We start from the raw sequence: 288,358 nt of genomic DNA, 5'->3' as shown, positions 1-288,358 counted from the left end.
CTGAAAGCAGTAAGCAGCGCAAATGCAGATAACAGCATACAATACAATGGAATGCCTAATTGCAAAGTACCTTCAGTACAATCACTATTCCACTAAAAATTTAAAACAAAACCTCAGATAGGATGTTTAAGAATCACACCCACCAATTTTGTAGAGAAGCTGGGTATCAATTATATTATAAATTCTGCTGAAATAATCTCTGCTGTTTGTTGCTCTGGCTTACGGTTCCTGTGCATGGAGGCCAAAGGGTTTCTCTGGGAGGTTTGTAATCAGAGCAAAGGTCTTGCCCGCAACTAATCTGGACAGCAATCCATGGGATTGCTCCATGGAAAGGCAACCAAGATATTAGGATCATTAGCAGAAAGGCAGAAAGCAATAGGAAAACTAACAGTTTGAGAAGTACCACATTTTAGTTAGCTCAGAATAACGAGACAGATCCCATTAAGGCAAATTTAATTTGTTCATAAGAATGGCATTGCTTCGCTCTCATGATTTAAGTTGTCGAACTATGAGCTGCTTTTCATTTTTCATGTGTGCAGCAGACGTTGACCTTGACCCAGGTGTCTTCAGTCACAAGAGCCGTAGAAAGTTTAGTGTCATGTTAACTCTAAGTACAGCATTGACTTTCATGTTGTTTGGGATCTAATTTATATGACTCTCTAGTTGTAGTCTTAACATACTGCATAGACCAACAATGATATATTAACTCATGTTTTTGTCTAAGCATTATATGTGAACGTAGTCAATTGCTTATTAAACAAGCTATGGTTTACAGTGTATCTTTCCAATATACAATGTTGATTATTGTTGATATTTTAACCATTGCAACTGCTCTCCATGCTACCCCATCCAGCACAGCTTCTTTCAATTGTTGGATGTTCAACTTTGTATCAGATTTGATGTTATCAAGCCAGCGTCTTCTTGCCCTTTCTTCTTGTTCCACTAACCATTCCTAGTATCAATGCCTTTTCTAATGAATTTCCAATCATTATAAATTACTAAAAAGCAGCTAGCAATATTTGTTTATGAAGATTTGTTGCTAAGGAAAGAGAAGGAGATAATACCACTAATGCAGTGTTTTTCAACCTTTTTTGTGCAAAGGCACACTTTTTTCATGAAAAAAATCACGAGGCACACCACCATTAGAAAATGTTTAAAAAATTTAACTCTGTGCCTATATTGACTATATATAAAGTAATTTTCCCACGGCACACCTTACACTATGTCACGGCACACTAGTGTGCCGCGGCACAGTGGTTGAAAAACACTGCACTAATGGATGTAAGTATGTCATAATTGCAGCTCATTCATGAAATTGACATGCATTATTTTTACAAAATTCTGTTTCGCATAAGGAACATGAAGCCAGCTTTTTGAAACGATGCAAGTTTGAAAATATTTTTGTGGTTTACCAGTGAAAAACTGTATAATCCTTTGAGCAGAGATTTATTGTTTTACATTCTGTAAAGAGTCCTGCATGTAGAGATAATTAAATTAATTTTATTTCAAAATTTCAGAAATTTCCAGGGAGACCTTGAAGAGTCAGAATATACTACTTCCAGTGCAAGCCTCAGCTGTAATGGTACTAAATCACACTACACTTTACAAAATTCACCATAGAAACATATGATGAATCATGTGATCTACAGAATACAGTGATTATAGATTTGGAGGAGCTGAATTGAAGCTAATTGCTAACAACACTGAAGACTGTCAGAGCTATGCCCTCTTGATTGTATTGATAAGGGAGTTGAGTAAATAATTTGGAAATCATTGATGTAAATGATTTGCTTCTTTGCTTGAGAAATATTTGTGAAAACAGGCCACTCATTCCAAAAAACATTTCATTTTAAGACTATGTATGCTGGATGGACAATATGAAGATAAAAAAGAGATGTTCTCCTTTTGCTGGACACCTGGTAACCTTACTAGATCCTAATGACAAATGAGTGCATGACCATTATCACATCCACCACATAAATCTATGGTTTCCCACTGAATTTTCCTTGGTTTTATTTTGGTTTTACATATCCACATATATGAACACACACCTGTACACAGAGCATACAAATGTGAATTGCAAGAAAGATCTACAGCACAATAATGGTATAGCTGTTAATAATATATCATCAAAGCAGTCTGCTTTTCTTCCATGAAACAGCACAATGAAAGAACACTTAAAAATCATTGTAGAAAAGTCTCTATAACAAAATTGAGCAAACCCATCCTCCATGTTTTTTTTTTGGTCCTTGGAATCCTCATTGACCATGATTAATGAAACCTGACATAATTTCCTACCTGGAAGGAGTATTCTACTACCGATAGCAAAAAGAATTCTGAGCCATTCTAAGTAACAAAGTGCATGTTAGAAATATTCCTCATACCTGTATCAGCTTAAACTTTTAAAAATAGCCTAAAGAGATGAATTTGAGCTCAGATTTTGGAAACAAGTATAATTTTATATACGCGGCAATGTTTTTCTGTGTCTGGTTCACATAAAGAATAGGATTACCCCAGAGATGTTAGCTAGTTAAGAAAACATAATCTTTTAATCTATACAGTGCATCTGTTCAGGTGAAGGAGCATGTTATGCAAATAGTTTTTTAATGCTCTCCCCTCCCTCCCCTTGTGTAAACTGTGTGTTGATTTATATGTATCAATTATACTTACATGAACTGCCACTTGTTATCAAGACTATGCAGGATAATTAACTCTTATGCTTGTGAAATACATCCGCTCTGTTATTGAGTATAGATTAATGTTTTACAGTTGAATAAAAGGGTTTCTGACCTCTTCCTTGCAGGAAGGTGAGAGTGTAGCAGTTGCTAATGGAACCACCAGATCATAATGTGGGGTTTATTAAGACTGCTCTAGCATCTGCTGTGCATTTGAGTCACACCAAGAATACTGCGTTTCTTCCATGCTAGATTTTTTTCCCTCCATACTGATGAATTGTGAAGAAAACCTTGGCAATTTGTAATTCATGTTATAGAAGGCGGATACTTTATACTGAACCAAGGCTATCTAACCTATGGAAAAAATTTCTTTTTAGGCCTGGAAGCCAAATTCAGAGCTGCCTAGAGGAGTTCAGTGGCATCATTTTAGAATTTGATGGGAGGGGAGCTAAGAAACCCAGTGTGGTGATTTAAAGCTGCGGTCTCTAACCTTTCAGAATCTGCAGACCAGCAGTGGTGCCAATGGGGAAGGGAGTGAAGATTGTTTTGCATATCCATCACTTGCACAAATGCAGCTTTGCACACTTGCCTGCTCACTTGTCGCTTGTGCGACCTGGTTCCAAATAGGCCATGAACCAGCATCAGGCTACAGACCAAGGGCTGGGGACCCCTGATTTAAAGCACCCCATTGCTCTTCAATGTGCACCCCAATGGAGAAACCCTAATTTTTTAGGAATCTAGAATCTTTAAGGGATAAAATGGTTCTTTAAAAAACTACTGCAAGGTGCAAATACCAATTTCAGTCTTTACTACTTCATCCACTTCCAAAAATTGAGAAAAATAGGCCAGAGAGTTTGAATCTATCTACTCTAGAGAGGCTTTAGGACTTACTTTAATCCAATTTTGCCCAGATGAATTAATAGTTCATTTCCAGTTATTTGTCAACTTTTCCAGCCTTCCTTGAATAATCTGAGAAATGCGACACACAAAGCAGGTACTCTTTCAATCTTTAGGAAGACTTTGACAGACAAAACTAGGTCTTAAGAGACAGGGAAATGAAAAAAAGGAGGAAAGGTAATCCTACATATTTCAGAAAAGATGACTGAGGGGGGTTATAATAACACTCTCCAAATATATTTTAAAAAGGTCATATAGAATGTCAGGACAAGTGCTCTCTTATTCCAGAATATAAGAAATTGAATACAGGGAGACATCGACTTATAACAGTTCATTTAGTGAGCTCAAAGTTACAATGGTACCGAAAAAAAGACATGATTAGATTTAGATTTAGATTTAAAGTTTATTTATATGCCACCCTTTTCCCTGGGGGGAAACACAACATTCATACTATTCGGGCGGGTTGTAGTCTTAACCCCAGGCCTGACGGGATAGCCAAGTTCTGAGGGCTGTGCGGAAGGTCTGGAGGGTGGTGAGGGTACGAATTTCCATGGGGAGATCGTTCCACAGGGTCGGAGCTGCCACCGAGAAGGCTCTCCTCCGCGTAGTTGCCAGTCGACATTGACCGGCAGATGGGACTCGGAGGAGGCCTAACCGGTGAGATCTAATAGGTCGTGTGGAGGTAATTGGCAGTAGGCGGTCTCTCAAGTATCCAGATCCACTACCATGGAGGGCTTTATGGGTGGCAAGTAGCACCTTGAAGCGCACCCAGAGATCGACAGGTAGCCAGTGCAGCTCGCGGAGGATAGGTGTTATGTGGGTGAAACGAGGTGCACCCACAATCGCTCGCGCGGCCGCATTCTGGACTAGCTGAAGTCGCCGAATACTCTTCAAGGGCAGCCCCATGTAGAGCACATTGCAGTATTCCAGCCTAGAGGTCACAAGGGCACGAGTGACTGTTGTGAGAGCCTCCCGGTTCAGGTAGGGGCGCAACTGGTGGACCAGGCGAACCTGGGCAAATGCCCCCCTGGTCACAGCTAACAAGTGATGTTCGAAAGTCAGCTGTGGGTCCAGGAGGACTCCCAAGTTGCGGACCCTGTCTGAGGACACCTGGCCACATGACCATTTTTCACACTTAAGACTATTGCAGCATCCCCATAGTCATGTGAACAAAATTCAGGTGCTTGGCAACTGGTTCATATTTATGACAATTTTATTGCCTCAGGGTCATGTGATCACCATTTACAATGTTCTGACAAGCAAAATCAATGGGGATGCCAGATTCACTTAATAGCCATGTTTCTAACTTACCGGTAATAACTTCCATGATTCACAAATGTAACCAGAAGAGTTGTAAAATGGGGCACTTAACAAATGTCTCAGTTAGCAACAGAAATTTTGGGCTCAATTATGGTCCTAAGTTGAGGACTACCTATAATGGATTTAAATTATAGGAAGTGTCCTCTGTGTCATTTCTAAAATATATCACTGTGCCTATTGTTTTTTGTCTGGGCTATTTTATATTTAAGATTAGTCCTGTTTTTCACTGCACTCCTTGACTTTTATTACTAGACCTAGATAATTTGCATTTTTAGCTGTCAGCATGGTGTAGGATATCGGTGTTTCTCCCTCCAATTTTAAAATAATCATGTTTAGCTTTTTCCAGTCCAATCTCCTTAATCTATATTCAGCATATAGGATGGAGAGAATGTAAGCCTTGCTTCACTCCTTTGCCAAACTGGAGCCATCTGCAGCTATCTATTCTAATAAAAGCAAATAGGGAAGCTAAAGATAAGCCAGAGTATCTACGCATATTTATGATGAACACATAAACATTTTCAGTGAAGGAAATGGAATTCAAAGATCATAAATGAGAGAATTTTCGGTTCCACCACAAATCCGCAGTAGACTAAAGCGCGCTCGACGAAAGCGCGTACGTGACGTCATCACAGCGCGACGAAAATGGCACGCTGTGAGCGGTAAACTTAAAATTAACGCGTAAATCTAAACCTAACCCCCCCAAACCTAACCCTAACCCTAACCCTAACCCTTAACCTAACCCTAAACCTAACCCTTAACCTAACGCTAAACCTAACGCTAACCCTTAATCTAACCCTAACCCTAACTTAACGTAACCCTAAACCTAACCCTAACCCTTAACCTAACCCTAACCCTAACCCTAACCCTTAGCTTTATGTGAATCGGCTTGCTTTAATTTAATTTTAATTTTAATTTAATTTATTTTTAATTTTATTTGTCGCGCTGCTGATGACGTCACGTACGCGCTTTGATCGGGCGCGCTTTAGTGGACCGCGGTTTTGACGGGTCACGGAATTTTCTTCATTATTGGGTTAAGCTTAGTTCAGGAAAGTCCATCCCATGAACTGGGGGAAAGAAAAAAGAAAACAATAGTATATTGACAGTTTCCACATAAGGAATGAATTAAAGTTTTGGGCCAGACAGAAGCACTTTTTTTAAAATAAAAAAAAAAGGTTTTTCTGTGTTATCACATCTACTCTTAAGCATACTGTTTGAGTTGCATAATAGAAGAAAAAGATGCCAAGTTGAAAATTACAACATGGGAATGTTGTAATACATAAAACTGAGCGAGTTTTTATATCAGTATGATACGATGTGACTTAAATTGTTAACTACATGTCTTCATTTTGAGAACTGTAGTCAACAGTGAGAGGGATCTTGGAATCCTAGTGGACAACCATTTAAATATGAGCCAGCAGTGTGCAGCAGCTGCCAAAAAAGCCAACACAGTTCTAGGCTGCATAAACAGAGGGACACAATCAAGATCATGTGAAGTGTTAATACTACTTTATAATGCCTTGGTAAGGCCACACTTGGAATACTGCATCCAGTTTTGGTCGCCACGATGTACAAAAGATGTGGAAACTCTAGAAAGAGTGCAGAGAAGAACAACAAAGATGATTAGGGAACTGGAGGCTAAAATATGAGGAACGGTTGCAGGAACTGAGTATGTCTAGTTTAATGAAAAGAAGGACTAGGAGAGACATGATAGCAGTGTTCCAATATCTCAGGGGCTGTCACAAAGAAATGGGAGTCAAACTATTCTCCAAGGCACCTGAGGGTAGAACACAAAGCAATGGGTGGAAACTAATTAAAGAGAGAAGCAATTTAGAACTGAGGAGAAATTTCCTGACAGTTAGAACAATTAATCAGTGGAACAGCTTGCCTCCAGAAGTTGTGAATGGCCCAACACTGGAAGTCTTTAAGAAGATATTGGATAGCCATTTGTCTAAAATGGTATAGGGTTTCTTGCCTAGGCAGGGGGTTGGACTAGAAGACCTTCAAGGTCCCTTCCAACTCTGTTATTATAATGTATTGTATTGTATTGTATTGTATTGTATTGTATTGTATTGTAGTGTAGTGTAGTGTAGTGTAGTGTAGTGTAGTGTAGTGTAGTGTAGTGTAGTGTAGTGTAGTGTAGTGTATAACTTCCAGAATATTCAATTGCAGCTCATATAAGGCATTGTGTAAGAGAGTTCACATGCTTCCTTCTCCACACACATACAGGTGCATATACACACAGAATAGTCTTGGACCTTAATTCTTGTATATAATAATTCTTGAATGGGCTACACTGAGTAACAATGCAGACTATCAGAGCTATGCCCTCTTGATCTTATTGATAAGGGAGCTGAGTAAATAATTTGGAAATCATTGATTTGCTTCTATGCCTGGGAAATATTTGTCATTACATCAGAGTTTTCACAAATTTGTCCATCTTCTGTACCATTGCCTTTAAACTTATTAAACTTTTAAGCCATAAATATTTCAAATGTATGTAATTTTGATTTATAGTCTGGTTCAAATCAGTGGGATTATTTTGGCGAAATCCAAGTTCTTGGTCTTGATTGGCTTGTGGACTGAACTTATTTTTTATTAGATAATTTTATCAATTGGCACACTCCCAGTTTTTTTTATTGCACACATACTTAAAAGGATCAGTTGTTGTTGGAAGGGAGGAAATAATTAACTTTTTAAAATTTTTGAAGCAAATATTTTTTATTCCTTTTCTTGATCTTCCAGCCATCCAGAACTTTAACTTTCACCTGATATTTAAATCAATGCATTAAGAAACATGCTTTTTTCTTGTACATTTGATATCACAGCTGTTATTGCTGTATCGAAGTCCCTTGGTACTGAGAACTGGTGAAGCAATTTTATTTATTATTACAGCATGTCAGGAATTCTGCATTTACAGCTCTAATTTTTCCAACTACCTAACAATACTGATCATGTCACTTTTAAAAACTTCCTGTTTACATGAGGTACATATGTCTTGATTCTGTTTTACTGTTACCTCTTCACCATTATTCTGAAAAGGTCACATGTTAATTATAGAAACATTTTACTCATAATTTGTGCTCATATTGTGTTACACACTGGCATAAAACTAAAAAGGACTAAAGAAAATTAAGTCATCTACTCAACAGTTTAATGAGAGTTTTTTCCCCGTATTTACTTTGTGGCTAAGTAGTCTCTTTTAACCCTCGTAAAAAGTAGTATATGTTTGGTTTACTATTACATGTTTTGTCAAAATAAATAGCCATCTTAAGTTACAAATTAATTGATATTTTGTAATACTGATATTAATACTAGTATTTTTTACTTGAACTAATTATTTCAATAGTTAAGCATACACATTATGCTAAATCATAACATTTTTAATGGTGACACATTGAGCAACCATTAATATTTGGTTCAAATATATCACTTAATTGTAACACATGCTAAATGAAAAGTATTGATTCATACCCAACTGCTAGGGTATACACTTTCAGTCAAGTGAAAAAACTTGGGCAATCCTAATTATTTATTCTAAAAAACTCTCTCTGAATTTAACATGATATAATCTTTGAAATACAGGGACACAGTGGCTCAGTAGCTAAGACTCTGAGCTTGTCGATCAGAAAGGTTGGCAGTTCGGCGGTTCAAATCCCTAGCGCTGAGTAATGGAATGAGCTCCCATTACTTGTCCCAGCTTCTGCCAACCTAGCAATTGGAAAGCATGTAAAAATACAGTAGAAAAATAGGAACCACTTTTGGTGGGAAGGTAACAATGTTCCATGTGCCTTCGGTGTTTAGTCATATTGGTCACATGACCACGGAGACATCTTCGGACAGCGCTGGCTCTTTGGCTTTGAAATGGAGATGAGCACTGCCCCCTAGAGTCGGGGATGACTAGCACATGTGCGCAAGGGGAACTTTTACCTTTACTTTAACCTTTGTAATATATATAGTTACAGCTATAGTCTGAGAATCATTTGCATATTTTCTATTGAGATAATTGACTGGTTTTTAATCAAATCATGCTGGGTTTTATGATGTGGAGTTGGCTATGCAATGCCAGTGCTATAAGTTGATTTAGATTAGTGTGCAAGCGATCGTGGGTGCACCCAGGTACACCCACATTAGACCTATCTTCCGCGAGCTGCACTGGTTACCCATTAGTCTCTGGACTCGCTTCAAGGTGCTAGTTGTTACTTATAAAGCCCTACATGGCAATGGACCTGGGTACCTGAGAGACCGCCTCCTGCCAATTACCTCCCATAGACCAATCAGATCGCACAGACTAGGCCTCCTCCAGATCCCATCTGCCAGCCAATGTTGGCTGGCGACCCCCCGGGGGAGAGCCTTCTCTGTTGCAGCTCCAGCCCTCTGGAACGAGCTCCCCATGGAGATCCGGACCCTTACTACTCTCCCGGCCTTCCGCAAAGCCACTAAGATCTGGCTGCTCCGGCAGGCTGGGGGGCTGTTGAAATAGCCAGCCCCACGGGAACTATGAATGTTGTGTATTTTAAATTGTTGTTTGTCTATTTGTCTATTTATCCCTTTCCTTTGTTTATTGTAAGCCGCCCGGAGTCCTTCGGGAGTGGGTGGCATACAAGACCAATAAAATACAAATACAAATACAAATAGATTATATTTTAAGTAAAGTCATGATTTTTTTAAAAAAATATCATAATAGGCAGAAAGTTGAACAGAGGGTAGAAATAGAATGGAAAAAAGCATATTTTGGTTAATCTGGAAAAACTTTCTAATAATAAAAAGTGCTGAAGTATAGAAAAGTGATATATTATGCTGATATGGTAGGTGGATAACCTTTTATAAGATTCCTGTACTGAGCAGAGATAATTCCAGTTTTGAATAGTTGTTGTTCTTTGCTTCTGTTGAAGGCTATAAGAAGAGGAACAATAAAGCATATTGATAATGTTTCAACATTTTAAAATAGGACAATAGGAATATTATTTTGTATAGGACTAATCCAATAGTGTGCTTTCCATTCCTGTTGAATTAAAATGCTCTCTAATCCTTTCTTAAGTGAACATGAAACAATTATAGCATTACATTTGCTATTCACATTGTTAATTCCTATCCTGCTTATTGCTTCTGTTCCCAGGCATTGCCATTCATCTGATGTTCCTCCCAGGTCAGAGGTGGGTTTGCTGCCGGTTCGGTCCAGTTTAGCTGAATTGGTAGTAGAATTCAGGCCTGGGTCGCAAAACCGAGAGCAACCCAGGCCTGCCACGCCCCCAAACTGGTTCCCTTGCTGCCGTTGGCCACCACCATTTTGGATTTTAGTGACTGTGTGTGCACAGTTCACTGTAAATAGGTCTGCTCATGTACTCAGAACAATTTACATTGAAGAGTGCACGCACGCAAAGCTCACACATGCATGGGTTGCACGCGGGTTGTGAACTGGCAGTAACCTATTCCTGTCCCAAGTAATAGGCAACAAAGTCTAACAGATGTTATTCACTATTGGACAATTTTGGACTATGGGGAAAAATACTTCTTTTACATGGATACATTTAAGTATGACTTAGTACTGCCTCGGTCTGGAGTTGATAGTAAGGTGAAAGCCATTCATGGAAGCATTGAACAAAAAGATATTACGAGGTAATGTTTGTGTCATAATTAATCACAAGGGTGGAAAGGCCATTGGTGGCTAACAGTTTGTTGTTGAAGAGAAATTGAACTAAGCACTTGTGGTTTTGATTGATTTAGCACTCAGGACTATAGGACTCCACAGCTGAGTCTTTGCTCTAGATTACAATTTTTTTCAATTAAAAAGGAAACTTATCAGGGCACAATAATGCCATACTTACCATGGTACCTCAGTACTCAGCTGCTTCAAAATACAACTTTGGTACATTTGGATGTGAAATTGTCCCTTTACCTATTGTTTGTTTGGTACTTGATTATGATAGGAAAAGAGGGCTGCCTTGGAGAACATACAGGAAGTCATCTATGCCAGGAAGATCACTGCAAAAGAAAGAGGGGAATAGCTGCAGACGGTGGAAAGGAAGTCATCCATGCTGGGAAGGCCAGTAACATAGGAAAATGCAGATTGAACATTATTCCCAGCTGAAACAAAGAGTCACATGGTAAGTCACATGGTTTGTTTGGCACTTGTAATTTTTAGTACTTGTTGTGCCTCCTGCAACTAATTAACTAGATATCACTATTTGGAATGTCATATTCCAAAATTGTCTAATAGTCCATGATCTCTCTATGGTATCTAGCAGAAAGGATCTCTTCCATATATTGCTTTTAATAAAGTCTTTACTCCAACTGATTGCCCTTAAAACGTTTTGCAACTTTTCTCAACTTCTAGAATAGAAAACCCAGATGACTGAGTAGGAATTTGAGGATATCCCAACATTTTAGAAAGCAATAGGTTCTACAACATTGGCGAAGTCTTGATGGACATCCAAATAATGTCCTGATTGCTAGCCATTAGTACCATCTATCCTGTGAAATGTGAACTTTTCTACATTTTTAGAGCCCATCCCTGGAAAGGAATTGATATATTTAAATTAAATGTGGGAAAATGGTTTCCAGTTCAAACTGCCTTATATAGTTGGAAAGAATAAAATCTCACTGCACAAACAATCTTGAAAAAAATTAAAATCTTTTTTTATTTTTTACGGTATAAGCATTCATATTTCATGGATAGTACATTGACTGGGTCAAGCCTTTTTTAAGCAACTTAAACAATAGCAATACAAATAAATATATATACTTCAAATCTTCCAACTTCATCAATATTGGTCTCTTTCCATAATCCTTTATTTTTCCAATAGTTCATTTAAACATAAATAAAATTTCTTTTTGCTCTACATTTATTATCCCCTACTAAGTAATATCATTTAATAGTTTTAGAAATTACTTATTATTCCACCATAACTTCAATGTCCCGACTGTGTAGGGTTGCTAATAACACCAATTATTAACAATAATAATTATCACCTATAAAATAATAAAATAATAAATAATCATCTACCAGATAATAATAATAATAAATAATCACCTACCAGACAAAAATAATAAATAATCACCTACCAGACATTTGGAAACCAGCCCTAGTCAACAAACGAGTCCCACCCACCACCCAGGCTGTTACAACACAAAACAACAACCAACATACAGCCAACACCAATCAGCACTAATCAGCTGGTTTCCAGATGTCTGGTAGGCGGGAGGTATCATCATGTTTATTCATGTTGTGGGCATGTTTCTCTATTTCGATAGCTTCCATAATTATTCTCTTGTTGAAGTGTTCAGTTTTGGAGATTTATTTGGTTCCTTCAAAATTAATTTCATGTCCTGTAGCTTTCAGGTGCTGGAAAAGGGAGGAAGTTTTTTCTTTTTTTCTTACTGCGTTTTTGTGTTCTGCGATGCGTGCATTTATTCTCCTGTTCGTTTGTCCTATATATGTTGCAGGGCAGATTTTGCATGGTAGTTCATAGACTCCTTGGTTCTCTAGCTGGATTTTGTCTTTGGGGTTTCTTAAGATGTTGGCTATTTTTTTGGTCAGTGTTGAAGGCAATCTTGTTATTGTGTTTGTGGAGAATTTTGCTGATTTTATCTGTGGTGCCTTTGATGTAAGGGAGGAGGGCGATGCCGTTGTCTTGTGTCTCAGTTCTTGGGGGGGAGTCTCCTGAACACTTCAACAAGAGAATAATTATGGAAGCTATCGAAATAGAGAAACACCCCACAACATGAATAAATGTGACGATACCTCCCACCTACCAGACATCTGGAAACCAGCCCTAGTCAACAAACGAGCCCTACCCACCACCCAGGCCATTACAACACAAAACAACTACAGACACACAGCCAGCACCAATCAGCACCAATCTACCAATCATGATACAACCACACAACCAATCATTCCACTTATTGAAACAAAGCCAGCACTCCATACACCTCCACCAAGATTTATAGAAAGATGGCAGCTCCGACCACACTTTAAAATGAAAACACCAGCCTGAGGATGGCGAGTGAGAACTCGCCGAAACGTTGTCAAGACAATCTCAATCTCACACGGGAAAAGACCCGAATACAACAAGACCAGCATATATATGTATATGTGTGTGTATGTATGTATGTGTATGTATATGTATGTGTATGTGTATATGTGTGTGTATGTATGTATGTGTATGTATGTGTATGTGTATGTATATATATATATCTATTTCAAGCTATTTAGCTCTCATCAGCTAGTGAGAACTCGCCGAAACGTTGTCAAGACAATCTCAATCTCACACGGGAAAAGACCCGAATACAACAAGACCAGCATATATATGTATATGTGTGTGTATGTATGTATGTGCATGTATGTGTATGTGTATGTGTATGTGTATAAATATAGATCTATTTCAAGCTATTTAGCTCTCATCAGCTAGCCATACCATTACTGGGATTTGAAAATTAAAAATAAATAAATAAATAAATAAAAATCTAATATATGTGTGTGTGTGTGTGTGTGTGTGTGTGTGTGTGTGTTTTATTTGAGCTGATAAATGGTCTCTTGTGATGAGCCGATAGACAGAGAAAGGAAGCATCATGCTTCCTCCCATATTTGGGCATACCAGGGGTTGTGACACTAAATACATACATACATACATACATACATACATACATACATACATACATACATACATACATACATACATACGTATATATGTGTGTGTATATATGTGTGTGTATATATGTATATGTATATGTACATGTACATGTATATATATGTGTGTGTCTCTGTGTGTGTATGTATGTGTGTATGTGTGTATATATATATATATGTGTGTGTGTGTGTGTGTGTGTGTGTATGTAGAGTTACAACCCCCGGTATACCCAAATATGGGAGGAAGTTCACTACTTCCATTTTCTGTCCATCGGCTCGTCACAAGAGACCATACAGACAGAAACCCAATATTTTTACTGTTGCCTTTGTTACATTTTGTGTTGTATTTGTGCTGATAAATAAATAAAGGGAGACTAGTATAGATCTACTTCAATGAGAGCTAAATAGCTTGAAATAGATCTATACTAGTCTCCCTTTATTTATTTATCAGCACAAATACAACACACACACACACACATACACACACACACACACATATATTTAGTGTCACAACCCCTGGTATGCCCCAATTATGGGAGGAAGCTAACTGCTTCCATTCTCTGTCCATCGGCTCGTCACAAGAGACCATCCAGACAGAAGCCCAATATTTTTACTGCTGCCTTTGTTAATTTGTGTTGTATTTGTGCTGATTTATTTATTTATCAGCACAAATACAACACACACACACACACATATATGTATATATATTTAAAGTCACAACCCCTGGTATCCCCCAATTATTTATTTATCAGCATAAATCAGCATAATACATACAAATATATATATTCCCCAAATATACACAAATATATATATATTCCCCTTCTATTAATACATTTTCTCATTATCCATCATCTCTTAATTTCTTTGAAATTCCATCATTTATCAACTTTTTAGTCAGCCTTTTAACTTCCTTTCTTAAAATCTTGTATCTTTTTTGATTTTTTTATATCTCCTAAACTTTAATCCTGAAAAAATTATTGGCATAAGGCATACTTGCCCATATACTAGTCAATAAAGAAGCTGCATTGATATGATCTCTTCAGGAATAGCAATTGTGGGATTAAGCCAGAATTACTTATTTATTTCTTACAAACACTTAGATCCTGTTCAGTAAAAAAGAAAATACAGATAGTCTTCTTTATACAATAATTCATTTAGGGGTAATTTGAAGTTACAATGACACTGAAAAAGCTGACTTCTGACCAGATCTCATAATTATGACAGTGGTCCCCCATGGTCAAAGGATCAAAATCCGGGCACTTGGTAATAGGCATGTATTTAGGATGGTTGCAGTGGCGTGGGGTCATATGATCAACTTTTGAGACCTTTCCACCTAGCTTCCAAAAGCAAAGTCAACAGGAGAAACTGGATTTGCGTAATGACCGCATGATTCATCTAACACCCACAGTAGTTTACTTAACAACTGTAACAAGAAAGGTTGCAAAATTGGATGCAATTGACTTAATAACTGCTTTACATAATAATGGAAATTAATGGAAATTCTGATCCCATTTATGGTCATAAATCAAAGACTACTTGTATATCATAAAGTCTTAGCTTTATGATATTTATTTATGATAAATTGTACAAAACTATAATACTTCAATATAATATAGGTAGTCTTTGTTAGTGGCTGCCTCATATAGTGACTGTTCAGTTGTAGAATCACTCATGACAAATTAACCTTGTAACCAATCTTCACATTTATGCCTTATGTAAGCAAGGTGCCATAAGATTATAAGCACAGTTTCATTTAACAGCTGCTTTGCTTAATAACTGAGTTTTCTGTCCCAATTGTGGTCACTAAATGAGGATCACCCATAAAATCAATCAAACAGCAACATGAACTTGCATATATCCTAGAGGCATACATTCTCCAGATCTCAGTCCCCGAGGCATTACCCGAATGCCTTCTTAAATAGCCAAATTTTCAAGAATTTTCTAAATACTTACCATAAGGAATGTGATCATATTTCTCCTGGGAGTTGACTCCATAGGAAATTTTTTTTGGTTATAATGTTTAATTGTTAAGTACACAGAATATATTTTGCACTGCGACAGCTAGCTGTAGTTTATTTGGCTCAACAAAGTATGAAATTAACTGGCCTGATCAAAAGCAGCAAAACTTAACTTAAGCGAAGAACTGTTAATTAGTTCTCCTCCTTCAAGATAGAACATTATAGTTTAATGAGAATTAATAATTTCACAATGCACAGGAGCATATTGCCTCTAGCCAAGTATGCTGCAAGCACCATATTATAAATAGCTATTTAAAATTAATGTCCTGACACTATTACATTTTGTTAAATTACCCATAATGATTTTGTGCCTTACCTGTGGGTAAAATGTAGTTTAGGTTCACACTGGATAGTAAGGAACCCTTTCTAGGGACTAATTGAAATTCCCATTGAAATCACTGGGACTTTACTGATAGAAAATGTAGAAATGGGTTTGAGATTTCTAACTATAAATTACACTAAGTCTGGATCTAAGCCTATTTAATTCCACTAAATACATATTTTCTGCTGTTACAGTATCATTAATGAATGGATATGCCAATTTTCTTTCATGACAATTTCCCATGTGTTTATTCCTAAATTCATTCTGTCATATTTCAGCATTAGTCTCAGATTAAATAAAATCAGATTCCTAATTGTAAAGACATATTCTAAACTATACAGCATTATCATGGCATATATAAAAAACTATATATATATATTGTGTTTGTGCTGATATATATATATATATAGTTTTTTCTTCTTTTCTGACTGCGTTCTTGTGTTCTGCGATGCGTGCATTTATTCTCCTATTGGTTTGTCCAATGTATGTGGCTGGACAGATTTTGCATGGTATATTCCATATTCCACTAATATGTATTTAGTGGAATTAAATAGGCTTAGATCCTCTTCCAGCACCTTAAAGCTACAGGACATGAAATTGATTTTGAAAGAACCAAATTAATCTCCAAAACTGAACACTTCAACAAGAGAATAATTATGGAAGCCATAGAAATAGAGAAACACCCCCACAACATGAATAAATGTGATGATACATCCCGCCTACGAGACATCTGGAAAGTAGTCCTAGTCAAAACCGAGTCCCAGCCACGAAAACCGACACTGGACCAAGAACAACACAGGACGCAACCACCAATCACCCTCACCAGACTCAAACCCAAACCCATTCCATAGACCAAATGCAACCACTATCGAGAAGCCAAACCACGGTGGCATCACCAACTGCTGCACCCTGCTCCAACCCCCACACAAAGCAAACTGACACATGCCATGAATACATAGCCAGACCGCAAACTCGGAGCCAAACCAAAGCCCGGGATGTTACACCTCAGCCATCTGCTCGGGATATCACAAAACTCAGGAGGTTACAACACAAAGGCTCAGGATGTTACAATGCAGCCAACCCACCAGGAGGTTGCACCACAGGACTCAGGATATCATTACAATAGAGCTCAGGAGATCATCGCACAACCCATTACCCAGGTTGTTACAACAAAAAAGAACAATAGGCACACAGCCAGTACCTCAGCCACACAGGATGTTACGAAACAGCTGACTAATCTGCAAACATCAACAGCATCAACTAATCAAGATGTCACAACACAACCAACCAATCTGCTTGCAGCAACAGAGCCAGCACTCCAAACACCCCACCAGTATATATAGAGGGACGGCAGCTCCGATCACACTTTGCTCGCACAGGCACAAGGCTGAAGACACCAGCCTGAGGATGATGAATGGGATCTCGTCGAAACATCGCCAAGATACTCTCCATCTTACATGGGAAAAGACCGTAATACACCAAAACCTGCATACCTGTACCTGTGAAAATCTACAAACACACACACACACACACACACACTCGTAGATTTTCATGGGTGTAGGTATGCTGGTATTGTTGTATTCAGGTCTTTTCCCGTGTAACATTGAGGTTGACTTTTTTCTTGAAGTATATCTTTCTAAAGACCTTTTATCTTTAACTCAGAGAATAAACTGGTATGATTTTTGAACTGAGAATGAGATATGCAAAATTTACCATTCTGGGAAAAGAAGTTTCCAAGGAACACTAAAAAGGTTTTGCTCTAATTCTAGAGTATATTGTCGTGACTTTATTGATGACAGTCTAGTAGGTTTTTTTTTAAAGTAAACTTTCCAGAATCAAGAAGTAGTTTTTTGAGATTTGAATATTTTGGTGGCGGTAGACATTGTTTGGTAAACAATAATAATAAAACTTGGAGACTGCTACGAAGTGAGAGAAAGAGTTAATATACTACAATATGAAGATGTATTCAGAAGGGTAGATCAGATTGCTTCACTGAAAACTACATGCAGAATAATTTTTTTGATCTCTGTAGCATGCTCTATAAGCGTTTTCCTCATAGGAAACAATGATCTGATGATTAAAGCTAGTGCAGAAGTTTGCATTTCAACTATTCAGTGAACTCTCCAGCTATTTACAAAGATATCTATATTATCTGACAGATAGTAATGGAGCTGTTTTGTCTGAATTTTTAAATTTTATTTATTATATATTTATCACATCTTTATTACTTTATAAGTAACTCAATGATGAATAAAACTCTACATAATTTGGGACAGGTTATTTAAGGAAACACCCTTTTAATACGTATGGCTACCCTGTTTTTTTAGTTGGAAAGAATGTCCTACTGATTGAACCACTTTTTGAGGGTATTGACTCAGTTGGGGTATGAAAATAATTATGTTCTGGGGTTATACAAATCATATACCAGGGTTCAAAACAAATTGGCAATAGTTTTTAAGAAATTGAAAAGAGATGTATATGTGCACAAACATGTCCTTAATTTCAACAGCTACCCAAATTGCTGTCTGTATTTTACATTTTTAATTGATTTGTTTTTGACATTTTTGCTGTATTTCATTTTTAATTAATATTGTATGCTGCATTTATTTTTTAAATCCCATCTTTATTATTTTTATAAATAACTGAAGGTGATTAACATATCCAATATTATTTTATCCTCCTATTTTCTCCCAGCAACAACCCTGCAAGGTGAATTGGGCTGAAAGACAGTAATTGGCCTAAGTCACCTAGCCAGTTGTCATGTATCTAAGATGGGACTAGAATTCACAGTTCTACTCAACATCTGCCTACTCCAAGTCCACAGAAAGGGCTTGATAGATGAACAAAAATGCTGAATCCAGTCTAAATGTTTGTGCAGCTAACAATAATAAACTCAAAATCCTTAGTGCTTTGGAAAGCATTAAATTAGGATTGGCTGTACTAGCCCGTGAGGTATAGTATAGTGTTGGAGTATATTGTTATTCAGATTATTCAGTAAGGACTTGGATTATAGATTAGACTCTCTTCAATTTTCTATTTTTCTTTCCTCAAGCATGCTAACAAAAAGCCTATTTAGGTAATAAACCAGGACTGTTTTTTCTCTTCAATTTGAACCTGTTCGTCAATTTTGGTTTATGTTGGATAAGGATTTAATTAGCACTTTCTGGAATCAGCAGTTATGCACTAAATCATCTTCTCACATCTATCTACTTAATCTTATAAAATGATTAGCATCTTATTACAGCCCTTTATTAAATATTGATGCCAGCATTTGCAAATCCTTTTAGTCAATTAACAGAGGAATAAAAAGCAGTCAGTTCTCTGTAAGAGCTTTTGTAACTATGCTCATTTTGTTCATTAGTTGGTATGCCTAAAATGTGCATGAGTTTGTGTTTCTATGTATAAATTAACTTTATGGTGTACATGTTTTAGTTTTCTTCTTACATTACTCCATATGTGTTTACTTACAGATTACTTTGTGCTAATGATTGTTTTATTATTTTTAATGCATTTGTACTTTTTAAAAACATTTGAGAATGTTTGAAACATTTCATAAATTTTGTTTTCAACTCCAATTCTAATATGTTTAAAAAGAATAAGCCTGATAAGAGATCTGTATCTGTATTAGATTAGAAAAAAATATTGAAAGTTGTTTTAGAACCAATTTCTTTGTGAGTAATATTAGATACTAGCAACTGTTAGAATGGTTTTCACCAAGGTGCTCTGTTCCGGCGGGAACAGAGGTTTAATCTCATTGGTTGAAGGGTCTGACAGCTCCCTATAAAAGAGCTGCTGTCAGACTCAACCTTCACTGGATTGTACATACTTGTTCTGTTACAATAAAGAGCTGTTGTTGCCTTTAGCCTGACTGTGCCTTTCCATTACTCAATCTAAAACTGGCAACAAGGGTGGGATTGGAAGGCAACTAGGCGAACCAAAAAGAGCGTAACAATCCAGCAAGTAAATCCAGCCCGGAGCTCAGCCATTTTTGAGCGGCAAAATCAAAATGCCCCCAGAATACAAAATGGTGATGCACACCCTACCGACTCCATATGACCCAGTCACCGAACCCTGGGAATCATATATGTTGAGGTTCAACTGCTTCTTCGAAGCCAATGACCTCATGGGCCTTTCTGAAGGCCGCAAGAAGAACATGTTCTGGTTACTGTGGATGGGAAGTGTTCGAAACAGCTAAAGACCTATCTGAGCCAACGCCGCTGCAATCAGTCGCTTGGTCTGTGATCCAACAGATGCTAAGGACACACTATGCTCCCAAGCTGCCTAAGCACGTCTGCCAGCATGAATTTAATATTCGTAATCAGAAGAAAGGCAAATCGATCAACGAGTACATTGTGGCGCTAAGGAAGGCCGCAGCATACTGCGAGTTCTGAGACCTAGACGTACTAGACTGCATCATATGCGGTGTGCGGGACATTAATTTACAGAGGAGGTTACTTGCCAAATCTAACCTCACTCTACAAATTGCCTTGGATGAAGCCAGGGCCTCCAAATCAGCCGTTAAGTCTGCAGAAACCCTGCAGTGCCAAAGCACTCCACAAGACGCGCAAAAGAACGCACACATACATTGCGAGGCTGCAGAGGCCAAGAGCTCAGAAGATGAAGATGACAGCTGCTGCATGCGCAGTAGCCATGCCAAGCTAGCATGCAAATTCGAACTGTGTTTCCCACCTTGTGCAAGCTGCAGAAAGACCATGCCAGATCGTCTGGCCATTTCCATGATGCTATCTGCCAGCGCTGCGAGTGAAAGGGGAACATCGCTAAGGTTTGCAGAAGTAGGCACCCCACAATGACCTGGTAGCCCAGAAGCCGACCTAACCGCCAGTAGAGGCCCAACCAAGGGGCATGGCAGCAGCCACCATGGTGCTCAGAGGTGACACCAGAGTCATCTACCACACATCAATCAGCCAGGTTCGCACTAGGTGGCCAAAAAAGCTGAAGGTCACAGTCCTCATTGAGGGCTCTCCACGCAAAATGGAGATAAACACGGGGTCATCACTGACCATCATGCCATGGTCTACACTCAAGTGAGCTATCCCTAGCACTGAAGAAGCAGCATCTACACGTCCCTGACATTCGCATTCATGATTACCAGGGAAACCGAGTCCCCATCGTGGGCCAGGGCACCTTCCAGGTGCAATTCAAAAACTACAGTGGCCAACTCCCAGTGACAGTGGTCAGCGGCAACCTGCAGAGCCTCCTGGACCTTGACTGGTTCGAAACCCTGGGCCTAGAAGTGATCGGTATCAACGCCTTGAAAGACGAGAGCGCCGAAGCAATTTTTAAGGAGTTCGAGGACGTTTTTGGCACCAGTCTGGATGAGTATGTGGGGACTCCAATCTCTTTTAATTTGGACCCCAACATAGCCCCCATAAGGCTAAAACCCAGGAGAGTACCTTTCGCTCTCCGCCCCAGGGAATCCTAGAGCCGGCTGATCACACATGCTGGGAGACCTCTATAGTGACACCTGTCAAATCTGACGGATCTGTCCGCATCTGCACGTACTACAAATGCACAATCAATAAAGTGTTACAACAAAGCTCCCACCCTGTACCCATTGTACAGCATTTATTACATTCTTTAATCCCTGGCAAACTATTTACTAAATTGGACATGGCGCAGGCATACCAACAATTGCCTATAGATGGCGCTATGGCAGAGGCCCAAACCATTGTGATGAACAGGAGTACATTCAAATGTAACCAAGCTTCTCATGGGTTGCTGGCTAAGATTCCACTTAGACCGGCTACACCCAAACTATTCTGTCGCATCACCCCCAGATTCCACAAGCAAAATTCGGAATTTTAGCGTAGGGGATTCAGTTTATGCCCACAACTATGATGCTGGGGGAACTCTGTGGAGGCATCACCGGGCCTCGCTCTTATCTCGTAGAGCTAGAGGATGGTCGTAATTGGAGAAGGCACGTTGACCAACTCCGTGGCCGCCTTTCCAACTCCACTCTTAGGCAGCCAAAGGTAACTCCTGCTCAAGTTAGCCTACCCAAAAGGAGCATGAAGTCACGCCTTCCACAGCCAACTCAAACTCGAAGTCACCAGGATTCTTAGCTTCTTGTGTTGCAGGCCCACAGCGAGCTCCGAGCAAACCGGCTCTAGAAGCTCCAGCCACGGCCTATGAAAGGTTCTAGGAGCTTCCACCAAGTGAAGCTGCAGAGCAAACAGGCCCATCCGACCTGTCTGAAGAACACCCTCCGACTGAACTGCGCAGGTCCGGCAGAGCTATCAAAAAGCCCGCCTACCTGCGTGACTACATTACCAGTAGAATGGTTCCATCTAAAAGGGGAAGGGTGTTAGATATTAGCAACTGTTATAATGGTCCACTAAGGTCCTCTGTTCCGGTAGGAAAATTGAGGAAGAATGTTGGGTAGAAAGGGGAAAAAGAAAAATATATCAATTCTTCTTTCCATTTTTTAAGTGACCATATTTTCTTAGAAAAAAATAAATACTTGAAAAATGGACAAATCTGGAAGAAGTTCATAAGAATATTTTTTGTTGCTTATAACTTTGCTTCACAAAGGAAAACCCAAAAGCAAGCCCAAGAAAATAAGTAATTAAATAAATTTTTTAAAAAGGACAGCTTCCTGAAATAGACATATGGTCACTGTATACATATTATGTATATTTTTTTTTTGCAATCTCAACAGGACAAATATTATTGTACTTAAAGGGGGATCTTTTAAAGCATTCTGTGTAAACTCTTCAGGCTTTCCCATGGGGATAATTTTAGAGAACTGATAAAAATATGAATTACAGATTGTCCAAAAAGGAGACTATTCACTGGTGTTATGGATAGGAATCTTCCAAATATTTAGCTTCTTGGGAAGAATAGAACAATGATATATAATATGGGAGGTTGGAGAAGGCAATTGCTGTGTTTGTAAGTACTGCAAAGAAGGATGAAAGTTACTACTTTAGATATCTTTCTTTTTCTTTCTTTCTTTTTGCTATTCTTCAGCTTTCCATTTATAATTTTTTGTTCTATATTTTTGTACTTTTAAAATCTTTAAATCTTTCTGATCAGGGCTTAATTTTATACAGTTTTAAGCCTGGCCTTTGACTTGAAATTTACAATTGCCTCCTCAACTCCAAAAAAAGTTTTTGATCCAATCCTTGGAGTGAGATGGGATAGACAATGCGTATAACCACAATCCAGCAAGACAAAGCTTTTTTCCCCCCTTCAAAAAGAAATCTGAATCATTAGCAAAACACAAGGGCTCACATAATGGGCTGCAAAGATCTGAATGGCCAGTAGATGGAAATAAGAGTTCAATTTTCTGTATCCTTTTGGTGCCATTTTTTGAATATGTGTATTTTTGCAGCCCCATTAAGGAACATACAAATTTCTAATGGAATGAGGTTCTCCCCTTCACAGGTAGGTTTCTTTATCCACACCATTCTTCTAAAATGGATGAAGTAAGAAACATCATTGGCAGCTAAATCAGAAGCATGTTTACTCAGTAATTAATTCATAGGCTTTTCTACATATGAACAAAATGGATACTACATACATTGTCCTTATGGGTGTGTATATGTGTTTGTGTGTGAGCATGTGCAAGTATCACCAATCACCTCATCAACACTCCAATCAACAAATAAAAAGCCACACACAACCAAGGACCATATATACCACACATGAAAAAGCCAAAAGCATGCAGTCTGTTAGAGAGAAATTCCTGAGGATGGGCTCCAGCACAAGTTCGAAAGCTTTGAAAATTAAACTCCTGGTCCAAGTGACTGACCCGGATTGCATCCTGCAACACTATCTTGTGACACATATGGTTTGCTTTCATTTATGGGAAAGTATTACACATATATAGGCCTATAATGTAATGAAGTTTACTCATTATGATAATAAATTGTGATAGTCATCAAGAAGGTCATCATGTGATTTTATAACCTTTTTTTTGTGGTAGTCATTAAGCAAATGCCACAAGCATAAAGTAAATATCATTGTCATTTAAGCAAATTTAAGCAGCGTTGGTAACAGTGTCAAGTGACAACAACACCAGAAAGAAGAAACTGGAGAAATACCAGGACCTGAAGGAAGAACTGGAGAAGATGTAGAAAGTAAAGGTGTGGAAAGTAAAGGCCAAACCAGTCCCACTAGTGATAGGAACACTGGGGTTCTGCCTCCTAAGCTGGGAGAATGGCTCCAACAGATCCCAGGATCAACATCAGAGCTCTCTGTGCAGAAGAGTGCAGTATAGGAACAGCAAAGATCCTGTGAAGGGCCCTCAAACTCCCAGTCTTCTGGTGTAAGACCTGAGATTGAGAAAACCACAGAAAACACATAAGGTTGAGAAGGGAGTGTGTGTGTGTGTGTGTGTGTGTGTGTGTATGCATTTATGTGTATCTGTTTTAAATGCTTTCAAATGTTGGTGTTGAGAGTCCGTTGGCCTGTAAAATCAGTCAACCTTAAAGGAAATCAATCTTGACTATTCTTTGGAAAGACAGATACTGAAGCTGAAGCTCAAATATCTTGGCCATCGAATGAGACGAGAGGACTCATTGGGAAAGACTTTTATGTTGGAAAAAAGGAGAAGGAGATAGCAGAGAATGAGATGGTCAAACAGTGTCATTGACACAATGAGTGCAAATTTGGGCAAACTCCAGGTGACAGTGGAGGGCAGGGTGGACTGGCATACTATGGTCAATGGGTTCACAAGGAGTCAAATATGACTTAATGACTGAACAACAACAGATTTAAAATAACTGAGCAAGCATATAGGTGATAAGTGTATGTAATCAGTATTTCAAATGATTATTTTAATAAGCTGCATGATCAGAAGTAACTCATTTCCAATTTCAGTTCAGTTTGTTAAAATATAACAAAATCCTACCCTGAATCATGATGGCAGGAAAGGAAAAATGAACAACAATAAATGTCCAAACTGGTGCTTTAAAAATGTGTTAATTATATCTCCCATAAATGGTTAAGAGTTGTGTACATCATACATAATGTATCTGGAAGCTTATTCTGGGAAAGGTTGAATAGGACAATATGACTTTTACAGAAAAAAATGCTTTTATCTCCTGTTTTGCATGGCTATATTATTTTCTCTGTTGTTGAGAAGCTCTGCCAATGCATTGTTAAAAATCCCATTTACTTATCAGATATAAGAAGAACATATGTCTTTAATCTCTGCTTCTGTCGTAAAATATACAGGGTTGCTAACTGTCTTCCAACATCCTTAGGAAACTGAAAGTAAGGGGAAAAAAGGGTATAAACATTTTGGTATTTTCCTTCTTCTTCAAGAACCTGTAAGAGGAACAATGAACTTGACTCTGGTGCTTTTCCTATGGGTATAATATGACCTGCAAGTGTTAATAGCTTGAGGTCTTGCCTAAGGCTATCAGCACTTGGAACTAGCAATTAATCCTGAGCCCCCATCATTACCCCTAAATGGGATCTTTGAATTGGAAATGATTTTAGAACATTGAGCTTCACTAATCATTAGGAACTGGTCTCTGCTGCTAGAATTTGGTGCATTTATTTTGCTGAATGAAATTGGTTGGAAATATCTTAAATAGTAAATAAAAGAGATTAAAGGATTGGAAGTTAATAAAAAGAGAGATTAAAGGATTTGAGAAGTAGAGGCCATTGCTGTACGAGGGTTTCACTGGTAATTTCAACCATTTAGCAGGATGTCAATGTCTTCATGACCATCCTATGGCAGCAAGGGAATCCTTGCTTATGGAACAACTTATGGTACTTCCTTAAGACTAGTTTACTAGTATGTCTGAGTATAAGTATCTGGGATCTATACACTTCACTGCTGTCTGGAACCCCTGATTATTACATTTCCTAATCACAAATCTGTGTGTGTTTTGGAAAAGTTTTTTTTAATGTTTTGTTCTCTATATACATTATAGGTATACATTCACATAGTTATTATTCCTTTTTACATTTGTTGTTCTTCTACATTTGTCATTCCATTTACAGAGTTATAATATACCATTTGGGTTGCTTCGTTTACCATCCCTTGCCTGTTTTGACACCACCTTCATTTCCCTTTCTTTTCGCCCTCCCTCCCTTCTCTACTTCCTTCCTTCCTCTCTCCTTTCCCTTCCTTCTTCCCTTTCCTCTCTCCTACTCCTCTCTTCTTCTTCCTCTTTCTGCCCCTCTCTCCTTCTCCCTTCCTTCTTCCTCTCCTCACCTCTATCTTCCTTCCCTCCTCTTCCTCTTATCTCCTTTTTTCCTCTCTTCCTTTCTTTTTCTATTGTTGTAGGTATCTCTTCCAGCTCTTAATTTTTATTTTCTTGGGGTGGTATTTCCGCAGACCCAAAAATAGTTGAATATTATTTCTTGTTCCCTTTCCTTCTCAAATCTATCCTGATTGTATTTTCCCCCCTTTGTATCTTACTTTTGAATATATACCTATATATTATTATTTTCTTCCTTATTTCCCCCCCTCTTCTCCCCCTTTTCTACTTAATGGCATATCATCTGGGTTCCATATCTTTCCATTACTTTTTTTTCTATATGTCTTTCTCTAATCATTCATAAAATCTTCCCCATGTCTTGAAGTACACCAATTCTTCTTTATCCTTTATTTTCAAGGTCAATCTGTTCATCTCTGCACAGTCTAGATTTTTTTTTATTATCTCCTCTTCAGTTGGTACCTTATTTAAAATCTGTGTGTTTTTATTGTGAGCCAAAATTAGTTACTGTATTTTTTATCTTTAATATATTTTATATGTATGCTGATAGAGTAATTCTAATATTACCCAAGTATATGTATTTAAATAAAGAGAATCACTTTTATATTAGGTAAGAAAGTAATAAGACAAATGATATAAAAATACTTCACTTTCTGGACTGATACATCTATAGTGCTCAAATTCTTACTGTACATTACACTTTCCTTATGCTAATAAAAGATGAATGGAGTTTATATTAACGTTTTCCCCCAAATTTACATTTATAGGATGTTGCTTTAACATCTAACACACTTAAACTACGACAAATTAAATCCCATTGCTAGATTGGAAGTAAAGCAATGGTACATTATATTGCTGCAAAACAAAACAACTATCCCCCAAGCCCTACACAATCATTTTATTGAAATAATAAAGAATCAAGACTGACTAAGGGGTGCAATGTAAACTAGCCTCCTTGTGGTGCACATCCCCAAGAGGCTTATCCCTGGTAACGTGATTTTGTAATGGCTAAATAGTCTACACATTCTAACTGCTGGAGTCACAAGAATCTCCCAGCAAGAAGTGGTGGCGTGAATATTAAAAATAAAACAACAGTTAATGTTATATTCTGTTATGCCATATGAACGAAAGAAAGAAAAGGAAGGAAGAAAGAAAGAAAGAAAGAAAGAGGAAAGAAAGAAAGAGGAAAGAAAGAAAGAAAGAAAGAAAGAAAGAAAGAAAGAAAGAAAGAAAGAGGAAAGACTGATTAAGAGGCTTTTAACCTTTTATTCATTATCGGAAATAGGATATGTAGCTATTGTTAGTTTACCAGAATTATTACCAGAATAATTGTTTGTTACTGGTAATGTCATACAGATTAAGAATTAACATAGAGGTTAAGAATTTGACAAGGATTGTCAAAAAACATAATTATCTTATTTATGTATTACAAATAAACCCTTATTACTGATGTATTTGAAACTCTTCCAGTTTTCATCATTGCACAATTACTGCCTAACAGTAGGTCACAGAGCTTCCACTGATGGGAAGGTCTCAATATTGTCCAAAAAAAACCCCCACCACCCTGTAAGACATACTTGGGGGAATGCACTCTTGGAGATGTACATTTACCTACAATGAAATTGCTATTTCATGATTAGTGAAGACTACAGAGAACTAGTTTTTCCAGCTTCCAGAAACCAGCTGGGAAATTAATTGGCTGATCCTGATATCTGTCACAACATCATCTATTTCACATTTCTTCACCCTACTGGGTAGAATATTAATTGATCAATCTCATCACTGTTTGTATAATTGGGATTGCTCTATTGGCACAAAACTAAGTGATTAAGACAATTTCACTATTTTTTTCCTAATACAGTACAAGCCTTGGCAATATTTTTTCTCCCCTGCCATGTCTCCTCAATTGTGCCATTTTCTTGTCCCCAGACCAAGAGTGAGACAGGTTTCAGGCTTTAATTTCTCCTTAGCTGTTACTAGCATTGAAGAATTATTACTCCGATAATCGCCTGTGCCACCTCTTTATTCCAATACCACTGAATAGCTGCTGAAAAGTGGGGGGGGGGATTTGTTAGGCTTTGTCATCCATTGCCTTAGATGGCAATCGAATAGTTGACAATAACTAGGAGAAGTCCAGCTATAAGTGACCACAAGAGGAGCTAAGTTGTAAATTATGCACTGTGACATTATAACATAAATTCTGCCCCTACATACCTGTGACACAAGGTAGAGTCACAAAGATGAACTTGCATAAAGTATGGAGATACAGTCTCGACAACCAGTATCTTCCTCCTCTAGTTTTAAATATTTGTTAATTGTTTTTTCTACAGTTTTTGATTAAAATGAATTTATAAATCAAACAAAATGGACAAGGACATTTGGTAAAGCTGAAAACAAAGAAAAATGTTACAAAGAAACTTATACCGTATTTTTCGGACTATAAGATGCATTTTTGTGGGGCTAGGAGAGACCATAGTACAGGGATGTCAAACTCAATTTCATTGAGGACTGCATCAGGCTTGTGTTTGAATTCGGAGGGCTGGGGTGGGTGTGGCCACCTCAATGTCACTTGTCTTTGGGCCGCTTGTGGAGGCCCGAGCACACTGCCAGAGAAAATGGGCTCCTGAACTGTTTTCAGCTGCGACAATATCCTGCAGGGTGCTTAGATCTGGCCCATGGGGCCTGCCTGAAAACAGTGAAGGACCAACCCACGGTGCCTCTGCCAGTGAAAATGGAGTTTGGGAGAACCCATGTGCGGCCCTCCTGAGCTCTATTTTCACTGGCAGAGGCACTGTGGGTTGGTCCTTCACTGTTTTCAGGCAGGCCCCATGGGCCAGATCTAAGCACCCTGTGGGCCAGATTCAGCCCCCGGGCCTTGAGTTTGACATCCTTGCCATAGTAGCATAATTTTCTGCTGATTCAAACACTAATGGATAGCACTGATTGATGGATAACTAAGAAAAAGCCATTGGTATGGCTGAGAGAAGATCTTCTAGCAAAACAGGGATACCTCTGGGTATAACAACAACAACAACAACAACAACAACAGCAGCAGCAACAACTCCACCATTGCCGGTCCCAAGCCCGGAGGAGAAAGGAGAAGGGTTGGGGTCAGGTTGGCAATCTGGCCCCATAAAAAAAAAAACTGCCAACCCATACAATATGGTGAAAGAAACAAAAAAAATTTTTATACCGCATCGGTTGTCGCGCAGGTTAACAAGGGCCGCGGCAGATGTTGAGGTCCCTGGACATCCGTTGACAAGTGGGCTACAAGTGGACCAACCAACATAAAATAGCAGGAAAATATAAAATATTCTTGATAAAATCAAGAATGGAGAGTTGGCAGAACAAAGCACTGCATGGCCAATTTCTGGAAAAAATAAAAGATAAAGTGGACAGTGAACAAACTTGGCTATGGTTAACAACAGGTGCATTAAAGAAAGAAACAGAGTCACTAATCCTAGCTGCGCAAGAACAAGCTATCCGCACAAATGCCATTAAGGCCAAAATCGAAAAATCCTCTGATGATGCCAAATGCAGACTTTGCAAAGAAGCTGATGAAACTGTTGATCACATACTCAGCTGCTGTAAAAAAATTGCGCAGACTGATTATAAATTGCGGCACAATTCAGTAGCACAAATGATCCATTGGAATTTGTGCAAAAATTATAATATTAAAACAGCAACAAACTGGTGGGAACATCAGCCTGAAAAAGTCACCGAAAATCAGATGGTCAAGATCTTGTGGGATTTCCGTATACAAACCGACAAAATACTGGCGCATAATACACCAGACATCACACTGGTTGAGAAAAATAAGGTCACAATCATAGACATCGCAATACCAGGTGATAGCAGGGTCGCTGAGAAGGAACATGAAAAAACCGCAAGATACCAGGACTTAAAAATCGAAATTCAACGACTATGGCACAAACCAGCAGTGATAATTCCAGTGGTAATTGGCACACTGGGTGCTATTCCAAAAGCACTGGAATTACATTGAAAACAGTTAAAAATTGACAAAATCACCATCAGTCAAATGCAAAAAGCCGCACTGCTTGGATCTGCACGCATATTACGAAAATACGTTATGACGTCCTAGGCCCCTGGGTGGGGCCCGACTAGTAACCAATGCCAAATCCGGCGAAACAACTGGCCGCTGTGATACAATTGTACAACAACAACAACAACAACAACAACAATAATAATAATAATAACAACAACAACAATAACAAGAAGAAGAAGAAGAAGAAGAAGAAGAAGAAGAAGAAGAAGAAGAAGAAGAAGAAGTAGTAGTAGAAGTAGTAGTAGTAGTAGTAGTAGTAGTAGTAGTCAAGATGGTGGTCACAAAAGTGTGGTCAAAATACAATATTTTATATGCCCTTAAACCTGCCTATCCTGTTCTCAACTGAAACCAAACAAATCACACTCATCCTCTTGCATAAAGGCTGCTTAATTATGTTTCTTATGTTTCTTATGATGGTCACAGAAACACAGGTATAATGTAATGTATGCAGTCTGATGCAGTGAGGAGTGTTCAGAGCATTACATTGGAGAAGCCTTTACACAGCAAGATGACCCAGCACAGGAGAAACAATACCACAGGAGCAGAATCATTCATTTATTTGTCTTGTATGCCACCCACTCCCGAAGGACTCCGGGCGGCTCACAATAGACAAGGGAAAGGGGATAAATAGACAAAGATGACACTTTAAAAACGCAACATTCACAATTTCTGTGGGGCTGGATGTTTCACAAGCCCCCCGGACTGCTGGAACAGCCAGGACTTGGTGGCTTTGCGGAAGGCCGGGAGGGTAGTAAGGGTCCGGATCTCCACGGGGAGGTCATTCCAGAGGGCTGGAGCTGCAACAGAAAAGGCTCTCCCCCGGGGAGTCGCCAGCCGACATTGGCTGGCAGATGGAATCCGGAGGAGACCTAACCTGTGAGATCTAATCGGTCTAAGGGAGGTAATCGGCAGGAGGCGGTCTCTCAGCAGTATATCTTCATTTAAAAGAAAAAGGACACTCTTTGAGGACAATAATGTTCACATTTGGGCAAAGAAGATAAATGATTTGAGAGATGAGTGAAATAATCAATTTATGCCAAAGTGGAAAATCCGCAATAAAGATGGCAGCCTCAAAAACAACCTGTCCCCCATTTTTTACACTGTTCGGTTATCAGTTCAAGACCACTTCACAGTTTTACCAGTGAGACCACATTTAATGACCCCTAAGAATTTTAGGAGCTTCTACATTCCAACGACTTTCTGCCTACTCAGATTCCCTTAACCAACTTGTTCAGACTGAAAAAGCTACTTGAATAAGAAGCAAAACATTTCAAGTCAACAATAAGTCCAGGTGCCATTAATCAACTTCCACACAATTCTTTCTGGATGACTGAGAATGTTCATCGGCAATCTTTTGTTTAAGCTTCCTAGACATTTTCCACATGACATTACTTCTATATGCGGCTCTGAGGATGAGGATCTTCTGGAAGTGGGATGTCTTCAACATTTAATTATTGTCCCATTGACAGGAAAAGCACTGTATGTCCTTTGTACTCTATAGCATTAGTCTGCAAAATCTTGAATGTTTAATATTAATGATTCTGAATGGGAAAGATTCCCAGTAAATAGAAGACTAGAAGACCTCTAAGGTCCCTTCCAACACTGCTATTGTATTGTATTGTATTGTATTGCATTACTTTATTTTATTCATTTATTGAAAACATTTATATAATCAGCCATCTTATTCTGAACTCCAGCTAATTCCCAACCAACAATTAAACAACAACAGAAAAAAACATCATAACATAAATCTATTAAAAGCATAAACATTAAAAACCTGGTACTGAAGTTAAACTCCCACTATCTTCATTAAATCCTCTCATCTTCCTCATCCTCCCCCAGCACTTAGGGGGAACATCCAGAACAATAATATTTTCCTGCTGTTGTTCCTGCAAGAGGTGAGTTCCTTCTAAGCATGATAGGTATGTTACTGCTAATAGCCTGTAATCATGTACATTCTTATAGATCCTGATTCAAAAACTGGGGTCATAACTGTTGTTCTCCAATCCTCTAAATAGCTGTAAATATTGTTTTGAAGAAGAGTGACACTTTCACAATGGTCTTCCTTAATAATTCAAATAATTTTTTTATTTTTTTATTCTTTTACATACCAGTTTAAGTATGCATTCAGATAATTGTTATTCTTTACATTTATCATTCTTATACATTTATTATTTCATTTAATGTTATAATATACATTTTGGGTTGCTTTATTTACCATCCCTTCCTTCTTTTGTAACACCTCCTTGTTTTCCCTTTCTTTTCTCCTCCTCCCTTCTCTATTTCCTTCCTTCCTCCTCTCCTTCCCCTTCCTTCTTCCCCTACTTTTTCCTATTCTTGCTCTTCCCCTTCCTACCCTCTCTCCTCCTCTTTCTCTCCCTTCCATCCTCCTCTCCTTATCTCTTTCTTTTTTCCCCCGTCTTCCTTTCATTCTCCCCTTCTCTCTCCCTTTCTTTTTCTACTATTGTTGGTATATATTTCAAAACTCAGTTTATGTTTCCTTAGGATGGTATTTCCGCCAACCCAAATATAGTTTAGTATCATTTCTTACTCTCTTACCTTCGCTAATCTACCCTAGTTATATTTCCCCCTTTATATCTTGTTCTGGTCTTCCTTAATAATTCAAATGTTTGAATCAAGTCTCCAAAGTTTCATAGGGTCAAAATTTATCAACCAATCACATTAATGCAAAAGTTTCAGTCTGTTTTTTTTTCAATATCCTTTTTTGGATAGCTATTCAATTTCCCATTAGTTTAGGGGTTTGTAAATAATATTTGAGAGCTAGTTTGGAGTAGCAAATAAAATATGCTTTCATCATATAAATCCACCATATAAATGGTGTAAAAAATAGCATTTGGAGTCAGTCAGATGCATAAGATTACATTTCTGATAGAAACTGAAAGTAACTGAGATTGTTATAAAAGCTCTGGAAATAATAAGTAACTAAAACAAGACAGCTGTTATTCAAGTTTTTTTAGTCTCTTAGGAACAGAGCTCATATTACAAGCAGTGAGTGCATAGCCTCTTATTGGCTGATGGCCACTGTTTATTACATAGTTATATAGGCTTCAATTTTGAGTAAGCCTGAAGAAGAGAAGGAAACAATTTTTTTTCCTGGATAACATTTTAGAAAAACTGAGTCACCTTTTCTCATTTGGAAAACTTCATCTATAAGGCACGCTGCTCTGCTACTAAAGAAACCAGTTTGAAGGGTGACCTCTTCTAAGTAAGAGGCAGTTTGGAGAATATTATTTTTATTTATCCAGTTTTAAAGTCTCCCATCTCCCTTACAGAAGGATTCTGGGAGATGTACAATGAAATATTAAAAATTAAAAAATTAAAATTTTAATAAAAATTAAAGGAGACTAGCAATGTTAAACATTAATTAAAAAGTCGGGGGCGGGTTTTTAGGGGATGAACTAGCCACCCCCATTTAAAGCAGCAGTTTCTTAAACTTGAACAAAGAAATAGTGCACATCCTTATTATTTTGTTTCTTTGAATATTTTATTAATATTTGAACTTTATTCCTCCATTCTAACACTTTCTGTTACTTCTTGAAAACAATTCTCTTGTGATATTACATTGATATTTTTGCATATTTATATAAATAATTGTTATGTAAATGCAAAGGCTTCACATTTATTTACTAGTCACACTGATATGTTGTAGACGCTACAAAAGAAAATCTTTTAAAAGGCCAGGCAATTTGCTATTTTGAGATGTGAGAGAAAACTATAAATAGGGTAGTCTTTTTGGCGACAAAAACAAAACTGTTTGGGAAGCTGGGAAACCCAGTAGCAAAGAAATGTTCATAGCAAGTGGGACCACGTTATGTACACAGGAGAAATTAAATTTTATTTTTTTTCCTGGAGGGAATGAAGATGATATTGAGAGGATTATTTTATGCAAACTATTTTAAACTTATTCTAGAGACTCAGAATAAATTTATTTTAGTGTCTCTTGGTTGAAAACTGAGGGGAACTGCACCAAACATTTTTAGCATTTGTGATTAGAAGTAGTTCTGGAAAATTATAAATGAGAGATTGTAACCTTCAGACTTTCATATTTGAGTATTACATAAGAAACTTTCATACAACATGTCAAATCATATACAATGATTTGCAAATTGTAGTGAATTTATATAGCACAATAAGTCAACCAAAACCAAATAATTCATTTTCTGGCTTAATATAATACCCAATATGAAAGCCTATATTTCCTATGTGTTATCCCTACATTTATAAAACTTTTAATAAAAGTTTTCTAAAAGTTTTCTAACATTCCAGGAAAGCTCACAAGAAATTGAAACTGTATCAAATCCACAATAACAATATTAATTAAAAATGCTATAACAATATTAAGCAAAAGCTACAATTGTGACAACATTGATTCACTGCATGTTCCATGTTAAGACAAAAAACAATGTAAATATTGTTATGAGGTTGAGCTGAGCTGAAAGAAACTTCCCCTTGCCCCCTTGTGGTCAAATGACATTAAAAAAAAACTGCAAATATCTGTGAAGTCTACATGGAAATATTTGTGAAATTTAGCAATGAATAACTGGCATCATGCTGTGAAGCTAGATACACATATAAACCAAATTACTGAAATAAAGTCAATAGGAGCAACAGGTTTGGGCCATCATAACACAATAACACTATATTTGTTAAAATTCTGAAATCTGCAAAGGAAAAAAAAACATTTACTAGAACTAGTATGTCTTTTCTAATTTTTATGAGAAAGAAAACCACAGTCAAAATTTCAAAGTCCTGTCACTTGTTAAACTGTGGAATCAAATGTCCTATCAAAGTTGTATTATACAGGTAAAAAGCTTTCTAACCATATACTGCATAGTATGTACAATGCGGTTTACTCAGAATTGTTTTCAAAGTCTGCTCTGTCAACTTCCTTAAAAACCTAAAGGGACTGTGGCACAGTTTGGCAACCACCACGTTTTTCTTGTCAAGATTGAGCAATATTGCTGTCACTACTGAATAAAGGAATTCAGTAGTGAAATGCATGGAAAATATAAACATTATGGGTATGCAATACAAGCCTGGCACTTATTTTTGAAAGAAATTCATACATTAAACAGACTTTCTTGTCTAAGATGAATGTGGTGGAAATCCTAGCAGCTCCTAATTCTCTGTCCCCTGGTGGTGTTTTCTTATGTTAGGAAAAGGACCTCATACATCCAGGAATAACCTTTGTGAGAGGAGAGGGAGTGGTGAGGATTCATATATATTTAGCTTCCTCCCATAATTGGGGCTTACCAGGGGTTGTAAAAAAAAAATCTAATATATATATATATATGTGTGTATGTATGTATGTATGTATGTATGTATGTATGTATGTATGTATGTATGTATGTATGTCATGACCAGAGATGGAAGCGCCAACTCTTTTTAAATCTGCTCTGGAAGCATCTGAAGATCCCCTGCATCCAACTAGATGGTTGATGGCCTACATGACCTATGTATTAACCATGCATCTCCTCATAATTACTAGATTGTACACTATCTTAGGTTAAGCAACAAGTGAACTTTTCAAGGTGAAAGCTCTAGAAGAAGTCATATGGACCAGAATATGGGTTATGGTCCAGTTTACATCTTTTGGTTTTTGAATTAATGCTTTAGAACAGTCTTAAATTATAACCCTTAAAAGCAGAGTGTTTTCCTAAGGACAGCCTTTACATCTCTAATTTCATTCTTAGTTACATTATGACTTAAGGCTGGACTCTTGGAGATGTAAGACCTAAATTTGTCATTTCTACAAAGTAGACTAGACTGAGAAATCAATGCCATGTAAGTCCAAATCACTTTTATTATAACAGCAATAATAACAGAACCTTGCAAATGTGAATGTACTCTCCTTCTCTCCCTCCCTCCCTCTTTGGGTGAACTAAGGAGGGGTTTATCTGAGACATTTTCTCAAGTTACTTTCTTGGCCTCTGTTCAGGCTGAAGTTATTTGACTGTGGCTTTGAAGTGGTTCTTCTTCCTACCTTTTAAAGCCATCCTCCCCCCTCTACTAAATTGTAATTTTAACTATTGGTTTAAAACTGAATTTAGCTTTATAGTGTGTTGGATTTGACTCACCTTAAATTGATAGTCTTTTAAATACCCTTTGGAGATAACATTCTAATTGAATGGATGTTTTCTTTCTTTTTTACTCTTGACAAGCTTAGATTTACCAATTACTAGAGCCAATCTTAAGGAAAAAAAATAAGGGTCACGGTTCATGGATGTAACCTGATTTCAAATTACTTTAAAACAGATGGAATCAAATGTTCAAAAGAAATTATTTTTCAAAATAACGATTTCCGCCTACTGCCTTCACATTGGCAAAGTGCAATATTGCTACGTTGTAAAAAACTTTGTCTTTGCAGATCTGAGAATTTCAGTCAATAAAATCTGTATTCTGTAAGAACGTATGGTTCTTATCAAATTTTATGGTCCTTCTGATGTTGCCTAATATTGTAGATTGCTTCCCAATCCAGTTATGTGTGTGCTTACAGTGACCATCATACAGTGGACAATTGGACAATTAAGAAAACGATTGCCTTTTTTCCAGCTGTCCACTTAAGGTAAATCTATTTTATATTTTTAGCTTTGGAGTATTTTATATTGCATCTTGCAGATATTTATTTATGATCTGGCTGTTGACAAAATTGAGTGATTTGATCTAACACTGAGAAAATTAATTTAAAATAATTATATAGAATCCGCATATAAAGACTCTGCATGAATATGAATTGAAACTGTTTTTGTGTGTGTGTGTGTGTGTGTGTGCGCGCGCGCATGTGCGCACATGCACACTCTCATAGCAGTGACCCTGAGTGTTATGCGGGTTAAAAATTAAAAATTCTAAATCCTCATTCAAAATAATTGTAATAATTAATAATCTTAGCCTAAACAGTAAAAGTATTTATTTTTCTAATAATATTTATAAGTTTCTCTAGTAGAGCCTGTGCAAAGAAACACAAAACAAAAATAAGGTCTGTAAAGATACAATAAAATCATTTTGCCTAGATCTTCATTTGTTTGCATCAAAACAAGAAATATGTTCAAATTTACTAGTTAGTGAAGTTTCATGGGATTTATTTTATCAAGATAAATAAGGGAATTAGAACATAATCTAGAACCCAATTCTTAAAATTGTTTAAATTATTCATAAGACAAATCAACTCTAAATTATTCAATTTATGTAATAATCAGGAAAAATTCAAAATTCATATTAATTTTAATGAATTGAGAAACAAAAAATTCTGGTCTAGCCGTAATATATGTCGTCTGCATATTTTGATTGACTATATCCATCAAATTAGTACAGTGGGAGAAATAGGGTATCTTAGAGATGAAAACTCTTGCTTCCCACTCAGAAGGTTGAGTTCAGTCCTAGGCAGTGACAGATGTTTCTCTATCAGAAAAGAGAAAATATCTTGTGGGAACTCCACATAGGCATCAAGGAGGGCATCCAGCCAGTAAACACGTGATTCAATTCAGTAACCCTGACTCCAACCTGAATCAAGGAATTATAGGATCGTTAAAAAAAAAAAACACACACACCATCAAATTAGTTCAGATTTAACAACCATACAGATTTTCTCCAGAATGAATTATTTGCATTTGGTGGGTTTTTATGTATCCTCCCAATAAATGTACAGGTAGTCCTTGAGTTGCAACCACTTGTTTAAAGCAATTTTAGTGCTGAATAAGAGCAATTCACGACTGAAAGTTCCGGCCATCACAGCATCTCCATAGTCATATATATGAACATGATCCAATTGCTCAGAGCCTGGCCATTTATTTCAACATTGCAATGAACTGAGATCTTGTGATTATGATTTCCAACATTCCTTCCTGACTTCCCTTAAGCAAAGCCAATGGGGAAGTTGGCAGGAAGTTGCTCCCAATTCTTTTTGGCCTGCCTGTTCTTCGGGATACCCATTTTTGCCATTCTCCAGTGCCCTGGAGTGCCTCCCTGCAGTTACCCTTTGCTTTCCCATGGCACCCATTAGCTTGATTACCTGAGATTCACTTCTTCCCACTTAATGAGCTGTACAGTTCTGAGGTTATAATAACAACTTGGATTGCCAGGATTGCCACTGCTAAGCGATGCAGTCATGTAATATCATACTCTACAACCGCATTGCTTAGTGACAAAAATTCTGGCCCCAATTGCACCATAACCCGATAACTGCCTATAATGGAGCATAGAATTACTTAGAGCATAGAACTACTTCAGTGTAGAATTACTTGCAGTTTAGGATTACTCAAGAGTTCTGGCCATCAGAGCATCTCCATAGTTACATGAATCTAATGTGAGTACTTACCGGTAAGTGCCTGGATTGCAATTACAACATTGCATTGTGCTGTAGTCACATGATCACAATTTTTGATGTACTTTGCTAGCTTTCCACCAGCAAAGCGAATGGAAAAACAGGTAGGAAGTCAGAACTTGCTCTGCCACTTTTTCGCCTGCCTATGCTTTGTACTGTCTGCCTATAGTATTCTCCACAGCATTTGGACACTGCAACCCCATCCATGGTACCCACACATCTGCCCCATGATCCAGAGTGCCTACCTATGGCACTCCTGATTCTTTATATCACCTGTCCATGCACTCACTAGCTTGCTTGCTTGGGACTCCTACCTCTTCCTACTTAATGACCAGCAAATTCCTAGAGTTATGATGGAAATTGGAACTGCTGAGATTGTAGTTGCTAAGTGATTGGTCATAAGACCTCACACTTTTCAACTGCGTTGCTTAGTGATGGAAATTTTGCTCTTAATTGCTAGTAACAACCTGAGGACTACTTATGATGAAGCAAAGATCATAGAATTATTCCTATAGGTCAAGGGTGTCAAACTCACAGCCTCATGGCGGCATCACATGTCATATCAGGATTTTTTCCTCCTTCACTAAAATAGGCATAGGCATGGCCAGCAAATGATGCAACCAGTCGTGGGCCTGGACTTTGACAGCCCTGCTCTAGGTGATTTTGGGGGGGGGGGAGGGAGAAGCAATTCATCTTAAAAACTTCAAAAAAAATCCTCCTTATTAAATCTTTTAGAGAATCCAAATAGGTTGTGGCTGTTACATATTATTGATGTTAATTTTGAGCAAAGCATTGATTCAAATGGGTGTTGTTAGAAGTTTTTTATGTTAGTGTAAATCCTGCCTTATCCCGGTATTCAACAGCATAAATAATAAGTTGTAATCTCTATGGCCAAATGTCTTTTAAAGCCCTAGCATCCTCTTGGAAATAGCAAGAAAACAGATCTATGAAATAGAGTAGGCCTTTTGCCCTGTTTAGGAATGAATAAATGGGGAGGGAAAGACAGAGAAAGAGAAAGAAACACACATCACGTGAAAACCCAGATCTCTGAAAAAAGCTGTAATTCTTGGAAAGGCATAAGGAAAGAGAACAGGATGAGTAGCAGCAAGATAGATGAACTAAGCTATAGTTGCCATGAGTGCAACTATGGAAGGCCTGATACACCAGGTTAGGGGCAAATTGTCATGCAGAAAATCTATTCATTTGGTTGCTAAGAGTCAACAATGACTTGACGGCATACAATCAATCAAAAAAAGAAACACATACACACCTAGTAATGAAGATGTATTTAAAGGTGGGGGAAGGAAAAGCAAAGAAAGAGGGAAAGGAAATAAAGGGAATACAGAATAAAGCTGTGAAAGAACCTGAAATCTGTAAACTGTTCTGTACCCCAAATATATTGATATAACATTCAAAATGCATGTACGAGCTAGAGATAAATAAATGGCAACATAAGCATGTATAAGAGCAAAATCTGATAGTTTTAAAAATAATCTTTCAATGGGAGTTTAAAGGGATATAAGTTATTTTAACTTTTATTCTTATGAAATGACTTCTGAGTGTCTTTAAAAAATTTTTTTTTAACAAAGACAGCTGGAAATATGATAAAATTTGGAGGATTCTTCTCTCAAAAATATCATTTATTGTGTTGATCATCTTTCTGTATATATCTATCTTCCTGGCTGTGGTATGGAAAAAACTGAGATTTTTATCTCCTCCCCATTCAATTATTTGATTACTTTTTGTACAAATTTCATTTCTCAAGGAAAATCTAAGGAACTGGACAATGAGTGGGGGTGAGGCATAGTGGTTGTACAAAATTGAGAAGCCTTTTCAAGAAGCTACTCAATATTTATCTGATAATCTTTATTCAAACCTTCCCATCTCAGAGCTTTCATAAAGAAAACCAGCTGGCCTTTCTGAGTTCCTTTTGGAATTCTAAACACCCATACACTTTTCCAGTGAGTATGAGACTGTTTGATCATGAAGAATGTTCAGAATCCTTAGTCAATCTATTTTAGATGTATCCACTGCCTTCCCATGATCTTTCAATTGAGATACTCTGTTTGTAGCTACATTCAAACTGATACTCAGTGTTAACAATGCGTTTAATCGCTTTTATTTGTTCTCTTGGTTAGAATAGCCATCATGTTCTCTAATATCTGACTAAACTCAGTTTAGAACAGGAGTGTTGAACTGGTTGCCTGCGGGCCGGATGCATCACACACAGGCCACACCCACCCCTGCTCGGCAAAGACAAAATACATTGTGATCACAGCGAGTTTGACACCCATGGTTTAAAAGGAGAAAATGATGATGAGGTGGTCATTCAGACAAATACAATAAGCTATCTCCAATAAACAAAGCACAAAATAATTATCTGTTTCTGGTTACAATAATAGCAACTTGAGTAGTAAATAAATGCTTATTAGAAAGAAAATATTGTAGGATCTGATCAGGGGTGGGTTTCTCGCCCCGTTCCAACCGGATCGGTTGGAACGAGGCCGGCGGCGTCCTCACGCACGCACGCGGCGTCCTCGCGCACGCACGCGGCGCGCGCATGCGTATTAGCGTCTTCGCGATGCTCCAGCTGCTCCTGGAGGATCGCGCAGGCATTCTGCGCATGCGTGGAAAGCGCGAAATTCAAAAAAACCAGGTAAGGAGCGGGCGCGGGTGTGCGGGTGCGCGCGGGCGCGGGGGGGGGCTTCGCCGTTCCCGGAAGTTACTTACTTCCGGGTTCGGCGACCAACCGGATCGCAGGGACCGGTGCGAACCGGTTGAAACCCAGCCCTGGATCTGATGGAGAATACCGATACCTAATCTAAAAAACTACGATCTTCTCTGGAAGAAAGACTGATGGGTTGTACAACATTGTATTCTCCAAGTCAGCTCATTCATGTTAAATTATTTTCATTTTTTAAACCTATATACAATACCATTTTTCTTCATGTTCCATTATGATGTCTGTGCCAGGCATAACATTACATTCCTCATTTTGTTATATGAGTGCTAAATACGTGTGGTTGATGGGACCCATAGTTATGCTAGGATCCTACCCATACACTGGGGTTGTGATCTAATGTGGATATTTTTAGAAGAAAAATTGATATCTGTATAATTAGATCCTATGGATATGTTCAAGATTTAAAAAAATCTGGACTAGAAAATCTCATGCTTTTTTAAGTCGTCTTTAAGGCGTTATGAATTTGAAGTCCAAAATGGAGGTGGACCATTTCATGCTTGTTTATGACAAGATATTTTTTAAGATGTAAGCCTAGGTTCCTTAATAGTCTTTTAATAATACTGTCCTGTAATAATGAAGGGACAAGAGAGACATGTCTAAGCTAACCTGTGTCAGTTTTGATTCCCAGAAATATTGTATGATTACAGGTACTTATCTCCAATTCAAACATACACACTCATTGCATTAAGTGTGAAATAAAATTTGAATATATTGTATTTAAAAAAGGGATTGATTTGTTTGTTTTTTCTTCCATGTCCCCAACACTAAGCTAAGGCTTTAACCAATACCTGCTAGGCTCATAAAAATGAGGGCTCTAATAACAATTTTATAAACATTCAATTTAATGAACAAAAGTGATTCATGGATGAATATTATCTGTTGTATATCCTTAACATTTCCGAACATCTTAAAAATTAAAGGCATATTATTGAATTGAACTGAATTTATTGCATTTATATGCTGCCCTTTTCCTCGAAGGGGACTCAGGGCGGCTCACAATCCAAGTCAAGGGAAGGGGGTACAGATAAGGGATAAAAAAGACGAACAGAACAATACACAATTTAAAAGCACACAACAACCATACCATTCGAGAGGGAGGGCAAATGGCCTGTCGGAACAGCCAAGTTTTAAGGGCTTTGCGGAAGGCATGGAGGGTGGTGAGCATAGTCAGGGTTCTATTATAAATGTTATATTGTTTTTCTCAACAGTGGCCGACATACAGTATAAAAGATGTGCTATCTATTGTTAGCTGAGCCCCAAGGTTTTACAGCAAAATAAACATAAGGTAAAAGGTAAAGGTTTCTCTCGCACATATGTGCTAGTCGTTCCTGACTCTAGGGGTGGTGCTCATCTCCATTTCAAAGCCAGAGCCTGCGCTGTCCGAAGACTTTTCTGTGGTCATGTGGCCAGCATGACTAAACGCCGAAGGCGCATGGAACGTTGTTACCTTCCCACCAAAGGTGATTCTATTTTTCTACTTGCATTTTTACATGCTTTCAAACTGCTAGGTTGGCAGAAACTAGGACACGTAGTGGGAGCTTACTCCGTTACGTGGCACTAAGGATTCAAACCGCTTCTGCCGAACTTCTGACCGACAAGCTCAGTGTCTTAGCCACTGAGCCACCCTGTCTCTGTAAAATAAACATACATTTCCAAATAACTTTATTTTTATAAAAATAAAAGTTATGAACTTGATTAAGAAGAGTGATATGTTTCAATTATATGTGAGTGGAAAAACAACAACAGAAAAATAATTTCCAGTAGAGAAATTCTAGAGAGAAAGCGAATTAAGAAAATATGCCCTTATGTACTGGCAAAATTCACAGCATGCAGAAGTTGTTTTTCATTTAATGTTGGAAACATTAATTTTAATATGGTTTGAATCAATGGTTTATGCGTATGCCACTTTAACTGCAGTTCATGGCGGTTTGTATTAGCCATTTTTTTATTTATTTACAATATTACTAATATAGGTAGTTAACAACAGTAATTGGGACCAGAATTTCTGTTGCTAAACAATGCATTCTAAAGTGCAATATCACACGACCACTGTCAAGCACTGGAAAAATTAGGAAATTCAGGCAGTTTAAATGAGCATAAAGATTCACTGTAAGTTTAAGCGCTCCACAAGAATCTGAGCTACTAATGGTCAAGGGAAATTAGCAGGAATTAAGAAAGGCATTCAAGGTGGGCTGGACTTAGATCTCTTGTAGGTACATACTGTCTCAAGACTTGACCCTCCCTTGGGCTCAACCTGATTATTTCCTACATTACCCACCCCTCCATTTTGGCTGCTTTTCCCTTCCAGGATTGTGACTTCAAAGGCTGAATACTTATAGGACGTAGACAAGGGCGGAAGGGAGAAGATTTTAAAGGAATCCCCCTCCCACTCCTCTACATAAGCTAGTGAGCCAGGTGGTGGTTGCCCTAACACACAAATATCTTTAGAGGATACTCCCCTCCCTCTTCTGGGAATTGAAGGCCAAATGTAGAAGATTTATCATAGGCAAGTCTCCCTCCTTCGCCCAAAGGAATGTAGAGCGACTGGTTATCCTCCTTGACAGGTTTCTCAAGTGAAATTGGGTAGGGGACTGGTAGCTTGGTCAGTTGTGGCTTGTCAGGAAAGTGCTGATGGAACTGACAAACTAAATCGAGGACATGATGGGCATTGCATCAACTCCCCTGCCGCAATATTCAATGTATAAGCACAGATATCTCTACCCACTTTTTTGTGTGGGGCGGGGGGAAGTGCATCTTATACTCCAAAAAATACATTTGGAGGTAATCGAGCTGCATTCGGTGCTTGGATGTGCCCCTTCCACCATGAGCTCATGGAGGAAAGGCATTTCTCTGGCCTTGGCACTTGTCCAGATGGTAAGTAGTAGAGATATTGCTAGTCTGTCAGTTGCCTTTCCTGGGAAGTTTGGTAGGGAAATTCTTGACCATGTAGCCAAACTCTCAGCAGTAGAAACACTGCTCCTTTGTTTCTAGGGCTTTTCTGGCTGCTCTAATTTGCATTGATTCTTCAGTGTCCAAATCCAAAAAGCAGGGAGGCTAGGGGTTGTGACAGGGGAAGTCAGCTTTGGAAGCAGTTGACTCCGGCTGCCAAAAAATGCTTTTAAGTTCTGCGAATCAAGACTCAGTTGCTATAGTGGCTAGTAGAGGTCTTGTAGACCTTGGGGAATACCTTGTTGTATCTGTTGCATGATTATGGTCTTGTTGAGCTCCTTCTTGAATTGTGCTCTTAAGGCTGGCTCATTCCAATCCAGATCTGCTGCAATGATCTTGAAATCTTTTTTTTAAAACAAATTTTATTTTTTATTATGTATTTCAACTTCTTTTATAAACAAAGTATTGTCCTGGTTTTTCCCCTTTACATCTTCTGTTATACAGTTAATTTTACATCATATTTTCATTTCACATTTTAGTCATCTTATTTTCTTTCCATATTTTCCAGCTTAATTTTAATTTATTCTTACTATATAAACAATATTATTTTTGCCTCTCAAGTTTAGCATATCATTTCCATCTTTTATTTTATTTTACTATTAATAACATATATCCTCAAGTTTAATTTTATATAGTAAACATTTCACTTAATTAATTTCCACAATTTATAGTATTAATCTATTTCCCTCACATCCTATTATCTATATACCATTGGCTATATTTACCAAATTTCATCTATTTGACTAGTAAATCTTTTCCCTTTTTCTCTCCTTTCAACCATTTTCTCTTAGTCTCTCAGGAACTTCACTTCTCTTATATTTTCTTCTCTCCATCCCTTCACCTAGTGTTTGCTTTTTCTTGTTTTAAAATTTCTATATTATTTCTTTCTAATTTTCTTCTTTTTAATTCTGTTGGTTAGTAACTTCCCTGTTAATCCCACCTTTATTATCTAATTTTCCCTTTTTTGGAGCTTGAAATCTTCAATATATACTATCAATGAATTGTTGTCTTGGCAGAATTGAAAAATGTGTTGTTCGAATGGAGTCTCCAAAATACTCTCTAAATCTAGGGGAAAGTTTGGTTAGCTATCAAGGATGGAATTGTTGGTTGTGGAAATGTCCATTTGGCAACAAAGTCGATTACAAGAGTGGCGATGAAGGAGACGCTTTATCTTTTTGTTGAATATTTCCCAGGTTGGGTGCTGATGAACCCAACCACACGAGGAACCCACACTAGGAATGTTCTCAGCTTATCAGGCTCACCAGTGAATCTTTGTGGAAGACAGCTTGGAGACTTGGGGATGAGTGCGGCAGGAACAGGCAATTGGGCTTGGATGGGTGGAGCAGGTGGTTGTGGTTTCAGAGGAATGCCTTGTTGAGTCCAAATCTGTATTTGCTGCAACATTTGTTGAAAGTTGGCTGCAAGATTCCTGATTTCACTGGTGTTCTTGGCATCTGCTGATAGACTGGAGGTTTGCTTGTCTGTTATTGCTGCAGCATTGGGATCTGAGATCATCGCCAGGGTATTCTGGAGCTTGTGAAAATTTTTGGTGAAGGTAAGTAATGTCAAGTACCAAGGAAATCAGGAGATTCAGGCAGTTTAAATGAGTATAAAGATTTATTGCAAGCTTAAGCTGGCTACAAGAATGTGAGCTACTAATAGTCAAGGAAACTAGCAGTTGTTAAGAATGATTCAACTTGGGGTGGGCTAAGATCTCTTGTGGGTGCGGAGGGACTCATGACTGATGACGTATTTGACCTCTCCCTTGGGCTCAGCCTGGTCATCTCCTATAGTCACATGGCTTAACAATGGAAATCCTGACATTCCTGCTTGTCATTGTTAAGCAAGTTGCTAAGTGAGGACCTCCTTTCAGCTTCCTATTGGCTTCCAAAAACCAAAGTCAATGGGAAGGCAGTTTATATGCAGGCTGGTGGGCAGGTACATAGTTGCTGTCGAGTGAGGGAGAGTGCTGGGTGATTGGTGAACTGTGGTGTGAGAGCAGGGTTGCCTCACACTGAATAAGGGAAAGTATGTGAATGGGTGGCAGTTGTCCGCAGATGCAGCAAGTTAAAGATAGTTGTTGCTGAGTGGAAGAGGGTATGAGGGTAAAAGTAGACATTTATTAGGTTTGATTCCTATTATCGAATTGCAATTAAAATTGTAATTTCTATTGCGGTTGACGTGGTTGTCATCTACAATGTCACATGGCCACAATTCCTGTAGTTCCCGTTGCCAATGTTAAATGAGCACCTTTAAAAGCTCCTGCCAGTTTCTAAAACCAAAATTAGTAGGGAAAACAAAATAAAGTTGTAAGTCTCAGGTACCTTGCAAACAGGCCAGCAGGCTGGTGGCTACTGCTGGGTGGGAGAGGGAGTGAGGGAGAGTACAGTGGCCAGGAAGATGCTACACAGCTATGGTGGAGTTTGAAGTGGTTGTTGCTGCGTGGGAGAGGGTGTGCACATGGGAAATCATAAGCATAATGGGGCTTGGGATGGCTGCTGTTTGGGGGAGGGTGAATGAAGGTGCACAGATGGCTGTGGAGAATACCATGAGTGGTTGTAGTGACAAGCTCCTAGAGGTTACATAGACTTACTCAACCAATTCGAAACCTCCCCTGCCAGCTTGACTTCGCTTGTGCCAAGACAATAGGGAAGGTCACAAATAGAGATCATATGACTGTAAGATATTGCAGCTAGTTGCTGGTGGCCAAGGGGCCATCTGACCAAGGAGTGCTGGGACAGCCAGAACTTCCAAGACCGGTCATAATAATGTTCAGTAGTCATAATTCAAATGGTCACATTGAGTGGTTGTTAACTGAGGACTTCCAGGATTTTAGATAACAAATAGTGTATAAGTTCTTAAAGTTTACTAGAATTTTTGACTTTCAGTATTGCTCAAATCCAACCTTTTCTCATCTCACAGATGGCTTTAATAAATCATAGAGTCAAGGATCCAGGAACACTATCCACATTGCAGAAAGCGGTGTCCAATAATAGGAGCAATATACCAGTTTATTTCAAAAGTTGGAGGTTAGCTTACCTGGATTCTGAGTGACTTTGCCCACCCAATGTGGCAAAACATTTTTACAGCAGACTTTCATATGGTTTTGGTGAAGATCTTCACCAAGTCACCTTATAAAAGGTTGCTGGATAGCACTGACTGATGCAACTGGGACAGCAAAGTATTTATTTTTGCTTCTTAAATTGTCACTGAAGCTTGTCACTGTAGCTGAAGCTTGAACTCTTACCAATGTTGGGCCAGGCTTGAGACTAATCCTTCTCCAGCAATATTCCAGGTATCTGCCACATTATTTCTCTGAGATCCTCATCTGTTTGGTAGCATATTTCAGACTAGCATTATTAAAAATCATAAGCTTTCTTGAACTTCATCGGATGCACGAAATGGTTATCTACTCGAGCTTTTCCAGGCTCGAGTATGTGCAGAAGTAATAGGGAATCCAGCAAGTTATCTCATGCGACTTGCCAGTAGATTGACCCTTCACTACAGGGTCGGTTTAGTTTACTTCCCCGGAGGAGGCCTCATTTCCAAACAGCGCCCCATCCCTTTCCTTTTGTCCTAGCTCTCACCCCTTCCTTTCCTCCCAGCCAGAACAGCCAAACTACAGGCTCTTCAGGCCTCTTTCCGAGTCTTGTGGCTGTTCAGCTTCATGACGCACTGTATGGCCATCGCCCATTGGCCGGGCCCCGTCCTGGTTCTCCCTCGTGGGACTCACGGAGGGAGGAGCGGAACCGGCGTGCGAGCAGAGCATGCGTAGCTGTAAGGCTGTCTCCTTTCTGGCCACGTCTGCCGGGTTGTCTGGTGTAGCCGCGGCGCAGCAGTAGCAGCTGTTCTGGGTTCAACTCAGCCTTACGAGCCGGGAATGCGGGAGAATTCTCAGGGCGCTCTGGGCTGCCGCGCGCCCCCCTGGACGGGGTTGCGTTGGCCGCAGCTGCTGGCGCTGGTTTTGCTGGCACCGCTTGCCTTCGCTTGGGAGAGCGGCGACTTGGAGCTCTTCGACCTCGTGGAGGAAGTCCCGCAAAACTTCTACGCTTTCCTCGGCGTTGAGCAGGTGAAGAGAGAAGCGCGTCCGGGCTGTTCGTGGCTTTAGGCTGGGCCTTGGAAGTTCCTGCAAATCCCGGGGCGCCTAGAGGCACCGCAGAGACCAAAGCGGGTTCTGGGGCTTCTCCGCGGGGACTTCTCCGCGGGACATGGCCTGCAGTGTCTGGTATTAAACCACAGACTTGGGATTCCTTGTAACAGAGAATGGGATCTCTTTAAAGTGGCTTTTTAACAGGCTCAACCATAAGTCTTTCTTCCGGAACTTTTCGTAGCTCGTGCCCTGCCCTGTAGCTGAACACTATTGAAAGGTGCTGGCTTGAAGAAGGCCAGTTTTTTTGTAGATAGACATCCTGTCCGTCCGTTTCCCCCCCCCCCTCTACATTTCGATTCACTGTATCCTGGTTCTTCTGATATTCTTTATAATTTGGTTTGATTGTTTTCTTGCTATTCAAACTTTCAGCGGTATTGCTGGTGTTGCTAAATGCAGCCTTATCACTGTTTCTTCAATACTGTGACGAAGTACAGTAATGACCTTGAGTTTCGACCACAGTTGAGCCCAACATTTTTGTTGTTAAATAAGACATTTGTTAAGTCAGTGTTGTCCCACTTTATGACCTTGTTACAATTGTTAAATGAATCACTGCAGTTAATAAGTTAGTAACCTGGTTGTTAAGTGAATCAGGCTTCCCTGTTGACTTTGCTTTTCAAAAAGTTGCAAAAAGTGATCACATGACCTTGGGACACAGCAACAGTTGTAAATACGAACCAGTTGTCAAGCACCCGAATTTTGATCACATGATCATGGGGATGCTGCAAGGATCATAATTGAAAAACAGTAATAAGTCACTTTTCTCAGTGCCATTGTAACTTTGAATGATCACTAAATGAACTGTTGTAAATTGAGGACTGCCTATACCAAAACTAGTATAGTATAGTTTTGCCATTTCTATATACATATTAAAGTGTGTCTATCTGCACTTATCCATTTCATATATTATCAAACAATTTTATTTATACATCCGTCGGGGTTTCTGCAGTTTACAGAATATAATGAAGTACAATAACATAGTCATGTAAAACATAAACAAGGTTGATATCCTTGTTCTTGAATGACTGCTCACTATTAGCAAAGGGGGAGGGGAATAATATTAATTATATTAATAATTATACTTGTATTAATAATATTGCTCTGTGGAGCAAGCTTGTAAGTGGCTTAAGTTTATAACCTGCCCATCCACTGAAAACAACTTCGAAGGCTGGTCTCCAGAACTTATCAAATGAGACTTGGACTTAATATCTTTCATGTTATCCTATTTTGTATTGATGCAAAGTTTCTTGTTTAAAGTTGTGTTAACAACTTTCTTGTGTTTTGAAGTCCACTTGATATCAGATTTATTTTTTTGTTTTGTTTTTATACCTGGCTTTCATACATAGTGCAATTGTTGCTGATTGTTTGGATATGGTTTCATTTATTTTATTTTTGATTTGATATTCTGCTGCTATTTTGTTTATTTTGACTACAGGCTACCATACACTGAAAACTGGATATAAATAAACACATAGCATATGTGAAAGTTTTGAACCTGACTAGTTGGTGGTGAAACTAAAAGTTAAAGGATTAAGGATTAAGGAAATAGTGTTGAAGTTTGGGTTTACTGCTCTGAAATAGATTTGTTATGTTGATATTTCTTAGACAAGGAAATAGTAAAAGTTTCTTCCAATCACTACATCAGTTTGTTAAAAATGCTATTAATTAAATTAAATTAAATTAAATTAAAAATGCTTTTATTTAAATTAGGAGGGTTTTTTAAAATGAATTTTATTAATATAAAACTTTGCATTCTTGATAGATAACCATTAAACTTAATCCAAAATTGAATTCAAATACAATTGACATTTATTCTCTTTCCCCTTTCTATCCAGGAACTTTTTTAATGGTTTAATAATTGGTTTTACTACTTTAAAAATGTTATATTTCATCATTACAAAGAAAATAATGGAAAATGTTTATGAGGGGGAGTTCTCCTGGGGCTAGCCAGCCCCACATTTGTGTGGGCCTCTTTATCCTTCATGTGAGGTGTTATATATGCCCTTCTTGGGCACCCAACATGGCTTATGCGGCTGCAATCTGCACCAACTGAAGCTTCCAGATATTTTTCAAGAGTAGCCTCATGTAGAGTACGTTGCAGTGGTCCAATCAGGAGATAACCAGGGAATGAGTGATCAAATAGAAGGCCTTCCTATCCAGGAAAGGGTATAACTGGTGCACAACGCTGAAATGGGCAGAGGCCCTCCTAGTCACAGTTGCCAACTGCTTTTCAGGAAAAGCAGGAATCATGAGTCTAAAATGACTTCCACGTTATGGTCTGTCTAGGATAGTGCAATCCCACCAAAGATGATAAACTCCTGTATACAGCAGGACCAACTCACAGCCACTAAGCCTTACCAAGGTTCAGTTGAAGTCTTCATTTATTTCACTTTGCACTTTGTTGAATTCCTCAGTTTCTACCTTTGAAAATATCCTTAAAATTAAAAGGTCAGTAAACGTGTCACTTTTCTTACTATTCTACAATTGAATGACCATAAATCGTTGCAAGTGGGGACGTGGAGTCCAATATGAATTTTTATGGACATTGCTGTACAACTTTCTTCAGGTTTAGAAATAGATGTGCTTTCTTCATGCAGTGAGATTTATTTTATTTATTTATTTAATAGATTTATGTGATCCCCAATTCACTCATGATATGGTGAAGAAAAGTACTCAGTATTAGATTCAGGTGGATGGATTTAAATATCTTTGGGAATCAACATGACGTGAAGTTACAGCAACTTTTCAGTAACCCTTTCTAATTTTTGTTCCGTATAGTTCAATTTTTTAAATTTAATTCAATCTGTATAGTCTCTCATCTGATTCTAAGTGGCTTATAAGAGAAAACTGTTTAAATATATAAATAGCATTCAAAACAAAATGATTAATTAAAAAAAACATAAAAGAGCAGGAGAGTTCCAAACACAACCCACAAGCAATATTTTAATGTTAATAATGTAATATTTTTGTAATACACATCCTGTATCAAAGTACCACTATCTTAGGCTCATGTCATGTAGAATTTTAAAAACATGTAACGATGCTGACCTGTGATCTAGCACATAATACTTATTTATTTATTGAAAGGAAAACCAGTAAACATTTCCTATAGCCCCTCCTCCCCAATTGTTTATACTGCCCCTCTGATTGTTTTCATTTGGATAGCAGGAAGTCATACATTCAGAAGGACTGTACTGCAGCTAGTGACTATTTTTTTATTTTCAGTGGTATAAGTGAGCCTTTGAGCATTCCTGAAAATATGGTATTTGCAACAGATGCTTCTCTCTCTCTCTCTCTCTCTCTCTCTCTCTCTCTCTCTCCCTCTCTCCCTCCCTCCCTCCCTCCCTCTCTCCCCCCTCCCACCTTGCAGCAATTCTAGGCAGCTTGTATTTAATAAAAGCAACCACACGAAACATTAAAACAATAAATAGTAACACTAAAATTAATTGTCATTGTCGTTGTTACTTGCAAAGTCGTGTGCAACCCATTGCGACCCCGAGGACAACGTTCCTCCAGACCTTCCTGCTCACGCCTACTGCTTCGGTGACTCCATCCAGCCACCTCATTCTCTGTCGTCCCCTTCTTCTTTTGCCCTAAATCTTTCTCAGCATTAGGCTTTTCTCCAGTGAGTCCCTCCTTCTCATTAGGTGGCCAAAGTATTTGAGTTTCATCTTCAGGATCTGGCCTTCTAAAGAGCAGTCAGGGTTGATCTCCTCTAGGACTGGCTGGTTTGATTGCCTTGCAGTCCAAGGGACTCACAGGAGTCTTCTCCAGCACCATTGTTCAAAAGCCTCAATTCTTTGGTGCTCAGCCTTTCTTATGGTCCAACTTTTACAGGCATACATTGCAACTGGGAAAACCATAGCCGTGACTATATGCCCTTTATTGGCAGGATGATGATGTCTTTGCTTTTTAGTATGCTGTCTAGATTTGCCATAGCTTTCCTCCCCAGGAGCAAGCCTCTTTTAATTTCTTGGCTGCTGAAATTATAAATCAGCAAAGATGGAAAGGAAAGGAGCAAGATGCCTATGGGGAGGAGATGGGATCTTCTCCTAGTTCATTAACCACCTCCAGAATGACATGCTCCCATTGTGGCTCCGGGCCACGTTTTCAGACTCTTTTCAAAGGCCAAAAATGTGGATACAGATTTTACCTTGGGAAACACAATTGTCTAGAGGGCGGGAGCCATGGCGGAAAAAAGTTCTCCTGAACCCTACCAACTAGAATTCCTTGACAGGTTCCCTAGCATGCCCCTCTGCAGTGAGATAGTTCCTCAGGTAATCTGAACACATGCCAAGAAGGGATTTAAAGGTAATGAAAACTGTCAATTGGGCCTGGAGGCAAAATGGCAATCTGTGCTGCTCACACCATAGTGACGTACTGTGGATCATTCTAGCGGCCCCAAGAACTGTCCACGTAGCTGTATTCTGTGCCAGCTGTAGATTTCCAATACTCTTCAAGAGTAGCCACATATAAAACACATTCTAGTAGTCCAGGGGTCAGATGGCCAGGACTTGGGTGACTGAGCACAGGGATTCCTGATCCAGGAAAGAGAACAAATGGTGCATGATTATGAAGTTGTGTAAAGATTTTCCCAGCCATGACTGCTACCTGCTTTTTGAGCAAGAGTCACAAGCCCAGGAAAATCCCCAAGTTATGTACCAGGCCTGTTTGGAGCAATGCAACTCCAGCCAGAACTAAATATATTAAATTCCTAGATTTCAAAGCCCCATGTGCCCCAAACCATTCATTCTTACCAAGGTTCAGCCAAAACTTGTTGTCCCCCATTCAGAGCCCCACAAATACTGCGAGAGGGCAGGGACAGCATCTCTTGGGTCATCAGGGATTTGAAGTTGAGATAATCAGCATACTGATGCTAATTTATTCCATGGTAACAGATGATCTCATCCAGTGACTTAATCCAGATATTAGAAAAGGAGCGGGGAGAATACTGAACCTTGCAATCTGTCTCTTGCAATAAAAGAGCGGCCCATGAACTGGATCTCTCACTCTATCAACACCAGTTGAGACTGGCTTTGAGAAAGGAATGCAGATGGTGCCACCCGGCCATAAATCTCATAGCTGGCTCAAAAGATACTATGCTTAATGGTATCAAAGGCTGCTGAGAGATCAAGGAAAGCAGGGATGGATACACTCCACCCATGCTCTCACCAGATTTACTATGCAGGATGATTGGGTAGAGGCTTATTTTTTTAAAAAAATGTAATAAAGAAACCTGAGGAGGCATGGAACCTGTGGAACAAAAAGAGGTGCTCCTGGATGAGTCAATGCTCTTAAGATATCCTGAATGGAACACAGGGATTGGGAAATTTAGTTCCCATATTCATTACCACAAGTTTGTTAGAATGACCAGTGATCAAGGATGTTGGAATTGTAATTAAAAAAGGATGTTTTTGATCCTGTCTTAAGCAATTCTTGACAGATAAAAGAATATCTAAATTGGACTAATCCTGAAGGAAAATGTCTTTATAAAGGACATTTTAACTTGTAAAAAAAATCACTTCTGACCAGTAAATGTAAAAAAATAATCTTGAATTTTGTATAAATAATCATTTCTCACTGAGCTAAATAGCTCGTTTCGTTGATTCTAGAACAGGATAGGCATTTGGAATGACAAGAGTTGCAGATTAAATTGGGAAATCAGAAAATATTCTGGAAGACGATAGCACTTAAACCACTTTCATATTGCTGCTTCTTCTGTGTCCAAATAAGTTACCAGAAATTGAACTTGACTCGAAGAGTTTATTTCTATGCAATAAAGAGATCTAGAACTGCTTGGTTTTTCACACTCTTATTTTTCTTGCTGAGACAGCAGGAATTGAACAGTTTTTGAGTATACTGAATGGCCTTTAATAGAACCAGACCGAAGTACCAATTATTGTAATTGTAAATTTCTCAAGCCTCTTGCTAAGTTACTTTGCATGAAATTTTAATTCTCAATGTCTGGACCAGTGTATTAAAAACTCAATAGGGTCCCCCCCCCCCCTTTTGCTTTCCAAATTCATGAAAATGGATCAATCTCTTAAATTCTTCAATACTTATTATACCCATTGATGCTTTTTTGTTTAAGAAGCTTAATAGTACTTTGGTACATTGTGGTAAATGTTTTTTTTTATTATATATTTAGAAGTCAGCAATTTGCAATACGGATTAATATTTTATGCTATGGTTTAGCATAAACCATCATCCTGGACTTATTATAATGACTGAAACTTGAAGTGCTAAATGACTCACAATGAAATGCTGGTCTACCTCCCCCCCCCCCCTGTTCAGAAGTTATAAGGTCAGAAGATGCACACAATTTTTAAAAAGGCCTATACTTGCAAACATTTTTCTTCTATTCTGCATAGTCTTGAACATTAGATGTCTTTCAGATGGAGTTTTTTCTTTATAGGAATTGGCACAACATTGAAACCTAGGGCTTCTTGATCCATGCTTGTTGATTTAGCAGAATTGATTTTTAAAATGCCAGATACATTTGTGTTGCTTTTTCTACCATCTATTGTTAGTCCAGACAGACTTTTCAGTGAAAATTTGACAACGAGCCCTTTCCAAAGCAAGTTGGTCACTGCTTCAATCCAATATTAGAGCTGTAATGTATCTGCTGTTATGTACTGAGAATGATCAATATCAAGGTATGATTGTGATTTTTATGTCTATCATTGATTCTAGAAACAAAGTCACCTATTATGTTGCTTTTATTTATTTAAAGCAGCTTGTATTGTGTGCAGTTACTAAAAACAAGATAGCTTCATGCATTTAACCAGTGCTTACCACGATTGGTAGGATTATCACATTCTGTGTCTGTGAATTCCTCCAATTAAATGTGTGAAAGAACCAGTGCTTTGGGGTTTTGACGAAAGGCAATGGTATTGGTACACGTATGAGTAGTTGCCTAGCAACTGCCTGCATGAGTCCTCTAATTCCACCCTCGTATTATTAGAGCTTGTTTCATGTTCACAAGACATGGGAAACATACACTGGTCCAACTTGAAAAAGATGCTTGCTTGAGTTGACAGTCTTCTTGGATCATTTTTTTTTAAAAATTAGGAGTCACTGTATTTCATTATTAGCACAAAAAAGTTGGTTTTCCTTTTTTTGGGGGGGAGCAATGAATCATGGATTATAACTTGTTCCATTTCCTTGCTATTTTTTTAAGATCTAATGGAAGTGATTGTAGATAAAGCTGGGTTTCAGTAAATGCAGTTTTCAAATACTACACAGTGAACATTTTCTAACAGAATTGGCAGTGGGGAGACAGCTTTTAAAAATTTGCTTTATGGATCCTGATGCCATAAATTAGGAAGATGTGCACAAGGGTGGATTTTTTCCCCATATTATTGTGCTGTTTTTTAGGCAGGACTATCAGAAGCAAAGAACAAGTTTTACTTTATTTGCAATATGTATCATGAGCTATATTATTACATTAAACGGTATGGTTTAACTAATCTGAAGCACATTTAAGAAGCAAAAGCTGTTGATTGCTGATCCAGGTGAGGCCTTTTTAAGAGAGAAAGTGGTGGTGCTGTTCACCCCTTCTCAATGCACCTCAGCCTTTGAAATACTACTGGAAAGTCATTTTTCTACAGGAAAATGAATGCTGGGTGGTTTAAACCCTATTACTATTTATCTTTTATGCTACAAATTTTATCCTGGGAAAAGACTGATGGGAGAGAAGTCATTATTTTAGAAATGGAAATATAATGGAAATATGCAGCCTGAAGACGCTGTTTTAATAAAATCTAACAAAAGACATAGGAATAATTGTGCTTGATCATGCCCAGGATTTTGATAGTGTCCTATTTTCCTGTGCACTGCTTGGAGAGTCCAAGCAATGGGTTAAATTAGTCTTGTTGCCCTAGAACTAAGGAATCATTTTCCTTGGCCATGCCTCCTGGTGTTGCTTAGCACCAGATTTTTTCCTCAGTCTGGTCCATTTAGGGACTGTTTGTATGAGTTCCAGCTACTAATTTTTTTCTTTTCCTTGATGTATAGTTCTCTCCCAGTAGTTAGAATTGATTTTTAGAATCGTGCTACCAAGCCATGGAGCAGCCTGGACCATCTGCCTCCCTTGATGGTAGACCCCTAGCCAGAGAACTTCCTCAGGTAATGGCAAAAGGGCGAAGAAGGGCAGGGTGCAAGTCAAGATAGTCATCCCTACCAAGCTCCATCCACAGCAACGGTCAGGGATGCCGAACGGTGACAGCGGGCTCTCAAAAAATAGTTCGAGAAGGCCCAGCATCAGGTGGCACTGGAGGCCCCACAATCCACTACTCAAGTTGAGCTGGTCCTCCTGCCACCCCCAAGGGGAGATCTCCTGTCTGTTATTGATGCGGAGGAAGAGTCCCAAGATTTATCTCCAGATAGGTCACTGGCAGACTCAGGCTCTCCTATCCCTTCTTCTGTATCTGATCCGGGACCCACTCATGTGGGGCCCATTCCTGGGGGGTTTACTGACTCTTTCCTCGCCCAACAGGATCCCTCCTCTTCCAGGGACAGGGGCGGGCCTGACACCAGAGAAGCTCAGGAACCTGAATTATCTGCCCACATGCAAGCGATTGTCGCCTGCGCCATCTCCCAGGGCATACCTGAGGGGCTCCAAAAGAAAGACCAATTGTCAGTTAATCCTACTTCATGTTAGCCCAGGCAAGAGGCTACCACTACTGCCAGATGGGCCTGACATCCTTCTCTGGAATCCTCGGCGCTCAGCGAGGCTTCCATTTTGGAGGACCCAGTTCAGGAGGAGCAAGAGCTTTCGGAGGATGAGGGCCTTCCCCTGGATGTCCCTGCCTTCTCTGGTCTCTTTAAGCCCAGTTTATTTAAGTCCATCTTGCATAAGGCTAAGAACATCACTCAAATGGGTACCAAGACCAAGACTGGTTGGGGATCTTCGGATTCCACCCTGGCTAATCCTAATGACAGCATGTTTAATGTACAGGTTCCTCAGCAGGACCTGGTTCCAGTTCCCAGTCTCTTCATGGATGTCGTTTAGTGGCAAAGGGTCCAACCGGTTCCCTGGCCGCTCCCAGTGGCGGGGACAAAAAGTTGTATTCAGTGGATCCCGTGCTGGAGAACATTTTGGTCCTGCCTTCTGTAGACCCTCCTATAGCGGCCCTCACTTCTAACTCAGTCCTACCCACCAATCAGAAGGCCTCAAGGCGGATTCAAGAAAGTGGAGAAGGCCTGCCATAAGACCCATCTGGCAGCAGCCTGGGCTATTAAGGCGTCTTCCTCCACGTCTTTTTTCAACAGGACTTCTATCTTTTGGCTACGAGAACTTCAGGCTAAACTTGTCTTTGCCAGGATATAGCTAAAATTATTGCAGCGGCACAGTAATTTAATTTATTGAATTTATAGGCCGCCCAATCCCGGAGGACTCCGGGCGGCTTACACAGAATAAGAAAAGAAAAAAACAAACAAAATAAAAATAAAAATAAAGATTAAAATTCTCCAACACACATACATTCAAATTGGGGCTGGACCCTACATAATAAGGACAACAGCCCCAAGTTCTTGGCTGATGCCTCCCTTACCGCAGTTAAATTTGCCTCCAGTGCGTTAGCCTCCAATGTGATGTCCCGCCGCCTTGTGTGGCTTTGCCATTGGCAGGTGGACCAGAATAACAAGTGGAAGTTGGCTTCTGCTCCGTTCAAGGAGACTATTAAATTGTTTGGGGAGGTTTTAGACTCCTTTTTGATTGAATCTAAGGATAAGCAAAAGATCCTGCCTATCTTGAACAAAAAACAGGACCACAACTCCACTCCCTAATTCAGGAGGCAGTCCTTTCATTCCAATGAATCTACAGGCTCCTCCTCCTCCTTGAACAGACCAATTAATCAGTCAGCAGACAGGTCCCAGGACAGGCAGTCCTTTTGGGACAGGGGTAGGCAGCAGTTCAACTTCCGCAGATCCAACCTTGGCGGGGCTTCCAGCAGACCTTTCCGCAAATCCAAATGACCATCACCGATCCCCTCTCATCGGGGGACAGATTCAACTGTTCGCCCTCCAATGGGAACAGACCACAGAGGATGCCTGGGTCCTCTAGACCATCAGGGAGGGACTCTCACTAGAATTCCTCTCTTGGCTCCCTCAGAACTTTCTTGCCCTCTCAAGAGGGAGCTCATGACCCAGGAGATCCACCATCTCCTAGAGATCAATACTCTAGAGCAGATACTACCCGACCAGGAAGGGATTCTACTCCATCCTCTTCCTGGTGCCCAAGAGCTCAGGGTGTGTGTGTGTGGAGGGCAATCTTGGACTTGAAGAACCTCAATTGTCACATCACATACAGGAGGTTCAAGATGCAATCCATGCAGACCATCCTTGCAGGGATTCGCCAGGGGGAGCTCCTGACATCCATTGACTTAAAGGAGGCATATCTACTCATCCCAATTCGGCCACAACACCGAAGTTTCCTGCGGTTCTTCTATGCCGAATGACACTATCAGTACAGGTCCCTACCATTTGGCCTGTCATCAGCACCCAGGACCTTCACAAAAATTCTGTCAGTAGTTGGAGCACACCTCCAGGCGCAGACCCGTAAGACTGCAAAGTTCCCTGGACGACATTCTCATCCAATCGTCATCCAGAAAACAGCCTTACTGGACCTCCACATCACCATGAGGTCCCTTTGGAACCACAGTTTCTCTTTGAACCTGGAAAAGAGTCATTTCACCCCAACTACCAAGCTACCTGGGTGATAGATACCTCAAACTGCAGGGTGTTCATTTCCGAAGACAGGATAGACAGCTTAGTCTCCCTAGCCCGCAAGGTTCAGAGCTTGAGGAAAGTCCCTGTGCTGTTCCTTTCGCAACTGTTAGGGAAGATGACCTCGTACATCTCAGTTGTTCCCTGGTCATGGCTTAATTCCAAAGAGTTGCAGTGGCTCCTCCTGCCCCACCAGAGAGCGAACAGAAGCAACTCTACCAGGAAGGTGCGTCTTCCTCCGACTGTGAAGAGGTCCCTCAGATGGTGGCAATCAACAGCTCTACTGAATGGACATCTGTTTAAGGAAACTGCACGAGTAATCACAACAGACGCCAGCCTTGCCAGCTGGGGTGCACACATGAGACATTACGTAACTAGGGCAAGTGGTCTCCAGCTCAGGTGGCTTGCAATATCAACTTCTTGGAACTGTGGGCAGCGAGACACACCCTGCCCTGTTTTCAACAGGACATTCTACATCAGCACATCCTCCTGATGACGGACAATGTGGCCACCAAGGCACATATAAATCGCCAGGATGGCACCAGGTCCAGAAAACTCATGGCAGAGGCGGAGGCCCTGGACAGGTGGGCGGAACGTCACGTTGCATCCATCCGCTGCAACCACATCTCAGGGGTGGACAACACTCAGGCGGACTGGTTGAGCAAGACCACCATAGACAATGTAGAGTGGCGATTGAATTTGGTCCTGTTCTGCCAGTTGTCCTGCAGATCGGCTCCCCCGTGGTCAACCTTTTTGCCACCCGAGAAAACACGCAGCTCCATCGCTTCTTCTCCTGTTTCCACTCGCCGTGGGCGGAGGGGACAGATGCTCTCCGATGCAGGTGGCCTCAGGAACTGCTATACGCCTTCCCTCCACTCCTGCTTCTACCACAGGTGATCCTCAAAATCATAGCAGAGAAGGCGGAGATACTCCTGGTCGCATCTCACTGGCCTCGGAGGTCCTGGTATGCTGATCTCATCACTTGTCAGTGTCCAGCCTATGGTGAATCCCTCAGGGCCAGGTTTCCCTCAGCCAGGGTGCCATAGTCCACCTGGACCCCCAGTGGCTCCAGTTGGCTGTCTGGCACTTGAGGGGGACTTCCTGAGGAGAGAGGGCTTATAGGAGGAGGTATATGTACCATCCAGGCATCCAGGCTTCCTTCAACAACCAGGATTTACGATTCCTCCTGGTCCACTTTCACCAAGTGGTGTGACAACTTCTAGCTTGATCCGGTCACAGCACCTGTTTCTCATGTATTGGGCTTTCTATAAGAGGGTCTAAACAAGGGGCTTGCACCAACACCCTTTGTCGTCAGGTAGCGGCATTATCCACTGTTTGGTCTGGTACTCTGGCCCAGCTCCTCAGCAAGATACCAAGAATTCGCTGCTTCCTCAAGGGCACCTCCAACTTACGCCCTCCGGTGGTCCACCATTATCCTACCTGGCAGTTATTGGTGGTCTTGCAGGCCCTCACTTCAGCACCTTTCGAACCTCTACAAGACACCTCACCTTAAAGACAGCCTTTCTTGTTGCACTAACATCTGTGAGGCACATATCAGCACTGGCGGCTCATTTGGTCCGAGAGGACCTTTGTATCATACATCCGGACAGAGTCGTACTGCGCCTGGACCCTGCCTTCATCCCAAAGATCAATACCTGCTTCCATAGGGCTCAAGAAGTAATTTTACCAAACGTCTGCCCGCGCCCCAACCACCCAAGGAAATGTGTATGGCACACGCTGGATGTCAGATGGGCCCTGCGGACATACATTACGTGAACTGCAGACTTCCGCAGATAAGAGGTCCTCTGATCGTTCCAGCCAGGTTCCCTGAGTAAGAAGGTGACATCTTCTACTGTTGGCAGGTGGCTGAGAGCATGCATTGAAGCTGCATATGAACATCACTCCAGTGCAGTATCTCGACACATCACCACTCACTCTACAAGGGGCTCCACCACCACCACTGCAGCTTGGGCAACTCAGGCCACCATAGACAACATCTGCAGAGCGGCTACATGGTCTTCCCCATCGCCCTTTGTCAGAAACTATAAATTGGACATATATGCATCGTCCGAAGTTTCGTTCAGCAGGCGGGTTCTCCAGGGGGCTGTTTCCACAACCGAATCCCAGGACAGACCTTCTTCCTGCCCTAGTAACATGTAACTTGGGTATGTCCCATTGCTTGGACTCTGCAAGCAGTGCACAGGAAAATGACCATTGGCTTACCTGAAGGGTCCTTTTCTGTGCACTGCGGGAGAGTCCAACCCACCTTGGTTCTTTGGGTCCATGTCACCTTGGTCTTTCATCACACTTCCAGCCTTCACTGGTTCTAGGACTTGTCAAAAATCTGGCGCTAAGCAATATCAGGAGGTATGGCCAAGGAAAAAGATTCCTCAGTCCTAGGATAACAAGACTAATTTAACCCATTGCTTGGACTTTCCCGCAGTGCACAGAAAAGGACCCTTCAGGTAAGCCAATGGTCATTTTCCATGGTGACCAATCATTTGCCTTTGGAAACAACATAAACAGAATACAAATCTACTCACAGATACTGGCAGTAAATATTAGCTTAGTTTAGTTTATTGATTAGCCCATAGGCCAAATCAAAATATAGAGTTCCAAACACAAATTACTAATAAAATTCTATAAAAGCAATTTAAAATGAAATTGGAGTTAAAATACAATAATCTGATATATAGATAAATAAAATAAAATAATATTTCAGTATCGGCATAAACATTAAGTAAATGAATACATCTCTATCTCACATATAAGGAAATGCTTCCTTTGATCTAAGCTGAAAGTCATGTAGTATCATTGCATTAGTTGCAGATTCTGATATTGTGAAAGAACAAGGAAAAAAGTTGCTATTCACTTTCTCCACAAAATGCAAAATTTTCAAGAATTTCTTGATCTTAACTGCATGCTGTTACTTTAAAAAAGAAAACGTAACTTTATGGGAGTTTTTCCTTGCTGAATTCTTCTTGGCAATGATTAGCTGTACTCTTTAGCATACAATGAAGACTCTTTTCAAATAGCCCCTGCTTTCTGTTTGATTAGCCTCATGAGAGTGGGCCTTTATATGCCAGTTGCTCCAACGTGGTAGAATTTCCTTCCTAAGGTGATATATACCTAGTCTTCCCAATTTAGCTGATTGCTTAGAGTGGAGAAGAATGGAAAAGATGTTCTTTCCATTTAAAGGTGCTGTTAATTGAATTTCTAATTGATCTGTATGGTAAAAAAAGAGGAAAATAGTAATGTGCATTCACTCTTACAGACGGCTAAGATGGTCTTGTCTTGTTGAGATCTCTTGTTTGCATATAACATTTGTGAGCGCATTCCTTTAAAAATGGATAAATTTAAAAACCTGGAGGGGGGGGGGAGAAACCCCAGCATGTATGTGAAGCTAGAATTATTTGCTACGTCATTAAGGTCTAATGTAATGAGCTTTAATTAACTCCTTTATATCATTATTGGATATTAAATATCAGTCTTATTTCATTTGTGAGCAAGATAAAATATTGGAATACATATTGTGTTTTAATATGGATGCAAGGAAAAGAATGACCTCTATCAGTTGCATTATGGTTTAAAAAAAAAAACTAAAATTAGTGTGGGATTAGTGATTTTATTTTCAATATGTAGCTTAAAGACAGCTAAGTAGAACTTTTTGAATTATTGAGTCATTCAACTTTACTCCCAAAGCATTGTTACATATTGGTATCTCTAGTTGTGTTTTTATACTGTATATAAAGAAATTAATTTTTAAAGAATCAGTTTTGACTTCTTACCACTTGATGGCAGTGAAGGAGCTAAAGTTGGTAGGAAAAGTTCAGGCCAGATTCTTTTATGGATTACAAAATGTAGAGGTAACAAAGGAAGTTTCTGACACTTTTATATTATTCCTAATTGTAGATGATCCTGCAAGTGAAATTAATGAAAAAGAACACCTCTAGATGGAGCTTCAGCACTTTCTAAAGGGAAAGCTGCTTTTCAGCCTTAAATTGAATTTTACAAGTTCATTCAAAGTTATTTTTTCCTTCTTTGTGTGTAGAAAATAAGCCTGCAATATCCAATGAAAATGTCTTTAAAACTGTTGCTTATTTTCCAATATAAATAGTCTCGAGAGAACAAATCTGAAAAATTTAGATAGGAAGGAAAATGCATGTACAATTAATAGTATGGAGACTATTAAATGTTCAAATGAACTACTTCTAAAGGCTTCCATAATTTAGATTGAAGTTAGAAAATTAAAAGAAAGATGTACTTCAATGGCATTTTGGAAAAAAGATGAACATATTTTAAAAATGTATTTTTTATTAATTGTTTTAATTTTGGTTTCATCAAAATGGATTGACATTTTACAATTTTGAATTAAGTTCAATTTCTTATTCCTGTACCATTTTGTTTCCTTTGCCTGTTGTTGTTTTTGTTATCCTTTTTTCTTCCTTGAGGACTAGCATTGAAAGTGCTGTTTACTCAGTAAGCATTGTTTCAATACTCTTATCTTCTGTTGAAGATGATCTGCACAAAACCCTGCTACAGAAAAATATTTATGGGAAAACATCTCTTCAAATAATGAAGTCCAAACACAAATAGGCACAAACTGTTACCGAAACTAAAAATAAATTACATTATCAGATTTTTAAAGGATAGGTTTTGTGGATCTTTTGGTGACAAAAAGCAATGAAAAGAAAGTCAATTTTATGTGTGCTGTGCTAACACTGGGGGTTCTATAGAAATTCATTGTGGCTGCTGCAAAAATCTTGAAAAAAATTAAACCATTTAATTATCCTGATAAAAAAGCAAAACGGTAAATAACCATCATATTTAATAATACGAGATTGGTCTTAATGGAGAAAATGATTGATGTTGCCTTAGGGTACAACCAGCAATCCAAGGCAAAAGGCTCTAATAATAAATTATTTGGAAGTACTGGGTAGGTTAACAACTGATCTCACTGATGTGAAAGGCATCAGAGAGGTATGAATTTTTTTAGAAGAACATTTCATGTGTATCTGTCATTAACAGTTGATTATACAACACCATAGATGTGATCTCTGGTCTTTGTTAATAGCTTTCAAGGAAGCCTTCTGCCATTTGTAATCATATTAGCATGTATGTTACAATATTGTGCATCTTTTGTTACGCCATCAACTTCCTTATAGCTTTTTCAGCAGCAGGAATTTTGTTGCAGAGCCATTCAATAAATTTAGAAATAAATTTCTGGATGGTTCTTGAAGCAAACAAAATTTCAGCAGCAAACAGTTTTTTCTTATTTTAGTACATCCCTTTTCTTTCCCAGAGAATTTGCATTGGCAATTTTAAACTACTGAAAGTATCCATATGCCTTCAGCCTTTGGGTGAATATTAAAAGTCATCTTGACAGACTGATTTGGAAAATAGTGAAGTTTAGACTCTGGTGAATTTACAGGGAAAGGATCTTAGAAGACAACTTGATGATGGGAATTTATTTCTGTCACCTTATAAAGTACATTTATTTAAGCAATAAATGTATAAATGATTATCAGGTCCCATTTCTAGTAGTTACTTCTTGAGTGGCCTGTAAAAAGACTGAAGAGGAGTCTGGTTTTCTAGTGTTAGATCCATACTTAGAATTACCTAAATAATGGAATCATGGTCAAAAATTCTTTGCTGTCATGAAACTGGTTTAATATTCTGCCAGATTTCACAGCCTGTCAGCCAATTGATCTTTTTCTACAACCTAGATTTAACTGGAGATTGTTTGCTCTTATGTTTTCCATTACAGAAGGAACTGAATTAATGCCCAGATGACAGGGCTGCTGGAAACAAAGAAACAAACAAACAAAACCCCTCATCTGTGTCATATCAACATATCTGAATAAACTCCCATTTCCAGATTATAGTATATGAAAAATAAAATAAAATAATTTAATTTAAACTAGCATAAGGGTCCATTTGAAATAAGAATTTCATACATTTGTACTGCAGATTATTCATTCCTAGTTAATTTTCTTCTCAGTACTTTCCACATGCCTCTTAGATAGGCATTTTTTATCAGTGCTTTTTCTGAAAATAGCTGAGACAACCTTGGACTTTAGCTATTAAGCTGTTTTCTTCAAATGTGTCACATGGAAAAAGATCACAATTACTTGTTCAGGGGATAGATTTATGGCTATGAAATATTCCTCATTAAGTTGTAGTAAAGGAAAAAGCGGATATGCTAATTTGTAAAAATATGTTTGTGCAACATATTGAAAAATTGGTTCCAAAGATACAGAATTATAATATATATACCGCTTTTCTATAAAAAAAAATCAAAAGAGGTTGTGTGCAAATTAGAAATTGTGTTTTTAAAGAGTGCGTTACATTTCAACAGCATGGAAATGATGGAGCAGCATCAGATGAACCAATAATAGTTTTACCATTTATTTGCTGAAAAAAATTTCTTGCCACAAAAATGAAAGCAAATCACAACACCACTTTGTCAGAGCAGGGCTATGTCTAAAAAAATGTAGTAAAACATTGCCATGCTATTTGGCTGTAATGATGCTAATTTAGACATAAACTTGACTTGTTAATTTCTATAGAGTTGAGTCAACTGACTGTACATTTGCACAAATAGCTCAAAGATTTTGGTAACTTCTTAACAATTCTAATGTCTTAATTCTGTGCATTGGGGATTTTTTCAGGAAAAGAAATAGTGCTGTTTTATGAATCCTGATGAGGAGACATTTAGGTATCTAATGAAGTGGAATAAACTGTCACCTGCATGGGGTGCAGTGTCAGCTTATCTCCTCCAGAATGCAGATGAAATCCTTTGTAAGCATGACCTTTATGTTCATATTTATATTCCCTCCCACTAATTTTTTAAGCAAAATAAAACCCATGAAAGGAACATCTGCAAATTTAGTGTTTTTATGCTCTTCATGCTTGAGTTAGTACATTCCACCAGTTCTTAAACCAACAGAAAGCAATATTCGCATAATATTTGCTACCTCTACTGGTGATGCCTACTCTGTTTTAGACATGATATCTTAAACTAGAACTGTTCTTTTTTATGTTGTCTTGTATAGGACACTATATACAACAGATCCTCTGGTATCCATTTGATACATCCATTGGTTTTTCTTTTCATCAAACTTCAGACTTCACCAATTACTATACTTGAGGCTGAGGGTAAAAAAAGCAAGTTTTAACAGATGTTTAGACAAGCATGTTTAAATCTCCCAAATTTGCTCAGGTTTCATGCAGGTGTTTTGTGAGGGAACACTCAAAAAGAGTCCAATTATTAGTAAATTCAAATGATCCATTTTCGAATAGCACTTAAATTGTATTCAACAGCTACCTGAACAACAGCTGATAGGCAGAGGGAGAGTGGAAGCATCAGAAACAACCATTCTTCTGTTTTCTAGTTTCCCATGTAATATCTTCTACCACTAATGTTTGGGTCAAAGATATAGTTGATAGAGGGGGATCCAGTTTGAAAAAACCAATATCTTTAGAGTAATCTAGGCTGTGCTGCTTGATCTTCTGGATCCTTTTTTAAAAGTAGAAAGTGTGTTTCATATAATTATTAGACACAGAGATTGTACGAAGCAATGAATTTTGTATAAAAAAGCTATAAATGATATATGAAAAGTTCCAATTTTGTTATTAATTTAGATAAATCCTAGATGACTTTGCAATCATGGTTTTGTGTTGGGAGGAATGGTAATGAGTAATTTTTAATTGGAATCAATTGAATGTGTGATACTTAACAGAAAGTCTGTTTATTCCATTATTCTCCCATGTTCTGCAGTTTGTTTTAATGCATGACACCAAAATGAAGAACAATCAATTTTTGTGCTTGATGTAAATCCCCTCTTTTGAGGATGGGTGAAGAAAATAATTAAAAGAAATTAGGAAGGGAGGATAGGGGAGAGAGAAAGAGAGAGAGAGGGAGGGAGAGAGAGATTAAAATTTGTAATTACTTATATAAACACAGGTAATCTTCAATTTAAAATGGAATTGGTCCTCAAAATTACATCACTAAGTGATGTGGTTGTTAAGTGAGTGTGAGAGTTGCCAGTTGGGACTGGATTGCAAAGACCATTGTATTCACCATTCAATACCATTGTAATTTCAAATGGGGTTGGTGGTGTTCCTTGACACTGGCTGAGCTTGGTTGTTCTCTTTTGGTGTAAGTAGAGTGTAGAAAAGTAAGCCAAGAAGATAAGGCATGAGATAAGAAAAGGAATTGCAAATGTCTGTGGATATTCTCAGCCATCCAGGTCATAGTTGTCTCAAAGGTGTTTTTTCAAAAGGCAGTTGGACTTTTTCATGAGGAAGAAAATGTTGCTTCCTCAGTTAGGATGAAAAGCGAAACATTTTCTTTCTCAAGGAAAAAAAACAACCAATCTAGTTGTTGCTTTGAAAAAGCATCCTTGAAACAAAAGGAAATATAGTTTAAATATTAACAATTTCTCTTCATTTATTTCTAACCATATTGTTCTTGATTCCATTATTTCTAAACATTCCCTTATGTTCTCCCCTTTGCCTTTAAACTTCTGCCCTTTCTCTCTTTGAGGACCATATTAGCTCCCTGTAACCACAGCTCTTTCAGTATGCCACCCAGAGTTGCTTCAACAGAGATGGGTGGCATATAAATTTAATAAATAAAGTACCTCTGCCTCTCAACTAATTCTTTCATATATTTCTTTTGCATTTTGCTCCTCTTTTTCTTATAAGACCAAACTACCTGAATTTTGTTTCAAAAGATCACACTTATATTTTCATATCAATTCAACAACCATTGTTTTGCCATATCTCTTTCTATTTTGCTATGTTTCTTAATTACTTCATTCCAATAGTGCTCAACTTTTTATATTTCTTCTGACATCTTTATAGCAAAATGGGCAAAAGAATACTGTTATAAATTTCATACTCTTGCAAATTTTCTATTTTTCCAGTAAATAGTTAGATTTTTTAGGAAGGCACATGAAGTAATCTTGAAATCATTTGTTCCATTTTTTTCCCATCAAACATGTTTTGGTCTTTGATACCATTAATTTTCAGATCTATAATCCTCTATAATCACCATCGTCCCTATACTAATTTCTGAAATATTCCTTCCATTTTTCCATCTCTTTAGTTGCCCCTCTTTATTTTTATGTCCATCTGGTGGGAACTCTAGTCTTCTTCACTTCTAAAACTATTTTTCTTTCAGTGAAGATTGCTCTGTATTTTCTCTGCTTCCTTTGTTCTTAGCTATTCATTAGGGTCTTTCACCATATTCTTTGAAATATAGATTTTTTTTGTCTCTATATACATACAACATTTTATTGCTATTTTTGTAGCAATAATTTGTATGTGTATCCTTCTTATTGATGGCCTGTTTTATCATTCCATCAAACATATTTTTAATAATTCCCATTAGCATAATTCTATACTCTCCTGTGGCATATTATAACATAATTATATTAGCTATGTTCTAAACTGCTTCAACAACATATTTCCTGGAGTCTAGATTTGTGATAAAAAATTAACTTCTAATACTTTTTCATAAAGAACTCATACTTTCTCTTATTACAACAGTTCAACTCTACTCTAGTTTCTTTTGTATCTTTACTTCTACATCTATTTTTTTCCAAGATCCAGTATTGACACTACACTAAAAAAGGTCTGTTCCTCATTTAAAAATCCTCATTTTCTCTTTTATTAGATAGAACCTCTGTTTTACATAAAGAACTTAAAGATATATGCTTTTCTATTTGAAATCATTTAGATATATTTTAAATTTCATTTCATTTTTAATTCCTATTTTTCATTTCTCATTTTTTGACTAAGATACAATGTTATGAGTTCGTGTATATGAGATATGTCTTCTGCCCAACATCGCTTTGATCAATCAGGTTTTTACACAATGCTATTTAGGAAAACACAGAAGGTTAAATTTAAAAGACGCTTAGATCTACGGTACTCCTGTTCCATAGTAGTAGTAAAAACTATTTTGGCCAACTTTAGCATGTTTGAGGCAGTATGTCATAAATGCTAGCAAAACTCAGTTTATTGTGCATATGATCACAGTATTTTGTGCAAACTAGGAGCTCTAATTTAAAAGCAGTTTGCAAGTCAAGATGCTGTGCCTATAATCTACTAGTTGAAAATACAAGTAATATACCGAACATGTGCTGAGGATACAAATTCTATTTTCATTGATTAAGTTAAACTAATATTCTTAACGTTTCTATTCACAGTTCTTCCATTAGACAGAAATAAGGTACAGAATGAGAGACAGACTATGAGTTAAGTGCTGGATTTGATACTACATCCAGTATACTTATTAAATGTAGAAAGGAATCAAGTTTGTAATAGACTGAGAAGTGGTCTGATTTGGAGTTATAACAGTAGGCATTAATTTCTTAATAATAGAAAAATAGTAAACAAATGAAGGACCTAGTGCTAGCTCAGCATGAACATTAATTGAATTCCTAATATGAATGTATTTATTTATTAAACAAATTAATATGGCCACCTAACCCGTATGCAGGTGATTCCTGACAGATTACAACTTTAAAAATTCACAGCATAACAACCACAGGCAGCTGCTCTTTCTATGGCAGCAGCAACACAATTGGATCAACTACTTGATCAGCTCCATCCGCATTCTAATTAACCGAAAAATATCAAAATAATACCTCTGCCATGGTTTGCTTTTATTTTCAGTTTGCCTAATTCTAGTGATTTTTAAACTCATATATGACTAAGAGAATGCCATATGCATAAATTAATAGCAGATTAATTGTGAAATTAGAAGTGCTTTAAGCAAAATAGAAATTTAGAAAAAATAGTTCTGTTCAGTAACGATAAAGCATGACATTGCAGTTATTTATTTTCTGTCTTAATTTTGCAGAAAATAAGCACAGAATTATTTTTAATCAAGGCCCATATTTTGTAATTATTACTCTATAGTAGTTAGTTGACTAGAAGGAATTGTCTACTTCGTCAAGATTTAGAATAAGAATAGTTTTCTTGGAGCAAGAAAAGCTGCAGTTCTGACAAGTTTGTTTTGGTGAAAATACCCTTATAAAAAGTATTTTGATTTATTTTCATTTGTCAAATGCTGTTAATCCAAATTAGGTTTACTTTAGCCTTTTGGATATGCAGAAAATATTAAATGGTTGAAATGATAAAAACCTGTACAGTGCTGACTATGGTATGGAAATTATGTATGTTTATCAGTAATATGATACATGAGAAAAGCAATTAAATATTACAACATTGGAATTTTACATAGTTTGGTCTACACAAGCACTAGTGTTAATCAAAACATGACTGAGTACTAAACATGCATCTTCCCTAGTTTACCCTCACTCCTACCTTCCTGCCTCCTTCCTCTTAGGATTTAATCACAATTAAGTGAAAGATGCTGAATGCAATTTGTCATAGTGTAATTGACTACAAAGTCATGGTCAATATTGCCTTGGCTAACTCAACTTCTCAAACCAAATCCAAACATAATGAAATTGTGTTAGTGAGACATCTTGCCAAAGCAGTATGTGGAGAAGTAAATTCTTAGCCTTTAAATTACTTAATTTACATATATTACAAATTGGCTTTCTATAAATAAGGTCAATTTTCACTTCATACTGACATGATTGAATATTAAAGTGAACTAACTTTGTTTCTTTTCCTCCTTTTTTGGCAATATGTAGCTTTCCTTTCAAGTGTTATTACTGTTTGAATATTTGAATAAGAGAAGCCAAAGTTTTCTACAAATAGGCATAAATTCGAATTATATTATAGGTAGTTGTCATAAAGATAGTTGTAAATGTCTTTTAGCCCCATCATTTTTACTAGTTTCTAGAAGCATATAAACCTCTTAAAACCTACTCTATATTGGGAGAATATTCATTGATTTGCATGGAATTTAATTTTTAGTGAGAACAAATTTATGTTCAGGGGCCTTCATAAATGTCCTTAGGAATGTAGATTTTCAGTAAATTGTATTACTTCACTATTGTAGTAACATATTCTGTTTGAATTTTGGATAGGTTTTTCTTTATCCAACAGGTTTTGGTACTCATTCTCTCCATTAATTAATAAAAAATGTTTCAGACATTGCACACTTCCTATATGAAAAACACTTTAGAGTAGGAGCTGCATAAATGAAATTTTCAGGTGTATAAATCATATATCTTTTTCAAAAATTTGTTTTCTTGGCTTATATATGAGTATTGGATGTAGCTTCTCAATGCAAGTATGCTATATACACCCCAACCTATTTCCTTCTGGCCTCAAATATTTTATACTATGCTATAAATCCATAAAGTAAACATTGCTTTGTATTTGAAGGTTTGACAGACTAATTACAGTGCTGCTTTAATTGCCTTAATTTTGGTTTACAGTTTTAGAGGCTCTTTCTGCTTTGACTGTTTATAGTAAGTTTGTGCATATATACTGTATTTTAGAAAATGTTCTGCATGCATACATTGAGAATACATTGAGATATTGACTGAAATAAAACACATTTCTAAATTAAATCCTTAATTCTTGATTTTTAATTTTAATTTTTAATTTTAATCCTGTTCTAAGATATCTTTGGGTCTTGTCTCAAAGGTGCTCTTTCAAAAGGCAATTGGATTGTGTTTTTTCCTTGATGAAGAAGGCATTTCACCACACATCCAAGAAGCTTCATCAGTTTATGGTTCATGATTCACTGATGAAGTTTCTTGGATGAGAAGCAAAACATATTTTTCCTCAAGGGAAAAACAGTTTAGTTGCCTATTGAAAAAACACCTTTGAGACAATCATGACCTGGATAACTGAGAAAATCCATAGACATCTTGTGTGCTTGCGATCCCAAAATACCACTTATTTATCAAGGACTCACCAACTGAGAAATATTGAACTAAATTGATGTGGTGGTTCTGCATGCTACTCAGAATATTAAATCTTTGAATATCTTTGACACAATGACTATTAAATAATATTTTCCCTCAATAGTACATCAAATGGTATTTTACTCAGTTGTGAAAGGCAACAGGCACAGTGTCTCTTAAGAAAAGTTCTAGGAGTTAGATTCAGATACATCATTCTGTGCATTTAAAAAAAAGAAGTATTGAGATTTCCCCCAACATATAGTCAAAAGGCCTTTCAAGATTAAAGAATAAAATAAACTTGAACTTCAATTTGAGGAATTGCTTTTGTTAGTATTTTCTGTTTGTTTGAAAGTTCTACAAGAAATTAAAGAGATATAAATTTAGTAAAAAAACTACAGCTTTAGCAGTAGTGCAATTGTGGAAATAAGAAAAATCCTAAATAAAAGATCATATTTTTGAAGATAGACAGACATATTAATTTTAATTTATTCATTTAATCTCTTAATTATCATTGAAGATTTATTTGCTCATTTTAAGGAAACAAGTGTTTGAAAGTATACTGGCAAATACTGTCTTCTTGTAATGAGCACATAGTACTGAAACAAGTTAAAAGAGGAGAACAAAATTAGATTGACCGATTTTTCAGTCTTGTGGGCCTAACTGGCTGCATATCCTGGCTGTAAAGAATGATTGCTCAAATTACATTGCCTCAGGTCCCTGAGCTTGGTTGGCTGCCTTCTCCGATCTTAACAAGGTTCTGGAAATTCATTTCTGACAAAGTTTGCTTTGTGTTTTGTAGGATGCTCCATCGGCAGATATTAGGAAAGCTTATCGCAAGCTTTCATTGATATTACATCCAGACAAGAATAAAGACGAAAATGCTGAAACCCAGTTTAGACAAGTAAGTGATAAGTACTATTAAATTTTAAGTAATTATTAAAAATATGAAAAAATGTACCTCATTATGACTATGGCATTATGTTTAGAAATTTGGAAGCATTTAAGCTTTACTTTTTTCCTAAATATTTAAAGCAGGATTCAGATGAAACAAAACAAAAAGATGAAAGGAACATTATATAAAATAGAACCTTCTTAGATGTCTTAAATTTGGGAGTTAGACATTAAGGGATCTTTTTTTTGGTTAGGACAAAGTCACAAGCTATACTTTAGGAAATGGAAAGCAAATATTTGTACAAGATTTGGTTTACTTGTACCTTAAAATTAAGTTCTAGTTATGCTGAAATATTTTTCCTCACCACTTCACATGGAATCTGGTGGTAGATTTTATATTGTTGAACCAATAAAATGTTTTAAAATGTTTAGAATTTTTATTTTAGGCTAAATAACAATTAAACTAATATTACCTTAATTATGGAGAAAAAATATTTAAACCCTCCAAAGATGAAATATTGGTAGAAATGTTTTGAGAGTTTTAAATATTTTCAAGAAATGATTTGTATTGTTCTTTGTTTGCTTTTTAAGAAAGATAGTCCAGCATTTTTGCAATTTTACAGCAAAACTCGCTGGTTTTTCAGTGCAGAGTTTTTGAACATAAAAGTACCTTTTATTCTAGTTGGTGGCCATATATGAGGTTTTAAAGGATGAAGAGAGAAGGCATAGGTGAGTTTATTTTGAATATATTTCAAAGCAGTATTTTCAAGTCATGTAGCCACTAACATGAGCCAGGATTTCAGCTCTTCTTGCAAGGACTATGGTTTGTTTATGATTGTTACATACATTTCTAACTGTTGCTGAATTCTCAGTAAGTATGAATGGGTTTTCTTTTAGGGAACAGAGTTTCTATAATTGCTCACAAAACGTATTTGGATTTTTCAATTACTAACACATTCTTGTTTAACTGTTACTTTTCTGATTGTTAATTTGATCCTCAGAACAATTCCCCCTGCCATCTTCAGGGTTTCCTCACTCCCACACCTATTTTATCAAAATGCATAGATTTAAGAACAATGAGCAAATTTAGCTTTCAATTGTTTTATGTTATTCAATAATTTCTTTAATGGGCAAAACACAGTAAATATTTTTACTCTCCATGAGAAAAGAACATAATCAGGCAATCACTTATGCTTGGTTTGCTTTTCTCAATTCTTGTGGAATAAGAATCAAGACTTGCACAGTTTCTTAAGATGCTCAATTTAACTATTGGTGACCTAGATATTTTGGGGAAAGGAAGAAAAGGCTTACTACCAGCATAGGAGATCTATTTAAAATATCTCTAGGTTTTCAATATTCTGAGCAGGGGTGCTGAATGTTCTCTAGGGGTTCTTGGCTTTGTAGAGGCCTTGGCATGACTCCAGGTCTCATAGTAGAGATTATCTACTTTCAGATAATCCTCTGTGTTGAAAGAGCCAAGGAACAGTGTTCAGAGGAGTTTTGGTGATTTTGTGTATGGTTTTTACCCTGCCTCCTACTGCACTCTTTCAGCTTGGAGTCATAGATCAAGAAAGTTTAGGAAGTTAAACAATGGGGGGTCAATGTCTTGTGTCAAATGGTTGCAAAGGTATGAGCTACTTTAAATGCAACTTCTTGCCACATACACATATGTGTGCATCATTTTTGCTATTTTTGTATTGCTTATTTTATATGCATATTATTCTTTAAGCTGACTAATACTAAAGATTTAGATTCTAAAATTTTCAGCCATATTTCTTTAATACAGCTGGAATGTCAAGGAATTGCCTTTTGTAGTTGCTGGCCATGGATGTTAAGTTATTTAGAAGTTTCATGTAAATATCTACACATTGTGCTCTTTTTAATGCAATTACTAAAATTATGTTAGAAATGTGTGGCATTACAGGAGTCCAATCTCTGCCCATCTTTAAGAATGAGTTACAATTAAACAAAAATTAAATTTTATGACACTTTAAATGCCTCCAAATCTCTTATGATGATCTCTTCCATGAAGCTAGGAATATGCAGTAGCAGCAGGTGTTTCCTCTTAAAAGCAACAAACAAAACATCCATTCTTCTATGAGAAATCTTTCCCCAGGTATTTGCCTGCAGGAATTTTTGACTGTTGGTTCACTGATTCAGTTGAAAAACTGCTGGTGTTGATTACAATATGCAGGATATTTATCTTCCTTAAATAACAGCTAATCAAGAGACAACCAAGGCTTTTAAAATGTTTTTCTCACTTAAAAAAATATATTTTCCCAGTTAAACAATTCATTCATTTAATTAATTTCCTTCAGATTTGTTCGATTTAATAATATTAAAGTTTGAACATATTATTTGGATCAAAATCTTCAGCTATTTCAATTTTCAGCCTTTTTTTTGCCATGAACCAAATATTTTGCTCAGAGCGCAGCTGTTTCATTTATTTTATATGCTGTAACCATTTTAAATATCAATATTGTAAAGAAAGCCAGCATATTTGAAATATGTACCAGAATTTTTAAGAAATCTTGAGTTTTTGGTTCTAACTCTATTTGTTCAGAACCCAGTTCCCAATTCACAAGAAATTTGGACCATGGGTTCCAGAGCATGTGAAAGAGAAACTGGTACAAAGGGTGAACTTTTGAATTCCCCTTTGAATTGTTTACATGTCAAACGATCTGCATTCTGAAGTTGGAGGAAGATAAACAGTAGTTTGGAAATTGTTGCACAATGCCCAAAGGTTTAATATTCTACTGAACATAATAGATGAAAGAACAGCAGGAAAAATAATATTTTAAATTTCCATGTTCTCTATTACATGTGGATTGATAGTAGGAGTTACTTTCAAGATAGTTACTTTAGTTGCCAAATTAAAATGTAAATTTGGTGTAACTTGCTGCCCAGCTTTAATATGTAGATGATATTAAGTTTTTTTTTACAACAAATTATTTCACTTTCTTTAGACAAATTTTAAAAAGTATGATCCTAACATATTTATTTAAAAACTTTAATTATTAGAACAACATTTTTGATAACCTTTTCACAGTGTTCTTTTCAACTCATCAATAGCTTTTTAAAATTCTTGTGACCAAAATAATTGGTGGAGCACCAAAATAATTGTTCCTACACCAGTCTTGTATATCCTAGCACCTTTTTTTGTAATGTCTAGGTTTTTGCAACTACCATATGGAAAATATAGGTGTTCTGAAACTCATTTACATTCTCTCCCCCCCTCTCTTTCCCCCCCTCTCCCTCTCTCTCGCCCCCTCTCTCCTCCTCCTTCCTCCCTCCAAAACAAATGGAAGAAAAAACAATACAAAAAGAACAATGCAAAAGGAAATATCCTTCCCCACTCCATAAATATGATATATATCAACATCCTGTTTTGTATACATCCTTGTGGAAATGAAATGATGTTGAAGATTCAGTTATATTTGGTGATAGGTTTTCTAATCTTGTCACAGTTTTAATTAAAAAGTAGGGACTAGAGCTCTGGGTTTTTCATATGTGATAGCCAGTTACACTAAAGTAGCCTTGAGTTACCTAAATAAGAGGAACCAAATTTTTTGTTTAGTAACTGCATCTTTTGCAAAATAAATCTCTAGTTTGAATAAATATTTTAGGGGGAATTTAGGAGAATCTTATTCTGACCTATATTAGTTATGAATATAGGGAATTATTTTCTCTTTATGTAATTCATAATTTGAAATGAGGAAATTAGGAGAATGGGCAAATGGAGAGAACAGAAAAAACTGCTTGACAATCTGCTTATGTGCTTCATTCTTTTGCATGCCTTTGAAGTTTCATTCTATGTGATAGATTGATTTCTGCAAACAAGGGCTGTAATGAATTGTCTGTATACTTCCTAATTATCTAATTTCCTAAATGTGAAAAACAAGATTAAAATTATCAAAGCATTCTGACTAACTAAGGATCATTGTTTATATGTACTCCTAAAAATTAAGCAGACAGCTTAATTTTTAAATATAGTCTTTAATTGCCACAGAACTCAATTATTTATCTTTTGACAGTATATATTCTAAAAAGTGGGATATAATAGAAGCTATCTTCCCTTAAAATGGCCTGTCATGTGAGCCATAATGTTCATTGATAGTAAAATCAATAGAGCATTGATTCTGGAACTAAATCCTTGGAGACTTTTGTTCAAAATAGCGGACAGAGCTTGGTAAATACTTAGTGTTTAGTCTATTTTAGCATGTGAAATTTTCTTGCATCAAATCTGGAAATATATTAAACGTGTTTTAAGAGATATAACTACTATGATTATTGTTTTTATTTGTAATTTTAATTTGTTGAAATCTGTTTTTGAAGAACTTGGTTTGAAGAATGCCATACAAAATTTAAAAATACATGAGTTGTGAATTGTGCAATTTTTGAAAAATAACTGTACTGATTTCTTGCTTATTAGTGACTTATATTTGTTAAATGTGTTGGAATAAACTTCTATTTTAGTTTAATTTCTGTAATTTTAATCTGAAATTTCTAATTCATATTTAAATTGTACTATTTTTTGTTAACTGTATTTCAATTTTAGACTTGATATAATGTAAAAAAAATTAATTGTTTTTAAAAACCCATTTAACATATTAAGATAGTTTGAATCTCAAAAAGTGTTGAGATTCTTTTTATTTTGGGGGGAGAAAATGGTGAAAATTTATACAGGTTTACTTGAAATCAAATCCACTGAATGCTATGGAAATTGCTGGTGTGTTTAGTATTGCAATTTAAGTCTTTTAGTAATGGTATTGGCTAAAGACTTCAAGTGAATTTATAAAGCTGTATTTTATTTTGTTTTTTTAATCTTATAGATAGCAACTAGCATAAGGTTTTATCATATGTGTTCTGCTAACATTTAACTATAGAAATAATATGCATTTTGCTTGATGAACAGTATGAGCTGGGTATTCAATTAAAATTTGATTTGATTTTTTTAAATAAAAATATATTTTAAAAGTTTGACTTTCTCTGTTAAGATATCTCCAAGGTATCAATTTAATAACTGTCAAAGTAACTACTGCAGTTGTTGCATTTAAATTGATTTACATGTCAAGACTGGCAGTTTAGCAGCTGCACTATTATTCCTGGATCGGTCAATTTACTTGAGAAAAACCTACTACTGAGTCCTACTGACCTGCATGACAATATAGGCCCTATTGCTATTCCTGTAATTAGGCCTGCGACTAACTCAGAATATTTTTAATTAAAATATTTTGGTCAATGTGTTGCACCAAATTAGTCCTTTAGTGCAGATTTAATACTTGAAATAGTGTGATTAGAATATTCAATGAGCTGTGCTCTATTTAGGATTAATTTGAGCATACAATATATCTCCATTTGAACTGTTTTCAATAATAGACTTGTCTGTTTTTTTTCAGAGAAAATTATTTTTATGCATTTAAGAAATTAATATTGTCTGGCGGGTGTTTAAATCATCCATTTAAAACACAAGCAAGAGTAAATACAAAAAGAAATTATCCAAATTATTTTTAATGTGAAGTAATGCAAAATCAGCCTTTAAAATGAAAACTCTTACTAGGCTAAAGTTATTCTTTTTTATATTTTTAAAATGACAGTTTGTTATTTTTTTTTAAATGTTCACAATTAAATTACTAGTCATTCCTAAATTAGTTTCCACATCAAAGTTTTTAAAAACTAAATATGTTTTGGAGAATTAAGGCTACTTCTACATATGGCTATAAATAAAGAATTATAGCCAATAAATGATTTTGATGGTCTTTGCCTTTCCACTTACAATCATCCTTTTGTAATTCTTTTATTCTCAGAACATGACCCTTGATTGGCAGGTAGGCTGAACACATGTGGCTTATTGTTGAGAAAAAAACACTTCTCCAGTGAATCAATTGGGGGAGCTGTAAGAACAGTAGAGTCACCATTTTTAAAGTAATCGGTGGTAAACATTTCCATAGCAGTCTGGTTTGAAATTTTATCCTAGGAACCCAGATTAAATGTCGACAAATTGTAGGAGTTTGCTGTTAAAAACAAAACATCTGATGAGTGAAACAAAATAGCCATATCTGTCTCATTAAAAAAGAAGGAAATAGGTTAATTTTAAATGCATTATGAGAGCTTGTTTGTTTGTTTTTACTGCCCTAGGTATGATGATATTCTGATCAATGGGCTACCAGATTGGCGACAGCCTGTATTTTATTATAGGCGAGTAAGGAAAATGAGCAATGAAGAGTTGGCATTACTTCTGTTCATTATCCTCACAGTAGGACATTATGCCGTGGTTTGGTCTATCTACCTGGAAAAACAACTGGTAAGAAGCTTACTCTAAAATCATCAAGAATTGTTCAGCGTTTCTGAATTAAGCATTAATGTTTCATTATTAACACTGTTCATAATCTGTTGGGAGGCAAAGAAAGAAACAGGTAGCTCCAACCTGCAAATGGGGGATGGAATAGTGAGGATTGGAAGAGACAGCAGAGAAGGCTATAAATGCAATACTCCATTAGTGTACTGGAGGACATTGATGATAAGACAATGCTAAAAATTAGATTCTGCTCTCTGTCCAGTCAGCTTCAGGCTGTCTCTGTCACCATCTTGTTTATTGCTTCAAGTGGCAAAATGTCTTGGCACAGCTTGGGAATCTTGATCATGCCCTGCCTTTTATACATGCAGATATTCCACCTCTTGTCTGAATTAGCCTTTCAGATTACGTACATGCTGACAATAATAGTCCTAAAAAGAAAAGAAAAGAAAAAGTATTTTCTCCCTCCTTCCCCTAGAAGTTTTTTTAAATGGTTAAGATCATTTTGAAGTACATAAATATTTTAGCTTTCGTTCTAATATGAAGATCTCAGAGGAAGCAGAGTTGAAAAACCAATTCAAGCTAAATTCCTTTCCTTGATATTAAGTGTTTCCTTCTTTTCCTTTTCTCCCTTCCCATTTAAAAAAAATATACTCACTCTTAATGGAGGGTCTCCTCTGCACCCACAAATTGAAGTGTCTTTCAAAGATGATAAATACTCCATGGTTCAAATAAAAATGACAGAAATAAATGTTTTAAATACTGGTTTCTTCCTGATTACCAGAAAAAAGAACATTCTTATTTATGCTTGAATTTGGTTTTGCATTTTCAGCACTCTTTAGGAGTTAAGCCATCTGTATTTTTACAATATTTTCAGAACCACATTGTTACAATTTTGAATGAGAAAAAAAGTTTAAAAAGGGACAGTTTGATTAATGTGAATGTAATATACTTGACTGTTGGAGATCATATGTGTTTAACCATGTCCTACCCAAACTTGGGTAAATTACACAAAATTGGATAAAAGTTATTTTTCTTTGGATGATCACACATGAACATATTATCCTATTGCAATAAGGACATTTAAATTTACTTTAAAAGTTTTATTCTACTTTGGGTAAAAAAACTTTCTGAAAAGCAGTTTTGTGTAATGAAGAAAAAAGTTTGGGAAGCAGTGTTTTAAAGAATGACTATCACAGAAACACATTGCTAATGATTTCTTTAAAATAATTAGCAGTCCTCTCCTGTTTTATTTTTACTTTTATTTGCAGAGTTTTCCTAACAATTGTGGAACCCTTCTTTCTTTCTTTTCTTTTCTTTTCTTCTTTTCTTGCTTAGGATGAGCTGCTTAGTAGGAAAAAGAAGGAGAAGAAGAAAAGGTCTGGAGGAAAGAATAGTGATGAAGTGAAACTTGGTGTAGAGAAGAGTGAAAGGTGGGAACTTAGAAAATTCTTCTGGAAGAATGCTCCTTCCATGGAAGAGGAGCAAACATAGTTTTTGACATACCAGGCACTGAAAATAGGATTTGGAAATGTTTTTGTTTTTCTTGAAATGACTCTTAGAAGAGTTATATTTTATTTTTTAAAAAGTGCTGAAGATAGAGATAATGATAGAAATGGATTTAGAAAGTATAAAGAAATGAATATACAGTGGAAGAATTTTCAGGGAGCACCGAAGTCTATATAGAACTTTAATAAGAAACCATTAATTTAGGTTTTCTTTTCATTTCAGGAGAAGAATTAAGGGAAGACTGATATTCAGTGGTATTACATAATACCTGATCTTTGCTATGGTCTTTGCTATGAGTCTCTCATTACTTTTGTCTGAGTTTTGTCTGACACAGTTTGCTTTTAAAAGTAAAAGATTAGTAAAATGTTTTACTTCCTTCTTTACTTTTGGAGCCAGCAAACCATGGGGGTGGGGGGTGGGGAATAGAGACATTCAGAATGCTCCAGAAGATACCATCTTTTCTTTTGTTGAATTATAGAAAGAAATAAAAGGCTTAAATAATTCACACAGCAGGAACATGAACTGAATCAATGCAGGGTAAAAGAGCAGAAACCATTCTTCCCATCCTCCATTCTTATGACATCACTAAGTAATGCTTCAGTGAATGGCAAATGACATTAATTTTTACGTATTGGCTTGCTTGTACAGTATTCATAACTGGTTGTCAGCGCTTGAAACTGGTTTGGTGATGCTTAATATCCCTCCCTCCCTCTCTTTCTGCAGCCATCAGAAAAAGCTGAAGACTTTATTTGGAAAGATACAAACAAGCCTAATGTGCAAAACCAATCTTAAGACATATCTGTCTTTGTAGTTACACATTGAATGAAACTACTTACATATTCCCATGATAGACTATTGCTTACTTTGAACCTTTATTATTCCTAGTTGGCTGCAAAATCATCACTAGTATTTTTTTTAAACTGTGTTTTCTGTAGACTGGTGGAAAAACCACAGTGGAGGGACCTGCTTCCATGTAAAGTGGGAATATGGTTCTACACAACGGTAAAAGCATTGCCTCAATTATTTCAGGTAATAATCAAAACACCCTACTGATGCTGTTTTTGTGTATTTCTGTTTTTCTAAGTTGTCCCTATTTTTATACTCATTGCTTGTTGTAATGTCATTCTATTTTGATTGAAGAAATGTTTTGATGTTGCTAAACATGGAACTTCAATCATTCCTATATCTATAAACATGGGAGGCATTGAGAGTTTTCCTACATAAGTGGAAAGACAAAACTATCAAAATTAAATCTAGGTAAAATAAATTCAATTATTAATTTTTTCCTTTTGTATCTCTTATTTATTTAAATTATTTCAAGGATCTTTAAATGTTTAAAGCTGTACTATTTGGAAAACAGCCTCAAAAGTCCTTCCAAAAGCAGTACATGCTATTTGGAGAAGGGTGCAGATGGCCACCAGAAGAAGGCCTGGTATAGCCGGCAGCTATTTCATATAGGTCCAGGTCAGACATGCCTCAGCAGCAGCAGGAAAAAGATGGAAAAGATCAGTTGAGTGTGCCCGATCTATGGAGCCCAGGACAATGTGCTGGCCTTTGTGCTGTGGTGAGATGGCACTCCTTGGCAGCAATGTTGAGGTAAAAATAGAGGCCTTGGGTGCTGGGCCAGCTGGCTGAGACTGCTGAAAACCCTAGTCCTCAGTCCCAGCTGAGGAATATTGCTGTGCAGGGTAGCCAACAGGGTAGAGATCTGTGTGTGTATGGGGTGAAGGGAAATAGACAACTGGGGAAAGTTGATAACTTTGGTTGTCATTGTATGCTGATTGCCAAGCATCAAAATTTTAGCCACTTACTGGGAGCCATAACTTTGGGGACATAAGTACCATTTGTTCAGCATCTCCATAATGTTGAACAGTTGCTGAATGAATGGACATTAAACAAAGATTACCTATTTAAAAAATCACAAGATCATTCTCATTTATCACTTACATTTCCTTTAATTTTAAATTTCATCTAGCTTCTTTTATATATCCAGTAAAATTCCACAGTACTCCGTAATCATAGTCTTGTTGAGAATTGTGGAATTGAAGTCCAAAAACTGGAGAAGGCCTAGGTCTGTGATGGCGAACCTATGGCACGTGTGGTGGCATGCAGAGCCCTCTCTGTGGGCATGCGCGCCGTTGCCAGCTGCTCTTTTGGTTTTCGATGTGTGCATGCACGCCAGCCAGCTGATCTTCGTGCATGCCGGGGGACCAGAAACCTGAAGACCAGCTGGCCAGTTCAAATACGCACAGTGACCACCTATGGGTTTCCAGCGCTCCGGCACGTATGAAGACCAGCTGCCAGTAAACCAAAAGACCAGGTGGCCAGCGCTTGTATGCATTCAGGCAAGCTGGTCTTTGATTTTCCGGGGCTCCGGCACACACCCCAGTTTGGGCACTTGGTGCTGAAAAGGTTTGCCATCACTGGCCTAGGTTGTGGACCTTCTCTGCTAAGTTGACTTCTAAACTATTGTTATTTGATAAAGCAAACTGTTGCTGGATATCTTAAAAACAATGTAAGACTGCCTTACTGAACATGATGTCCTCCAGATATGCTGGGATGGGGACTCTCAGTCATGATGGATGGTAATTATGGAATTGGAATGGCAAAAGATTAGAAAAGCATAGTGTTGGGGAAGGCTGGATTATAGAATTTTTGCCCTCTAGGAACAGGGACACTACAGCTATTCCAGACTTGTTATGAAGTGGCCTTCCTATTAAAATTAGAGGATTTGTCTTTCTTTGAAAAGAATGTAAGCTCTGGCAGAAGACAAGGGATGAACTCAATCAAAAATGGGTAAGAATTGCTATTAAGGCCTACCTTCAAGCAATTCATGTGCCGAAGTGTCAATAACTGTCCACATTAATTGCCTCTGCAGATAATCGACTAGTGGCCTGCTTTAAGGTATGCCATCTTCACTTAGGGAAGGAGAAGACTGAGGTCCAACTGAAGGGTTGTGCTGAGGAATTGTGGATTTCCTGGAAGACAGAATTGCTCACCTTTGTTTCCAGTTAGATGCTAGTGTTGTGCTGGTCCCGTGGAGACCCATGGGTCAGGTGCTTGCTTTGTTATCTGGGAACAGTTTGATCCTGTTATTCCTGAGGAAGTGGGCAGGATCCATGTCCCTCCTGGCTTGTGAAAGCTTCCTGGGAGATGATATGCTAGTGGACTTTTGCAGTGATTAATGCTTCCTTACAGGAGGAGGTAGTGCTCCAGCACTTGAAGGAGGCTATGGCCGCTCTGTTTTCAAGAAGCCATTGTTGGGTTCCACCTTGTTGGATAATTTCAGACCTGTCTCCAATCTTCCCTTTTGGCGGAATGTTGTTGAGAAGGTGGTGGTTGCGCGAAAACTCCAGAAGTTTTTGGATGAAACAAATTATCTAGACTCTTATCAATCAGGATTCAGACCTGGATATGGGATAGAAATGTCTTTGGTTGCATTTTTTGATTATCTCTGATAATTGATGCCATTGATCATGGTATCCTTCTGGAGTGACCTCAGGGGTTGAGAGTGGGAGGCTTTTCTGGTTCACTTCTTTCTTCTGTGGCTGCTCTCATTCTGTGTTAATAGGAGATGAGAGATACAGCCTTTGCCCACTATTTTGCGGGGTCCCACAGGGATCAGCTCTCTCTCCACTCCTATTCAACATCTACGATGGGCGAGATCATCTGTCACCATGGTCTGAAATATCATCCGACTGCTGATGATACTCACCTGTACATCTCAGCCCATGGTGAGTTAAGGGATGCCATGATCTCCCTCTCACATTGCCAGGAGGCTGTAGGGAGCTGGATGGGGAGTAATGGGTTGATACTGAACCATGGTCAGACTGAGTGGCTCTGGGCTTGGGGTTCTTTTGTTCATGGAGAATTGCCAGCTTCAGTCTTGGATGAGATGGCACTGCCACAAATAGACCTTGTGTGTAATCTGGTGTTTTTTTCTGGACTTAGAATTTCTGCTCAAAGAGCAGGTGTTAGTCGTGGCCAGGAGGGCCTTTGTGCAACTGTGGGTTGTGAGCCAATTACACTCTTTCCTGGACCAAAAATTCCTACTCATGGTCACTCATGCCTTAATCATCTCCCATCTTGACTATTGCAACACCCTCTATAGAGGGCTGCCCTTGAAAGGTATCTGGAAGTTTCATTTGGTGAAAATTGCAGTGAGCCGTATGATTTTTGTATAGATATTGCTGTGCACATGTATTACCTCTCCTGCAGGAGCTGGATTGGTTGCTGATTTGGTTTGGGTGCAATTCAAGGTGCTGGTTGTCACCTTAAAGTCCTTCATGGCTTGCGACTAGGTTATCTGAGGGACTGTCTCTTGCTATTCACATGCCCCCAACCCATTAGAGCGGGGAGATAAGGAATGTCCTGTCCCCTAAGGAGATACATCTGGTGGGACCCAGATGAAGGGACTTCTCTGTGGTGGCTGCCTCCCTCTGGAATGTCATCTGCCCGGAAATTAGACTGGGCCACACTCGAACAGTTTTTTGAAAGCCCTGAAAACATGGTTCTGCCCCGGGGCCTAGAGAATCCGGAGCAGGATGGCGCTTTTATGAGTGTGGGAGGGTTATTATGTTATTGTTACTATTTTTTATTATGTTTATTTCTTTATATTGCGTTTTTATTTCCTGTAAACCACCTTGAGTCACCGTGAGCAAGTGGGCGGCAATATACATTTTCCAAATATTATATAAATATATTATATTTGCAAATCAGAATATATTTTCAGAGATTCACTCTTACTCTTGGACAAGACACAACATCACACAGTTATTTATTCTGTTTGAATCAATGCCTCATTAAAACATGGGGTTGTGGTAGTGATGATGTTTCAGAAAGAGAATAGAAAATTTTATTTCTTTAAACTTTTAAAGAGTTACATATATGTATTAGATAACAATGGAGACAATTCTTCACTCTTAAAATCAAGAATTTGCACTTTTTCCTTGTCCTCCAATTAAATTTGTTTTTTTCCTAGTGCAGTTTCTATTTCCATCATCTTCCCCTTATTAGCACTATTGTATCCCATCTTATTTTTTGAAGATATAGACGAAAACAAGTTTCAAGCCAAAGCTGGATTTGAGAATATATACTCTCTGATTGCAAGCAGAAGGCAGGGCTACCTTTTCATCCCAGCCTGTATCTTTTTAATGTTTATTGATATTAGCCATTAAATAGACTGACTAAATATCTATTTACACAAATCATGTTGCAAAACTGCTATTCACCTCTGTTAGTCATTTATCCATCTGAATATTTTCTATTACTCCTGTCCCTTCTGTTCTTTTCCCTTAACTCTAATACATGAAGGCACTTAAAATAATTAAGGTGGTTCTTTACTTCAGAAAACTGTTTTGTATGCATGTCCACAGGTTAGCTGTTGTTGTCATTTTCTTTTTCTTTGCTATGCCAGCTGTTCTCTAGGGTTAGAAGAAAAATGATGCACAGTTTCAAAGCACAATATTTTTGAGAGCTTTATTTTTAATTATTTTTTGGATGATGGGAGGAAGTAGATTAAGATGGATTTTTGAAGTGAGGAGAGCTGATGTGAATATTACCAAATGTCCCTAGCCAAAGCTTGGTTTTGTACATACTTCCAGATGCCATTTCTAAACAGTATTCTGATGTCAGGACATATTTTTTCTAACCTGTTTAGCACAGAGATATTTTTGTCCTACAGATGTAATACTGTCGGTTTTTTAAAGCATGTTTTTATTGAACAAGCCACAGTGATGAATTTACATATCATGCTAAGCAAAAAAATGGACCATATGGCTAAAGGTCCTTTGTGAATGAACCTACATTTGTAACCAATTGGTAGTGTTGGGCATTCATCGTTCATCCCAGCAGCTGTGTTAGGTTTTTCTTTAGTTTTTGAAGATTAAATCTAGGATGTTGTCTCTGACAGAACAATTTATTAAATCATGGCATGGATGTTCCGGCAGTCCCTGTTCTGCAATGTATTATTCAACTTGCATGTGTCATATTCTCTTTGAATTATTTGGATAGGTTGTTGTATCCTGGAATCGTGCAAAGTCTTCCTACTGTGATTACTTAATAAAACAGCCTAGGTGCCTCAAACAGGACAGTCAACCCTAGTACATATAACTAGTACATATAACTAGTACATATAACTACTGAAGCATTTTATTAGCCAATCTAAATAGGAAAACGTATTCCCTCATCCTGGATCTGATGCTAAAAAGCTGTTGATTCATATATTTTATTATATATTTTTATTAGCTTTCACATACATTTAACTAGAGGGACGTGGTGACTCAGTGGCTAAAATGCTGAGCTTGTTGATCAGAAAGGTTGGCAATTCAGCAATTCGAATCACTAATGCTGTGTAACAGACTGAGCTCCCGTTACTTGTCCCAGCTTCTGCTAACCTAGCAGTTTGAAAGCATGTAAAAGTGTAAGTAGAAAAACAGGAATCACCTTTGGTGGGAAGGTAACAATGTTCCATGCTCTTTCGGCATTTAGTCATGCTGGCCACATGACCACAGAGACATCTTTGGACAGCGCTAGTTCTTCAGTTTTGAAACGGAGATGAGCACCGCTCCCTAGAGTTGGGAATGACTAGCATATATGTGCAAGGGGAACCTTTATCTTTATCTTTTACATTTAACTAACATGGATATTGTATACTATGGAAGCATCATGTTTCCACTCAGTTTCCCAAAATGTACCTTTTTCTCTGCATTTATACCTCACCTACCACCAGTTTTCACATTCAGGAATTGCTAAGGAATCCTGGATACAATCTGCAAGATTTTTGTTCTGAAGAAAGAGTAGTTGTATCTTGCTTTAAATTGTCTTCTTAATGAAATATTAGGTGCCACTAAAATCTTGTTCTGGCAGAATGATATGGAAATGGAAAAGCTGCTCTATATCAAATCTTGTTTTGACCACGGTGAATGAGAATTCTCCTGACCTGTGTAAAGATACGTCAGGGAAGCTCAGCACTTATCCAGTGTTGAATGAAATAAGTCTGTCTTTAAAGAATCCAAAATCTTGCAGTAAAAAAAGGAATTGATTTTTGCTTTATTTCTTAGGGAAGGAAGCAAATTATAACAAAATGAAAGCAGTTTATTTTGAAAGCTATATATAGTTACAAGATTGATTTATACTTCCTGAAATTTTTAAATGAAAACTTGAAGCATTTCAGCAAATCTTATAATGCATTTAAATGGACTACATTTTATATTATGTTAATATATATTAATATTACTGCTCACCATTCTGAAATCTTCAAGGCTCCATAACATTTATGTGAGGAGATTCTACTAAAAACAGAACTACAGATCCTGCAGAAAATTTTATGATCCTGAAGTAGGACTATTAGCAAAGAAGATTGTTTAAAGAGCAAATCTAAAGTAAAATACAACTACTAAAGTAAAATCCATATTATCTTATCCCAAAGAGTGAAAAGAAGCTCTTTTATTCATGCAGTAAAATGCATGTTGATAAAATACCTTACTTGCATGAATCAGTGTTTTTAAGATGGATATTTTTTGTATTGTAGTGCTACATTGTTTTCTTTGTAGGGAGAAAGTTTTCTGTTTATCTGTCAGTCTATCTATGTGCTTTGATTATCTTAAACATTTTTCTCTAGTGAAAATATTTTACTGTATTGTTTGTATGAATTAAATAATTAGGAAAGATAGTTTTTTCTTTTATATTTTTTCACTGATTAAAAAAATGTTAGCGCATCTTTATTTGACATTCAAATAAACTCTAAGGTGGTCAAGATTTTAATGATTTATTAGTTTTGATGCTGTTCAGTTCTATAGCTTGTTCATTAATATGGGAGATACATGTGGCCAGTCAGCAGTGGTTTTATTTTATTATTTTTATTTGATCAGTTAAATTGCAAGTAGATTCTCAGCCTTTATATGGAAGCTCAATCTCTTTTTATGAAGATTTTCATCCAGATTTGTCATTTTTTTCCATACATACACACACAATACACACACACACACACCTTCAGACCTGCATGGTAGATTATAAACCATAACCAATGAAGAAATATTTTGCAGTAAATTGATATGAAATAGTGATAAGGAGGAGGAGGAAGAGGAGAAGGAGTTAGGCAGCAGTATCTAGCCAACTTTGACCTATTCTAAAAAAAGGTAAGCCCAGCGAGGCCTATTTAGTATGTGAGTAGGGGCAATAAAGTAATTTTAATGTTGTGTCAGATGGGAAAGAAAACAGTGGCAAATCACTTCTGTACTTCCAACAAGAAATGTACACAGACATGTCCATTGTCATTAAGAATCAAGTTCAATTAAGAGATTTTGGGTTTATTTATTGTTGTGAAATATATTGAATAACTATGTCTAAGTAACACATCATACTTACTGCTGCATATGTTTGTTGTTAGATAGATAGATAGATAGATAGATAGATAGATAGATAGATAGATAGATAGATAGATAGATAGATAGATAGATAGATAATGATGATAGATAGATAGATAGATAGATAGATAGATAGATAGATAGATGATAGATAGATAGATAGATAGATAGATAGATAGATAGATAGATAGATAGATAAACAAACAGGCAGACAGACAGACAGACAGACAGATAGACACTGAGGCTGACTGACTGACTTGGAATTTATAAATTAGATTCTCCAGGGAAAGTAGTGTTATTTGAAATTTGGTTAGTTGGCAGTTCAGCATAGAAATAATTGAATGTGGCTGATCAGCTTCATCCCATGAAAAAAAAACTATTCCTAGTAGCATTATTAATCTTTAATCATGGTGTAGTTAATGGAAAGTATTTTGAATTTTTGTAAAATAAACATAAATATGCTGTAGATTAAGGATATAAAAGAAATTGGCAGTGAATTTATGTTTGAGCAAAGTGACTTCATTATAATAGAAATGGCTACCCAGAGTTCAATTTTGCAAAATAAATAAATAAATAGAAATGTCAAGAAGGATGCATCTGAATTTTCAGATTAGAAAAACTGATTGTGAATAACAGATTAAAGGTAAAAGGATAGCATCTATTTGGTATTATTTTAAAAAATAAGTAACTATTTCACATTTAATGTTGGGTTTGCAAATCAGGTTTTGAATGAAAAAAATGTTTTAAGTGAGAAAATACTAAGTGAAATTCACTTAATTAGAAGTTGAAAATAATGAAAACTTCTGAATATAAACTGAATACTATATTTTATGGCTCTTTACCTATCAAAGTGATTTGCTTACTATTTGTTTTAATAGAATGATAACACTTAAGAATTTTCTATTTTTGGTTATTGCTTTGATGGCTATGTGCCAAGTAAGTGTTGATTCTTAGCATTGTAATCTTGTTGATTATCCTTTTTATTTATTTATTTACATTATTTATTTATATAAATTATTATTTTTATTATTTATATATAATTTAAGGTGGTGAGCATACCTAATATTCCTTCCTCCTCCTATTGTCCCACAACAGCTCTGAGTGATGGATTGAACTAAAAGAGAATATCAGTCACCCTGCTGACATTCATGTCTAAGGTGTGACTAGAACTTACAGTCTCCCGGTTTCTAGCCTGGTGCCTTTAACTCCTAGACCAGACTAGTTCTCAATATAGAAGTAGGAAACTTTTTCTTACCTTCTGCTTTCCCCAGCATTACATTAAGTCCTCGCATGTATTCAAAGTGTGATCCTGGTTAATTGTGCCTCTAGGTTGATTTATTTAATGATCTATTTGTTTGCTTTCTTGGTTTCAATGTATTGCCAGGAGTCTTTTCCAATATTAAAGTTCAAAAGTATCATTTTTCTATCCTGCTTCTTTTAATTTCAATTAATCCCAAACAATTCATAACTTTTACCAATTCTGATTATTGAAAACTTTATTTGTTTTTCTCCTCTATTCTCTCATTTTCATCTGCGCCTCACTTCCAGTTGCTCCATGATTGACACACTACTGAGATTGACAGATACCCCTTGGAGCCTGATGTTTAGAGGTCACATAAGCAGTAATAGATTCTGTTCCAGAATTTAGCATCAAATATTGGCTTTCAGTGTCGGAAGGGTTAGAGTTAAATGCCAATTAACTCTTTCTAACCTGAACTCACAAGCAAAGCATCCATGCCTTATTGGTTTTGTGCTTTTGATATAATCTCTAAACCTGATTGAGGAAACTTATTTCTGATAATGTTTTGGTAATTTAATAACATGAATTAAGGCTCCAGATTGTATCCAAATATTCTTATATGAAATTGGGCAATTCAGAAAAGTAGTGCTACATAACATACAGTGCTAATACCTCTAAATAGCTTGAATTTGTCTTATTTGGGAAGTATAAACAGCAAACATTAAGGTTGTTATCTGAAATGTTTAATATACAATGTAATTCTTCTTGGATTGTACTTAATGTATATATTGTGGTTCTGTTTCTGTGTAGCTTGAAATATATGATTTGTGGAGAGATGATTTGTATCAAGTATCTCCATATGATTCAAAACATTATGTTGTAACCATGATAGGAAATCCCGTTTTATAACCTGTTGCAGGAAAGCCTCAATCTGCAAGGATAGAATTACCTCTTTCTTACTGCTTATTGACTTTAAATGGACATATTAGCCTTTGTAATTTATGTGTAAGCTTGTATTTGCTGTTGGATTTACCCTTCCAAGTGCCCTAGGCAGCTGAAATGAAAAGCTGGGTATATGCATTGGTGTGTGTGTTGGGGTGAGTGGGTGAAGAACCTGCAAGCTGGCTCCTCAACTTTTTACTTTTTTCCCTCTATTCTTTGGATCTTAAAGAAACCTTAATATAATTTTCTACTAACAGCAGAGAAATCTAAAACTGGCCATTAGAGTGCTAAGTGGCTGAGACATTAGGGCTGTTGTGATACATTAGCAGTAAAACAAGCACTATGAAAACTTTCATCATTCTAAATAGAAAGGTTTCTTCTACATTTCTTCTAGTCAGATAGTCATCTTAAATGCATCAGATATATCAGTTTGATAAATAGTTTTTGCTGAATTTACTTACAGTTGCAAGTGGCTTGACTGATCTTTTAATTTCCAGCCGACCAAGGAACTTGGCTAGGATGATTTGTTTAAATGATAATTGATAGAACGTCTTGCATACTGTAAAAACTAGTGGGCAATGTTGCATTTCAAATCTACAGTTCAACCATTTCATCCATTGCCTTTTCAATAATTAGGACCACAGTAGCTTGTTGCTAAAATACATCTTTAGAATTTGTTTTCATTATGCTGCACTGTTATTAAGAAATCTCACTCTTTAATTATTTTTTTTAAGAAAATAATTGCCAGGCTTGAAATAAAGTGTAAAACTTTAACATTATGCTTTTCAGAGTTGATCTCTCTGAAATGCTAATATCATTGCTTTTTCTTAAAGGAGGCCAGGCAATTCTACATAGAATATAAAGAAACAAAAGTGAAAGAGAAAGAAGAGGCTTTGGCAAGAGCTGAACTGGAAACTCTTCAGAGTGAGTATTTTTGAGTGCAGTTTTTATTGCATTTATCCTTTCTAAAATGGTATGTGTGGGAGGGAAGGGGGTGGGTGGGTTTTCCACCTAACTCAGCATGTCCCATTTTCTACACAGATGGAGTCTAACTGAAATCTAATTCTATAGATGGAGTCAGATTCCATCTGTGCAGAAAATGGGTTTACTAAGGATCAGATTAACTGCAATATGAAATTCCCAAAATTACTTCTGAATTCCTGTTGTCTTATTGCATCCAAATCAATTAATCAGGTAAGAAGTAAAGTTGGATCAAACAGCACAAATATATTAACAATTCCAAAAAATACAACTTTATATAAAGTCTTGAAGAAATAGTAGTCACTTAGTTTTGTTCTTTCCTGGGGAAAAAAATCTGATAAACTTTATAATAGTTCCAAATTGATGTGACTGCTAAGCATTATAAAATGTGCTCAAGATGATATGAACCTACCGAAAATGCTGCTATGCATAACTTCCTCACACAAGATGTGGTCCTTTGAGAATTTGAAGCAGAACCTTTGAGACTTTTTTGTTTCACCTTTATTTAATTGCAATAGGCAAATTGCTTGCTGTGTATAAAAAGCTTCGAATATTATTTCTCCTTTTTGTAATCTTATTTATTTTGTAATTGTTCTGCATCATAAAATGCTTAGCAATATTATTTTTCATATATTATTACCTCTTAGTGGTATTATACATTTTCCAGTTTGCCCCATTTCCGTCATATTAAGGAGTAAGCAAGATGATGACATCAGGTATTCTTCCTTAGCGTTCACTGGACTCCATACTCAACTGACTTTTTTTTTAAAGGTCATAATTTTTTATATGAAAGCCAAAGAAGGGGATAGCAGATGAGATGGTTAGATAATGACATCAATGCAATAAATATGAATTTGGCCAAACTCTGGGAGGCATATTGGGGGGTAGTGGTGTCATCATGCTATGGTCCATGGGTTCATGAAGGTTTGGACACAATTTAGCAACTGAACAATAACAACAACAATTGTTTATAAAATACAAATCTGGAAATTTGCAGAGCAAAACGCTAGACTATAATGTTGTAGATTTTTCAGCCATGCCTTTGAGTATTAGAATGTGGGGTTTTTTTGGGGGGGGTATTGTATAGTAGAGAGTATTATCTGAGGCTAATTTATCCTCTGGCAAATGGATTTTTTTCTGATTAGCCATCTTAGTAAATAAGCAGTTTCCCACAGCAGCTATTTTGTAAGTATACCTGCCATATGTTACATTTATATTTACCGACAATAGCACACATACAAAATATAGTTTGTCATGAAAGCAACTGCCTGGGAAGACTTGTCTGGAGTGGAAAGATGAAAGTGGAAGCAGTATGCTCCGTTCCATATTTGAGTAGACCAGCTTGTCCTGATAAAGAACACTTATACCCTGCTATATGCTCTGAAAATGCCAAATGCGCTCATAGTCCCCAAAAATTGTCTATTCCGCCAGTGAATTTATCTGTCTCCAGTCATATACATGCCATGTTAGCAAACCCCAGTATGAATTTATTTCATTATGGCTCTCTGTTATAGTTATACAACTTCTATCTATAATCCCAGCTGGGTTTTTTATTTTATTTTATTTATTTATTTATTTTGTTTTATAGAATGGAAAAATAGAGGATCAGGCTATTCATTAATTTCGAGTGTTTTTATACTGCTACATTTCTAGATGGGATTACAAATCAGAACAACAAAATAATGAAAACCATAAACAAAATGTGATTGGTAGCTGACTACTAGTCCTGTAGTAAACACAGAATAATCATCCCCAAAGAAAAACCTTATTTCCATTGCTTTTTGGAAGCTGATTAAACTGGCTACTGGAAGAATCTTTGTATGGGCGTATACAGTATTCCAAAAAGTCATGGCAGCAATGGGACTGCAGTGAAATCTTAGGGAGTATTAATTGGGTTAATAATAGCTTTGCCAGTAATTAGTAAATACATAAATTACTACTAAAGCTGTTGTCTGATTTAATTACATTTTGATCCCACCTTTCTGCAAGCAGCTCACAATGACTTGGCAGGGGTTACCTCTGTTTCTTTATTTTATTTTGTAAGGTTGATTAGAATGACAGTGAACTGACCATCCCAAAGTATATCTATGTAAGACATGCTGCTTCATGTAATAGTTCTTTCTGAATTAGAATTATCCAACAGTAAGATGGAAGACAGATTTTGATTTCACTATATGAACAACTGCACGTATCACAGTATTTCATAAAAATAAACTTCAGCTTCTCTTGTGTGGGAAAAAGTTAGGGGCTCTTAAGAGAACATTGGTGTGTAAAATGTGAAACTCATCTATTGAGAATCAAGCTTTCTGTTATCCATAAAACTTTCTGGTGATCATGTTTTGATGTGTCGTAGAGCAGTGGTAAGCAATCTGCTGATCTCCAGTTGTTTTGGACTTCTACCTTCCTTGACCTTAGTTGACATTGATAATGCTCAGGGGTCAGTGACGTGCGGTGAGGATTATGGTTGGTGAGGCAAGAGCGCGGCAGTGGCGAGAAGCAATGTCCCCGCCGCTGTGTCCGACAGGCATCTCTCATTTATGCCCACCATAAATGCGAGATGCCTGTCGAACACAGCGGCGCGGCGGGGACGGAGAAGGCGGGGGTGAGGTAGCGGAGCGCGGTAGCGGCAAGAAGCAACGTCCCCACCGCTGTGTCCGACAGGGATCTCTCGTTTATGCCCACCATAAATGTGAGACCCCTGTCGGACACAGCGGCGCGGCGGGGACGGAGAAGGCGGGGGCGAGGCAGCGGAGCGCGGCAGCGGCAAGAAGCAATGTCCCCATCACTGTGTCCGACAGGCATATCTTGTTTATGTCCACCATAAATGCGAGATGCCTGTCGGACACAGTGGCGCGGCGGGGATGGAGGAGGTGGGGGGGCGAGGCGGCGGAGCCCAGCAGTGGCAAGAAGCAACTTCCCCATAGTGAGGGAGGAGGAGTATCCAGAATGGGTTGACCTTGTCCTCTCATGATTGGATGAGTCAGATAAGCTCTTTGGGCAACGCCCCCTGGCCACCAGGTATTCCCCATTATTTGACTCATCCACTCACTGAAAAGGTGCACCATTCTGGACCTCCAGTAATTTACAAAGGATTAAGGAAAATAAGCTTGCACCTGGCGAATCCTGCCTCCCTACATCATGCTCAGCCTCCTCCTGCAAGGACTGGACTGTCATAAGCCCCCTGGGGCGGCACACTGCCCTGGCCACTGAGTGAGACTGGAGTCACTCAGTGAGGACCTTTGCCGGGCAAGCAGGAGGAGAGGGCACCAGCCTCCTGGAGGCAAGCCCTTGCCGCAGAGGTTCACAGGTGCAGGAGTACTCCCCCACTCCCTTTAGGGATTGAGCCACGAACTGCGGCTTGTTAAAACGCCCCGGAGAGCCTGTGCTGGCAGCGATCACCAGAAAACAAGAGGAGAACCGGAGAGACTCAGAAAGAGCTGCAGGAGGCAGGAGGAGGCGAGAGAGAGCTTCCAGCGGCAGCCGCATGGCAGCTTGCAAAGGCACAAGCCATTACCATGCAAAGAGGAGCTTTTTGAATTTGGAGCCGGGGGCCATCTTGAAACCACATAGTCCAAGATGGCAGCCCCCAGCAGCTCAGAGGAGGCCGGCAGGAGCCGAGCTCTCAGCCCTGCCGCAACAACATAAGAGGCTCCAAGGAGCCCTTAAAAAGGTTAGAGACCATCGCAGCGGCATTAGTCAAGGGCGGGGGAGGCAGGCAAAGGCCGAAAGGAGGTATATCTCCATCAAGGGGGTTAAAGAGGCAGGCGGTGGATCAATTCCCCCCCCTCCAAGCCTACCTCCAAGATGAATCACAGAGGCAGCTGCCACAAGGCCTGCAGCAGGAAGAACCCCCCTCCCCCACCCCAACCTGAGGAAAGATTGCCACTCGGGCAGGGTGGAAGAAAGGAACCCCTCCCCCCAGGGGAGGATTCCCTTCGGCTTTGCCATCCGGTGTTCCAGCAACCTTGCTATCACGATTTATGCAAGCCCTATTCTGTCCTTTTCTGATTGCCTGAGTAGCCTCTTCCCTTTAAGGAAAAACTTCTCCTTTAAGGAACAGAAAGAGTGGGGGGCAGAAGACTCTCAGCTATCTGCAGTTATCAGCAGTTATCAGCAGGAGGCCACAGTTAACAGCAGGAGGCGGCAGCTCTTAGTAGCACAAGCTGTGTTTTTTGTTTTTTTGTTGCTAAGTCTTGAGGGTAGGGCTATGGTATTTGCCCCACAGAGCCATTTGGGAAGAAGGGGTAGGAGAGGCCCCACATGGCCCAAGATGGCAGCCCCCTGCAGCTGGGAGGACAAGCAGGAATCAAGTCCTCGCTGCTAAAGGCTGCAGCTCCACTGGAGGGACAGAAGAGCCTCCAATCAGGTTAGAGATTACTCCTGAAGGCCCATCCAAGGGTGGGGGCGACTAGGCAAAGAGCAAAATACAATGCAATGCAATACTATACAATACAATAGCAGGGTTGGAAGGGACTTTGGAGGTCTTCTAGCCCAACCCCCTGCCTAGGCAGGAAATCCTATACCATTTCAGACAAATGGCTATCCAACATCTTAAAGACTCCCAGTGTTGGGGCATTCACAACTTCTGGAGGCAAGTTGTTCCACTGATTAATTGTTCTAACTGTCAGGAAATTTCTCCTCAGTTCTAAGTTGCTTCTCTCCTTGATTAGTTTTCACCCATTGCTTCTTGTTCTGCACTCAGGTGCCTTGGAGGATAGTGGTACTGCCTCTTCTTTGTGGCAACCCCTGAGATATTGGAACACTGCTATCACGTCTCTCCTAGTCCTTCGTTTCATTAAACTAGACATATTCAGTTCCTGCAACCGTTCTTCATAGGCTTTAGCCTCCAGTCCCCTAATCCCCTTTGTGGCTCTTCTCTGCACTCTTTCTAGAGTCTCCACATCCTTTCTACATCATGGTGACCAAAACTGAATGCAGAATTCCAAGGGTGGCCTTACCAAGGCCTTATAAAGTGGTATTAACATTTCACGTGATCTTGATTCTATTCCTCTGTTTATGCAGCCGAAAACTGTGTTGGCCTTTTTGGCAGCTGCTGCACACTGCTGGCTCATATTTAAATGGTTGTCCACTAGGACTCCCAAGATCCCTTTCACAGTTACTACTGTGGAGCAAGGTATACTGTACCTGTGCATTTCGTTTCTGTTGCCTAAATGTAGAACCTTACTTCATTGAAATTCATTTTATTAGATAGTGCCCAATGTTCAGGTGTATCAAGATCCTTCGGTATCTTTAGTCTGCATTCTGGAGTGTTGGCTATTCCTGCCAGCTTGGGGTCATCTGCAAATTTGATGAGTCCCCCCCACCGATCAGCATTTAACAAACAGAAAGCTAACAGTCATTCTGGCTCCTTCTTATGACCACTTGAGGTTAACAGCATCCAACCACATTTGTCCCAGTACTTAAAGAAACAGTACTACTATCATGTCATATATATTGCTAACCCAACTGTTAGCTTACATACCTAACACCCTCATCCAAATCACTGATGAAGATGTTGAAGAGTACTGGGCCCAACACAGAGCCTTGGGATACTCTACTGCATGCTTCCCTCCATGAAGAGGCAGTTCCATCGAGGACTACACGTTGAGTGCAGTTGGTCAACCAGTTACAAAGCCATCTGATATGATGCTGTCTAACCCACATTCCTCTACTTTATCTAGTAGTAGGTTATGCTCTACCTTATCAGGACTTGCTGAAGTCCAAGTAAACTATATCGACGGCATTCCTCTGGTCCACTAGTTTTGTCACTTTATCTAAGAATGCAATAAGGTTAGTCTGGCATGATCTGTTTTTTGACAAACCCATGTTGGCTTTGGCTTTTGATCTGTTTTCCCCCTTTCTGAAGATGGGAACCACATCAGCAATCCTATGGTAGTTCTCCGGTACACCAGGATCTCTGAAAGATATAGTTCAGTTGTTTGGAGATCTCGTCTGCCAGTTCCTTCAGATCCCTGGGATGTAATCCATCCGGTCTTGGGAATTGGATCTTGTCTAGGGTAGACAGGTGCTCACTTACCATTTTCTTCCTTATCTCAACTTGGGTTCCTAATCTTATTTTTGTGGTGCTGTTTTTGACAGGTTGGACTGTTTTATCCCTTTGTGTAAAGACAGATGCCAAACATGAGTTAAATAGTTCTGCTTTACCCCTGCTGCTTGTCACCTTCTGGCCACTTTCTCCCAGCAATGGACCAATTGTTTCCTTAATTTTTTCTTGTTTTTAACATGTTGGAAGATGCCCCTTTTTTGTATTTTTTTTCTTTTACCTTTGGCAGGCCTTTCTTTATTGTGAGCCTTAGCTTCCCTCACTTCACCTTTACACGCACCATAGTGGCTGACCATTGAACTCCGTCTGTATTTGCATTCAGAATATTTCTGAGCTAATCCTAGTCATAGAATCATAGCACCCTTATAGCCAGGGAAAAAGGGTCAGACAGGCCGGTCCCCATGCCAGAACCCACCACAATCTCAGAATGTGATGTCCGACTTGGAGAAATCGCAGAAGCACCTCAGATAGCCTATGATCTTAGACAGCATTCACTGAGGGCAGAACATATATCAGGGGTGGAAGAACATCAGAGCTGACTGCCTCAGCCAGATCGAGGTGGACAATTTGGAGCGGAAGCTGCAGCCAGCAATCTTCGAGGAGCTGGAGAGTGCTTCAGATGCCCGGAGGTCAACTTATTCGCCACGTCCCTCAACGCTCAGCTCCCGTGGTTCTTCTCCAGGTACCAGATTGGGGGGGGGGCAGAAGGGGTGGACGCTCTGCAAAGCCCCTGGCCCAGGGGTCTTCTGTATGCCTTTCCACCCTTACCCCTGATCCCCAAGGTCATACGGAAAATCCTTCGGGAGGGGGAGGAAGTGGTTCTGTTGGCCCCTCACTGGCCCAGGAGGCCATGGTTTGCAGATCTCCAGTCGCTTTCAGTGGAGAGGCCTGGAGAATCCCCCAGGAGAGGATATTTCTCAACCAGGGGTCGCTGGAGCACCCAGACCCTCAATGGCTCCAGCTGACTGCTTGGCACTTGAGCGGAGCATCCTGGGGAAAGGCCTCTTCTCCCCCAGGGTGATACAGACTATCCAGACTGCCCGCACACCCTCCATGGAGCATATCTATGGTTCCATGTGGCGGTCCTTTGCCTCATGGTGTAACTCCCTGGGGTACAATCCTATTCAGGCCACAGCGCCACAGGTTCTGGACTTCCTCCAGGCAGGCCTGGACAGAAGATTTAGCTCCTAACATGATTAGGAGACAGGTTTCAGCCATCCCGTCAATTCTCCTGCGTGGCAGGAACCAGAGTTTGACTCACCATCCTGTGGTCAGGCAATTCCTCAAGGGGCTTCCAATCCCAAACTGCCCATGGTATTCAGGTATCCTTCCTGGGACTTACCCAGGGTAGGGGACACTCTAATAGGCTCTCCATTTGACCCTTTACGAACAGTTTCCCTTAAGTTCCTGACTCTTAAGGTGGCTTTCCTGGTGGCCATCACCTCCGTCAGGCGGATATCCGAGCTGCAAGCTCTGTCCACCAGGGAGGATCTCTGCGTCTTCCACCAAGACAGGGTGGGGTTACAACTGGATCCGTCCTTCATCCCCAAGGTGGGCCCCTGCTTCCATTGAACCCAGGAACTGATTTCCCCAACTTCTGTCCAGACCCTTCTCACCCATTGGAGAAGAAGTGGCACACTCTGGATGTAAGAAGTACTCTGAGGATTTACCTCAGGAGAACCAGGCCAAAAAGGAAATCCAAAGCTCTGTTTGTCTCCTTCCAACCAGGGTCCTGGGTAACAAGGTAACTTCCACCACAATAGGCAGGTGGTTGTGAACCTGCATTGCCACTGCATACCAATCGCAGGGCAATGATATCACAGCTCACTCCATGTAGAGCACAGCCACATCCACGGCCTGGGCCACGCAGCCATCCCTGGCCGAAATCTGCAGGGCAGCCACGTGGGCTTCCCCCTCTCCCTTGGTTAAGAACTATAAACTGGACTCTTTTGCCTTGGCAGAAGCCTCTTTGGCCGTAGGGTGTTGCAGGCAGTTCACAGGACGGGGCCCACGCCTCAACTGGCATGAGTGAGGGACATGGGGCCTCAGGGGTCTCTCTCCCTAGTGTTATGTTCATTGTTTATGAAGTTATATAAATATTGATGTTGGAAACATTAAAAGCTAAGAACTGAATTAAGAGTCTGGAGTGAATGGTGCAACGAGTCGGATAGAGTTCTTCGCCAATAATGGGGAATACCTGGTGGCCAGGAGGCGTTGTCCAAAGAGCTTATCTGACTCATCCAATCATAAGAGGACAAGGTCAACCCATTCTAGATACTCGTCCCCCCACTATGAGAAGAGGCGTATCAGGTAAGTAGTAACGCCCTGTCCCTGCTGCTGTGTCCAACAGGCATCTTGTGTTTATGGCGGACATAAGCACGCGATGCCTGTCGAACACAGTGGCGGGGATAGAGGAGGCAGGGAGGCGAGGCGGCAGCTGGCAAAGAAAGGGGAGAGGAGGAGGAGGAAAGGGAGAGGAGAGCAGGATGGGGCTCCTAGTGGGGGGGGGGAGAGGAGAAATGGAAGGGGGACACAGCAGGCAAAAGAAAGAAAGCGCCAGCCCACCAGCAGATGCGGATAAAAGACCCGCTTCTGCTGGCGGGCTGCCCCTCTCTTCTCAAACAAGGCTGCCCTCCCAGCCTCTGCCCCTTCCCTCTCTTCTCAAACAAACTCTCTCTCAAATTGAGAGAGAGTTTGTTTGAGTGAAGTGAAGAAAGAAACTGCTTTGGTCGCGCTGATCGATGATCTCTGACGAGCCAGGGATAGGGGTCACTCCTCTATCCTAGTGCTCCTTGACCTCTCAGCGGCCAAGGATACCATCGACCATGGTATCCTTCTGCGACGGTTGTGGGAGGTGGGAGTGGGCGGCACCGTTCTTTGGTGATTCTTCTCCTACCTCTCGGACAGGTCGCAGTCGGTGTTGGTCAGAGGACAGAGGTCGACCCCTAGGCCCCTCACTTATGGGGTGCCGCAGGGTTCGGTCCTGTCCCCCCTCCTATTTAACATCTACATGAAGCCACTGGGTGAGATCATACGGCGGCACGGGATTAAATACCATCAATACATGGACGATACACAATTGTATCTGTCCGCCCCGTGCTAACTCAGTGAAGCGGTAGAAGTGATGTGCCAGTGCCTGGAGGCTGTCAGGGTCTGGATGGGAACGAACAAGTTGCACTCAATCCCGACAAGATTGAGTGGCTATTGATGCTCCCTCCCAAAGATGGTCCAGCTATTCCATCTCTCAGCCTGGGGGGTGAAATTATTCGCCCCTCAGAGAAGGCCCGCAATTTGGGAGTCCTCCTGGATCCACAGCTGACCTTAGAACATCATTTGTCGGCTGTGACCAGGGGGGCTTTTGCCCAGGTTCGCCTGGTGCACCAATTGCGACCCTATTTGGACCAGGAGGCCCTTCGGATAGTCACTCACGCCCTCGTCACCTCAAGACTGGATTACTGTAACATGCTCTACATGGGGCTGCCCTTGAAGAGTGTTCGAAGACTTGAGTTAGTCCAGAATGCAGCCGCGCGAGCGATTGTGGGTGCACCTAGGTATACCCACGTTACACCTATCCTCCGCGAGCTGCACTGGCTTCCCATTGGGCTCCGAACATGCTTCAAAGTGCTAATCGTTACTTTTAAAGCCCTTCATGGCATCGGACCTGGTTACCTGAGAGACTGCCTCCTGCCAATTACCTCCCAAAGACCGATTAGATTGCACAGACTAGGCCTTCTCCGGATTCCATCTGCCAGCCAATGTCGGCTGGCGACATCCCGGGGGAGGTCCTTCTCTGTTGCAGCTCCGGCCCTCTGGAACGAGCTCCCCGTTGAGATCCGGACCCTCACTACCCTTCCGGCCTTCCGCAACGCGACTAAGACCTGGCTGTTCCGGCAGACCTGGGGCTGTTGAGTTGTCCAGCCGCACTTCAGGTTTGTGTAATTTTAAACTGTTGTTTATTTTTTATATATCCCCCCTCCCTTTTATTGTAAGCCGCCCTGAGTCTCTTTTGAGAGTGGACGGCATACAAAATTTAATAAATAAATAAATAAACAAACAAACACGCACATGCACACGCACAAATTACTCACAATAAAAAATTACTTACAAATTAAATTACAATAATTTAGAATTCCTCCCCCCCTCCCTCCATCTGACCCACATACCTTTTCCAGCTGTGTCACAGAGGATTTCAACTCTCCTCTTGTCCGCCATGATGAAAATGTAAAAAATGTAAAAAGAAAAAGGCAAGAGGTGCTGCTGCCAGAGCAGGAGGCAAGAGAACCATGTGCCTCCTTTGCATAAGGAATTTTTCGCCTTTTAACCCTTGCTTAACTCTGCTCAAGTGATCACAAAGCTAGAGTAAAGAAGGCATGTAGTTCTCTCGCCTCCCCCTGCAATTAAGCATTAACCAGAGTCATCCACTGTGACTCTGGCAGCAACTACCTCTGCCTTTTTCCTTTTAATTTTGTTTTTCTTTTCATCATGACAGTGGTGAGGCCCTGCCTCCCCTGACTGCACGTCCCTGTGGGATCCTACCGATTTAACAACCGGTGCACTAAGTGTGCGTTTCGCCTCAATCAGGAGTCAGGAGCCTCAGTAACCTTCCTATTCCAAACAGTGACTAAGAGTTCAGCTGAGAAATTAATTGCCACCAAACTGTGATTTGACCATGACAGGGGGACCAAATGCCACCAATTCCATGTCATACAAGCACTGCTCTGATAAGAACATCAAATCGGGTATGTGATCACTATTCCTTGTTGGGCCCTGGATAATCTGGGACAGGCCCATGGAAGTCCTAGTTTCCATGAAATCCCAGGCTGCATCTGACCCTACCCCAAGAGATGGCAGATTGAAGTTCCCCAGAATTAGAAGCCTCGGGAACTCCACTGTCAACTATGCAGTGAGGTCCAGGAGCCCGGGTAGGAAAGCTGTCCCACAGCAGGGAAGGTAGTACAGCAACAGCAATCTCACCAGATCCCTTGAGCCCAACCTAAATAAAAGGGTCACAGCTGAGCAGTTGTGGAGCCATGCCCCAGAGGCTGCCAGAGAATCCCTGAGAACAACAGCCATACCCCCACCCCAGCTGTAAACTCTAGGCTGGTGCGATGATCAATAATCCACTGGGCATGTTTCTAAGATGAGAACACCTTCCTCTGGGCCCAGCCAGGTCTCAGTTATACAAGCCAGATCAGTTTACTCTTGAAAAATCAAATCAGCAATAGGCTAGCCTGGGGATCGGCAACCCGAAGCTCCAGAGTCACATGTGGCTCTTTGGGCCCTCTGCTGCAGCTCTCTGGCCCATCACTGGCCCACCCCACCCCTCTCCCTCATCTCCCTTGCCTGGCCTGAGAAGGTAAGGGCGACAACAAGGGATGGAGAAGTGGCTGGGACTGATTCTCCGATGCCTCACTCCTCTTGGAGATTCTTCTGGTCTTTGTTGGTGTCGCACATTTGTGGAGATGCACAATCTGCCCCCAGACACTGGTCCAACATGGACATGACTTATGCCGTCCTCGCTAACATGAGGGCTGGCGGGATGGGAATGAGATCCGTGAGGATGGGACATTGGAAAGTGTGACAGGCCTGCGATGCCCAGCCACGGCTTTAAGAAGCTCAGGGCAGTGGGGAAAAGGGGCTAGCCCTGCCAAATCTCACATGCCCGCCAGGCTCAGGCTCAGGCTCAGAGAAAGCTGGAGTGTCCTCCTCAGTCAGGCATTTTCCCCCCTCTCTCTATGGCTGTCTCTGTGTTTATCTCTCTCTCTTCCTCCCTCCTTCTCCTCTTGCCGGCCCCTGGCCAGCTGTGGAGGGGCCAGGGGGTTGTGCAAGCATAGGAAAACTCTCCTCAATGCTTTGGCCAAGCCCAGCTGCTCGCTTGAGGAAGGTCTCCCACCTGTGTGCACCCTCTTGCACCCTCCACAGCACTGCCGAGTCCACTTGCAAACTCTGCTCATGCGCGACTCTAACCTTTTCGTTCCTGCAGTCCTCCCAGCCAGTGCCATCGTGGTGGCAGGAAAAGTATGCATACTGCCTGCTCCGCTCTCGCCAGCTGGAGGCGGGGCTCCGGCCTGCTGCCTCTCAGCTGGAGAGCTATATTTGTTTGTTTGCTGACCACCTCCGAGATAGGAGCTGCACTCAGGCTGCCCGGGTCCCCACCACAGGGGGAGAGAGGGAGAAGGAAGGGGTGTGTCTCCCGGACAGGATCCAGGTTGGAGTTACCTTATTTTGCATGGGTCTCCAACACTTGGCTTTGCCTGCCAGCCTCCATTCCCCCTCCACAGCCCAAGTGGTTGGATTCACACAACACGTAAAGCTGGGTAGGAGAGCACAGATAGATGGAGGGAGGGAGGGATAGATGAGGGGATAGATAGGTAGATGGATGCAGGGATGGATAGATAGATAGATGGATGGAGGATAGATGGAGGCATGCAGGGATGGATACAGAGATGGAGGGAGGGATAGAAAGAGATAGAAGATAGATAGATACATAGATAGATAGATGGAGGGATGGATGGATCAAGAGATGGAATGAGGGAGGGGTGGATGGATGGATGGATGGATGATGGATGGATGGATAGAGGGATAGATAGATGGAGGGATTGGAGGATGTAGGGATGGATGGATGGATGGATAGATAGATAGATGATAGATAGATGGGTGGATGGATGGATGGATGGATGGATAGATAAAGATAGATGATGATGGATGGATAGAGGGATAGAGGGAGGGAAGGGGATGGATATAGAGGGAGGGATAGATAGTTGGAGGGAGAGGGGGATAGATGAGAGAGAGAGAGAGAGAGAGATACTAATTTCCCATAGAAAAGAAAACTGGGAGCCACAAAACCTGGGTTGGCATGACTGGGGGGGGGATATAATGTGACTGGGTGGGAGTGACATCAAGTTGGCTACACCCACCCATGTTTTGTGGGTCCTGGTGTTTTCTTTTTTTGGGAAACCAGTCCAAATGGCTCTTTTGAGTGTTTAAGGTTGCAGATTCCTGGGCTAGCCTTATTGCAGGCTGATCTGACAATTAAAAGCAACAGCCTAAGACCAAGACCACCACAAATCTGCTGAACAGGTAAATGAGGTGGGGTTGTATGGGGCAGAACATGAAACCAGTACTAAACACGGAGGTTGCATTCCCCATGAGTGCCCACCTTGCATCCCATATTTCCCGTTATGCAACACACTGAAATAGATTTCCCTCCTCTGCCTTCCCTGCAAACCATTCCATCCCCCATCTCTCACACTCTTTCTTGATATAAAAGGGAAACCTACTCCAATTGACAAACAGGGCCAAGATGAGCCCAATAGGCACTATAGCCTTGCTCTCAGTGCTCTCAAGCTCACACCATCCCTTCCTCACTTCCGCAGAGGGGTCACATCCAGGACCCCCTTATCCCCTAACACAATGGTTCCCAAACTTGGCAACTTTAAGACTTGTGGACTTCAACTCCTAGAATTCTCCAGCCAGCTCTGCTGGCTGGAGAATTCTGGGAGTTGAAGTCCACAAATCTTAAAGTTGCCAAGTTTGGGAACCACTGCCTTAACACACTCACAGTACATTGACTCAATGCACAAACAGTAACCTGCCCAGTTGCTCTCACCCACCAAGCAGGGAGCCACTCTCCCCCCCCCCAGCTCTCACCAGGAGAGAGGGACCAATACACTCACCTCTCACCCAACTTATACCTATCTTGGGACAACCTTTGCCCAAAATAATTCCAACCATCTTTGCTTTTAAAAAGGCCGTGAAGACCTGACTCTTCTGCCAGCCATTGGAACCAGGATATTGATGGAGATCAGAGATAGATGTGATTTGTTGAGGACCTCACACTGTGATTTTTTAAAAAATGGGTTTATATAGTTTTTATTTCTGTTCATTATCTAGATTTACATGGTTAGATGGGCAACTATATAAACTAGTTAAATTATTATTCCATTAAATAATTATTAAAATCATTATTGTTTAAATGTTATTTAAGCATAATACAGTATCCAATTAAGATTGGGTTGCTGAAGAGTAATGAAAAAAGAGGAGTGATCAAAACTTATGAAATCTTAGTTGAACATTCTCAGCAGGTTCTTGAGAAGTTATAAGGAAGATATTTTTACCAACCAAAATTCTAGTCTTAATTCATTTTCATGATAGGCCTTTATTCATTAGTTGAACAGAAATATATTTCAATTAGAAATCTAAGTGTTCATCTTTCTAGAAACTTGAAAGAGCTTATGGTTTTAATTTTTTAAAATATGTTTTCAATTATTTTGTATTATACTGTATACTGTTTTATTACACATTAAGAACTGGGTTTGCAAGGAAGAAATGTTTTAAGAACATAAAGTGGAAAACATTTGCCATTTTTAGTACTTTTCTTGCATTGTATTTTGCAAAACAATCTGAATTATAATAATAATATAATAATAATTTGAAAAGTGCTTTAGTCCTTGTTCCATATTTCAGATTGTGCATGATTTAAATCATGTAGGCTGAAATATTTAGCTTCTGATTTTTTGTCCATATGGACAACTTATATTTGAACAATTAGATGCAACATGAATATTGAGTTTGTAATATGTGACCATTCAGAATAATTTTTATTCTCACTGTAATCTCTTTAATTAATACACATGACGCTTATGGGGGTTATCACTCATTTACTAATGTACTAGTTTCTGGATTAAAACTCCTAAAACAGAAGTGTGCTATGAAAATTCCAGTGGTACCAAAATTCATTTCTGAAGGAACACAATACTTTGATTAATGAAGTAAAAAATCTCAGCTGATTTGCTGTCTTACATTCAGAGTGTAAACTTGCTGATCTAAATAGCTCTTTTTTCTTAGGCATATTTGAGGGTAGTAGGTATTGTAAGCATTCTTTCCTCAAAATTTGTTATTTAAATTCCTTCTTATTTTTCACAGAGGAAAAAAAACCTAAAGTCAAAAAACCAAAATCTGAATTTCCTGTGTATACTGTGGCTGAAACAAATGCATATATACCATCATATGATCATGGGACATCTATTGAAGATATTGAGGATCAGATGGATGATTGGTTGGAAGACAGGAACAAATCCCTTAAAAAAAAGGCAAGTATATATTTATTCTAAAAGGATAAAGAAGAATGAAGACCTGGTAAGGAATTATACATTGATGTATTTATATTCTAACATTTGTAGGTTGTGTTTGAGTAAGCAGTCAAAATAATGGCTATCAAATATGACAAGGCAAAAGGGTCTCTCATATAGCATGACAGGGCTGAATTAATTAAGATATATTTAATATTTATATGTCTGATACCATTATTTTTTGTAGAACAAATACATTATTAGAACAGCTGTGCTAATTCTGTACTTTTAGTAATCTTCCTTGTTGTCTTATGCAAATGGGAAGTAACATTATACAGATGAGAAGTTTGAATTACCTGAAAAGAGTTAGTGTTCAGACTTTTAAAACCTGGATCAGTAGTGGGTTCCTACCACTTCAGCCCGGTTCGGCCAAACCGTAGTGGTTTGGTGGCCTGGGTCTCTGGAACGGGCATCAACCAGGCCAGCCACGCCGTAGGTTCTGCCATCTTGTTTGCCTCTTCTGCGCATGTGCAGAACAATTTTTATTGCATTGTGCATGTGACTGCAACGCACCCATGAGCGAACCAGCAGTAGTGCCTGCCAGAATCCACCCCTGCCCTGGATTTATAGTACATAAATTCTAATTTCCTTGTGTTTATTTTTCTAATTATCTTGATATATCAGAAAAAAACTGAGTGAAGGTATACTTTAAGACAGTGCAAAAGTTAAAGCTGTTTCTATTGTATTTTGCTACTATATGCATTTATTGTAATTTGCTACCATATACATACTGTTTTATATCAGGCATGTTAATCCTCTTGAAGCAGTGTTACGATTTAAATCTTGAATTGTTTGGGGGTCCACGGTCATAGTCCGTGACCGCAAAAGGTATTTAAAAGAGGCCTATAGTGAAGAAGAGGTTGAAAATCACTGCTCTAGAGTATCTGTGACAGATAGTCAGAGATTCAGACTTTGTTTAAAGACCTATTACATCACATGCATGACAACCTGTTTCACTGGCTGATCAGCCTATAGAGCCAGGAAGTAATCTGGGATCTTGCCTGAAATTCCTTCTTCATAGCGGGGCAAAGGCGAATGAGCTCATTTCTTTTACGGGATAGTCCTTCAGATATTTGAAGATTGCATATCATATCTTCCCTTAGTCTTTTTTCCTGAAGACTAAGTGTGTGTGCATGCACATACACACAAACAGACACCCTTCCATCCATGAACTGTTTCTTATAGGACTTGGTTTCCAAACCAATCACTATCTTGAGAGTCCTCATCTGAAGTTGCCTCAATTTATCCTTAACCTTTTTTGAACTGTCCTGCCCATATTTGGGCACAGCACTCTGAATAATATTGACTATATTAATTATATCTGTAAAAAAGAGACTCTACTCCTGTTCATGCATCTGAAGATAGGGCTACCATTTTAGCAGCTGCATCACACTGCTGGCTCATGTTTAATGTGAAGGTGACAATGATACCCAAATCGTTTCCCCGTGTATTACTGCCAAGCTAGGTTATCCGATGCTGTACTTGTGCCTTTCATTTTTCCTATCTAAATGCAGAACTCTACATTTCTCCCTACTAAATGCCATGCTATTTATTTCAGCCACTGGCCATGCCTGTCCAGATCTTTTTAAAACTTCGGTCGTTCATTTAAAACTCTGTTTCTCAAACTTGACAACGTTAAATAGACAGACTTTAACTCCTACTGGGAGTTGGCTGGCTGCGGATGTCTGGAAGTTAGAAATCCACATATCTTAAAGTTGCCACATTTAAGAAATATTGATTTAAAATGTTAGCTATGGCCCTCAGTTTTGTATCACCTGCAGATCTGAGAAGTGCCTTGTCAACTCCCCCATCCAAGTCATTCTCAAACATCACTGAAAGTAGATCCATTAATTCCTCTGTTATTGCTTTTAGTGCCTTAACGTAGTATGTTTGGTCTGGGGATTTGAATTTAAATCCACGGTATCTTGTCCTGTGTTTTGGAATGACTCTAAAAAGTTTTGCCCAGACTTCTACATGACAGCCTTTCATACACACAAAGACAGTTCTCATATCTCCCTATGCTATTCTCCAATCTTCTTAAATCTTTCCCTCTGAATACACTCCTGTATATTAATTTCTTTTTAAAATGTGGTGCCCAGAACTGAACACAATATTCTAAGTACTGTGATCAATGCAGAATAGAAAGGAACAGTGATTTTGCTGGTTCATTTAACCAGCTTCCTATTCTGACAGAGTTTTTTAATACTTAAATGTAGCTTAACCCAACTTAAAAATAAGTAAGCTGTAAGAAATTTAGTTTCAATCAATAATGTTAGCAATTAAATATTATAGAAAATTGAGGAAAAAATCCAACATGTTCTAGATGTGTACCTTTTCGTATATAATAAATGCATATTTTATTGGACTTAGTATTTATATGAAGATTTCTGAATTTCACCAATGGCCTGGATGTAATTGGTGAGTTAAACAATTGCTCAAAATTTAACAAAATTTAACAAAAGATACAGGAAATGTAATCACTAGAATCACAAGCTAATTCTAATTAATGAAATCTGGTTTCTTTAATTTTTACATTTATCACTAGAAGCAGTTCAGCTTTTCCCCCATCCCTCCTTTTTTTAAAACCTCCAACAACCCTACAGTGTGGTTTAGTCATCTGAACAAATAGATTGGATTCTTCCAGGTTGAGCATTCTAACATTTACATTCCATGGTATCTTTATTTTTTTCTTGGCTAAATACACTATTTAGCCAAACTCAAGTTTCTCTTGAGTTTTCCACCAACTTGTTTTTGTTTTGCTATGGGTGATTGCATAAAAACATAATAACTGAGAATAACCTATCTGGCAGTTACCAGTTTGATGCAGACTATGTTACAGTTAATCTAGATACAGGTGATCAGACTGAAATGGGAAGGAGGATTTAGCCTTAGAAACTATGCTAACAATTGTGCTATAATTATCATTGAGACTGGTAATATTTTATAAATATGAAAGAAATAATAAATAAAAGAAAAGCATTTATGTTTGTTTGGTTAATCATTGATGCGGGAATAAATATTAATAGTATTTCAGTGGATTAATATTGAATTATATGTATGTATATAGATAAGCAGGACAAACAGTTCTGAAGAGGAAGGTAAACAATTTATTGAATGTTTATGAAATGATGAAATGCATCATAGAAGGAGGGAGATGAAGGAAGGAAGCAAACATTTGCAAAATATTAAAAATCAAGAGAGCAGAATTGATGGAGTTTGCATTATACAAGATAGATAAAAATTTGTTCATGCATAACTTTTAAAAGAGGTTTCTTGAAAACTTACTAACCATTAATGCAAACCAACATGTAAAATAAATAATGGAATGTTACAACAGAAAAGAGTATTATCAATATTATAAGTGAAATCGGAAGCTTTTTGCTTTTACAAAACCATCTTGTGGTTCAATGAATTTCAGCTGTCAGGATCCAGGATAAGGGCTGTTTTTCCATGACTCCTGATCTTTGGAACATTTTACTCCTTAAGGTGAGATTGGCTCCCACTCTTCTGACCTTCTGTAAGAGTCTGAAGGCCTGGCATTGCCAGATGGCTTGGAGCCGCAATGGGGAAACATCACACTGGAGGTAGTTGATGAATTAAGAGGCAATCCCACCAACTCTCCTGCCATCCTTTCCCCTAACTCCCTATTTTTAAAACCTTAATTTTATTTTTGTTTTCCATTTTTATTTTTTTTATAAATATTTATCTTTTATGATTTTATTGCTTTCAATACTGTCAGTCGCCCAGAGTCACTTTGAAATTAGATAGATAGCAAATAAATTTAATAATAAAAATAAAATAAACACTTTCAAATTATGGATGGGTAATTGAGCATGATGCTAATCAGCATTTTAAGGGAATGAAGAGATGTCTAGTTTTCCTCTTGGCTTGTTTTTGGTGGGAATGCAATTATTGCCATTTTGTAGTTGCAATATATTTTAATGTGTCTTGTGAAGAAAAAGAAGTGTATGTAATGTGTGGTACATAAACAATGTGAATTAAATACACCAGGTAAATAATCTAGTATTGTGTGCATCATGTGCTCTAACTACTTAGCCATACAAAAGCAAAAGGATGTTTAATCAGAAGATAGTAATTAACATTACAGATAAACAAATGCTTTCATTAACCAAAACATTTGTATTTTGAAAACACACCATTTGCCTTAGTCTCCTCACAACTAATGATTTTGCCGGTGAAATTCTACATGTCTTAGTGCTTTATAAAGAAATTTTATGCAGAGAATTTCTCTTCTTTACTGAATTGATTTCTATACAATTGTCCTAATCAGAAAAGAAATAAGTTAATGTTTTCTTCTAAGTTGCCACCAATTGCATTGGCCTTTCAATTAAAAATTGCATTTTAATTTCTTTTTTCCATAAAAGAGATTTAGGTCTTTATGAATTGTAGTTAATTGTGATGCTGTTCTCTTCTTGACAATTTTTTCATCATAAGATGATGATCCTGTTGCACAGACCATCTGAATATTTCTCTCTTTTGCATTTGTATTGCCGTATACTATAGTTCATATGCTGAACACATTTTTTGGAAGCTGCTTTATTTGAAAATGAAAATTTTAACCTTTCAGGGCATATGAATGCAAATGATCTTTTCATTGAAGATGACTATTCCATGAATTGCTTATAATTATTTACTCCACGTAAATTTGAACCTTAAAAGACTTTACCCTCTGTGGTTAAAAGATTGGTTAAAATCTTTTTTACAAGCAGACAAGCTTGTAAACTAGTTTTAATTTTGTATTTAGCTGAAATCCAGGTGAACTTTTCATACTTTTCTCCACCGCTTGCTGCAAACTTAAGAGAGTCAGCCTCAAGTAAAAAAAAATCTCTCTGGGATTTTTTTACCTATTCTTCATTAAACAGTGGAGTTCCCATTTGTTTTTGTTGTTTTCCAAACTAACTATTATTAAAGAATTGTTCTTTTGTCAACAGTGCCAAATGAGAATTTGACTAGCAAATGTTTATATTATAATTGCAAAAGAAGGGAAGTTATATGAGCTTGAAATGCAGATAGTGGAAACAAAAAAAAATAAGTTTTTAAATTGAAAATAGCTGTTTTTGTATATCTTGGGGTGGTAATCTTCCTGACATTTGCTCACTCATACATTTTGTATTGTTCAGAATCATAAATCATATTCTCTTTGAAGGCACTATGATTCTTTCTCTACAGTAATACCTTGTATAAATTATATGGGAAGAAATAATATTATTGGCTTTCTATGCTGCCCATCTCATTCATACAGTAACTCTGGACAACTTATACTATAATAAAAGTTAGAAAGTGAAAAAAGCAATTAAAATAGAATAAAAAATTGAAAATTAAATTTAAAAACCAAGATGATGGGTAGCCTGGCGTAAGGTAGATCCTCAAATACCCTGATTCAATGCCATACAGGGTTTTTAAGGTAGTGACCAATGTCTTAAATTGGACCTGGAAGCAAATCTGTGCAACTCACATAACAGTATCACATGGGCCACCCGTGGGGCCTTCAGAACTGTCCGTACCAGTGCATTCTGTTCCAGTTGTAGCTAGTACAGAATAGAAATAATAATATGGCTAATAATATTGATGTTGGTGGGGCTGCCATATCTAGGCTGCACAAATTCAGTTGATCATTACAGAACATGAAAGAAACACTGAAAGCCCAACTTGGATATTGACATCTAAGGCTAATTAAATATATTTTAGCATTTACAATTAATTACAGAAGACTTCATTTCCATTGTGATTGGAAATTGTTTTGGGATTGCAAAAAAGAGATTTTGGTTCTGTTTTTTTTATTTTAAGGATGGTATTATTTCATTTTTATACTTTATATTAAATGAAAAAAAATCAAGAGTTGCTTCTTTTGTCTTGATATTGCCAATCTGTCCTTAATTTTAGAAGAAAGTAAAATGCTCTATAAGAGTGCCAACTATATAAAAGGTGTCATAAAATTAATCTGATGTAAATAGAATTATAGAATAGAATTATGAGTATACTAAATTTAAGTAATGTTATCAATGGATTGAGCATCAATATTTTAAATAGTTTTAATTGGTAAAAAATTGATTTTATTCTATGCAGATATTTTTATTCTTACTATAAATTAATCTAGTCAATATTGTCAAGTTTACAGAAACAGGAAAGATCAGAAATAATCATCTTAATTATGGTCCATCTAGAGACTTGGTGATGATACTCAGGAGAAAGGAATGTCAGAATTGATATGTTATTAATTGGAATAGCTAATAATAGCCTCAAAGTAAAATGTGATGGTAATGTCTGTTTTAATAGATGAAAATAAAGCAGAATATTCTTCACAGAATATGTTCATATCAATCATGTTTGTTGTACCAAGCTACATCAAAGATGACTGAATGGGGAATTTTTATTCAGCAGTGTTCTCTTTCTGTCATTTGATGGTTGAGGTGTTCAGGGGATCTGTTGAGGGGGTAGTGGTGGCTGGGAGTGGTTTGAGTGACAGAGAAAGCAATAATTCTTCCTCTGACTAGAGCTGGATGAATTTTGTTATGTTGTAGTAATCTCGCTTCTTTTTTCTTGTCATGATTCATAGGCTCCATATCTTTTTCCTTCAATTTCTAAGAAAAGACAGTTTGACTTGTTCTGCATACAAGGCTTGTTAGATTAACTGTTCTGTTCTAGTCCTAACATTTTTACAAAAATGATTATTAAATTGTATAATATAATGCAAAAGTTATCATGTTGTAGATGACTATGTGACAGTTGAGCGTTGTTGTTAAAGTTGTTGATTTAGAAGTTAACAAAATAAAGTTGTGGATTAATATGATCAAATACATTAAAGATCTGTGTCACCTTTTTAAATATGCTTTTAGAGAGTGAGATGTTATATAGGGCAAGACAAATCATTCTGGAGAACCACATTCTTAGATAAACTAAACTAGTAAATAATAAACAAACAAACAAACTAAATAAATAAATAAACTTAATTAATTAAATTTCTTTAGTTTAAGGTAATCCCACTTTTCCGTCTTTGTGACCTACCTTATTTCAAAAGGTAGGTCTGACATTTTAAGGAGCCATTATAGTTAATATATGGGTGCAGCTGAATTTAGAGTTAAGATGTATATGGAATGGTTTCATCCGTGGATATTCCCAGTATTACCCAAAAAATCCTAAAAGAAAAAGGAAAATATGAGTAAATTAGAATAAATTAAAACAACAGTGGATGGGGGGAAATTAACCCAATGATGGTGAATGATGGCATGCCACCCCTGACCAACACCAACAGAACTATTCTCAAAATCATGCCTATTATCATGTGCTTATTGGGACTGGAGACCATGTAGGAATGGGATGAGCTGTTGCATGGCTCCAGGAGTCTCTGAAAATTGCACTAGTAACAGGGTTTGCTTCCAGAAGGTTTGGGGACTGCAGAGAATGTGGAAGAACATTTTTCAAAGCTGTTTTAAAAATGAAGGACTTATATGATCTGGAGCAGTCTCAAGTAGGCCACAGAAAGAGTACCAAGGCAGTGTTCTGACCTAGGCAAACTCCTTGTCCCGAGGGGAAAAAAAACTCTTATTAATTTACTGTAAATTCTGCTCATTTACATTCAGCAAAGTCTTTCAAGGGAGGATTTACAGTCCCAGATCTTATCTGGCTTAGAGAACTGCCAGGCCAATATCTGCAAAACTTGGCAAGGAGTCTCGGAGAGTCACGAATCAAAGGAGCAAACTAGTTGTCTCCTGCAAACTTCATTCCCCTTTCACTCCTCTTTTATTTCCTCTGGGAGGCACGCACTGGGAACAGGCTCCAGCTGTTCATCTACCTCACTGATGTCTGACTCTGAAGGCAGCTGATAACTGGCATGCGGCTCTGACCCCCCTCTCTGCCTCCGACACAGAGCCCTCATCAGAGCCTTTCCCAGACTCCATGACTGAACCATGTTCCTCCCCAACTGCCATACTGTCCAAATCTGCTGCTAGCTCCACTGGTGGGCCACAACAGGCAGATTCTTTAAAGCACTGGACTCTGCAGGCAACAGTGCTGGCCCCCAAGGCTCATGCTTCTTGGACAATAGTGTAAAGTGGCCTTTTAGACTGGCAGTGACGGCACTAGGGCTGAAATCAAGACCTGGGCCTCCACTTTAGACCCAATTTTGACAATGTCTGAGTCCTGCTATTTAGGATAGCCGAGGATGGGGGAAGATAAAGAACTGGGTTATTTGTTCAGGGATACATGTGTGTCTGTGTGTATGTGTGTGAGAGAGAGGGGCAGAGACAACAGAAGAATCACATTTTTAATTTTTTGACAAAAATGTTTGCCATCACTATAAGCCAAATACACAGGGGGTGGGGGAATGACGTAATTCAATTGTTTTTAAAACAAGTTCAGACGTATTAGACAGTGGTGGGATTCAAATTTTTTTACTACCGGTTCTGTGGGTGTGGCTTGGTGGGTGTGGTGTGGCTTGGTGGAGGTGGAGGTGGCTTAGTAGGTGTGGCAGGGGAAGGATACTCATTTTCTCCCGATCAGCTGGGATTCATGAGGCAGATAATAGATGGGGGCGGAGCCAGTCAGAGGTGGTATTTACCGGTTCTCGGAGCTACTCAAAAGTTCCGCTACCAGTTCTCTAGAACTGGTCAGAACCTGCTGAATACCACCTCTGGTATCAGGTACTCAAATGTTAACAAGGATTGTAATGAACCCATTTCTAATGATCTGCCATTTTCATAGGATCTGTGTCATAAATGAATTTGCTTAACAAGAAGCAATTTGAACGAATATCAAAACTATCAGGTGGCTCAGGCACCTTTTCCTGGGTGAAAAAGCCAGAACTCTTTGCATGTTGAGTGAATTGAACATCACATTAAACTGTGATTCAGCTTTTATTAGTTTAAATATAGCACTTATAGCAGGATATAGGAATATATCAATTGTACTGCGTTAATTATGGATTAGGATTAAGTGTTAATGGAAACCCAGTGGAGATATTCAGGCAGACAAGCATCCTTCATTGTCAAAAGGTTCTATTTGCTTAAAAGCTTCTGCACATGGAGCTCCCATTTGCCTCTCCTGTGGATGCTTGTGGAGAATTTGTGTATATGTATCTCATCTTGTCCAATCAAATAACACATGGAATATTCTTATATTGCCTCTAACTCAAAAATGGAGAAAATTGGACTTGTGACTATATTTCCACCTTTAACTCTTGCTGTAATTCAAAGCATTTGTTTAAAGAAGATATAAACGTATCTTGAATAGATAAAACTATTATTTTGGCATTTTGCACAGAACTTCCATTGTCTTTTCTTGTATACTCAATCAAAAGTTTAATATATCGCAGCTTTAACTTTTTTTTTTTTGCATGATAGCAAAAAAGAAAGCAAAAAAGCCTTATTTATTAATTCCTTTTTACTTAGTTGTTTTACTTAGTTGATTAGTCTTTAATTGGTTAGCCAGCAGAGGTTAAGGTGCTGATCTAGAAACTAAGAGACTTTGAGCTCTAGTTCTGCCTTAGGCATGAAAGCAGACTGGGTGACTTTGGGCCAGTTGCTCTCTCAGCCCAACCAACTTCACAGGACTGTTGCTGTGGGGAAAATGGAAGGAGGAAGGAATATTAGGTGTGTTCACTGCCTCACTCAGTCAAAGACCTAGGAGTACTTATCTCAAACGATCTAAGCCCCAGAACTCACCGTAACAGCATTGCCCAAAAGGCATTAAGAGTTGTTAACCTAATTTTGCAAAGCTTCTTCTCCAGTGACATTATACTGCAAACTAGAGCATATAAAACTTTTGCCAGACCAATTCCCAAATACAGCTCATCTGCCTTGAATCCACAGTATATATTGGACATTAATACAATCAAGTGAGTGCAGAGGTATTTCACGAGAAGAGTATTCCACTCCTCTGCTCATAGTAGAATACCTTATACCACCAGGCTTGAAATTTTGGGCTTGGACAACCTAGAACTACGCCGATTAAGGTCTGACCTAAGCGTAGTACACAAAATTGTCTGCTATAATGGCCTACTTGTCAATGTCGTCTTCAGCTTCAACCGCAATAATACACAGGCAAACAATAAATATAAACTCAAGGTAAATTGCTCCACACTCAATTGCAGAAAATATGACTTCAGCAAGAGAGTGGTTAATGTCTGGAATGCATTACCCAACTCTGTTCTTACATCCTCAAACCCCCATAACTTTACCCTTAAACTGTCTAGAGTGGACCTCGCTCCATTCCTAAGAGGTCTGTAAGGGGCATGCATAAGTGCATCAGCATGCCTACCATCCCTGTCTTATTGTCCCCATTTATTTGTACCCGTTTCCTGTGTTCATAACCATGTTTATACTTATACCTGTTATCTTGTACATGCTTGACAAACTAATTAATTAATTAATTAAATAAAGAAAGAAATAATAAAAGTATAAATGTCTAATAAATGTCTAAAACTAATAAAATCAGGATATGGTCACACACCAGTGGTGGGTTGCTCCCGATTCGGGTGAACCGGTAGTGGTGGCGGCGGGAGGCTTCGCTCACCCACCCAAATGCTTCACATGAGTGAACCAATAGTAAACAAAATTGAAACCCACCACTGTCACACACACTGTTCTGTTACTGTATAAGCATCGAATGTAAATTAGTTCATCTTTTAATAGTACTATGTCCCTAGCTTCTTGCAAAAACTCCAGATTAATTTTTTCTTTAAAAGCATCCTCTTCCTCCTCATCAACAATATCAAACAATTACATCTTAAATAACAAATTAAACAACATCTGCCTTCCCATGTCCTTGGAAAGATTCAGTAGACACAAATACCAAATCCTGTCTAAACATTTGGCTAACTGTGACCCACCATAATAATAATCAACAACCTGTATGTCTCCTGACTGTGGTGGTATTTGTTTTGTTGATACCATTTAGAAGATATCTAAATTAAATAAATGCTGATCCCGAAATTTATTAATATGTTCTCTTGAGAAATTATCTGACTGGGTGATGTATTGGATTTTTAGAGAAATTCAATGAAATAAATAAAAAATACTATTTAAGAGATTTTATTTTTCTGACTACATTGGTGCTGAATGTCATTTTGGAAGAGATATTCAGAGAGAATGCTTGGGGATTAGTTTACATTGCAAATTCTAATATATAATTGACCTTTCCCACATTTCCTAGATTCTTTTGTTATTCACCAGCTTTTAAACTTTTAAACTTCTTGGATATTTCACTCTCAGTAGAAGTGAAAAAAATGATTTTGATAATGATATAAAGAGCAATTAAAAGAGGAAAAAGTTTTATATTAGTTATTGAATATAAATTTTTGTTCAGATTAACTTCAGATTTACAGTTGCAAACATGCAAAAGACATGGATTCAATGCATCATCTTTTTGTCTTTTACTCTGAAGGTATGTCAACAGCAGTGTGAAGATACTTGATCTATATCTATACTTGTTTCGTTTCGTTTCATTTCGTTTAATTTATTTGTATGCCGCCCTTTTCCCTGAAGGGACTCAGGGCGGCTCACAACTCAAAAGGGAGGGGAAATACAAACAGAGTAACAAAACATAAAACCATACATAGTTAAAAGCACAACAATCATACCATTCGAAGTGGGGCAACGAGTCTTTAGCCCCAGGCCTGTCGGAACAGCCAGGTTTTAAGGGCTATGCAGAAGGCCTGGAGGGTGGTGAGGGTACGAATCTCCACGGGGAGTTCGTTCCAAAGGGTCGGAGCAGCCACAGAGAAGGCTCTCCTCCGGGTAGTCGCCAGTCGACTGGCCGGCTGATGGAATTCGGAGGAGGCCTAGTCTGTGGGATCTAATTGGTCTAGTGGAGGTAATTGGCAGTAGGTGGTCTCTCAAATACCCAGATTGAATCAGCTAGAGAAGTTCTAATTCAGTCATTATTTTAAACATCTTTTATCAGTGCTGGGATTCTTTTGTATGATCCTTATCATGAATAATTTCAACATTTCAGAACAAAGTTCTAAATTAGTGGTGGACCAGCTTTGAGGATTAATCTGCATTTTTTCAATGTGTCTTATTTTGAAATGAAAGTAGATTTGGTTTACCCTAGGTCATCAATTCTAGAAAATATATTAAAAAAAGAAATACATTATTTTTAGTTCGGCTAGATCTCTCAAAAGCGTTCAGGATCAGTAAACATCTTCTGCTTGTTCCTACAGGTGGATTTTAGATTTCCTGGCCAGTAAAATTTATATTTTTAACACTTTTTGAATGGTCTCCTCTCTGACTGAGCTTTGCTACTGAATGTTTGGATCGCTGAAATTGGGCTACTGTTTTGCTAAGTGTCAGGGCAGTGATTCGTTGTCCAGGCAATTGGTTCTTTTAGATCCAGAGACAATGAACACTTCAGTAAATAAAAGGATTTTAAGCTTTACTGTTAGTCAAGCAAATGGACTAAAAAGCATAACCTAAAAAGCATATATACCAAGCAAGATAATATTCAAATTTCTTACAAGCTACCAGGAACTCTTTAATAATGACAGGAAAGATGCCTCAAGGATGATTAATTTCCACAGAACCCAGCACCAGAATCCACACAGAATCTCTCAACAAACAAAAATCCCAAGGTTTCTATCAAAACCTGCCCTTCATAATTTAATGACCTTACTTCTATAATCATGAGCCGAGGTGGCACAGTGGTTAAATACAGCACTGCAGGCTACTTCAGCTGACTGCAGTTCAGCAATTCGGCTGTTCAAATCTCACCGGCTCAGGATTGACTCAGCCTTCCATCCTTCCAAGGTGGGTAAAATGAGGACCCGGATTGTTGGGGGCAATATGCTGACTCTGTAAACCGCTTAGAGAGGGCTGAAAGCCCTATGAAGCGGTATATAAGTCTAACTGCTATTGCTATTGCTATGAGACTGCGACACCTGATGGCACATGATTCAAAACTCTTGAGACTTTCACCGATAAAAGCTGCGCAGCTATGTGAAGTTGCCACTCCTCCCCTTTATTGAATAAGGAAGGGTGAAAAACAGGCAAGTTAGCTCAGAAAGACATCCAAACCTCTAGAAAGTTCTTAATATGAAGAAAAAAACAGGTCTATAGGTTCGGAGGTCTAACCTTTTGTGCAGGGTTATCAAACCCGTGGCCGACAGGCCAGATGTGTCACGCACTGGCCACGCCTATCTGGTTTAGCGAACGGGGGAAAGTCCCGATACATCACATGTTGCTATGACACCATGGGTTTGACACCCCTGCTCTTGTGCAAATGAGCACAGATGATGTTACCTAGTTGGGTAATGAAATATCAGCAAAAATCCAACCAAACTTAACCAGCACTAAAGACTCCAATTGCTTTTCAAATGCCGCCAGCAGACATTTGTACATTAAACCAAATGGAGGCTTCAGGGGACATTCAAATCATTTCAAAGGGAAAGCAAAGATTGTTTACTAACTGCATCTCCCAATCATTTAATTTTTGTTAGTGGGACCCTTCAGAGCTCATTATTAACCTTTCCCCAAAAATATGACTAGACCCCAAACTACCATCTGTTCAGTGATTTATGATGATAAAGTTAGCATATTTTTCAGTTGTAAATAAGCTTTCCATTTCGCCAGAGTAGAGGCCTGTGCTGACCTTGACCTTCTTTTTCTTGTTAGGAATCATTTATCCACCCCTATTTTGGGTGACTATTTTAACTGTGACTGGGTTGATTCCTTTGATCTGTTGTGGTGCACAGAAAACTGCCAGCAATTGCTTTTACCACATTTCTACACTTTAAATAGCTCTGACTAGAATCCTGTAGACCACTTCTTTTGATTAGAGTCAATTTGTACATCCATCCTCTGTGACTTCCACTGCTAGTTTTAAAAGATTCTCTTATTCTGCAATTTATAAAGAAATTGCTTATTGAACTAAAATATAGCCTGACTTAAAGCATCTTCTTTTCAATTTCATACAACCTTCTCCTTTTGGGTCAACCAACGAAGGAGAATATTCTTTGCCTTGTCAACCATAGTGTGTGGTTAAACCTGTGTCCTTCTTGACTATAGGAGTCTTCAATATATTTGCTAATATCTGATCTCTGGACCATTACAATTAACTGCCCACTCTTAGGTGAGCAAATGTGTTTATAGGTTAGTTGAATATTTTTGCAGTAGAGATAAATAGTCAAAGATTAATATAATTACAGTTGTATCTGCCTTGAAGATAATACTTGAACAGTTCATTTTCTGTTTAGATAAAGACAACATCATACAACCCAACTGCAAAAAAAAATTAGTACTACATTAATCCCCCATAACTTTCCAGAATCAACATTTACAAAGCTGGGAAGAAGAAAATTGATGCATATATTCAGTGCTTAAACTGCTTCCTCAGCCAAAAACTGTTTTAAATTTTTTCAGATAAACTATATCAGCCCAGGGAGGCTCTATCAAACATTGCCGTATGTATGTATGTATGTATGTATGTATGTATGTATGTATGTACGTACGTACGTACGTGTATGTGTATGTGTATGTGTATGTATACACACACACACACACACACACACACACACACACACACACACACACACACACACACACACACACACACACACACACACACACACACACACACACATATATATATATATATATATATATATATATATATATATATATATATATATATATAGGTTCGAATCCCAGTAAGGGTATGGCTAGCTGATGAGAGCTAAATAGCTTGAAATAGATCTATACTAGTCTCCCTTTATTTATTTATCAGCACAAATACAACAACATATATATATATATATATATACACACACATACATACATACATACATACATACATATATCACTTTTGTTCATCATATGCCATGTTGATGTTCAAATAAAATTTTTAAAAAAACTTCTTTTGTTGAGTTTAAAAGTTAAAATACATGAAGTCACCATCATTCTTTCTTTCTGAAATCCTTGCATTCATTGCCTTCAGTGAGAACCTTCCTCTCTTTCCTTGAAAATACTTTTAGTTTTCCTCATCGTCATTGGGATTCTCCCCCTTTTTTTATTTTTCCTGATTTGTCTTGTTTCTGCTATAAGCAAGGACACCTGCAATTTAACTTTCCTTTCTTTAAAATTTGTTCTCTCCTCCCTTTTTTTTTCTCTTCCAGAAATTTGCTTTAGAGCCAGTATTGGACTCTACGTGCAAGGGAGGGGAGAGAGATTGCTAATAAAAACTGGAATGCAAAGCATTCTTGGGAGCTGCATAACAGTTAGGTAAAGGTAAAGGTTCCCCTTGCACTTATGTGCTAGTCGTTCCCTACTCTAGGAGGCAGTGCTCAGCTCCGTTTCAAAGCCTAAGAGCCAGTGCTGTCCGAAGATGTCTCCGTGATTATGTGGCTGGCATAACTAAACACCGAAGGCGCATGGAATGCTGTTACCTTCCCACCAAAGATGGTTCCTATTTTTCTACTTGCATTTTTACATGCTTTCAAACTGCTAGGTAGGGCAGACGCTGGGACAAGCAATGGGAGCTCATTCTGTTACGCGGCACTAGGGATTCGAACTGCCACCCTTTCTGATCAATACATCATCTTAGCCACTGAGCCACCGTGTCCCTGCATAACAGTTAAGCAGTACCAATAAACAAATTTTGCCAAGGCCTCCTCAAAAGGAAGAATCATCTTTTCCTAAGCGTAACAGCTTTAGGAAAATACATTTACAAAAATATGTTTTAATGATAAGAGCCTTAAAAGTCCAACCCATTTCCTGCAGTCATTTTTACATGCGAGTAGAAAGCAAGCTGCTCCCCATCTCGCAAAATTAACATCTTAACATAATTTCTTTAAGACTCCTGTTAGTTCCAGGGAACTAATCCTGTGCCCCCAAACCCCAATGAAAGCTATGGGTTCTGAAATCCTGTAGAATTTCCATGCATTACCATTCCCATTAGTCAAATAAATGGCTAATTTAATATACAACCTGTAATCTCCTAGTCACCTTACTTTTAATGGTTTTCCCAAGTGAACTTTGGCCACCTTTCCCACAATTTTTGCAAAACTACATTGTTTTATTTGTCAGTTTCGGGAGGGGGAACATTGGGTATAAATAACAAGTCTTGTCCACATTTAGAAGCAGTTTGCTTTCATTGTTTTTTAGTAAATAAGTGCCAGAAACGAAAGTAGCATTGTCTCCAATCTTCTTTTAACCACTTTAGGCTGGGGATTTTCTCTTAATTTCTTTTTAGTTTTTAAATCCACATTGATTTTTAGTATTGTGGGCAACTTTTTTGAAAATAGCTTGTAAGTGCCTCATTCCTAAAGCTGAGAGAAAGTGATTAGCCCAAAATCACCCAATTGTATGTAGTGAAAAAGGCAAAATCAGAACTTGTAATTTCCCAGTTTCTAGCTTGGGTGGCACTATAGCAAAATGTCTGTCAAAAAAAAAATGGTAGCCCTTTCCTTCCTTGATTTAAAAAAAAAAGGAAGGAGGGAAAAATACATACATTTGACAACAAATTTGCCACACTCTTTGCAATGGTAAGAAGTTCCAAATGCAGACATTGAATTGTGTTTTAAAGCTCACAAAGCAAGAGCATACCAAATTTCATCTCTTTTATTCCTTTGTTTAAAATGCCCCTAAATGCATTCCTAAAGACAACAAAAATACACCAATTTTATAGTTTTTTTATAGTTTTACACACTATAAAATTTCCAGGCACTATGTCATCTCCACCAGGAAATTGGAGGCACCTCCCCAGTCCTTTAAACTGGATTCATCATCATCAGAATCCCACATATGACCATCCCAGGTTTCTATATTCCACTCCCAGAATGAGATGAGAGGTTGACTTTGCAAAGTTGGGTATGCACCTTTTCTTTGCCTGTTTATGATGCTTTAATTTTGCAAATCAAACAGTCGTAGTTACAATTAGTTCCTCTGTTGATTCCCTCCCAATCTTGGGCATGTTCCAGTCCCTGTCTCAAGAGACAGATTGCTAATCTTTGTAAGCGAAAATTTCTTCATCTTGCTGATATACCTTCCTCTGACTAGCTTTTAATTGTTCCCAGATGTTCTGGAGCACAACAAAAAAGGCGCATCCTAGTTCACCCACTGATTTTTGCTACTCCCAGTAACTACATACATTTAAGTATTGTATTGGAACTTTCCAAATTGTGCCAACTCATGCTGTCATGACACTGGTGAGATCACATGGTTTAATATTTGAGCTTCTGACCCCAGACACTTGTGCTGGGTCAACCAGAAATATAATTCTGTTCACTATCACCTTGCCGATTTTCTTCCCCAGAAGGGCATTGTCACTGGATCCAATCTTTGTGGCTAATCACAGGTCTGCGACTAAAAAGCTGTTTGATTATTTTCATATAATTTCCATGTATTTTGGTGTGCTGAAAACAAATAAAATATTGAAAAAACTCCTAGACATCATGATTTGCCACAACATGCAAAATTGTCTTCAAATTTATCATTTTTTTTATTTTTGGAATTTTTTTTATATTATGGGGTTTTAACCAAATTTAAAGTTCAAATTACTATTAATTAATTCACATAAGTGCATTTAAGATATAAAATGCCAAAAAAACCTTTTGTCCGAATTATGTAAAAAAAAAATAGCACTGTAAATCTGATGGTCAGCAATATATACATAAGCTAAGCAAGTTTTAAGTCTGTGCTTCTAATGGTAGACGGTGTTAATCTTTCCTGAAGAATCCAGTGGGAGGGAGACACAGGGCAGATAGCAGTATCTCTGGTCAGTGCAGGGGGCGTGGCCAGCACTGTGACGTTTCGTGTACAGACACAGAGCTGCTCTCTCCTGCATGCCACACTTGTGCATGAATCATAATCAGGTTCTTGGTTCTAGGCTGTTCACACTTTTTCATCGCAATTCATGTTAGCTCATAATTCTTCAACCATTATGTTATGGCTCCACAAAAGTGTATTAATTCGCCAGACAGTTTCTGTTTCATCTGTGGTGAATATACAGTGTTGAAGCAACAGCAAAATATTACAGACTTTGTGAAAAAAATATACTTTGCATACTTTGGACTAAAAATTGGAGATCAAGATAAAGTTTGGGTGCCTCATAAAGTGTGCAAGTGATGTCTTGAGGACCTCCGAAACTGGTTCATGGGTAAGAAAAAAAATCTGTTATGGGATTCCTATGGTATGGCGAGAGCAAAAGAACCATAGTGATGACTGTTACTTTTGTTCATGTGATGTGAAAAGGTTTAATTCCGAATGGAAGCATTCCATTTCATACCCCAAACGTCACTCAGCAATTCGTCCCATCCCCCATGGCACAGATAGACTAGTACCCAAGCCCCCTGCTACCTTGGAAGAGATACCTAGCTCCGATGAAGGTGAAGTCATACCTGAACCAGATGACGAATCAAGTTCTGACTTTGAAGATGATACAAGACCAAAATTGTTTTCTCAGGAGGAGATGAATGATTTGGTAAGAGACATAAATCTTCCCAAAGATGCCACTGAGTTACTTGGATCAAGGCTGAAAAGCAGAAATTTATTGTTGCCAGGAGTGTCATCTTCATGGTTCAGACATCGTGAAAAGGAGTTCATTCCTTACTTCGCCCAGGAAGACAAGTTGGTTTATTGCATCGATGTTGAAGGTCTGATGGGTCAATTTAAAATCCAATATGATTCAGAGCAATGGCGTCTTTTTATAGATTCTTCAAAAAGAAGTCTTAAAGCAGTTTTACTCCACAATGGTTTTTACGCTTCCATACCTGTAGGTCATTCCGTATACTTGAAGGAAACCTACGAGAACTTGGAATTGGTTTTTCGTAAACTTAAATATGAAGACCATGGTTGGCAAGTATGTGGGGACTTGAAGGTCTTGTGCATGCTGCTCAGGCAACAAGCTGGGTATACCAAATACCCTTGTTTTCTGTGTTCATGAGACAGTCGAGACCGACAAAATCACTGGACCAAGAAGAGTTGGCAGCCGAGGGTGCTAACAGTCGGTGAAAAAAATGTCCTCCGAGAAACTTTGGTACCTTCCCATAAAGTTCTTCTACCACCTCTCCACATAAAATTGGGATTGATGAAGCAATTCAAGAGATGGAGAATGCTTCAAATACTTGATCACCAAGTTTCCATGCCTGTCGGAGACAAAATTGAAGGAAGGTGTGTTCGTCGGACCAGACATTAGAAGGCTTATAGTTGATCAAGAGTGTGTCAATACCATGACGGATCCTCAAAAGAAGGGTGGACTGCATTTAAAGAAGTACAGAATCTTTTAGGCAATAACAAAGATCCTCACTACAAAAAGATCGTCGGAAGAATGCTGAAAGCATTTCAAGCTTTAGGTTGCCTGATGAGTTTGAAAGTGCATTTCCTCCAGTCCCACCTTGACTACTTTCCTGAAAATTTGGGAGCTGTGAGTGAGGAACAAGGTGAACGATTCCACCAAGACATTAAAGAGATGGAAAGGAGATACCAGGAAAAATGGAGCATTACGATAGCAGACTACTGTTGGATGCTTCAGAGAGACATTCCAGATGCTACTCACAAGCGTAAATGCACCAAGAGGAGCCTCACAAGGAAGAAGAATTGAGTTTAGTGTGTGTAGGTGAGCTCATTTCAGTTCAAAAAAGGATTTTCATGAAAATATTGTAATAAAACTTTAATTTTATAAGTCTATTTCCATTTATTTTGAGGTATTGCCTTATTTAACATAGTTACCTAAATTGTCAGGAAATTTCCTATGACAAAATGGAGGTCATTTTCAGATTCAGCGTACCAAAAAACATAAAGATTACGTGGAATCACCAAAACAGCTCTTGAAAAAAATGTTTTTGCGGACCTGTGTTATGTTTTGCCAAGTGTCAGGGCAGTGATTAGGTACCCAGACAACTAATTCTTTGGGATCCAAAGGCAATGAACAAAAACTCTAGCAAATAAAGAATTTTAAGCTTTCTTATTAGGTCAAGCAGATAGATTGAAAAGCATAACATAAAAAGTATTCATACCAAGCAAAATAACACCCAAATCTCTTATAAGCTGCCGGGAACTCCTTAATAACAATAGCATTCCTAACTCTTCCATCCACACATACATACCTTTTTCAAAGATTTTGACTAGTTTAATCTAGACAAGATGGGGATTTCTCTGGTCAACTGAAAAATCAATCAGACTGAACCTGCATGAGATCAAGCTGATCTTGGGATTGGTAGCTTGGCTGTCCTCTTGGATTCAGCACTGATATCCAGAACTCACCTTAGTCCTATGTTTAATGAAGAAATGGATATACATTTAATATTTTTCAAAAGAAACTAAACCTTGGGGCTTTTTTAGACTTGTGGGCAGTTAGTGGCTGATGACACCAAGATAATTTAGAATATTTTTAATCTTTACTTTTATCTTGTGAGACAGTATAAATAATTGCTCATTTTAATTTGATCTTTATGCTTTTATTAACTGAATGCCATACTCAGTAATTAAAAAACCTTTTATTTTTAAGGTGATATTGTAAAAGGATCACAATTTTCATTAGTTCTTAAAAACCTAGGAGATTAAAATGTAAGTCAAGGTTATGAATTGCAAACACTTTATTATCTCACATGTATTATGATGGTTTTATAATTCGGGGTTAGTTGGCCTTAATCTTTTAGGTCATCTTGGAGCTGGGAGAGATGGTTGAGACAGACCAGGTGCAGGGTCACCAGACAATTGACAGAAACATCCTTAAAGATTTTGTGAATGTTGCAAAGTACTTATCCCAAATACTATGTACTATATTTCTCTAAGTGTCCTGCTTTAACATCTCACAGTACTTTCGGAACATTTAATAATGCTAACTTTGCTATGGAATGAGTAGCATTAATATATCTATCTCAGACAGCAACCCTATGCTACTTCTATTTCAGACTTTAGTATCTTAGAAAAAATAATGGAAGCCATCTTCTTTTCATTGATTTTCGATCCCCGCTTTTCCTCCCTTCTTCTTCAGGTAGATAGATTATGGATTCATGAGTGAGGCCAAAGTATCATGAGAAATTCAGCTGGAATTGCACAAAGAAAACTGCAGCTGTCCATTCTCTGCTGTCAAGTATGGGTATCCATGACTTGCTCAGAGCTCAGTTTTATTATAATGGCGTTTGCTTGTTTAATTGCCATTACAGTGCTGAAGGACACAGATAAATGCACTAGTGAGTGTTTTTGGCAACTTTAATATATGTGTATTTCAACTCCCAGAGTTCTCTCAGTCAACATGTTGGTTGGGGAATTCTGGGAACTTGAATTCATATAGCTTAAAAGTTGGCAAGTTTGAAAACACGATGATAGACTATTGGGAAGTTCTTAAAGAATTATCCTTAATCAAAAATCAAAGCTTGCTTTTCCTGATAAGTAAACAAATAATTCATAGCAGGAATTTTATAACAATCTTAGGCTTTTACTCTAAACAATCCATACCATTCTAATTGTAGAGACTGCTAATTTCAAGTATGCTGAATGATATGAAACTAAAATAAATAATTTTAAGTCAAGAGCAATAGAATTTTCTGAATGAAAATGAATGGCAGAACATTAAAAATTCTTGTTGACTGGGTCAGCAAAATCCAGGTGCACGTTCATGTAAATAAACACTGTGTGCTAATTACTTTTAATTATTACAAATTAGAACCACCTGAGGAGAAAATATTATATATAATAACATTTGCTTAAAACAACAATAAACGTAATAAGCTAATAGAAGTTGATATGCATTATTGAAATGTAATACGGTAACCTCCTTCTGTTCTTTCACAAAATCATACGAATATTTATGAAGTGCACAAATCCCTTTTAATTTTTGTGTTAAAATAGGGCCTCTTGTTTCTGGCTTTTCTTTTTGACTGCACAGCATTCAATGTGGGGACTTAATCCCAAAGCACAGCTTTTCTGATGTAAAATCTGGATGCTTGTGTAGATACAACAGCTGTCCCCTCCCTATGTGGCATTTTCTATTACTTTACTATAGAAATGAATTCTGGCCAGGTTTTGGGTAATATTGGACAAACGTAGTTTGAAGTGATAAAGGCTTATGCATATGCATTCATTTAACTCTCATAGTATTGGCTTCGGAGCAGGAAAATAAATTCACACTGCGGCCACCCTCCTAGATGATTGTAGCAGTTGAATTGTAGGAGGTTCTGCTGCATCTAAAAGCCCAATTAACTGTTGCCTAAGAGCTGTAAATTCAGTAAACCTTTTTTTAAAAAGAAGAACAAAGCTGTGGCTCTTCACCAACAAACAAGGATTGTGTAGGGCTGATTTCTAACAAAATTGTTTGCGTTTTTGTATTTTAGATATTTAAACTTCTCTGAGAAGGGAGAAAGTCTGGTAGAGAAGCTTCTGGACTCTTGCTTAAGAATGGATGCTATAGATTACTATTTGAAATGTTTCCCATAGTATCAGTTATGGACATTTCTAAGAACAATCTGACTTCTGGAGAGAAAAGCTCAATTATGCTTTTACCAGCATTCTAATTATAATGGGTGATTTTCTGCTGTTGGCATCTAAATTTTATCTTGACATTTAAAGAGTGGTTTCTCAGATCTGTGTGAAGTTCTCCAGGCTAGATGTCTACTGTTCATGTAAAGCATCAGATATCTTGCAAAGTTGGCTGTAGTGTAACGCCTTTGACTTAACTCTAGATATAACCATTATGGAAATGTTGAAAATGTGGTGGAAGATGCTATTTCCTGGAAACATGGAATGTTCTCTATCATTCTTAAAGTGTCTTATTAGATTCAGAATGATTTGGCACATTGCAGTTATATTAATAGAAGATAAAATTGAAAGAAAGGATATTAAGTTAATTATTCACAGTTTATGTTGCTATTCATAAATTTATTTTACTCTTTCAAAGTTTTAAAGGAAAATTACAAATTTTATCTATTTCATGGACACTTCTCTCCAGACTGCCTATTATTCTAACTAAAAATAATTAAATAGGAATCTAGTACGCATAGAAAGACGTAATTGGAAAATAAAGATTTTTTATAAAATCAAATAAAGGTGACTAAGTGGCTAAAATGCTCAGCTTGTCAATCAGAAAGATTGGCAGTTCAGTGGTTTGGATCCCTAGCGCTGCATAACGGAGTGAGCTTCCGTTACTTGTCCCAGCTTCTGCCAACCTAGCACTTTGAAAGCATGTAAAACTGCAAGTAGTAAAATAGGGAGTGCTTTGGTGGGAAGGTAACAGCGCTCCGTGCGCCTTCGGTGTTTAATCATATCGGCCACATGACCACGGAGACGTCTTCAGACAGTGCTGGCTCTTCGGCTTTGAAACGGAGATGAGCACCGCCCCCTAGGGTCAGGAGCAACTAGCACATATGTGCAAGGGGAACCTTTACCTTATAAAACCAAATATTAAATTAAAAAATTGCTTTATTGAAAATGCAGCCACTTGCTTCTTAAAAAGCAGAGATACAATGTAGCACTAGAAAAAAGAAGCCAGGTTGCCTTCTGGCTACACTAATCATTTCCTTTCTGCACAAGACCCTCATAGCAATGGCTTTGTGAATATAAAACCAGTAACTGACCTGTGGCTCAGAGGTGTAAAAATTGTAGCCACAATAAATCTTTTTCGCTTTCATTTATTTTATTGTTACTTGGCTACAATGATATTTATAAAATATTGACTAGAAATTATTAGCATTCTAATGTTTGGCTAAGTTAAACCTTTGGAGATAAAAAAAAATAAGTTTATATCAGTAATTAGCTATGATTTCTAAAAGATCAACATTGATAAACATAAAATTATTTAAATGTCTCACTCAAAGCTAAATAAACAACTGCACAATGCATCAGACTATTTGATAACGAAGTTTCTGTCTTAACGCTTTACACTTCAAGCCCAATACATCTATAAGACCTCTAGTGTAGTTAACCTTTAAGATAACACTTTTAGACTGAAAAAGAGGCAGATCTTAATAATAGACAACCTTTTGTGATTGATAAATATATGCACTGAGAATCTAAAAGTGAGGATTTTAAAATAAATTATGAGCATTTACATGTATGAAGGGGTATGGATGTATGCATATATAAATATATTTGATGCATATTTATGCATCAAAGCATGTACAGGTAGTCCTTGATTTGCAAGTTCATTTAGTGACAGTTTGAAATTACAGTGGTACTGAAAAAATGATTTATGACTGCTTTTCAGATTTACAACCGTTGTAGCATCTTCATTGTCACGTGATCAAAATTTCAATGCTTGCAACTAGTTCATATTTATGATTGTTTCAGTGTGATCACCTTTTGTGACCTTCTGACAAACAAAGTCAATGGGGAAGGCAGAGTCACTTATCAACTGTGTTACTAACCTAACAACCATAAACATTCACTTAACAACTATGGCAAGAAAGATAGTAAAATGGGGCAAAATTTACTGAACAAATGTCTCGCTAAGCAACATTAGGCTCAATTGTAGTAAGTCAAAGACCTCCTATGTGCAAATGCTTATATTTAATCTATTTATACAATAAAGACAATTTGGGGAATAATTCTTTCCTGTTGTACCACTCTACCCAATTTCAAATGGTTCAAAACTTGTTGGATTTTCAAAGAACTTGAATATCTGTTGACCGTACTATACAATGCCATTTTAGGTGTGGTAGCAAATCAGTTGCTGATATCCCAGAGTGGACATCATAGGCTGTCTCAATTCCATGCAGGAGAATCTCCCACTGATTATTTATAACATCTTCTAAATATTTTATCTCTAAATATCATTGAATTGATTTGGGGCAACGGGATCTTCAGAACTGCATTCGATGTATAATACGCAGTATGCTGCAAAGGGTTTCTAGCTGTGTGCATTTGATACTCTGCTATTTGGATGGTCAATTTTACCTCACATAACTCTTAAGTAATATTTTGAGGAAACTGGTGAGTAGAACCTTCTCACGGAAGGCAATGATTACTGTCTAATGGAAATTAGCTCCTCCTTTTTATAGGCCAAACCAATGCCACTTTGTACGTGTATGGGTGTTGTTCTGCTGAAAATGGGACATTCTGTGTTAGGTTATGGCAATGCATGTTCTCATCTGTTTTGTGCTCCTGCGTTCTATTTTGATCACTGATAATGGTACAATAATCCAGGTAGATTTGATTTTGGCATTGGGTGGACAAAGACATGCATGGACACAAGCGAAGGGTGACTGAAAAAAAAATCCTTCCAATTATTGGCTATTATTTACTGTCTTTTAAGCAGCAGGCTGTATATTTATGCCAATTTCTCTGCTTCAGGGAGCATTCCTGATCGCCCTGAACAAAGTGAATAAGAGTAGTTTGCTTTGCAAATGAATGCAAATGGGAGTGCCTTTGGGGAGCCCCTTTAAACAAGGGGCAAGGCCCTCTGACGATGAGTGAAGCTGCCATTTGGACATGGTGAAAAGAGCACGCTGGAGCCATTGATTGGGGGAGACAGTAAAAAGTCAGAGAGGGCCCCGTTTCTGCTTGCAGTGCAGCAGGCGGACGTCAGTGCAGTTCGAGCACAGTGGGAGAATGACAGGCAGGATTAGTGTCAGGCAGAAGCTTTGCTGTAGCTGTGGAGATGGTCCCAGGGGTCATTCACCTCTGACTGTTGTTTAGCACTGATGGCTCTGTAATGCAAACTGCTTGATGCCTGCCTGTTCATTATCAGAAATAGTGATTAGGGGGAGGTATTTGTCATAAAAGGCTCCTTTTAGAAATAAAAGAGAAATGGGAAGCTGTTGCTCACTGCCTGTATCAGTGCAGAGGAAGCCTGATCCAGATGGTGTTTTGATAGGAAAGGACAGTGGAAATTGCTCTTTGGGTGCATGTGAAGGCTTTTTCATGCAGCTCCTTTTGCTTGGAGAAAGGATTCAAAAAGGAAGAAGTTGTTCACAATGGGTGTGTCATGCAAGTGCCTGGAAGTTGATGGGTGCGTTTTCTACCCTCCCTAATGAGTGCACCGTGCTTCTTAGGAGCTATGCAGGCGTGGCTGTTTTTATTCACAATCTCTTAAAATCCCTTTTTTTGACAGAGCAATTTATAACTTAGCAAATTTATCTATTTTATTAAATAAGAGCCTGGTTCATCATTTCTAAATACGCATCCCCAAGGAATATATTCTCTATGCTTTTTTTATAGTGCCTGTAAGTTAAAACATGTGTCCATGAAAAATACTTTTATCATGGGGCTTTTTTATTTTATTTTTCTCCCTGTATGTGAACATGGATGCATTGACACCCATAGAAAGATAGAATTATTTTGTTAAGTAGATAGGCTTGGTCTTCAAGATACGTGTACAACATCTATTACATAAATCAGATAGGTTGGATCTTCTACATGTAGGCACCATTAAAAAGCTGTAAAAACATTCTTATTGCTTAACAGATTTTATTGGACTGCTTTGCTTAAGATTCGTGTTTGGTGTTTTCAATTACTATAAAAGCCCTTCGAGTTTCTTGGTGTACTAAATGTTTTACAAATATTTTACAGGCCCCTGAATGGATGGAAGAGGACCTTAGCCAACTGACAAGAAGTATGGTTAAGTTCCCAGGAGGGACGCCTGGTCGATGGGAAAAGATTGCTCACGAATTGGGTCGATCAGTGGCAGATGTGAGTTCACTCAAATTTGCATTGTATGAACAAACCAGCACAAGCCAAGCAGGATAGAAGGCAGGTCTTGGCAGAGTTGGACATTGTCTTTGGTTGGGGTACTACCTTTTTAAGACCTGGAAATGAACCATTAGGTAACTGGGCAAGAAACAGATGTCAGCTGGCCTCCCCACTCCACAATTAACAGCTGTAACTGATCAGCTATATGGAGATCCTAGTGCTTAGAGACTTAAGCTACTGTAACTTGATAACCAAAAAACAATGCTGGTTTTAGTCTTTGTGATAAACTCTCATTGCTGGAAGAGAACATTTGTTGGGCTTAAATAAAGATTATATTTCTGCATAGACCTTAAAAGAAATGAAAAAGCATCAGAGAGGGGAAAAAAGAAACCTCATTAGCTAATAGTATTTAGACAGGTGGCAGACATTAATTAGAACTTGAGGTGCTTGCCACGGATCGAGGTCTGTATATATGGTGATGTAAAAATGACTAATTTGTCAGATTATGAAGATAAAAGAGTGCTAATTTTAATACGGACTTTAAAAAAAGTTTGTGTTCCTAAGAAAAGAAATAGGATTCTATTCAGATTCTTTGAATCCAAACTGACAAGGGAAGTGAATGAGGGTGCTTGTCAGTGGCTGTTTGGCACTTGCTGGCACATGGCATCTCTGATTATTAATCAACAATTGAAATACTGCACTAGGAAAATGCAAGGAAAGAAGCTCTGTTTACTTCAGTGTAACTTGGTTCCACCTGAGCAGTTTCTGTTTCTCATCTCCAAGTGCTAGGCAGAACCACAGACGTATGACTGACAAGCGTGAGAAATCAGGAAATATAGGAAATTCAAATGAATATAAAAATTTATTGCAAGCTTAAGCTCGCTACAAGAATCTGAGCTACTAACAGTCAAAGCAAATTGGTGGTAGATAAGAGTCAGTGGAATTCAAGGTGAACTGGACTTAGATCTTTTGTGGGTACAGAGGAACTCGAGACTGATGATGCATTTGAACCCTTCCTCAGGCTCAGCCTGGTCATCTCCTGCAGACAGATTGTTTTCCAACACATCTTTCCTGACAGGCTAGTTTTCTATTCTTATTTTATTTTTATTATTTATTTCTATTATGTTATTTATTTTATATGGAATCTAGACTGACATCTGAAAAAATAAAATAAAAAATTTGTAGAAGAGAAGCACTAATAACTAAATCAGATCTCTGCTTTGTGCCCGTGGCAGAGTTAGCTAAATACCACAATCCCCAGCCACATGTTCTCCCTTCCCCAGGATGCATTTACTTAATCTTACTTATGCCTTTAGCCCAAACTAATGTGGCATTCTATACAATGTGTCTCTCAAGCACTCTTTTTTCCAGTAGTTTTGCAGCTGCTGTCCCTGTTCTCAGCCAACAGTCCTGTAGCCCATTTTTCATCAGATATCAAGGAGTTCCAACATCTAGTACGGACCTTGTTAACTAGGGTGACATCTGAGCTGGTATGGCTTTCTGAAATTTACGCCTCACCATATTTTTTTATGGGAGAGATAATCTATATCTGACTCCTCTGATGAGATTTTTCTGGCATTGAATACCTTTTGGAAGTCAATCCATGCTACATTCTCATCTTCCTCGGGAAGATGCAAGACCCACAACCACATCAAAGTAATGCCTCACTGGGGAATTATTATTATTATTTTTATTAAGATTTAATCTTCAGTTTGATTCACAGTCTGGGACTGGTAAAAACTTAACACTTTAAGTGCTAGCCAAGGATCTAAGAGCTGTTAAGGCAACGTCTGAGTATATTGGCAGATTTGGATAAAGCTGCCTTTTGCAATTGACTGATGGCAAATTTGTCAATGCCAATGGTGTTCAAATGGTGCTCCAGTTGGTTTGAATTGCACCCAAGGTACCTATTACAATTGGTACTACTTTTTCTTTTTCATTCTATTTCTATTAATAGGTCTTTGTATTTTGTTATCTTCTCAGTTTTTTCTCTTCTGTTCTACTGTCTCCAGGTATTGCCATATCCACTATTCAGACTCTTTTGCCTTTCTTATCGACAATTGTTAAGTCTGAAGTGTTATGTTGCATGCGCTTGTCTGTTTGAATTCTGAAGTACCAGAGCAATTTAACTTCTTCATTTTGCAATTTAACTTCTTCATTTTGCAATTTAACTTCTTCATTTTCTATTACCTTCTCTATTTTATGATCCCGCTAGTTCTTGCTTGCAGGCAAATGATATCTCTTGCAGATCTTCCAATCAACCATTGTTGCTACTTTGTCAATTTCCTGGCATACTATCTTCAGTGGATCATCTTCATTATCCTTCAAGACTTGCCCAGATGTTGATTGCCTCCATTGGTATTTCCTTCATTGAGTGAAGATCATTTTCACTCTCTTGATGTATTCACCTCTTCTCTTTTTCTAGAAGGATACTTGTGGTAATCATCTTTATCCAGACTCTTAATGTTATTTTCATAAGGTATCTTGGTTCTTTCAGTTTTCACTATTTTTCCTTGTTTGATAATGAGTGTGGCACATTTGTCCAATACAAATTCCATTACACTATCTAGACTATATACAGTATTGAACAGCAGTTCTATTTCAGATGGTTTTTCCCTATAGCTTCAGATGGTTCATGTAAAGGAGGTGGAATAGTCTGTCAGGTGTTTTTGATGTTTGATAGCCTTGGCCAGAGTTATTCAGTATTGTTGACAGAGGAAAAAGGGCAATGACAAATAGTAGTGGTGACAGTGCATCTTCTTGAAATATTCCACTCTTGATATTAACTTCTCCCAGTCTCTAACCAATGACCTGCAACTGTGTCTTCCATTGTGCCATCAATCTTTGCACAAAGCTTCTGATGTTTCTACTGACTGCTGTTATTTCTGGGCACTTGATTATTCGGTCACGTGGCAGAGAGTTGAATGCCTTTTTGAAGTCAATCCATGCTACATTCACATTAGTCTTCCTTCTCTTGTAGTTTTCCAAAATCATTTTGTGAATTAAGAGTTGACCTTTTGCTCCTCTGCAATTGGGGTGGTTACATTTCTGCTCAGATGGAAAGAGATTGTTTTCAACTGGTTGCTGTTGGACTGTATCAGCTACCACATCAGTTAACAATTTGACAGTTGTTGGTAAGCAGGAAATTGGGCTGTAGATGCCCCTTTTACTGGATCTTTCATTATCAGGTATTCTGCCAGATGGTAACCACTTTTCAATTTCACTTTCTTGTAATATGTTGTTAAACTGCTTGGCAACAAGTAGGTATAAACCAGTTAGATGTTTCACCCAAAAACTATGCAGTTCATCTTCACCTGGTGCTGGACCAAGTCTTGATCTTCATTGCTCTTTTCTCTATCATTTCTGTTATTATTACTAGTTCTTTCATTTCAGCTTTTTTTTTTCTTATCTACCTCTTTTAACTAAGCTGCATCCTTGTTGTATTTCTTTGGATTATCCCATATCTGTGCCCAGAACTACACTATTTCTTCCTTGTCAGCTACTAATTGATTCATTTCCACCAATCCATCTCCATGGATTGGTAGAAACATTTCTGATTGGATTGAAATTGGAGGTTCTGCCAATAATTTACAATTCGAGCTTTGTATCTGCTTATCTTCTTGGCTACAGCCATTATTTCCTGCTTTATTATTTCCAGGGCTTCCTTGAGCTTTCTTGTTTCTAGGTGGTATTTCTTGATTATCTATTCTTTGGTCTTCTTGTTCTTCTTGTACTTTCATCTATTGTAGCTTGCTTGCACCTGATCTCAACTTGCTGATTTTATTTTCCAGTCTAATGTTCCATTTTTGTGGTGCAGGTTTTTTCTTCTTCTTTGTTGATTTTATATCCCAGGTATTTAGTTATAACTGCAGCTGTGCTGTACATTAGTTGGCTTGTTTTTTTTGCAGTGAGTTGGTGCTTATACTTGTTATTGCAGTGTTTGCATCTTTTAGTGCTTGTGTAGTTGTTTCTTTGGAACAAGCTTTAATGCAGGCAACCTTATTCTGATTTTTTCCCCTTTTTTGCTGTTCTAGGTGTTCAGTTATTCTTTGTTTCAGTTGTTTACTTCTTTAGTTAGAGGGCTTTGAGTCAAAGGAGAGGTTGCCTGGTTTCCAAATGAAAAGATATCTCATGTTAGCTTTGTATATTGACTGTGCATAGGCTTCATTTTCCAGTTAGGAACTTGATGGTCAATTATTTCCTTTCGATACACTGCTTTCATTCTTGTTGTTTTCAAGAGGTTTCCCTTGTTCATCTCCTTCAGCAGAGGCTCTTTTTGCTTTCTTTATGTAGTCATTTAAGCCGTGTTTTCCCTCTTTCACAGTTTGTTTCACCTGTAAGAGTCCTCTGCAACCCTGTGATCTTGGCAAATGTAATCGATCAGTATCATTTTTTGAGTGCAGCATATAGGTGCATTGTCACTAGTTTTCTTGTCTCAATCCAAATTATCAACTTCTAGCTGAGTCCAATCAATTTTGCAGCTGAGTATCATATTACAGGCACTGCCCAGATGTTAATTGATTTTATGATATTTCCTCCATTCAGTTTTGATGTCAAGATTTTTTTGACTTATTTTATGTACCATATTTTTTACACTATAAGATGCTGCAGACCATAAGATGCACCTAGCTTTTTTGGGGGGGGGAGATCTGTCTTTGCCTCCCAGCATCCATTGGTATTTATCTGGCTAGCAGCAAACAGCCTGTCCTTTCAGCAAACAGCCAACAGCCTCGTCAGCTTCAGCTTGTTATCAAAGCCTAATTTAGCACAAACAGCTGATTGGCAGTTGGATCAGCCTCCTGGAATACTGTCAATCAGCTATTCCAGGCTGCGGGGAATGCCGATGCCTATCCCTGCCTCCGCACATCTTGTTTTCAGCCTCCACATACCCTATTTTCAGTCTCCGTATATCCCATTTTAGGCCTCTGCACATCTGGTTTTTTTGCCTCCCCATGTCCTGTTTTCGGCCTTCGTGCCTCCCATTTTTGGCCCATTCCATGCAGCAGGGCAATTTCTGGCGGCAAACGGTGGCAATCTTTGCTGCCTGAAATGGACCAAAAACAGGAATGCCCAAAGGTAAAAAATGGGGCACATGGAGGCCGAAAACAGGGCACATGGAGGCTAAAAATTTGGCACACAGAGGCCAAAAAAAAAAAAAATTGCCAAATGGTGAGGGCCAGCAGGTGGGCAGTGCTTCGGCAACATTTGCTCAATAAGACGCACTGACATTTCCACCCACTTTGGGGTGGGCGAAAGTGTCTTAGAGACCAAAAAATAGGGTATTTTGTTGAAGTAGCTTCCTTCACTTGTTTGTTTAACAGATCAGAAGTTTCTACAACTCCTAAGTGCTTGCACCCTCCTTCTGATGTTACTGCTTTTATTAACTCTTCATTATTAAGTTTAAATCCATCATCATTTTAACAATTTTTCCTGCCTTAATAGCAATTGTTGCACATTTGTCAATGCCAGATTGCATTTCAGTGTTAAACTCTGTGCTTTTCAGCAGTGAGCCCAATTCATCTTTTATTTTTCCAAACAGTTTTAAATCTTCCATGTAGAGCCAATAGGAAATTTTCAACCCTTTTTAGCCAAGTCATAGCCAGTTTGTCTTGCTCAAAATGCTTGTTTGTGGCACCATCAAAAGTACAAATAACAGAGATGACAATGAGACACATTGGTAGATTCCTCATTTGATTTCAACCAAGTTCTTCTCCACACACCATCAACTTAGTTTGCCATAGCTTCAGGGAGGTCTTCAGGAATTTCTGGATATTGCTGCTAATTCCAAAAATGTCTAAGCATTTCTCAATCCAGCTGTATGGAACAGAATCAAATGCTTTCTTATAATAAATCCAGGCCATGAACAAATCTGCTAGTCTTTTCTTTGAATTCTTCAAAACCAGTTTATCAATCATCAGTTGGTCTTTGGCTCCTCTTGTATTTTTGCAGCACCCTTTCTGTTCTGTTCTACATGCAGCAAATCCTTATTTTCAAATATTTATAAATTTGGTTTGCAATAATGCCTGTACATAATTTGTATGTTGTTGGCAGGCAAGTTATTGGCCTGTAATTTTCAGGTTTATTTCTCTTTTTCTGCGTCCTTCTGAATCAAAAAAGTTCTTCCGGTTGTTAAGACACTTTTCACTTTCAGAATCTGAATAATCTGGTTTGCTAACCTTGCATTCAAATTTGTTAGTGATTTCAACCAGAATCCATGCAGCTCATCCAAACTAGGGCCATTCCAGTTTTTGATCTTTGCTTGTTTTTGCACCATTTCTGTCATTATGTGAACATTATCCATTCTTGTCACTTTTTCAGTGCTCTCATTATTATTCAAGATTTAATCTTCAATTTGATTCACAGTCTGGGACTGGTAAAAACTTTACAGTTCAAGTCCTAACCAAGAACTGTTGAACTAATGTCTGAGTATATAGGCAGTTCTGCATAAGGTGGTTCTTTGCAAATTCAGAAAATTGAGGTCTGATAAGTTCAAAATTTCCTGCATCTACCCTTTGGGTATTGCTCCAAGGGCTCCAATTACTATTGGTACAACCATTCATTTTTTCCCCCTCCACAATTGCTCAATTTCAGTTTACAGATTGCGATATTCCATTATTTTTTGTAGTTGTTTCTCTTTAGTTTGTGCATTACCTGTTGTTGTTGTTGCTGCTGCTGCTGCTGTTGTTATTCATTGCACAGTCAGTGAGATGTTCAGACTAGTTTGGCATTTTTGCCTACCTTTCGAGCCCTTATTAAGGACCTAGAATAGGCAGATAGGGATGTGAGATGGTATTATCGTTGCAGGATGGAAGCTGTAAAGCAGGTCGGAAAGCTTTGTGAGTTAACAGCTGCCTTTTGCAATTGACTGATAGTGAATTTGTCAATGCCTATGGTATTCAGATGGTGCTCCAGTTGTTTCGAATTGCACCCAAGGTACCTATTAAAATTGGTATTACTTTTGTTTGCTTTTTTATTCTATTTCTATTTGTAGGTCTTTGTATTTTGTTATCTTCTCCAGTTCTTTCTCTTCTCTTCTGCTGTCTCAAGGTATTGCCACATCCACTACCCAGATTTTTTGGCTTTCTTATTGATAATTGTTAAATCTGGAGTATTATGTAGCAGGTGCCTGTCTGTTTGAATTCTAAAGTCACAGAACAATTTAACTTTTTAATATCCTATGACTTTCTCTATATTATGGTCTCACCAATTCTTCCTTGCAGGCAAATGATATTTCTTGCAGATCTTCTAATGCACAATTGTTGCTACTTTGTCATTCCGTTGCTTGTAATCAGTCTGTGCGATCTTGTGGTAGCTTACCAGGGGGATCCACCATTTCTTCAACTTCATTGTATATAGGCAGCACTTACTGTCTGTTACTGTCTTTTCAATTCTAACATTGTATTTGTCTTAAGGCTTGGTTTTGTGCAGCCAGAATTAGTCCCATGGTCTCTTTCTTCAATGTTGCTGTTCTTAGCCATTACCAGGTCTTGTTATTATCTGCTTTCCCTGTTTGTTTTTTTTAATGTACTGGCCATGAAGTGATGTAGTTGGAACATTCCACGCCTACCTATGTGTCCTGGTAGGTAGAATCTGTCAATGTCTCCGTGAGGATGATGGGCATGATTCATTGTCATTATTTTTCTGGTCTCCCTATCCATTGCTTTTAGTTATGCTTGAGTCCAGTCCACTATTCCTGCTGTGTTTCTAATGATTGGAATTATCCAGCTGGCAGCTGGCAAGAAAAGTCAAGGGAGAAAGCTACAATCCCTTAAAAATTGCACAATTCACTTAACAACTTCAGTGATTTGTTTAACAACCATAGCAAAAAGATAGTAAAATTGAGTGTGACTCACTTAACAACCACCTTGCTTAACTATGTAAATTCTAATCTTAGTTGTGGTCATAAATCAAGGATTATCTGTATTCAAATTTTTCATGTTCACACTGATGTCTATTTATTTGTTAAATTTATTTGCCACCTATCTTGCTGTGGGGCTACATATTACTCAATTCAGCAGCACAAAATGCAGGGATCAAAGTGCCTAGATATTTTAAATAATCCATCTGCTCAGTTGCTCAGCTTTTAAAGCAAAGTTAATTTGTGTGATTTCAATTGCATGGCCTTGATCTTTTTTGAATTTATCCATAATGTGGATAATAATTTGTCTAAGAGCCTCTTGGCTCTTTTGTTTATGACATCTAATAGCTTCCGTACTTACAGTTCTGATTTCTGTATGAAAACAATGTTATTGGTTTAATGGTCCGTCTGTTAGTTCAGTTTATCCATGTCACATTGAACTCCTAAATGTCCAACCAAGGTTTTCTCCATCACCCTATTTGTCACCACATCAAACAACATTGGTAATAGTTTACATCTTTATCTCACTTCTCTTTTGACTGTGAAAGTACTGGTTTTCTCACTATGGATTTCAGCCTTGCAAAGGATATCATCATAAAAGACAGCAATGACTTGGATGATTGTTTTGGTACACTGTTCACCAAAATAATTTTGTGTGTCTTTGTAGACTCTGCAGACTCTGTCAAAGGCAATTCTAAAATCAATAAACAGTATGTATATATTTAAATATTTACTTGTCGATTAAAATCTGATCCCGGTCTGATCTAAAATCACATTGCTTTTCCTGGGTGTGGAAGTTTGCATTGATGGTAATCATGCTTTGAAAACATGCACAGTGACCTTTCTGATTGGAAGGGTGATTCGGTGATAGTTTTCACATCATACCTTATCATTCTTGTTAAATACAGGAACAATATCAGTAGGGTCCAAATAAGCAGTACCTGTTCATTCTATAATAATTAGGATAGCCTGTGAATATAATTGACGGCTACAATTATCTTGCCTTCAGCATCTCTACATTGACTTGATCAGGCTCTGCAACTTTTCCATTTTTAAGTTGTTTGATAGCTACAATTTATGATTTTCTTGGTTCCCAGTTGGTTCCCAGTTAATATAATACATAAAACAGAGTTGGGAGGGACCTTGGAGGTCTTCTAGTCCAACCCCCTACCTAGGCAGGAAACTCTACACCACTTCAGACAAATGGTTATCCAACATCTTCTTAAAAACTTCCAGTGTTGGAGCATTCACAACTTCTGGAGGCAAGTTGTTCCACTGATTAATTGTTCTAACTGTCAGGAAATTTCTTAGTTCTAAGTTGTTTCTCTCCTTGATTAGCTTCCACCCATCGCTTCTTGTTCTACCCTCAGGAGAATAGCTTGACTCCCTCTTCTTTGTGGCAATCCTTGAGATATTGGAACACTGCCATCATGTCTCCCCTAGTCCTTCTTTTCATTAAACTGGACATACCCAGTTCCAGCAACCATTCTACATATGTTTTAGCCTCCATTCTCCTAATCACCTTTGTTGCTCTTCTCTGCACTCTTTCTAAAGTCTCAACATCCTTTTTACAACGTAGCAACAAAAACTGAATGCCATTACCAAGACATTATAAAGTGGTATTGTGATCAAGTTTCCTTGATCGACATTGTTAGTTTCCAGGATCCAGTTGGTCAGATTATTCCTAATCTCTCCCCGCCCTCCCCCCCACCGCCTGAAAAGTCAGGCTTGCAAGTGAAAAAAATAATAATTTGGAGAATACTCTGCTCATGTCCTTGGGATCTATTGAGCAGAAGGACTTCCAGATAATATAACAAGATAATGTGCACTCATGATCAAGAACTTAGCTATGAAGAGTCAGGTTTCTGGAAAACAAAATTATGTGATGATTGGTCACAGTGACCTGACAGGAAACCTTGCATAGTCATTTCTCTTTTCCCATCATTTCAGCCACATTTTCTTTTAAAATGTAGATATTATAAATTCTATTGCCTCAATTATATATTTGAAATGTGCTAAAAGCGTTAATTATGAAAAAGTGGCTTTTAGTCTCTTCTTGATGTGCCATATTAAGCATGGCTACTTAAATATTGGCCTAAAATTGTTTATATAACAATTTTATGGAGAAAAGCAACATCAGCTTGAATCTGCTTGAGCCCCAACTTTGCCCGTGTCTGTGTGACTATAAGAACTTCTACATTGTAAGCAACTTAGTTTTGTTTTGACCTCAAACAAGGCAAGATTTTCTTATACCAATCAGAATAATGGGACCTTATTTTTATTTATAAAAGGTAATGCAACATTTAGTAGATTACTTTTCTGCCCCACCCCCCCCCAACTTTCCAGGTTTTTCCATATGCTTCAGTTATGAAAGGGATTTAATTAAGTTTTCTTTAATGAGGGTTCCTTCCACCTAACCTAGTTAGCTGAAATGATATTCCATGTCTATCTCTACATATCTGTTTTTGGCCCATTTCCCCCCTTGTTGAATTAGCTCTCAGTCCTTCCTTTTACTATTTGAAGAAATAATTGAATAAGCTTCCTCCATTCACATACACAAGGAAGGGCGAGTTATCCTGGGTTCAGTTAATCAATAATCACTCCTTCCAGATTTTTTATAGGGCAAGTTCTATTTTTCCCCCAAGACTTCCATAGATTTGTAATGCAGGAATATGCATTGATGCTATCCGAAATATATATTCTCATGGCTGCATAGAATTGGCATTGAAACTCACTGTAAATGGGTCCATTATCTTTTCAACTTTTTAGTGCATAGTTGGAGAACCTAAAATCCTTCTATATTATTCTGGGATACTAATTTCAGCCATAATTTTTTTTTAAGTAAGGCAAGGTAAATTGGTTGGAGAAGCCATATGAGGAAAGCTTAGTCATATAGGTGGTTTTCAAGCAATCTGTGTGCTTCTGTTTCCACGGTAGAAGTGTTGAGCTGATGTAGTTTGCATGTACTTATGGGGCTTATTTCTTATATTTTATATGCTCTAGTCCAGGGATCCCTAACCCCTGGGCTGTAGACCTATTTGGAACTGGGCCCCACACATGGTGGGTCGACTTGCACTCGCAGTGGGCTGGTAGGCCTGCACACGCACATGCAACTCAATTTGTTTACGTCAAGCTGTGCATGTATGTTCATGTGTTCTGGTCCACCAGTCACATCCCCTCTCTCCCCAGTGTAGCTCAGATTTTACTACCCCTGTTGCTTTGGTTTATTTGCAGAAACAGGTAGTTGTGATTCATCTTTAGGAGATGTTTCACAAGAAAGTTAGGATTTAGATAATGGTGATTCTAATGTGTTTATTTGTTCATTTATTATCTGCTCTCCTATGACATACAAGGTGATGTTGTACTTATTCCAAATTTTATTCTCTGAAAGGAAATTAAGTGAAAAGAAAATGATTAGCCAAAATCACTCAATGAGTTTCATAGCTGTCAGAAATGTTTACTATTCTTAACAATTATACCATCAGCGTCCTGAGGTTAAAACCTTTTGCACCAGTTTAATACTATTGCTTCTCTTCTAAGAATTCCACCATGGTGCACTGTTTTCTGCCTAAGGGCTCAGTTATGGCCAGCTGTTATGCAGTCACATCTTAGATGTGGTGATGACTTAGCAAGCTGTAGTAGCACTGAATATTTTTGTGATTAATTAGATTTTTGGTAGAATGACACATATTCAGTAATGGCTGTATTCTGCTTTGGAAATAGATGACATCATTCACATGTACAGACATACATATTCAGTCTATCAGTTCAAATAGTTTGTGGTAGTTCTTGTAAGGTGCTAGCTTAAAAAATTGGAAGCTGTGATTTTCAGGCCACTCTGCGAGCCTAGATGACTTTGGGTCAGTCATGCTTTTTTAGGCCAACCCCACTTAAAGGGTGGTTGTTGTGGGAAAAATAAGAGGTAGCAATAGAATGGAATGGAATAAATACTATAGAATAAATAGAGAGAGATAGGAATAGGAATAATAGGAATAGGAATAGGAATAAGAATAGAGCAGAACAGCACAGCACAGCACAGCACAGCACAATAGAATACTTTATTGGCCAAGTATGATTTGACACATGAGGAGTTTGTCTCCAGTGCATGAGCTCTCACTGCACATACAAGCAATAACTGATAAATCTAGTCATTGTAAAGAATACATTCATCAGATACAATGCATTACAATACATTAGTGATAGTCGTAGAATACTAAATAAGCAATCAACATAAATCACACTTAGGATACTAAATAAAATAATATAAATCATAAGATACAAGCAACTAAGTTATAGAAGATACATAGGTAATGGAAAAGATAATAATAATAATAATAATAATAATAATAATAATAATTATTATTATTATTATTATTATTATTATAAATTGCAGCACAATTCAGTAGCACAAATGATCCATTGGAATTTGTGCAAAAATTATAATATTAAAACAGCAACAAACTGGTGGGAACATCAGCCTGAAAAAGTCACCGAAAATCAGATGGTCAAGATCTTGTGGGATTTCCGTATACAAACCGACAAAATACTGGCGCATAATACACCAGACATCACACTGGTTGAGAAAAATAAGGTCACAATCATAGATATCGCAATACCAGGTGATAGCAGGGTCGCCGAGAAGGAACATGAAAAAAATCGCAAAATACCAGGACTTAAAAATCGAAATTCAACTACTATGGCACAAACCAGCAGTGTTAATTCCAGTGGTAATTGGCACACTGGGTGCTATTCCAAAAGCACTGGAATTACATTTAAAACAGTTAAAAATTGACAAAATCACCATCAGTCAAATGCAAAAAGCCGCACTGCTTGGATCTGCACGCATATTACGAAAATACGTTACGACGTCCTAGGCCCCTGGGTGGGGCCCGACTAGTAACCAATGCCAAATCCGGCGAAACAACTGGCCGCTGTGATACAATTGTATAATAATAATAATAATAATACAGTCTTACTAGATAATTTGACAGTGTTGTGGGAATTAGTTGTTTAGCAGAGTGATGACATGGGAGGAAAAACTGTCCTTGTGGCTATAGTTCAATGCCCTATAGCTGTGATGGCGAATCTATGGCACGTGTGTCCGAAGTGGCATGCGGAGCCATGTCATCTGGCACATATGGCATCGCCTGTTTCTCTTCCAGGTTTCTGGCACACATGCACCCACGGTGATCAGCTGGCCTTTGTGCGTGCATCAGTGCCGGAAAGTGGAAGAGCTGGTCTTCCGTTTTCCAGCTATCATCATGTGCGCATGTGTGCCAGTAGCCCCATGTGCACGCCAGAAACAAGAAGTTCATTTTCTAGTGTGCATATACTCCCTGGGCAGCTCCTCTTCCAGGTTGCAGGCCAGATGAGCGCACGTGCTCCCTTTTTGGCACTTGGTGCCAAAAAGGTTTGCCATCACTGCCCTATAGTGTCATTTTGAGGGTAAAAGTTGAAACAGTTTATGTCCAGGTTGTCTGTTGATATTTTCACAGCCCTCTTTCTAACTCCTACAGTATACAGGACCTCAGTGGAAGGCAGGTTGGTAGCAACTGTTTTTTTCTGCAGTTTTAATTGTCCGTTGAAGTCTATGTCTGTCTTCTTTAGTTGCAGTGCCAAACCAGAGAGTTATAAAGGTGCAGATGACAGCCTCAATAATTCCTCTGTAGAACAGAATCAGTAGCTCCTTGAGCAGTCTGAGCTTTCTGAGTTGGCGCAGAAAGAACATTCTTTGTTGTGTTCTTTTGATGATGTTTTTGATGTTAGGTATCCATTTTTAAGTCTTAAGATATGATAGGACCTAGAAACTTGAAGGCCTCTAGTGTTAATACTGTGTTATCTAGTATTGTAAGAGGCGCTAGTATAGGAGGGTTTCTCCTAAAATATAGTATCATTTGTACAGCTTTGAGTGTGTTTAGTTCAATATTGTTCTGGTCGCACCACAAGGCTAGTTGTTCAACCTCCCATCTGTATGCAGATTCCAGTTTTATTGTTGTCTCGAATGAGACCAATCACTGTTGTATCATCTGCAAACTTCAGTACTTTAACAGGGGGATCCTTTAAGATGCAGTCATTGGTATATAGAGAGAAGAGAGGTGGAGAGAGCACACACCCTGAGGGGCTCCTTTGCTAATTGTACAGGTATCTGATGTGATTTTGCCTGCTGCTTCCTGTCTGTTGGGAAGCTTATGATCCATTTACCAGTGTGGTCAGGTCCAGCTAGATGATTTAGTTTAGTTAGAAGAATATCTGGAATGATGCGATTGAATACTGTTCTGAAGTCTACGAAAAGGACCCTTGCATAGTTCTTTAGAGATTCAAGATGTTGTAGGATGTAGTGCAGAGCCACATTATGATTAACAGCATCATTTGCTGATCTATTTGCTCAGTAGGCAAATTGTAAGGGGTCTAACAGCAGATCTGTGATGGTTTTGAGGTGGGCCATCACTAACTTTTCAAAGATTTTCATATCCATAAATGTCAGAGCAACTTGTCTCTATTAGTATTAGGCATGGTTGCCACTTTGAATAGACCAATAATATTAAAAAGGCAGCATATTAATAATAATACAGGTAGTCCTTTGGTTATGATGGAAATTGGGATCAGTGTTTCTAGTTGCTATGTGGTATGGTCATAAAGCACGATATCACATGACCACATTGCTTAGTGACTGCAACATAAATCCCAATTACCATTGTAACTCCAGTGGTGAAATCTAATCCCACCCCACCCCAGTTCTGTGGGTGTGGCTTGATGGGGGGGTCATGTGTCTGGGTGGCCGTAGCCAACCTTTTCCCCCCTTTCCGGCAGGGAGAAAATGTTTTAAAGAGGGGAAAAAGCTTCCAACGATTGCGTGGCTCACAGCTGAGCTGCACGATCCTCAGAAATGTTTTTTTTACTACTGGCTCGCAGAACCAAGAACAATAGTCCTTGCCAGTTCAGCCGAACCGGGAGGGTTTCACCCCTGGATGGAAGTGCTTTATGAATATAGGAATGGGTTTCTGGATCCAGGTCATTATTTTTAGAAACTTAAAAGGGAATAAAATTGTGAAAATAAAATAGACCAGTCTGGAAAAAAAAAAACCCCAAAAAACACACACACCATAGGCTTTAATATGGTTATTAACTGCAGGTTTTCAGAAGTGACAGCAAAGAATTCCATCTTCATGAAATAATATCATTTACTCGCCTGGGAGGAGGTAAACTGATTCTGTAGTCTCTGTTGTCACTAATCTCTTGTATTCAGGTTGCAATAGCAGGCGGATGCAGAATTTGCTTTCTGTGTGGAAAAGGCCCAAAGTAAGCCATAAAAAAAATTCGCAGGTGGATAGACAGAAACACATTTTTCTAATTAGCTGGTGCCTGCTGCTCTAAGCCAAAGTGGGTGCAGTTATAATAGTGTCCCGTTTTCACAGAGAAGCTTGAGAAACCCCTAACTCTCATTGAGTTTGAGGGTTACAGGGAGAAAAACATCTGTTAGTTTTGAGGTTATTTAACACGAGGGGAGGTGTTAACATTCAAACACTCCAGGATTTATATTAAACATACTTAGATGGATTACTTCATGACTTCAGGGAGTTTTAGGGATCCCTAAAGAGAGATGGGTATATTGATTGTATTGAAGAAAAGCAGAGTAACTTAAAGATACACCTGTCATTTTAAAAAAGGATCCAATGCAGGATACTATGGCTTCCAAATGATAAGTGTTGCTTTCTTTTTTAAAAAGCAAGTTTAGAAGCCTGGCCTGGATTGTGTCAGGAATAGGGCAAGTGAAAATGTAAGCTTATTTTGAACATATGAGAAGATCTGATGCAATGTAGTTTATTGATCTATTGCAAGGAAATATGTTTACTTTTTTCCTCCCCCTCCCACCCCACACTGCATTAATTTTATTCTTATGATAACCCTCAAAGGCTAAAAAAGAGGGACTGGATTTTCACACCTGAGTGGTTCTTTGAGCCTACTTCATAATCCATCAGACCAAACCACTAAACCAGTGTTTCTCAACCTTGGCAACTTGAAGATGTCTGGACCTCAACTCCCAGAATTTCCCAGCCAGCATTTGCTGGCTGGGGAATTCTGGGAGTTGAAGTCCAGACATCTTCAAGTTGCCAAGGTTGAGAAACACTGCACTAAACCATCTGTTTGTGAGGCTCAAATTCAATTCTGCACTCACATGCCAAACTCACCAGACTTTCCCTGCCCATGTGCTCTATCTGTGTTTTATAACTATTGCTGAACTCTCTTCGGTCCCAGGCTGAGTGAATAGTGATGATGGATTCCAGAACTTCTAATTCAGTGAATGAGCATTTACAAGGCTCCAAGGCACAAGAAGAGTTCTAAGATGGACAATCTGGTCCTCATATTATATCAGCTGTTTTAAGCAGTGTAACATTGCTGTTGGATGCTATGTTAGAGACAGGAAATGCTTTACAATTGGAATGTGGATAGGGGAGAACATTCTTGATTCTAATTTTCTAGTAGAGTGACTAGATGATGGACGAGAGCTGTTTCTTCTGCTGATCTCTCTCTCTCTCTCTCCCTCTCTCTCTCTCTCCCTCCCTCCCTCCCTCCCTCCCCCTCTCTCTGGCTATGTATTGAAATATTAAGAACAGTATTTTTCAAACTTGACAATGTTAAAATGTATGGACTTTGACTCCCAGAATTCTCCCATCAGCATGCTGGCTAGATACATTCACTAATCAAAACGTGTATTAGGACAAAGAATAATCTGTCAATTTATTCTCTACAACTGTGATGTTCCAATTGCTATTGGATGCCAGTTCCTATGAACTCCAGCAGCTCTGTCTCATGGATATAAAGGCATCATCTGAAAAATCAATTTCCTCACTTCTGTTGTAGAAATTATAAGAAATCAAGAAACTGGGTGGATTCAACTCATGGAGGCTGCATTTTAAACTTTGCTAATAAATAGTTCAATTCACAGAATGGTTATTTAGTTGATAAATGATAACACCTTTATTTAAAAAGGACAGATTTCAGCTCTTTCCTGAAGCATTTCAATTACATTTTTTTTTAGAGTTGGTAGCCATGAGTGTATGTCTCCTTAATGTACAGGGATCCATCAAATTCAATATACAATGTTTGTAATAGTATGTGAGAATGAACTTGGGCAACAGGAGGAGGAACTGCAAACTGGGAATAATCAGATAAAAGGCAGCTGAGTTCACTGGTGAAAGAATGAAGTGGTGATAAACATCTCAGAAAGGACTTTCTTGACCATACAAGTGAGGGTAGAGAGATGTTGTTTTAATGTAATCTCATAATAAAGGTAAAGGTCTACTTCTGGGTTTGCTTCATGTCTGGACTATCTTACAAGGGTGACATCCATCATCCAAATCTGAAAGTATGTTGACAGGAGTATCCAGAGCAACTGTAGTATCACAATACAAGTGCAAAAGGAACAGTTTATGTCATGACACACTTTTGATCATTTGTCCCCTCACCATGGATGTCTGTTAAAATCATTTTAGTTTTAAAATGGAACTAGATTGATCCTTTTTTAAAACATCTTTTAAGCCCTCTTACCAAAACCATTGAAAATCAAATGACTTCTCTTTCTTCCTAAACAGGTGACAATGAAAGCCAAGCAGATTAAAGATTCAGTTTCAAGTACCCCAGGTAATGTCTGATGTAGCTACATTATATAACTCATGATGATTAAAGAAAATATATTTATTTTAAATATTAATTAATAGCTGGACTTGCTTTTTCCCCTCTCTTCATTCCTCATGAATTTTCAGTTGCATGCTTCTCCCTGTGGGTTCTATATTAATTTGTAGAGGTGACTTTGCTGAAGAATAGGATGCTATAATGCACAAGCTGAATTGTGGCTCTTCAAGATTAGCAAAATTTTGTTGGTTAAATGGTCAACATTTTGGTGGCTCCATAAGTAGAAGCTCATTTAGAAATAAGCATGGAGATGTAACTAGTTTGCCTCCTAGATGCTGCCTGCTGTTACCCGTTCTAGCAACAATGTGCCACCCAAAACTAAACTGAAATCACTGTTTTCATGGCAGTTTTGTCCTTGGAGTTTAAAAATTTAAGAATTTAATTCAATACCATTCCTACTCTGGAACTACCACACTTTCAAAAAATCCACTTCCAAATAGGGATGTTTTAGGAAGAGTATGTAGGTAAGGATAGGGATGATAATTTCCCAGACTTCTTATTCCCATTCTTGCTCCCAAAAAGCATTTAAAAATGGTCCCCAACTTCTGATGGCTCTGTGCAATCCTCCAAAACTCTCAAGTTGCAACACATAATCTTTCAATTGTTTCCACTTCTGTGTTTAAGCATATACTATAGATATACTGAAGATGTCTTCATCTTAACTCAGTTTTCTTTGCAAAATATAATATAATATAATATATAATATAATGTAATAGGCCTCAATTTCTTGGCACTCTGCCCACCTACTATGCTGTAAACCAGGGAGAGTTGCCTTCCCAAATCTGGGATAATGAGTTGAACTTTCCTAACCAGGAGTTTTAGGAACAAGAACCACAGAATCTAGTCTTTTGTTGATGCAGTCTTGAATGTTTATAGGTCTCAACTAATGGCAGGGTAGGTAAAAACATGCTTTTCATTTAATAGTGTTTTATAGCCACTGAAGCTTCCTTGTCTTTGTTATCAGGATTAGGAATTCTCAAGAGTAGTAAATCAAATAAACATATTTGAAGAGAAAGTAGGTAGAGGTTCTTCTAGACCTGGAAGATGATTCTTTTTCTGTTGTGATAGTTACATTTGGCCTTTGACTGGAATACCAGATAATCCTCCAAAACCTGATGAATTGAGGATCAAATCTATATTTAATTTTGTTTCAGTTATAGTTAAAACGAATGATAGGCAATGACTGCTTGCCTCTTAAGTATTTCATATTTTTCATTGTATCATTTTTAGTAATTCATTTTTTTAAAAACCTAAAGCTTTTAGGAGATTGTGGAGTTCTCTTCTACAGTCATGGGAAAGTGGCAACCTCCAGAACTTCGGAGTCCTACTTAAAAGATTGTAGAGGCCAAAGAGTAAATATCCATATTGGCTAGAGTAGTGGTGGACAAAAGGTGGTCCTAGGTATTACTAAGCTATTACTAAGCATACTGGCTGCTTCTTTTGAAAACAAATAACAGGCAGAAAAGGAACTTCTATGCATATATGCCTTCATTAAGTGGATAATGTGAAACTCTGCTTCAAATTGTCAGCAGTGTAAAGAAAACAAAAATATGTGACATCTGTTCCAGAGAACCAAAAGATGAATTAAAATAACTAAGAGTACCATTGATTAAACACCGTGGCAGTGCATTATTCTTCCATTTCAATGGGAGCACTGCAGTTCATTCATTTCAGTGTATCAGTGCATAGAGGAGTGCATGTTAACAAAAGAGCCAGAATATAACGGAAGACCTCTTAACATCGTACCTAATTGATGCTATTTCTGGATTGTTTAAACTAAGTGTGACTACCATGGAAACATACAATAAAAATGAAAGACTGACTTTATTAGCTTGGAATCAGACTTACATTTGACTAAGTCTGGATTTAATCTATTATGTTTTTCAAATCTGATTTTTGAATACAGGTGTCAGATATTTTCAAGGCTGGTTCAATACACTCATGAAGCATACTTTAAACAAAAATCAGTTTGGAATATTGGTTCCCCTTATCTTCTCCCTTATTATATGTTAATCTGATGTGTGATATTTTTCAATAGGTACTATTAAATTCTCAGAGTTGAAAACTTTGGGTCAAAGCTCAAGATCCAGCAAGGCCAATATTAACTTACCTGATCTTATAATCACTCAACGGGATAAAGAAGAAGATGACCAGGAAGAAAAAACAAAGTACAATTATGATTCAGAAACAATAAATAAGACCACAACAGATGAACAAGAGACTGGGTTAAATGAAGCCCGACATCGCAAGCGGAAAACAATACCAAAGGCTGCTGAAACAATACTCCCAGGGACAAAAGAGACAACCGAGGACAAATGTAGAGGGAAGCGCCAGAAGGACTTTGACACTGGAGAACAAGAGGAATATAGCGATGAGGAGGCCAGGAAAAAAGAGAAGTGTCGCAGTTCGGATGACTTGTGGACTCAGAACCAACAGAAGCTTCTAGAGCTGGCTTTGCAACAGTATCCAAAGGGAACCCTGGAACGTTGGGATAAGATTGCCAAGTGTGTTCCAGGAAAAAGCAAGGTGAAGCCATATATTTGGGGTTGGGTAATATTGTATTAATTTTTCTTGTAAATTTAGTTTTAGAAGATTAACTCTCTTAACTGTAATGCAATTGACAGATTTTTAAAGATGATAAACAAGGTTTTTGCTTTTGTTTATAAGCAATAAAAGGTAACTTTTGATATAATCAAGGAGGCTACTCATTCATTTGAAGCCTCTTGTGAAAGGTTCCCCTCGCACATATGTGCTAGTCGTTCCCGACTCTAAGGGGCAGTGCTCATCTCCATTTAAAAGCCTAAGAGCCAGTGCTGTCCAAAGATGTCTCCGTGATCATGTGGCCAGCATGACTAAACGCCGGAGGTGCATGAAAATGCTGTTACCTTCCCACCAAAGTGGTTCCTATTTTTCTACTTGCATTTTTTTACATGCTTTTAAACTGCTAGGTTGGCAGAAGCTTGGACAAGTAACAGGAGCTAGGGAAACTGCCAAACTGCGGACCTTTCTGATCGACAAGCTTGACGACTTAGCCACTGAGCCACCATGTCCCTTATAACAAGCAAGAGCATGTCCTTTTAATGTTTTCTATCATCTATCTCTGAAATAATAGAAGCTAATTCAACTATGTTGACTTAATATGGAGAAAGCAGTTACATACTCTGTTTAGAACACCAAATAAATGTTAAATAGTCTAATTTAGTCTGACTATGAAATCATAATCCTGGAAAATATGTTTGTATTCCTAGTCTGTCATGTTCCAGCAAAATTTTAAAGGACCAGTGTTTCACAAGAGGCTTCAAATGAATGAGTAGCCTCCTTGATTATATCAAAAGTTTTATCTGAGGGAGGAGAGCATGTTCTTCAGTTTTCAAGCAATTGCTAGAAAGCTACCTGTGGGTAGTGATTAATTTCTTTCCATTTATATTCCTTGCTACTTTCAGTGCAGGGTTTTCCAAGGCTTGAGTGCAATCTATATTGTAGGTTGTAAGTTACTGAGGAAATCCATGTTTTGTAGCAAAGCGTAGTTCTCCAGTGTATTTGTGACTGAAAATTTGTGGACACAAATGGGAGCAGATATCTTGCAATTAGTTAATTGATACATTGCTCTCTCTCTTCACTCATTTTCCCCAGACAAGTCAGGTAGCAGATGAAGCAGTATATTAAATAGGAAAATAACCAAGTAAGGTGGGAAATGTTCTGTCTTTCTCCCCCCTCCCCCAACTTGCCGATAATTTAATGTTTTTAACTATCAAAGCATGATTGATGAGGAAGGTGATGAAGGGACTAGAGCAAAAGACCAGTCCAAACAACTAATTAAATAGTTTATTAATGGAAATATTACATGATTGTAAATGTAATTTAAAGAAGGTGAGCATCTTGAGGTAAGCAATCCTAACAAAATTTCAGAGGTTTTGTATGCATGGCCAAAGATGGGAAATTGAAGAGTAAGTAAAACCTTTGCCGTGTTTTATGTTATTCAGTAGAGTTGTCTTAATATTAGTGGCTGTACCACAATTAGCCAGTAAGCAGTTGTCAAATGTACTAGATAATGAATACTAGGTGACAGGAATTGATTAGTTATAGTTTTGCTTTTCATTATCCTGGATATATGAAAGATGTTGGAAAGGATATGGCTAGAAAGAGGGATTGAAATAGTACATCTCTTAGCTATCAAGCAGAATATTTTTCTAGTGTGAGGTACATTATGTTTAACTATATTCGAAATAATTTGCTTTTGGTAGAGGTGCACAAAGCAGATGGAACTTTATACTCTGTTCAAACTATTTCCTGAAATGTAGTAGAACTGTAACTGTTACACGCAAAAAGCTGCTTACTGCTTTGTTCAGGCTTGTGAATTTTGAGAATATTTTAATTATATATTCTGGGCAGCAGCAGATATACATTGGAAAAAATTGTATAAATATGTTTCTATATGCAGTGAACATTGATGGCTTATAACCATCAATTTGTCTTCTGGAAAAATAGGCTTAGGATTTTTGAGGCACTACACAGATTCCAGTATCTTGAATGGATACTTGGAAGGTAGGAGGAAGTAGATGGATTAAAGCACATTCTTTCTGTGTCCCAGCAAGACACATCCATTGTTAGTGCAAAACCCTTATGGATCCATAGACAGTTCATCTATTGACTTTGGTGGCATTGTTCTAGAAGAAGCAAGTATGCAATGTAACGTCCTTGTCTCCAGAGCACCAGCAATGAATCAGGCTCTTGTTACCTCACAGCAATTCATTTTACACGGGAAAGCCCTTGAAGACAACCTGAGTCTGGAGCTGCCATGGATTGAACAGGTTTAATAACTGGCATGTCTATTCTTTGAGGACAGCAATGGTTGCCCATTCCAAGCCCAATTCAAGATGGGTGGGAAATACTTATAAAAACCCTGTCAAGAGTGTCAAATTTGATTTTGAGGGCCACATCAAGGTTGTGTTTGACCTGGGGGGGGATGGGGCCAGGGCGTGTGTGGCCAGCTTGATGTCACTCATGTCAGGGGCACCTTTGGTGGCCTGATCCCTGTGCCAGTGAAAAGTTCCACTTTCACTGGCAGAAGCATCGCAGACTAGTCCTTTGCTGTTTCCAAAGTGAACCTGGGGGCCAGCTAAGCACCCCATGGGCCGTTGTGATGGCCATTAAATAGTGTGTATCACTTGATCTTTCCATCCCTGGTCTCCCTAAACAAGCTTACGGGTCAAGTAAAGCTTGGAGTGCCTCATGTGGGAAAGGCCCTTGTAGGCCTAGCATAGACCTAGGCCCACCTGCTTCCTGCTCCTTGAGTTTCCACAGGTCTTTCCCTATGCCGCTCAGGTCTCCCCAAGCCTTAGGCCTAATTCCCACTCCACTATGCAAAACACCATCCTCCTCACTTACCTTTTGATGAGCTCTAAGGTCTTCCAGAGTGCTAGAATAGATCACACTTCATCACAAGGCCATGTGGCTTGATTCCAGAAGTGGCAGCAATATTTACAATACCAGAATGCAATTTGGCTTCTGGAAATATGGGTGTTGCTTCCAGAATGAAGCCATGTAGCCATGGGACAAACCACTGTTTTGTTACCTTAACATGGTTTGCACAATGCTGCAGAATCAATCTGCAGCTTTCAGAAACTTTCCATAGTGCTGTCTAATCTTGATAAGGCAGCAATATGGAACAATTTATCTCATGTGCCATTTTTGTCAACATCCACAAGTGGACAGGAGCAAAATGCTAGTCATTTCCACGTGCCACCATGTGGTCCAGAGATGAGCACACCAAGCAGACAAGGGACAAAGCATAATAATAGATACTACTTTTTCCCCATAAACTCAGAAAATGTTTTCCCTTTCTCTCCTGCCTAGTGTAAATTGTCTACAATGCTTTTAAAAATGAACATTACACATTAATACTTCATGTTTTCTTCTTTTTCTACAGGAAGAATGTATGACTAGATACAAACTTTTGGTTGAACTTATACAAAAGAAAAAAATGGCCAAAAGCTGAACATTTTGAAGAATACTATTCATCAAGATGAGATACATTAAACATCATATGCAGTGACTTGTATTTTTGTACCTCAGTATTTCAGTATGTCATGTGCCTTAGTAAAAATCTGTAAATTTTACACCTTCAATTTGAAATATGTTTTAATAGAATCAATGTATTTTTGTACAGGAAGGCTTTTTGCCATTATGGTAATTGGTATTTAAGATATGTCATTTGGAATGCATATTGGAACAACTGAGCAAATATCCTTTAATATAAAGTCATATTGCAGGATTGCATCTTCTAAGTATCTTATATTTCAGTTTTCGTTAATAATCACTCATTCCCTAAGAATGTTACACTTTCTGTTTTATTATCATATAACATTGGCATTACATTCATCCTATTCCAATGGAACATGCAGAGGTAGGGAAGTGAAAAATTTAGTCAATTCTGAAATAGAACATTCCACAAAAGTTCCATTCCTAGTCAACAAATTTTGTATATTCCAGAGCACGATAGCACAGTGGTTGGAATGCAATATTGTAGGCTAACTGCTCACATTGCCAGGAGTTTGATTCCTTTGTTCCTGACTGACTCGAAGATGTCTTATCCTTCCATCCTTCTGAAGTTGGTAAAATGAGGACCCAGATTGTTGGGGGCAATATGCTGACTGTAAAACTGCTTAGAGAGGGCTGTAAAGCACTGTGAAGCAATATATAAGTCTAAGTGCTATTGCTACTGCTGCTTTGGAGATTTATGGAGAACCAACAAATGGGAACTGAATTTCTAATTTCATTCTATTTGCCTTCACTATGGCGCCTATAATATTTATCTTCAGACCATACTGTTCAGTAAGCAAATTCTATTGCCTTACATTACAACAGTTGGTCCTCCAGTCAATCCTTGACTGCAGCCCCCATAACCGACCTTGCTGCCTCAAACCTGTAACTCAGTTTCAGGTGGGCAAAGTTGCCCATCTTTCTTTCTACACAGAGCATAGCTCTGATAATTGAAATAACTTTCTTAACTTAAAAAAAATCACAACAGTTGGAAACCTCAAATGAAGGACAAAAGAATGATCAGTCCTAGTCAGTAAATTCATCAAAAGTGGATTTTTTTTTCTATCGCAGGTATATTAACCCAAGATACAATTCATTAGATGTCAGACTACGTGAGACATTTCAGGCATTCTTACACTCTATATATAGAAGCAGCCACAACTCAAAATATATATTCCAGTTCTGAAACATGAGTAAAAGAGAAAAAATATTTGCATTTGTATAGGCCAAGCTCTGTCTGCTGATGGCTGGTGCTAATGATGAAGGCAAGTCTTCATTCCAAATAAGAGTAATTCCACTATACCAGAAGAATTCTCAAGTTTTCAGCTTTGCGGGGAGGATTGGAAAATATTTAAGGGAGAAAACTATTGCTTTCAGCCTAAAATTTCATACTAATGCCATGGTAGGATGAGGATGTCTATCTTTTTTTTAAAGTGCTAAAACCTTACGTTTCTCAAAATTTAAGAAGCCAATTGTACCTGTTTTCTTTGAGGTGATATGGTGGTGTATGGCAGCACCATTTTCCTTATAACTAATACACATTTTTTCCTATTGGGTGAAAAGATATCAAACATTGTAAAATGACCTTTTTCTCAAGAAAGATAACTCTTTCATGTCAAGGCACTTTCTGCTGCAGCAGGAACTGGACTTTCCATTCTGGCTATATATTTTTATTAGAGTATCCATATTAGAATAGGCCTGTTTAAATTCCATTTAAAACACCATGATTTCAATATCTCTCAGTATGCATTAAAAGCATGCTTGTAAAAGGACTTGGCTTAGACACAGTGACTAATGCATTCCTCTGATGAACTCTGTATCATGTATTGCAATTTACAGCCATAAACAATATTAAAATTTATTAACCAAATCTTTGTACATATCTTTATATAAATTGGCAATTTTACATCTAGGCAAAACAACATTTATACAAATTATTACAGAATATTAAACAAGTGGTTTAAATAAATTAAACCACACTGATTTACTTTAGTAAATTTATCTACAAAAGTGATTTGTGACTTGAAAACTTGCCATTAATATATAAAAATAAATTATTCTTACCTTTCAATTAAAACTACCAGTTAGAAATTTTACAAATCAAAATATCCACATTTTATGAATTCTTCACAATACAAAACAGTCACAAAAACTTATTTACAGAAATGAGGTAAGAACTGTGCAATGTTTAACCGAACAATATTGCAGAAACAATAGGTTCTTCCAATTAAGTACACAGTGAAGGTCTAAGTTATACTTGAGTATTTTCCACTAATAACTCACACAGACTCAAATTAGTGGTTATTAACTCTCAAATTAAACTACTTCCTGTTTTACTGCATAGTCATACCATGAAATTAACTTTTCAAAGTGAAATATGTCTTTTTCACCCATGTCTTTTTCACAGCAATGGAAACCCCCCTCCTTTTTTTTTGGTAATTTATTAGTGGAAAGCAACCCAGGTAACGATTTGCCTGAGCTATAGATAGTGACGAACACTTCTAGTAAAGGCAGATCAGAAAGGAAGGCTGCTGGTGCAAAGTTGAATATACTTGCGACTTTTTTTATCTCATTTTAGTGCATGCCCAGCTGTCTAAAGCCATCCCTAACCCAACAGAGGGAAGCAACAGGCACTTGGGTTACATTAAATACTACCAGAATAGGAGTTACCTTTCTCATCTGGTAAGAGTTCTATGACTTTCAACAGATGCTTTTCCAGTGATCTTGAAAAATCCATCTCAAAATTAAATATTACTTGTCATTTCTTAAATGTTTTCATTCTAGCAAAACATTTTAAAAACTAGTAAGACAAAATAAATGACTTAAAACCTGGTTCTTTTCTGAAGAAAAAATGGTGCTTCTAAAACACTGATGACAAACCACCATGTCATTGGCAAAAAAATCATATTTTCTTTGCTTTCTTCAAAGAACTGATGTAACTAAACATCTGACTTTTAGCACTGCAGTTTATGTAAAGTCAGCAACTGAATTCCAATCAGTTGACTAAACTAACAGTGCTCTAATCTGAAATCCAAGCTTCCAAGCAATTTGATGGAAACAGTTCAGTTTCAGTGCAACACAAAGCAACAAGGTCAAATTTTACAATAAACATCTTCAGGTAGATTCACTTTTCCAGTGTGCAGTTAGCTCATTGATGTGTCTCATCATACCTGCAGAGAGAGAGAGTGCAACTCACAGCCAGATGAAGTGCTATCAGCAGGATTTTGCGATTTTACATACACTTCCAAGTGTTAATTTTTTTCTGGCGCAAGGGATCCACTTTTATCACTAAGCCGCTGGAGGGGGGGGGGAAAGAAGAAATATACTGTTTTACAACTGCTAAAATTGCCAGTGTTTTTGTAATAAACAATTTATACAGCTAGCCAGAATATATCTGCACAGCAAAGAAATTTTAAAGGATTGAGCTTCTTTAGTCCTACCCATGTACACATACCTGGCAATACTTTCTAAGGCTCAGAAGCAATACTACAACTGATACTTTGAACTGAGGAGTGCTTGGCCTCCAAAGCTGCTGCCAAGGTAAATCTCCATCTGCTAATTGTTCTCTTTTCTGACTGCTTAGCCTCTTTTGCAAGTCCAAATGGGCACAGAAAGCAGCATGTGGTCCTTGCTTTTTGTTCCCTGCTGTTGAGTGAGAGGGAATTTTATCTGCATTGAGTACACTCACTCCCGGGGAGGGAGTGGAAAGGTCACCCCATCAAGCTAGAAGCCTCTTATCCTGTTCCTTGATTCATCCAGCTTCTGCTTTTGCCATACTAGCGATATACAAAATGGGAAACAATGTTAAAAAGGAAGTTCAGGACATATCCTGTTCTGAATAGCCAAGAAAAAAGTTCTACATTCATTTGGCCTATTATTGAAATAGAAAAGCAGCAAATGTGAAACTGATTAGGTTTAGCTATGCAGTAAGAGGAAATTCAAAACAATTTAACAAAAACAACCTCTTTTTAAAATTTTTGGTTGACCACCACAAGTACGATCCTTAATTCTCACACTTCCTTAAATTAACTTTGACTAAAATATCAGTCCAGTAAATACTCTTGGCTGATTAGGGAATTTAAAAGTAATTACTGGACAGATCTTATTTCAGAACAGTGATTAGTAGCTAAGGAAGGAGAGAGAATTGAGATACAAGACTACCTTCAACTCACTCTTCAATTCAAAATTCCTGGCTATTTATGCATATGTAAGGCATATTTAGTTAATGCTCACAATCCTCTTTATTGTTTTCCTAGATATTCCAGAGGTGGGTCCTTTGACTGAAACCATATTTGGTATCATTAAACTTAAGTATGCAATCTTAGCAGTGATAACAGTTTATACCAGGGATGACGGGGGGGAGCGCAGGGGGGTCGTGCACAAGTGTGCCACACATACACATTTCGGCCCTCTGCGTGCATGCACATGCGACCAGTGCTCCCCCCTGAGATGCAACAGGCTTCCCTGAAGCTTCCCTGAAGCCTCCGGAGCACGAAAAACCGGCCCTACGGGCAAACCAGAAGTTCAGGAATGCACTTCTGGTTTGCTCGTAGGGCTGGTTTTAGCCCTCCGGAGCATTTAGAAGCTCTCATGAGGCTTCCCTGAAGGCTCCGGAGGGTCAAAAACAACACTGCAAGCAAACCGGAAGTGAAATTGTAGGAGCAGTTTTTCACGCTCCGGAGACTTCAGGGAAGTTCCTGAAGCCTCTGGAGGGTGAAAAATGGCCTCAAAAGAAGGCCGAAGTGAACTGCCAGCTAAGGCAAGCCTCGCATGCCGACAAATGACTCTGCGTGCCACCTGTGGCACACATGCCACAGGTTTGCCATCACAGGTTTATACAATGGAACATTATGCTAGAATTAACGTGGTTTTAAGACTATCCACTGGAAGAAAAAGTAGTTCACACACGCCTGCCATTGGTTAAAACCAGAAAAATGAACTTAAAAAAATATATAGAATATATGTGCATTTTAGTTTTCTGACCAGATTCTTTGCTGCTTGGGTGAGGTTTAGAAACTTGCTGCTGGTCAAAGCTGCAACTATTGGAATGAATCTAGCACAGATCACCAACCATATGACTATAAATTAGGAACTTTGAAAAATTTGTGCTAATTTTCATTGTAGTGAGGTTCACATTCTCAGCTTTATCAGAGCGAGAGATAGAACAATTAGAACTACTTGGTTCATTCAGTGACAGCTACCAAATAGCTGTGATAATACAAGCCAGTTGCTTTAAGTCGCACTTCTCTTATAAACAGGATTTATTTATTTTTTGCTTTGTAAGTTTTTTTATTACAAACCCAACTTCTATATACTTACAGAGACTTTTGGAGCTGCATTATCCCCATGAACTGCAAGGAATGGGTTAGTAGCAGCTGTGTGAAGTGGAGATGCCTGAGAGACTGCCAGCAAGTTATTAATGGGAATCTGTGTGGCTCCTGAAAGCTGCAGTTGCTGTACTTCAGGTTGATGTTGTTGCACTAGTTGATACAGAAGAGCCTGATGCTGTTCCTTTAGTACAATAGTGGAGGGACATTTAGTTATTACCTTATAGATCACTATATTTTTCATGCAAGTAGTTAAACATGGATGAAAACGAAACTTTCAAACGGTTCTCACTCAGCCAGGATTTATAGCGCTCTCATTGTATCCTAAGGAAACGTTTTTTATAGTTTGGAGTAGAAAAAAGTGACAATATTATTTCATTGTTCCAGGGAAGAAAGCTAAAAATATTCTTCTGAAAGCTTCTCATTGCAGTAGGATCAGAGATTATATATGGTAGTGCTTGGATACAGAATATTCAGATTCAAATTCATGACCAACTAAGAAGTTCACTGGTCCCAAATCATAATCTCTTACAAGGTTATTGGAGGAACAAAATCTCATTCTAAGCAGACAAGTATGAGAGAACAAATGTAACAGTCACAAAAAGGGAATGAAAACAAGCAGCAAACCTCTCACTCATCCTGTGAACTATAAAACAAAAAGAGAAAAAGTTGAAAGGGCAGGGCAAGAAAGATTCTGTCAGATGTCTTCTAGTGACATAACCAATGCAAACATTCAAATTACAACTGATGAATATTCTATGTCAAAAATCAAAATACTGGTAAGATAAGGTATAAGCAAACTTCTATTTTTGGAGAACCATTCTGACAAGATCTCAGTGAGGAATTACAGATCTAATAGCTTCTGAAAGAGGGGTGTCCCAAAATTGCTTTTTTCCAAAAGGCCATTCAGTTCATTCTTCAGAACTGAGGATGCTTCTTGGGTGAGAAGTGAAACATTTTCAAAGGAAAAGAAAAAAAGAAAAGCACCTTTGGGACAACCACGACCTAAATGATTGAGAATCTCCATAGACACTCAAGACGTGGGTGTGTCTATCCTCTTTAGAAAAATTCCGAACAATGCAAATGATTTTTTGCACATATTCGTTCTTTTTGGATTCAAGATTTATAAAGTGAGTGGTGTGGCCTTTCAACATTTACTGTAATGTATTTCCCAACTTTAATTTCCCAACTACCTAGCAAACCCAGTAACTCAGGGTGATGAAATTTGTCCTTTAGAAACATCCACTGGGTAACAGGTTCCTCCTGATTTAGACCAAAAAATGAACAACTGGGCAAGATTCAGTAAACTTGGTGAATTCCAAATGTAATATGGTGTATTTCTTGATCATGAAGTCCTTTCTATAGGAAAATTATAGTTAGTTTTTTATCATATTTGCATGGGGAAGGATGAGACACCCAGCAAAACATTAATTCAATCCGTTACACATTATACAACATTGTCCTCTTCAGCCAACAAGATTCAAAAATTAAATGGGTCAAAATGGCAGCTGCCATATTTTAAAGGCAACATCTGCACTATTTTTAGTGGTATTTCACTTTGTTTCTTGAGGACAACAGTGTTCACTGGGAATTCATCCTACCCTTTTCTAATCTCTCAGTTATAAGCACTACAGAACAGATACTATAAGGGTACACAAATGGAAAGATAGGAAAATCTCCAAAATTCATTCTTTTTAGACAAAATGGGTAATGGTTCTTCCCTGAAAGTACTTACTGGGAATGCTAAGAATCTAAATACATTTTCAAATGTATTCCAATGAGGTGGCTTCTAAGATCTAGATTAAGGATGAATCAAAGGGATAATCACCAAGTTGAAAAAGATTGGCGTAAGCTCTGATAGGGAATGAATCAACATGATGTCATCTTATCAATGACAGTGGACCAAAAATGTGGCCAAATGACTTCAGCAAGTTTCTCTGTCTAGGGTAAAATAGTGCTGAACATAAAACGACACCAATTTAAACTCAGATGTGAGATCTACCTTGAAGGAACATCTCTGAGAAGGAAAGTTCTGAAAATGAGAATGCAACATATGCAAAAGCTATATGTTATAAATCTACAAATATGAGGTGATGGAATTTGATAAGAATATGGAGTTAGTCAATACATGCAAAGTTTTACCTTAGTACCTCTTGAACTATTCCAGGAAATACAGGTACAATAATTGTGATTATGAAAAACCTGGTAAGAAATTATATGTCATAGAAGAGTGGGAAAGCATAGAGTCAAAGAATTTGGAGAGAGATGTCCTTCAGAAACAGAATAGGCATGAGGTGAAGGGAAAATTTTGGTTTGGACTATCCCAATGCTACAGTTCTGCAAAAGTAGGATTTTAGAGGGACCTAAATATGTTTCTGAGATCAAACCATGTGCTTGAACAAAAATTGGTAAGGACTGGACAGAATACATTAAATTTAGAAACAGCAGGAACAATAGAAGAATAATTCAAGAAGGCAGGAAACAAAAGCTTTTTCAATTTGCCCTGATTGAAATATGAAACCTCTGAAAAAGTTCTGAATTTTTAATGAGATATGTTGATGGTGGTGCAATAGAGATCTGCCCAATCCCTTCAGATTGTGGAGAGTTCAAGCAACCTTTGGAAAAATGAGATGATCACCAGGCAATTTGGAAGACAACAAGATACTTAGTGAATGCATGGAAGAGAAAATGGAAGTCTATTTCACCAAGGCAAAAAAAGTCCAATTCATGCCCATTTGTTCTAATAAACACTAGCACTTGTCATAAGACTCAAAATTGGATATCTGTGATAGAAAAAACCATGTCCTGGTGAAAAATTCTAATGATGTTTGAAGAAATGCTAAAAATACTTTAAAAAGGAATGAAATGCTTTCAGTAAAGCAGAAGAACAAAAAAGGTTAAAGTTGTGATGACAGAAAACAGATTGAAGGGAATCAATGGGAACATGTCTAACATGCCTCCAATCAAACAAGTCTGAAAGTCCTAGACAGGTCTGAATAGTATTGTGTGTAGGCAAATAATCCAGATGCATGGATCAGAAATCACAATGATATATACATTTATTTATTTATATCCCGAATGTATTGTTTTTACAAATTACTCAAGGCAGTGAACATATCCAACATATCTTCCTCCTCTTATTTTTCCTACAACAATCCTATAAGTTATTATTGGGTTGAGAGAGTGACTGCCCAAAAGTTACCTTGTTGGCTTTCATGGCTAAAGCAGGACTTGAACTCATGTTCTCCCACTTTATAGCTTGGCCCTAGCCACTAGAGCAAACTGGCTCTCCCGTTAATAGTGTGTACATTCTCTTATTGCTCTTTTATTTTTTGATTCAATAAGTGAAGACATGCCAAATCTTTTAAGGCGGTCATAAATCCTATGTTTTTTTAATCCCATTCTTTCCTGGTTTTTTTTTAATTGCAGATCTCTGTCTTATCCATGAACATTCAGACAGGCTGTAATATCTAAGCATCAACACTCATTCCTGAACATTGAAAATGTAATGATAAAATAGAAACGCTTACTGTTGTGAATTGTTGAGTATTTAGTAAGTGGTGAAACTGCTGTTGTTGTTGATGCAGCAACAGTTGTCTCTGCTGGTCAGGGAGAAATCCAAGTCCAGAGGTTCTACGAAATAGCAAAGTGCATTTTACTGAGCAAACATGCTTGAATCATTTCTCTACCCTACTTTCTGAAAAGCTAAATCATTTAAAATGAAAATATATACAGATTTATGTGTCTAGGTTGATCGTGTGTTTCGCTAAGCATATACTCAATTTTTATCTTAAACATTTACTTATACAACATTTACTGATGTAACATTAGAAAATAATACAACTGAACTATCAAAGTACTTAATATCACTGAAATGCTAACATAACTGGTGTATTTAATCATACAAAAATTGAAAATCTCACCTACATTTTCAGTGACATGCTGAGCTATGCTGAAGAAGGAAGGATGAGAGGCATAAATACTTCCTTACATATTTTAAAAATCTAGGGAATTTTTAAATTCCTGTAGTGCAGGAAAACTACCTGCACTACATCTAGTCCTCAATTTACGATCATACTGGAGTACAGAATTTCAGTCATAAATCTTTATGGTTGTATGTTGGGGCATTGCTTACCAGACTTGGTTTTATGAACTTTTTATGACAGTTTTAAAGATAATCAATACAGTTGTTAAGCAAACCATGTGGTCATTAAGTGAATCAGCATGTGAAATGGGCTTTCAAACCTCTGCTGGAAAATGGCAAAATATGTTGCAAATCGTGGTCATGGGATTGCAGATTAGCGCAGTGAGTTATAAATACGAGCCAGTTGCAAACTCAAGATACAGTCATGTGTCTGAGGGTAGAGGAATGTGGTGCTAGTAATCAGGAACATTGAGGATGGATTGTAAGTAGCATTTTAAAGTCCTTGATAAAGTCAACCAATCGTTAAGCAACTAGTCGTATATGCAGTCAAAATACTTGCATATAAAAAATCAGCATATATTTGCCAAAACAAATTAAAATATGTTTAATAATACGAGGGCAAATATAGAATATTTTCAAATTAAGCATTGAAAATCTGTTCTTCTGTGCCATTTCTAAGTTTCAGACATTCTTTATTTCAATGAACAATTTTGTAATCCACTGCAAACATTTTAACTATTTCATTCTAGAATTCCTCATTCAGTATTTGGAGTTCCATATTTTCTTTTGCTCAATCACTAACTATGGACTTTTCATCACTTTTTTCTAAAAAAATATTTTGTTTCAGGTCTCAATTTTCATATGATTTAATCATTGGTTCTATCTAAACACTATCATTAAATAGAATAGGTAACTTGAAATGTAACTTTTCCAATGAAGGACACTAATACATCTTTTATGAGCATCTGGCAAAACTACTATTAAGAGCAAATGGGAATAATTGAAGGAACACTGAATGCCAAAGCAACTGATGAGATCAAATATTAGCAATGCTGCCTGCCTGTTGCATCTAAGTTATTTATGTGATGCAAAACATGGGGAGTCATACATTTTATATACACAAAGCATCAATCTGGCCACTAGGCAAACAATGAATGCTGATTATGTATGGAAAACCTACATTTCTACATCAATCTTAAAATTGAGTTCCCATTTCCCTTTCCAAAGTAGCTTTGAAGATTGTTGACCAGTGAAGCAACTTTGAGTGGTATGAAATCTTGAATGATAGGAATAAAGCCTAAGTTGGTACAAATATCAACTTGTCACTACTTGTAAAAGTGACTCTATGTTATGCTCTGAAATAAAACAGCTGAAGATAAAATAAAATTGTAAACATTTATTTCAGTGTACACAATTTATGGAAATGAAATAACTGCTTCCTGGAGGCTTGGGCATCCTACTTGTGTTCTAAGTATTTGCAAATTCCTATTAATTCAGTTAGCCAAACTAAATTTAATATCAGCATTGCTGGATTCTGTGTCTTACCTAGAAGACAAATTCCTCCTATTAACTTAAAAATATTAACATTTTTTTAAAATAAACTAAATAAAATCTTTATAGTTTTTGGCAATAACCACTCTCTATCAAGCATACTAACATTAAACTTCAGTAGAGGATAGTGGCATCTCAAATTGGAGTCATCTGAATAACTAGAGGTGTGTTTGGCAAAGGTATCAAAAGATTTGACTAGTCATCAATATGCAGATGAGCCACACATCAAATAACCATCTTTATCTATTAATTTGAGAAGCCTATGGAATTTCTGAGCAAGGATTTGGAAACAATGGGTGAGGCTGAAATAAACTGAAACTTAATTCTGATATTGAAATTGGGCTAGGAAAATACCAAAACGATAAGAGATTGATATTGACAGAACCTCAACTGCTTCTGGATGCCATTGCACTTTATAAAGGTTTAATGCTACAATCTGAGATGCTCCTTGACTATTTTGGTGATGATAATATAGATGATGGCAACAGCAAGGGTGTCTTTAATCTACCTTATGATCATAGATAGGCCTCATACTTGTCACTGGAAGTTTGGAAGAACTAACATAACTCTATTGTTGGCACACAAGTAGGAAGAAAACTCAGTTAGGCATTTAGAATGTGTCACTCCAATATTCTAAGAATCAACTTTAACCTTCCCTTTAATATTTTAAGCCATTTGGATCTTGGATCCCTGATGAAGTGATTACCTTTATGGAAACTTAAATTTGAAAATCTAGAACTTACATGAGACAGGAATTTTTTGATGATGGTCATCATTCTCTGGATCATCCTTTTTGATTTTCTACTGTAGATTGATTTATTACACCTTTATGCTGCTTAATTTGAACAGCATTAATGCATGCTGGGATTGAGACCCAGATTGCTAAACTGTTTCAGGAAACAGTCTGACTTTTCTTTTTCCCTCACACATATATCACTAATTTTGTATTCACATAAACATTCTAAGGTAAAGTGCAAACTGTGAGATAGGAAGGAAGAGTGGAGAATGTAGTTCAGAATGTATTTATTTATTTGTTTATTGATTGATTGAACCTATATGCATCAAATCCAAACATACTTTGGTAAATTACTTGTGTAATGCAGGATGGGAACATGAGAGAGACAAAAACCTGTAAGCAAATTCTTTCATCATTAAAAGTATTATATCCAAATATACCTATTTACATATCTATTTGGCAAAATGATTTACCTGTTACTGAGGGTGGTTGGCAGAGGATGCACTGCATTTGGTGGCACAGCTGTGTGAGCTAGAGGAGAAGGATTTTGTGATATTGTAGCAGAAGTCTGAATTACTCCATTTAAAGCCCCAACGATTCCATTGATTGCCAGCTGGTTACCTGGCAGAGTTCCAATTATTCCACCCACTGTGGGAATGTTGGATGTTACAGTTTGCATTCCACTGGCAAGTGCCCCCACCGTCACACCATTGACCTGTTGAGCTCCTCCAACTCCTGAGCCTTGCTGAGCTGGACTTTGCCCAGCAGGTGGTGGAGTGGAAAGAGCAGAGGAACTGCTAGTGCTTTGTCCACTGGAATGTATTTCCTAATAAAAATACAAAGACTCAGCTGTATCAAACTTCATAAAATGGCAAAATAATAGGAAATTAGTATTAACTAATGAGATATGTAAAAGCTATTAAAAACACAGTACCTGATTTAATACAGGAAGGGAGTTGTCAGGTAGAAAACTGCTTCCCAGGTTAGGGCTTTTGCTGCTGTTTAGAGAATCAGAGCTAACAGCTAGAGTGACAATTGAAAAACAATAAGGTCTTATGCTTTTTGATGCAGAAATTATGTGAGGCTATTTAATAAAATCTAAACTTTGAAACTAATAAATCAAGCTATTTATGTCCACAATTTTTATTGCTGATAATGGATTCAAACATAGCTGGAAAAGTTAAAAAGATGTTAAAAAGAAAGCTGTTGTTTGAACTGCAGTTTTTATAATATTTAGGGGAAAATCCCATTACCTGTAAATGATTTTTGACATCATAAAGGTACATAAACTGATAATTTAAGTCAATTTCCCTTTTGGTCATCCTCAAAAGTTTAAACATATCTAATACGTATGTGACTTTCTCTTTGAAAATGTTCTCAGGCTTTATTCATTTTGGAAGACATATTATAGAAAAGAGGAATAATAAAATTATTTTTCCCAGAGAGATAACATTCATAATTTATTTAGGTGAGAGCTTATAAGCCTTTTAGAAATTGTTGTAAAATTCAATTTAAAAGAGAGACCTACTTTTCTCTACTTACCAGTCTGTGCTGAAAAAGTAGGCATTTGATGAGAAGGACTTGGATTGGTTGTTATTGTTGGGAAAGGAACTGAAAGCTGGGCATTTAAGAGCTGGAGGCGCTCCTTTTTAGCAGTTAGATTTTTAATCTGTTCTTCTAGGTGGCGATTTTCAACTTGAAGCTGGTGTAAAGATTTCAGCATGCCTAAAACTAAACAAAAACATTTTAAACCCTGAAAGTTGCAGTTAAAAATTGTTTCTGCATCATTCTATATGTGCAATTAGATTGGTACATTATTGTAATTATGTTTTTGCTAATAAATTAGTGGAGAATATTTCTTTTGCAATGTAAATTATATCTCTATAAAATATTGAAGAAATAAAAAAATATTTCAAATGTTCCTTGAAATTAGCCATGATGACTATTAATGTATTATTTCTAGATAAGACAAACAGACCAGATCTGTGAACCAGATCTGTTCATTCACAAATATATAGCCTAAGATTCCTCCCTTGCTGGAAGTATAGTGCCAATGACACTATGGAAAGAGTAGTATCTTTATTGTTGTATCAAAAATATTGTGAAATTCTTAAACATCATATTTTTTTAATTTCTTGTGGATATATTTAACAGTTCAAAGCTTCAGTCCAGAGCCCTTACCCTACTAAAGTTTGTGAACACGTTGTACATATGTTTTCTACTTTACTCAATTTGAAATGGAGATTTTTTTAAAAACAAGCTGGGAGAAAATCCAGCTGTTTCCAATGTCCATTTAAAGAGCACTCAGCAGGGATCATTAAGGCTCCTGCAGCCCTTGCCCTCTTCCTGCAAATAAAGCACATCCTTGGTCACTTCTATTCTGAAATTTGAATTTTGGATAAAATTTGGAACTTTCCTCTGTTAGCACATAAAGACAGTTTAGCCATTATACCATCTTAAAAGCTGCTTTTAAAATTCTAAATTGTATTTGTTTAACATGACCTTTAGGCCTAGTACAGACACAAGTATAGCAGTGCAGGCACATCTGGTCATTTCCCAAGGATTTAGCTTTTTATCCCTCCTCTTCAAGAATATACAAAGGAACTCTCAGTGTGCCCAAATGAGATGCAATAAGACTTAGCTAAACCTGTCCTCCAGCTATCATGTTTAAAGGATTATCCCTGCATGAATTTCCTCACAATTAGCATTTTTGTCAGAATACCATTCATAAAAACACACAAAGTACATACACACATACACGTGTGCATACATACCTCTAGATGGCACTTCACTCATGATTGGTAATCAAGAAAATATACTAAAGGAACTTTTTGTAAAATAGTAAAATAATTTAAAAACAATTCAAATATTTAATGCATTTATATGCATATGTAATCAGAATATCACTAGTCATTGAAGAATCAGACAAGCTTTAATTACATCTTTTCAAAATAAATTTATGATCTCATATTTCATTACCAAATTCTTTCTTATCACCACCCTCCCACTTCAGAATAATTTTGAGGCAAAATTAAAGTAAATGACTAATGTTTTAGGCATGTCTTTACATACCAGGAATGAAAGAGATGATTAGAATCACATTTTAACATATGGGTTACATTCCAGGAATGATGATCATCTTTCAAATATAAAATTTACAAACATCAATAATACTTTTCTGATAGATATTAGATTACATAGTAAGGCCATCAATGTATATTGTTAACAGCAATCAAAAAATTAATCAGGACAGGATGAAAAACTTACTGTCACTGGGAGTTCCTTGTTCCAGTAAGAACTGTTGTCCCTCACTCCATTGCCTCTCCAGAAGTTGTTCTATAGTAGATGGTGTTGGAGGCAAATGTTCTACGCTACTATTTCCAGATTGATCATAACGAATCTGTAAGTTGCTTACAGGAGACCTGTAGAAAGGTTATGAATTACACTAAAAGAACAAAGGGAGAGGAGATATATACAACATACACATATCAGTTTTCTTGGCTATTCTTAACTCTTTTAATCAATACTCCTTAAGATACCTATAGGTCTCAGCACCACATAGTCTAATGATGAAGTTTCCGCATGTCAATTCTTTTAGGAGAGTTTTGCACTAAAATCAAAACTTCAATTATTTAGGTGAACTAATTTAATGTTACATAGATAACTGAAAGTGTACTAATTTACAGGGTATTTTAAAAACATATAAGCATAATGAGAAATACGTACATATATAATAAAATTAACTATAATACACTTAGAAAATATCAGACCAAATAAGCACCTTGATAAAATGCTACAGCTCTAGGGCACAAAGAAAGGGCAAAATTGTCTGTTTCAATTAAATAGCTACAGAAGATATAACAAAAACAGTTATCATGCCCCAGACATCTTCACTTAAAATGAATATTTTTGGTAAGAATTCATCTGACATCACTATATAATGAATTCAGAAATTAACAACAACAGAAAAAGCCCTTTTGGAGTATAACAGCAGTCATAATGATGTGCAGGAAAGTATTAAATATTTATATAGCCAGTACACTAATTTAGAAAATTATGACCAACATTTAATTTACACAGGCCTTAACAATTTGGCAAGTTTTATATCCTAATATGCACACAAACCAACATCACAAATTATTTGATGACAATGACTTTAACTAGAAATGTCAAATGTGAAGCATTTTATCTCTGTGTTTACAAATATCATTAAAGCAGCATGATGTATCAAAACATAATCAAATAACAGAACTTATATATTAGTATTTTGAAATTAAATTTAGCAACACTTTTCTGTTGGTAAATTGTAATTGTTCCCTTGCTTCACTGTAAAAATATATAACATTTTTCCCATGTTCCCAGTTATCATTGAAAATACACATTCATCCCCCACACTCCTCACACACACACAGAGCCAGCACTCTAGGTTTTTCTTTTACACAATAGAAGGTATATACCAAGCAATTGGTGAGGGTGGAGATGGAATAATGAATAAATTATATTCATATATTATACAAATGTACTTAATCATCATTTAATGTAGTATTTGTACTAGAATTATCTCTGCTATGAAAAGGAACCATTCTTTTCCTAATTTTTAGGATTAAAATTTCAAATAGATCATAACCTCATACCAATTGTTTTTTGTTTTGTTTTGTTTTGGCATGCACTCAAATTACAGTGTTAAGCAATTATTTTTCTCTTTAATATCAGAATTCACCCAACAGTAAATTGCTCTTCCATATGGTTAATTAACCACATCATCCATGTCTAGGATGAGATAATATACTGTATTGAATTATACAATTATTAAATTAAGATAAAAATATTTATGGATTTTACTAGCCAATGACTAGCAAATTATTGACATATTTTCAAAAGGTATTATATTCTTCAAGCAGTACTGCTACACAATATCATTTGTTGCCCTGAATACATTGCTGAACCCTGGTATAAACTTTATGGAAATATTTGAAGATTATTTAGCCACAGATGTATAAGAGATTGCAGTAAAACTAACATCTCTTTAATACTTGGCTATGTGTATGTATAAAGAAAGAGTGACAGAGAACAAATCACCCATACCTACGTTTTTCTTGAATAATTCCTCTGAAAACAGTCTTAGCCTTTGCTGGATTATTGCTACTAGATTCAATGAAGGTCACTAGCTAGATATAATTCTGACAGCTTTTATATTAAAAGCAGGTGAATGTGATTAAAATGAAGAGGACTCTGCTATGTTTAAAATGCATCTTTCTGACACATGTATTTCTACCTAAAATTATTTTTGCCTCATTTGAGGAATGAAAATCTTTTACATAACATTCTATAGTACTATATATCTTCTAAATTGTTCCTCCATATATCCATATACATGTTTATTAAGTAGTATGCTTATATTAATACTAGTATTGTATATAAATCTAGCAATTCTATGCTATTTCAATCCATGCTTATTTTATTATAATTGACAAGATCCAAAGGACAACAAAATAATTTTCTCAGTATTATGTCTTGACTCCTTAATTACGTACTTAATAGTCTTAAAACAGTGGGCAAAATCCTTCTTAAAAAGCTAAAATAAAAAGTTAACTGCCTTAAACATTATTCACAGGGCTTACATTAAAATTAAGATTTTAACAAATGTGAAAAGGAGCATGAAGAACAAAGAAATATTACATTCTCAATTTAATTTAATTTTAAATGAGTTATTAGGGACTGGAACCTTACAAATAATTATATATAAAAGCCGTTCAAGCTAAACCATTTTAACCTAAAGATCTACTTTCTTATATAACTTTATATTTCAGTAAGGTATATTTCTACAATACTTAATTAGAAGTCAATCACACTCAGCTTCCAAAGATTTTAAAGGATTTGTTCCTAAGATGACCATTGGCCTAATTTGCAGAGTGGATATATTTTTCAGTCAGTCTTTGAGATCTCCAAGTTCTTGAAAATCTGGCCACAGATCACTAACATACACATTATCCATGACATAGCAATTCATAAGCAAAAGTGCACACTGACATTCCTTTTTTAAGTTTATTACCCATGCATTAACTATTTGCAGACTATAGTAGAAATGTGTACTACCAATCATACATAAAAATGAAACACTTTTAAAATGCTACCCAATAATTATTAGAAAATCTTCCACACTCAAACTGTGCAGTAGCATGGTTTTATGCTAGTGACCTATCCTGATTGAATCCTGATTGTTTTAAATTTTTAAGAATATTGATTTCACTGCCTATACAAGATTCTTCCCTTTTTTCAGTGTGGTTACACTTCATACAGACACAAATATTTGCATTTAATATTTTTTACTATAGCATCCATTTGATAATTGTTTCTCTGCAAAATTAACTATATAAGTGAGATCAGATAATGTAAAAAAATGTATCTAATTCTTCAGTAATTTCTAAGCATGAGAAAAAGACATAGCTTTATTATGTTAGATATCCCTGTGAATTCAAAGTAATCTAAAATATTTTCTTACTCCAACTGAACATACCTACATAATTTTAATCAACTTAAATAGGGCACCTTATAAAAGTTTCTGCAGTTTAAAAATATTTTTTTCCTTAAATGATTGTACATTTTGCTTACCGTGGTGAAATACTTCCTTTGGGTGAACCTCCCCTTCCAACCAGGCTCCGGCTATTGTCTCCAAGATCTTGATCTGCACAGCAAATATTTCACAGCCAAAAGTGATTCTTTCTGAACTAAGATTTTAAAATGTCGCAGACTGAGTTCATTTCAAGATGTCCTTCACTATTAGCAATTATTCCAGTAGCAATATTAGAGAGGACTACTACTTTAAAGCTGCTAACTGCAATGGATAAAGTATTCTCCGTACAAATTTCTGTGGGTGAAGCAGGCCATAGATTAGCCTTAGTCTTTTCTTTGCTTTCAGTTTTACAGCACACAAGCATGGTTTGTATTTCTAGTACCCTCCCCTCAGCCACTTTTAATTTCTGCAGTGAAAGTAATGAATCACAGCTGCGGACAGCTAATCTGTATGCTTATCACAGCAAATCCTCAGGCTTTGTATTTTTTAACACTTTGCATCCCAGGAAAATTCACAAACCATATTCCACATAGTCACATCTACCAGTAACTTTTTCTCACAAAATTTTAGCAACTAAAGCCAAAGAATAAGTATTTAGTAATTCCCTAATCTATATAAAAAGAAAACAAGAAGAAGAGGTGAAAAGATTTTTTTAAAAACATTTTGTCAAATATACTGAAATGTCTTGCATGGCATGACTCAAAAGGGTTATTTTTCCCTATGGCCTCTCAATAAAATAACCCTATCTGCCCCTTTCAAGGCAGCCCTCCCCCTGTTCTGCAGCAAATGACCCTTGGCCTTTTAGAGGGCAAGACATGACTGATCCATTCTTGGTAAACTGCTAAACTCATTCCCTTCCCCCAGATAGGCATGACTATTAGGACATGTCAACAAATCCTTAAAAGATAGAATGAAACAAAGCAAATCCAGAAGCTCATTAATTTTTTTAAAAAACTAGTACTATGAAAAAGACCAACTAGTATTCATTCAGTTACTGGTGAATTTATGTAACAGGATCTCAGCTATACCAGCTCTGAGATCATGTAATTCCATAAATTATGCAAATAAAGATTTAAACGATTCACAACAAAAACCCAATGCTACTTTCATTGCAAAGAACTAAAGCAACTGAACACATCAATCACAAAAAGTCACAAGAGACATTGTTGCATTCCTGCCTGCTCATTGCTCTGCTTAAACATTTACATTTCACATACGCTGTGGTGTAAAACATTATTTGTGTGTAAAATGCAGCTAGCAGTTATGCATGGAAATAAATAAAAAGAAACATTTTTTAAAAATAAAAGTTAAAAGTTAAAAAATATTAACTTGCCTAACTGAATGTTTTCAGCTTGTGTAGTATGTGATGCCATTGTCGAGTTAGAATTTAACCTATTGCCATAGACATGTGAGGGAGGAAGGCCAAGGGAAGATCCAGGTAATGCCTGCCAAAACACAGAATTATTGAAATTTAAAATATGTAAAGGAAAATCTTAAAAGCTATCTTTAACATATTTAATTGAAAATTGATCTAGTCAATCCAATAAATTTGTCAAGTACCCTGTTAATAGAAGTTTAAATGCACAGTAAAAATGCAGTTGTAGGATTTTCTTTTACAGTGAAATTAAAATAAACCATGAATTATATTTTAAAAATATTGCTGACACAAAGAATTGTCCACATTTCTAAATCACACTGGGAATATAAGGATTTTGCTTATTAATGTCCATGTGCTTACACTAATTGTTTAATCTTTTATAACCATTTACAAAATAAGGGCAGGTAGACAACAGATGTCTCACAAATGCTCCTACTCCTTACATCACAAAAATGCAATGGGGTCAAAAGGTCCCATTTCAGTTGTACCCCTGAGTAGTATTTTCTTGGTTGTACTCTGTCATCAGGACAACCTGCTTATTGTTTAGTAATGTCCTATTTTTTATGCACAAGGAAGCTTATTTTTCCCATAAAAGAAAAGCAGCTCTGCTTCCAGGCATGTTTTCTATATAATAAAGGTCTCGCCAAAATCACAGTTCTGCCCTGAATCTCATAATAAGGAATAGATTTTTGGCAGATAGCCAGCTTGACTTATTGGAACATTCTCCATCCATCCATCCATCCATCCATCCATCCATCCTGCTAACAGCAATCCTCAATTTTTCTAATGGAACTTCAGTCAAGCAATAAAAGATGAACCCTCAACAAGATAAACTGATTTCTGCCCAGTTTTAAGCCTGGCAAAATCTTTGCTTAATCCACTGTATTAAAAACATATTCTCCTCTTGACTACATTACCCTCAATTAACTTATGACATTTGAAAACTTTATTCAGAAGTGTAATGGCCAGACATAATACTATTATTTTTCAAATAGAATTTCTAAAAAATATATCATCTTATAGCTTTGATACACAAGCCATTAAAATGACTGAAATTATAAGCACTTTTCAATTTGAAATTTGAAAAGAACACACATTTGTTTTACAAAACAAGTTACTAAACCAAATGCAGTCCAAAACAGTAAAGAACACTTACTACAATGTAATTCCCAATAAACAAAGGAGGCAGTATTTAAATAGTGTGCTAAAGACTGCAGTTAATAGGCTAATAGATTCAGCCAAAAAAAAGGTAATCATAATTCCACCTTTGTGATCAACAAAACTTTAAATGCTTCAAAGTAATTGTCAAAGTTGCACAAGTGCAACCAACAGAAACACAGTTCTGTACTTCTAGAAGCATTGTACTCTGTCACTAGGATCTGCCAACACTCCATACTTACCAAATATAGAAGAAGGAATGGCAAAACCTGGAAGCAGAGTGAAACCCTTACATTCTAGGCTGATCCCCCACCACAAAAGAATTAAGTACAACTTTCCTTGAATGCCATTGACCCTGATCTAACTCTAGCCAGGTACTGACTATTAGTTGAGACAATTCCTGTGCATAAACTTCTAGCAATAAATCAGCTTAACTGAACCTTCACCTCTGGACCTAGTCTTTCACTCCTGAAACCAACTTTTAAAGTGATAATTGATAAACCTTGCTTATAAACCTCTAGGAACTATTTCTTAAACATTTTCCTATTAGGAAGTGAGAATAAAGAATTGACAGGTTTTATCCTCAACCAAGGCAATTTTTTTAACAGTTGTGCCAAGAAACATTTTGACAGAGACAATGAAAAAGAAAAGCCATCCCTTTATCTTTTTCTAGTTTTCTTTTTCCTAAAACAAGGCAAATATATCTAGCACATGAAAATCAAGGATGGGAGGAGATTGTGAAATTTCATTTGAAAAGACTGATGTTATTATTGTTGTTTTAGGGCATGCCACTAATTGGATCCAAAGAATAAGGTTCTCCTCTAATAAAGTATTTTTCCCATTGCATAATATCTGTTCATTCATAAACATCATATGATTAATGAATAATTAAACAGTAATTCAATTCTCACAAGCAAGATACACAGCACCATAAAAAATTAATACTTAAAGGAGAAGTGATGTGATGTATAAATTACAGACATTTCTAGTACTGACACAGAATATCCTGTGTCCCAACTTTTTAAAAGCTGAAGCAGGTTTACAAACATGTAATTTGAACAGGCATAGTGTGAATTTGAGCACCTGAAACCTGTAAATGTCCAATGAAACTTTCTATAACCCTACATATATCAAATGGTTGTATGGAACAAAAACATGTTTTCATCACATCTTCTGTAACAACTTATTCACAGAAGTATGCTGGGTTCTATAGTTATTTGTTTTTAGATTAGAGCCATCAAACAGTGAATAAACACCTACATGGACAATATCAGCAGTTTTGTTCTTTTGTTATAGAGATTATGAAAAAAATTGAATTCATTTGTACATTCCTTCATGTAAACAAATCATTTTTCAGGTGAAAGTTCAAGGCATGAAAGGAAGGATATTATAGAATTATTAATTTACTTATTGTCCTTTTAGCTTCTCTAGCAGATAAAAGGATAAAATAAGATTAAAAGGTAAACAGGACACTAGTGTTTTAACAGAAAAATTGTGCTATTTAAATAAAAGCTGTGGAAAATGCCAACTTTCATTTCTGGTTAATTGTTTTCCCAAACACAAGAAAAACATTAAATCTGATACCAAGGCATTAGCGTTATCTGATCAAGATAGAATATCACTGGTTTCTTCTATCATTAGCTATACATTATATTTATAATGTAATCTTTGCACTGGGGTAAATTTTTTTAAATTGGTTATGAAAAGTGCCATAAAAAAGTTTTTATTTCTTTTTATTTTGAAAAGGTTAAAAGGGGGGGATTTAGCTCTCTAAGCTACATGGTATAACAATTTCACATATTGAGATAAAGATTCAATTTTGGTATTATTTAAAAGTAAAAAAGAACCATTTACAATGTATATCAACTTCATTAAAAAGCATTTATTAAAAATGTAGACTAATTTGAATAATATGATAAAGGTCAAATCAAAGCATAGCATTTAGCACTTTCCGAAGTATGATACACTTTATTTGACTTGTATTAATTTAATGAAAATCATTAAGGACAGAAATACACTACTAAAATTATAACACTGAAATTAAAATAAACTCTGTGTGTGTGTGTGTGTGTGTGTGTGTGTGTGTGTGTCTACTTTCTGTGTATATATCTATATACTCCCAAAATCTCTTTGATTATAAAAAATGTAGCACTGAAACACAGTAACAAATCATATAAATATTGTTTTAATGCTTGTATTAGGATGAATATTTTGCCTTCATTACATATATTTAAAGAATAAAATAGAAAAGCACACATTTTGATATAAATATATAAATTAATTTACTAAATACATTGCAATATATGTAATGCATCTGATCTGCTGATACTGAAACACAAAGACTTTACACAACTTCACTAAACAATTCACCAATCTGGGTATGCTGCGAGACTGAGAATTCTAGTCTTTCTTTAGGCACGAAGTCAGCTGGGTGACTTTAGGCCAATCATGCCATGTTAGCCCTAAGAAGAAGGTAATCACAAACTACTTCCGAACATTTTGGCAAGACAATTGTGTGGATTAGTCTAGGTAGACACTAGAATCAGAAATGACTGAAAGGTAGGGGTGGGGGAAAGTTCTGCTGAGCTATATGTTGCATTTCGAAATTTACTTTTAAACAAGCACACTGATAGAAAAATAGCCCTGCTGTATATTACTGAATCTTATAAAATCTTTTTAAAAAGCACAAACTATCAGTCATCTCGACTTTTAAGATACTAAATATTTTCTAATATACACCTCATTTAAGTTTAAGACACCTTCCAGTAAGGTTTTAATACTCAGCATGTGATGAGAGATGAAACCAAGTGTGAACAACTTTGAGGTCCCATGAGAGGGCTGACTGTTAAAGCTGTCAGATTCAATTGCATCATTCCACATTATTCAATGCCCCAAACTTCTCTCTAATTGTTAGGGGCTTAACATATTCAAACCCATTGTTTAGGCTAATGCTAAAATGCCCACAGTTGAATTTCCATAAAGAAGAAGGAGGGATTTAATTGTATAAGAAGTGACTGGGCCACCAATTCCAGGGTTGCTTCATAATCAGTTTATAACTAATCAATACTCTTCTTGAGAATTAGTTTTTGTTGTTGTTAGTTTTTGTTGTTGCTATTAAAGAACAGAGAAACATATTTAAAAATGAAAAAACAATTTATCTGCTTGCTTCAACTTGGAAATAGGTTTCTTCTATAAACATTCTTTCTTAAAAGTTACAAGTGATTTTTTTTAGATTTATCAATGCATTCTACTTGTATGAATTTATTCAAAGTTAATTTCACTAATTGTTTTGAATGTGGATTTATCAGCAAAATTCTTACATTCACTCACTAGTTAACTTATGAAAAACAGGAATATTTATAAACAACAGAACAATATAAATATTTATGAAAAAGAAGAAAATATTGCCAATTTCTAGCAGAAATAAAAAATATAATAAAAGGAGCCCAGCAGTGTCAACCTTTTTCAGCACTTAGGAGAGACACATCAGCAATCCAAAAGATACACAGAATAATATGAAATATTCCAGAGATTCTATAGCAATATTTTACAAAATTTCTCACTTAATCAGATTTTTTAAAATAAAAACTACTCTTAGCATATTTGAGGGTTTACATTAGAATAAGCTATTTGTCCAAAAAAGCATTCCTAAGAGTAATTTGTGTGGGTGTGAGGATGGGGAGGATTAAGTGACTATTCATCTGCCATTTATAAAATTAACCCCAGGTGTTAGGGTGGAGCATCTAGTTTCTTCTTCTCCAGGGATTTTTCTCCCTTTTCTTTCCCCATGGATTTAATTAAATACCTATGCCACTCTATCAGATATAGGACCACCTCCAACTTCCTGACCCTGGAATGCCACATTTCAAAGTCTATTACCAAGGGAAACTTGCTAGTCATAAATCTGCACCATAGAATTTTCTGAGGACACATTACAGGCTGCCAAGACAGATGTGTCTTTCCACCTTTAAAGGGCCCATGGCAACCACCCAAATCTAGAGGAAGGACATAATTTCAAACTGTATTGTTCATTTGTATTACTAATTTTCAAGAATAGTAATGCACTTGAAATAAAAATGCAATTGAAATAAACTGACAAGCCATTACATTCTATTTCAATGCTTTTGAAGCCCCTAACCATTTGAACTTAAAAGGACTACATCATTTTCCCCAAAAAATATATCAAAACATTACTTAGGCATATTTTTGTCGGGCACTTGTTTATATATATATATATATATATACATACATACACACACACACACGCACGCATAGCAAAATATAAAGTATAAACTGTCTGATACTATAAAATCCCTGTCAAATTAAATGTATTCATATTGATTTAAAAAGAAAAATATTAACATCTAATAGTTAAAAGCCAAGATAGTAACAGCATGAGTAAAGAAATGAATATCTATATAGAAGGATAAAACATAAAATGTAAGGGCAAACAATTAAATTTTTAATTATAAGGAAGAACTCTAAATCTCAGCACGGTTATTGCTTTATTACCCTGTCTTGAACATGTCGTAATTTTACCAGGCAACTTTTAAAACAATCTTTTTAAAATTGTTTTCTTAAAAAATATGAATATAATTGCACATTACTTAAAGATTAACCAGATTTTTATCCTATAAAAGATTTTGTAATAGCTTGCTTAAGGTATTCCTACATTTATTACCTTATCATCCTTTCAGAGAATACAGTCACATATATGCACAATGTGTTATGAACTCTGTGTGTGTACCTATACACGGATTTATGAACGTATATATATAAATTCACCACCAGTAATTGTCTTAGGAAGCTAAACTGAAGTAGTGCTTCTCTCAGTTCATCAGAGAGGTCAATGTGCCTCAGTTGCCTGGAGACTGATGGTTGCTACAGCAGCATCAGATAAGCCCGACTAAATAAGCTTCAGCTTGAAGGCAGAAACCATTTACTGGCGGACTGAAGCCCTGATGCAGCTGTCTCAGCATGCAGAGGTGTGCAAAAGATTACACAACTCTTTAGCAGACTTACTGAATTATATTTATAAGGAGGTGTATGTTACTAAAATCAAATTATTGAACAGCAACCATTTTAACTGAACCAAGGATTATTATCACAAGTAGCTATGATTCTTTTCTTCTTATAGTAGAGTCACAAGTTTGTTTGAAATTTCCTTTTTGGTTGTAAATTCTACTCTTTACCCCAGAATCTATAGTCAAAATGATGAACTCAAAAAAGAGATTTTGCTTAATTTTACCTAGTAAGAGATATTCAAATGAGACATTATGAAATTACATTTTAAATAAAGGTGATAATAGAAATCTTTTACTATTTTCTGGGTAAGTTACTGTTAACATCAGTAAATAGGTGATCATTTAGGAATCCCTGTGTTAACAGAAAGAGGAAATTTTGATTAAATATCGCTGCTTTAATACTACCTGCCAGCAGGGGTCACTCTGGAATGTTACAAATACAATACCACTTTTCAAAAACAGAAATTCAGGACTAAGTTCAGGTCTTGACATAACAATTCTCCCACAATTTTCTATACATACTTTGTGCATATAACTGCTGTAGAGAGTTAACATTCCAATATAAGTTACATACAGTAGTACTATTCCTATTTTCAGGAAAAATAGTAAGACTATAATGTTTGCATTATGTCTCATTATAGTTAAAATTTGAAAAACAGAATTGTTATCCAAATATTGTAAATGTCCACTGTGGTTAAACTGTGAATATTGTTGTCCAAAGAGAAGCTTTCCTGTTGCACAATTTTAATAATCTACTGAGAAGCAAATCCCCATGAATTCAATGCCTTTACAGCTATGTATAGATAAACTATACATAAACTTTCTGATAAATTTGGATTTATTAGCTTCTTGCTGCATTTCCAGAATTGCTAATTAGAATTTCTTCTCTGGTAATGTAATAATGTAATTCCTGGAATGTACATATAGGAATTTCATATACTTTATTTGGAACTATGCCTGAATTACGGATGAAAGATGGTCATTTCCCAACCCACTTTTAAATAAATGGTCTTACATAATTCACATTGAAGCCCATTTTTTTCATTTAAAAAAAATCTGGATTTATTTTGACGGAAAAAAAGGGTTCTGCTAAAAAAAAAAAAATTAGTATTAATTGGAGAAGCCATAGTGGTGCAGTGGTTACAATGCAGTATATTTCAGGCTAATCCAGCTCGCTGTTGGGAATTTGATCCTCATCGGCTCAAGGTTGACTCAGTGGTCAGTAAAATGAGGACTCAAGATTGTTGGGGGCTATATGCTGACTCGATAAACTGCTTAGAGATGTCTGTAAAGCACTGTGAAGCAGTATATAAATCTATGTGCTATTGCTATTTTTTTAAAAAACAGAAAGGCAAGAATTTACATAATTTGACTTCCACAGGAACAGACTGAAAAAAGGGAAAATGGGGAAAAAGGGCAAAAAAAGAAAACAAGATAACACTGATTTAAAACTATGGAAATAAACTAAACTGTATGCTTCGGACGGGTGATAGTTCCACATAATATAAACAGACTTGAACATATTTTACAGGTATTTACTTAAAAATAAATTAATTTAAAATAAATTACTAAAAAATATTACAGATAATTATGATTCTACACTCACATTTTTCAGCAAGTTTCTTTCATTTGCTGGTCCTCATATAGTCAAACAACCCAGCAGAGTACAAAAGTATTACCATACTCAAGGAAACACGAATGTTTTCAGAAATATCCCAATGTTCAGTAACCATGGAGTGTTGATTTATTATTGGGGAAGGGAAAATGAAACAGCAAGTCTTGGAAAAGAACATGTCTGGAGTCAAACAATTGCAAATTGCAACTTAAACAATTTAATGCAAACAACTTGTATATGTAGTATGTTTCTTCAACTTTTCCTCTTCACCTTAGGAAGAATTGAACTGTAGGAACTAAAAGAATGTGTGGAAGACATAGCTTAAATATGGGAAATATAAAAATAACTCACAGTTTATAAACACCACAATATAGTTTAGACAACAACATTGGCGGCTTTCTCTTTTTCAAAAATGAAAGGAAAGCTATCTAATATGCAATGAAGGAAATATATTTTAAGAATAAAAAAAGTGGCACTGAAGATAAAAGAGAAGGCAAAGCCACACAATATTAACATATAAAATGTGATGTAATACTTTCATTTTAAGAACAATTGTGTGGAAAAGGAGCTAGAACAGGAAAATAAACTAAATATTTAAGGTATTAATTGTAAAAACTAAACTGCAGCAATAAACATGCTAATATGTTAACATTCATTATTTACAATGCAATCCTGTTTGCTTTTCTATGAAGTTTATTTTCAGGTAAATGTACAACAGATTACACCATTAGCATTACACAAACAACTTGTCAAAAATCTAACATCCACTTCTCAGAAGCATTAAAGGAACAAATAATGAGCAATTATTATGCAACATGTGCTACCTATTATCCTCTTTCTTTGGAATAATGAGATTAAAAAGATACTAATGCCTTTCTTAAAATGTATTTATCCAATGTTAGCACATAAGTAATAAAAAATACAAGCGATCGATATATGACATCATCTAACTAAATTCCAGATATTCAAAACAATTAAAATAAATGTAGAGAATACTAGAGTGAATTCAAAAGTAGAAACATACAATTGAAAGCACTTTTATATAATCACATATACAGGTAGTCCTCGACTTATGATTACAATTGAGCCCCATTTTATGACCTTTCTTGCCACAGTTATTAAATGAATCACTGCAGTTTTTAAATTAGTAACACAATTACGTGAATTTGGTTCCCCATTGACTTTGCTGAGAAGGTTGCAAAAGGGGATCAAATGACCCTGGGACACTACAATCACCATAAATATGAGTCAGTTGCTAAGCACCTGAATTTTGATCACATGACCATGGGGATGCTGCAATGGCCATAAGTGTGCAAAACAGTCATAGTCACTTTTTCACTGCTGTTGTAACTTGATCTGTCACTAAATGAACTGTTGTAAATTGTGGACTATCTATGTAATTGAAAAATTAGTTAAAATATTTTCTCATTACTTTCTGTTTCTTAGAAAGAAAACTATATGCCTGAAGAAATTATATTTTTACTTAAAAATTATTGCAGTTTTTTGTTTTAAAGATGACACTACTTATCGTGGGCATTAAATGAAAGCTTCAGTAAATATTTCAATGTATCTCACCTGTAAAGCTGGAATTTATGAAGGGTTCTTAAAGGATTAACAGACTTTAATCCTATGCAGATTTACCAGAGACTCTATTGTAATCAGTTGGACTTATTTTGAACATTAAGTATAGCATTTCACTTGAATGTTGAAGTTCAAAAGTTTCTTTTACTTCTAGTAATCTAGTAGGATATGTTTATGTTTTAAACAAAGAATTTTGCTTTTTGAGAATTCCTCATGTATAAAAATGACTCCTGGAGTAGATATGATGACAAAAGATCAGAAGTTTTTTCAGCTAATTTCGTGGTTAAAAGGTTAATTTAGTAAGGAATTTTCCTGAAATAAAACTAGGATACAATTTAGCTTTATTAGGTCTATAGGTGAGTAACTAAAGAAGCTATTATAATTAAGCATGAGTTCTCTTCATTATTTTTGGAAAGAGATCATGAATAATTTCTGTAAGTAAAAATATTCATGTAGCAAAATAGTTTACATAAAGAAATAGTTTGTTTGTTATTACCTCAGGTATTTATATAGCTGTATTTATATATTTATAAACATTTGTTAGTTTGCCTTTATACTGCTACTGTTATGATTAATATACTAGTTTTTATATAATTACAGAATTTCTGCTACGATTGTAATATACTATTCAGCAAGTGATTACTTTAAAAAAATAATAGCAACTTCACTGGCTTTCAAATCTGCTTACAAATTTAAAGATACATTCATCAAATTATTATGCACATTAGATATGCCAAAGTAAGACTCTAAGTAATTAATAGTAATTACTAACTGCAATTCACTGAAGATTTTCAAATATATTCATTAGATGGGTTTACAAATATAATGTAAACACTGTTTAACCAAAGTATACAGACTCACAATTGACTGGGCTAACATAGTATGTTAAGTCCCAAACAACCAACCAACCAAAATTAGCTTAATATAATGAATGAATTCTATCATTGACCATACCTGCTAAGAAAATAAAGCTAGGAAAACAAATAGAATACCAAAACCGAAAGCCTATTTTTAAAAAAATATCTAACTTTATAGTGTGCAGATTCTGAACATTAAATCCATTTGTGAAACTAATCAAAAATGAATAAAAAATTAGAAGTTAGTCTGGTTTTCTTCATAACACACTAAAAGAAACGAAAGATACATGTATGGTTTATTCTTTCTTTAGATACATTTGTTTGATAAAGCATATGCAAAATGCCAATATGTCCTATTTGCCACCCTAATATTGACCATCAAATACTTTTAATAACCTACTTGAGTTGCAGCAACAGCTGTAGCTACAGAAGGTGTAGAAGACAAAGTTCCCACTTGCTGCACATGACTAGAAGACTGCTGAGGTAAATGTGAGCTGGAAACAGGAGTGCTAGATCCTGAGCCAGAGACTACATTTGGAAAAGATACTGCTACTTCATTACTGCTATAAATGCCTGTTAAAAGAAAGAGGAAAAACACATATGAACTAAATTATTAGCTGGAGCTAAAAAATACCATGCCCCTAAGCTATTTTTTAAAAAACAATAAAACAATTATAACAAGCTTTATGGAAAACATGCAATAATTACATATATTTCTTTTCTTTGGGTGAATCCATTCAAATTCTGATGGCTGTCTCCCATATCTAATTTTTCATCAACATCGATATCTACTACTTAATTATGATAACAGTGATCCATAAATAATATTATTAAATAATACTGAAAGATCTTGTGTATCAGCCCCAAAGCTTAAAACAAATTCTCTATCTTACAGGAATAGGCATAGATAATGCTACACATCGCTTAGAAGTGAAGGAATTCTCAAATTAATTGTGTACACGTGGAATACTATTTTGCTGCAAAAAAAACCACAAAGTTAGTATAGTAGGTGTTGCAAAGTATTTCACAATAATCAATTTATATAAGAAGACATGAAGAAAGTAGACACATCAAACCTTCCAACAAAATTTCTGATGGAAAAGATTAGTATCAGGGCTAAAATTTACAATGGCCTGTTTGATGGACACATCAAGGAAAGCTCAGTTTACTTAGGCAATTATCCATCGGGAGAGGAAGCATAACAACAGACAGTTACATAGGGTTAAGTTTGTTGGCTATTTTGTGGGAACCTCTCTGTCTGATCAGTTGATCCATATTGCATACCTAATCCTTAAGCTTGAGAGAAAGAGCAATCAAAACAGCCTCTATATCAAAACTCATTGCAAAGGTTTGTAACAATGGACACATATCCCAAACAGTGATTAGGTGCAAAGCCAAGTTTAACTTACTGTTATTTAAATGGCCAATGGAGAAAGCAAAAATGTCCTAAAGATTTCCTAACACTTCCAATGATGCTTTTTAACCCAATTGTGTGTTGCCTTAGTTTCCATCTGAATTTGGCTGAAGATTGGATTAGTTAAGACTGCCATGGTTATAGAACTAACAGGAGACAAAACTTTGGAAACAATCCTTGATGGGAAAGAATCACATAGACCTCCATCAAAACAGTACCTGTGGCACCATTTACAATAAATTTCAGAACAATTAGGATATTCAGGCAAGATATATGTTTGATGATGGTATTTTAAAAAATCAAGAGTGAATTACTAGAAATTATATAAATTCAGTAATCAAAACCAAGCACATCCATTTTTAATTAAGGCAAGGCAATCACCTTTCTTATTAAATATATTAAAATTTGAAAACTTGTGATTGTTGTTTTCCTCACACATCTACTAAAAGTGTTTTTTAAAATGTTGAAAAATGGCATTACTGAAGTGGGGTTGCTTTAGCTCCTAATGAATTAATAAATGTGTGATAATTTTTCATTTTAATTAAAATTAATTTGAAAAATAATGGAAACGGACACACACCTTAAAAGTGAACACCTTTCTCTGAGTACTGCAGAATATATATTTAGACTACATCAAACAACAAAAATACATTTTTACTAGAAAAGATTGCAGAATCTTCTTAATGGATTAAATCATTCAACTGAAACTTCAATTGAATTTAAATTGATTTAAATTAATTAGATATAAATCAGATCTACTGTGACAAGATACCAAATTTAACTTTCTAAATTTACTCTTGCTCCAAATTTAGACACCCCTTTGTTTCTATCTATTGGTATAAATAAGACATTATGTTTAACTTTGGTTGCCAATTTAAAATACAGCTACTTGCCCAAGTACAAGCACTAAAGTTGATATTTTACCTAATATATGTTTGAATAAATGAATGTGCAAATATGAGTACCGTATTTCCCCAAAAATACATGTCCTGATAAAAAGGCCATGCCACATTTTTCTGGTGGGCAAAAATATAAGCCCTCCCCCGCATAAAAGCTCCCTGGACAACCCCCCACCTCCAGCCAGGCAGACCACCACTCACCAACCTAGCGGTATCCCGAAGGTGCCAAGCCGTGGGAACGGGGGGGGGGGGGCGGAGGCAAAAGTGATCGCATTGCTTGGTGCCTTCGGGATACCACTAGGTTGGTGAGCAGCGCTGTCCCCAGCTGAAGAGGGGGGTTTGCCGGGTGGTTGCTCTCTTGCAAGCGGGCTCCCAAAGAGCCAGGCACAGCCTTATGGGCGAATGGCTGTGTTGCGCTGTCGCAGCAGTGCAACACAGCAGCCATGAAGTGACCACGCTCACGAGCAGCCACCCGGCAAACCCCCTTTCCACTAAGCGCCTTTCACTGACCTAGGGGTATCACCAAGCCGTGTGAGCACCTGTTTGTTGCCGTCCAGCTCCCGCGTTTGCGGCCTTTGAAATGCCAGTGAATGGCACTCTGCACGGCTGGAGAGGGGGGTTACACAAGCAGCTGTTCTGCTCTCGCTCACGCGCCTCCCAGCCTCACAATGCCCTGGCCCAGCTCTCCCCACAGAACCAGGGCACCTCCGCCACCACCGTTGCATGACTTTTTGGGCGGCTTCCAAACCAAGTCTTCCGGCAGTGGCTGCTCTGGGCATACACTATGATTGTGGACCAGCTGCCGGCATAGTGTACAACCATAGAGCGTACACCCAGAGCGGCCACTGCCAGAAAACTTGGTTTGGAAGCTGCAGAAAAAGCCATGCGGCGGTGGCAGGAGTGGAGATGCTCTTCCTCTGCAGAGAGAGCTAGGCCAGGGCATCATGAGGCTGGGAGACGTGCGAGCGAGAGTAGAACAGCCACTCATGCAATCCCCCTCTCCAGCCATGCACAGCGCCATTCACTGGCATTTCGAAGGCGCCAAGCTGTGGGAGCCAGGCGGTGGCTAACAGGCGCTCACACGGCTTGGCGATATCCCTGTGACAGTGCAACACAGCCATTCACCCATGAAGTTGTACCCGGATCTTTGGGAGCCTGTTCGCAAGAGAGCAGCCACCAGGCAACCCCAAAACAATAAACCCTCCCCTCATAATAAGGCCCAAGCCATATTTTGTGGGTAAAAAGAAAATAAGACCCTGTCTTATTTTCGGGGAAACACGGTAGTGTTCACAAAAGTGGATCGCAGCCAGATTGTGGTATCTCACTGCTTAGATAAGCCAACAATTAGTTTTTCCAGGCAATGTGAGTTCCCATTCTGAAAAGTGCAAGGCCTGCTCGAATGTGATATATCAGTTTTACTCAGATTTCATCTGAGAACTCCTGCACAAAGAATGGTTAATTACAAAAAAGACCTAAAATTCTATCTAATTAATGATCAAAACATAAACATAACTGAAGCAACCTAAAATTGATAATGTCCAGTCCAATAAGAAGTAAAAAAAACAAAACTACTATAGGTTGCTAATCTAACAGCATAGAATGCGGAAACCTGTATCTAAAGTAGAAAGTAACTTCTATTAAACTTGCCCAGCCAGCCATGAAAACTTTTTCAAATTCTTCAACAAATGATTCAGTGTAATGGATTGATTTCAAATAATCAAGAGGACAGATCTTCAATCAGAAATGCTGAAGGGACATTTTTGGATGTAAATTAATACATAGATATACAAAGAACTAATCACCTTATACTACAAAATAGCTTGAATTAAGAAAATAAAAATTCTTAGTAAAACTGAATTTCAGAAAAGAATACATATATGTAATATAAATGTAATTAATAAAAATATCACCTTTTGCTGCTATTTGATAATAGTTTTTATAGTTGTCCCTATAATGATGGCCAGTTGGAAATTATATATATATTTCCTTTTTTTGTAACTCTGTTGATATACATATAATTGTAAGTAAAGCCATTTGGCCTATTTATTATTGATATTTTAAGAATATCCTAGTACATTTACTGTAATCACATGTCTTAATTTGTGAATGAAGTGATAATATTAAATTTGAATTAGATGAATTACCCACTATCCATTCAATAATATGGACACTTGATTTTTTTTTCTTAAATTGTTTACATTCTCCTTTTCTTTAGGAACAACAAATAAGCTACTATATGTTTTTCCGCACAAAAATGTTCTTCTACTGAGAGAGTGAGTGGTCGAAACATCACACAGTGAGCTTCCATGGAGATAAGTTTGAATCTCAATCATCCCTACTTGGTCCAACATCCTAATCTACACATTGGCTACTTAACAATCTAGTTTACAAATATAGATTAGATTTTTAAGATATGCTATTGTCACCAATCAGCATTTCACATTTAGCCTGGTTATTAAAAAGCTTTTTGCATCTGTATACACAGACTGAAAAATGTTTTTTCATGTGTCTTAAATAATGACAGGCAGCCTGTCTATAGGCTTCAATATAAATATGTCATTAGCAACAATCTATTGCTCCTGAGAAAGCAGACACAATCCTGGGCAGTATGAACACAACCACTTATCTTTTAGAACCATGTTATTTGAAAGACTGTCTTTTCCCAACTACATGTACCTGCTCCATTAGAGAAGGGAGGCATGTATATATTACAGGTCCCTTGCCTTAAGGAGGTTCATCTGGTAAGAAGAAGAAAAAACCCTCCATGGTGGCTTGATCCCTGTGGAAATAAGACTGGCCCCCAACCTTGACACTCTTTCAAAAGACACTGAAGACGTGGTTTTGCCAGTGGTCTGGAGACTCCAGGGAGATACAAAGTACATCGAGTGGTTGGTTTGATTTTTATCGCCAGAGCGGTGAGGGTTTCGTTTTGGGATTTTATTTCTGCTGGCTGCCCAGAATCACATTTTCTAAATAAATAAATAATAATCATTATAAATTATTTCTCCTTTCCACAGCTATTTTAATGATTATAACTCTAATTATTTAAATGCAGCTGCTATGCTTAATGAAAACACTGCCTAACCATAAACTAATCATTAATTAAGGAAGTTCAAATATTAAGTCTTGCCAATTTTACAACATTTGTATAACCACAAGCTCATATATGGGGCTTAACACTAGACAAACAATAATCAGGGGCATACTAAGAAAAAAACAATACTCCCACAAAGAATGGCAGAGTAAGCTATTTTATATAAAAAGGGAAGAAACCTTACTCTTAGTAGCCCTGATGTTGCTACTTAATTGGATAATGAAACATCTACAAGCAAACAACAAAACTCCATAGTTTAACCATGATATGTCTTATATTAGAATGCAGCCTGGGGGAGAAGCAAATGTGAAAATAAATTTGGCAGCCATATTGAAAAAAAAGTGCCTGACACTAAAATTTGAAATGCAGTCTATGTTTCACAAATTGCTACAAAACATAAAATATTCAAGTGAAAAACACAAGATATTACTGCTTCGTATATGTATTTTTTTCTTTTGTTCACATAAATACTTCTGCAAAACTTCCTCAAATCACTGGAGATAGGGCACTTTTTGCTCTTATATATATTACTTCAAAAGCTCTTATCAATCATTATTCATAGTAGACACTTTTCTCTATCATAAATCATCTAAATTTAAACTTATTTTTTTCTACCTGAAACACTTTTTTTCTTTTTGGAAACTTTAAACAAAATTTTAATAGTTAATTGCCGATTGCTATCTTGCAAATGAGGTATCACAAATGCTGTCTGTGGTAAATCATTTCCAGATGTCCAAAAATGATTGATTTCCAGACAGTCCTAATTTTTTGTTTTTTTAGGAAGCATTCAACAAAAATGTAACATTTCAAGTTTATACATGTTTTGATCTGTCAAATCCATAAAGGATCCTGATAATAAAAACAAAACCATAAAATAAATTCTAGCACAATAAAGATGTAAAGACTGACTGCTTGATTGCTACCATGAATGTAAGTATTTTAAATGCCAATGGCAAAAAGGCTAATTCAATTAGATAGCGGATAGTTCCTTACTATACAGAAAGGGACTTGTAATGATAAAAATGTTTCTCAAATTGTATCCCAAAGACATAGATATTAAAAATAAAAGCCAGTACTTGAATAAAAGAAAAGAAATTATTTTAATATTGATATTAGTATTACAGTAGGTTAAAGAGATAGAATGGAACCACTAAAGCCCATGTTAAATCTGTTCTCATCCACAGAAGCTCACTATATGATTTTGAGGCAGTCATTCTTAGTCAAATCAATTCAAAAAGTTGTTGTTTAAAAAAACATCTGTAACCTTCAGAAACAAGACATTAGATAAATATTCCCAGTCAATTTTCATGCTTTTACTTACATGAGCTGCAGTTTCTGAAAATGTCTGTATTTGCTAAAAATAAAGCCATCAACCTCACAGAATAATAAACAAGGTTACTATCATAGAATGTATTAAAATTGAAAATGCATCCCTAGCCATAAGTGGGGTTTTGAGGTAATGTTGTATGTAGCAGCAACTGCAGTCTACAGGAACATAGCCTTAACCAAACTAACCATTTGGTAAGTCAACTATGGTTCCTTTTCAATAGATTGTGCTGGAATTTAGTTAACCGCTTTCCTATTTGGGACTTCAATTCAAGAACTCCTTTTTAAATTTAGGTAAGAGGAAAAGCTAAAACACACTTAAAAATGTTATTCACTTCATCCAATAATGCCATGTAACTATTAAGAAAGATTTGATTAAGTGGCACTGTGCTGAATAATTTAGAAGGAGCCAAGATATCATTCATTTTATATAAATACTGAAATCAAAATCGGTCTCAGGAACTGAGGGAAGTGACGAATCAATTAATTAACTGGATATTTTGAATAACAAACTTACAGTCATCATAGTGCTTAGAATTCACCCATTCTGTTTTCAAAATGCAATACTTCATTAAGCATCCCATGTCATCTCATTTAACTACATCAACTAGAAAGTTTGGAATATTTATTCTGTAATTAAAACTGGATTGTGGCACAATGAAATAGCAAAATGAACAATCATCATCCTAATGTCTAGATACTGGTACTACCATGATTTGTACAATTTCAAAAAAACCTGTACTAAATCTTAAAAGCATACATTTCTTGTACAGCCAAAATACAAAAGAATTGCGTTGTGAGACAAAAAAAGTATTTTGGTTGTGGCCTGCCAGCGGCCAGCAGAGCTGGCAGCAGATTCGGACAGTGAGGAGGTTGGGAAGGAACATGGGCCAGTCCTGGAGTTTGGGGCAGGCTTGGACGAGGGCTCTGTGTTGGAGGCAGAGAGGGGGCCAGGGCCATCTGGGAGTTATGTGCTACCTCCGGAGTCTTGACATCAATGAGGAAGAGAAACAGGGGGAGTCTGTTCCCAGTGCACGAATGTGCAGAACTGCCAAAAGGCAAGAACAGTTAAGACAAAAGGGGCACCTTGGGAGTAAGGCTTGGAGATGATTGACCCCTCCCATAAGACATAAAAGAGGAGCAAACAGACATCAGCTTTTGCAGGAAGCAACTTTGTTCGTTCGGTTTAAACTCTGAAGCTCTGTTTGGCCTTGCAAAACTAATTGGCAATTAGGTCTTTGGCAGCATTTCAAGGGATATAAAGATGGGTGCTTATCAGATTTATCACAAAAGATTGCAGCAGACTTCTGTCGGACTCTTCACAAACTGTTTGTGATTCATTATGACTGTGAATGAACATAATTCACAGCTGTTGAAATAACAAGAGGATTTTGGGGACTAAGCATAATTTTTTACTGTCTCAGAAAACCTAGGTCAGAACAATTTTCAAATAGTAATAAACCCTGCCCCAAAATGTTCCAGGCATGTACTGCTGTCTTCCCACTAGGACGCACTGACAGAAAAGAATACAAGAACCATGCTTTCTTTGCTAGTGCACTGTTAGGAAAAGTAGTAGCAAATAAGAGATGGAAAAATTGAAAAAAAATACTAACAGAAATGGCCTTGTTGCATGAAGTTCTATGGCAAGGAAGAAAAACATTAATAAAAAATTGGATACAAAAATCTATAGGATTGCAAAAAAAATGCTTCTTTGTTAGAACAGAGATGGGCAATAAAGTACATGAAAATCTACTGTACATGACCATGCAAGAAGTTTAATGTACCAAATTTATTTTATAAAGCAGCACAACCTAGGTGGCGCAGTGGTTAGGGTGCAGTACTGCAAGCCACTTCAGCTGACTGTTATCTGCAGTTCAGCAGTTCTAATCTCACCGGCTCAAGGTTGACTCAGACTTCCATCCTTCCGAGGTGGGTGAAATGAGGACACAGACTGTGGGGGCGATATGCTGACTCTGTAAACCGCTTAGAGAGGGCTGAAAGCCCTACGAAGCGGTATATAAGTCTAACTGCTATTGCTATTGCTATGTCCTCCCACTGAAGATGCCAAACAAACTTAGTCCCTTGGTGATATGTCATCGTATGTTCCATATAGCCTATGTCAATGGGTAACCATCCCATATTAAACTATTAAGTCATAAAGTTGGTATATGCCATATTCATGCCTAGCAATAGCACTACATACATAAGACTTACATACCACTTTACAGTGCTTTATAACCTTCTCTGAACAGTTTACAGAGTCAGCATATTGCCCCCAGCAATCTGGGTCCTCATTTTAACAACCTTGGAAGGCTGAGTCAACCTTGAGCATAGTGAGATTTGAACTGCCAAATTGCAGACAGCTGACAGTCAGCAGAAGTAGCCTGCAGTACTGCATTCTAACCACTGTGCCACACCATGGCTGCATGTTTTATATGTACCGTAAATTTTCTGAAAGAAAAATAATTCTTAATGCCTGAAAAGTATAAATAAATTATATTGCGAACATTATTATGGCATTTATCCATTGTTTTCAAGACATTTTAATTGTAAATATTTCTGTTAAAACATTTTTTTAGGTTTGTGAAGAGATTATTTCAGATAATGAATTTGAATTCCTTCACTGTAAGCAACTAATGTGCAGGTACTTGAACATTCTGACTGGAAATAAAAGAAATAAAGAAAATACTAATTTAATAGATATAAATATCACAAGCATTTTTCTGAAAGAACTTTATGTGCTCAAAAATTATAAAAGGAAGAACAGGAAGGAGTAATTTCCTGAAATTAACCATGAGCAGAAATATTTTACATATTTGAGTAATAGCTAAAATAACTAGAAAAATAATAATTTGAAACAACTGAAACATAAAAGCACAGGATAGCTAAATCATTCTTTAAAAAAAAAAAAAAGAAAGAAGCAGTTACATCTACCAGAGAAACAGTTGCAATTTTAAGGAAGAAACAGCACATTCAGGAAGGATAGTGACTTTAGAAACTCATACCACAATGCTGTTGACTGCCCTCTTCTAGAGAAAAGGAAATGGTATGCTTCAAAACAAACACTCTTGCTTTTCCAATTACATTATGCCCACAATTTTACTAGCATCAGAAACGAATTCAAGTAGCTATTGCTTATTGCAATTACTCTGTACTTTTTTCCTTTAAAAATGCTGCTTCTAAACTTTTTAATATAAAAATCACATCTAAGATTGATGCACAATCTACTTTCAAGAAAGTATGTCAAATAATTGTTTTAAAAATCAAAATGAGATAAGTCGAAATATTTAAGATAAATATAAAATAAATGACATAAACGTCTTTTACATATAACATCCCAAAAAATATTCAGAATTCTAAATATTTTAAATGTATCCACTCAATAGCATAATCTTTTCATGTAGACTTATAAAAATTGAAGGCACAGAAAACTATATTACACTAATAAAAGAGAATAACTCAGGGGTTGACATGAAGGGCTCTTGGTGCTCTCTGAGATTGCTTGTTTTCTTACAGACTAGCACTGATGATGTTACCTAGCTTGGATAATGAAACATCTGCAAAAAACAAACAAGCTTAGAGAGCACCAAGGACCCTTCATGTTTATACCGTCATATATGCTGGATGATTATGGCTGCTTTTCTATCTCCTTCACCCAATTAATATACTAGATTAGGAATAGCATCCTGATATATCCATACAATTGCAATCATAGGACTCAGCAGGCTGTAATTTAACTTGGCAGGAGGAAAAAGCAGCACTGGTACATATGTAGTGATCATTTCCACTCATTATATACTCTGTCTATTTTTTTAATATTTGGTGAGGAGCTTATTCTTCAATTATAGATATTGGTAAAAAAAAATTAAAATGTATTGTTTAATCTATTATATGGCAATAGTCTAATAGCACAAACATGAAATCATATCAATTTAATAGATAAGCAGAGTGTATAATTTTCCTCATAACTGTTAAACATTCTTATTAGATTTTAGACTTATTCATAGACTAAATGATCTCCATGACCACTTTCAACTCTTACTTTCTATGATTTTAATATAGATCTAAAATCCATACATGTTGAATTGATGAGAAAGAAGCAAAATAGAGCACTGAAAAGGAGCAAATACAGAAAATCCTCAAGTTATGACTGTAACTGACCTATCAATCATGGTCATAAGACAGTAATTAAATGCGCACTGAGCAACTGCCTCACTTAGCAGCCCCTGCATTCCAAGATGAGGTCACTAAGCAGAGTAAAGGATACCTCAGCAGTAAGGGAAGACATAGCACAAGCCCAGATTTGCCTGTTCCTGGCTTCTCCTACCTAGAGGCATCCCATGCTTTGCTTCCTTCTTCTCAAGGTTACCACAAATCTTGGTCTGGTTTCCACCCGCCCCCACCCACCCGCCCCGGGTCTCTGTAGGTCTTGGACTTGCTTCAGACCCAGTCACAAGGGCAGCTTCAGGATGGTTACAATTCATATAAAGGGAGTCTGTGAAGGCAGAAGTGTGATAACAGCACAAAGTTGTTCTAAGACTACCTCTGTAAGAAAACGAGTCTTATTGTCTAGACCAGTGGTCTCCAACCTTGGCAACTTTAAGACCTGTGGCCTTCAGCTTTGCTGGCTGAGGAACTCTGGGAGTTGAAGGCCACAGGTCTTAAAGTTGCCAAGGTTGGAGACCACTGGTCTAGACACCTCTCTCAGAAGCTGCAAAAGCCAGAAAGGCAAGGTCTTTTTGGACCTTGCAGCTGGTTGAGGAGCAAGCTGAATTCTGCAAGTTAATGAATTGCATAGCTGAGGTGGCTGAGTGGCTGCGTGAGAAGTCAACTAAAGCATGCAATCTGTAACCCTTCAAACATACTACAGCCAGCTTGATGTTTCCTAGGGTAACTGAGTGGTTGGTTGGAAAGCAGGTCCAAGGCTATGGGAATCCTCAGGAGAGAATGGGTGGGGGAAATAAGCAGGGAAAAGGGGCACTGTAGCAGCCCTGCAATTGAGCATAAAGGCCAACCATACGGTGTCAGATATAACTTTGAAACTGGGTAATAAGTAGTTTTTTTTGGGGGGGGGGATTGTCTTGTCATAACTTTGAATGGTTGCTAAGAAACCAATTGTAAGTGGAGGACTACCTATATATGAAATGTAAGATTGAATGGATAGGAGCACTTAACTAAATTAACAAATAATTTGCTCCTGTATATTATTAAAAATGCAATAAAAATATTGAACACTTTTGGGATCTTATTATTAATTCAGCTATGGTTTTTCTTTACAGTAGATGTAAATATCACTTAAAAGTTTTCCCTCTTTTCAGTCATTCTTGAATAGCTTTCATATAAAATAAGCCAAGTTATATAGAGTCTCTGTGGATTTTACTCTGCTAGTCATTGTCAATATAGGAGGTAGTAATCATCTCCATTTCTAAGCCATTGAGTGAGCACTGTCTGAAGACATTTTCATGGTCATGTGGCCAGCATGACCTCACAGAGTGCTGTTACCTTCCCATTGAAATATCTATTATCTATTTGCATTTGCATGCTTTCGAACTGCTAGGTTGGCAGGAGCTGGGGCAAGAACAGAAGTTCCCCTGTATTGTAGCATTCACTTCTCTCCAGCTGACAAGCCCAGCACCTTAATTGCTGAGCCATCGTGCCACCCCAAACAGAGGTGTACAAAAATTTCTGTTTCGGAAACAGATTACTCCCTCATCACCAAATGTTCCAATTATCAAATTATCACAGCTGATGCTGGGCATTCAAGATTATTAGTAATTTAATTATGCAATATTTCAAACTAATATCTCCATGATTGTGTTACTATTGATAATCTTTCACAATCGATTATTACTTCAATTTGAAAAAAGTAAATTAGTCAATATTAATTTTTGAAAGTATCAAGTGTCCACTCCTCTTGCCTCACTACACATGAAGTGCTCCTTGCCCTACTTTCTATTAGTATCTTAAAGGACATAGTACTTTGGAGCATGTGGGAGCACTCGCCAACACATGCTGCAAACTCCCTTTGTCTTCCTAGGATCTCAATTCTAGACACAGATTATAGGATTGTTGCAGATGCATTCTAGGTTTCCACATGTACTTTAAAGCACTTTTGTCCCATTGAAACTGAAGCAGTGCTCACCTCTAATAAACTAGGATAACAGTAAATGTATCATATGGTAAGCAGCAATAAAGATAAAAACTTGAAAAAATATCTTATCTTAGCCTTTGAATATTTTTTTAAAAGGCAACTCTTTTCCAGAAAATGTAACTTAAAACAGAATGGAATCAAACACCAAAGATATTATTACTGTGAAGTAAAGCTAAATTAAAACATGTATCTTCTAAAATAATATTAATGCCTACCTGAACCAATAGGAGAGGAACCCACACTGAGACTTTGTAGACTTCCATTTCTGAGCAATGTTGGAGACTTCTGCAGATTAGAACTCGTTATGCTTCCTGCAGCAGATGCTACAGATGATGTTGGGGAGGCTGAACAAACTGATAGGTGAGAAATATTATCTTGACTTTTATTTCCTTTGGGCCGACCAGGCCCATGCTTACATTGTTTATTTCCTTTTCGTTTCTTTTCCTTTATGGTTTCGTCTTCTATCCCAGATGACTGAGCACGTTTGTATCCTGTTGGTGTAAGGTTTGAACTACCTAACTCTCCAGGTGAACTGTCAAAAATAGTAGGCTGGGAGGAAACAGTTGAGGTTGAAGGAAGATTAATTAAGGAAGTAAAGCAATTCAAACCACCTTCCTGACTTCCAATCTCTCCTTTATATACATCTTTGGTTGACAAAGTTTGCTGAGAATGAGTATAGCTGTCATTACGTAGATCTGAGTCTGTAAAGCTCAAAAAATCCTGGGGAGATTGAACAGAACTTCCAGAGGATGACTTTGTACTGTTTGGAGTTCCCAAAAAACTTCCTGGAGAAAAGAGATAGGGAGAAGTGTTGGTTGCTGAAAACAGATGTTTACTCTATCAGCAAATATGTAAGTATAGTATTAAAGAAAATTTCACTGGCTGTATTAATTTTCAGTTGTTATTTGGGAAATTCTGGATATGCATGTAGCTTTGTTTTCCAGAATTAACCAACTTAGTAATCACATATATTCATGGTTTACAGCAACAGATATTTTTTTAAAAATTACAATTTAGAGAACTTTCTTGGCAGGTTTTCTAACTAGTCACTAAAGCTCTCTTTAATATTACTGCTACTCTAGCAATAGCCCGTACCGCTTCCCAGTGTTTTCCAGTCCTCTCTATGTGGTTAAAAGAGTCAGCATATTGCTCCCAACAATTTTGGTGCTCATTTTACTGACCTCAGAAGGATGGAAGGCTGTCAATCTTGAGCCGGTCAGACCCCCAATTGCCAAACTGCTGGTAGCCAATGATCAGCAGAAGTAACCTGCAGTACTGCTTTCTAACCACTGCGCCACCATGACTCTTCATATATTATTTTTTAAGCTAGCAACCAACAAAAAATGCTTTCAAATTAATTTATGGTAAACCAGCCAGAATCACTTGTTCTCTGAGAATGCCATTTATGTGAATTAGATAAATAAAATAAAAATTACATCTCTCCAATTGCTGGATCTTTGGGCAGAAAAAATATGTAAGAAAGAAATCAAGATAATCCTGGGAAAGCTAAAAGAAGCAATAGCTTGTTCTTATCATATGTCCCGGATATGCCCTTTATAGGCAGTACAAAGATCAGGTAATTTTCTCTACTCTAAAAAAACTTATCTCCCCCTTATTCTTACTAAACGTATTTCTTACCACACTTTCCCATAACATCTAGATTGGAAAATTAAGAGGAAGTCTGATCTGAAAAATGTTTATTTTTGTTGATTACAAACATACTTTTAAATCAAAAGGGAAAAATAATACCCCAGATTTTAGATAGAATTGGCAAATAAAATAATCCATTATATGTAATGCATTACAGTAAAGATAATAGGAAATATTCCAATAAGAGAAATACCTTTTTCAACTATGAAATCATTCCAAGAAAAGCAAAGAATTCAATTTATATGGGAAAATATTCTTCTCAGTACTATTGTAGTCAACTAATTCTTGATAAAAACATGCAGTGCTTTTTTTTCATATATTGTTTCTCAAAATATTTTCTCTCCCCAAAATTAGTATAAAGTATAATTCTTATATTAATAAAGTATAGGTTTTCACAGTTATTTGTCAGGAAAATTACTTCTAGATAATGCCATGTAAGATACTAAGCATGAGCTGAAAATGTGCTGCTGCTAGCTTCTCAAGGGAAATTCTGAAGCTACTTATATTCTTCACATACTAAATATGAAAAATATATTTCATCTAAATTTATTATTTTTAATTTAAATTCCACTTGGCACTGAAGAAAGCAATAGAGTACCCTTCAATAATACCTTGTTGAAAAGTACAAGCTGCTGATACTGCAGTTCCAGGAGTCCTGGCAGCACCAGGCTTTCTTCCCCTTTGACCTGAATTATGACCTCCTGACTTCTTCCCTTTGCTCTCTGAACCTCTGGCCTCTGAAACATCTTTGCCACTTGAAGCATGTGCAGAGACTTCCTGGAAATTTGCATTTGTAAAACGAGCTGTGGTATCTTCCAGTCTCTTCAATGACCCTGTCATAGAGCTGTTGGTAGTGCTTGTGTAAGTCTTAACAGTATTGAATTGGGAAAAGGGAAGTTGAGAGAGACAGTTAGACCACAAGGAACTGACATAAAACTTTGCAGCAATTAGTGGCAGTGTAGATATATACCTTCCCTTAAATTATACTTAACTGGCTCTTCACAGCACCTATAAAAGCAGCTCCTATTTACATTCTTTCACTTTTTATTGAAAGGTTCTAAAAACTTCTCCAATGTAACTTAATGATATAACCCCAAAAGCTTCATTTCCTCCTTTTCTTTAACTCACTAACATTTGTTTTTAACTGCTATGCCTTAAATCCCTACTATTATTGATTTGATATTCTGATTCAAGAGAAAATAAAGAAAATTGCATTATTTTAATATATTCAGCACAGTGGCATCTTAGCTTTACAAATAAAAGTATATATAAGATAAGAGCACAAATATTTACCCTGAAAAAGTCATTTAATTTTAAAATGACTCTTTGGCTTAATTCAGAAAATATACACTTACAAAATATTATGATTGTATAGCACAATGTCATCTCACAACACACCCATGAAATTTATTACCATCCAGCATTTTAAAATTAACATCTAAAATTAATTTTACTCTTTTCCCTTTTAGTAACAATCAAAATGACTTCCTCCCCACCAAAAAAAAATAACACTAGTTTTTAGGGTTGCAATGTCGAAAGCAAACAGACCAAATTATATGTAATATTAAGCTGATAATTTTTTTTAGGTACAAGTAAGAATTGGAAAAGCTCTCTGAACATATATGAACACATATGCTCTCACATATGTATAAACCAGTTGGAGATGTTCCTCTGCAATTGCTCAAATGGAATTGTGTTTTGTCCTAATTCTTATCACTTTTTAGAATTTGCCACTAAAATGCCATTCAAAGATGAAAATGGTCTTCATCAAAATGGCCTTCCAGAAAGGCCTTAAAAACTGGTTTTGCTGACTGGCTTGCAGCCCTGATGAGGAAGGGATGCTGTTTGCTAGAGGAACCTGATGAAATAAGAGAGAAGACCCTAACCCCATGGCATCCATTGCTTTGGTTTAATTCTTATTTAAGAATTATTTACTTTTAACTGTTTTTATATTTAATAATTTGTGAGCCAACCAAGTCACTATATCAGTGAGATGAATGCCATATAAATTTAAATTGAATACAGTCTGGTATTATTTAATCTCTTTTGTGAAATAAATTGCCTTTATTAGAATTCCAAAAAAAATTAAACCCCAATCAATTATGACAACAATCCATATAAAATAAAAATGGAAATTGTAGCATTCCAGATATCTGTGAGGGGATTATAATCTAAAGGCAGATTCACTGTATCTTTTCTGCACTATAGCATGCTGGGGGGAAAGACCTTAAATCTAATATCCAATCCATTTGCAATCTTCTCTATCAGCTTCCCCAGACTTTCTAGGGAAACAAATAAAGATTGGAAATGGTGATGACATGATCACAGGAAACCTGGCAACCAATTATAAATACAAATAGGTTGCCAAGCACTGAAAATCTTATGACTGGTAGAACCATGACATTTTTAACAACATGAAGTGCCTTATGAGCTGTAAAGCATCTGTCCCAAGGCCATTGTGACTGGAAACAGCTGTTAACCAAGTTGTGAACTACCAGTATTTCATATTACTTTAATTCTGATTGCTCAGTTCCAAAGCAGTTACTGACATGCACATTTTCAAAGAAATTATATAACTTACTAGCATCAATAACTAAGTCTAGGTCAGAATATTACACATACCCTTTTCTGAAATTTTCAATATTAAACAAATAGCATTTTGTTTAACATATTATTATTCTGGTAATAATAAAATATGTACTATCCAAAATTCTTGGTATTTTTTATATTTATATTATGGAGTATGAAGTATCCACCTGTGTTTCCCTGAAAATAAAATAATTTTCTTTTGGACTCCAAAATAAGCACTAGGGCTTATTTTTGGGGATGTCTTATTTCTTTTGAGTGCCATCGGTGCAGGGGGAGGAGAGCTGTTCCATGCGCCCTGCACTGGCTTACCTCAGGCCCCCTGCAGCTAGGCCAGTCATGCCATGACACCTGTCTCACCTTGCTGCAGAAGCTCTGGCAGCCCCGTCCAGTAAGACCCCACGTGGTTACTGGCCCCTCTTTTTCCAGCACCAGCACAACTCCAGAGCATCACGAGGTGAGGGAAGAGGAGCTTCTCCACATGCCCTGCACCTGTTTACCTCAAGCCTTTGCAGCCAGGCCATCCACACCCTAAAACCTGCCTCGTCTCATGACTGCAACACTAGTGTGTTGCTTGGCCTCCTGCTCCATTGTGGCCTCAAGCAAGCAAAAGAAGTGGACTGGCAGCCATGTGTGGATGACCCGGCTGCAGGAGCCCTGAGGTAAGCCAGTGTGGGGCACGTGGGGAAGATCCACCACCCCCCTTGTAGCCACGGTACTTGTGCATTGCTTGATCTTCTGCTCTGGTGCTGTGCTGCAGCCATAAGAAGAGGTAAACCGGTGGCCACATTGGCTCCTGCTGCACATGGCTTTTGGTATTGCTGCCGTGAGGCAACTGTTAGGGTATGGATGGTCTGGCTGCAGGGGCCCTGAAGTAAGCCGGTGCGAGGAATGTGAGACACTTCCACCCCCTCCTTGCCTCACCTCGTATCGATGGCACTGCAAGCAACCAGACAGAATAGGGGGCGACCAGCTGCACAGGGACTTAACTGGGGCTTATTTTGGGAGTAAGGCTTAAATTGGGCTCAGGTGCATAAAACATGCTAGGGCCTATTTTGGGGGTAAGTCTTATTTTCAGAGAAACACAATAACACAAATTTTGGGATACAGTGCCATTTTATGAACTATTACTGAAGCTGTGTAAAAATACTGGAAATTTCACAAGATCTAAATATCAAATGTCATCAAAATTGAAATATGAAAATAAATATTTGTGATTTTAAAGAACTATAGAACTGCAAAAGGCATGGTGGATAAAAGTGTGAAGAACAGAAAGTATTCTTATGTACACACAGTTGTTATATCTATTTCTTATTCTTAATATATATTGATTTTATTTATTTCTTTATATCAGATAAACGTGGATTAACATCATCTATGGAAAGTACTAGAGTGGGAAATATTCTTATGGTGCTTCTATTTACAGAAAATATACTATAATTTTTAATGTTAGAACTAACGACATTGTTTTCAGACTTAAAAGGGAACTACAACTAATTAGTTTTAATATTAAAAATTATAATATATTTTTACGTTGAATGGACCATCAACATCCTGACAACTGCCAGTTCCAGTAGCCTCATTTAGGATACCACATGCATAGCTCAGCCTCCTGCTCTGTTGTGGCGGCAAGCAAGGAGGAGCAAGCTGGCGGCCCTACGGAATCCTGAACAGGGGTTTGGCGACGTCACAAGGCCAGGCAGTTGTCAGGACGTATTGGCCTAGCTGTGGGGGCCTCAAGTAAGCCGGCTTGGGGTGCATGGGTGAACTCCACACACGCCACCTCATTTTGTCCTCTACCATCCACCTCATTTCATCCTCCACCCCCCACCTCGTTTCATCCTCCATCACCACCCCAGCTTGATTTTTACGCCTGTGCCTCACCTCACCTTGTACAACCAGAAAGTGGGTCGGACTTAAGTATGCCTTATTTTGGGGGGCAGGTATTACTTTAGGTGCATGAAAATCAGGCTAGGGCTTGTTTTTGGGATAGATCGTATTTTTGGGGAAACATCAGTATGCAGTTATTTGGTGTAAAAACCTGAAACATGCTTTACAAATTTGAAACACACCATTGAAATAAAAAAATACATCTTCCACAAAACTAAAAATCTGTATTAGAAAAATATAATACTGCCGATTTAATATAATCCCTTTTTTCTTCCACATATATTCCAATCAATTAAATAGTAAAATAGTTATTTCAGACAAATTAAAAATACTTACATTTTATTGAAATTTTTATTGAAATTTAATAAATATAAATAAATAAAAATAAAATTTAAATTGTATTATACAAGACTATCCTTAAATGCCAAGATTATTACTTACTTTTTCACAAAAGTTGTACTTAAATATTAGCAAGTGTTTAATTTTCAGTAATTTACATTTGCAAACATAAAACTAGATTATAGACCCAATATAATTATTTATTTAGTAGCATGAGGAAAAAGGCTGATAAATGATTTTTTTCTTATTGCAAGGACATATAAGTTTAAATGATGGCTTAGATGTCACATGTAACAGAGATAATTTACTGGAAAACTTAAGTCTCTAAATATAAACTAAAATCAAATAATTCAAAGGTGCTTCTGCCATAGTATTTATAATTTCTATTTTAATTTTAGTTGTTCTAAGAATAGTTCTTCTGTGGAAGGATCCAACTGAAATAAATATGATATTATTCTTGTAAATAATTAACATTTTAAAAATTAAGTTTATTTTATCACAAATGTCTATCAAAACTATTTAATCCTAAGCACTATTTATTATCAAAAAAGATATCTATAATAAAGTTTGGCAACTACTGAAATGCTCCTCTCATAAATATAAAAAATGCAAGAAAAATTCACTTACTTTCTCTGTAGTTACAGTAAGGGAAGGAACCAAGGATGGCGAAGAATCTGTTTGCTTCTTATGTTTTTGTCTATGCTTTTCCTTTTCTTTATATTTCTAGAAAAGAATTAAAAGTAAAAGCAATATCAGAGAACTATTTTCATTTTAACAACAGGTGGTCCTTAATTTATGGCCATAATTGGGAACTGAATTTCCATTGCTAAGCAAGGTGATTACTAAGTGAATTGCATCAGATTTTACCTATTTTCCATGGTTGTTAAGCGAATCACTACAATTATTGAATAATCATGTAGTCATTAAGTCTCCCAGTGACTTTGTTTATCAGAAACTCAACGGACTGGTTGTAGTTTGCAATCACAGGACTCCAGGGTGCTTCTACCATTGTAAATACATGAAGGTTTCTAGATACCTGAATTTTGATAATGTGACCATAGGAAAAATGTGCTAGTTTTACGTACACAAATTGGTTGTAAATCTTTTTTTTCACTGCTATTTTAACTTCAAATATTCACTAATAGAATGATTGTAAGGACTATCTATATTAATAAATTACTGTTCTAACGTTAATTGAAAATTTATGATGTATACAAATATTTTATTTAATAATGTTCAGTTCAAGCAACACTATTAATGAGGTTATTTTCTTTCAAAGTTGGTCTTTTCTTTCCAAACTGGGTATTATAAAACAAGAATGTACACTTTTTTTTGCTTAGTACAGTCAGTCCTCAACTTATGACCACAATGGAGCCCAAAATTTTTGTTGCTTAGTGAGATATTTGTTAAGTGAGTCTTGCCCCTTTTTACGATCTTTCTTACTTCAGTTGCTAAGTGATCACTGGAGTTGATAAGTTAGTAACCTGGCTATTACATGAGTCTGGCTTCCCATTGACTTTGTTTGTCAGAAGGTCGCAAAAGGGGATCACATGATCCCAGGACACTGCAACTGTCATAAATATGAGTAAGTTGCCAAACATCCGAATTTTGATCAGGTGACCACAGGGATGCTGCAAAGTTAGTAAGGGTGAAAAAAAATGATAAATCACTTTTCTCAGTGCCATTGTAACTTTGAATAGTCACTAAACGAAATGTTGTAAGTCGAGGACTTTCGGTATCCAACATATCTTTTATTTGCAATTTATATTAGTTCCACGCTATTACTTTGTTTAGAATCTTTGGCTATGTAACACTGAATTTTATATCACTCACAATAGGTAATGACTACAATTTGATCATCTGATAATATTGCTGGATGATTCAGGATTAAAAACTGTACTTTGCTTTTTTTAAACTTTACCAAATATACCGTATTTTTGGAGTATGACGCATCTTTTTCCCTCAAAAAAGAGGATGTATAATCTGAATCTATACACTGAATACAGCATTTTTTGCCTCCCGAAACCCCATCCCCTTCACCAAAATGGCTGTGCAGAGCCTTTAGGTTTTCAGTGTGCTCTTGGGGGCTGGGGAGGGCAGAAATGAGCTAAAAACGGGCCATTTTTTGCTCAATTCCCCCCCCCCCCCGAGCACTCTATAAGCCTGCTAAAGGCTATGCGTGCCCCTTTTTTGACAAAAAATAAGCCTGTTTTGTGAAAAATGGACAGGTTTTTGCTCTTTTTGCTGCCCCTCCCCCCCAACGAGTACTCTACAAGCCTCCTAAAGGTTATTCATAGCCTTTTTTGGAAAACTATGGGTCCATTATTACAAAAAAATGGACTGTTTTTGGGAGGTCTGCAGAATGCAAAAAGAAGAATGGTATAGTTCTATACTTAAGAAAAGACATGAAAGCTGAATTAATTGAAGCAGATCCCTTCGGAAAATATATCGCTTTAGACCTAATCCTAGAAGGGAAAAAGATATTACTTTTGGGAATTTATGCCCCTAATCAACAGCAAGATGGATTCTATAGAAATCTTCAAGCTAAATTAGTACAGTGAGACTATAGTTCCTGTATACAATTGGGTGATTGGAATGGTATGATAGACACTAAGAGAGATAAGAAGACTTCTCGCCCAAATACTAAGATGCGAGCAAAGTTACCCAAACCTTTTTTTGACATCATGGATGACTTTGAATTGAGAGATATTAGGCGAGAAAGAAATGCAGAGGAACATGATTTCACTTTCTTCTCTGATAGGCATCAATCCCTTTCAAGGATTGATTTTATACTAACCACTAATGATTTGCTTTCTAGGATCAAGAAGACAAAGATTGCGGCTAGGGTCCTTTCGGACCATAACCCAGTTTGGATGGAGTTGGGAAGGGTAGTGCAGGCAAGAAGGTCTTGGAGATTGAATGAAAACTTATTTAGATATGAAAAGTATATTAATGATTGTAAAAAATTGTTATCTGAATATTTCATTTTGAATATGAATAAGGGTACATCTATGAAATTCGTATGGGATGCAAGCAAAGTGTATATGAGAGGAGTGCTGATGAATATAAATAAAACACATAGATATAAACAAGGGTTAAAACGAACAGAATTAGAAGAGGAAATTAAGAGAAAAGAGTTGGAGTTAACAATGAACCCAGGCGATACAAAGGTTAAGGAAGCTATTACCATATTAAAATCTCAATTTGACATGTTGATCTCTGACCATGTAGCCACTAATTTATTATATGCAAAACACAATACTTTTGTAATGCAAACAAACCTGGCAGATGGTTAGCTTATCAGATTAGGAAAAAAAGGAAAACTCGAAATATATCTAAACTGATTTACAGAGGGAAGGAGGTGTTTCAACAGGAAGAGATTCAAAAGGCATTTTGGGAATTTTTTACAGAATTGTATAAAGGGGATAAAATTAATGGTCTAGATATAGACAAATATTTAGATAAAGAGAAAATACCTTCAGTTAGAGAAGAGCACAGGGAAAAATTGAATCAACCAATAACCTCGGGGGAAATCTTGCAGATAATTAAGCAATTAAAGTTAGGGAAAGCACCAGGTACAGACGGTTTGACAGCGGTTTACTATAAAAATTTACAGTTAGAAATGGTAGAGCCTCTTAGAGAATTATTTAATATGATTCAAACGGAAGGTAAAGTGCCTCCATCTTGGAAGACAGCGTTTATATTTTTGATACCCAAAGAAGATCAAGATACTACCCAACCCAAAAATTATAGACCTATTTCATTACTTAATGTAGATTATAAAATCTTTAGTAAAATACTAGCAAATAGGTTAATGCTGGTTATTCAACAATTGATACACACTGACCAAACAGGTTTTATACAGGGGAGACAGATGAAAAGTAATGTCAGATTAATTATTAATGAATTAGAATATCTGGGAAAGAACCACCAGATCCCTGCTGCGTTTATATTCTTGGATGCTGAGAAGGCCTTTGATCGAGTTAATTGGCAATTTCTGTTGAAGATATTGCAAAAAATGCAGATAGGAGATAATTTTTTACAGTCAATTAAAGCAATATACCAACAGCAAACAGCACAAATCATAGTCAATGGAAGTTTAACAGACTCTTTTCAAATTGGAAACGACACAAGACAGGGCTGTCCTTTGTCCCCATTATTGTTTATTATAACTTTGGAAGTATTGTTGAATAAAATACGGGGCTTGGATGGTCTAAAAGGGATCAAGATTAGGCAGCAAGAATATAGAGTACGCGCTTTTGCGGATGATTTGGTCATAATATTGGAACAACTGCAGGAATCCAGTATGGTCTTAATGAATACGATTAATCAATATGGTCAAGTGTCTGGTTTTAAAATAAATTTAGGAAAAACAAAAATATTAGCTATAAATATGAATACTAAACAAAAGGAAGAACTAGGAGGGATGCTAGGATGTGAGGGAGTTAAAAAAGTCAAATATCTTGGAGTTAACATCTTAACTTCAAATGGGAAACTATATAAGCATAATTATGAACCACTTTGGCATAGTATACAGACAGAGATGAAAAAATGGGAGAAATTGCACTTATCTTTGTTGGGTAGGATAGCGGCAGTGAAAATGAACATCTTACCAAAAATTTTATTTCTTTTCCAAATGTTACCTATACTTAAAAAAGATGTGAATCTTTTAGAATGGCAGAAGGGTATCAACAAATTTGTATGGGCAGGAAAGAAGCCGAGGGTAAAAATGAAAATAATGCAAGATGTACGTGAGAGAGGAGGTTTGAAACTACCTAACTTTAAACTATATTATGATGCAGTGGCACTATCTGTAATTAGTGATTGGACTCATTTAACTAATGATAGAATATTGAATATTGAGGGACACGATCTGGTATATGGTTGGCATGCTTACCTGTTATTCAACAAAAAATTGGATAAGAATTTTAAAAGTCATATTTTAAGAAATGCTTTACTGCGGGTTTGGAAAAAATACCAATATAAATTAAATGACAAGATACCCATGTGGGCAATTCCTAGACACACAATTGAAAATATGAATATAGCACAAAAACAGGATAGAATTACCTACAGACAGCTTCTTATCTCGGAAAGGGGGGGTATTACAATTAAAATCTTTAGAGGTATTAAAAGAGGAGAAGGTAGTTCAAACATGGTTCCAGTATGGGCAATTACAGGCTAGGTGGAAAATAGATCAAAAAATTGGTTTTATTCAAGTTGAGGATAATCTGTTTAAACAAATAAGAGATCAAAGCTTAATGCATATAAAGAGGATATATAATGTATTAATACAGATGGATTCGGAAACAGAATTAGTTAAAGATTGTATGATAAAGTGGGCTCAAAACATTGAAGAACCAATAATGCTGGATACATGGGAAAGAATCTGGGTAAGAAATGTAAAATTTACACAAGCTCAAAACCTGAGAGAAAATTTTTATAAGATGTTCTATAGATAGCATTTAGATCCTAAAAAGCTGGCTTCTATGTATCCAAACTTACAGCCTAAATGTTGGAGATGTGGCTCTCTCGATGCTACATATTTTCATATATAGTGGACCTGCCAAAAGGTTAAGGCATTTTAGATAAAAATATGGTGGATTATGCAAAATATCTTTAAAAGAAGGATAAAGTTTACTCCTCAGTTATTCTTACTAGCTATATGTACTGACTTTACAGTGGTAGAGACTAACTTGATTCTGCATCTAATAACGGCAGCAAGACTGTTGGTGGTGCAATACTGGAAGAAGGAAGACTTGCCTACAACTCAAGAATGGACATTGAAAGTTACAAACTTAGCCGAGATGGCTAAAATATCGGCATATCTTAAAGATCACTCAAATGAGAGATATAAACGAGACTGGGAAAAATGGATTGACTATATACAAAATAAATACGGGACCAAGAAATTCCAGTTAGCCTATGCTTAAGATCAGAAATGATTTAAATTGTTTAAAGTTAGTTCAGCAAGAAGAAGCTAAGGTCAATGTAGAATGTTATTAATTTCTTTATTTTTTTTTTCTCAATAGATTTTAGACTGTGTTTGTTAGAAATCCATACCGTGTACAGGTTCTGGGAAGTCGGGGGGGGGGGAGAAGGAAAGGGGTTGGGGGGAGGGTGGAGGGAGGGAGGGGTATATAGAATTATTACTAGAATTATTTTGACATACAAAAAATTGTACTTCGATGTCTTACTGATTGAGGAATGATGAAATGTTTGTCTTAAAAGAAATAAAACTTTTGAACTTAAAAAAAAAAAGTTCAAAGGTTGGACCCAAAAACAGAATGCAAAAACTTTTTTAAAAATTTTGCCTATTCAAAATCTTGGGGCATCTTATACTCCGATGCGTCTTATACTCCGAAAAATACGATAAGTATAAACTCTGTGTGTGTCCATGTGCATGCTTGTTTTAAAACCTCAAGGAATTATTAAATGTTTATAATATATGTAGTCCATGACCCAACAATTGTGTGATAGACATATGTGCGCTGACAAAATAGCGCCGATTAAAATGCGACATCAAAATCACGCCCACAAATTTGCGACATCAAAATCGTGCCAACAAAAGCGCGATGACAAGCACAATAAAATAATCAATTAGCTATTTTGACAGCACGGTTTTGTCGGCGCGCATCTGTCCCTCGCGCATTTGTCGGTGAACCTAGGTAGTCGACTTACGGCCAAAATTGAGCCCAAAATTTCTGATGCTAAGTGTGACTTTTTAAAAATGGATTTTATCACATTAGTTGCCACAGTTGTTAAGTGAATTACTGCAGTTGATGTTAGTAACTTGGTTGTTAAGGGAATCTGAGTTCTCCATGGACTTTGCTTGTCAAGAGGTTGCCAAAGGTATGAACCAGTTGCCAAGCATCTGAATTCTGATTGCATGATCATGGGAATACTGCAAAGGTCATAACTGTGAAAAAGAGTCATAAGTCATTTTTTCAGTGCCATTGTAACTTTGGCCACTAAATGAACTGTTGTAAATCGAGGACTACCTCTACAATCTGAGTAATAGCAGCCATCAGCAGTTGAGGAACAATTTGCTACATAGACTTTTATTTATTTTGTTTACATAGTCGTTTGTTTGTTTGTTTGTTTATTGAATTTATTTTGCCACCTATTCACTCAGGGTGACTCAAGGGGGCTTACAGAATATAAAACCACATTTAAAACAATAAAACTAATAAAATAATCAAATAAATTAGTATAGTATAATAAAATCACCACCCATTCCGGTGACAGCAGATCACAGGAGCCATTTAATGGGCTCTATCCCACTCTGGGTTCCCCAGGCCTGGTGGCAGAACCAGGTGTTCTTCCGGAAAAGTATTAGAGTGGGGACCATTCTAATCTCTGGGGGAATTATGTTCCAGAAAGAGAGAGCCACCACTGAGAAGGCCCTTCTTCTGTGTCCCACCAGTTGTATCTCCCTCAGAGATGAGACATTCAACATTCCCTGCCGCCCCGCTCTGATGGGTCGGGTGGATGTGATCGGCAAGAGACGGCTCCTTAGATAACCTGGTCCCAAGGCATGGAAGTTATAACCTGTTCTTTGGTTTGTCCCCTTATTAATGGCCATTTTCGTGAGAAAATACAACTTGAAAATATTACATTTGCTATTTAATATTACCTATAAATTTTACTAAAAGTCTGCAAAATAGTAGTATACATGTCTGTATACATGTTTATCAAAATTCAAATGGAGCTTAAGATTTCAACCAACTTTCCAGGCACAGTATTTGCAGGTTTAATTTTTAAAAGACTGAATAAATTAAGATCCAATGAATAAATAGTATTATCATATAAGTATAGCTAATAACTACCATAATAATATCATGAACACTCAAGATATACTTTAAGTATATATATTTTTGCTGTTAAATTTAAATTCAGGTGAAAGCATTCATTGGAACTAGTAGAAGTACTGAAATAATCAGGCCAAGGGTACAAGAGAAAACTATTCATGACATCTGGAAGTACATATCCCACACAAGTAAATATGAGAAAAGTGGTAGTAATAGTCAATCATAAATCATTATAGAATCTTCCAGGGTTAAGCAACTGCAGAGATAAGCATCATAGCTGTATTCTTCTTCTATTTGAATAGCATATTACATATCCATATCAAGAAAGCTTTACTAGAACAATTCATTGAGATCGTGACAACTGCAAATTCATATTGTTATGGATATTGAAGACTTTCATGAGAGGACAGTTAAAAAAACATGACTTTCCAAACACATCATGTTATGTCCTTTGTTAAGGAGGCATTCTCTGAATAACTTTCAATATGAGGACATCAGCAAGTCTGATAAGAATCCTGAACAATGGTAAAGTAATATGAGGCCTTTTACCGTATTTTTCGGAGTATAAGATGCACCAAGGTTTTGAAGAGGCAAATTTTAAAAAAAGTAGGTAGGTAGGTAGGTAGGTAGGTAGAGAGGTAGAGAGAGAAATACAATAGGGAGGGACGGAGAGAAAGTAGGTTGATAGAGAGAGGGAGAGTGAAGGAGAGAGAGAGAAATACAGTAGATAGGGAGAGAGAGAGAAATAAAGTAGGTAGGTAAGGTGTGAGATAGGTAGGTAGATAGATAGAGGGAGAGAGAGAGAGAGAGAAATATAGTAGATAGGTAGGGAGAGAGAAAGTAGGTAGGCAGAGGAATAGAGAGAGAGAGAAATACAATAGGTAGGTAGGGAGAGAGAGGGTAGGGAGGGAGGGAGGGAGAGAGAGGGGGAGAGAGAAATACAGTAGGTAGGTAGGGGGAGAGAGAGTAGGTAGGTAGGTAGATGGAGGGAGGGAGGGAGGGAGAGAGAGAGAGAGAGAAATACAGTAGGTAGGTAGGGAGAGGGAGAGGGAGAGGGAGAGGGAGAGGGAAGGTAGGTAGGTAGGTAGGTAGGTAGGTAGGTAGGTAGAGGGACAGAGAAAGAGAGAAATACAGAGGTAGGTTTTTCGTGACAATGGGCCCGTTTTTTTCTTCAAATAAAAGGCATGAATAGCCATGGGGGGGCTTGCAGAGTGCTCCTGGAGGGGCAAAAATGAGCAAAAAAACAGGCCCGTTTTTGTCAAAAAAAATTGCATGCATAGCCTTATGGAGACTTAGCTGCTGGGGGGGGGGGGACAAAAATGGCCCATTGTTTGCTCATTTCTGCCCTCCCCAGCCCCCAGGAGCTCTCTGAAAGCCTCCATAAGGCTATGCACAGTCATTTTGGTGAAGGGAGCAGGGTTTTGGGAGGCAAAAAATTCTATATTCGATGCATAAGATGCACCCAGATTTTCAGCCTCTTTTTTGAGGAAAAAAGGTGCATCTTATACTCTGAAAAATACAGTAAGTCAAATCTTGAACCAAAGTCAAAGAAATGCTGAAAATGTCTTATGGAGAGGCCATGAAGCAGAGAGATAGAAAAACACCTGGCATAGACCAGTCTGCATGGCAGTAGCCTGGTATTGAAAATAGAGATTTATCTATATTCAAATGGAGAGCTACAAGAATTTAATGTCCCATCTGAATGAAATCTTATGTTGGAACAATTCTCGATTACAGCCACATTTTAAAATTTAGGTCAAATAATGTAAATTCAGTATTCAGCTTTAGCTGTGAATTCTTCTTGGAAACCATAATCTCATCTACACTGACAACAAACAGGACTTTGCCCTGTGAACTCAAGCTACTGGTTGGAGAACTCTGTTCCCTTTGAAATCAAAAGTATATTTATGACCATGCCTACTGGATTTATGATCCTTAAATTACTAGTTAAATGATTGCAGCCTGAGGGGTCCAAAAGACACCTGAATCATGAATCAGCTTTGTCTGACCTGAAGAGCCATGTATTAGAGCACGTACTGTGGCAGTATTCTGGGTCATGTTCTCAATACCTAAGAATAACTTACGACTCTTGAGTATTACAACTTTAAGGATATGCATAGGAAATCCTGCTTCGGGGGCAATCTCTTAGGCAACATGTTTAACATTCCCACATCAACTGTCCATTTGCACCCAGAACGACCACTCTGTTATCAGAAGCACACTATCTACACACAGGTGGCATGTAGTTCTGAATACAGCTTGCTGATGGAAATGGTTTCAATCACCACCTGCATCCTTTTTTCTATAGCCAACAGAAATTATGCTTACAGCATTCAAAGAACTTAGTTCAATATTCCATTAGAAAATTCATTCTCTCTTTAGGAAAGTGATTGTGAAAACAGAGTTAGCAAGCCGGCATTATTTTATGGATTGAATGAGACAAGCAGGAAACTGAAACTAGACTTTCCTCTGCAGAGTCAATACTATCAGTAATGAAGTTATTGGTTTTCTGTAATAGTACCCATCTTTTGGTCCTGCTAGTATTATATTTCTTAAATGCTACAAGAATTACATTAAGCCTGGCTAAGAAGTTGGAACAAGTTATGTTCTATTTTTGAATTATAAATTTATGCTTTGATTATTTTCTTGTTTAACTTTAGTTAATTTATTACTGGATGATTTTTCCTTCATCTGGAAAAAAGTGCCATTTAGTAACTTTTCTTTCCTCTTTTATTCTCTCATTGCAAAGTTCTCCAATGTTTGGGTTAATTGTGACAGTTTACTTTCCAGTTGATATAATCAATGAACCAGAAATACCCCTTCCTATATGTAAACAATATTCTAGTAGAACTGTTTAGTGCAGGCATAGGCAACTATGGCCATACTGGCTCAAGAATTTTCAGAGCTGAAGTCCACAAGTCATAAAGAGACCATAGTTGCCCACCTGATTAAGTAGGTCATGCTTCTCTAAAACAACTCATTAAACAATATAAAGACTAGTAGGTTTAAGCAGAGGAAGCTAACAAAAAGAGAACATTTGAGATTAAGAGATTAAGATTGATTCTTAAGTGTTTTCTTAATGTTCCATTTCCATTGTAGTTTTGAATTCAACTACAGTTTCACTTTGGAGACACAAAATATATTAGATCAAATAACTATTTCACAGAATCATAGAATTGCAAGTGGCCATACAAATAAACTTGTCCAACTTCTTGATCAGTGCAGAATCCATTACAGCATCTCTGAAAGATGATCATCCAACCTATATGAAATCTCTCAGTAAAAGAATTTATCATTTCATATGACAGCCTGTTTCATAGGCTGACAGCTCATCAGTATCAAGATATTCCTGCTGACATGTAACATGAAACCATGCCACTAAAGTTTTAACACACTGCTTCTGTTGCTTCATTGTGGTCAAGAGAGAGTTAGTCCACTCGGTCTTCTTTCATGTGACGATTCCAGATATTCAGGTATTTCCTTTTCATTTATTGACAAACTAAACCATTAATATTTTCTATTAATGCATCATAATATAGTATTTGTTTTTTAACAATTAAATTATGGCTCATACTTAACTTACAGTTGACAAGAAACTCAGATCCTTGTGCAAACCTGTTAAGTATCCCTTGATCCAGTACTGATATTGAAAAGCACCAGGCTTAGACAAATCCTTGTGTGCTCTACTAAATACTTCCTTCCATTGAAATGGAGCCATTAATGAGTATCTTTTGGCACTTGTTACTCAACCAATTTTGAGTCCATCTAAGATTACGATCCCATTTTATCTTTTTATTAAGAATTTCATGAGATAATCCATCAAAGAATTTGGTGAGGTCCAGATACACTATACCCACGGCATTCCTCTAATGCAGAGTTCCCAAACCTTTCTGGGTTGACGGCCTGGAGGGTGGGAAGGGGCAGGCACATTTCTGCATGCATAACTCACGACAATGCTAGTGCCTGTGTGACACTCGTGACATTACTCCCCACGCAACGCTAGCACCCACGCGATGCTTGCAGCAATGCTAGCATGAGTAGGGGGATCCACCTGCACACACATATTGGCCAGCCACACATGCAACCCAGTGACCAACAAGCTACAGCCTAGTAGTCTGCTGCAGTTCATAGGTTTGGGGCCCCTGCTCTAATCTATTAAAACTAGTAATTCTACCAAAAGTTGGTGACACTATATATTATATTTCTCTCTTTGCATTTCCAGGAGAAGGTTTTTTCTCTTTAATAACTATTAGTAAACTAGGAATATTGCTACCATAACTATTTATATAGATGCAATGATCTGTAACATATAGTCACCTGCACCCCTTTCAATGATCCCAGTTTTTGCTGAATAAAAGAAGAGGATATTCAAAGGTAGAACCTAGCTGGCTACTGGTTGAGTTGAGTATCTCATTCATTAATTATGGACTGTGAGACACTTGCTCAAATCCAGGACAAATCATGGTTTGAGAAGTGGAGATAACCCATTTGTGCTCTGTAGTTTTATACCATAGAGAATACAGTTCTCCAAAGCATTAATTTTCAGGAATCCTTTCATATTTGCACCTTTCAAAAGTATTCTCTTAGGACTGAATCTACACATTAGCAGAATGGTCTCTCAGATGCTGCATGGAGCCCATACCAAAACAACGAACATATGGTGGCTGCTCCCCACCATATGTTCATTGTTGCATTAACATTCTGTTAGGAATATAATCTAACGGTTGGATTGGCAATATAGAAATCATGTAACAATGCTATACCTGTTTCTTTAAATCATGCTGTAAATGTGATTGGTTGCTGTTTCCTCAATCAGCCATAAGATGGAGCCAGAATCACTGTTAGATGCTGATCTGAGTGTTTGGAAGCTGGCTGTTAGAGGTGCCATATAGTGATCAGTGTGAGCTATTGTAAGTTTTGCAACTGCTAGCAAACTATGTGTACCAGACTTTTCGGAAGATTGTGGACTTTGTTATTTGGATTATCCCTGAACTGAAAGACGTTGATGACTGACTGTCTTAACCATGTATGACTAGGACTGTTTGGTGGACTCTGATACTTCTATTTCCACGAAAGAAAACACCATTTAAACTGCAGCGTCTCTGTAAACTGGTTTGTGTGTTATCCAACACCACTCTCACAATGCTTCTCTGAATGCACTCGCTCCAACGGGAGACATTCCCCTCTATCTATCCCAGCAATGAGCTTCTGAAAAAATGATTGAGTACAAAACATTCACTCTATTTGAGAACTTGCCAGGCACTTACCGTATATACTCGAGTATAAGCCGAGTTTTTCAGCCCACTTTTTGGGCTGAAAAAAGCCGCCTCGGCTTATACTCGAGTCTACAACTGGATCCGGCAGTGCTGTTGCCTGTTGGAGGAGGAGGAGGTGAACCAGCCTGCCACCGCCGGCCACCGCCACCCCGCCGCTCTTCCCGCCCCCTTCCAAGCCCCACAGTCCAGCGGACGCAGCAGAAGCAGCCCCGGGGCTCCGCTGCCGCTCCCTGCATTTTGTGGACGGGGTCTCGCAGGAAGGAATCCCCTCTCCAAGGGACCCCTGTCCAGAAAATGCGGGGAGCGGCAGCGGAGCCCTGGGGCTGCTTCTGCTCCGTCCGCTCCTCTCTGCTCTCCTGTCGCCAGCTGGTGGGGCTGACCCTGATCCATAAACACTGCCGAATTCAGCCTCGGATCTTTGTCGGGACCTCTTTCTGGTCCGCCTCTGAAGTCCATATTCTCCATAGTCTCTCAAACTGCTCCCCCCCCCTCCAGTTTCTTCCTAGTTTGATCCCACGCGCCGCTGACCTAGGAACCGCATACCTCCCAGCAGTTTTTTCAGGCTGCTCCCAGATGGGAAGGGAGGGGGATTGTATTAGCCAAAGGGGGGAAAGCGAGCGAGCGAGCGAAGCAGTGGGAGGGGGAAAGGGTCCCTGTGAAGCCCTGCGGCCAAGGAGCGCTGCCTGCTTTTAAAGAAAACCTGGAAGGGGAAGAGGGCGGCTTTTTCCCCCCTCCCTTTTTCTTTTCGTTCCCGTGGCTCAGCCTCTCCTTTCCTTGGGGCCGCTGACCTAGGAACCCCATACCTCCCAGCAGTTTTTTCAGGCTGCTCCCAGATGGGAAGGGAGGGGGATTGTATTAGCCAAAGGGGGGAAAGCGAGCGAGCGAGCGAGCGAAGCAGTGGGAGGGGGAAAGGTCCCTTTGAAGCCCTGCGGCCAAGGAGCACTGCCTGCTTTTAAAGAAAACCTGGAAGGGGAAGAGGGCGGGTTTTTTCCCCTCAGTTGTGAGGGCAATGCTGCTCGCGACTTTCCCCTAAATGTTGGAGAAAACTTTTCACCGCTGTCCTCCTCGGCTCATTTGGGAAGGACGATTGTAACAGGTTGAGATTTCCTTTCAAAACAAAACAAAACCAACCCCTCCCCCGGTCCCAATGTTTCAAACAACCCCCTTTCCTGCTGGGAAGAGCCCAGCCAACCCCCCGTCCCTTCCCATTCGAAAGGGAAGCTCGTATCACCTTCTAGAGAAAGTGGCAAATGCCCTCCGTGACTTCCTTGGTTTTTCTCCGGGCTCTGCTCTTCGGCATTGCCCTTGGGGAAAACTGCCGCGGTTTGTTTCCTTGAATATATTAACAGGCGCGTGGAAAGCAACTAAGCCAAGGAGCGTACGTAGTCCAGCCAAGCGAGTCTAGTTTCCTGGGGTCCCTTGCTCGCTTGCTTTCCCCCCTTTGGCTAATTTGGGCTTCTTTCAAAGAAAGAAAAAAAGAAAGAAAGAAAGAGAGCCTGAACTCTGGAAGAGGAGGAGCCAGGGTGTAGAAGGGGTTTACAATCCCATCTGGGAGCAGCCTGAAAAACTGCTGCCGCGCCACGCCTGCGCCCCAAACAGAGCTGGGTCCAATCAGCCTTTTTTCCCCTTTTTATGCCCTGTCTCAGACGTGCAGGCGCGCATGCTGTGAACTTGCCCACTTAGATGTCGAGGTTGCCGCGTGCACTCTTGTATTTTCCCCTTCCTCTTACGTGTCCCCCTTGGTGCAGCGGGCTAACGCTGGTGAAAGGAGTGGGGTGGACACAACTGGTAAATTATAAACCACAGATTTTAATCCTATTTAATTTTTAATGGTATCAAATTTAGCTATAAAGAAGAGAGAAAGAAAGAGGGAGTGTGTGCACAGGAGTGTGGATTTTCTAAAAATCCCATTGAATCCAGAGGAGGGAAGAGAGAAAGAAAGAAGGAGTGTATGAGGGTGGGAGATTTCCTAAGCCCCATTGAATCCAGAGGAGGGAAGAAAGAAAGAAAGAAGAAGTGTGTGCACAGGAGTGTGGATTTTCTAAAAATCCCATTGAATCCAGAGGAGGGAAGAGAGAAAGAAAGAAGGAGTGTATGAGGGTGGGAGATTTCCTAAACCCCATTGAATCCAGAGGAGGGAAGAAAGAAAGAAAGAAGAAGTGTGTGCACAGGAGTGTGGATTTTCTAAAAATCCCATTGAATCCAGAGGAGGGAAGAGAGAAAGAAAGAAGGAGTGTATGAGGGTGGGAGATTTCCTAAACCCCATTGAATCCAGAGGAGGGAAGAAAGAAAGAAAGAAGAAGTGTGTGCACAGGAGTGTGGATTTTCTAAAAATCTTTTTTCTAAAAAGATTTTAACTCTTATGTTTTAGCTTGGTTGCTGAATGAGCTAAGGTTTTTGTACATTTAAAGTTATTGTTGATACCATATTGTTTTTATTGACCCTCTTTTCCACTTACAGAGCTAGTTATTTATTTATAAATAAATAATATTTATTTATTCAAAAACATTATTGGTATCTATTTTTATTTTTGAAATTTACCGGTAGCTGCTGCATTTCCCACCCTAGGCTTATACTCGAGTCAATAACTTTTCCAGCTTTTTGGGGTAAAATTAGGTGCCTCGGCTTATATTCGGGTCGGCTTATACTCGAGTATATACGGTACGTCTTTCTAAGCCATTTGCAAGGAGACCTGTCCTCATGAAATCCCTTCTAAGTGTTCCAAAACAGAATGCATAGATATGGATGCACTGCTAGGGACTCTTACAAAATTATGGTGTATATATGAATATAATTCCATGTGTTACCGGTAATTTGATTAATATTATTGTGGAAGTCAGAACTGGTGCCTTGGTTCTCAAGGAAGTAAGAATTGATTCCAAAACAAGGTATCTACTTTGGTGGTTAACTGCTCATCTACACTTCGCCTTCCCTGGCAGAAGAATCTTACTTTCCATAATACAACTACTCTGTTTGGTTTTCTAGCAATTTGTTATAGAACATTCAAGATTTTATTCTCCCCCCACCCCCCCAAAAAAAAGCTTATGTTCCTCTCTATACAATACTGAATGGTATATTAGAAACTGTTTGTCTCTTTACACATCCATAATAGGACAACCTCATTCCCATTTCAATCTCATATAATCTCACATATTTCAAAAATCTTGCTGTTCACTGAACCATGAAGACCCTCCCCCATACCTTTTTCAGTCCAAAATAGATATATGTAAGCTCTTTGTCTGAGTTTTGGAAGTGTGACTAGCATTATATGATAAACCCAGGAATACAAACACAGCACACAGAACTTTACGCTACTAACAGTGGTTTATCTACAAATATATACAGGCAAACACATGCAGGAGATAAAATACCATTCACTACAGACACAAGAAAGACCTGAATACACGCTGAGAGAGAGAAACTCCTCTCTTAAAATAGTGAATGCCCCACCAGAGGCTTAAAGAGCTGCATACCATAGCTGCAATGAATCAGCCTCATTGCATTAGCTTACTGATTACAGCTTACAACTTTACATCAGCTGGCAGCTATTAAATCCTCAGTACCTTGACACTCTTGAATATCCATCTAGCATTCTTAAACACAGAATCCTGGGAATCAGATGACAGAAAGCCCTGGATGTATTTGTTAGCTATGACAGGTACCGGGAAAAACATATTTTTCAACATAGGACAGAGACTAGAATGGAACTCTTGGAAATAAACTTTGCAGTAGGCAATTGCTTAAACTTTTTAAACTCTTCCCAAGGAAGACTGAGCTACGATTTGTAATGGGAATGGAATTTGGGTGGAAAAAAACTACCAAGAGGCAACACATACTTTGCCAACAAAAACCTGAATTTCCAAAGATTTCCAAAAATATACAATACTGTGAAGAAGCAAATTGAGAAGGAACCCCTCACAATCCAAGACATTTATATACCTCTAATGTCTAGGCAGATGTTAACGTTTCTTTCAAATTAGCACTTTTAATGAGAAGCTCAGATACCATATCATGTTCTGCATTGAGATAGAGAACTTTCAGAAAATACTTGCCAGGAAAGCAACAAGTGCTATTAAAAAGGATTGACATTTTTAAGTAGCTTTTTGCATTTAATTTGTGTAAAGTTAACCTGAAACATATAAGTAAACAATAAACCAGCTTTCAACAATTGGAAAATCTTTATAAATACATTATGTACAGCAGATACAGTTTTGTACAGGACAACACCACCACAAAAGGAAATCATTAACATCGGTTTAAAGGTCTACTTTTAAGCAAGAAAAACCAAATGCACATGTATAGGTCAGTGGTTCTCAACCTGTGGGTTGGGACCCCTTTGGGGGTCAAACGATCCTTTCACATGGGTCGCCTAAGATCATCGGAAAACACATATTTTCAAAAAAAAATAATATGGAAAACATAAAATAATTTTATGGTTGGGGGTTACCACAACATGAGAAACTGTATTAAAGAGTCGCGGCATTAGGAAGGTTGAGAACCACTGCAATAGGTGGAACCTGGCTCAACAGTAATAACCGAGAGAGGATCTTGGGAGTCCTAATGGACAATTACCCTATTGTTCGGTCTATAAGATGCTCCGGACCATAAGATGCACCTAGATTTTGAGGAGTAAAACAAGAAAAAAAATTGTCTCTGCCTCCAAGCACCCATTGGTATTCATCTGGCTAGCATCTTGCTGCAAGCAACAAACAGCTGGCCAGCTTCAGCATGTTATGGCAGCCTGATTTAGCACAAGCAGCTGATTGGTGGTTGGATCAGCCTCCTGGAATACTACCAATCAGCTGTTCCTGGCTGTGGTAATTTCCACTACCATCGCCACCATCTCTGCGTGTCCCGTTTTTAGCCTCTGCACACCCCATTTTCAGCCTCTGCATGCTCCATTTCCAGCTCCGGGCATCCCTCTGGGCTGCCGCCACCAAACTCCACCACATCAATCCCCTCTGGCTGGAATGGGCTGAAAATGGGGTCCGGAGGCTGAAAACAGGGTGCATGGAGGCCAAAAACAGTTGAAGGTGGGATCCGGCAAGCAGGGCTTCAGTAACAATCACTCTATAAGATGTATGGACTTTTCCACCCACTTTTTAGGGGCAGGGAGTGCATCTTATAGTGAGAAAAATATGGTACTTAAATGAGCCAGAAGTGTGCTGCAGCTGCTAGAAAAGCCAAAACAGTCCCAGGCTTCATTAACACAGGGATGGAATCAAGATCACATGAAGTGTTAATACCACTTTATAATGCCTTTGTAAGACCACATTTGGAATACTGCATCCACATTTGGTTGCCACTATATAAAAAAGATGCTGAGACTTTAGACGGAATGGAGAGAAGATTAGAGAACTAGAGGCTAAAATACACGAAGAATGATTATAGGAATTGGGTATATCTAGTTTAATAAAAAGGACTAGGGTGACATGACAGCAGTCTTCCAATTTCTAAGGGGCTGCCACAAAAAAGAGAGTGGTCAACCTATTCTCCAAAGCACAGGACAAGAAGCAATAGATGGAAATTATTCAAGAAGAGAACGTGTCTAGAATTAAGGAGAAATTTTGATAGTTAATATAATTAATTAGTGGAATGACTTCCATCCAGAAATTGTGGATGCTCCAACACTGGAAATATTTAAGAGATTGGACAACCATTTGTCTGAAATGGTATATGGTTTCCTGCTTGAGCAGGGGATTTGACTAGACCTCCAAGGACCCTTCCGTTGATATCTAATTCTCTAACAGTCCTCACTGGTATTTTCGGCATCATTTTAACTTTGAGTGGACATTAAATGTAGTCAGTGAGAATTACCTTAAGTGGCAAATATGCAAATACATTGTCCATGTAGTTCAATCTATGAGAGGATATCAAGTTGAAACACTGGTAAGTCGGCAACTATGAAGTTAGTCCATCTCAGTCTCAATTAGACATGTAAAAAATGTGTCTCCAGTATAGAAGCATTCAATGTACATGCAAACAACATAAAGAATAATGATTCCAATTTAAAAAGGGAATTAAATACTGTATAATAATGATAAATAATAATACTGCAGCCACACTATATAGGATGCTATATAGATATTTAACAGAATTGTGAGAATTAGGTGTTCAGTATCATGATGGCACAAGGAAAAAATTGTCCCTGTGACTAGTTGTCTTGGCATAGAATAAACAAAGCATTGTTACAAGGGAAGGAATTGGAACAGCTTATGCCCAGGATGTGAGGAATCTGCAGATAACTTCTCAGCCACTTTCTGATCTGCACAATAAACAGGTGTTCTACGAAAGGCAGACTTCTTGTAATTATTCTTTCTGCAGTCTTAATTATCCACCCAAGTCTATATCTGTCCTGTTTGGTTGCTATATCAAACCAGACAGTTATAGAAGTACAAATAACAGACTTAATAATTCTATGTAAAATTGTATCAACAGCTCTTGGGACAGTCAGAATGTCCTGAGTTGATGCAGGAAGAACATTCTTTTTTGTGTCTTTTTATTGATGGTTCTAATGTTGAGTGTCCATTTCAAATCCTGGGAAATTTGAAACTTGAAGGACTCTACTGTTGATTTTGTGCTGTTGAATATAGTAAGAAGGGAGTAGACTCATATCGGTTTTGAATGAGGTTAATGATCACTGTACCGTCTGCAAAGTTCAAAATATTAACAGAGGGTTCCCTTGTGCAATCATTGATATAGAACTGTTTCTCTAGCAGCCAGTGCACTTGGAGAGCATCACAGGACCTGGCCAAAATGCTTCTCATGAACTGCTGTTTTCAATCTAAATGTAAGAGTAGCTGTCATAAAGATCACATACATGTAGTTCTCAACTTACAACTACAACTGAGCCCAAAATTTAATGTAAATGAGAAATTTGTTCAATTAGTTTTGTCCCATTTTACGATTTTTGTTGCCAAGTTTGTTAAGTAAATCACTGCAGTTGTTAAATTAGTAACATGGTGCTTAAGTGAGTCTGGCTTCCTCACTGACTTTATCAAGTTTCAAAAGCTGATTACATCACCCCAGAATACTGCAACTATCATAAATGTGAATCAGTTGTCAAGCATCTGAATATAAATCATGTGATCATGGGGATGCTGCAATGGTTATAAGTATAAAAATAGTCATAAGTCACTTTTTTCAGTGCTGTTGTAACTTTGCACAGTCACTAAGTGAACCCACTGAAATACAAACGTTGAATTTGGATCTGAAAAGATTGTGTCTTTAAAAGAGATTAACTGACAATTGGGAACCTGGGGGCGGGGAGAAGGAGGGGGAAAGCTAAAAATACCTATACTAAGAAGACTGGCTTTGTTTTAGCTTGTTCTAATTTACACATCTTAAGCAACCCTAATCAATGAGAGGTGGAAAACAACAAGAGGGAAAAATCAAGAAAAAGCGTAATTTTATCTTTCCGGGATTTAAAACTACCAAGCTGTACCCCTGAAAAATCATCTAATTGAAAGAATACTGAGCCATTTGCCAGAGGGAAGAACAAAGAAAGTAAAACATTTAGGGAGGGTTTGAATTTACACAGACTGTTTGATTTTGCAGCTATGGAAGAAAAGAAGAATGTCTTCTTTCCACGCCCCCTTTCCCTCCCCTCACTTTAGCTGAACTGGAATATTGGACCTGGATCAGAATTGGGAAATAAGAAGAAACTGTGGAACTTAAATTATAATTAACTGTAACTTTTGAACTGGACACTATGAAAAGTTGAGAATTTGAAGAAATACATGAGATTATAAAAAATATACATGAGTCATTAAAATTAAAATTAAATAGAATTTTGAAGTTAGAAATTAAGGAGAAACAAGAAGAGAGGGAAAAAGAAGGGAAAGATAGTGGAACTACAGAAAAAGCAATAGAAAATTTAAAAAAAACAGACAAAATATTTCACTGGGTTTAACAGTGGTACAGAGAAATTGAAAAGGGGGGATATGTCCAATAAAGAAAGGGAAAGGGATTATAGAAGAAAGGAAAGAAAACGGCCAGACAGGTAGAGAATAAAGAGAATAAGTGATAAGAGAAAAGAGGAAGAGAATATAGGGAAACAGAGGATACGTCAAATGACGCAGCAGTGGGTGATGGAAAAATCAGAGAAGGAATAATATATACCCAGTAGAAAGAAAAAGCAGGAGCTTAGAGTTTGGGATAAAAGGCTCACTAGGAAGAAATAGAAAGGATACGGCAGAAAAAAAGTAAATATTGACAGGAGAGAGGAAGAAGGGAAGCATACAGATACATATATACAGAAGCACATATATTGATATGAATGACTAGCTAATTTGATATTTAGAAATAACTATGTGGAGAATATAAATGAGAGGTATGTCATTTGCTCTTTTACATGTTAAACTGAGTTGCTAAATGATTGAATATGATAATGAAAAGATAATTAAATATAAGTTAAACTATTTGGAATATGGATGGTTAAAAATATAACTGCTATATATGTATATGTATACTTTTTAAAAAAAGGATATATGTTACAATTATTAATATATTTATTGAAATGAAATTACTAACACTATCAACATTAAATGGAGCACCCTCAGATGCTGAAATACACCATGCAAATGAAATGAAGAATGTGGAAGAGAGAAGAGAGAAAGAAGAGAGGGTTAGGAGACAGGGTAGATGGGTGGTGGTGGTGGGGGGGGGGGAGGAGGAGGAGGAGGAGGAGGAGGAGGAGGAGGAGGAGGAGGAGGAGAGAAAGAAGGAGTGAAAAGAGAAGACAGAAAGCGAGAGGAAGGATAAGTAGAGAAGCATGACAGAGGGAAGAAAGGAGGTAGGGGGGAGGAGAGAGGAAAGCAATGGATAGGATATAAATATGGTGTATGGAGAGCAGAAGAGCCAATGATAGTTTTTGGGGGTTGATGGTAAAATAAATAGACATAATATTGAATAATATAAAGTAGTGTTGGTTATGTAATACTAAACATGTGGTTATTTGTATGAAAATTAAAAAAAAATCAAAAAACAAAAGGATAACATCCTAGAATTGCAATATAGAAAGAATGCTAGCACCACTAAAAGATCAGTCAACAATGTTCAGCTTGGTTTTTTCAGCTAAGTGAAATAGGTATTTAAAAGGTTGTTATAAAGTGTAAGGTACAGCTGTGAAAAATATACTACTAATTACTTTGCTCCTAAATACTGAAATAAAAAAGTTCATAATTTTTTTACAAGAAATCAACTGTATACAATAAATCTTGCTTTAGTTCTGTTCTATTTGTCCACACACTGAAATGAGAATACTAGTAAAATTAAATTTAAAGAACAAAAAAGAGAGCTCTTTCACTAATTCTCATTATTTTTTAATCAACACGCATAGTGTTAATGTAACTGTTTCACACATTGTTTAAACCAAAGACCTTTACACATTTATTGCTTCCTGATGAAACTTTTGAAGGTGCTAAAATGATAAAGTAGATGTGTTTGGTAACAGACACACTTACTTTCCCTCCCCCCTTCTCATGGTGCTTATCCTGAGAGTGAGAGGGACAATTACTTAAACTTTCATCATATGACCTATTAAATCACCATTTGCTCTTTTTCTAAAAAGATAAAATATATATTCATGGAATGAATATAGATAAAAGCTATCTAATTAAGTCTTACAGCCACATCACTCCCAACATAATAGTCTAAACAATTTTGTTATTTTTATACATAACTTGATTAAAATAATACAAAATTATATATTTATTTTGCTATGTATTGATGCACTGCTATTAGAGTTCGACTTCTATGTATAAGACTATCATTTTATAGCTTAATGAATTTGTACTGGACTGATAATTTCCATGTGTCCTCTAATTAACACTGACTGGGAAAATAACTAAGATGATCAAAATTGAAGCAAAAGTGGTCATGCTTTGCAATCTATGGATCAGCATCTATCAAGACTCGATTATATGAAATAGTAGTAGCTTATGAAGCTTAAAACACAACAACAGGCAGACTCTTATTTCTGTTTGGTTTTTATTCTTTGTGCAGATTTTATAACCAGAGCTTCTACATGCCTGTAACAGCTACGGTATAGATGTTCTACAAAAACAACTTGATAACATGTACAGTATCAATTCCAAACAAAATGCCAAATGTAGATCAGTGGTCATCCCCAACCATTTTGGTTCTACGGAATGGCAGCAAGAGGGGAGGTTTTCATGCACACAACCTAATACTGAGCATGTGCAAATAAAGCTTCACATGCTCACCGCTGATTGCGCAGCCCGGTTTGCACCAGGTCATGGACTGGTACTGAGGACCTCTGATGTAGATTATCTGTTCATAAAACTGGAAGTCATAATGAGTATTTCCACTTCTTTAATTGTTAAACATTTTTGCCAAAAGTTTTACATATTATGTAAGGAAGAGGCCTTTTTAACTGAAATTAACTTTACACAGTTTAACAACAATACTCTTCATAACAAGATGTCTAGAGCAGTGTTTCTCAACCTTGTCAACCTGAAGATTTCGCTGGCTGGGGAATTCTGGGAGTTGAAGTCCAGACATCTTCAAGTTGACAAGGTTGAGAAACACTGCTCTAGAGAACTAGACATGAGAAGTTATTTACATATAATTTTAGCTCATCAAATGTTTCTCTAGAAATAGAGTTTTTACATCTGCAGAGAGCTTTGTTTTGAAGCTGAAGTGAGTCTGGCAGGAGACATGTTTCCACATTCAGATCACATGCTTTAGGGTGATAGTTCCTTCTTTCCCTGCTTAGTTTCTGAATGTGCACATAATACACAATTATTGGAAAACAACTAGAGTGGGTATCTCAGGACTCAACTGCTTCAAAATTTGTTAAATTTGATTCTGGATACATTTTGATGCAAAACTGTTGTCCCAATACTCAGTGTTTGCTTAGTACTCAATGAGCTGAAATAGGAAGAGGGGAATAGCTATGGAACTATGGATAGGAAGTCAGCCATGCTGAGAAAGTAACTGCAAAATGAATGGGACAGCCACAAAAGGTGGGCAGGAAGTTAACATGTTGGGAAGCTCACTAACATAGGAAAAAGGACAGACAGAAAGTTATTCCTAGTCAAAACAAAGGATCATGTCATTAATCATGTGATTTGCGTGGGGCTCATCATTTTTAGTAGTCATCGCACCTTCTGGAACCAATTAATGATGTCTACCGAGATACCACTGTATAGAGGAGTGAATTTTAACACTATATGGATGGTCATCTAAAGAATTACAGATTAACTTAAATAATTAGTTCTTTTCAATTGTGAAACTCTAGTTACTAGTAGGACAAGCCTATCAAGAAGGAAGCTAAGGTAGAACTGTTCAAAATAGTGGGCATCCAATCTTCTCATTATATCAAATCAATAGGGTCAGATACAAATGTATAACAACAATCAGCTAACTATTCCAAAAAGAAAGTAGCTCTTCTTCCAGAAAAGCAATAACTCTAATGGAATGGTCTTTACTGACCCTGACATAGATAATTTGCTAATATGGCATAATGTGATTGAATAAATTTCCATTTGCCAACTCTCAGAAAAAACGCAACTCTCTTTTGAATTTTCAGACTAGATAATGAATTCTTACAGTTTTTCAAATGATGTAGACATATCTATATAGAAAATAATTTAAAGTCTATCATTATAGAGTGAGGAGCATTATTCACATTAGAATAATGAAAAACATTCAAGACAGTTGCCAATCTTCCTGGAAATGGATATCCCAGCAAATTCAGCCCAGGCCCACACCCTACAATGCTTAGAGAAACAAAAAATCCAAGAGTTACATCTCAGACTCTATAGGACTCAATTTTCAGCTTAAATGTTAAATTTCATGACATTATAATTGGAAAAAGACTGAATAAGTATAATTTGTTTGAAAGAGTTGCCAGGAGAATGTCTCTTCTTTATAAAAAAGAACATGGCAGATGGCTTAGGTTTGTAAAGTTGCAGAGGTGATGCAGTGGTTAGGGTGCAGTACTGCAGGCCACTTCAGCTGACTGTTATCTGCAGTTCAGTGGTTCTAATCTCACCGGCTCAAGGTTGACTCAGCCTTCCATCCTTCCGAGGTGGGTGAAATGAGGACCCAGACTGTGGGGGCGATATGCTGACTCTGTAAACTGCTTAGAGAGGGCTGAAAGCCCTATGAAGCGGTATATAAGTCTAACTGCTATTGCTATCTGAATAAATCACTACATTTCTGGAACATTATCCTTTGGACAGATGAGATCAAAAGTGGGCATGTTTGACCATAATGCACAGTGCCATGTTTGATGAAAACCCAACATAGTGTATCAGCAGACACATCTTATACCATCAGGAACACTAGTGAAGAGATGATGATTTGGCTTGTTTTGCAGCCATAGCACTTAGGCACCTTGCAGTCATTGAGTTGACCATGCATTCCTCAGTATATCAAAGTATTCTAGAGGCCATATGTCTGACAGCTAAAGCTTGGCTGACTCTGGATCTTGTAACAGGACAATGATCCCAAGCACACCAGCAAATCAACAACAGAGTAACTGAAAAAAGAAAAGAATCAAGGTGTTTTGAATTGGTCAGTCAAAGTCCAGACATCAACCCAATTGAAATCTGTGATGGGAACTGAATTTGTCTGCATAAACAAATGCCCATAAATCTCAATGCACTGAAGCAATGTTGTAAAGAAGAGTGAGCCAAAATTCCTCCACAATGATGTGAGAGACTGATAAAGTCATACAAAAAATAATTATTTCAAGTTATTGCAGCTAAAAGATGGTTGACTGAATCATATCATGTCATGTTTCAAACATGACTTCTCCATTTTGACTTACTCTTTTTGTAAAATAAATGATGACATACTGTAATATATTATGTGTTATTGTTCATTTGAGATTGTATTGATCTACTTTTAAGAACTGCTAAGGACCAGATACTTTTTATTATATCCTGATACATAAAACCACATAACTCAAAAAGAATATATTTTCTTTTTCACAGGACTGTATCTACCGAAATGACACTGGAAGAAAAGTATAATAGATGATGTCAAGGATATTAGTACTGGAACAAGTCTACAAGTAATGTAAGGGGCAAGTCAGTATTAAAAATATTCATTAATGTAATTAATAATTAAATCAAACCACTGGCACTAATTTAAAAAACTAACATTTCCTTTACTAGAAAGCTCATCTAGAAAAGTATGATGTGTACTACTGCTGCAACCAGAATTGCATATATAGTAGAATCATATCCAATAAAGTCTACAAATTGGACAGTTCTGCAACTTACAGAGACTCTAATTATTATCTGCTATCAATGTGATTGTTATAAACTAAAATTGAGGAATTACTGGTGAATAATAATGAGATGCTCATTATGTATGATAACATTCTGGACTCTCCTTCACTGAGTTTCTAGACATCCAAACAGGTATTTTTTTCTAAAACCAAGATGAAATTCAGTGACAAATATCCTATATGTATCTTTCCCATTTATGTCAAGTTGAATAGCTTGTATAAAGTCCTCCTATGACATCAGTTAAAAGAAGCAACCTGAAAAGTGATAGTTTAAAGAACTTTTTCCCCACTTAAAATGCCATTACATCAGAAATGAAGCACATGTGAACTTTTGCAGATATTCTTTTCAAAATAAGCCAAATAATTTATACATCATTAGAAGTATGTCCTAAAATCATCTATATTTTATTACTTCAACTAAAGGAAGTTACACCGCATTTAAATATATATTACACAGTCAGCCACTAAGGAAGTATTTCCTTGATGCACCATGGTTAAAGCTATTCCAGTAGCAATGTTGATAGCTAATAATGGAAATGACTGTTTCCTTTTCACATTTCTTTCTACAGTTGTTGCTATCTAACAAAGTGACTACTTACCTTTACTTTCATGTATATGATGAAAAGAAAGCATTAACCTAAGGTATTTGTAGAGTTTGGAGACCCAGAGGACTAACTATTCCTATCATAATGTCAATGTGAATAATCTTATAAAAAATCTAGAATAGAAAGATCAAAGCTGGAGCTGGATCTAGAATAAGATTTGTGATTATTTAATATTGCTCCATATCAAAGAAAAAGTGGTAAGTACCTGAACAATCAATCGGTATTTTTTAAGCTGGGATGAAATTCTTGGCAAGATCTGAGACAAACATTAAATTATGTTGATTATAGAAGTAACAGTTATGTGAAGCAATACTCACAAAAGAAAGAAAGCTCAATGATTCAATGGATAGCTTTGATTGGTAAATTTTTGAAAATGACACAGAGAAAGCAACTACTCAGCAGTAAGAGCAATGTATCCAGAACAGTTGAACTTGTAGTACATTTTTAATTCATCCAAAGAAATAGTAAAAGGTATAATACCAAATAGAAAAAAATGATAAGAGATGAAGGACAGGAAATAAAATCAAATAAAAGCAAAGCAGTATTTGATAAATATTGGTTGAGATGAATGTTTCTGCTATGGTTAAAAAATAATGCTTTTTGCCTTTGCTTTTGTGTATGTCCTTTGTTAAGAATGAGATACTTTTTTCAATGTGGGAATGGAAGCATGATTTTCACCAAAACCTATTTCTGCTCAAGAATTTTCCAAATGGAACTCTATTTTGAGCTTTTTAGAGACAACGAACTGAAAACTAATATCCTTTACAAACCAGAAATAATCCACTTAAATACATCTTAATCTTAGTCCATTTTTTTTTCTCTGTGCTCCTTGACATTTATAGTTTGTGCTTCCCAATCAGTTGCATTTTCAGTTATCGGAGTAGTGCCATAGAAGTAGCACAAATTATTGATATTTCTTTAGTTTTAACATCTAATTTTGAAATTCAATTGTCTTAATGTATATTGAAAATTGCAATTTGTAAAATTCAAATTTTATCATGTGTAATCATATACTTGTGATTATGCGTTTTGGATTGTGTACATACAAGCTAAGTTCTTCTGCAAATTGGACTGTCATCCAGATGCTGAATGTCTTATTACTTACAGTCTCAAAATAACCGTAGAGCCAGACAATACTTGGTAGGTTAACAACGAAGGTCATGGAAAAGATATACAGATACCATGACATGTCTATACCTAGCAACAGTTTGCTAGCAATGGTATTCCCTTGACATTCTATGGAAGCATAAGATAGGATTTTGATGAAGCTTTTGAATATTGATGTTGACGCCTGAGAATACTATGGAGACAAAAACAACAACAAAGGGAACATAGAACAAATTAATCTATAGTTCCCACTCATGGGATAAATGACCAAATTATTAAATTTTGGACACAATTTGTGAAGGCTAATCTCTTGATAAATCTATAATGAGAAAGATAGAAGGAAAGAGCAGAAGAGGTGACTGTACTAAGGTAAATGGACTCATTTACAATGGCAACTGATAAACCACTGGAAGATGTGAAGTCCACGTTGGGAGAAGATCATCTAGCTGCATCATCTGATTCTAGCAGAAAGTCTATCTATGTGGTTACTACTAATAGTTGATACCAATTTGATGGAATATAATCAATATTCATGCACATTAAAGCGTTAATGACAAACAAATTGGATGAGGAGAGTACTAAATGAAATGTATTAAAAGTTTGATCCAAATAGTAACTGAAACAAATACCTTTTTCCAGCAAGGCAAATGAGAAAAAAAATCCAAATTAAGGAAATAGAAAGATTATCAAGAGGCATGACAGTGGCATAAAGTGGATTTCAGAAAGAAAAATTAACCATGGACCTAGAAATAAAGGATGCTGTAGAAGAAAAAAGATGCAATATGTATAAATATTAGAAATGTTAGAAGGTTCAAAACCAGGAATAAGAAATACCAAATTATTTAAATTTTTAATTTACTATTGCAATAAAAAGAACCTGCGTATACAGCAGAAATGCATGAGTTCTATATATAATGCTTATAAAGTTTCATTCTAAGATCCTAAGTCCATTCCAATTCCATATTAAAAGAGAAAGCTATTAGTTAAATTATAGATCTTTAGAACACTTTTACATTGCATGCCAAGGACATTGCATTTCAACAATTCCTCATCTTTTATAGCAGATTTTCATATTTTCACAGCAAAGGCAGAATAAAACAATGAATATCAAAGTCATGGGAACTCGTCATGACAATTTAAATATTATTTGAAAAAAGTGCAAATTAAAGCATCTGATGGTGGTACTTCAGTACTCATCGTTAATTGGTTCTGGGAGGCATGATTGAGTACCAAAAATGAAGAGTACCAAACAAAATTTTCCCACAAGGAATAATGTAATGAGGCAGCCAACACCAACAAATTCTACTTTGTGCATTGAGTACCAATGCTAGGACAAAATTTTCACATCAATTGTGTTGAGTATCAAGTTTGATGAGTTTCAAAGCAATTGAATACCTCACTACCTCTGTAGAAGCAAATGTAGCTATATTCCTCATATTAAAATGTAGAACACAATTGGGGTTAGGGTTAGTTATCTCTTAAAGCCTTAATGCTACATAGACTCTGACACAAGATATATACAATGTTAATCTTGATCGGATTTTATGGAATGAGTTTCAACTTGTCTCTCCTGAGGAAGTGAACAAGGCCATGGGAGCGGGGAGCGCCTCCACCTGTTTACTGGATCCATGTCCCTCCTGGTTGGTCTCGGCCAGCAGGGAGGTGACGCGTGGCTGGCTCCAGGGGATTATTAACACCTCTCTTCGGGAGGGATCCTCCCCGCACCACCTAAAGGATGCGGTGGTGAGACCCCTCCACAAGAAACCTTCCCTGGATCCAGCCATTTTGAACAACTATCACCCAGTCTCCAACCTCCCATTCGTGGGGAAGGTTGTTGAGAAGGTGGTGGCCTTTCAACTCCGACAGACCTTGGATGAAACAGATTATCTGGATCCCTTTCAGTCGGGTTCCAGGCCTGGTTACAGCACCGAAACTGCTTTGGTCGTGCTGACCGATGATCTCTGGCGGGCCAGGGATAGAGGTCATTCCTCTATCCTAGTGCTTCTTGACCTCTCAGCGGCCTTCGATACCATTGACCATGGTATCCTTCTGCGACGGTTGCGGGAGGTGGGAGTGGGAGGCACCGTCCTATGGTGGTTCTCCTCCTACCTCTCGGACAGGTCGCAGTCGGTGTTGGTTGGGGGACAGAGATCGACCCCTAGGCTCAAATATGGGGTGCCGCAGGGTTCGGTCCTGTCCCCCTTCCTGTTCAATATCTACATGAAGCCGCTGGGTGAGATCATACGCCGGCGCGGGATCAAATATCATCAATATGCGGACGATACACAATTGTATCTGTCCGCCCCATGCCAACTCAGTGAAGCAGTTGAAGTGATGTGCCAGTGCCTGGAGACTGTCAGGGTCTGGATGGGAGCAAACAAGCTTGCACTCAATCCAGAAAAGACCGAGTGGCTACTGATGTTGCCTCCCAAGGATGGTCCTGACATTCCACCCCTTAGCCTGGGGGGTGAAATTATTCACCCCTCGGAGAGGGCCCGCAATCTGGGTGTCTTCCTGGATCCACAGCTGATGTTAGAACACCATTTGTCGGCTGTGACCGGGGGGGGGATTGCACAGGTTTGCCTGGTGCACCAGTTGCGGCTCTATCTGGACCATGAGGCACTTCGAATGGTCACCCACGCCCTCGTCACTTCAAGACTGGATTACTGTAATACACTCTACATGGGGCTGCACCTGAAGAGTGTCCGAAGACTACAGCTGGTCCAGAATACAGCCGCGCGAGCGATAATGGGTGTACCTAGGTACACCCATGTTACACCTATCCTCCGCGAGCTGCACTGGCTTCCCATTGGTCTCCGGACCCGCTTCAAGGTGCTAGTCGTTACTTTTAAAGCCATACATGGTATTGGACCTGGCTACCTGAAAGACCGCCTCCTGCCATTTACCTCCCAACGACCAATAAGATCACACAGGTTGGGCCTCCTCCGGATGCCGTCGACCGGACAATGCTGGCTGGTGGCTCCCCGAGGGAGGGCCTTCTCTGTAGCTGCACCGGCCTTGTAGAACGAGCTACCTGCAGAAATCCGGACCCTCACCACTCTCCCGGCCTTCCGTAAAGCGACCAAGACCTGGCTGTTCCGGCAGGCCTGGGGCTGTTGATTAATTTCTAGCCCCACTTGATGGAATTGATGTTGTATGGATTTTAATTCTGTATTTTTTAAATATTTTAAATGTTTTTACTTGTTGTGAGCCACGCAGAGTCCCTAGGGAGTGGGCGGCATACAAATCCTATTAAATCTTAAATTTTAAAAACCACTGTATGGTCAGATTTTTGAGGAAAACCCCCAATATACTCAGATTTACAGAAAAAAAATCTCCAAAATAAAATGTCATAAATTAAAAGTAAATTGAAACTTGCAAAGTGGGATAAATCTTAATAAACCTTAAATTATGTATTTATGAAATGTAGGAACTGCAATGCTGAATTCGACAAGTTCTTACCAGTTTACTGAAATGGTATTTACAGTAACCACAGTATTGGACATTGTCTGCACCGTTACCTTCTTCTTCACAAAGAAGTCCTGCAAACTGTGCACTGAAAAAAAAACCATGAAGGGTCAAACATGGTTGCTTAACAAAATTTTGCACTACAGTTATTAACTGACTTTTTAATTTGGAGGAATTATGCTGTAAAACTAATCAATAAAGTATCTATATGATATGTAAAAGGAACTTAGCAATCAATATTTGGAGAATAAATGTAAAAAAAGGAAATTTCCCTGAGATATTGCAACAGTAAAATACATTATATGTAACTTGTCTGAATAACTCTGGTAATTTGTAGCAACATATAAATTTATCTAGATAACAAAGAAAGCACAGGGGGAAAAAAGAATTGTCCTTTCTGTTTACTTACCATGTTACATGGAAAGCTTGGCGACATCCATGTTTATTACAGGTCATGCAAGCACCTGAAGCTGCTTTGCTTTCTCTGCCTTGCTCTTCACATATATAACATGTCTTTGGGGGGAAAAACAATATTGTAATTAGTATACAATTTGCTTTAAGCAGTTTAAAACTTGACAACAAAAGAGTAACACTGAACAATTCTTCTGTTTTCAGACATGTTATTTTACACTGAATGTGACCTCCATCTGAGTATTCTGTAAGAGTTCCCAATTCTGTATCCATGCAATAAACTGTTTCTACTACTGACCATACAGCACTGGCAAATACATCGATTGTATGGTAGATTTTCACACTTACAGGATATAGTCCCAGAATCCCTGACCGGTTGTTCTGACATCTGTAGTTATGAAAACCTTGAAAAGATCCACTGTTACACCCCTTGTAGTTTTCCTACCACACAAATAGATTGGCAGATAATGCTGTCAATATGGCACTGCCCCACACCTTGCAACATCTTGAATCCCAAGAGACCTGTGCACAAATCCTTTTTGTAGGGTTCATCTCAGCATTCAATACCATCATTTCAGAAATTCTTTACTCCAAACTGATTCAGCTAGCTGTGCCTGCCCCTACTTGTAGTGGATTACAAGCTTTCTGACAGATATAAAGCAGCAGGTGAAGCTAAGGAAAATCACACTGAATATCTGAAACCTTCAGGGCTTTGTACTCTTATCCCTTAACTCTTTTCTCTGTATACCAATGACTTCATCTATAAGGATCCCTCTGTTCAAGTACTGAAATTTGCAGATGATACAACAGTCATTGGTCTCATTTGAGACAGTGATGAGTCTGAATATAGACAGGTTGATGAAGAACTGGCCCTGTAGTGCAGCCTGAACAATCTGGAGCTGAACATGTTTAAAACTGTAGAAATGAGGGTGAATTTTAGGAGCACTCCAGTGGTGGGTTCCGGATCCCAGTGCAACTGGGCCAGGTGCCCACCACATGAACGTGCAGTGCATGTGCACACATGTGCAGTGCATGCATGCGTACTTACCACCCGCAATGCTTCGCAGCACTCCAGCTGCTCAGCGGAGCATTGCGCACCTACTCCATGCGCCTGCGCGGAAGCCCCGAAAACTTCAAATACTGGTAAAGAGCATGGGCCGGAGGGAGGGCAGGCTCTCCGGAGCACTGTACCAGAACGGTACCTGGTGCTTCTGGCAGGCATCAATACGCCTGTACCGGGGCGTACCGGTCATAACCGGTACCAAGAGCCAAGGTGGCGCAGTGGTTAAATGCAGCACTGCAGGCTACTGCTAGATCAGCAGGTCAGCGGTTCAAATCTCACCGGCTCAGGGTTGACTCAGCCTTCCATCCTTCCGAGGTGGGTAAAATGAGGACCCAGATTGTTGGGGGCAATATGCTGACTCTCTGTAAACCGCTTAGAGAGGCCTGAAAGGCCTATGAAGCGGTATATAAGTCTACTGCTATTGCTATTGCTATTGCTATAACCACTGGAGCACTCCTATTCTATCATGTCTTACTATATTAGATAACACAGTATCAACAGTAGATTTCTTCAGGTTTTGGGGTTCTATAATTTCCCTGGATTTGAAATGGACACCTAATATTAAAACCATCATTATAAAGGCACAACAAAGAATGTTCTTCCTGTGTTAACTCAGAAAGTTTTGACTGCCCCAGGACCTGTTGATACATTTATACAAATGATTTATAAAATTTGTCATTTATATTTCTATAACTGTCTGGTTTGATACAGCAATCAGGAGAGGCACAGACTTCAACAAATAAGACTGCAGAAAAAATAACTTTAATCAGCTTGCCTTCCATTGAGTTGTATATTGCATGGGTCAGAAGGAGAGATGAGAAAGTATCTACAGACCCCTCACATCTTGGACATAAACTGTTTCAACTCCTCTCCTTGGAACACTGCATGCCAACATAACTACACCTAGAGAAAGTTTTTTTCCCTCTTGCCATCATTCTGCTGAACTCCTAATCCCCACAGTAATTAATGTCTTATGTATAAATATATTTATCCATGTAATATGGCTATATTACTATTATCCCCATCTTTTCTACTACTTCCTCTTTTTTATCATCATTATTACTTTGTTGTTTTTCCATGTACCTGAGAACTTTTGCACCACAGAAAATCTCTTTATGTGTCTAATCACACTTGTCCAAATAAAGCATAGCATAGCATTGCATAATAGCAAGGGTTCCCAGTCCCAGGAGATGGCTCACTATCGGATTGTGGCCTATTTGAAACCAGACCACATGAAAAATGGACAAGTGCCTGTGCGTGAATCTCCACTCATACAAGTGGCAGGCAAGCACATGCGCCTGTGTGAAGCTCCGCTTGTGTGAGCAGAGGTATCTTACATTTGTGGGCAAAGCTCCACTCTGTGAGCGGAGGGCACTTTTGCTCATGCATAAAACTTCATTTCTGTGAATGGAGCTACATGCACGAGCGCATTCTGCTTCCACAACTTGAGCTTCTTGTGCGATTACAAGTTTCTGCTGCTCATGCAAGTAGAGCTTCGGGCACAAATACAAGCATCCTCCACTTCTATATGAAGTACCATTTTCACAAGTGGAGAATGAGTGTGTGTACTACTCGTACAAATGGGCATGTATGCTCTGGACTGGGTGCCAAGCTAAAAAGATTGGGAACCAGTGCTGTGCTGTGCTGTGCTGTGCTCTGTTCTGTTCTATTCTATTTTATTCTATTTTCAATAGCAAATGAAACTCAACTGACTCACTGAATAAATACTATATTGCAGCAGGAACAAATGTAACACAAAAATAATTCTGCCCAGCAAGTCACAACTGATATTATTAATATTAGTAAAATAAAAGGTATAACTTGCCTAACTTAAGTATTCATATAATTCTGTTAACTTCTTAATTTTAGTAATATGGAAGTATTCCAAAAAGGCAAGGATCAAGCACAGAGACATAGATGTGTAGGTGGTTTCAAATGCATAAGCACAAATGAGGTCAATTCTACATGTTGAAAACTTTTTTTCCATAAAAACTTCAGGAATATGTAATATATTGTATATTGACTCCACAAAAACTTCAAACAACATAAATAAATCTCCCAAGATCACTGAAAAGATTACATTCTGGAAAATCAATTCTTGATATTTTATAGTTTTTAGAGTTATTATCTCAAATAAAGCTTCTGCCTTGTGTGTAAGTGCACAAGAAACCCTTATACTTCAGACTTATTCTTATGGTACGCTACATTAATGCAATGATGAAACATGAAAAGAATCTTATTATGCCAATGTATAATGTCTAAAGTTCATCAAATAATAATAGAGGAAAATATTTGTAGCTGATCAGATAAGTCAGATGAATTTTGTCTTTGGAGGAAAAAAAGTTTTATTGGGTATACAGGCTGGTGCTTTATGTATTTATTTGGTCTGCTTCTTAGTGCAGTTCAAGGTATTCTTCTGACCTTTAAAGCCCTTAACGGCATAGGTCCTGATAAATTGCTTTGGCCCACTAAGCCCATCCTTCTCATGCAAATAGAAAGGACCTATTTCTCTTTAGTCTCTAACTATCGGGAACGAGAAGAGGCTTCTCAGCTGCAGTGCCTGCCCTTTGGAACAGATCCAAGGTAAGACATGCTCTCCTCCTTCCACAAGAGCCTAAAATCTTAGCTCTGCTGAGAGGCCTGGGGGCCAAATGGTGGAGTTCCAAGCTGGAGGTGGCTGCTGGATTGATGGCAGACTCCAGTGATCTCCAATCATCCATCTTCTTGGTTAACATATTGACATATTCTTGTTGTGTTTATTTTATTGTTCTATTATTTAATTTCTATTCTGTTTGCACTTTAATTTTCTTCCTTTTATTATTGTAAGCCACCTAGAGTAGCCCCATGGCCAGAAAGGCGCAAATAAATTAAACATAAATAAATTTGTAGCTTATGTAAATACTTTGAAAATGAAAATTTCAAAGATCCTCTAAAGATGGTAATAGGCTATTTGAAAGTACTGTTCAAATATACTGGAATTCTCAATAATATACATCTCAATTAATTGTTTCATTACATGAACAATAAATGCTGATTGTAGTAGGCAGCATATTTTTTCTTCAAAAAATATTCCATTGTAACCCATAATTAGATATTTGTCAAATGCATTCTTTCCAGTCTTCTTAATAATATCTGACTAATCTACATCTATTTTTATTATATTATGAAATGTAAATAAACATTTGTACCTACTTTTCTGATATAAAAAATCTGATTTATAAGGAAGTTTTTCAAATATCACAAGTTGAATTCGGACAGTTGCAGGCCTACATTTACGATCTTGCAAGTAACTATTGAGAAGTATTGTAGTAAAAGATGGAAGATGTAATTATGTTCCTTGCGGCATATACAAATATAGGTAGTCCTCGTGTTACGAATGCAATGGAGCCTGCCTATTACATTCATTCATAACCCGAGTATTTGTGGGAGTGAATCCCATATCTTGAACATAATTACTCTCTTCTTTCACACACACATTCACTAATTGAATGCGCAGTTTGTTAAGTGCACATGAGGTATTTCAGGGTGGGGAAGACCAGGGGGACCTAGTGATGGAACAGGCCACTTTCTTAAGACCACCGAAAGCCTCCCCAATCCACTGAAATACCTCATGCTCCCCAGAATTCTCCCCCAACCTGCTGCATCAGGTCACTTACCATGTGAAGATATAACAAGCTGTCTCCTCTCAAGTCTCTCAGCCGCACATGCCCCTCCACAGATGCGTTTTGGTGTGCGCAAGCTCCCCCACTAATTTGCTAGCCAAAATGGAGGCTTGAAGAGGCAAACTCACCCTTCCGAACCTCTGTTTTGACTTACAAAGTGCAGAGTGGAGGAGAATAGATAGGATGAATGTTGCAGAATCTCTGTGGTTGTTCATAAGGGCAAACAACTCCCATGGTGCTGCAACATTAGTAGTTTCAGGACTTGTTTGTAAATACTATGGGGTGCTTATCATATAACTTCAAACATTCGAAACGCTCGTAATCTGGGGATTGCCTGTATTTCCTAAGTTACATACTGTAAACTCAATGTAATGCAAAAGCAACTAAGATGCATAGACACAGTTCCACTGTACACAAAATGCACTGTAATACAGTAGACAGATAAATACCCAATGTATCAAAAATTGGATTGTTACGAGGCTTTCTGAAATAAACTGGTAACATAGTAAGAGCAATCATGTATGACTCTGCTAGTGGTATAAAACTGGACAATTCATAAGAACATAAGCATTTTTTTGATTAGATCAAGAAAGCATATAATATAGCATCCCATTTATCACAAAAGACCATCAAATCTCTATGAAGTGATTCATAACTAAGGCAGGAAAGGAAAAAGCTATCTCTTATTACAGGTAGTTTTTGATTTACAGCCACAATTGAGTCCAAAATTTGTGTTGCTAAGACAGTTAATGTTGATCATGTGACCATGGGAGTGCTGCAATGGTTATTAAGTGTGAAAGTCATATTTTTAATACTGTTGTAACTTCAAACCATCACTAAACAAATGGCTGTTAGTCAAGGGCTACCTGTATTGTTGCCACCTCTTAGTGTTATCTTTAAAACTCAAGCACTCAGGTTGGCATGGAGCTGATAAGAACTTGTTCCTTGAAGATACTCATTTTGCAGTGTGGCTTCCCCCCCCCCTTCCATCCCAATAATATAAATACTTCAAAGTGAAGTGTTTTTTAAAAAAAATTGTAGGACACAGAAACAAATAATACATACATTCACAGTATATGTGATGCAATATACAACAACAATAAGACACCCATTAGATGTGAGAAAATACAAACACCCTTAACAATTGCTGCATTTTCCCTTTCCCCATTTTAGATTATTTCTTTGATAGCTGAAACACTCAGGGACTCCAGAATAAGTTCCCTGTTGTTTGGTTTATAAATGAATAGTCTATTGTTCACAAGTACAATTTTTTAAAAAAAGAATAGGTTTCGTTAAAAAGAAAATATGGTTTCTCAAACCATAATAAGAAAGACATGAGGTCATGCTAAAATGCTAATATTTTTCTTAAAAAGCTAATAATGAAGCCTAAAATTCCAGGTAAAATTAGTAATAATTTTAGATTATCATAAATTATTATGAATATTCAGGGAAAGGGGTGGTATAATGAAATTTGAAGTCTGGCAACAAATGATAAATTAACAACAGAAATTAAACTTTAAAAAGGGATGATTAAAGTAAATAATTATAATGAAATATTGGGGGGATTTTATAAAATCAGTGTTAGTGGAAGACAATTGAATAAACCTACTCAAGAATATATGTTGTTTTGGCGAGTATAAGGGCACAATTGGAATATATTGTATATCTAAGGAATATAGGGAGGGAGATCTCCAGGGGGTGGGAGAGCCCTGTAATATGTTTTTCCCCTTTTTATTTTGTTTTTCTTTTTTTGTATTAAGTTGTATATGTACTGTTAGTATTATTTGTGTTAAAAAAATTAAAAAATATTTTAAAAAGCAAAATAATAAAAAAAAAATAAACTATTATGAATAGTTTCCATGAATAAGCTTTTCTTTCCTAAACTTAATCTCCTTTCTCAGCCCCTTAAACTGATGATTATCATTGCTTCTTCTATGTTGTTCAAATCAGAATTTAACTTTCTTGTATTATTAACTTAAAGAAGAATAAAAATTAACATACACCTATAAAACAGGATTTTTTCCAGATACCTTTTAAAAATATTATCCACTCACAAGTATTAAATTCCTAGTGAATATACTATGTACAGTATAGCACTTACATGTTTATAATGTAATTAAATCACATGCTCAAGTTGTATATTCTTCCTTGTTGCATGCTTATGATGTTTTACTATATCTAGACTATGGACAACTATTAGCAGTGACCTCATATAATATGATAGTGATCTTCTTCTAAAATTAAAATTCTATGCCATTCATTTGACTTAATAGGATTGAATCAATGCAGTAATTTTTAATAGTAAGAATGCCCTTTTTTCTTTTCTAGCTCTCATATTCAGAATAAATTGAATATAGATACTCCTCGGTTAGCAACCATTTGTTCCGTGATTGTTTGCAATTATGTTGGCACTGACAAAGCATCTTAAAATCCATGCCTGATGTTATGGCCTTTGCAGTGCCCCCATAGTAACGTAATTGCAATCTGTATATTTGGCAACTCATTTGCACTTATGACTAGTTGTCAACCAGACTACGATTATGTTATTATTATTTGCAATTTTCCCGGCTGGCTTCCCCAGAAAGTCAATAAATGGGAAAAAGAAACGAGAAGGAGTCCTTTTATCTCCAGGAGCTGGCTGCAAATACCCATGCTATGAAGACTCTGTTCCAAACGCCCACTTGGATTTTGGGACAAATCTTTTTCAAAAAGTCCCCAGAGACAATTCAAGGATTTTGGCACAGTGTTTGTAATACAAGGTGTTTAAGCAAGCCCCTAGAGGGAGTCCTCGTCTTTGGGTCTGGCTGAAAAAGTCTGTTCTGAAATTCAAGCAGGATTTTCAGTCATAGCAGAATTTAGTCCAGAGTAGAAAGACTGGGGAGAGTTAATAAACTAAGGAACAAGAGGTAACTTAGGCAGGTGGGAGAGGCCTGATACAAGGAGTTTTTCTTCCTCTCACTTGGGCTAAAAAATCTTGGATTTCAGCAAGGAGAATTTTCAGCGCCTGAGCAGAGACGCATATACTAACAGATTGCAGCAGGCCTCTCAACCTCAAGGTAGTCCACACTCCTTAGTACTCCATTTACTTAACAACCCAAAAGTTAACAATCATAATCAGGTAGTCCTTGCTTAATACCATTTATTTGGTGACCATTTCAAATTGCAATGGCACTGAAAAAGTGATTTAGAACTGTTCTTGCATTTATGGTTATCGCAACATATCCATAGTCAGATGATCATGATCCTGAACCTTATCAACTGGCTCATACTTACAATAGTTGCAGTGTCCTGAAGTCCATGTAATCATTATCTGCAACCATCCCAGCCAACTTTCAACAAGCAAAATCAACAGAAAAGTCAGTAGACGGTCACAACTGACAGTCTTGTGCTGTCACATTTAAAAATCAGGAATGATTTACTTACGGGGCATGATAAAAAGTCATAAAATTGAGGGTGGTCACATGATGTCTCAATGACTGCCCCATGCACCTTTTATATTTATAAATTCAAGATTTATAAGGTATATAAGTAATAGCACACTGAATTAGTTCTGGGTCACATATTTGGTTACTTATAATCTACCATCTATGCCTCATTTCCCTGAAAATAAGCCCTATCTCAAAAATAAGTTCTAGCATGTTTTATGCATGCACCTAATATAAGCTCTACCCACCTAAAATAAGCTCTACTTAAGAGCCCGCACAGAAAACAGCCTGCCCATTCTGTCTGGTTACTCATGGTGCCACAGCCATGAGCCAAGGGGAGTGTAGCTGCCCCACATACCCCACAGCAGCTTACCTCAGGGCCCCCGCAGCCAGACAATCCACACCCCAACACCTGCCTCATGAAGACAGAACCAGCACCCATGTGCACGAGCCCATATGGCTGCTGGCCCACTTCTTTTGCTTGCTCATGGCCACAACAGAGCAGGAGCCCGAGCAGTATGCTGGTGCTGTGAGGCGACTCAGGTGTCTGGGCATGGATGGTCTGGCTTTGGGGCATTAAGATAAGCCAGTGTGAGGTCCATGGGGCAGCTCCATCCCTCCCATCTCATGACCGCAACATTAGCATGCTGCGCAGCCTCCTGCCCTGCCACAAGCAAACAGAATAAGTGGGTCTTCCAAACACTGGGGGGGAGATGAGAAATAAGACATACCCCAAAAATAATCCATAGTGCATATATTGGGGCCCAAAAGAAAATGATACCTGGTTCTGTTTTTGGGGAAACACGAATATTACATAACCTGTAAGAGTAATAGATACAAATTAGGACCATTCTTTGTATCCGTCAGTCACTCCAAGTAAACAAAACAGGAAATGCAAATAATACTATTCTATTCTAAGCCTACATTAACAGAATCTTGCAAGTCTGAAAGTACAACTCTCTTTCCTTTACTTTTAACTGCTGATCAATAAGGGCGAGTTTTTCCTAGGTTTTTTTATATGACTATTAATCCACTGGCAGCATCTACCTCTGTTGTCTGACTATTCCTAGGCAGCATCTCTTCCCCTCATCTCTCAACGTCATTTCCATATATTACAATGTCAATGCTTCCTTATGGCAGCATGTGACAGCCACTCTTCATTTAGCAGTTACCTTGTTAGTGCTAAATATACAGTCTGAACATCTGGCGATGAACCATAATAAAAATATTTGAATACCACTGGCATTGACAAAATCACCATCAATTATTGTAAAAAGCAGCTTTAGTTTGAACAGTTTACATCCTGCAACAATATTATTAATACCATTAAACAATAAGCAATAAGCATTTATAAGTTTTTATTTCTTTTCTGGAAAATGAATTTTGGTGCCAGCAACAGAATTATACCCTTAATATATTAGACAATAGAATGTTTAAATTCAGATATTTCTAGTAACTATAGAAAATAAATGTCATTTCTGGTGGGGAACTTTCTTCTGTTTGAAAAATACCTCTAATGTCAATGGGCTAGTCTATATGCAGAAAATACTAACACAATTATCATTACTCTATACACATTAGATTTTAAACTATATTTATTGAACTACTCACACATGGTATTAAAATATCAATTATAGTTCACTTATTACACTAATTTTAAAAAAACAAGCCATTTTTTTCATTTTAGAGGTAGACATTATTCATCTAATTTGCACCAAATCTATTCTCTGGAAACAATTATGGTAGCACTAAAAATGCTGGAGGGAAATTACTCTTGAGTTCCAACCTGCTATTTGATTTGTTCTGATTAATTTTTCAGATTTTTTATTAAACTTTTTTCTCTAGAGCTAGAAACAACTAATGTGGGAATTTTTCAAAAAAAATCCTCATGTCATCAAACTATGAGATAGACTGTGCTAGGACAAAAAGACAGTAATTCTCCATAGCTGAATAGAAACTTCTCTAGACAAGAGAAATGATCCTACCACAGAGGAAAAGTATAGCATATCTCCTCAAAAGGTCTTCTTTGAATCCAGAAAATTTGGAGAATTATTGTATAGTCAAGTCTCCAAACTTATTATATAAGCATTATAACTTCTGTCACTAAATTAAACAGATCATCTGATTCTTTCCAAACTATTGGAGACAGATATAGGAAGAAACAGCATTACTTCGGTCTAGGCTTTTGTTAGGATGTAGAGGGAGGGAGGGTGTCCCTCTTGATCCTTTTAGATCTCTTACCTGCTTTCAGTGCAAATCAACCATGCTAACTTCTGGTATGCTTCTGAGAATTGGGGGAGGGGAACTATGCTTCAGTGAATGTACTCTCATTTAAGTGAGCAGTTTCAGTTGAAGGGAAGAAGTTCATCCTAGCAGTGATTCCTTTGCAGGCTTTGTCTCTTTCACTCCTATTGTTTAACAACCATACTGAAATTGCTAGATCAGATTTTGGGTAAGATACCATCAAAATGCTGATAATACCTGCTAAATATAGATCTAAAAAACTATGAGGAATTGGATGGGAAGAAACAAAATTGAAATTCTGGCATGATGTAGGCCATGTTTATTTTTTTTTAAAAGATTCTTGTTGATTTTATTGTTAGCCTGGACAGAGTAGCAAGCTTCCTGAAGGAGGAAATCTACAACATGAGGTTCATTCCAGATTCTCAGTTGAAGGGGGCTTTTGCCCAACTGTGTTTAACTGGAGTAGGAAGCTGTGGCAACAATCATCCATATCCTTATTTATTTATTTATTTATTTATTTATTTATTTATTTATTTATTTATTTATTTATTTATTTATTAGACTTATATACCGCTTCATAGGGCTTTCAGCCCTCTCTAAGCGGTTTACAAATTGTTTTTTTTTTAGCAAATTGAGTCAGCAACTTGCCCCCACAGTCCGGGTCCTGCGTGCCAGAGGTGGCATGCAGAGCCCTCTCCATGGGCACACATGTCATTGCCAGCTGCTCTTCTGGGCTCCGTCATGCACATGCACGCTGGCCAGCTGGTCTTTGCGGAGCAGCTGGCTTGTACACATGCGCGTGACGGAACCCGGATAACAGCAGCTGGCCGGTGCACATATGCACTCTGGCACATGCACTCAGTTTTGGCACTTGGTGCCCAAAAAGATTAAGCCATCACTGCCCTATACTATACTAGCAATTGCTTTCTTTTGTCCATTTTGAAGCTATTTTTAATCTACTCCTATGTTTTTAATATTCCCTCTGTCACAATGTTATTTACTTTTAATAATACATTTTAATCTAGAATTTTGATCCTTCAAAAGTCACTGACTAGTCCCAGCCAACCTGGCCATTCCTAAATATGCTGGAAAATGTAAACTAATACAGTCAAATTAATCGAAGGTTGTCTGCTACAGATAAGCAAAGCATATTTCAAAGGAAAACCTAAGATCCAACCCCTCCCCCACATTTACTTTTGCATCTTTCTCTGCTGAATTATTTGTAGTCAAATTCCCAAGTCTTTTGATAGTGAGGCAAAAATGTAACAAGTGTACATCAAGATTCTTTCCCAGTCCTCACTTCACTCATTTAACAGGACTAATTGATCAGGTAGTTGCATTTTTCTGCCTTTTTAGAACCACAAGGCCCCTAAAAAGTCTATTGCAGTTTTCACTTTGCTATAATGATCAGTTCCTCTGAAAAATCCCTCGCACAAAAAGATTCTAAGCTATTTTGGCTAACTCTTTCAGAAGATAAGATCGCTACTCATATCTTTCATGCACCAAAGTTGGGGAGATACTACTTGAAATACTGAGTTTTCTCTTCTGTTCAATTTTTTTAGTTTGGAAAAGAAAGGAATATTTTACACAGTGTCTTGTTTCTTAAGCAAAACTATAGATATATAAATAGGGAGAAACTACAAGACAGGAACCTTCGCTCTTTCTTCTGGCTCCCTTAACCAAGAAAGAAGCAGAATAGTACTTAAAGCAGAACCCAGGCCACTTAAGTATGCTGTTGACAAGAACACGTTGCTACCAACCCAAAACGTGAGGTGATGTTCTAGTTCTGACTGTCGTGATGTCTTCTCCTTGCTCCTTCCCTTTTGGCAAATGAGGAAACCTCTATGCTGCCATTGTTTCAGCATAATCCTGGTAGACTATACTGCCACTCTGTCTGGACCAGCATTTGCATTTGCAACCTTAAAATTATTGCAATTCTCTGAAAGATCCTCATCAATTTCTATGGGTTGCAACCTAGTTTGAGGAATATTTGTTAAATTTTATTTATTTTACTTATTAATTAAATGTATATGCTACCCATCACACAATTCGGAGATTAGCTAAGTGATTGAGTGTGAGCTTGTGTGCGAGCATGACAAGTTGAAATATAGCTATCTAAAAAACACTACTCAAGGAACAGCCATTAGTGTATTAAAATCAAAACTGGACACCAGTAAGAATACAGCGATGCAAGGAACACTTTTGTTTAAATGAAGTGAATTCTTATCAAATACTGCATTTGGATGATATAAAATTGGTTTGCATAGCTTAAGTGACAAAAACCAAAAACAATATTACAAGACATATTGTAAAGATGACTCAAATTAGCTGGGAGCAACAGTATTATATTTAACATAAAACTTGAAAAAATCTTCAATTAGCAAACAACTATCACATTCAACTACCAAATATCATTGAGGATATATGGGGTGGTCATAACACTCCAAACAATTGATTATAAATTTAATATTCACCAGCAGTGGGACACAGCTGCAAAAAATATAATGCAACTTTAGATTACATTAGCATAAGAATAATTTCCAAATCACAGCAAATAATAATTCTATTCCATTCTACTTATTTAGGTTCCACTTCAAGTACTGTGTCCGGTTCAGAGCATGCTATTTTAAAAAGAATTCAGAGAAATTTGAACAGGCCCAAATAATGTGTCTCAGAAAGTTCAGACTACCCCAGAACCTGTTGATACAGTTCTTCAGAGGAATTATTGTACTTCTATAACTGTCTGGTTTGGTATAGCAACCAAACAGGACAAGTATAGACTTCAATGGATAATTTAGGACTGCAGAAAAAACAATTGCATCTAGCCTGCCTTCCACTGAGAACCTGCATATTGCACAGGTCAGAAGGAGGGCTGAGAAAAACCGTGTTTCCCCCAAAATAAGACTGGGTCTTATTTTCTTCAGACCCCTGAAAAAACAACTAGGGCTTTTTTTCAGGGAAGTCTTATTTTTGGGGGTGCAGGAAGCAGTGAACGTGATCACCTCATAGCTGCTCGGCCCTTTAAACACAGCATGCAGATCAACTGATCCAGCGAGGGCCAGAAGTTCTCTCTCTGGGCACCTGGAGATGTTTCTGGCACATTCTTGGCAGCCCTAGCCTTGTTGACCTGGGATTGGAAAAAGAGGGAACTGCGCTGGAGCTCTGAGCAGTGGCTGGTGCGGGCTCTATCTGCGCAGCCATGAAGCAGGATCAGTGTGACCAGTTCTTGCCACAGCATTGACGGCCAGGATTGGGTCAGAGACACTGTCAGCCGAGATCAGCAGGCCAAATTTGGTAAGCTGGACACTCTTCCGCCGTCTGGCCAGAAAAGAGGGAGAAGAGGCACTGAAAGAGGCATTTCTCTGATTCACCACCTGGGTGGTGCCAGCACATTCAGCTCGCCGAATCTGGCCTGCTGATCTTGGCTAGCAAAGGGGATGGGGGAGGGGGAGAGGTAAGGGAATGAATGAGCGACTGAGAGTGTGCCTGTTAGTTGGCTTCCAGCACCAGAGAGGGCATGAAAGGAAAGCAGGCAGGCTGCTGTTGCCTTTCATTGGGGCGCATGGAGCGAAACGGGACTCCTCTTGCCATCTCTTCCCTTCCCCCCCCCCCAACAGGCATGGCAGGGCTTCCTGTCCTTCGTTTAGCCACCCACCCCCTTTATCGAGGGGAGTGGCGTGTGGGGAGGGGTAGGGCGGGGGTGAAAGGATATTCCCAACTCCCGGACTGACTGACTTCTTGCCAGTAGCATCTTCTCTGCCTTTCAGCGTCATCCATCAAAAACGAGGATTTTCTGGGCAGAAAAGCTTGCCCACCCACCACCCCAGTGCCCTTGCTTCCTCCAAGCTTTCTTTGCCTACTGGTACTTGATTTTCAGCTCTGTCAAGTTTCTCCCCATTGTATGCAGTGAAACAAACTTGTGTGCCATAAAAAAAAACTTCTCGCAAGAAGTTGGAATTAATTGATTGAACTGGATATGATTCCTATTCATATTCTTATTGTACTCCTACTCCTACTGTATTATATTCTCAATAAGAACAATCCAAGAACAAGAAACAAAATCTATGAAGAAAGATTGAGGGAGATGGGTATGTTTAGCATTAAGCATTTTTAAATACCAAATAAAAGTCATATACAATAACTTATTTTCGAATACAGAATACGGAATAGTTGATAAAGGAGAATATTTGTATCTCAGTGTTGAAATGAGGAGTCATTGGTGCTCTCTGAGCTTGGTTGTTTTTTGGTGACATTTCATTACTCAAATTAAATAACATCATCATTATTAACCGGCAGTAGGATTTGCTCTCAATTTATATTCAAGTGGCTTGCCCTGTCTATTGGTGGGAAAGAGCTTAGTAGTTCTTTGGTTGGCCTGTTTACTGTTAGCTAGTTTGGCAATTTCTTGACAGGGGTATTATTTACTTAGACTTGATGTTAATTTTGTTGTTATTCTGGGTATTAACTTCTGAAGAGGAGGTGTTTTGGTCTTTTTGTTTACTTTCTTGCTTGTTGATTACCTCTTTTGCACAATATGTAGATGTTGTTCAGGTCTATGTGCCTATTGATTTGATATTAATATTGATTTGCTATTGATATAATTTTTGGAGTAAGTTTAGTTTAGGATGGTCACAGTTTCCCCATTAAATTATGGTTAAGTCTGCCCATATGCTCCTGGGCCCCATCAATGGACATTCGTTGACTGATGGGGTCTGCAGTATGCTCCCTCTGCCGGCAAGTTTGGAGTGGGCCAATCCCATTATGGTAAGATGTTCCTCCAGAGAGCCTGGACCCATGCCATGAAGGGCTTTAAAGATGATAACCAATAACTTGAATTGCACATAAGTAATCCAACAATTATGTAATATGGGCACCCTAGAAGCCTCAACAACAGCCCGTGCTACCACATTTTGCACCAGTTGTAGCTTCCAATTACACTTCTAGGCCCATATAGAGTAAATTGTGATAGTCTGGGCATGAAATGACCAAGGCTTGAGTAACTAAGCACAAGTACTCCCAATCCAAGAAAAGTTGTAACTTACGCACAGCACTGAGTTGTGCAAATGCTCTCCTAGCCATGACTTCTGCCTGCTTTTAAAGCAGGAATCACAAGTCCAGGAGAACCCTCAAGTTGTGCATCAGGTTTATTTGGGGTTGTATAAACCCATTAAATATGTCAAACCTCTGGATCTCAACAATCCTAGCACCCAAAGTAATTTGGCCTTGCCAGGATTCAATCAAAGTATGTTGTCCCCCATCCAGACTCTCAGGGCGCCAGCAACACAAAAGGGCAGCAATAGCATCACTTGGGACACCATGGGTAGAAATATAGAGTTGGTGACAAATGATCTCACCCAGTGGTTTCATATAATGTTAAAAGAGTGGAAAGAATACTGAGCTCTGCAACATGTCATAAAGGAGTTGCCCTGGATGTCTCACTTCCTAACCAGTTGGAACCAGCTTTGGAGAAAGAAATCAAACCATTGCAGGACTGTGCTGTCTAGCCCCAAACCCTACAGACAGCCCAAAAGGATACCTGATTGATGGTATTGAAGCTGCTGAACACATCCAGAACAAAAAGTATATTTGCAGACAGACCGATCTTTCTCTCACCAAACATCATCAGCAAGTGTGACCAATGTTGTTTCTATCCCATAACCAGGCCTAGATCTTGACTGGAAAGGGTCCAGATAATCAGGTTCATCCAGACCCTATGAAACTGCCAAGCAACCTACCTTCTCTACCACCTTCCCTAGGAAAGAAAGGTTAGAAACTGGATGAAAACTGTCCAGGTAGGTGAGTTCAAGAGATGGATTTTTTAGGAGGCGGCAAACCCAGGGCTACTTTAAAAAAGCCCTGAGAAACTCTCCTTCAGCAGTGAGGAATTAATAACTACCTGAACCCACCTGGTAGTCACTATCCTGAAAGCTTTCACCAATCAAAACTGACAAGGAACCAATTGACAGATGATTGCACAGACAGCAGAGTGGACCCTGCCCATTTCATCAGGTCCAGCAAGATTGAACTATTCTTAGATAACTGGGTAAGACTGTTCTTCGGGCATCTCATATGGACCAACACCATTGACAGGTTTCAGCTGGGAGTGAATCCAAATGACTTTATATGTCCAGAATCCTTTCCAAGGCCACTGTAACTCCAAACAATTGTTATGTGACCAGTTGTAAGTCAACGACTACCTATACACTTTAAAAATACTTTGTTCCAGGTGTTTAAAAAATGAGCCCTAATTATTAATTACAGCTACCATAATTGGATGAAATTTATGTCATAACAGTTTAACACTTATCTGAAGAGGAGGCCATAGCCTTATTTTAGTTTTTAAAAAATTTACAACTGAAAACTTTTCACATACCAGTAAAATAAACCTGATTATATATTACTTTTTGGTAAATAACAAAAAAAGAAACAACTTCCAATTTATTTAGATATTTATCAATATGCTTGATCAATTTAATACCAAATAGAAAGCTATAATTTACAATACTAGGAGAGAGGAGAACTGCTGGAATCACACTGACCTTCTCAATAACAAAACCAATGACCAAAGATGTTTGACTTTTGTAAGAAACAAAATATATAATTATATAAATGACAAGCTGACATTCTGCTCTCAACTAGCATTTCTAATAACCTTCATTTGCTTATAACAGTGCTAAGTACAATTATTACTAATAACGTTGAAAATATTACAAAATACATTTTATTTATTTTGGAAATCTATTTAAATAAAATATTTCAGATTATGCTGAAATATTAACTAAGCAAAAATTACTTCATGCTACAAATTATAATATGTTATTATTAGTTTTTCTAATTTACTTGTTTTAATAAAAAAGCGAAGTGCAAGAGTTCATAGAAGTATTTTTATAAATTCTAAAATATTTTTAAAAAATTTAAATAACAATGTTATATAAAGAAAAGAAAGTCATAATTTAATTATACCTTATTATAACGATCATGAGGAACAGACTGCAACACGATAGGTTCCATTGTAGAAACATTTGCAAACTGCACCTCGGGAATGTACAGAGCACAAACCACATGAGCCCAACCTATAAAAAGTTAATTTAATTTTATTCTTAACATTTTTGATAATATAAATAGAATAAATTCATATCAAGAAGCTTCCATATGATTTTCATGTAATTTTAATTATTTAATATTTATTCTTTAGGATATACATAACATATACAGAAAAGATAAGATCATAAGATTCTTCACAGAGCTACAAGCCTAACTTTTAAACAATGAAAATGATGATTACACAACAAAAACTATGGTCTCATATTTTGTTAAGTTTTGTATTAATTATCATTAAAATCAATGAACTTATGTTTTATTTATATATTGCAGAACCTGGACCATCTATCATAATAAGGAAACACAAAGGCCTTTTAAAATAAAAACCTATTTCCATACCGGCCTTTCTATAAAAGACATTACTACATTCCTAGAGGTTTATTTAGCATAGTATTTCATGCCAAAAATTAAGAGATGTTTTAGTGCTATTTCAATAATATGCAGAATTACATAGACAAATAGAATTAATTTGTAGGTTACTTGATATAGGCACACAGGTACATATCTGCCTTATTTCATATCTCCTGCAGTTCCTGAGAAAGTCACAAATTTGTGCTAGAACAAGAAAAAGTGTAAAAATCTGGCATTGTCTCTTTGTATCCGTATCTTAGTCTACAACTTTGCTAATTTATAAATTCTCCTATATTATGTCCTGGATTGCTTCATGTGAGAAATTTCCCTAGCAGTTTGATGTAATAAATTCCTAAAATAAAAGATAACAGAATTGTGGGAATTTCAAAAAGCAAGAGCATTATTTCACAAAAAATAAAGTTCAACTCCTACTAAATATATATTCTAATATTTCCCTGAATAGAAAATATCACATATTAGAAGAACATAACAAGTATGATGGAATGATAGAAACAACTTTACACATTCCCTGTTCTAAGTGCTTCCTTCATCTACCATGCTTTGCTGCTACATCCACTCTTATTTTATTTCTATTCCAGCTCTGCTTTTATAGATTTGTCTCCTTCAAATTATCCCTTTTAGTAAAAAAATCCTTGAATTCCAGTTTTGCTAATTCATGCTAATTACTCCAAATCTAAGTCTTACTTCTATAATGAAATTCTAGAAAATGTTCATTTTCATTTTTTCAAAAGATAGAATGTTTAAAGACCAATGACCGTGACTTATATAAAATTCGTTTAACAGATGAATTACTATAAATTGTTAACAATTATGGAGATAATTTAAGATATAAAACAAAGATCACTAGTCATACAATCAACATTTCTACCAAACAGCTGGGATACGCTCATTTTATTAGGCACCTTACTATTTAACAGTACTTGTATTTTGGAATTATATAAATGAAAGATAATATTCTCATAACCGAATTAAATAAGAAATTGATGTCATATGTTTGGTTTTTATCTTCTTTAAGAGCTTTTGTAAGAAATCTAATCTGAACTGAATTATAATGATAATGCTTTGCCACTGCATGACCTCATGCAGATAAGGTTATCCAGTGATTGCTGTTTGCTTTGTGACATTATACTATCATGATATTCCCTTTTTAATAAGCAATATTTTATGAAAAGCTGCATTTTATTCCAATGTAAAAAAATAAACAAAAGCCACCCACAAGTATATTACTTCTTTTTGAGCTTCCTTGACTTATCCATTTTTTTCTGAAGAAATTGATCAATACCTTCTTTGAAGAGAACTTGATACGTGAAATTAGAATACTGCTTCTATAATATGCCACATCTCCAAAGATTCTAAATTTGCGTTATATTGCATTCAATTATCTTTAACGAAGACGCCCTTGTAATACAAAAGAAAACCCCAGCTATTTCAATGAACCTGTACTGTAAATAAGGTCCACTTTTGACCTATTATTCAGATAAGAGCTACTTTTAGGTGCAGTTTCTGTTATGTTTACATGCAATCAATCCCAGATTTTAAAAAATGAGAATCCCCCCCCCGTCTCTCTCTAGAAAAACAGTATCTGTCCCTTACAGTTGGTATACCTATAGAAACTTAATAGTTTCTTCAAAATTTCAGCTACTTTAAACTATAAACTTCTCAGTTGGAAATTCCCAAACCTGTTTTCATTAAATTCAAAGTCTTCAAAATCTTATTTCTCTGCTCATATCTGTTTTATCTATTGTAAAACTGCCCTTTCTATAGTACTAATTTAAAAAATTTAAATTTCTAATTTAAGAAATTGTACTACACTAAATGAAAAAAATGCTTACATTATTTCTGTATCTATAACATCCAACTGTAGATTATGCATTGGTTGCTAATCCTTTAAATTTTTGATATTTCTGCAAAACTATAACCTACAAGGTGATCTTTTCTCCAAATGTTCTAAAACTAGATAAACAAGTCGTTTTTTTAAAAAATGAGTTAAAAACATAGTTATTCAGTAATTTATTGAGGAAAATGATCAGCTATATATTTTGAGTGATAAAAGTATGAGAATCTTTGCTTTCAGGACTGATATGCAGCAATAACTGCAACTAAACATATCCACTAATTGTGATTAGTTGTACACATCATCTTGGAGGAATTATAGCCCATTCCTCCTTATAGAACAGCTTCAATTCAGGGATGTTAGTAGGCTTGCTTGAACTGCCCTCTTCAGGCCCCTCCACAATATTTCTATATGGTTAAGGTCAGGATTTTGACATGGCCATTCCAAAACACTAAATTTCTTCTGCTTCCTTGGTTGTACAACCTGTTTTGCAGATTCGTCTTGCTGCATTCCTTTGAGCTTCAGTTCATGGACAACTGACATTCTCCTATAGAAATTGCTAGTACAATTCAGAATTCATAGTTCCATCAATGTTGTCAGGTCATCCTGGCCCAGAGCCAGGCATAAATCATTACTGCCACCAGAATATTTCATAAATAGGATAAAGTTCTGATACTAGAACGCAGTGGTTTCCCTTTCAGCCATATATAACATTTTTAATTCAAGCCCCCCCAAAATCTATTTCAATGTCATACATCACAGAAAATTCTTCCAATGGCCTTCTGGCTTACGCATGTGGTCTTTTACAAACTATAGATGGGAAGCAATTTTCTTTTTGGAGAATAGCAACAGAATTTTGGAGAAATTTTCTTTCTTGCAACCTTGCAAGAAACATATCACTATTGTTCAGTTTCTCCCAAAGGTTCTGTCATGAACAGTAATATTCACCACTGCAATAAAGGCCTTTAGTTCCTTAGACATTAGCCTAGACCTCTCTGAGACTGCCTAGAGTAATAAACACCTTGTTCTTGGTATGATGTTGATTGGTTCAACCATTCCTGAAGAGGTGGTGGTGCTGAATTATCTCCATTTGTACACAATCTTCTGAGAGTGGACTGGTAGAATACAAAACTTTATTTGTAAACTTTTCTAGCTTGGTGAGCATCAAAACTGCTTGTCATAGATTCTTGGAAACCTCCAAACACATGTTATAAGCATTAGACTTCTATACCCAGAATTCTATTCTTTAAATAAGGCAGGACTTCACTCACTCACACCTGATTACGAATGCACACAAATATGTAGTTTGGGAATATATTCCTCAGTGAAAAAATATGATTTTTTACTCATTTGTGTTTTCTTCATTCAGTTTTAGGATTTTGAGAAGAGATTGCATTTCATATTTTATTACTGCAATATTTCTGCATAAATTTATGCAATTCATTTCTGAATTTCCGGTAGGCCCTTTGGGCCTATTTTTTTGCCCTCCACAGGCTCTGGAGGCTTTCCTGAAACATGGGGAGGGCGGAAACAGCCTCTCCCTACCCTCCGAAAGGCCGAAAATCAGCTGACATAGGGCAATGCCTCGCCTGTCCTCAGATATTGCTCTGTATGCCACCTGTGGCACACGGGCCAAAGGTTCACCATCACAGGTCTATCCTCTCCTGATTTATGACAGCACATGGCTGATATATTTCATATCATATATTTCAACCCAACAGTAAAAATAGACACTGCAGGCTTTGCAGAAACAGCAAGAGACATTAAAATGTCTCTTGCTGTTTGAGTCTGAGATCCCGGACTCTTCATTATAAAAATGCCTGAGAAGAAACCTCTGCACCATGAGCTCTACTTGCCTTGATTATTCCTTAAAATAATAAAATAACAGGGTTGGAAAGAACCTTGGAGGCCTTCTAGTCCAACTCCCTACTCAAGCAGGTAATCCTATACCATTTCAGATAAATCTCGTCTTCAAAACCTCCTAGTGGTGGAGCACGCATAATTTCTGAAAGCAAGTTGTTCTATTAATTAATTGTTCTAACTATCAGGAAATTTCTTAGTTCTAGACTGATTCGCTCTTTGATTAATTTCTATCTATTGTTTCTTGTCCTCCTTTAGGTGCTTAGAATATAAGAATAAGTTGACCCTCTCTTCTTTATGGCAGCCTCTTAGATATTGGAACACTGCTATCACATCATCCCTAGTCCTTCTTTTCATTAGGTTTGACATACCCAATTCCTTAACTGTTTTTCATATGTTTTAGCCTCCAGTTGCCTAATTGTTTTGTTGTTCTTCTCTGCACTTCTTTTACAGTCTCTTTCTACAGTCGCAATATTCGAAGTGTCATCTTACAAGGTATTAAAAAGAGGTTAGTAAACCTCTTCATGTGATCTTGATTCTACCCCTCTGTTAATGCAGCCTAGGACAAATTCCTTTTCCTGGCAAAATTCCCCATGGATTTTAATGTAGATAACTAAACATTATAAAATCTTTAAAGTATTTTAAGGTAAACAAAAATACATAAAACCCATTATATGTTTATTATATACTTATAGACAAAAATAGTTTGTTTCAATATTTTTCAGACACAAATAACGATTTAAGGATATTCTGTAGAAAAGTAGCAAGTAAGAAGTCATCAAAGAGCTGAAAAGGGGGCTTCTAATCATTTGGAGGTAGGTGGCAAAGTGCAAGTAATCAAAATTTATGCTTCTTTACCTATATGACTTTACACATGTGACTTCCAAGTCATTTTCAGTGGATACAATCCAATTAGACCAGTGGTTCCCAATGTGGGGCCCATGCTCCACAGGAGGGCAATTTGATTTTTAATGGGGGCAATTTGAACCTTGTTTAAACCAAGTTAATGTCCTTTTAGGCTTCCTCCGTGTAAGTAGAGTTCACTTTTTGAGTAAAGTAAGAATTATATGTCGCCGGGGGAGGGGGGGATGAGGACAGGATTTTATAGATGCTTAGGTGGGGCATGGCCAAAAAATTGTTGGGAACCACTGAATTAGACATTTCAGATGGTATTACAAGCTGCAATGGATAAGTATAAGTGGCCACTATATAATCGGAAATGTAATTATTTTTGTTTATTTGTAATGATAAAGGTAAAGGTATCATTTAATAGAGAAATGTAAAAAAATCTACTGCAAAAAAAGGTTCTACATTTAGGCAAGAAAAACAAAATACAGTGTATGTGTATCTCACTCAATAGTACTAATTGTGAGAGGGATCTTGGAGTCCAAGTGGACAACCACTTAAATATGAGCCAGCACTATACAGCAGCTGCCAAAAAAGCCAACACAGTTCTAGGCTGCATAAACAGATGGATAGAATCAAGATCACGTGAAGAGTTAATACCATTTTATAATGCTTTGGTAGGGTCACACTTGGAATACTGAATCCAGTTTTGGTTGCCGCAATGTAAAAAAAATGTGGAGACTCTAGAAAGAGTGCAGAGAAGAGCAACAAAAATGATTAGGGGACTAGAGATTAAAACATATGAAGAATGGTTACAGGAACTTGGTATATCTAGTTTGATGAAAAGAAGGATCAGGGGTGATATGATAACAGTGTTCCAATATCTCAGGGGCTGCTATAAAGAAGAGGAGTCAAGCTATTCTCCAAAGCACCTGAGGGCAGGGGACAAGAATTTATTTGCATTTGTATTTCCCTTTATTTGTATGCCGCCCTTTTCCCTGGGGGGACTCAGGGCGGCTCACAGTTCAAAAAAAAAGGGGGGGGGGAGGACAAACATGAAGACAGTACAACATATTAAAAGAAAACACAACAGTCACACAATTCGGGTAGGGTTAGAATCTTAACCCCAGGCCAGCCGGGATAGCCAGATCTTTAAAGCAGCGCGGAAGGACTGGAGGGTGGTGAGGGTCCGAATCTCCACGGGGAGTTCGTTCCAGAGGGTTGGAGCAGCCACCGAGAAGGCTCTCCTCCGGGTAGTTGCCAGTCTGCACTGGCTGGAAGATGGTATTCGGAGGAGGCCTAATCGATGCGATCGTATCGGTCTAGTGGAGGTAATTGGCAGTAGGCGGTCTCTCAAGTACCCAGGCCCACTACCATGAAGGGCTTTATAGGTGATAAGAAGCAATGAGTGGAAATTTAATCAAGGTGAGAAGCAACCTAGAACTAAGAAATTTCCTCACAGTTAGAACAATTAATCAGTCGAACAACTTGCCTCCAGAGGTTGTGAATGCTCCAACACTGGAAGTTTTTAAGAAGATATTGGATAACCATTTGTCTGAAGTGGTGTAGGAGTTCCTGCCTAGGCAGGGGGTTGGACTAGAAGACCTCTAAGGTCATTTCCAACTCTGTTATTCTGTTATTTTAAATATAAAAGTCATATAATGTACTCAGTCTGTTGTAAGAAAGATTTTTATAGAAATATAGATTTATATGAGAAATGTTTTAAGGTACCCTTTGATGTTAACCAATAATGATAAAGGTAGTTAAAATATCTTCTACTTACTAGGAGCACAAAGCCATTGTTTCTAACAAAAAATTACAAAATTATAAAGAAAGTAAAATTCAAATCAAGTTTACCAAAACTCAGAACAATTATAGGCTCTCAACAACTGAACAATCAATGTGCAGTATATAATGTATAGAGAATGTAATAGATAAAGCTTTCATTAAAAAAATCATAACCATTTATAAATGTTTGCATTAATGCATCCCAGCCTTTTTCAACAAAAGAAAGCAATGTTTTTTTCATCTGAGGGTCCAAAAGGTAAATCCACCATCTTTGTGAATAAAACTGTCTATGTACACTACTTTTCACTTGTCAATTAAATATTTTTCACAATTTCCAAATAGTTCTCACTTAACAACTATGCTGAATTTGCAACAGCAATGAATGAGTGCTACTTACAATGATCATCACAGTTCTGGCTGGTGCAGCACCTCCATAGTTATGTGATCATCATTTATTACTTTTCCTGCCAGCTTCCCACAAGCAAACTCAGTGGGGAAATAGGCAGGGAAGGTTGCAAATCACTTCTGAAAGTAGTTCCTGCTGCTTTTCTCCCAAGGAACCACGTTACCACTCTTCGCATCTGCTTTTGTAAAATACTGTCTTTTCATCAGCGTTTACTAAATGCAAATCATTTTTAACAGATCATTCTATTTATCCTGATCTTATGCATCTAGTTTAAGAAAAATATTTAAACATTTAAAGAATTCCTAAACATGCTGATATGTTCTCTATACTGGATCTCAGTGTATTTGATCACAGAGTCCTGCATCTAGCCATATTAACAAATAAAGAGTGAGAGATTTAGTCTCCGGCTGTTCTTTGTGACATGGCACAGAGCTCAGTGTTCTCTCTGCTCTTTTTAAAGATCTACATGAAGCCATTGGGTGGCATCATCCAATACCATGGGATAAGATATCATCAGTATACTGATGATACTCAACTTTGTGTCTATGTCTAAGGTGATACAAGTGTTACTGGTGCTGCCCTCTCATGTTGCCTAGAGTCTGTGGGGGCCTGAATGGGGAACCACAAGCTTTAACTTGGGGTGAAATTCAGCAGGTTCTCGAGAACCGACAGCGGAAAATTTGAGTAGTTCGGAAAACCTGGAAATACTACCTCTGACTGGCTCCAGAGAGGAATGGGAATGGAAATTTTGCAATATTCTTCCCCCAGGAGTGGGGACGGAATGGGGATTTTGTAGTATCCTTCCCCTGGAGTGGGGTGGGAATAGAGATTTTGCAGGATCTTTCCCCTGCCACACCCACCAAGCCATGCCCACAGAACCACACCCACCAAGCCATGCCCACAGAACCACACCCACCAAGCCATGCCCACAGTAAAGTTTCACCATTGCTTTAGCTGAACCCAGATAAGATATAGTGACTTTGGGTACATGGAGCCTCAGAAACCAGGAGTTTAATAGATTGTACTTCCCCAGACAAACCCAGTGTCAGTTGGAGGTCCTTTGAGAGCAATGATGGCAAACCATTTTTGCCTCGGATGTCAAAGGATGAACGTGCATGCTATTGTGTGCGCTCGCATGCCCACCCCATAATTTAAGGCCCCCCATGCAGTGCCCCTGCGCATGAGTGCATACTCGTGCCCACTGCTTTCTAAAGAGGGTGAAAACGGCCTGCCCTGACCCCCGGAGGCCGGAAACAGCCCATTTTCTGACTTCCAGTGGGCCTGGTAGGTCCATTTTTCCCCTCCCCAGGCTCCAGAGCCTTTCAAGGAGCCTGGGGAAGGCAAAAACGGCCTCCCCCATGCCCCCCAAAGGCCCTCAGAGGCCGGAAATGGCCCATTCTCTGACTCCCATTGCCCGTTAAGTCCGTTTTTCGCCTTCTCCAGGCTCCAGAGGCTTTCTAGGAATCTGGGGAGGGCAAAAAATGGCCCAACAGAAGTTCAGGAACATACTTCCGGGTTGCCTGTTGGGCCATTTTTCTCCCTCTGGAGGCTTCCCTGAAGCCTCTGGAGGGCAAAAAACAGCCCAACATGCAAACCAGAAGTTCGGAAACTGACAGCCCAATGTGCAAACCAGAAGTCTGTTCCCCGAATTTCCATTTTGCCCGTTGGATGGTTTTTTGCCCCATGGAGACTTCAAGAATGCCTCTAGGGAGTGAAAAATGGCAAAAATCAAGCTGGCCAGTGCATGCATGAAGCTTCCAGAAGTTCCCAAACTTCCGGTTTGTATGTTGGGCGAGTTTTTGTCCTCGGCAAAAAGCAGCCAAAATCAAGGCTGAAAATCATCTGGCCAGCGTGTACATGCGCGCTGGAGCTGACAGGGCAACACCTTGCATGCCCTCAGAAATGGCTCCACGTGGCATCTGTGACACATGTGCCAGTCTGCCACCATGGTTCTAGACTCAAGATTTCTGCTTGAAGAGCAGATTACAGTCTTGGCTAGTAGAGCATTTGGAATATAATCCCCTTTGAGGTGAAATCCGCCTGCAGCCTCTTATTCTTCCAAAGAAACCTGAAAACCTGGCTTGGATCCCAGAAGGATCCAAATTGCTAGTCGATTAACAGAAGATCCCTCCTCCATCCTGTCTACCCATTGGTACTTTTTATCCATTTTAACATTAGTTTTAAGATTTCAATTTATAATGTCTAATATTTTAATTCTGATTTTTCCCCCTTTATTTATGGTGTTGTAAGCCACCAAGAGTTGCTTGGTAGTGATGGATGGTATAAAACTAATTAACTAAATAAACAAACAAATAAATATAGGATCTTGCAGGATATAGCTATAAATGAATCTAAAATTAGTTAAACATGATCCTTTCTTATTGTTTTGCAGATTACAAGAAATATTAAAAGCAATCCAGAAATCATTGATATTGAAATGTATGATTTATTGCTTTGAGTATCTACAGCTATCTTAAAAGAATATCAAATTGCAGATTGCAGACCAACTAGTCTTATTCAATATTCATTCAATCAATTTAGAAAGAGAGTGACCATTGCAAGATCACCCAGTTGGCTTCATGACTAAAGCAGGACCAGAACTTACAGTCTTCCAAGTTGTAGCTTGATTTTGATTAATCATTACCATCTGGTCATAAAGTCTAATAGGAATATCTGAAGATGACAAATGAAGTCCACTTAATCAATTAATGTGAAAAATACTGATCAATTCCACACTGTTCACCACTATTTAATGGTTTTACAGTAGCTCTTTTAGGCTTTAAGAAAGAGTGCTACTGGTATGTTTAAATGTGCAATGGTGTATTTAAGAACAGTTCCAAGAATAATGCTTAAAGCTATACAGTCTATCAAAATCTATATTTTTTTCTACATGTCATGTGATGGGATGCCTTACTTTGTTTATAAATCTTCACAAAAAGACTGAGAGGCTTAATCCAATTTTATTCATACATAAGTTAATGCCTATGTTGACTATATAAACAATAAAGTTACAAAATTACAGATCTCCCAACATTTAAAATGTTACTTTTGAAAATAGGAACCTTTTTCAAAATAAGTTTACCTTAGTTAGTTTACATCAAAACCTACTACATGGCAAACCCAGCCTCTTGAAACTCAATATGGAGACTTTTTATTAAATATTAAAACTAAACATACATGCACACACACATATGCATGTGTGTATGTATTTTCTAAAGACAACAATTTAGCATCCTAATTTTGCACTAGGAATTTTATAAATAAAAGCATAAAGTAGATTTAAGGTAGCTCAGGTTTAGAAAAATGCTGACTCAAAAGCTAGGTGTGACATTCTTTATAAGCTAGGAGATCCCCAGTCAAATCTTAAAAAATGACAACAAAACTATTGCATTAAGTTGACTTTCAACTAAGCAGATGCTTTTCAGAAATCCTGCTATAAAACTAACAAAGAATGCTGTTCTACAGCATTCCTGATCATCATCCAGTTGGGAGTAAATTTCAATCCCAACAAAGCCTTTACATTTAACAAAACTAAAGAACTTCACTGTGTATACTGTAGGCTTCCAAACAAATTAAAAACAAGTTTATCACAAAGCAACACACACACACACACACAAAAACACGGGGAAGAGACTAGATTTCTCTTTACAATTAATTTATAAATTTCCTTTACAATGGAGTATCTAAATTATATAAAAGGAAAACATGTTACAAAAAGAAAAGCATGCTATATGGATACTAATTTTGTCTTAAAATTGCCATAATTAAGGATAGTTAAACAAGAAAAGGCATTTGAAATACGCAAGCTGGAACAAGAGTAACAAACCAACATGTACATAATGATTATTTGTTGTTGAAATCTTGCTATATATTATCAACTAGAGAAACCTTTTGGATTTTAAATTAGAGTTAAATGTTATACAAAAAAGATTAAGATGCTTTTGCTAGTTCCTCACATGAAAAATAATTATGCAATACTACAAGATTAAGTGAAACAATTTACTGAAAGTGGAAGGATAGTAACTAAGCACACAAAAGGTGTGAAGTCACCACTGTCTAAGAACAATTACAAACAAATCATCAAGATGCATCCTGCATTCATATTTAGCAATTCTGCACACTAGATCTCTGTCCTTTATCTTTAGGATAGTTTACAATTTTTCAAGATTTTAATCTGAACTTTGGTGATTCAAAACACATAAAACAATGTGTAACAATTTTGTTGTTAATTTTTTTCCTAGCAAAAAACCCTAGAGCTGAAAAAGCTTCTTGGATAATAAGCGAAACGTCTTCAAAGAAAAACCAGAAAGTCTAGTTTCCTCTTGAAAAAGCATCTTTGAGACATCTAGGAAAAGCTAGGGATGATTTTCATGTTTAGCCATGCATAATTAAGAAGAGACTTCTGAAGATATTTCTAAAGGTTTAGAGAATCTCTTCTAATAATACAAAATTATTAACATGAATAAATAATGCAATGTTTGATAGATTAATTATATTTATTTTAAAATTGGTGTGCAGCCATATATGGCAAATATGTATCCCTCAGGCGACACGGACACACACACACACACACACACAGCGAGCATGCAGCATAAAATACTATCCATGTAAGTTACAGAAAACACACTAATAAATGAGTATCTATCTAGAAAAATCTCAAAAGTAAACATCAAGTTAGATAGGTTGAACACATTGTCTGCATCTCACTAAAGCTCCACTAGATGGCATTGGACAGATAAAAGGTGGGTTTTTTTTAAAAAGGTAAGAGAACAAGAAAGGCAGATTATAATTACTATACAACTTTACTCATTAACATACAAGATTCTTTGAATGGACCTGCTTTCCTTGCCCAAGAGGATCATTACCATCCATGGTAAAATTTCCTGAAGAGAGGGCAGAAAGTAATCATAATCTTGACAGCAATCTACTCAGCTAGATTTCCCTATCATCATAAAATAACTATCACCATCCCTCCTGTGAGAAACAAAATGGAAGATAATTTGTTTTTAAATAATGCCATTTTACTTTGGAGGTAGGCTAGAATGATAATAATAAATAATAAACCTAGATTTAAACCCATGCTCAGCTTGACTTGCCTCAACTTTTATTTTACCTTTCCATTTCACGTGTTCTCACTTTTAAAAAGAATCGAACATATCAGATTATTCACAAGAGTACATTTTCTAATGCAAACGTATAAAATGAGTTATCTTTTTTATTTTAGTTTACAGTTCATATCACATCTAGATTATGATAGGTATGCAAGGATCAAGGGAATTATAAATAAAGCATGCAGAAGACACCAGGTTATTGTAAGCCTTCTCCATGACCATCATATGTCTTTACCCTTAAGTGCTTTCTAGAAATCCACCAGAGTTCCAGTAGAGCAGCAGAAACCATTCGAAAAAAATCTACTGTATCCATAGAATTCAGAGGGAAAGTCAACTTACCATATTTTCGGAGTATAAGATGCACTTTCTCCCCCCCCCCCAAAAAAAGGGGTGAAAATCTGGGTGCGTCTTATACAGTGAATACAGCATTTTTGGCCTCCTGACACCCTGCCCCGCGCATCCCATTTTTTGCAAAAAATGAGCCATGCAGAGGTTTGGGAGGCCTGTAGAGTGCTCCTGGAGGCTAGGGAGGGTAAAAACAAGTGAAAACGGGCCCGTTTTTCACAAAAATGGGGGTGTTTTTGTCTTCCCAAGCACTCTGCAATCCTTCCAAACGCTCTGCATGCCCCATTTTTTGCAAAAAAAATGGACCCATTTTCACAAAAAACAGACTGTTTTTTTTATTATTTTTGCCCTGCCCAGCCCCCAGGAGCACTTTGTAGGCCTCTCAAACTCTCTGCCTACCCTGCTTTTCACAAAAAAATGGGGCATGCAGAGGGTTCTAGGTCCTGAGGGCTGGGAAGGGCAAAAACTTTTTTTTTTTTAAATTTACCTCTTCAAAATCTTGGTGCGTATTATACTCCGGTGCATCTTATAGTCTAAAAAATATGGTATTTATCAGAAAACTTGGTGCTTGTCTTCTTCCATTGTAACTGGTTACAATTACAACATTCATCATAGCATCCACTCAAGCATTAACTAATGATTTATTCATGTAGTAGCAACATTGCACACACAAACAGCAAAGTTTAAGTGAACATTCTTAAAAGCAGTATTAAAAAACACCATCAACCTTTTATTCAAAGATAGTATTTGTGAAAACATCCAATCTTTAATCCATATATGAATTCATGGAAAAAAATATCATGCTAATAAATCACTAAACAAACAAAAAGTAATTATGAAAAAGGCTGGCTTCTTCTAATAAAGCACATTTCGAAGTCTTAAATAATAAAATTAAAAATTTACAAGTTCTGTATTATAACCACTAAAGCAAAGCAGTATAATTACAAATCTAGGAGCTAAATAATGTAAAGATATCATATGCATATGAGTCAATAGAGGTGTGTGTTTCTGTATGTGTGTGTGTCTCACTCAAACACATACTTGTGTGCATATATACCATGTTTCCCCGAAAATAAGACAGGATCTTATTTTCTTTTGACTCACAAAATATGGCTTGGGCCTTATTATCAGGGGAGGGCTTATTGTTTTGGGGTTGCCGGGTGGCTGCTCTCTTGCGAGCGGGCTTCCAAAGAGCCGGGCACAGCCTCAGGGGCAAATGGCGCAACACAGCAGACATGAAACGACCACGCTCACGAGCAGCCACCTGGCAAACCCCCTTTCCAGCCGGGCACAGTGCCATTCACCTAGGGGTATCGCCAAGCCGCACGAACGCATTTCCTGCTGCCCGCTCCCGTGGCTTGGGGTCTTTGAAATGCCAGCGCGTACGCCCAGAGTGGCCATTGCCAGAAGACTCGGTTTGGAAGCCACTGAAAAAGCCATACTGGGATGGCAGCGGGCAGCAGCGGAGGTATCCTGGTTCAGCAGGGAGAGCTGGGCCAGGGCATTGTGAGGCTGGAAGGCCCACGAGCGGAACAGCGCTTGAGCAACCCCCCTCTCCAGCCGTGCAGAGTGCCATTCACTGGCATTTTGAAGGCAAGCCACGAGAGCCGGGCAGCGGCAAACAGGCGCTCAGGTGGATTGGCGATACCCCATGTCAGTGAATGGTGCTGTGCCCAGCTGGAAAGGGGTTTTGCCAGGTGGCTGCTCGTGAGCATGGTTGCTTCATGGCTGCTGTGTTGTGCTGCTGCAACAGCGCAACACAGCCGTTCGCCCGAGGCTGTGCCTGGCTCTTTGGGAGCCTGCTCGCAAGAGAGCAGCCGCCCGGCAATCTCCCTCCCCAGCTGGACACAGCGCCGCTCACCAACCCAGGGATATCCCAAAGGCGCCAAGCAACGCGATCACCTTTGCCCCCCATCCACCCCCAGTTCCCGCGGCTTGGCATCTTCGGGATACTACTAGGTTGGTGAGCGGAGCTCTGCCTGGCTGGAATGGGGCAGTTGTCCAGGGGGCTTATTTGCAGGGGAGGCCATATATTTTTCCCCACCAGAAAAATGTGGCATGGCCTTATTATCAGGACATGTCATATTTTCGGAGAAACACGGTATGTAAAATACATAAACAGTATTAAATGCCTTATATTTCAGGAAGCCATGACCAGAGAAATGTGAAGTAAGAAAACAAATTCTGCACTCAATAAATTTGTAAAAGTATTTTTATAATCCTGCTAGGATTATAAATCCTAAATTAATTTAAATTAGAAAATGCTAAAAGTCCAATTTTTGCAAAGTGAACCGGTTACAAATTCTTCATTACTTCAAGTATTTGCTGCATGGTAAGGCCTTCTCAGCAGTGGCACTGAAACTATCAATTTCCACTTCATGGTGATTATACTCCCTCCTTCTTTATTTCAGACATTAAACAAAAACTACTATTCTTCCAGGGTTTAGTAACATCAGAGCCTAATTTACATTTCTATTGTTCTACAGAATTGCTACATAGTTTATTATGTTTGGCTTTAAATTAGCATTGCCATTTTTATGCTGAAGTAGTTGTAATTACTAAGTATGCTATGGATTTTTAAATGGAAAGTTAAGACTAGAATGCAGAGCTAAGTGCTTAGTTATGAAATTTATATTTAAAAAGCAAATCTGAATTTATTTGCATTTGTAAGGATCAGCTTGTAGGAAAAGAAAGATTTTCATTTCTTTCCACAATTTGCCAAAGCAAATGCGGAAGATAATAATTTTAGTTTTACATTACTGTATCACTGAATACTTGCACCTCATTTTACACATGCAACTTGAGAGCAGTAAATTAAAGCTTCAGATGGAATTATAAAGTTCACTAAAGAATTTCAGCATCAGTTCAGAGTACAATATATATACAGTCCTCTAATATAATACTATTCTTATTTACCATGTGTAAGAAGATATGAATTAAGGAAGAAAATGATTTTCTCAAATTCATGCCCATATGTAAAATCAAACATATATTATACTGATGAACATTTACATTATCAAATACAATAAATGGTATACAAAAATTTAAAAGATTTTTACTGTCTCAAAAAATGTATAGCTTTTACCACTCATAATACCAGTTAATTGTATTATTTCTTTTTTAATTTGATTTATATGGCTGTTCAACTCACAAAAATTACTGTAACCAGGTTATAAGAGGTTAAAAGCTTAAATATAAAGAAACTAAAATAACATTCAGATAGAATAACAGAACAATCAAGCCAAGTATCACATACACCATTCAAGATGTTTCTCTTCTAGACATGTTCATATCTGTCCAGAAACAGAACTAAAGAAAAAGAGGTAAGCAGTTATATAAAATGTAATTTAATAAGCAAAGAATTTGAAAGAAAAGTTTTTAAATACTTACCCCCACCATCAGTCCTCTTTAAAGCACCATCTTTGTGAGGGCACAACTCACATTTCTAAAGGAAAATAAACACAATTATGAACAGCAAAAAAAGAAAAACATAATGTATGAAATATCTTTAGCTTGTAATTTAGATTTTCCAGTTAAGGAAAGTAGGAGAATTTTTCATGCATTAAAAAACTTCCTTTGCCTTAATCCATATTTTCCCATTATTGTTACTAGTTCCATATGAATGTACATTGATCCATAGGAGATGAGAAAAACTTCTTAAGTCTTTTAGTTCTGTGTGTACACAACTCCAACATGAGACAGATTACTGCAGATGCTTCTGCATAAGAAAAACTTCAGTGAAGACACTGGTATAAAGCATTTTGAGATCTGTCAGATATTTATCTCTTCATTTTCAATATTTTGAAATATAATTTTAAAAACACAGTATCTTCATATTTTATAACAATCATCCCCAAATATATATCCTTCGAATCTACAATTCCAATGTTTTTCAGACAACCACACCAATGTATACTGGAAGCAATGAAAAGAACAATTCATTGTCTCCGCAATGGGGAAGAATCCTCCACAGGGTAAATTGTAGATAATGATTATTGCGGGTGCACTTCAGCCACAGACATTTTCCTTTGCCCTTTCTCACACCTAATATTTATTTCATTTTCATTTTTTCCACTTAGTCAGGCATGTTTCAAGGAGAAAAGGGAAAGGTCAGACTTTATTACCATTGCCCAGTAAAAGAGAATGCTGTGAGAGACTCAAAAGAAAGTGAAGGAAGACAAGTATAGTTTAGGTGAAAAAAGGTAACACAGCCAAGATATAAGGGTCATGCAAAGGAAACATCTGAGAGAGACTCCACCTTAATTAACTTACTAGGAGTTTGACTGTGAATTTACTCTTTTTTCTCAGACTACTATTAAAGAGGCCTTTTTGAAATGCACATGATTCTTGCTCTTTGGTGTGCCAGGAATGTGGCATTTGGGAATCACACTATAGCATCTACGATAAGACTTTGGAGCAAGTCTGCACAACATAGGATTTGCCAGCCAAATAGCTTTGTGGGGCCTGTTGGAATTTTCTGAAATTCATTAAATCCCCTGCTGCCAATGTTCCCATTGCCAGGACCCGCCGAGACATACTACTGAGCATCTCAATACCTCCAAGGCTCATCAACATTACCAGCACTCTCCCTATCACTGTGCTACTAGCTGCCAAACAGCTGATTGGCATGCCAGGTATTCCTTTGTGGCCTGTTATTAGTTTTAATTTCTCAATGGCTTTTTCCTCTCTAGAAGTTCTGCAAGTCTAATGTAGATAATACAATATTATAGGAAAAGGAAGCTATGTGACCCAAGAAGTAAATGGAAAAAGAAAAGTAGTGTTAAGCAAAATAAAATGGAGAAACTGATATATTGAAGAGAAGTAAAGAAGATTAGCTTTGAAAAAGGAAGATTTTTGGAAGACTAGATAAAAAGTACTGAATAATTAAATTAAATTTGCATTTATTTTAAACTTCCATTTTCATGTATGTCACCTACATTGAATCTTAATAAAATTAATTTTCATCCAGCCTAACAAATCATACTCCTAACAGCAACTATTTAATGAAAGAACGTCCTATGTTAGTCTTGGAAAGCTAGATATACCTGCTAGTTTAAAATGTGGGGATAATCCTAAAATACATCTTAATAAAATTGAACATTGTATTGTTAAAATATGCTAATTACTTTTGTTTCAAGAGAGAAATATGATTACACTGATCTAGAAGTCTAGCCCCAAATACAAGGTTCAGACTTCCACTTGGTGAAGATTCTCTGTTGAAGGAATCTGACTCATTTTTTTTTCTTTCTGACATGCACTGGGATATAGTGCAGGGGAGCCTATGGATGGGTTATCAAGGCATACTAACAGAATGTCTGAGACTCCAGGTTTTTACTTTCAGTTTGTAAAACTATGGTTAGTTTTTGTAGTTTATCAGTTATGAACCACATGGAGATGTGATCTAAGATGGGCAGTTATACAATACAGGTAGTCCACATTTAGTAACTGTCTCATGCAATGACCATTTGCAGTTACAACAATGATGAAAAAAGTAATTTTACAAGTGATTTTCATATTTACAACCTTGGAAAGGAAAGCTGAAATAAGATCATGAATAGTGACAATTTCACTTAGTGATCACTTCACTTAATAAAGTTGCCAGGCCTAGTTATAGTCACTAGATGAGGGCTACCTGCATTTTAAACTAAACATACACACACATTTACTCAAATGGTAAATTGTTTGTTAGGTGTAATCATCCCATACAGTAGAGATTTATACAAATAGAATCAAGACCCCATTGTATTTCCTATTCCTTCCTAATACTACTCGTATTGAGTTTATCATTCCACATATTGTATTATTAAATACAGATTTGTTTTTCCATGAGATAGTAGCTGTGAATTACTTACATTGCTCTAATTACAATAATTCTTTAAATGATTTTTACAATTTCACATTCAAGGCTTATGTCTCTATACAAAGTCTCAATTGCAAATAACTTAAACTAAAGGTTCTACCAAGTCACTTGAGTTGCTAAAACTGATGCAGCAGAACCAAAGGAACAATAGTCATCTGACACCTAGTGGAGTAGTAGGGTGGGTTGTATAAATTCACAGACAACCAATCAAAGAACTGAACTGATTGCTAAGCAACCAGTTTTTCACTGTTGTCTGTGAGATTCACAAACATGGATTCCTAACAATTTCTTACCTAGAAGAGAGACTTGCCACAGTAGGAATAGCCCTTCCAAACCTTGCAATTCTATAGGAATAGAAGTGCAGTCTACAGAAATATATGAAAAGGAGAAGACTGGACCCATGTGGCTACCCAGCATAAGTTCATTATGGAATCGCCATAGGGGAATAGTGATAATGCTACCATCAGTTTTGAAAAGTGAGCACAAGTAAAAAGGAGACATGGCTGTTTTGCTAACACAACAAAATATGATCGCCACCTCCATTTGGAGAATGCTAAGGGATTAATTATCTATGGCCTTTAAATGCCACGGAAAAACCAGAAATAAAATTTGCTTCCAGCAAAAGAATATCTTGTACTCCAAATAAAATATGAGAATATTGTAGATATACAAAAACTTTCAGTGACTTGAATAATTGGCAAAATGTGGCAATATAATGTTGTGATTCAGGTGGAAGATTAAGACTGGTTTTGGAAGGAAATAACTTTATGGCTAAAGATAATCCTATCATACTGCCTGCCTTATGGAACAGCATTCCCTTGGGAGATCCAGATAGTTTGACCCTATTAGCCTTTCTTAAGACCTAGCTGTTCCCCCAAGCTTTGGGCCTCAGAGGTTAAAAGGACCCTAGTTTGTATGGTTCCAATTTTATTTTATTTTTTTGGTTCTGGCTGGAATGAGGCAGGTAGGCCTCTTAGAAAGTTTCGAATCTCAAAGAGGAATTTTGGGGGGCTAACAATAGTGCAACACAGACATTAAGTGTTTTTTACAGGAGGCGGAGATCAGCAGATCTCTCAGACAAGGAAGCTGCCAGGCAATTTTGGAGATATGGTAGGAGACATAAAGAAGAACAAAGGAGTTACGATAGCTTTGGATTCTACTACCCTTAATGCTTGTTTCAGGAAGTTCAAAGAGAGACTCACAAACTAAAAGAATGATTTTGATGAGCCTGTTTAATAAATGTCTAACAATGCTGACAAGTAAATGAGTCTCTGAGAGTCATGACACTGAAAGCTTGCAATAGAAGGCTCTCCTGTCCTGAACGTATCTATGGAGTTTTGAAGATAATTTTAAAAATGTTAAGGAAAAAACAGTTTTTAAAAGGAAGAATGTATGCAAAGTAGAGAAATAATAACTTCAAGCATAAATATGCAAATACTACGATGGTTAAAGCATTCAAAAAGCTTGGCAGGAGCCATACCTTGTTGAGTGACATATTTGAGGAATGGACTTGCCAACCAAGCAACACATGAGCTCTAGAAGGTTCTGAGCAGGATTCTGCATAATTGTATGAACAATAATACATGTAATAAAAACATGGAACAGAATTTAAAATCAAACCATGTATATCAGACGTATCAAACTGGCAGCCAGCGAACCGGATGCGTCCCACACCCCAGACCACACACACTCCAGTTCCACAAAGGGGAAAACATTGTGATACGTCACGTGACAGCAATGTGACATGGCGAGTTTGACACTCGTGATATATATAAAAATTAAATCAAGAACTAGTTACAAGCAAAATAGATTAATATTGACACATACTTCTTGACTAAAGATTATCTAAATGAAAATGATGGCAATCAAAACTGGGTCACAATGGAACTAATTCAGCATTCTCCTTGCAAACTTGGACATCTATTGTTACAATAATATTTCAGGTACTGAAATTAATCTGTATAAGGATGTTTACATTTACAGTTCTAATTTATTCTTAGAAAATGAAGTGGAACAAATATTAGTGTGGAAATGTACAAAACCATTACAAAAATAATTACCTTGATCCTGTTGAGGATCCTTTCAAAAGCTTTACAAAAATAATCAAAATGGATTTCAGTAACTATAGATATTATACCACATTTAAATAAAGTTTATTTTCTAATCATGGATAAAAGCTAAGGCTCAGACAGAAATCTGTATTTATTGTATCAGATACCCAAATATCCAACTATATAAAATAAAAGAGTGATGCATTTAAAAAAAACCCTGAGAGGTATACATGCATTCCAAATCATTATTACTATCCTTTCTCTGAAAATTGCTTGATTTAGTAAACCATCTACATTTCCATAAATGTTTCATCTCTCTTTTAGCAAAGAGCTTTTGAAAAGCAGAAAAACCATAAAGAATGCAGTATTCAGCATCACCATACATATAGATCATACAGATCCACATTTCAGCTCTTTTTCAATGTCCATATTGCTAACCACAACCAGACTGTCCCCAAAGGAACAGGAATTGAGCTCTAACATCCCAATCAATCTTGCCCACAGTGAAATAAAGTATATCATAGCATGATGTGTGAACCCACCCTATTGTTTCATCCGTTTCTTGAGTAAGAAGCTACTATAATTCATCTAAAGCAAAGCTAAGCTATATACAGTATATAGTGCCACACCATACCATATACATACCCTAACAATGCATGCCACCAAAGGACTTAACTGACTCACTAGAAAACAATGTGCTAGTCTGCCTCAAGATGTAGTAGATATCGAGTCCATCAAGAAATCAAATAATTGAAAAAATACAGCACTGAATCACCCATATAAATACAGTAACTAATATAAAAAATAGCAATCAACTGCAATAGAACAGAACTGAATTCTTAAGCTTCATTACATCCTCACTTATTTCTTATTAAATAAATCTGGTAAATAAAATAAATCAGTCAATGTCCTAATATATTGCCAATAATAGGCTAAGACAATGAAAATGTTACAGAAACGTACTATATAATAGACAAAGAGAGATAATAAAGAAAGAGCTCTGTTCTTGTGCACGGGAAATTTAAATCTAGAAAATAGATAGCAAATCCTACAATATAACCTAATATTTATAGTTGTATCTTACATTGGGCGGGCAAGGGTAGCTGATGCGCAAAATATACATTGCAACGCTTATTGCAAAGCCTCTCAGCTATCAAACGACAACCCGGCCTTCAAGTGGTGCCCCCCGTTCCCACCAATCGGGCTCTGTCGACCCTTGGGACTGGCGCCCCCTTGGGTATATCCAGCCGAAACAGCTTCCATGGATCGCCGTATCCATTCCAATCAGCCCTTTTTAGGGCTAAACAATATCGGTTGCCTCAATGTGCAAACATTGCAACAAACAGGGAAGCAGGCCCTTCTCGCTAAAAGTATTTATGATAGAGACGTTGATAGCGACTGACTGCACCACCTGACAACCCTAGCACAGGACCGAAAACAGTGGCGTCAAATTTCCATGGAAGTCGCCTATACCCACGATGGGTGAAGAGGCGTCAAGTACAAGTACAAGTATCTTACATTATGCACTAAAGTAACCTTTCCCCCAATTTGGTGTAATCCCAACATAATAGTAACCCAGTTCTCAGTAATGAAATTATGTAATTTAGAAACTATAAAACCAATGCATCTATGTGGCATATATTGGCGAAATACTGCAGATCAGAAAACATCCACTTAGCTATGTTAGTTACTTCAGAATTATAGTTTATATTTAACTAACATAATTATAAAAACCAGTTTCAGAAGTTTGAAATTGACCTACTTTATGCAAACTCTCAATTTGCATAAAGAAAAAGACAATTATTTCTCCCTTTAATATACTAAATAAGGGAAAACAGAACAGAACAGAAGACCTGCTGAGATTCTATTTGTGTATGCTACATTAAGTTATGGTTTAGCATGATGTACAAGTGCAGGCATCTTTAAAATTTTGTTAGCATATTTCAAACATAATTCAGTGCTATCATTTTGAAGTTACAGAGTCTGATCTACCACAACAGTGGATCATTTTTGCCCATTTCAAAAAAAGTATAAAACAAAATAGGAATTTAAGATTCTATGTATATTTCCAATCACAATAAGCTTTTTTTAATACCACTTCCAATAATAAACTGTCAGAATGCACTGACAATACTTGTAGAAATTATTTTTTGGGACTGCAATTTTTACTCCCAAGTATCCATATGTCAATTACAGCAATAAAATGAATGAAATCTAGGATTAGATTTGCCTCTCTTAGACTTCCATAACGTATTTATAAGAGTTTCAGTTTTGATGCAAAAACCAGAAACTAATAGATGCTGAAGAAGCAACCTCCCATGTTTTCAAGCTGCTAGAAAACTTGGGCAGCTAGATTATTTTTCAATTTGTAGCAGAAATTCAAAGAAAAAGAAAATTGCACTTTTACTCACAGGTCATTTTTCCCTTCTGAAGGGGTAGGTGAGGGGTAGAGATAGGAAGGAATGTAGTCATGGAATATATAATATGATATTGTTTAAAGTAAAAATTTGTGGTTTTCTATACTTTGAAACTAGAACTAATTAAAACATCCAGGCAAAAATATAAAAATAGAATGCTTATTTACTCCCATTATTGACTGATAAAAGAGAAACTGTCATTCCCTGATAAATGTAATTCATTTTCGGTATTCATATATATATATCGGCTAGTAGAAATAGTAAATAAATATGTTGTAAATTATACCGACTAATTCAGACTTACCACTCTGGCTGCTCTTTCCTGAGATTCACATTTTCTACAAAACCAGGGTCCAGTGGGTACTTGCACAATTCCGTAGCATGCTGTTTTGGGGACAAAAACCAATATATGCAAATATATTACTGACCTATACCCAAAATATACCATTAAATTAAATTACCTACTAATGTACTTTATTTATATGTAAATATTGAGGAAGGAAAGTAATTTATAAATATTAAATATATATTTAGAAATCTCTTATTAATTCTATTTAAAATGTTATAATTATTCTATGTACACTAATACAACAAGGTGCTTTACCTTGAAAATTTTTGATAACATTTTTGCCCTTGAAAGTCAATTTGATCAGTCCTTTTTTTAATAGAGCATGTTAATAGATACCATGTAACAAATTCTAATTAAATAAATTGTTTTAATCAAATCCTCATCTTTAACTTATTTTAAGTTGCTAAATTGAGGATTCTCCCAACAAAGGGCTTCTTTTTTAGATCTATCGAAGCATATAACCTAAAACCTTTCTCCTAATCTAATATTTTCCTAGGGATTGGGGTTTTTTCTGTTCAATTGTCTCCAATTCTCAGAAATTGTTGTTATCTTGGAAAGTTTTCAGGAGTGCTTTGCCATTGTCTTCAACCTAGGGCTGAGAGAAAGTGATTGGCTAAAGGTCTCCCAACTGGCTTTATGCCTAACTTACTGTCTCCTGGTTTCTGGCCTAATGCCTTAACCATTACATGAAACTAAGAGTGAGAATAAGAAAGAGTATGTTGAAAGTCACAAGAATATTGAGCTAAAATGGAGACAAAAGTTTGAATGGGCAAATCAAACCATTATAAGGCTAATAATGAATAAAAAATTTAATTCGATGGATTGATTTTTAATCAAGCAATCTGGTACAAAAAACAAAGGAAGAAAAAAAGATGTATTCATGTTCAGGTCTTCAAATTATATATGATATTATTCTCAATTGTAGCTTTAGCATCATCTTTGTCTACTAGTATTGTTATTCTTATGTTTCTGATAATCTATTAAACAATATTGCTTATTATTCTTAAAAATGCCTTGTATATATTCGTCCCAAAATATCATTGTACAACAATCAAATCTAACAAACCTATATTCCTACATATCTTTTACCTTCCAACTAGCTACTTACAATAAAACTATTATAATCAATGTATTGGTGCTACTACAGAATGCTATTCCCAGCACTAGGAAACAAGTTATCCCATATATACTTTATCAAATTTCATCATGAAAGTAACATCTGTCAATTCTATTTATTCCTTTAGGTTTGTATACACACCATCTTTTAGTTGTATGTTTTAAATTGAAATTACGTATATATGGTATATAGGTATGTGCTGTATTTTTCAGAGCATAAGACTCACCAAGATTTTGAAGAAGTAAATTAAAAAAAAAGTTTTTGCACTCTGCAGACTTCCCACACCCTCTGCACGCCTCATTTTTTGTGAAAAACAGGGCATGCAGAGAGTTTGAGAGGCCTGCAAAGTGTTTCTGGGGAAGGGGGGAAACAAGCAAAAAATGGGCCCATTTTTTGCCCCCCAAAATGGGTATGCAGTGTCTTTAGGATGCTTTTAGAGTGCTCCTGGGGCCTGGGGGGGGGGGGGTAGGGTTAGGGTTAACCCAGCAACCAGAAGCACTTTGCAGGCCTCCCAAACCCTCTGCACATCATTTTTTTGTGAAGGGAGCGGGGTTTTGGGAGGCCAAAAATACCTTTAGTGTATAAGACGCACCCAGATTTTCACCCTCTTTAGGGTGGGGGGTAAAGGTGTGTCTTATATGCTGAAAAATATGGTATGTGTGTATGTATACATGCATGTATACAAATGTTCTGAAATGCATGTGCCAGTGGTATAACTGATTATAGAAATCACAGTAGTGATTATGGATTGTGGAACATCTCGTCCATGACGTTTGTACAACATAAAATCCAACTATCTCACAAAGCAAAGTAACTGTGATGTGACTAAAAACATCCAGTTTAGTTATACTGCTGATATCTTGGTAGTCATCGTTAATTGGTTCTGGGAGGTGCAAACAGTACCAAAAACCATGAGTACCAAACAAATTTTCCCCATAAGGAATAAAGTAGTACATCACTAGGCAGCTGACAACAGGTTCTAATTTGTGCATTAAATACCAAACAAACTATCAGTTCTAGGACTAAATTTTTGCATCAAAATGTGTTGAGTACTAAATTTGATGAGTTTCAAAGCAATTGAGTATCAAGGTACCACTGTATAGATAATATAGAATTTTAATTTATCACTTGGCATCATAATAGTATTTGCATATTAACTTGAAAATTAAATTGGAGTGAATTCATTTGGATTTACCACTAAATAAAGTTTACATAACTTGCACAGTTATACATAAAATTTATATTACTGTATTTCATTTCTAGCTACCTTTCTCTTTAGAAGAAAAGTGAGAAGCAGATTGATATGAAAATAAGATCAGTAAGTTGAGCAAATCTGCTTTTTGTAAGCACAAATAATAAAATAACATCAGACATGACAATGATCTAGATTGCACAAAGCTAAAGTGCTTGTATCTCTACTTTTGCCTTTAGAAATCAACATCTTTATTGAATATTTGAAAATAAAAACTGGATACATAAATTAGGAAGTGGTCCAAGTTACAAAGGAAACATACAGACAAGTAGTCAGGAATTGTAATATGAAATTGGAATCAGAAAACAAAATAATAAACTGAATCAGAGAAGGATGCTTTGAATAATTTCCTATCATACTTAAGAAACTAACTGATGTTTTGGCGGAATACTTAGTTATTATTTTTGAGAAATCCTAAAGAATTGACAAAATGCCAAATGTCTGAAAATGCTGCCCATCATCAAAAGGAAAAAAAGATATAGAAAACTGACATAGATCTAATATCACATATGAGTTTAGTATATTTAGCCTGCCCTTAATATTTGGGAAAAGTTTTGAAATTATTGTAAATAGATTATTTCATAAGATCCCTGAAAACTATGTAACAATTATCAAAAGTTAGACAAATACATAAATATAGATAAATATAGAAATGTAGACTGGGCAACTTCCTTAATAGATTATGGGAATTCTGTGAACATAATATATCATGTTTTCAGCAAATCATTACATAAAATAACACGTGACATGCTGATGAGCAACCAAAGCATGATGATGATTATTATTAATCAGATATATTACAGCTGCCCCATTCTGAAAGCATGGGCTGGATGGCATATAATTAAGGGGAATACAAAGCTGACTCAAAAATTGTACTCAACAAACAACTAAGATTCCTTAGCAAATTGGATAGTGTATCTACAGCACTTGGACACCACACAGAAAAAATAATAATCTTGGCAAGATAGAGATATTGGCTGAATGTAAAATAATGAGAATTAACAGAAACAAGAACAAATTTCATCACTTAGAAAAAAGATTATCTGCACAAATACTGAATAGAGACTATCTGGCATGGTATATGCGAGAAAGTACTTGATAAAGTGCTTAACTGCATATTGAATATAAGCCAGCTGTGGAATATGGTTGCAAAAAAGTATAATACAACTTTAGACTGCACCAACAGAAATATAATTTCTGAATCATAGCAAATAATCATTCCACTGTATTATGCTTTTCACAGGTACTACTTAAAGAACTTGTACAATTCTGGGCACACCACTTTAAATATTCATAAAAATTGAAACAGATCCAGAGAAGGCAACAAGGCTGATCAGGGGAATAGAAAATGTTCTATGAAGAAAGGCTGAAGGACTTGGGAAAAATTCAGCCATGAGAAAGCCAGCTGAGAGGTGCTGATAGCATTCCTAAAATACCAAAAGATATTACATAGAAAAAGTTAAGATTGTTTTCTTTCATACCAGAGTACAGATTTGGAATAATAGGTTTAAGTTATAGGAGGGCATAATTCTACTACATGTTAGGAAAAAAATTCAAACAGCAAAGGCAGTTTGATAATGGATCTAATTATACAGATAGGTTAATGGATTCCATTTCACTAGGTGTGCTCAAATAGAGACTAGGCACCAGTTCTTTTTTGGATATTGTAGTGAATAGGTAAAGGCAATTAAGCAATTCCTCCAAACTCCAGCATTCTAAATAATGATAACCATCAAAGGTCAAAATGGCAATCAAAATTACCCAAAATTGTATGTCACAAAATATACTTGGGAATTCAAGCAAAATGTCATAAGATATGATAGGAGAGAAAATTCTGCCTATTTTAACTTCTGAACATTAAAACAACATTTTAATATAATTGTGAGGGTTGCAGATGTCATCTTACAGGCAACAGGTGTCACAAATGACAGCCCACAGCCATACTCTATCATAGGCAGACTGTTCTGAATTTCCACAATATTTCTGCAGTCTTATATTAACTTTCTTCCATTTCAAATTTCTTTAATTTTCTTACAATGGAAGATTAGAATATCAAAAGAAGGATAACTACTCATCAATGATGAACTTCTTTCCTTCACCCATTAATTCCCTTAAGTAATTAATTCCTGCTACAGGAATCACTGATTTTTAAGATGAACTTTCTCAAAAAAACCTCTCTAGAGAGTCACTTCATAAGGATTTTTTAATATGCATTCTCACATTTACAATGAATTCAATTTAATTTTCATTAGAAAAATCTTGAATCTTCCTGTAAATCATGAGAATATTTTTGAAACCAAAATATGAATCAACTGAGCAAACGGGCTATTTTCTAAGGATATAAACTATTTCCAATTAAATTAATTGGACTTATTAATTGGACTTATTTTGAAAAAACATAGTATACAGATGTATATTTCAGCACAAAAATATTGTTGTATGCAAAAAATGATTGAAGCACATAAAAATCAAATTATAGCATGCTGTAAGAGTTACTATCATCCTCACTGTATTTTCTGTTTAATTATTTTGTAGTTCCCATGGTTGGATAACATCTCAAATATGATACATATTGCAAATTTACTATTAACATATTAAGAAAATACAGTGAAATAAATATCTCTATAGGAGAAAAACATAAATCCTAACCATTTGCATCACTGATATTTATAAAACATGTAATATATATTCTTCTCACATTACTCAATATTGAGAAAATCCCCAGCAATATGTTTTTGGATAAAGATATTTAATTTTCATTCAGGTGGGGTAAGAAACATATCTACACCACATTTATATTATAAGGTCACTATTTCCTCATTTCCTACCATGAAATGTCATACTATTAAAAATGTATAGGCTTTTGGAAAATTAATAAAGACTGAAATTTCAATATCAATTCTTTAACCTTGTTCATTATCAAGAGTACATACAGCAATTTTTAAAAAATGTTCTACATCATTTATTTGGAAATTTTTTCCTAATATCTCTTTTCTCCCAAAAGATTATATGAATTTAAATTGCTATTTAGTGATTGCTGTTAAAATTTAGCAAACCTGTTAAAAAGAGTACATATACATACATACAGAACTAAAAATATAAATATTTTGTTTGCAGGAAGAAAAAGGCCCTGTCAAAAGATCTAACAAGTGTTATTAAAACAATTAAATCCCTTATACCTTTTGTGCTGTGATATACAGTTATAAGTGACCCCAACTTCTCCCAAAAGTAAAAGAAACAAGAACACCAAGATACAGACAGATGCACACTGTGCTCATTATAGCCAGCAAAACAGCAACACAGCTGGGCACCAGCCAATTGCACTCCCTCCAGTAATCCAAACAAATCTATCATCAAAGGCTAAGTAATTCTACAGCGGCCCTTTTTCTCCCTTCCTCCATCAAGCTCCTACCACAAACAGGAAGTCTTCCTATCCAGCCGACCCGATCCAGCTTAATGACACTTTGGCAAGCGTGGAGGGTGGGGGAAACGGGTGGGGGGGGGTGGATGTCACATGATATCCAACTCTCCCTTGGACAAACACTTTACCTAGTTCCACGTCTCGTTTAAGAAGAGAAGTCTGCGGGAGGAAAGCAGCAAGCTTTCTCTCGGCGTGCCGACGGGAAAACGGATTCCAATTTAGGAGGCAGAGAGAGAAAATTGCAAATCGGTCTTCCCACTACGCCGAACTCTGCATTCGTGGACTGTTTTGCTAACGGCCCAGCCCTTTTCCCACCCTGCCTGTTTTCTAACCAGAGGGCGGAGGAAGGGGCAGGCACATGCAGGATAAGGAAGTAGCGACCTAAGACGACACGCGCAATTCCCGAACAGAAGGAAAAGCGAGTCTTTCCCAACTGTTGCACAACACACAACGTACTACCAGTTTTTTTAAAAAATAATGATCCTAAAACAATGCCTGGGCTTGCGAGCAAGCAGCCACTCGATCTTTTTGCTATCGGGCGGGGAGAGCCAATAGCGTGCATACATACTCCGAAAGGGCAATCGGGGCTAAGATGACGCTGAAGGGGTGGCGGGGGCGAAGGAAGAAGGGAAGGCCGCAGGAAGCGGCTTGCCCGTGTAAATGGGCGGCGGAACGGGGTTGGCCGAGGCGGGCCCTCTCACTCACCTTGATGCACTGCGACATTGCAGCCATGCCCGTCGCAGTAAACCAGCGGATTCTCGGCCCAGCCCCTCTCGTCGGAGCACACGCAGCAGCCGCCGATCATCTCCTTCATGCTATTGGAGAACTCGCCCTCCAGTGACACAGGCAGCAACAACGGCTCGCTAGAGACCATCTAAGGGTTAAAAACACCGTCAGCACGACACCACACACCGCCAGGGAGACCCCCGTGGCCTCCGCTGCCTTCTCCCCCACAGCACTCTCGGTTTTCAGTCACTCAGCCACCGCCGCCGCCAGTACCGCCTCCATAACAGGGATGTCGGACCCATGGCCGCTGGAAGCGCCAGTGGTGCTGGCGGCAGGGAGGCGAGGGGGGAAAAACAGTGATGAAGAAGCTTCTTTGAAGTTCCTCTCGTGCGCCGGCACGGCCGGGCCACTATCCGTCAGTCTTTCAGCTCAGGCAACAGGAACGAGTCTGAAGTTACGGGCCAGCGCCGCGGCAGAAACCCTGCGGTCCACGAAGCGAGGCAATAAAACGAGCGAGAGAGGGAGAGGGAGAGGGAGAGAGAGAGAGAGAGAGCGAGAGAGAGCAAGGCCCGCTCCACGCAGGCGCACTGCAAGCCTTCCTCAGAGAAGGCCTGACTACGCGCCAGAGGCCGCAGAACCGAAGGCCTTTACACTCCCCGGTCTTCTCTTTCTCCTCCTTCCCCGCTCTTCCTCCCTCCACGCGAGAACCATGGGCCGTCCGTAGAGCGCGGGCGACCTTAAACTCCCGTGTCTCTCGCGCGCGATGCCCACGAGCCTTCCTCTTTTGGGGGGGGGGATTTCCTACGGATGCACATTCGGAGCGTGCGCGGGGAGGGAAAGAAGGGAGGGAGGAATGCACAGTCGCCCTCCCTCTTGTCTGAGGAAGTCATGCTGTGTGGAGGGACTAGGCCCGGACAAGACGCATTCATTTTTTTACGTTTCTTGGCTGCCATACAAAGATGACACCACGCTCTGCTCCCGAGAGATGCGGGGGAGGGGAGGAATGTTGCGCGCGTGCGTGTGTTTTCATTCATCTCACTTCCCCCCTTAGGCCGTTGTGATTCTTGGGGCCAACGGAGCTGATGGATTCCTGGCCCTTGGCTCTGTCACACCCGCGCTGCATTCCCCCCCTCCCTCCCTCCCGTGTATTTCAGACTCCTCTCAGTGGAGAGAGCGCTTCGGGCAACCAAACCTAAGGTTAGGTCAGTTGCTATCATCTGGGGCCTGCCCTAGAGATGTGATCAGCCGCAGCTTTCTATTTTTGTCATCCCAGGCACCCGTACACACACAAGCAAAGCTCATATTTCTTATTCTGGGTAGTACTTTAAAAGTTAAAAATAGGCTTATAATAATTGTTCTCACTGGTTCAGTTCTTTACTGACCTAATAATATTTTCCTACTGGCAATAATTTCAGATATCTTTAATAAGAATTGGCTGGCTTTTTTCATGGTCTCAATTAAATCAGATTCTGCTTATTTAAAAATGCTTTGATTTTGAAATGTGCTGCATTTATTTTATGAAGAACAAGAGTCCAATGGCCTTTTATTTTATTCTGGCATAAGCTTTCCTTTATTCTATTGTACTCTTTAATCTTAATCATGTCTGCATGACACGCTTTGTCAGACTAAGGATGCAACATTAAGGAATTCCAGCAAGATTTATTTTTACCTCTTTCCCATTCATAGTCATCTTAAATTAATTTTATTTTGCTTCATCCGCAGAATTTACACATTTCAGTTTCTTGTTTGTTTCAGGGAAACTACCTGGATATACATCAATTAAATTACCAACAACTCAGTATGATTTGGATGCTTTTAACTTCCTTCACTTTAATTCCTTCACATTTCCCAAATTTGCAGGACCCTATTATGTTTATTATTTTCACCCTGGCTTCACTATATCAATATGCATTTAAACTGCTAAGAAAAAAAGAGAAAAACCAACAAATCTGCCTCAGGCTCTTAGATACAATCTGACTTTTCTTGCTATCTAAGGTAATTTGAAATGGCATCTTTTTCAGTTTTTTAATAAATAGTTGATTTGTTTATATATATAAAAATCAGAAGAAATTGAGGATAATCAGCAAAGAAAAATCTTCCATTTTTTATGTATCCATTATGAGCACTCATGATTAAAAAAAGGAATTGTAGCTATTCGTAAAACTGAAGTGATTAGACTGGGATGACAATACCACTAATATATGTTTGGAATAAATCCCTTTGAATTTAATGGAAAATCAAAATATGCTCAGTAAAGAGCTGCAGTTTTACAGCATTTCACTTTTCTGTTATTTCAAGGTTACTACTTTAAACTTTTCTGCAATTTCAAGACTGCTAATTTTATACAGAAGATGAAAGGAATAACACAAGATACCACTGATCTGACCATCACATTAAATGATAAGCAAGACAATTTTCTGCAACACTTGGCAATGTTTATGTTTTTGCAAACCTGCCTTATTTACTGATACTTTAGTTACAGTATTAAATAAAGTATCATTCTGTAACATTGCCCTAAATATATAAAATGAATTGCTATCTTTTAGTTGCAAAATAATAAACTTACATTGTAAGTTTCTAAAAAGCTGCTATACAAAGTAGAGATGTGCAGGCCTCTTTACACCCCACCCCCACCC

At 37.4% G+C, this 288,358-nt stretch overlaps 2 protein-coding genes across 11 annotated transcripts; one reads left to right on the top strand and one right to left on the bottom strand.

The window, feature by feature from the left end:
• The first annotated feature begins 47,937 nt into the window (after nucleotides 1-47,937).
• DNAJC1 (DnaJ heat shock protein family (Hsp40) member C1) lies at nucleotides 47,938-157,692 on the top strand. Its single transcript, XM_014056123.2, has 12 exons — nucleotides 47,938-48,222; nucleotides 72,670-72,771; nucleotides 73,444-73,490; nucleotides 78,900-79,065; nucleotides 80,395-80,489; nucleotides 81,501-81,594; nucleotides 91,947-92,037; nucleotides 107,084-107,250; nucleotides 133,743-133,862; nucleotides 151,314-151,362; nucleotides 153,452-153,939; nucleotides 157,343-157,692. The coding sequence occupies exons 1-12, from the start codon at nucleotides 48,034-48,036 to the stop codon at nucleotides 157,409-157,411; spliced, it is 1,677 nt and encodes a 558-aa protein (XP_013911598.2). The 5' UTR covers nucleotides 47,938-48,033; the 3' UTR covers nucleotides 157,412-157,692.
• Nucleotides 157,693-157,741: 49 nt separating this feature from the next.
• On the bottom strand, nucleotides 157,742-286,264 carry MLLT10 (MLLT10 histone lysine methyltransferase DOT1L cofactor). 10 transcript variants are annotated; one of them, XM_014056117.2, is made up of 20 exons: nucleotides 285,702-286,262; nucleotides 279,162-279,241; nucleotides 271,920-271,974; nucleotides 255,830-255,939; nucleotides 238,471-238,574; nucleotides 238,056-238,149; nucleotides 207,158-207,253; nucleotides 202,327-202,582; nucleotides 200,281-200,850; nucleotides 187,582-187,754; nucleotides 176,902-177,013; nucleotides 175,607-175,679; nucleotides 172,262-172,416; nucleotides 170,537-170,725; nucleotides 169,929-170,017; nucleotides 169,616-169,820; nucleotides 169,468-169,525; nucleotides 166,313-166,415; nucleotides 162,775-162,966; nucleotides 157,742-160,751 (listed from the first exon to the last, which is right to left on the bottom strand). In XM_014056117.2, exons 1-20 carry the CDS (start codon nucleotides 285,868-285,870, stop codon nucleotides 160,707-160,709), a joined length of 2,928 nt encoding a protein of 975 aa, XP_013911592.2. In that variant the 5' UTR covers nucleotides 285,871-286,262; the 3' UTR covers nucleotides 157,742-160,706. The 10 variants fall into 10 exon arrangements, with proteins under 10 accessions (XP_013911592.2, XP_013911595.2, XP_013911591.2 ...); XM_014056120.2 differs by adding an exon at nucleotides 275,870-275,946 and having other exon boundaries at nucleotides 169,468-169,820; nucleotides 285,702-285,744; XM_014056116.2 differs by having other exon boundaries at nucleotides 169,468-169,820.
• Between the last annotated feature and the right edge of the window lie 2,094 nt (nucleotides 286,265-288,358).

Source organism: Thamnophis sirtalis, unplaced genomic scaffold (genome assembly GCF_051295495.1).
Source record: "Thamnophis sirtalis isolate CommonGarterSnake01/CBP01778 unplaced genomic scaffold, rThaSir2_p1.2 scaffold_4, whole genome shotgun sequence".
NCBI classification, from domain to species: Eukaryota; Metazoa; Chordata; class Lepidosauria; order Squamata; family Natricidae; genus Thamnophis; species Thamnophis sirtalis.
Note: the sequence above shows the minus strand (reverse complement) of the source record. Positions and strands in the feature narration are given on the sequence as shown.

Bases quoted from the DNA above. Each gene is read 5' to 3' on its own strand.
- MLLT10 (XM_014056116.2), bottom strand. From the start codon at position 285,870: ATGGTCTCTAGCGAGCCGTTGTTGCTGCCTGTGTCACTGGAGGGCGAG. The intron at 172,417-175,606 runs GTAAGCAAAATG...ACCTTTCTACAG, and splicing joins AAAGGAAGTATTTCACCACG to GTCTCCTGTAAGCAACTTAC. The intron at 170,018-170,536 runs GTAAGTAGAGAA...TTGTCACTCTAG, and splicing joins TACTTTTTCAGCACAGACTG to CTGTTAGCTCTGATTCTCTA.
- DNAJC1 (XM_014056123.2), top strand. From the start codon at position 48,034: ATGCGGGAGAATTCTCAGGGCGCTCTGGGCTGCCGCGCGCCCCCCTGG. The intron at 48,223-72,669 runs GTGAAGAGAGAA...TGTGTTTTGTAG, and splicing joins CTTTCCTCGGCGTTGAGCAG to GATGCTCCATCGGCAGATAT. The intron at 81,595-91,946 runs GTAATAATCAAA...TTTTTCTTAAAG, and splicing joins CATTGCCTCAATTATTTCAG to GAGGCCAGGCAATTCTACAT.